General features: G+C 37.4%; 4 protein-coding genes, 2 long non-coding RNA genes and 2 pseudogenes across 13 annotated transcripts in view; 4 read left to right on the top strand and 4 right to left on the bottom strand.

Moving 5' to 3' along the window:
- BTBD8 (BTB domain containing 8) overlaps nucleotides 1-64006 on the top strand; it is a 107831-nt gene extending 43825 nt beyond the window's left edge. For both annotated transcript variants that reach the window (XM_035018041.1, XM_035018042.1), the window contains 14 exons: nucleotides 6381-6470; nucleotides 19864-19944; nucleotides 21151-21247; nucleotides 32378-32466; nucleotides 32932-33034; nucleotides 46003-46185; nucleotides 46874-47011; nucleotides 47887-48016; nucleotides 50659-50720; nucleotides 54481-55189; nucleotides 55447-55531; nucleotides 55930-56069; nucleotides 57736-60063; nucleotides 61351-64006. In XM_035018041.1, the coding sequence (XP_034873932.1) occupies nucleotides 6381-6470; nucleotides 19864-19944; nucleotides 21151-21247; nucleotides 32378-32466; nucleotides 32932-33034; nucleotides 46003-46185; nucleotides 46874-47011; nucleotides 47887-48016; nucleotides 50659-50720; nucleotides 54481-55189; nucleotides 55447-55531; nucleotides 55930-56069; nucleotides 57736-60063; nucleotides 61351-61820 (4705 nt within the window). In that variant the 3' untranslated portion in view covers nucleotides 61821-64006. The remainder of the gene's footprint in view (nucleotides 1-6380; nucleotides 6471-19863; nucleotides 19945-21150; nucleotides 21248-32377; nucleotides 32467-32931; nucleotides 33035-46002; nucleotides 46186-46873; nucleotides 47012-47886; nucleotides 48017-50658; nucleotides 50721-54480; nucleotides 55190-55446; nucleotides 55532-55929; nucleotides 56070-57735; nucleotides 60064-61350) is intronic.
- A 33416-nt stretch (nucleotides 64007-97422) lies between these two features.
- On the top strand, nucleotides 97423-132643 carry CUNH1orf146 (chromosome unknown C1orf146 homolog). Its single transcript, XM_035018039.1, has 6 exons — nucleotides 97423-97550; nucleotides 117583-117697; nucleotides 128618-128711; nucleotides 131179-131347; nucleotides 131741-131819; nucleotides 132509-132643. The coding sequence occupies exons 2-6, from the start codon at nucleotides 117629-117631 to the stop codon at nucleotides 132641-132643; spliced, it is 546 nt and encodes a 181-aa protein (XP_034873930.1). The 5' UTR covers nucleotides 97423-97550; nucleotides 117583-117628.
- Nucleotides 132644-133616: 973 nt separating this feature from the next.
- Nucleotides 133617-165432, bottom strand: GLMN (glomulin, FKBP associated protein). Of its 3 annotated transcripts, none has more exons than XM_035018036.1 (19): nucleotides 165348-165432; nucleotides 164457-164522; nucleotides 163922-164047; nucleotides 158556-158672; nucleotides 156916-157024; nucleotides 155584-155830; nucleotides 153820-153922; nucleotides 146496-146683; nucleotides 144626-144679; nucleotides 142987-143017; nucleotides 142793-142882; nucleotides 141641-141682; nucleotides 141122-141195; nucleotides 139604-139688; nucleotides 138994-139103; nucleotides 138214-138277; nucleotides 134638-134761; nucleotides 133973-134055; nucleotides 133617-133872 (listed from the first exon to the last, which is right to left on the bottom strand). In XM_035018036.1, exons 2-19 carry the CDS (start codon nucleotides 164493-164495, stop codon nucleotides 133756-133758), a joined length of 1803 nt encoding a protein of 600 aa, XP_034873927.1. In that variant the 5' UTR covers nucleotides 164496-164522; nucleotides 165348-165432; the 3' UTR covers nucleotides 133617-133755. The 3 variants fall into 3 exon arrangements, with proteins under 3 accessions (XP_034873927.1, XP_034873928.1, XP_034873929.1); XM_035018037.1 differs by lacking the exon at nucleotides 165348-165432 and adding an exon at nucleotides 164915-165252; XM_035018038.1 differs by lacking the exon at nucleotides 141641-141682.
- Nucleotides 146717-149003, bottom strand: LOC118019147 (annotated as a pseudogene). Its single transcript, XR_004681586.1, has one exon. The product of XR_004681586.1 is annotated as a 60S ribosomal protein L38-like (transcript).
- A 91-nt stretch (nucleotides 165433-165523) lies between the features above and the next one.
- Nucleotides 165524-243988, top strand: RPAP2 (RNA polymerase II associated protein 2). 3 transcript variants are annotated; one of them, XM_035018033.1, is made up of 13 exons: nucleotides 165524-165630; nucleotides 166295-166340; nucleotides 170379-170493; nucleotides 172296-172394; nucleotides 172560-172625; nucleotides 175036-175124; nucleotides 186257-186292; nucleotides 188127-189063; nucleotides 194813-194895; nucleotides 197752-197832; nucleotides 208621-208689; nucleotides 240093-240244; nucleotides 242887-243988. In XM_035018033.1, the coding sequence occupies exons 1-12, from the start codon at nucleotides 165558-165560 to the stop codon at nucleotides 240232-240234; spliced, it is 1836 nt and encodes a 611-aa protein (XP_034873924.1). In that variant the 5' UTR covers nucleotides 165524-165557; the 3' UTR covers nucleotides 240235-240244; nucleotides 242887-243988. The 3 variants fall into 3 exon arrangements, with proteins under 3 accessions (XP_034873924.1, XP_034873925.1, XP_034873926.1); XM_035018034.1 differs by lacking the exon at nucleotides 172560-172625; XM_035018035.1 differs by lacking the exon at nucleotides 240093-240244.
- LOC118019143 lies at nucleotides 212570-282449 on the bottom strand. 2 transcript variants are annotated; one of them, XR_004681583.1, is made up of 6 exons: nucleotides 282358-282449; nucleotides 281588-281710; nucleotides 279954-280000; nucleotides 279607-279806; nucleotides 220713-220886; nucleotides 212570-213090 (listed from the first exon to the last, which is right to left on the bottom strand). It is a non-coding gene; the product is annotated as an uncharacterized LOC118019143 (long non-coding RNA). The 2 variants fall into 2 exon arrangements; XR_004681584.1 differs by lacking the exons at nucleotides 212570-213090; nucleotides 220713-220886 and adding an exon at nucleotides 275988-276488.
- Nucleotides 220864-221963, top strand: LOC118019142 (annotated as a pseudogene).
- On the bottom strand, nucleotides 265015-268574 carry LOC118019144. Its single transcript, XR_004681585.1, has 2 exons — nucleotides 268406-268574; nucleotides 265015-267243 (listed from the first exon to the last, which is right to left on the bottom strand). It is a non-coding gene; the product is annotated as an uncharacterized LOC118019144 (long non-coding RNA).
- Nucleotides 282450-283037: the final 588 nt, after the last annotated feature.

Raw genomic sequence — 283037 nt, 5'->3', positions numbered from 1 at the left:
TTTCTTTCTTTCTTTCTTTCTTCCTTCCTTCCTTCCTTCCTTCCTTCCTTCCTTCCTTCCTTTCTTTTCTTTCTTTTTCTTCCTTCCTTCCTTCCTTTCCTTCCTTTCCATACCATGAGCGGGAGGTCAGGGAGGGGCAGAGGGAGAGAGAGAGAATCTTAAGCAGGCTCCCCTGATGTGGATCTCGATCTTACGACCCTGAAATCATGATTTGTGCCAAAATCAAGATTCGGTCACTCAACCGACTGAGCCACCTAGGTGCCCCCCCACTTGTATTTCTACTAGCAGTGAGTGAGAGTTCCTTTTGGTCCTCATCTTCATCAGTAATTGATATTGTCACTTTTTGAAATTTCAGTCATTCTGTGTACTGGAATCTCATTTTCCTTTTTTTTTTTTTAACTTTTTAAAAATTTTAAGTAGGTTCCATGCCCAACATGGGGCTTGAACTCACAACCCTGAGATCAAGAGTCACATGCTCTACCGACCAAGCTAGCCAGGTGCTCTCATTTTACTTTTCCCTATTGACAGAGGATCTTGAGGATCTTTTCACATGATTATTTGCCATCTGTATATCATTGGGAGTTTTTTGTTCATATCGTTTGCTCATTTTAAATTGGGTTGTTTGTTGTCAAATGTTGAGTTTTAAGAGTTCTTTATATTTTGGACAGAAGTCCTTTATCTTTGTGATTTGCAGATATTTCCTCCCCAAGCCTTGTCTTTTCATTCTCTTAGCGGTGCCTTCTACAGAGCAAAAGTTTTTAACTTTTTTGTTGAGTTAAAATTCTCATATTGTATTTGTTTCAGGCGTTCAACATTATCATTCAATATTTGTGTACATAGTGATCACCACACTAAGTCTAATTACCATCCATCACCATACAAAGTTACAAAAAAATTTTTTCCCTTATGATGAAAACTTTTAAGATTTATTTTTTTGGCAACTTTCGAATACACAATAAAATATTACTGACTGTAGTTGCCAGGCTAAAGTTTTTAATTATAATAGAATCCAACTTATCAGTTTTTTCTTTTATAGATTGTACTTTAATATTGTATCTAAACTCATCACTAAATCCAAGATCCTATGTTTTCTTCTGGAAGTTTAGGGTTTTGTATTTTATATTTAGACCTCTGATCAATTTTGAGTTAACTTTTGTGTAAGTTAAAGAGTTTCTGCGAGTGGATGTCAGATTGTTCTGGAACCATTTGTTGAAAAGACCATCCTTTCTTCACTGAATTGCCATGGTGCTTTTGTCAAAACTCAGTTAACTATATTAGTGTAGATCTATTTCTGGCCTCTGATCTGTGTGTCTCTTCTTTCAAAAATACATGCTGTCTTGAATACTATATAGTTTCTCTTGAAATCAGGTAGTTGGAATCCTCCAACTTTGTTCTTCTTTCCAGTTTTGTATTGGCTATTTTTGGTTCTTGCCTTTACATATAAATTTTATTTATTTTATTTTTTTAAAGACTTTGAGATAGAGCAAGAATGAGTGAGAGAGAGAGAGTACATGTGTGCACGAAGTAGGGGGAGGGGCAGAGGGAGTGGGAGAAGCAGGCTCTCCACTGAGCAGGGAGCCCCACATGGGGCTCCATCCCAGGACCCTGGGTTCATGACCTGAGCCGAAGACACGCTTAACTAACTGAGCCACCCAGGCGCCCCTCCATATAAATTTTAGAATCACTTTGTCAATATCTACAAAATAGCTTTCTGAAATTTTGATTGGAATTGCCTAAATTTTTAAAATCATAAATTGGTGTTGAATTTTGTCAAATGCTTTTCTGCATCTGTTTCAGTGATCACAATTTTTCTCCTTTATTTTGTTAATGTGCTAAATTATATTGCTTGATTTTGAAATGTTAAAGCAATCTTGCATTCCTATAATAATTTCAACTTGATTATGATATTTTATTCAATGTATTTATTGCTGGGTTCAGTTTGCTAATATTTTGTTGAATATATTTGCATCTATGTTTCTGAGAGAAGTCGACCCATAATTTTCCTTTTTTTGTAGTATCCTTGTTAAGTTTAGGTCTCAAGATTATGTTGACTTCATAAAATGAGTTGGAAAGTATTTCTTCTTGTTTTTTTTTTCTATTTTATTTATATTTGATTTTTAATAAAAATTTATTTGAGGAAGATTGATTTTATATCTTCCTTAAATGTTTGACTTTACTGGAGAAGTCATCTTGGCCTGTAATTTTCTTTGTTAAGTAGGTTTTATTTTTATTCTTTTTTTTTGCAGTTTATTATGTTTAGAATTCACATATAATCAAAATCCAATTTGATGAGTTTTTTTGGTTTTTAAAAATTAAAAATTTTATTTTCACTGTAGTTATCATACAGTGTTATATTAATTTCAGGTGTACAATATAGTGATTCAACAATTCTGTATATTACTCAGTGCTCATCATGGTAAGTGTACTCTTAATCCCCCTCACCTACTTCACCCATCCTCCTCCCTTCCTGCCCTCTGGTAGCCATCTGTTTGTTCTCTATAGTTAAGAGTCTGCTTTTTGGTTTGTGTCTTTTTTCCCTTTGTTTTGTTTCTTAAATTCCACATATGAGTGGAATCATACAGTATTTGTCTTTTTCCAACTGGCTTATTTCACTTACTGTTACGGTGTCTCACTCCATCCATGTAGTTGCAAATGGTAAGACGTCATTCCTTTTATATATATTATAAATATATCGCTTCTTTATCCATTCATCATCTATCAGTGAAAACTTGGGCTGCTTCTATAATTTGGCTATTTTAGATAATACTGCTGTAAACATTGGGGTGCCTGTATCCCTTTGAATTAGTATTTCTGTATTCCTGGGTAAATACCTACTAGAGTAATTGCTGGATTGTAAGGTAGTCCTATTTTTAACTTTTGAGCAACCTCCATATTATTTTCCACAATGGCTGTACCAGCTTGTATTCCCATCAACAGTGCATGAGGTTCTTTTTCTGCATATCCTTGCTGACACTTGTTGTTTCTCATGTTTTTTATTTTAGCCATTCTGACAAGTGTGAGGTGATATATCATCGTGGTTTTGATTTGTATTTCCCTGCTAATGAGTGCTGTTGAGCATCTTTTCATGTATCTGTTGGCCATCTATATGTCTTCTTTGTAGAAATGTCTGTTCATGTCTTCTGTTCATTTTTAACTTGGATTGTTTGCTTTTTTGGTGTTGAATTGTATAAGTTCTTTACATATTTTGTATACTGTTTGTTGGATATGTCATTTGCAAATATCTTCTCCCATTCCATAGGTTGTCTTTTAGTTTTGTTGATTGTTTCCTTTGCTGTGCACAAGAATTTTATCTTGATGTAATCCCAATAGTTTATTTTTGCTTTTGTTTCTCTTGCCTTAGGAAACATATATAGAAAAATGTAGCTATGTCCAATGTCAGAATAATTAACTGCCTGTGCTCTCTTCTAGGATTTTTATGGTTTCAGGTCTCACATTTAGGTCCTTAATCCATTTTTTTAATTTTAATTTTTTAAATTTTATTTTATTATGTTATGTTAATCACCATACATTACATCATTAGTTCTTGATGTAGTGTTCCATGATTCGTTGTTTGCATGTAACACCCAGTGCTCCATGCAATACGTGCCCTCCTTAATACCCATCACTGGGCTAACCCATCCCCCCACCCCCCTCCCCTCTAGAACCCTCAGTTTGTTTCTCAGAGTCCATAGTCTCTCATGGTTCATCTCCCCCTCCGATTCCCCCCCTTCATTTTTCCCTTCCTACTATCTTCTTCTTTTTTTTTTTTTTAACATATAATGTATTTGGGGTGGCTGGGTGATAGACATTGGGGAGGGTCCTTAATACATTTTGAGTTTATTTTTGTGTATGGTGTGAGAAAGTGGTCCAGTTTCATTCTTTTGCTTGTAGCTGTCCCATTTCCCCAACACCATTTGTTGAAGAGACTCTCTTTTTGAAAATTAATCCTGTCCAGATTAATCATGGGTTTATCTCTAGGTTCTCTATTCTGTTACATTGATGTATTTGTCTATTTTTTGCCAGTACCATACTGTTTTGATTACTACAGCTTTATAGTATATCTTGAAATCTGGGATTATGATATCTCCAGTTTTGTTCTTTTTCAGAATTGCTTTGTCTGTTTGGGGTCTTTTGTGGTTCCACACACATTTAAGATTATTTGCTTGAATTTAGTGAAAAATGCTGTTGGTATTTTGATAGGGATTGCATTAAATCTGTAGATTGCTTTGGGTAGTATAGACATTTTAAGAATATTTGTCCTTCCAATCCATGAGCATGGAGAATCTTTCCATTTGTTTCCATTGTCTTCATTTTCTGTTATCAGTGTTTTATAGTTTTCAGAGTACAGGTCTTTAACCTCTTTGGTTAGGTTTATTTCTAGGTATCTTATTATTTTTGCTACAATTATAAATGGGATTGTTTTCTTATTTCTCTTTCTGATACTTCATTATGTATAGAAATGCATTGAATTTCTGTATATTGATTATATGTCCTGTGACCTTACTGAATTCATTTATCAGTTCTAGTAGGTTTTTGGCAGAGTCTTTAGGGTTTGCTATATATAGTACGTCATCTGCAGATAGTGACAGTTTTATTTATTCCTCATTAATACAGATGGCTTTTATTTCTTTTTCTTGTCTGATTGCTGTGGCTAGGACTTCCAGTACTATGTTGAATAAAAGTAGTGAGAGTGGAATCCTTGTCTTGTTCCTGACCTTAGGGGAAAGCTCTCAGTTTTTCACCATTGAGTATGATGAAGGCTGTGTGTTTTTTATATATGGCCCTTATGTTGAGGTATGTTCCCTCTAAACCTACTCTCTTGAGGGTTTTTATCATGAATGGATGTTTTACTTTGTCAAATGCTTTTTTTGCATCTATTGAAATGATTATATGGTTTTTATCCTTTCTTCTGTTGATGTGATATATCGCTTTGATTGATTTGCAGTTACTGAACCACCTCAGTAATTGCATCTCAGTAATAAATCCCACTTGATCATGATGAATGATTTTTTTTTTAATGTATTGTTGAATGTGGTTTGCTAATATTTTGTTAAGGAAGGTTTTTTGCATCTACGTTCATCAGAGATATTGGCAATTGCTTCAATGGAAAAAGTTACCTAAAATACTTGGGTCAGCTTTTTTGTCTTCTCTCTTATAATTTGTCTCAAAATCTACCAGGATGGTACCTTTCTGATACCTTCAAATCATTCTTGCTTTCTTAAAAAAATATCTATATATTTATGTGTATGTCTATATGTATCTCCCTTTTTTCCCTAGCTGTTTTCAGGAGTGTTGGTCTGAGACAACCTAGTAAGCCATTGCCAGAAGCATATTTTTCTTCTCCTTGTCCCTCTCCATTCTTCCATACCATTCTCCACTAGAATATAATGTTGTTCTGTGTATCTCATTTAGTGCTACTTAGAATAGTGCCTAGCACAAAATAGAAGTCAATAGATATTTGTTGAATTAAAGAATGAATGGACATTTTATGTGAAAAGATAGAATGGAAATTCAAAAGAAAATATCTTTCTTATCATTTCTCACATCTAAGAGCTGTTCTGTAGCACAATTGGGTAAGTTCTGAACTTGAACTCAGGACCTTTATGGTCCTAGTGCCTTTCTTATTACTCCTCCCTTGCAAATGATTTATTACTCTCTTACTCATGAAAATAGTTTCAATTGTTATTAAAGTTAAAGAGCTTTAAGGGGAAAAATAAAAAAGATAAGGACATTGGAATTAATGTTCTAATTAAGTAATCAAAATATTTAGGTATATTGGGGTGCCTGGGTGGCTCAGTTGGTTAAGTGTCCAACTCTTGATTTCAGCTCACGTCATGATCTCAGGGTTGTGAGATCAAGACCCATGTCAGGCTACCTGCTGGGTGTGTAACCTGCTTAAGATTCTCTTTCTTGGGGTGCCTGGGTGGTTCAGTCATTGGGAGTCTGCCTTTGGCTCAGGTCATGATCCCAGGCTCCTGGGATCGAGCCCCGCATCGGGCTCTCTGCTCAGCAGGGAGCCCATTCTCCCTCTCCCACTCCCCCTGCTTGTGTTCCTTCTCTTGCTATGTCTCTCTCTGTCAAATAAATAAAATCTAAAAAAAAAAAACCCACAAAATTCTCTTTCTTCCCCCCCCTCCTCCTCTCCCTCCACCTCCCATCCCACATATGCATGTGTTCTCTCTCTCTAAAAAACAAAACAAAAAAAATATTTAGGTATAAATATAGGTTTATAATTTTTATTATTATTATAATCCTACCAGTAAATACAAACAAGACAGATTATTATGTTTTAAGAGTTAAGGTGAAGAATTTAATAAAAAATTATATTTTGCATAGTACATAAATGTTTACCTGTGTTTTTTCCCTCCCCTTCCCTTTAGAGCCATTTTAAGTGCCAGATCTAGTTATTTTGCTGCAATGCTGAGTGGCTGTTGGGCTGAAAGCTCCCAAGAGTACATTACTCTTCAAGGGTAAGCATAATTCTTACAGGGCAGCTTGACTGCAAATAATACTTCATACAAAGCACTCTTTATGAATCTGATTTCCCCATGTGTTCAGTGAAATGTTTCTCATGTTGGGGAATTCATCAAAGTACATCTTCCGAAAATGAGAGATAGTACAAAGCATTTAGTAACAGAGATAATGTGTTAGTCTTCTCAGACTGCTATAACAAAATACCACTACTGGGTGGCTTAAACAACAGAAATTTATTTTCTCACAATTTGGCAAGATCAGAGCGCTAGCAAGGTTTGTGTCTTGTGAGAGCTCTTACCTAGGGTTGCAGACAGCTGGTTCTTTGTATGTGCTTAATGGCCTTTCCTTAGTGCATGGGGGCATGGGGAGATGAAAAGAAGGGAGAGAGAGAACTCTCTGGTGTATCTTCTATAAGGACCCTAATTTTATTTTATTTTTAATTTTTATTTATTTATTTATTTATTTATTTATTTATTTATTTATTTTAAAGACTTTATTTATTTATTTGAGAGAGAGAGAGAGCACATGAGAGGGGGGGAGGGTCAGAGGGAGAAGCAGACTCCCTGCTGTGCAGGGAGCCCGATGCGGGACTCGATTCCGGGACTCCAGGATCATGACCTGAGCCGAAGGCAGTCACTCAACCAACTGAGCCACCCAGGCGCCCTATTTTTAATTTTTTTAAAGATTTTATTTATTTATTTGACTGAGAGAGAGCGCAAGTAGGCAGAGTGGCAGGCAGAGGGAGAGGGAGAAGCAGGCTTCCCGCTGAGCAGGGAGCCCGATGCGATGCGGGGCTTGATCCCAGAACCCTGGGACCATGACCTGGCCCGAAGGCAGATGCTTAACGACTGAGCCACCCAGGCGCCCCAAGGACACTAATTTTAGCACATTAGGGCAGGGCCCCACCCTATTACTTCATTTAGCCTTAATTCCTTATAAGCCCCATTTCTAAATATAGCCACATTGGAGGGTTAGGCCTCAGTATATCAATTTGGGTGGGTGGGGCTGTAAATATTCAGTCTGCAAAAGGTAGTTTCTTTTCTTTCTTTCCTTTTTTTTTTTTTTAAAGAGTAATTTGGATAGATGTGGATTTCATTGACCTATCATAAGGCAATGGTGAATCTGCACAATTGGTGGCAGTTTATATAAACTGCCAAGATAGTTATTAGGAGATGAACTAGTACCTTAAATGAGAAAAAGAAACCTTTTTTGGTCACAGATGATCCCTGTGAGAGTCTATAGTATGGGGGAGAGCTTTCTCAGTAGGAAAATTACCTGGGAGTTCTGAGGGAACCCCTCAGCCCTGCATCTTAGCCAGAGGTTTGGGTATGGAATAGTGATAGTGGCAATTCCATGACAATGGATGCACAGGAAGTATTGATCAATTCCTACCATTTATTTGTCACCCTGGCTTTGATCTTGATTCTTGGTTGCAGTCACAATGGCTCTCTTCCGAACTAGAACAGATCTCCAAATGCCTATCATTTTGTAATTTCTCACTCTATAAAAAATGGAATTTTGAAACATTATTTATAAGAATATATAATGTGTTTTTATTTTGTCCTTTTTTTCATATTCATTTAGTAGAAATGAAATGCAAAAGGACTCAATCCCATTTTCTTCATACTAGGGCCTTTTGAAGATTATGTTTTAATTATACTACCACAGTTTCAATACACATATCTCAGTGTATTTTGCAACCTGTCTTTTGGATGTATTTTCAGCAGCTGCCACCATTAGTGATTTCAATTATGTATCCATGGAATCATGTGGATGCCCTTATTACAGTGTGTTTTTTAAAGAAAAAAAAAAAGACTAATGAAATAGTAATAGAGAGACAATAATGGAGGATGTAAAATGGCATATAACCACCAACTTTTTACTTGATATTGCTACTAAAATGAACTTCCTCTCTAACTAATTTGTCCTCCACATATATATGCAGGTTTGTTTTTCTTCTGTTTTTCCTGTCCTTCACTAATATAGCATTAAAACATTACATGAATTGCTTTGGTGATGTTAAAAAAAAAATATTTACATTTAAGTAACACTGTTTCCCTATTTTTCCATCTGAGCTGCTCTTTTTTTTTTATTTAAACTAATTTTAATTGAGATGTAATTGATATATAACATTGTATTCGTTTCAGGTGTACAACATAATGATTGGATTTTTGTATATATTACAAAATGATTATCACAATAAATGTACTTAATATCCATCATCTCACATAGTTATACATATTTTTCTTATGAGAATTTTTAAAATCTACTCTCTTAGCAACTTTCATATATACAATATAGTATTATTAACTGTAGTAACCATGCTGTAAGTTATATCCCTAGGCTTTATTTGTCTTATAACTGGAAATTTGTACCTTTGAACACCTTTACCTTTCACCCACCCTGCCTTTGGCAACCAGGTAGTTTCTGATTATGGAAGCTTTTATATGCCAAGCTAAAGAATGTATTATCCTATGGGTAAAAGGAATGTGTAGATAAAGCAGTGAAATTTTATCATCACTATTGAAAAACAATCTGAAAGATGTATATATCCTACTGATAAGATCGCTTTCTTTATGATGAATTTAAAATATCCACTGAATATAGAAAGAAGAATAGTGCTAGTAGAGGCCAGAGTCTACATTGGTGTAATTTTGGAAACTTGTCCAGGGGCTGTGTTTCAGATGTTTTAGACATCATTTTAAAGAACTGTCAATCCACTCTCATTAGAACTGAATTCAGAAATTCAGTTTTTTATTCTGAATTTTTAAATTCAGAAATTTAAATGGAGAGATAATACTAGTTTGACTCAATGCAACTTCTGACATTCATTAAAAATCACATGATTCTGTGTAGTGAGATAAAAGTCAAAAGAAGAGTATGATTATGGGATCTTATTCTACAGCAGGGGAAAGTAATTTGTAGAAAGCTCATGTCTAGTTTTTTTCCTGGAAGAAATCGTAGTCCCTTGTAGGTTTAGTTACAGTTTTTACTATCTGATACCCATTATGTAGCTCTTTCTTCCTTTCTCCAAATAGATTCTGTCCTCAGCAGTAATAAAACCTTATAGTTACACCATGTATTTTCTGGGCTTCTTCCACATTTACTATGCCCTTTATTTTTAGAATCAGTCTTTTAGAGAGCAGGTTATATTCATATATTGCAGATGAATAAAAACAAGATCAGTTAAGTTAAATATCTTTCTGGAGTCACCTGTTAAATAGGTGCCTGTACTGAATATAAATCACATGGTTTTTGATACTTAATTCAGTGTCCATTCCACCACAGTCACTAAAGAATTTAGAATTTTCCCATTGGCATGGGAACTCTTGAGCTAGTGCAGACTGCTCTTCTACTCCACTGTTTAAATCAGTGATTTTCAAACTTTATCCCATAGGACCCTAAAGTTCTTGGTAGGTATGTTAGGGAACACATGGCATGAGATTGGGATCTGAGGGGAAATCTATATGGGAAGGGGCACTCCTTCAACCAGAGCTGCTCCACTTTTATCTGTTTTATATTGTTTAAGATGACCTCGGAGTTTAGCTATGGGAATAAAGGCAATACTTAATCAGCCCTCGTGAGTGATCAGATTAAACATTCAAAACCCACAGGCTTTTAAAGATGAAGCCTATTTATTAAGAGGTCCGTAGACAAGAAAGAAATAGTATCATCAACTAGTGGTCTCTACTCCCTTACCTGTAATTTTCCATCCTTAATTATGATGGATATGATGGATAAATATCTCCTGTTATAATATGGCTTGACTACCACTGACCAACTTTAGTAACTTGCTCAAGGAAAAGCCAAATATAAGTAGCCAAACTTGTTTCAGAGTTGTATTTGGCTTTCCCTTGAACAAGCTACTAAAGTTGGTCAGTGGTAGTCATTCAGAGAAAGACAAATATCGCATGATTTCACTTATATGTGGAATCCAAAAAACAAAACAAAAGAATAAACAAACAAAAAGCAGAAACAGACCCACAAATACAGAGAACTGATGGTTGCCAGAGTGGGAGGGCATGGGAGTGGGCAAAATGGTTAAAGAGGAGTGGGAGGTACAAGCTTCCAGTTATGGAAAGAATAAGTCCCAGGAATAAAAGGCATGGCATAGGAAATATAATCAATGGTATTGTTTTTTTTTATTATTATTATGTTATGTTGATCACCATACATTACATCATTAGTTTTTGATGTAGTGTTCCATGATTCATTGTTTGCGTATGCAGTGCTCCATGTAGAACGTGCCCTCTTTAATACCCATCACCGGGCTAACCCATCCTCCCACCCTCCTCCCCTCTAGAACCCTCAGTTTGTTTTTCAGAGTCCATCGTCTCTAATGGTTCATCTCCCCCTCCGATTTCCCCTCCTTCATTCTTCCCCTCCTGCTATCTTCTTTTTTTTTTTGCTGAGCAAAATAAGTCAATCAGAGAGAGACATGTATCATATGACCTCACTGATACGAGGAATTCTTAATCTCAGGAAACAGGGTTGCTGGAGGTGGGAGGGATGGGGTGGCTGGTGATAGACATTGGGGAGGGTATGTGCTATGGTGAGCGCTGTGAATTGTGCAAGACCTGTATCTCTGAAACAAATAATACATTATATGTTAGTGGATGGTTTGTAATAGTGTTGCACCGTGACAGATGGTACCTACACTTGAGGTAAGCACAGCATAACATACAGAGTTGCTGAATCATCGTGTTGTATTCTTGAAACTAATGTAACGCTTTGTGTCAACTATACAAAAAAAAAGTGCCATCCAAATAAAAAATACATTGTAGTAGTGCCAGCAATGATCAGGCTCACTCCCCTTACAGTATTTTCCCATCACTTTGGTTGTGGTGAGCAAGTCTCTGCTCCTTACTGGTTCATCTCACCTAGAGCTGCTAGATCCGCAGTGGAGGCTCACTCCTAATTCCCTTATTCACTTCCAGTGCTAACACATTGTAAATAAGGATGCATTTCTTTTTGGCTCAACTGTTTTATCATGTTTGATAAAGCAAGGTTTTCTAACAGTAAAATGAAAGATACTGGGTTTTATATACATCCATTATTATTATCACATAATATGTTTGCTTTTTCCTCTTGTACCACATATCAATTTGTGTTCAAATTACCACCTAAAATGTTTTTAGTGTTGGGGTGCCTGGGTGGCTCAGTCGGTTGAGCGACTGCCTTCGACTCAGGTCATGATCCTGGAGTCCCAGGATTGAGTCCTATGTCGGGCTCCCTGCTCGGTGGGGAGTCTGCTTCTCCCTCCGACCCTCACCCCTCTCGTGGTCTCTCTTTCTCACTCTCTCTCTCTCAAATAAATAAATAAATAAAATCTTTAAAAAAATGTTATTAGTATCATGGGATATAAAGCTGTAGGAAGGCTAAAGGGAATTTAGGAATTTTGAGGCTAAAAGGGATTTAGAAATTTTGCTTTTTAAAAATCACACCTTTTGGGGCATCTGATGGCTCAGTCAGTGAGCAGCTGGCTCTTGGTTTCGGCTCAGGTCATGATCTGGTGGGTGTGAGATTAAGCCCCTCATCAGGCTTCCTGCTCAGCAGGGAGTCTGCTTGAAGGATTCTTTTTCTTCCTCTCCTTCTGCCCCTCCCCCCACTTCTGCACACACACACACACACATACACTCATGCTCTGTGTCTCTCTAAAACAAATAAATAGGGGCACCTGGGTGGCTCAGTTGGTTAAGCAACTGCCTTCGGCTCAGTCATGATCTCAGGGTCCTGGGATCGAGCCCCGCATCGGGCTCCCTGCTCGGTAGGAAGCCTGCTTCTCCCTCTCCCACTCCCCCTGCTTGTGTTCCCTCTCTCGCTGTCTCTCTCTGTGTCAAATAAATAAATAAAATCTTTAAAAAAAAACAAAAAAACAAATAAAGCTTTAAAAAAGTAAATAAAAAATCACAACTCTTAGGAATTTTTATATTATAACAAAGTAATCTACAAAACAAATTCTTTCTTCACATTAGCTTATATTGTGAACCTGAGTAGATGTATCCATGGGTAATGTAGTGTAGTAGAAAGGTCATGGACTTTGGTGTCATTATAGACAGTCCAACATCCAGTCCTAACTTGTTACATGACTTGAGGGACATTGCTTACCTTCCCTGAGTTTCCTGAGGTTACTGGAAGGGTTAAATGAGATAGTACTTGGTATGTAGTATATAGTGTTTATTAATATTTGTCTTTTGTTTTTTTCCTAGATTAGATTATTCTCATTTTCTAGAGAGAAATGGGTTCAAGTAAGGGCCATTACCAGTACCAGGACAACAATGCCTGCTTTGCTTGATTAGCAGCCCTTTTTGGAACTGTGCCATTGTTGTATGTCTGCAGGATGTTTTCTGCAGTAGATTAGAATGAAATCCTGTCTGTCCTTACAGAAAAGAATCACAGTGTTTTTAATGAGTTGGTAACTTATAGACATAATGCATGTGATATTTTTCAAGAGGGACAGCCTTCAATAAATTGAGGTAGGAATAGTAGAGTCCCCTAATCCTCATTCTACCTATGCCCTGGTATTAGGAGGTGGAAGGAAGTTCTCCAGTTTTGGTGGAAGAAGGGGGAAATTTTTGACATCCTGCACTAGAAATTGAACCATAGCCAATATTTCTGTAACTCCACATATTTACATTTTATGTAAATAGAAGTCTTTCAGTGGTGGCTTGGGGCTTTGGAGCATAAATTCGGATTTTCTCATCTCCCTTGGAGATTCCTGGGATTGCACTGATTTTTCAGGATGATCTTTTGAAATATAAATTATCTATATTTCTCTTCTGACTAAAATTGTTCAGTGCCTTCTTATCACAGAATTAAATCTTTACCACAACCTGTAAGACTCTATATGGTCTGGCCCCTCGGTTTTCTCCATACTATTCCACCTCAAGTTACTGTAGCCCAACTCTCCAGTTACCCTCTTTTATATTATCTTGTTGTGTTATTTTCATGGTACTTTTATTATTAAAATTGTCTTCTTTATATATTTGTTTATATATTTACTGTCCATGTCCTCCCTCTAGAATGTAAGCTTCTTGTATCCTCAAGGTCTAGAATAGAGCCTATCATTCAGTAAATATTGAATGTGAATGAACTAACTTATAAATAAGTCCTTATGTTACTTTAGCCCACACACAAAGAATCCTTAAACTTTAGGAAGCACACATGAAGCACAGAGATTTTAGTAGATGAAATGCATGTTTATTCTCTGGTCTTAGAGCTCTGATAGATTTTTCTCCCTGAGTGTATGTAATGTTTTCATCTCCTAAAAGCTTTTATTCTGATTACATTTAAATGGGGATAGTGTTTCAGTCTTTCCATTTAAATTGTGGGCTTTTGAAGTGATTTGTTGTTTTTCTAGGCCAGTTGATTATGTCATTATAAATACTTTTAGTAAAAATACAGATGATTTACAACACTGTAATGAAAATGCAGTTTAGTAAAACATCTGTAAAACTGCAGGAAAGTGGTTTCTTGTCATTTTTATAACTATCATATATTGATATATAAGCTCAAATGTCTAGATTTTGCTATTTATTTTAATAAAACTACTTTTGTTTTTATTTAGTCATTATTATCTTTTACTTAAATATGTCAAGTCTTAAAAGAAACTATTATTTAAACATAAATGACCAATTCTCATTAACAATAAGAATGGCTCTTGAAATTTTGAGGGAAAGTGCATGGAATAGTATACATTGTAATAATTATGCTAGTGTTCTAGATTAACAGACTACAGATAATGTGACATAATTATTCTGAGATCACATCTTCTCATATCCATAGTATATAAATAAGAATATGTAGAGATTTGACTTTTTTCCTAAGCATTAAAGATGTGGAGTTTTTGAATCAGCAGAAACCAGTACTTATCCATAGTAGGGTCCAGTAAATGTGTATTAAATTAATTGAAAAATACTTTCATGAGTATTTTATAGTTTTCTGAGTACAGATTCGTTGCCTCTTTGGTTAGATTTATTCCTGGGTATCTTATGGTTTTGGGTGCAATTATAAATGGGATCGACTCCTTAATTTCTTCTGTCTTGTTGTTGGTGTATAGGAATGTCACTGATTTCTGTGCATTGATTTTATATCCTGCCACTTTACTGAATTCCTGTATGAGTTCTAGCAGTTTTGGGGTGGAGTCTTTTGAGTTTTCCACATAAAGTATCATATCATTTGCGAAGAGTGAGAGTTTGACTTCTTTGCCAATTCGGATGCCTTTTATTTCTTTTTGTTGTCTGATTGCTGTGGCTAGGACTTCTAATACTATGTTGAATAGCAGTGGTGATAGTGGACATCCCTGCCGTATTTCTGACCTTAGGGGAAAAGCTCTCAGTTTTTCCCCATTGAGAACGATATTTGCTGTGGGTTTGTCATAGATGGCTTTTATGATATTGAGGTATGTACCCACTATCCCTATACTCTGAAGAGTTTTGATCAAGAAAGGATGCTGTACTTTGTCAAATGCTTTTTCTGCATCTATTGAGAGGATCATATGGTTCTTGTTCTTTCTTTTATTAATGTATTGTATCACATTGATTGAAATTGAGGAAGACACAAAGAAATGGAAAAACATTCCATGCTCATGGATTAGAAGAACAAATACTGTGAAGATGTCAACACTACCTACAGCAATCTACACATTTAATGCAATCCCTATCAAAATACCATCAACTTTTTTCAAAGAAATGGAACAAATAATCCTAAAATTTGTATGGAACCAGAAAAGACCCCGAATAGCCAGAGGAATGTTGAAAAAGAAAAGCAAAGCTGGTGGCATCACAATTCCAGACTTCAAGCTGTATTACAAAGCTGTCATCATCATGACAGTATGGTACTGGTACAAAAACAGATACATAGATCAATGGAACAGAATAGAGAGCCCAGAAATGGACCCTCAACTCTATGGTCAACTAATCTTCAACAAAGCAGGAAAGAATGTCCAATGGAAAAAAGACAGTCTCTTCAACAAATGGTGTTGGGAAAATTGGACAGCCACATGCAGAAGAATGAAACTGGACCATTTCCTTACACCACACACAAAAATAGACTCAAAATGGTTGAAAGACCTAAATGTGAGACAAGAGTCCATCAAAATCCTAGAGGAGAACACAGGCAGCAACCTCTTCAACCTCAGCCGCAGCAGCTTCTTCCTAGAAACATCGCCAAAGGCAAGGGAAGCAAGGACAAAAATGAACTCTTGGTACTTCATCAAGATAAAAAGCTTTTGCACAGCAAAAGAAACAGTCAACAAAACCAAAAGACAACTGACAGAATGGGAGAAGATATTTGTAATGACCTATCAGATAAAGGGCTAATATCCAAAATCTATAAAGAACTTATCAAACTCAACACCCAAAGAACAAATGATCCAATCAAGAAATGGGCAGAAGACATGAACAGATATTTTTCCAAAGAAGACATCCAAAGTGCTCAGTATCGCTCGGCATCAGGGAAATCCAAATCAAAACCTCAATGAGATACCACCTCACACCAGTCAGAAGGGCTAAAATTAACAAATGACAGATGTTGGCGGGGATGTGGAGAAGGGAACGCTCCTACACTGTTGGTGGGAATGCAAGTTGGTGCAGCAACTCTGGAAAACAGTATGGAGGTTCCTCAAAAAGTTGGAAATAGAGCTACCCTACAACCCAGCAATTGCACTACTGGGTATTTACCCCAAAGATACAAATGTAGGGATCCAAACGGGTATGTGCACCCCGATGTTTATAGCAGCAATGTCCATAATAGCCAAACTATGGGAAGAGCCCAGATGTCCATCGACAGGTGAATGGATAAAGAAGATGTGGTATATCTATACAATGGAATATTAAGCAGCCATCAAAAGGACTGAAATCTTGCCATTTACAATGACGTGGATGGAACTGGAGGGTATTATGCTGAGCGAAATAAGTCAATCAGAGAAAGACATGTATCATATGGTCTCACTGATATGAGGAATTCTTAATCTCAGGAAACAAACTGAGGGTTGCTGGAGTGGTGGGGGGTGGGAGGGATGGGGTGGCTGGGTGATAGACACTGGGAAGGGTATGTGCTATGGTGAGCACTGTGAATTGTGTAAGACTGTTGAATCACAGACCTGTACCTCTGAAACAAATAATATATGTTAAAAAAAAAAAAAAGAAGAAGAAGAAGATAGTAGGAAGGGAAAAATGAAGGGGGAGAATTCGGAGGGGGAGGCGAACCATGAGAGACTATGGACTCTGAAAAACAAACTGAGGGTTCTAGAGGGGAGGGGGTGAGGGATGGGTTAGCCTGGTGATGGGTATTAAAGAGGGCACATAATGGAGCACTGGGTGTTATACACAAACAATGAATCATGGAGCACTACCTCAAAAACTAATGATGTAATGTATGGTGATTAACATAACATAATAAAATAAAATTAAAAAATAACTGAAAAATACTTGTATATTTTCAACTCAGTATTCCTCTGAAGGGTTAGGAAGATGCCATAAGTGCCTTAACAAGCCATTCATTAAACATTCTTCAAACGTTTATTGAGCATCTGTTATAAGATAATAGAATCAAACACCTTTCTGAGTCCTACCCTGTGGGACTCCATTTCTTTTCTTCTTGCCTTCCTTCTTTCTTTCCTTTAGCAGATATTAGATACTGTGCTTAACAAACTGTAGGAATCTTATCAGCGCTGATTCCACTGCAGAGCTCCAGTATTGTGTAGGGGAAGAAAATTCTCATCCTGGGGGATACTGAATCAATGCTGACATTCGGCTGCTACTAGAAATGCAAGGATAAATCTAAAATACAGCCTGCCCCAACAGAACTCAGTCTAAAGGAGAAACAAATGTGTAAACAAAGATATTACAAGTCAGTTTGATAAATGTGATAATGGAAATGTATAGTATAGTGTACTGCTTAAGAGCCTACACTTTGGAGTCAGTCAGCCTGGATTTAAATTATAGTGTATCACTAGCCATTTGACCTTGGGCAAGTTACTTAATTTCAGTTTTTCATTTATAAAATAAGACTAATAATAATATCTGTTATTGAGTTATGATTAAATGAGCAAATGGCATTCAAAATACTTATTAGCTCAGTAACTGGCTCATAAGTGCTCAATAAATGTTAGTTATTACTCTTTACCATTCAGTGATTTTTTTTTCTTTTTTTTTTTTGGCCTTGGGGACATTAAAGAAACAATCAGAGATAAAGAGCCACATGTCTGGTGTCTGCAAGATGAAATAAGTAGAGAGGGAGAGCATTTTAAACAGTAAACAGATATACTATGGCATAGATGTATAAAGAATTGTAAGTAGTTCAGGTATAGGAAATGAGTAGTTCATTTTTCTTGGAACAGCTTCTAGAGAGGGAGAACTAGAGGTAAGATGATCAAAGAACACTATATACCAAGCTAAGGAATTTGGACTTTTTTTCTATGGGCTATGGAGAATTGTTGAAGGGTTTTCACTTTAATAGCAGTGTGGGAAATGGGATATGAAGAGATTATTTCAGGTAGGAAACCAGCATGAGAGAGAAGATATAGTCATAGTACAGATGAGAGAAAATGAGGCTAACCCAGAGTAGTGAGAGGAGAAATAGACAGCAAAGGCTGAATTCAAGAAATTTTGAAGGTATAAGTGATGTGATATAATGAGGGAGAAGATTAAGATGAATCTCAGCCTCTTAGGTATGTAGATGATAATCTAGATGGTATTAGAGTTGGGGTGGGCAAATAATATACTTTATTCCTGATCAAAATAATATGAAAGAACTAGCAGATGAAGTAAGAAAACATATCCTTTATTATTATTATTATTTTTAAGGATTTTATTTATTTTAGAGAGAATGTGTGTGCAAGCAGGGGGAGGGGCAGAGGGAAAGAGAGGGAGAGAATCTCAAGCAGACTTCCTGCTGAGCATAGAGTCCTCTGCGGGCTCCCTCTCTTGACCCTGAGATCATGACCTGAGCCAAAATCAAGGGTCAATGCCCAGGTGCCCTAACATTTCCTTTATTATAGATAAAAACTGTTAAAGCAGTAAAATGTGTGTTAATGCAAGAACCAAAGTTTACTTGCTTACTATGTCCCTTCTGTGACAACCCACCCAAAAGAAAGTCTGAAATTGTATAGTAGATGCACTTCTTCCCAATCACCTCTTCATGCTTGTTCAGAGAAGAAAGGAAAAAGGAAATCCAGTTACCTCTCATTTTGAGTTCCTCCTGACCAATGACCAGTGATTGTTGCCCATGAACCAGATAATTCAGTCCCCTTTACCAGAGGCAGAGGGTATGACAAGATGCAAGAAGCCCTATAACAGTACTATGAACAAAATAGGAATAGCAGAAAGAAGACTGAGTCTGGGGCATGGGGGTAGGTAGGGAAGAGGTAGGAGGCCGTGAATTCAGTTTGAGATCCAGTAGTCAGTAGGACATAAAAATTATCACTCCAGACTACTTCTTAAGTCATATCTTTACTTTTCATCTGTATAAAGAGGATGCTGGTCAAACTAGAGCAGCTGGATAGGTATTACACATTCAGAAATCTGTACAGCGTAACAAGAATCTAGTGTATAGAGTTGTTTATCTGAGGCTTTAAGAAGACCAGAGGCCATTTGTCAGTGATGCTGGGGAGAGAATTTCCTAATGAGCAAGAGATTGTATTGTGACCTCTCACATCCCTTCTAACTCTAAAAGTTAGTTACAGGGGTGCCTGGGTGGCTCAGTTGGTTAAACATCTGTCTTCACCTCAGGTCAAGATTCCAGGGTCCTGGGATTGAGACCCTTTTCAGTCTCCTTGCTCAGTGGGGAGTCTGCTTCTCCCTCTCCCTCTGCTGTTCCCCCTGCTTGTGTTCTCTCACTCTCCCTGTCAAATAAATAAATAAAATCTTTAAAAAATAAAAAACAAAAGTTCATTACAGAAGATGCTCAACAAGTACCAGTGATTTGATAACATACTAATAACATTTTATTACTTATATAAAAATCTATAGCTGCATTTATACTTAATTTTAAATTAATGGAATAACTGGATGTTATTTGAAGAATATATTCTTCAGATAAAAGTGAGATTAAAACTTTTCTTGGCTAGGGGCGCCTGGGTGGCTCGGTCGTTAAACGTCTGCCTTCGGCTCCGGTCATGATCCTGGGGTCCTGGGATTGAGCCCTGTATCAGGCTCCCTGTTCAGCAGGGAGTCTGCTTCTCCCTCTCCCACTCCCCCTGTTTGTGTTCCCTCTCTAGCTGTCTTTTTCTCTCTTTCAAATAAATAAATAAAATCTTTTAAAAAAACAAAAAAGCAAAAAAAACCCCTTTATCTTGGCTAAAATTTTTTAGAAAATAGAATGTATCATTGATATCAGTTAAACCTTAATTATTTCTGGATTTGAATTAAGTTTTCTTTTATTTTTCAGTATAAACCATGTGGAAATGAATGTTATGATGCATTTTATATATGGAGGAACTTTGGACTTTCCAGACAAAGCTAATGTTGGGTATGTATTACTTTTTAGTGATTTTTAAATATAAAAGTATTACTACTTTGTGGTTTCTGCTTTGTTGAGCTATGTTTTAAAGTACCAGTGAAATAAAAGCTTCACTTTTATTATTTTGCCATATCTTGTGTGTTGGGAATATCTAAAAACAATGTCACCTTATTTAGAAGAAAAGATGATCTAGCAACTCACAGTGATAAGATTAAGACTCAAATTTTATTAGAAAAATCTTATTTGTTTTAAAAAATAAATAACAGGTTTTTATAAAGTAAAATTGAATCTTTATCAAATTTCAAACAGTTCTCTTACTACTTTATTTTTAAATTTTAGGATTACTCTCTTAAACAGCAAAAGAAAAGAAAAAGAAAAACCTTAAAATTACTTTAAGAATATAGGTATCTTAAAGACCAACAATGGTTATTAAGTGCTCTTTAGTGAAATGCCATCTAAGTTGCTAAAATCATACCGGAAGTGAAATCTACCTTGTTCTTCTAATTTTTTGGATGTCCTCTTCTTTTATTGCTGTTCTAATATCAAACAAATGAAAGCTGCTCTTTTAATTTAAATATTCATTGGTTCCTTTAATTACAAACTGAATAAATATGATTTTGGAGGGAAAGTGTCATGACTCAGGGGATTAAATACTGAAGTTTCCCCCCTGGAAACCTATGTGAAATTCTATCATGCTCTTAACGCTTGTCAGTTTCCTAAGTACCTAAAGTAAGTGTGGTGCTGGGAAATACTTGCCAAATGAAAGAAGCAATGGAAACTCTCAGAGTCATTGGATACTGTTTCCAATCTTAAGGTCATTTGTAGAGATTTTCAATATGATAAGCATCAATTAATTACCCTTCTCCTAAGTAAGTTTTTATTATACAAATTTGTTGCAAAGAGTTAACTTTTACAGCCTTTGAAACAGCGTCCTGAACTTTGATATATATGTCACTGAAAATATGAGGGGAATTTGATTGAAACATCTCCAGATTTACTTCTTGTTATTCTCTACTAACCAAGTCATGTGAAAGTGCTTTCAGCTTTTGACCTTTGTCCTTTTTATTATTCATAAAGGTTATCTATTATGTAGGGCAGAAAGTTAGAGTTAAAATAATTTAGATTATTTTTCTAAACAGACTATATATTATCAGGAAATTATTGTGTTATTCCTTGGTTTTCAAATTGGAGAATTAACATCTATTTTTATTTTAGTCAGATACTCAATATGGCTGATATGTATGGACTAGAAGGATTAAAAGAAGTAGCAATCTATATTTTAAGAAGAGATTACTGTAATTTCTTTCAGAAGGTAATTATTGAGTCTCAGAAATCTTGTACCCAATGCTTAAAGTCACCCATTATTACCTACTAAATTTTTAACCCTGATAGTGAATAGTGCTTTGAATCTTAAAACAGTAAGTCAATTTAACTTATGGGAACTCTAACTTATGGGAAACAGCTCATATGGTATGTTTGCAAAAAACTAGAAATGAATTCAGTTCATTTAAGTAAAATAAAATCGACATGGGGTTTATTGAAAGGATATAGGAATATCCTTTATAATTCAAAGGTAGAATATACACCTGGGACTCAGGGTTTGGAATTAAGGAAGTAGGGACCAAAGTTACCTTCTCCATTTATCAAAACACATTTATCACAAGTGTTACATTGGGTCTTTTCCCTGAAAGTACACTCTTCCTTTCTGTGACTTCTCTTTATAGCATGTACTTGGGTGGAATATATTTCTCTCAGTCTCCTCAGGTGGAGTATGAATACTAACTTTTAACTTTAGTTTATGCAAACATAAATTTATTGTCTAAAGAAAGATCTCATACTGTGCATTTGTACAGATGCCATTTTGTACATTATTCTTAGATTCTCCATTGTTTTAATTTACACTGTGACTGATAGGTTATTTTTTATTTTCTAATTTATGCTTTTCTACATTTTCTAAATTTTCTATAGTGGTCATGTATTACTTTTTTAAGATTTTATTTATTTATTTGAGAAGGGGAGAGAGAGAGAGAGCACGAGCAGGGGGGAAGGGACAGGGAAGAGGGAGAAGCAGGCTCCCCACTGAGCAAGGAGCCTGAAGCAGGGCTTGATCCCAGGACCCTGGGAGCATGACCTGAGCCTAAGGCAGACGGTTAACCGACTGAGCCACCCAGGAGCCCCCATGTATTACTTTTATAATCAACAGAAAAATAAATCATAGAAGAATTGTTTTAATCAGCATTTCCTTCTTATTGGGTACTTGAGACAATAGTATGCATTGTATGAATTTTAATTAGGTAATTTGAATAATTTGAATAACATTTAAATTTAGATTTTTGTCTTAGGTAGGACTTTTCCTATCTCTATATAAGTTGTAGCTGAGGAAGTACCCCATGGACTAAAACAGAGCCATGAATAGTTGCATATAGCACCACCTCCACTATCACCCACTCAGGGTTTACTGAGAAACAGTTAAACTCCTCAGCTACCTTTAATCAGTCATTCATTCCAGTCTCTAGAAGTAAGGGACTAGAAGAAGGAGGGTGGTCCATGGTGTCTTCAACTTTGTAGAAGGTGAAGGATTAAGGATTCTGATGAAAGATTTTCCTTCTCATTCATCTGCTTCCCCCATCTTCCCAGCCAAGTGAAAGTTAGGAGGGAGATAAAAGCATATCCTGAATAAAGATTAAAGATAGAGGGTATCTGCAATGAGGAGATATGTCTTATCCCTCAGATGGACATATACCACATCTGTAAAGCCAGCCTACTCTGGAGCTTCCATTAAAGAATAGGAGAAAATGGTAAGAGATTTCTTGGGAGAGTCTGGAATATGCCTGAGAAACCAGTGAGAGTATACTCAAATGTGGGGATTTCTAAAGGGAGAAGCCAGTACTAGCTTGGTTATTAGGGACAATAGATATTGTCATATATAGAAGAAAGTATGGGGCATCTGCTCCACACCCCAGTTACACATGGTAGGCAGGGATCTTAGTGGTTCTGTGAAGATTAGAGGATGCTGGTACAGGGCCAAATGATGCTGTGTCCCACCTAGGGAAGTGCTGTGCATCATGAACCACTAAAAGAACCCTTATCCACTGAGAGGCTAGGGTGAAATTCAGTGTGCTCCTAAAAGAGTCATCAGCAAAGACCATCAACATTTTAATTAGAGCAAACTCAGTGACATCAACCTACTACCATGTTGTGTCTGGTTAGTTATATGGCCATCCATGGCCCCATCTGTAGCCCTCTTCCACAAGAGTTAGACCCAGAAAATGGAGGAGGAGACCAGACCATGTTCTCTATTTCCTATTCCAGATCTCCCCAACTGTAAATGTAGTCAGTGATGGGGGAGAGAAAGATGTAAGGTAAAATATAAAATAGGTGTTTAAACAGTACTGTGCTGAATTCCAATATCAAAAATAACCAGAAAATACTGGAATTTGCCTATAATATCATTAAGAGATGGGGAAAAAAGGAATTTGACACAGCATAGTTGTCAGCACTAATTGCGAAAAAAGTTTTATCTTATTATCTCCTCTGAACTGAGACTCCTTAATAAACCAATTACATATAACATTTTTAAAAAAAAATCTCTTATGGATAGCCTTTGGACCATTGCCTCTAGTTTTTAATATGTTTATGAGTATGTATAGGTTTTTATTTTATTTTATTTTATTATGTTAGTCACCATACAGTACATCATTTGTTTTTGATGTTCCATGATTCATTATTTGCGTATAACACCTAGTGCTCATTACAACACATGCCCTCCTTAATACCTATCAGCAGGCTACCTGCTCCCCCTCTCCCCTCTGAAACCCTCAGATTGTTTCCTGGAGTCCATAGTCTCTCATGGCTCATCTCCCCCTCTAATTCCTCCCCCTTCCTTTTTCCCTTCCTTCTCCTAATGTCCTCCATGCTATTCCTTATGTTCCACAAATAAGTGAAACCGTATGATAATTGACTTTCTCTGCTTGACTATTTCACTTAGCATAATCTCCTCCAGTCCCATCCATGTTGATGTAAAAGTTGAGTATTCATCCTTTCTGATGGCTGTATATATGGACCACATCTTCTTTATCCATTCGTCTGCTGAAGGGCATCTCGGCTCTTTCCACAGTTAGGCTATTGCAGACATTGCTGCTATGAACGTTGGGGTGCATATGGCCCTTCTTTTCACTACATCTGTGTCTTTGGGGTAAATACCCGGTAGTGTAATTGCTGGGTCATAGGGTAGCTCTATTTTTAATTTTTTGAGGAACCTCCACACTGTTTTCCAAAGTGGCTGTACCAACTTGCATTCCCACCAACAGTGTAAGAGAGTTCCCCTTTCTCCACAACCTCTCCAACATCTGTTGTTTCTTGCCTTGTCAATTTTTGCCATTCTAATTGGTGTAAGGTGCTATCTCAATGTGGTTTTGATTTAATTTCCCTGATGGCTAAACATGATGAACATTTTTTTATGTGTCTGTTAGCCATTCGTATGTCTTCTTTTGAGACGTGTCTGTTCATGTCTTCTGCCCATTTTTTGACTTGATTATTTGTTTTTTGGGTGTTGAGTTTGAGAAGTTCTTTATAGATCTTGGATATCAGCCCTTTGTCTGTAGTGTCCTTTGCAAAAATCTTCTCCCATTCTGTGGGTTGCCCCTTTGTTTTGTTGACTATTTCCTTTGCTTTGCAGAAGCTTTTTATCTTGATGAAGTCCCAACAGTTCATTTTCACTTTTATTTCACTTGCCTTTGGAGATGTATCTTGAAAGAAGTTGCTGTGGCCGATGTCAAAGAGGTTACTGCCTGTGTTCTCCTCTAGGATTTTGATGGACTCCCGTCTCACATTGAGGTCTTTCATCCATTTTGAGTTCATCTTTGTGTATGGTGTAAGAGAATGGGTTGAGGTTCATTCTTCTGTATATAGTTGTCCAATTTTCCCAGCGCCATTTATTGAAGAGACTGTCTTTTTTCCATTGCATATTTTTTCCTGCTTTGTCGAAGATTATTTGACCATAGAGTTGAGGGTCTGTATTTGGGCTCTCTATTCTGTTCCATTGGTCTATGTGTCTGTTTTTGTGCCAGTACCATGCTGTCTTGGTGATCACAGCTTTGTAATATAGCTCGAAACCGGGCAACGTGATGCCCCCACCTTTGTTTTTCTTTTTCAACATTTCCTTCGCGATTCACTGTCTTTTCTGATTCCATACAAATTTTAGGATTGTTTGTCCAGCACTTTGAAAAATGTGATTGGAATTTTGATCGGGATGGCGTTGAGGGTATAGATTGCTCTGGGCAGCATAGACATTTTAACAATGTTTATTCTTCTGATCCATGAGCATGGAATGTTTTTCCATCTTTTTGTGTCTTCTTCATTTCTTTCATGAGTGTTCTATAGTTCCTAGAGTATAGATCCTTTACCTCTTTGGTTAGGTTTATTCCGAGGCATCTTAGGGTTTTTGGTGCTATTGTAAATGGAATTGTTTCTCTAATTTCTCTTTCTACAGTTACATTGTTAGTGTATAAGAAAGCAACTGATTTCTGTGCATTGATTTTGTATCCTGCCACACTACTGAATTGCTGTATGAGTTCTAGTAATTTGGGGGTGGAGTCTTTTGGGTTTTCCACATAAAGTATCATGTCATCTGCAAAAAGAGAGAGTTTGACTTCTTCTTTGCCAATCTGAATACCTTGTATTTCTTTTTGTTGTCTTTTTGTTGTTATTGCTGTTGCTAGGACTTCTAGTACTATATTGAACAATAGTGGTGAGAGCGGGCATCCTTGTCATGTTCCTGATCTTAAGGGAAAGGCTCTCAGCTTTTCTCCATTGGCGATGATATTCACTGTGGGTTTTTCATAGATGGATTTTATGAACTTGAGGAATGTTCCCTCTATTCCTATACTCTGAAGAGTTTTAATCAGGAAAGGATGTTGTATTTTGTCAAATGCTTTTTCTGCATCAATTGAGAGGACCATATGGTTCTTCTCTCTCCTCTTATTAATGTGTTCTTTCATGTTGATTGATTTGTGAATGTTGAACCACCCTTACATCCCGGGGAGAAATCCCACTTGGTCGTGGTGGATGATCCTTTTAATGTATTGTTGGCTCCTATTAGCTAGGATTTTGGAATCCATATTCATCAGGGATATCGGTCTGAAATTCTCCTTTTTGATTGGGTCTTTGCCTGGTTTGGGGATTAAGGTAATGCTGGCCTCATAGAATGAGTCTGGAAGCTTTCCTTCTGTTTCTGTTTTTTGGAACAGCTTCAGGAGAATAGGTATTATTTCTTCTTTGAATGTTTGGTAGAATTCCCCAGGGAATCCATCAGGCCCTGGACTCTTGGTTTTTGGGAGGTTTTTGATCACTGCTTCAATCTCGTTCCTGGTTATTGGCCTATTCAGGTTGTCAATTTCTTCCTGTTTCAGTCTTGGGAGTTTATAGGTTTCCAGGAAGGCCTCCATTTCATCCAGATTGCTCAGTTTATTGGCATATAGTTGTTGATAATAATTTCTAATAATTGTTTCTATTTCCTTGGTGTTAGTCATGATCTTTCCCCTTTCATTCATAACTCTATTAATTTGGGTCCCCTCTCTTTTCTTTTCGATAAGTCTGGCCAGTAGTTTATCGATCTTATTAATTCTTTCAAAGAAACAGCTTCTAGTTTCGTTGATCTACTACCGTATTTCTGGTTTCTAATTCATTGATCTCTGCTCTAATCTTAATTATTTCTCTTCTAATGCGTGGCTTAGGCATCATTTGTTGCTTTTTTCCAGTTCTTTAAGGTATAAAGTTAGTTGGTGAATTCGGGATTTTTCTATTTTTTTTGAGTGAGGCTTAGATGGCTATGTATTTACTCCTTAGGACCGCCTTTGCAATATCCCATAGGTTTTGGACTGATGTATTTTCGTTCACATTGGTTTCCATGAATTGTTTAAGTTCTTCTTTGATTTCCTGGTTGACCCAAACATTCTTAAGCAGAGTGGTCTTTAGGTTTCCAAGTGTTTGAATTTCTTCCAAATTTTTTCTTGTGGTTGAGTTCCAGTTTTAAAGCATTATGGTCTGAGAATATGCAGTGAGTAATCTCAATCTTTTGGTATCGGTTGAGACCTGATTTGTGACCCAGTATGTAGTCTATTCTGGAGAAAGTTCCATGTGTGCTCGAGAAGAATGAGTATTCTGTTGTTTTAGTGTGGAATGTTCTGTATATATCTATGAGGTCCATCTGGTCCAGTGTTTCATTCAAAGCTCTTGTTTCTTTGTTGATTTTCTGCTTAGATGATCTGTCTATTGCTGAGAGTGGATTATTGAGGTCTCCTATAACTAACGTATTATTATCAATATGACTCTTTATTTTGGTTAACAGTTGGCTTATGTAGTTGGCTGCTCCCATGTTGGAGGCGTAGATATTTACAATTGTTAGATCTTCTTGTTGGATAGACCCTTTAAGAATGATATAGTGTCCTTCTGTGTCTCTAACTGCAGTCTTTAGCTTAAAATCTAATTTGTCTGATATAAGAATTGCTACTCCAGCTTTCTTTTGAGGTCCGTTGTCATGGAAGATGGATCTCCATCCCTTCACTTTCAGTCTGGATGTATCTTTAGGTTCAAAATGAGTCTCTTGTAGACAGCATATGGGTGGGTCCTGTCTTTTTATACATTCTGCAACCCTGTGCCGTTTTATGGGAGCATTTAGGCCATTCACATTGAGAGTGATTATTGAAAGATATGAATTTATTGTCATCATATTGCCTGTGAAGTCTTTGTTTCTATAGATTGACTCTGTAAATTTCTGTTGTATATCACTCTTGGGGTCTTTCTCCTTTTATAGAACTCCCATTAATATTTCTTACAGGGCTGGCTTAGTGGTCACATATCCTTTCAGTTTCTGCTGGTCTTGGAAGCTGTGCATCTCTCCATCCATTCTAAATGAAAGCCTTGCCAGATAAAGTATTCTTGGCTGCATGTTCTTCTCATTTAGTACCCTGAATATATCTTGCCAGCCCTTTCTGGCTTGCCAGGTCTCTGTGGATAGGTCTGACATTATTCTGATGTTCCTCCCTCTGTACGTAAGGAATCTCTTCCCCCTAACTGCCCGTAAGAGGGTTTCCTTGGTTTTAAGATTTGCGAGTTTTACTATTACATGCCAGGGCATTGGCCTGTTTTCCTTGATCTTGGGAGGGGTCCTCTCTGCCTCTAGGACACAAATGTTTGTTTCATTCCCCAGATTAGGGAAGTTCTCAGGTACGATTTATGCAAATATATCTTCTAGTCCTCTCTCTCTCTCCACCCCCTCAGGGATCCCAATAATTCTGACATTGGAACGTTTCATGGTGTCACTTATTTCTCTAATTCTGTTTTCATGGATTTTTAGTTGTTTCTCCCAGGCTTCCTTTTTCCTTCTTTTCTATCAATTTGTCTTCTAGATCACTAATTCATTCTTCTGCCTCATTTACCCTAGCTGTTAGAGTATCTAGATTAGATTTGATGTCATTGATAGCATTTTTAAGTTCTGCCAGTTCAGCTCTCATCTCTGCCCTTAGAGACTCTATATTGCCATTAATCGATTTCTCCATTCTATCTATCGTCTTTATAACTGTTACCCTGAAGTCCATTTCCGACATCTTGCTTATATCTGTATCCATTTGTAAATCTGTGGCAGAAGTCAAGTCTCTGAGTCTTTCTTATTTTGGGGGTTCCTCCTCCTAGTCATTCTGTTGAGGGATGGTTGAGGGAATGTACAGAGTCCAAATTATTGACCACAAGCCAAGCAAGATGCACCTGTTTTATAGGGACCTTAGGGTTGTCAACCTCTTGTTCTCCCAGCCTGTCTTCTAGGGGAGGAGTCTGCCGTGCTGTTACTCAGGCAACCCTGTTTGGGCAGAGTTGCCCTGCCCCTTGTCGGGGGCGTGGGTGGATAGGCTCAGTGAAAAACCAGTTTTTTGGGGTTTTTTTCTCTGGCGGCTTTCTGAGTCTCTTCAGAGAGTCAGAGCAGAAGAGACCGTTTCCAACCCTCTGCCTCAGAACAGAGAGATCGCAGTCTGTTCTTTAGTGAGCTCTCCAGGCCACACTGTCTCTGTTTCTGTCTGTGCTGCTAAAAACTCCAGCGTCTTGGGTTGTGCGCCCCTCAGCAGGGCTCCCAGTCCTTGCCTCCAGGTCGGGGCTAGGGGGCACGCCTCTGTCCTTTGTGCTTCTAAAACCACCGGCTGCCCCCAGTTCACACGCAAGCCCCGCCACTCCAGGTTTCAGTCCAGGGGGCTGCCCTAAAGTCCTTTACCCACCCCTACCGGTCTGCGAATCTGTGCCCAGTCCCCAGCACAGGAGGCTGTCATGCACCAGTGGTGCAGGATCCCAGCAGCTCCCTCCCCCTTCTGTTAATCTTCTGATACCTGCCAGCAGAATCACGGCTTCCCGCTTCATACCTCAAAATCAACTGCCTACGATATTCTGTTTGTAGAGATCCAGGTATATCTTCTCACATCTCAGGCTGATTTCGTGGGTGTTCAGAGTGGTCTGATGGATACCCAGCTCAATTCCGGGACCGGTTGGAATAGGATCCCCTACTCCTCCGCCATCTTTTCCTCCCGTGGAGTATGTATAGTTATTGCAGCTTCTTGCATTTTACTTGCAGTAATTCACTTAATTTTAAAAACGCAAAGGGCATATTTGTTGACATTAAAACAAGAAAATGAAATTTTAAAAAGATTGTCAGTATACTTTGTTGAAAACTTATTTCATTTTATTGTGCTTCTTTTAATATCATCTGTATTATTGTGGTAACAGGTATTTGAGACAATAATTTTTTATTTTATCACTTGATCTTTAAACTTTTTGCTTTACATAGTTTCTTGGCAGTGACTTAAATATAGTAAGCCTATTATAACATACTCCACAGTAATACAAATTTGGGTATAAGGTAATGGGTAACTGGCCCTGGAACTACTGACAAGCTTTTGTTATTTCATTAACTTCACAATTTTACATTTTACACAGTTAAAATTTTTAGACTTAATTTATAGAATTACAGTTAGCTTTACGTTATATATTTTTTACCACCTCTTTTTTTTTTTAAGATTTATTTATTTACTTTAGAGAAAACGAGAGGGCGCACTCTCTGCTGTGAGAGTAGGGGGAGGGGCAGAGGAAGAGAATCTTCAAGGAGACTCCCCACTGAGTGCAGAGCCCCATTTGGGGCTCAGTCCCACAATCCATGAGATCATGACCTGAGCTGAAACTGAGTCAGACGCTTAACTGCCTGAGCCATCCAGGTGCCCCTTGCCACCTCTTTAAAAATATATTTTAGATAGTAATTTAAATATATGTCATCCCCAATTCTGCAAGCATATTTTGAAAATGACTAAAGGTCAGTCATCCTGTTACAAAATACTTGGGAATTAGCATTTTTATATAAGTAAAATTCTCAGATAGCTAAAGTTAACCTCTTAAGCCAGTGGTCAGTAAACTTTTTCTGTAAAAGGCCAGATAGCAAATATTATAGGCTTTGTGGGCCATACGTTCTCTATCACAGCTACTCAGCTCTGCTGTTGTGGAGCAAAAGCAACTATAGATAATATGTAAATGAACCGCATAGTAGTGTTCAAATAAAACTTTATTCACCAAAAAAAACAGTGGTGGGCTAGATTGGCCCACAAGAATAGTTTGCTAGTCTCTGCTTTAAGCAGCAAGTTACGTTGTATTTTTTTTTTTTAAGATTTTATTTATTTGAGAGCGAGAGAACGAGCATTGGGGAGGGGCAGAGGCAGAGGGAGAAGCACACTCTCTGCTGAGCAGGCAGCTCCACACGGGGCTTGATCCCAGGACTCTGGGATCATGACTTGAGCTGAAGACAGACACTTAATGAACTGAGCCACCCAGGCACCCCAAGTTACTTTGTATTTTAATATTATTTATGGAAATTTTTCTTAAGTTGTATATCAATTAACGGACATCACAATGTAAAGGGCTGCTTATTCCTAAATAAAATTAGATTGTTGGACTTTTTAACTCTTGTTTTAGTTTTACAATTTTTCAGACTCTGGGTGTTTTTATGTTTATACCAGTAATTTCTTCCCATGAGTTTGATGCTGTTATCTGAAGTGGTTCAGAAAACCAAATAATTTAACTTGGTAGAATTACCATTGTATAATCTATATAGTGACAGCCATTTCTGATTTTAGAATAACCTAGAGTACCTCCAGTTATCTCAAAGGGAAAAACCAAATTGTTAATTTGCAAAACAAAATATTTACATTCAATTTATTAAAGATTAATATAATACTTCAGGAGAAGAGTATTAGAAACTCAAATTAATAGCACTTCATAATTTTGAAAGTTGGAAATCACTGACCTTATTAGAAAGACAATGCTGAATCCAATTCTGAAGAAGCTTTTGCTCTTCTCTGAGAGCAGGGGATCTTCAGAAGGACACATTTAGAGACTATATACATAAATTGATCAGTGATCTTTATTAAGTGTATCAACCTCACATTACAATAAACGAATGTGTAAAAAGAGAAGTTGAACTCTATTCACCCTAATCGGTAGTAGATGTGCTTAGGATATAATCCAAAACCTGAGAATAAATGATATGGGCAATATGTAGCACAGAGGCTTAACACCAAGAGCAGTGACTTGTTGTCACTATTTATATCTACATTTTATTTGTTTTAATTCTTTACTTCTGCATATGACCTTTTAAAAATATGTTATATAATTATGATCTAATTCTATCATTTTGTCTGAGGTCAGTGTAGGACCTCCCATTGCACATGTACTTAGAGTTATATTTATACTTTAGGAAGCAGATTAGACCATATGGTTGCATTGCAATGTGATGTTCTAGAAATTATTATACCATTTTACTTTAAAAAATTAAGCCAAATGTAAGCAAAATAAGTCAGTCAGAGAAAGACAAATACCATATGATTTCACTCATGTAGAATTTAAGAAACAAAACAGATAGAATATAGGGGAAGAGAAGGAAAAATAAGACAAAAACAGAGAGGGAGACAAACCATAAGAGACTCTTAACTATAGGGAACAAACTGAGGGTTGCTGGAGGGGGGGCTGGTGGGGGGATGGGGTAACTGGGTGATGGGCATTAAGGATGGCACGTGATGTAATGAGCACTGGGTGTTATATGCAACTGATGAATCACTAAATTCTACCTCTGAAACTAATAATACACTCTATGTTAATTAAATTGAATTTAAATAAATAAAATTAAGCTAAATGAAATTAGAATAAAACTTGTGTGCATTCTGACAGCTGAGAGAGCTCAAATTCTACTCTAGAAAACTAAAGGTTGTTAGTGATACTCAATTTTAATAGACCAGACTTTTGAATTACACACATTTATTCTGTAGTTTAGGTTTATAAATCAGATCATCTTTATGAACCAAATACTTTTAGCCTCTGTAAGTTGAAAAAGAATACATGTGGTGTTTTCTGTCAATTTTAGCCTGTTCCCAGAAGGTTGGCATCTGTATTAGAGTGCCTGATTATTGCTCATACAGTTGGAGTGGACAGTCTTTTTGCTGACTGCATGAAGTAAGTGATCTGAAGTAGTATTGATACTATTAATGTAGGGATTTTGTTCTTCCATTCTTCTCATTTTCTGGGGAAATTTTGGAATTGGCCTATTGGGCACATTATGTATAGCTTAATGCTTAACTAGTTGTAACAATTGTGAGGAAAAGTATTGACTTAGATATTACTCAAGATGCTTGGGATCAATTTTATTTTAGCTGAACCATGATTATTTATGTTAAAATCTGTGCATATAACTCAGAGTGGATTTAAAATATGTGTTTACAGAAAAGGAAGGACAGTTAAGTCCATCAGAGAACTCACAAAATTAACTATAAAGGTCTTTAAAAAAATTGACTATAAAGGTTACTCATCACATATATATGTACAACTTATATCATTGGAAATAAAAGTATTATATGAGTATTATAATTAAAAATATTTTCATTTCTCTAACTTGGGATTCTTCGATTTTTTTTTTAACAGGTGGATTGTAAAGCATTTTGCAAGGTTTTGGTCTGAGAGAAGTTTTGCAAATGTACCTTCTGAGATTCAGAAAAGTTGTCTTAATATGTTGATTCAGTCTTTAGTAAGTATAATCTGAATGCCCTTGTTTGTGTTTGTCATCAAAAAGTTTATTTTATAGGTACTTTCAGTGTTTTAAATATAAATGTAGAATTATATTATAAAAGCAAGATGAGAGAACCAATTCCAGATAGCCCAGAACCAGTTGAGAACCTGTCCTTAAGGTTCTGTTCCCCTGTACCAGATTCATTAGTTAGGGTTCAGAGATGCAGAACCACTAGGAAGTATATTTTGGTTCGTGAACAAAAGAGAGGTGCCACAGATGGAGGTTTTGCTATAGTATCAACATGAATTTCCTTCCACTCACCAAAGTAGATTTGGATACAGTGCTGAAACTTCTCTATGGCAACATTTCCCAAGAGGACCAGCATTTACTTGGAAAAGAGTGCTGTGTTCTCAGTGAAGTAGACATTTGCTCTGGATATAGATTCGCCTTCCTTGCCCCCAGTGTTTCTGCTAAAACCACTAACCAATGGACTTACAGATTGCCTTCTTCACAATCATGGTATTTCATACAGCATCACTTGTGACTAATGAACTCACTTCACAGTAAATCAAGTCTGGCAGTGAGCCCATGCTCATGATTTCACTGGTCTTTCCATGTTTTCTATCATCCTCAAACAGCAGGCTTGATAAATACCAGCTATGACCAAGTTACCAGTTACAGAAATGAGTGCTGTAGTAGTGATGATACAAATACCCATTTCCCTTTTTTATGTGAATATTTGTTTATATAAACCACTGTTTATATATACTTTTTCCACTGTCTTATATCTCTACCATCTAAGGCATGTTAATAATAGTTAATTTTATATCTCCATATTAAAGTTACAGGATACCAAAGGAGAGTGTGAATCAGCCTGGAAAACAATAAATATCATCCAAAGACAAAAAAGGGACTTTGTATCCTCTTATTGGGAAAGGGTTAGCATGTTTATTGTATACAGGATAGTTATACCATGTTAGGCAAAAAGCATAACTTTGTTATTGTCTCCATTTGGGAATTAAATATTGTTTAAAGAGAAGTGTATGGGTGCCAAGTTGACAAAGGACAGGCTGCAGTAAGTTTTGTAACATTGTCAGCTTGGTTAGGATAAACTGTGTTTCCCAGAATTTCCCTCTTTGAATGTTTCCAGTTGAAGTGGCCACAAGAGACAATTTGGGATGAGATTTGGAGGATAAAAGTGAAGCAGCAGCCTTTTTTTTTTTTTTTTTTTTTTTAAACACCAGGACTATTGGGGCAGGCACTTTCTTTCATACATATTGCTTGTTTACTGGCTCACCTAGTTGGCATGGAGTAGCAGACGAGCTGCAACTGCTCCACCTTGCCCTTTGTCCTTTTTTGGCTCCTCTTACCCCTGTGCGAAGGATATGGTTAGCTCCATGATGAAGGGCACCAGCATCTCCTGAAGGATACCCATTTCATCCAGGTTGGAGGCAGTGAGAACTGAAATGAGTTCATCCTTGTGGGTTATAGTTTGTGCTCTTGGATGTCAGCTTGTTCTTGCTGTCCTGTACTTTATATCTGTCCTCCCTTCTAAGCTGCCTTCCCTGTGGTCTTCAAACTACATCATCATATGCAAAGACCATTTAACCAGCTCCCATGGTTGCATATGGTCAAATCCCTGTAACAAATTCTTTTATATATATAATTACCTCCTAGTGGTTCTCTTTCTCTGATTGAACCCTGAATGATACATCAGACTGGGTGACGTGGAAGATACATCTAAACCTAACCGGGAAAAGAAGTGTAGACCATCAGCTAGTGAGATACCACTGCAAAAAATAAATCTCAGTCTATATTTATGCTAATGAAGGACTGTGTAGTTTTGTTGCTTAATATTTTGTATTAGTTTCTTTGGTCAGTGAATAGTTACTCCCTGTTCGTGAAGGCAAACAAATGGCCCAGCTATAATTCAGTTTACTAGAAGTAGAAACATCATTTACTATTATTACTGTTATTATTATTGTTATTATTTAGTAGGTGTTTTTACATCTTTACAGTTCAAAAAATAATTTTCATTTTAAAAATTTTATATAAGACAGGTATCTCTATTTCACATATGAGAAAAGAGAATCAGAGAAGTAAGTGCTTTATTCAAGTTCACAATGTCTACAGTAAATGACGAAGCAGATCTTAAAACCAGTTGCTGCCATTCTAAAGATAATGTGGTAGGTGCTCACTATGGGCAAAGATTTTTTTTTAAGAAGTGTGGACCTTGACTTCATCATTTCACAAATTGATGGAAGAAATGGCATTTAAATAACTAAGCAAAATACAAGTTAGACTATAATGAGTACTAACATTAAAGTTCCATGTCAAAACACAGCATCCATTCTTGATAAAAACCCTCAACAAAGTAGGGATAGTTGGAACAAACCTCAACATCATAAAGGCCATATATTTGAAAGATCCACAGCTAATATCCTCAGTGGGGAAAAACTGAGAGCCTTTCCCCTATGGTCAGAAACAAGACAAGGATGTCCACTCTCACCATTACTATTTAATGTAGTACTGGAAGTCTTAGCCTCAGCAGTCAGACAACAAAAAGAAATAAAAGGCATCCAAATCGGCAAGGAAGAAGTCGAACTTTGGCTACTTGCAGACAATGTGATACTCTATGTAGACAACCCAAAAGATTCCACCAAAAAATTGCTAGAAGTAATACATGAATTCAGCAAAGTCAGAGGATATAAAATAAATGTGCAGAAATCTGTTGCATTTCTGTACACCAATAACAAAGCAGCAGAAAAAGAAATCAGGGCATTGATCCCATTTGCAATTGCACCAAAAACAATAAGGTAACCTAGGAATAAACCTAACCAAAGAGGTTAAAAGACCTTGTACTCTATAAACTATAGAACACTTATGAAAGAAATTGAAGAGGACACAAAGAAATCGAAAAACATTCCATGCTCATGGATTGGAAGAACAATCATTGTTAAAATGTCTATACTACCCAAAGCAATCTGCACATTTAAGGCAATCCCTATCAAAATATCACCAGCATTTTTCACAGAGCTAGAACAAACAATCCTAAAATTTGTATGGAACCACAAAAGACCCTAAAAAGCCAAAGCAATCCTGAAAAGGAAAAACAAAACTAGAGGCATCACAATTCCAGATTTCAAGCTATATTACAAAGCTATCAGCATCAAGACAGTATGATACTGGCACAAAAACAGACACAGATCAATGGAACACAACAGAGAACCCAGAAATGGACCCACAACTATATGGTCAACTAATATTCAACAAAGCAGGAAAGAATATCCAGTGGAAAAAAGAAAGTCTCTTCAACAAATGGTGTTGGGAAAACTGGACAGTGACATGCAGAAGAATGAAACTGGACTAGTTTTTTATATCATACACAAAAATAAATTCAAAATGGATGAAAGACCTAAATATGAGACAGGAAACCATCAAAATCCTAAGGGAGAACATGGGCAGCAACCTTTTTGACCTTGGTTGTAGCAACTTCTTACTAGACACACCTCTGGAGGCAAGGAAAACAAAAGTAAAAATAAACTACTGGGACTTCATCAAGATAAAAATTGGAGGTGGAGACTAACCATGAGAGACTATGGACTCTGAGAAACAAACTGAGGGTTCTAGAGGGGAGAGGGTGGGGGGGTGGGTTAGCCTGGTGATGGGTATTAAAGAGGGCACGTACTGAATGGAGCACTGGGTGTTACACGCAAACAATGAATCATGGAACACTACATCAAAAACTAATGATGTAATGTATGGGGATTAACATAACAAAATAAAATAAAATATAATTTAAAAAAAGATAAAAAGCTTCTGCACAGCAAAGGAAATCATCAACAAAACTAAAAGGCAGCCTACAGAATGGGAGAAGATATTTGTAAATGACATATCAGATAAAGGGTTAGTATCCAAAATCTATAGAGAACTTACCAAACTCAACACCCAAAAAACAAATAATCCAGTTAAGAAATGGACAGAAGACATGAATAGACACTTTCCCAAAGAAGACATACAGATGGCTAACAGACACATGAAAAGATGCTCAGCATCACTCATCATCAGGGAAATACAAATTCACAATGAGATACCACCTTGCACCTGCCAGAAATGCTAAAATTAACAACAAAGGAAACAACAGGTGTTGGCAAGGATGCGGAGAGAGGGGAACCCTCTTACACTGTTGGTGGGAATGCAAGCTGGTCAGCCACTCTGGAAAATAGCATGGAGGTTCCCCAAAAAGTTACAAATAGAACTACCCTATGACACGGCAATTGCACTACAAGATATTTACCCAAAGGATACGGAAATACAGATTCGAAGGGGCACATGCACCCCAATGTTTATGGCAGCATTATCAACAATAGCCAAACTATGGAGAGAGCCCAAATGTCCATCGACTGAGGAATGGTTAAAGATGATGTGGTGTATATATATATACACAATGGAATATTAGCCATCAGAAAGAATGAAAGCTTGCCATTTGCAATGGCATGGATGGAGCTAGAGTATTGTGCTAAGTGAAATTAGTTAGAGAAGGACAAATACCATAGGATTTCACTCATGTGGAATTTAAGAAACAAAACATGAACATATGAGAGGGGCAAGAACAAAAGAGAGGGAAACAAACCATAAGAGACTCTTAAAGACAGAGAACAAACTGAAGGTTGATGGAGGGACGAGGGTTGGGGATGGGCTAGATGGGTGATGGATATTAAGGAGGGCACTTGTTATGATGAGCACTGGGTGTTGTATGTAAGTGATGAATCACTGAATTCTACTCCTGAAACCAATATTGAACTGTATGTTAACTAAATAGAATTTAAATAAAAATTTGAAAAGAAAAAAAGTTCCATGTCAGTCTAATTTACCCTGGTAGTCCTAGCCTTAGAGTAGTGCCTGGCACATATTAGGCAACTCAGTATATATTGTCATATAGGTAAATAAATGGATGAATAAATATAAGGTATAATTTAGGTATGTACTGGGATCACAGAGGTTAAAATGATTGATTAGAAGGATGAGGACAGTAATTTGAGATGAAGCTAAAGTTGAGGATAATTTCAGAATAAAAGAAGTATGTTAGGATATTCCTGACAAACTTTTAAAATGTACCAGAGACCCGGAGACAGGCAATTCCAATATTCTGCTGTAACTGGAATGAGAAGAGATAAGTCTGGGGAGAGGCTAAGGCCAGATTGGGAGGGATCGTAATTGAGTGTCTTTTTAAGAAGTCTGATTTTTTTTTTTTTTTTACAAGTGGTAAGTATGTGAGTTTAACTGTAGAATAAGCCCTTCATACTATGCCTCTACCTACCTCTGTTACAATATTTTGATTTTATGACTCTAATCAGGTCCTTATAAGCTTTGTGAATGTTCTTTTTTTCCTTTCTTTCTTTCTTTTTTTTTTAATTTATTTATTTGAGAGAGAGAGAATGAGAGAGAGCAAGCACAGGAGAGGGGGGAGGGCCAGAGGGAGAAGCAGACTCCCTGCCGAGCAGGGAGCCCGATGCGGGACTCGATCCCGGGACTCCAGGATCATGACCTGAGCCGAAGGCAGTCGCTTAACCAACTGAGCCACCCAGGTGCCCACTTTTTTTCCTTCCAAGACGGATGAAAAGGTGAACATCAGAACAGCCAAACATCCAGTAGCCTTTGGTATCCTGGTGATTATAATGAAACTTTGAAATTAAGTCTTTCTTTGTGAATAGTCAAGCTTTAAGAAACATTAATATATTCTTCATATTTTATTATATAAATAAAATATACTTAGCTTTTGATTAAAAAATAGGATATTTTTAAACAGTGCTGGGAAAAACTGAACTGCATGCAAAAGAATGAAACTGGACCAGTTTCTAACACCATACACAAAAATAAACTCAATTAAGGACCTAAATTTGGAACCTGAAACCATAAAAATCCTAGAAGAGAACATAGGCAGTTATATGTCTGACATAGTCGTGGCAACATTTTTCTAGGGCGCCTGGGTGGCTCAGTTGGTTAAGCGTCTGCCTTCAGCTTGGGTCATGATCCCAGGGTCCTGGGATAGGGTCCTGGGATCGAGTCCCGCATCAGGCTCCCTGCTCAGCAGGAAGACTGCTTCTCCCTCTGACCCTCCCCCCTCTCATGCTCTCTCTCTCTCTCTCTCTCTCTCTCTCTCATAAATAAATAAAATCTTTTAAAAAATAAACCAAAAAACCACATTTTTCTAGGTATGTCTCCTCTAGGGAGAGATTTCCCTGCAAGGAAAACAAAAGCAAAAATAAATTATTAGACCCATGAGAGACTATGGACTCTGAGAAACAAACTGAGGGTTCTATAGGGGAGGGGGGTGGGGTGATGGGTTATCCTGGTGATGGGTATTAAAGAGGGCACGTACTGAAAGGAGCACTGGGTGTTATATGCAAACAATGAATCATGGAACACTACATCAAAAACTAATGATGTAATGTATGGTGATTAACATAATAAATAGATTGCCTTAAAAAAATAAATTATTAGGATTACATCAAAATAAAATTTTACACAGGAAAGCATCAACAAAACAAAAAGGCAACCTACCAAATGGGAAAAAATATTTGCAAATGGTATATCCAATAAGGGATTAATATCCAGAATATATGAAGAACTTATACAGCTCAACACCAAAAATCAAACAGTCCAATTAAAAAATGGGTAGAAGACCTGAATAGACATTTTTCCAAAGAAGATATACAGATGGCCAACAGACACATGTAAAGATGCTCAGCATCAGTAATCATCAGGGAAATGCAAATCAAAACCACAATGATATTTCACATCAGGCAGAATGACTAGTTATCAAAAAAATAAGAAATAACAAGTGTTGGCAAGGATATGGAGAAAAGGGAACCCTCATGTGCTATTGGGAATGCAAACTGGTGCAGCCACTGTGGAAAACAGTATGGAGGTTCCTCAAAAAATTAAAAATAGAAATACCGTATGGCCCAGTAATTGCACTACTGGATATTTATCCAAAGAAAATGAACACTAATTCAAAAAGATAATTGTACCTCTCTGTTCATTGCTACATTATTTACAATAGCCAAGATATGGAAGCAACCTAAATGTCCACTAATAGATAGATAAAAAAAGATGTACACACACACACATATACACAGGAATATTACACATCCATAAAAAGGATGAGATATTACCATTTGTGACAACGTGAAAGGACCTAGAGGGTATCATGCTGAGTGAAATAAGTCAGACTGAGAAAACAAACACCATATAGTTTCACTTATATTTGGAATCTTAAAAAAAAAATGAATAAAAAGCAGAATCAGACCTATAAATACAGAATAAATTGGGGTTGCAAGAAAGAAGGGGTGGGAGGATGGGCAAAATGGGTGAAAGGGACTAGTAGATAGAAGCTTCCGGTTATGGACTTGAGTAAGTCACAAGAATAAAAGGCACAGCGTAGGGAGTATAGTCAGCGGTACTGTAATAGTGTTGTCTGGTGACAGATGGGAGCTACACTTGTGAGCACAGCATAATGTATAGAGAGGTTGAATCACTATGTCATACACCTAAAACTAATGTAACATTGTGTGTCAACTATACTAAAAAAAAATTAATAGAATATTTTTAATTTTTTCAAATTAAAATTTAAGTTATCCAAAAAGTGAAAGAGCAATCTTCTCAGTCTTTTGTTCTAATTCAGTTCAGCTGCATGTGCCATGTTGGGTGCTCTACACCATTGGTGACCTCCATTAGTGACATGCCCAACACTGTCATATACCAACAGAGATAAGAAAATGCTGCATGGAACTATATTTGAAGGGTTTCGCTTTTTTATTAATGTGAGGGCAGTTCAGTAAGATGTGACTGCTCCCTCCTACCATGTACAACCATTGCTTTTGGGAAGAAGAGAAAGCAGGGGGGAGGCATGGGTATAAGAGAGAAAGGTGTTAGAAAATTTATGATTTTATAATGTGTAATTACTTGAACTATTTCAAAACATGATTAGATTTTTCTGTGTCAGAATATTTTGTTTAAGCTCTTTAAAAAAGCAAATTGTGAAGAGTTTTTAAATTTAGGAAAGTTAAAACAAGGTATGGGCATGGTCTCTAGCGTAAAACAAAATGGTATATATTATGCTATTAGTCCTAAGGCCAAAAGATAGCTTAAGACCTATTTGATTAACACAATATCATAAGGATTAGGAAATAATATGAGTCATAGTGTTTGTTCAATAGATGGTATTAAGACAACCAGGAAGCTAGGCTGGAAAAATTTTAAGTTGAATCTGTAACTCACATCCTGGTATGCCAGGGATATATTCCAAATAGATCAAAGGTTTTGTTTTTTTGTGTTTTTTTCTTAAGGATTTTATTTATTTATTTGACAGGAGAGAGACACAACGAGAGAGAGAATACAAGCAGGGGGAATGGGAGAGGGAGAAGCAGGCTTCCCACTGAGCAGGGAGCCCGATGCAGGGCTTGATCCCAGGACGCCGGGATCATGACCTGAGCCAAAGGCAGACGCTTAACGACTGAGCCACCCAGGCGCCCCTAGATCAAAGGTTTTAATGTGAAAAAAAAAAGCCATTAAAATACTACAATAAATCCTAGGAGAATTATAACCTTGGCAGGGGAGTGAATATATAAAATTCAGAAGCCTTAAAAAATTCTGATTACATAAAAATGCAAAATTTCTGTGTAGTAAAAATGACCATAAGTAAAGACAAATGACAGTTCATATCATACTTTTGATTCTAATTTTCCTAATATAGATAGGATTTCTACAAGTTGATTTTTAAAAATAGGACAAAATTAGATCACGAAGATACAAACACCTCTTAATTTGAATAAATCAACTTCATTTAAGAGAAATGGACATGGAAATTACAGTATCAAACCATTTTTATCTTGGGGCGCTTGGGTGGCGCAGTCGTTAAGCGTCTGCCTTCGGTTCAGGTCATGGTCCCAGGGTCCTGGGATAGAGCCCCACGTTGGGCTCCCTGCTCAGCAGGAAGCCTGCTTCTTCCTCTCCCACTCTCCCTGCTTGTGCTCTCTCTCTCGCTGTCTCTCTCTCTCTCTGTCAAAATACATAAATAAAATCTTAAAAAAATTTTTTTTTATCTTTTAGAATGAAAAGAATTAGCACAACTTTTGCTTTGTTTTCAACCTTTTTTGACTGTGACTGAGAGTAAGAATTTCTTTTTACACTGTAACGCAGTACACTCACACATATAAAACCAAAACAACTTTCACAAAAGAGTACTTACCATTATTACATGATGTACTGATATTTCCTATTTTTCTCTTTTCTCTCTGTTTTGTTTTCTGATGCTGATCGTAAGCCACTAAAAATATTTCTCCAGGTTGCTAGGAGAGAAATCTACAGTTTGGAAAACAGTCCTCCATTGAATATATATTGGCAATGTTTAGGATACTTCTGGTGCCCCACCTCATATCCTCTTGGCCAATGTGTGAACTCCAGCCATTGCTGCAGGATCCAGCTGCATATGTGTGCAATCCAACAGCAATTTCCCTCAGCCACATCAAACATATTTCTCACTTTCTGTCCTAAGTCTTCACTATCACTCTACACAAGGTCCCTACAACTCAGTAATTCTGACACCTAGGCAAACCTGGGAGTAGAAGGAAGTTAACATCCCAGGGGATAAGCCTTGATTAATGGGAGATGGGAGCCAGTGGTTAAATGTTTCCCTGTTTTGTCCCTAGGGCAGAATAAATCAAAGTGCATTCTCTGTGGCTTTTCAAAGGGTCCCTGGCAAGATTGAGCCCCAGTTGCCTCTAATAGTGAATGCTATATCAGTGCTTGTCAAACTTTAATATATACACAAAACACTTCAAGATCTTGGTTACATGTAGATTCTAATTCAGTAAGTCAGAGGTGGAGCCTGAGATTCTATGTTTCTAACAAGCTCCGGGTGATGCAGATTGTGTGGCTCATAGTAGTAAGGAGCTAGATGAGCACTGGGTGTTATAGGTAACTAATGAATCATTGAACACTACATCAAAAACTAATTCTACTCCTGAAAGTAATATTACACTCTATGTTAATTAACTAGAATTTAAATAAAAACTTGAAACAAACAAAAAAAACTAATGATGTATTATACAGTGGCTAACTGAACATAATAAAAAAAAAAGAAAATGTGATACTTAGGTATTGGTAAAATTATAATATCTGTAAAAAATAAAATGACCAAATATGAAAAAATATAAATAAATAAAACCTTAACCCACAGTAAGAAATATATTTTACATTGTGATCTGATACACACATACGCATTGTGTGTGTGTTTATCAGTTTGAAATAAAAGTTTTATGGAATAAACCTTAAAAAAAAAAAGAAAACATACCCTTCCATTGGCTTTCCCTCCTTCCCTGTTTCACTTCCCTAATGCCCTCAGATTCTCTTGGGATCACTTCCCAAAATAAATAATCTGCATACAAGCCTGTTTCTCAGGCTTGGGGTTTAGGCAGAACCCAAGCTAAGACAGGTAGTAATGACCCAGCAATTCTGTTTCTAGGAATTTATTCTATAGAAATGTTCCCATATGTATGAAATAATTTTATTTACATGATCTTTCATTATAACATTGTAACAGCAAAAAATCAGAAACAATGTAAATATAAGTGGAGGGTTGGTTGAATGATTTATCCATATTGTGGGCTATTATGTAGCTGTTAAAACAATAACAAGGCTCTTTATATTCAGATAAGAAAAATATTTAAGTTGTACTCTTAAGTATAAAGGTCGAGTATAGAGTATCATTCATATTAATTCCTCCATTTGAGTAAAATAAAGGCAATGTTACATATATTTCTTGTGTGTGTATGTATGAAATAACTCTGGAAAGATACAGAAAATAAATAATATTGATTGGGAGGAAGGAAAATGGGTGGCTTAGTACTACCCTTTATATATTGTTGAAGTTTGGAGCATATGTTGTGTTAACTGTTGGATTAAAATTTTGTGTTTGGTCTAGAAATGTATTACATTTTCTTCCTCCTTTGAACCTCAACCTTCTTTGAACTCTATCTAACATTTAATGTTATGTCTTCAGATCAGTATTGGAATAAGATCACATACCACCTATGTTATCATTTATGTCCAAATTTAGTTTTCCGACAGATTCCAACATAAATTACTACTATACTTTATATCTGTATTTTTTTTTAAATTGTCATAGCACATAACATTATGTGTGTAGTCAGCACTTTGTAGATACCTGCCAAGTTTATTTGAATAACCTACATTTGGCTTCACGACCAGAACAGTCCCTATAGTAGAGCAAATTCAGCTTATTGCCTAAAAGCACAGTTACTCAGGATGTCACCAGAGGAGGAAAGGGTTTTGGTACCAAAAAAAAATAAAACATAAAAGGAATTATAGCAATGTATGATATTTTTACTCTAATAAAGTAAGGGAACTATATAATACATTTTTAAAGAATTCTTGGTAAGTGGGTAAAATGTTAAAAGTTTTGTTGTTCAAGGATTAAACTGAATTCAGCTTAGGAATTCACATATAGACTCTCACCCTCTGATGATGCTAAGAAATGAACAAATATTTGAGGGTCTACTATGACTCAATTCTGTACTAGGCCCTGGGGATATAGTGGTGAGCCAAAACAGACATGGTTTCACTCTCAGTAAACATAAAGCCTAGTGAGAGAGACAAATATTAATCAAGTAGTTGTGTTCATGATCGAATAATTACAAATGAATCAAGTACTCTAAAGAAAAGGGACAGGTTCTCTGATGGCACGTATAAAAGGGATCTGATGTAGGGCTAGAGATCAGGGAAGATAGAGTTTGAGTTGAGATCTGAAACATACAAAGGGTGTGCAAAGTTTACATCATGCAGCCTATGTTAAGGATTTCAGTCTGTCACTTCCAGATTTATCAGTTATCTATTGCTCTTTAACAGACTATCCCAAAACTAAGTGACTTAAAACTACAGTTTATTATTTCTCATAATTTTGTGGGTTGACCGGGTTATTCTTCTACTGATTCTTCTTGAGTTCTGTCCTGCAGCTGCTTTCAGCTGGTGGCTAAGTTGGAGCTTGGGTTCCCACTCTTTGTGCTCTTTCTTACCCAGCTCCTTCATGGCTTTGTGGTCCCAGAACTGCAAAAGCATAAAGACAGAAGCTGCAGGGCTTCTTGAGACCTTGGCTCTAGAACTTGCACAGTACCACTATTTCTGTAAGCAAGTGAAAAGGCCAATTTAGATTCAAGGGATGAGTAAATAAATTCCAACTCTCAATGGATGGAGCTACAAAGAATTTGTGGCCATGTTTTTCAATCTGCTACTATCTATTGGATAACTATTTACTCATTAAACAGTTATTTACTAAGCATTGTTTCAAGAACTAGAAATCAAATATGAATAAGATAAAGTAATGTATACGTTGCCATTTTTTCCTTTCCCTTGCAGCACATGGTATTTGTAAATTGTCATTCTGCCTTCCATAGAGATCAGTATTCATGAATATTTTTTTCTTGTGGTATAAAAATGAATCATCATTAAATGAATAAAATATAAAGAGTCTTACCTAATTAGAGAGGAGGAAGAAAATCATTGGAGAATATAAGTAATTTTTAACCTTTCTAAATTTGTAATAAAGTACATGTATTTTATAGTCAGAAAAGAATTAAGGTTATGTCAGTGTAGCCATATAGTTATGAATGATATCTATAAGCACAAAAACTAATTCAGTAGTGAAAATCTCAGAGAGGTCAAGTTTTTCTTTGTAGTTATATTATACTTCTGTTCTCAGGTTTTTTAGAGGTGGTTTGTTCCCAGCTCAAATTTTGCCCTTTTGAATGAACAAATAATTATAAGTAAGGACAAAGACATTAGCTACCTGGAATTTGGGGGGTTTTTTTGCAGGAAACATAAGAAAACAAAAGTATTTTATTTGCTTAGAAAGTTATATATGAATAGTAATTAACTTTTTTTTCCAATTTTTTTGAAATTATAAGAATGATAAGAATGCTGCTTTTCTTCTGATGGAAAGTGACAGGCTAATCATCAGCTTACCCAGAGTGAAGTGGACAGAAGTAGCACTGACTATGGCATCTCAGCTGCAAGAAGAATGTATTGCATTTATTATAGAAAACTTCTCCAAGATCATTCAAAGTGAAAATTTTGCTCTTCTCTTACAGGTACTATGTCTAAAATTATATCCTATATTTAGCCCCATCTTTGTATTCTGGTTACCATTATGTAAGAGTTTTCAAACGCAGGTTGCCTTTGATTAAATTAGTGTGACTTAAATAAATTCCATAGCAGATGGCACGCTTGCATAGGATTTAGAGCAGTGATGGACAGGATTTTTGGCTCACAAGATAATGAAGGCAGGAGGGGGCAGGTATGAATGCACTGGCAAGGCATAATGTAACTCTGGCCAACAGTAGCTCTCAATCAGCATAAGCCATATTTTAGAAACCAGTCATAAAGATACTGTTCTGTCAGTAATACAGTTATGGTCTATGCAAAATTCTCGGTCTTATTGGGGATCCACTTGTTGTAAATTTAGTTATTGAATAAAGAACTTTGATTATTTATTTCTAGTTCCATTTTTAGGACTATTTTGCCTCGTAGGAACAGTGTGTGTGTGTGTGTGTGTGTGTTGTGTGCAGATATTTTTTTAAAGGAAAGGGATTTTTATAATAATGGTTATTACTGTAACTATGTAATTATAATAATTATTATATTATTAACAGAGGATAAGATTTCTGGTTGACTTCATATGGCCAGTTATGATAAATGGTCTGTTGTTAAGCCAGACTTTCACATTTCTTACACATTTTACATGCATTCCTATTAAATATAAATGTCTCTGTTTTGTAGTCACAAGCAATGAGCAGCACAGCTGATCTATTGGACAAAATTTTAAAAGCAATTGAAGAAAACATTACCACTGAGAATAGTTGCTCTCTTCTTATGGCTCTGGACACATTACTGAACTCTGACAGTACAAAGGAAATGGTATTGAAAGTGATGAAATTTATTTAAATGATATAATATTTGAATTGTTTTAAGATTTTAAAATATATGCCCATTTTAAATGTTGCATGGTTCATTGAAACTAGGTGATGGGGGGTTGGTTATAGTCTCTACCCTTGTGTTTGTTTGGAATTTTTCGTAAAATTTTTTAATTTCATTTACCTCTAAACAGACATACTGCAAAAGTTCAGAATTTGGCAGTTTGACTCACTAATTCTAAACATAGTTTGGAACTTAACAATATTAATTGGTTCAGTGTAACTCTAGTATTTCTCCCCTGTCACTGTATTAAATGTCCTACATATAAAACTTACAGAACATTTTAAATTTTTTAGAATTTTTAATAATCTATTTTTATTTTTATAATATATTCTTAATTCCTTTTTGTCTTCAGAAAAAAAATCATATTTAAAATTGGATTGACTAGGAAAAAGCAAAATTAAGATATTATTTTTAAATGCACTTAATGTTAGTAAGCTTATTGCAAATTATTGGCATTTTGTATTTGTTCAACAAGAAAGATAAAAAATTTCATCCTATTTATTACTGTTACATAGAGTATTTGACCTTGTAATGTCATAGTTGATTTGAAAAGGCTGTAGAAGGTATTCATGTAAAGGCCACTGGTGATTTAAAATAATGTTTGGTTAAAAGGATAAGGTTTAGCTTCATGTTCACTATAAAATTCTGTTTTTGAAGAGTAAGCCTTCATAAATAACATGTACCCGACGATTTAAAAAATCTAAGTGATGACATCATTGATCTAGCTTAGGAGTAAGTAGATTCGGAAAGGAATAATGACTGGTTGCTATGACAATGTGGCTCTCACCAGCTGCTGATTTGTTGCTTGAACACAGGGTTTTACGTGCAAGATCCAGGCTCTGCGTGATAAGCTGTGGATCTTCCTGGTTCAGTCTTTCTATGCTGTTCGTCACACAGAAAGCTGGAAGCTGATGAGCACAGATGATCAACAGAAAATCCAAGCAGGTATGTTAGCCTTGAGATTTTTTATTCTTATTTTACGATCTCTGTGACAAGAGATATTTTGAGGGGATGCTAATAAGTGGTAGGATTAATATCGTTTGCTTCTGTTCAATAATAGCTTGCTAATTGAAACTCGTGATAGTATGTTTAGGCAGTTTTAATAAATCATGCTTTGCTGTTCTTGGAAAATGATTCATTTCCTTTATATATATATTTATCAGTTTTTAATCCTACTCTATATTAGCAGCAATGTTCCAGCTAAATTTGCTTAAAAGCGTTCTTATAAAGAGATTAGAAGTATAGGAAAATGTAATCCATGTAGAACATATTACCAAACATACTTTCTCTTCCTTTTTAAATATATTTTGCCGTAAAGCTTTTCCATCTTTTGCATAATATATCATTTCTTGTGGTTTTGTCTAAACTAGATGGCTTTATTTCACAATTGATTGGTTCAGTGATACGGTGTGTGCTATTGCGGAGAGTCCCTCAGGAGCCTCACAGTAGTCTCTGACATTTAATAGGTACCATTTGAAACGTTAGCATTAAACAAAAGATGTATGATGCTCAGAATGTATGTTTGTTTCAAAAATATTAAGATACAAATTTTGAGGGTGTGGAACTAAAAATGGCTTCATGACTATTTTTGGGTTAAAGCAGGTGCCTTAGAAAAAATATTTGCAGATTCAGCAAGTATACTTTTAAAAACATTTTAAGAGACTGTATTTTAGGAAGCGAACGTTTTTGTACTATAAAACATGAAAGCCCATATGTGATATATTCTTGATAGTACATAGATATGTTAAATTCTTTAATGGGATAGTCAGAATATGATTTGCTCTGTCTTGCATTATGAGCATAACATGATAGTGTAGCTAGATACGAACGGAAGAGCACTTTTCACAGAAATTCCAACAAACTAATGAAAGAACAAAATCATGAAACAATGAAAATCGCAAGGTCTTCAGGAATTTGAGATTTTTTTCCTTATGACTATTTCTATACTGATTTTTAGATGATAGTTTTTACTACAAAAATCTATTCAGTGTGAAGAAATAAGATCGGCATTGCATGAGGTGTCATTCAGCTCTCTTCTGATTGGTAGTAAACTTTGTTTTTCTTCATTTTAGAGGATTTCATAGTTAAGTTGTGCCTTAAACAATGTTCTTTATCTTAATTCTATAAAGTGCTAATTAAAAATACATACAAATATATATGTATACATATGTAAAATAAAATATTATTGGTAATTGTACTAATTGTCAAAAAGAACTTTTCAATCTATCCTATCAGTGTAATAATATTTTTTTTAATCTTCAGTATGTTGAATTATAATGAGTCCTGACTTACAGATAGTTACTGCATTGGGAAACCCCAGATAAAGGAATGATTCTAGATTGTCTTTGTTATAGCATTTCTTATATTCTAATTGAGTTACTGACCTTTGGGAGAAATCTTATATTAATTTTTTTTTTTTTTGTATAGGATAGTGCAAAGTCATTTGCTTACTATAAATCAGTCCTTATAATACCATTTCTAGGATCCTGCTTTGTCTTATAGCACAGATCCTATAGAACACAAGTAGTAGAAGATGCAATGGGAATGTTACATATAATTTAATATATTTTTCACCAGCTGTTTTAATAAATAACAAATGATTTTGGAGATGATATTTCTTCAAACTATGTTTTAAATAGTTTGAAATATAACCTTCAAAAGAAATAAATACATTAGCTGAACTATATTTATAGCTCTCATCCCATTATCTCTATATATTTTCCTGACGTCATTCAAATTCTTATTTGAAGAATATAAAAACATGAGTTCCCCAATAATTCCCATTTAAACCTAATCTAGAAAGTGAATTTTTATTAATTCTAAAAAGAATGATATAGGTTTGAAGATTGTTTCTTGTTTTATTTTCAACAGGACCTTATTTTTTTCTCTTCTCTTTCCTTCTTCCTCATGATATCTCTGCAAAACCAGGAAATATTTGTAGTTAATTTCAACAGAGTATTTTTACATTTTTTAGGATAGACACTTTCTCATATTTAATGGTTTATAAAATATTACATTTGCCACAATCCATAATTTTTTAAAATTTGGAAAACTAAATGAAACCAGTTATCTCTAAAACTTTACAGCTTGAGAAAATTTTTGTTTTTTGTAAATGTATGAATCCTCTCATGAGATTTTACATTTATTATTAATTTTATTTTTTTTATTTATTTATTTTTTTAAAGATTTTATTTATTTATTTGACAGAGAAAGACACAGTGAGAGAGGGAACACAAACGGGGAGTGGGAGAGGGAGAAGCAGACTCCCTGCCGAGCAGGGAGCCCGATGCGGAACTCGATCCCAGGACTCCAGGATCATGACTTGAGCCGAAGGCAGTCGCTTAACCAACTGAGCCACCCAGGCGCCCCTATTATAAAATCCATAGAGACCAGAAAATAAGATTGAAAATGGGGTTCTTTAAAAAAGAAGTTCTAAAATATAATATGGAATTATTTGTGTGTACTAGATTGCTTTTAGCCTTTTTTAAGTTACTTCCATTAAAACATGACCTTTTTCATACGGTTTTCCCTCTACTTTTATGGAAATGTTAGTGGTTCCTATAAAAATAAATTGTTTCTTTCTACAGCTGCATTTGACAAAGGTGATGATCGAAGACTTGGCAAAAAGCCTGTATTCAGTAGTTCTCAGGTAAACTTTAAAAATTTTACAGGTCCAAATGAAAAAAGAAGCTAAATAATTTAAATGTCATTATTTTATATTTCAGTGATTGTTTAAATGTATTCTTTCATTAAGTAAAGCTGTTTCTTAATGAAAATAATTTTGAGTCTTTAATCAAGCAAATATTCTGTAAATTTTTAAATTATGTGGATTTTTAATATCCAGCTGGCATAGGAAGTGAGATATTCTACCTTTTTTATTTCCTTGAAAACCTTTTTGGCAACTAACATACTGGAGCTATTCCAACAGATGAGAAGTTGTCTAAAATTCTAGACCTAATTCAATGTCTAATATTCTAATTAACCTACTTCTTAAAGAAGATTTTAGTTGGCCCAGTTTTCTCTATACTAAGATTTTAATCCACACGGTACATTTTTGGTGTGAAAAAGGCAATCAGTACCAAGAGTATAGTTAGTTGTGTTTTACTTTAAAAGTTACTTGCTGTATTTATATGAGGTATCTAAAGTAGTCAAACTCTCAGAAAAACAAGAAGGAGAATAGCAGTTGCCAGGGGCTGGAGGTATAGGAAAAGGGCAATTTATCAGTGGGTATAGAATTTCAGTTTTACAAGATGAGAAAGTTCTAGAGATTTGTTACCCAAGGTCTATATAGTTAACATTACTGGACTTCCCACTTAAAAATGGTTAAGATGGTAAATTTTGTCTTTTTTTTTTTTTATCCCTTCCCACACACAAATGAGTTGGTGTATTTATTATAATGTGAAACATTTTTCTTCCCCTAAGCATGGAACGCTGCTAGACTCCCCCTTGACCATTCTTAGTTATACTGTACAGTTCCACAGAACATACTCTAAGAAGTGGTAACTTAAGATATTTTTCTCTATGTTCCCTGTTATCCCCAGTGTTTTTTTAGGGCCCCCAAGAATTACTCGATCTGCCTTTCTTTCTGCTGTTCTACTCACTGTTATCAACCAGGCTTTTCTTCTTTCCTTGCCTTACAGTGAAAGAGAACAGACTCTCATTGCTCTTCCTTACCTTCCTGGCATTCAGGTTGCCTGAAGGTTTATGCTGTTAACCACAGTGGGAAGAAAACCGGGTAATATGTTTCCCTCAGAAGGGCAGTATACTGAAATGGGTGCTGGACATCGTATAATAAGAATTAAAACCTTGACTTCACTTTTTTTTTTTTTTTTTTAATCCTTACCTAGAATTCTATTGGTTTTGTGAGGGAGTGAAATGGAAAATGTGTGGCCTCCATGAGGTCAAAAGGCTGAGTGCAGGGTACAGGTTTCCTGGGGCCTCTCAGCGTCATTTTTTATCTGCCTAAGGTGTTTTTGCCTACCCCTACATAGGGGCGGGAAAGTGTGTGTGGGAGTGTGGGAGGGAAGGCTGGGTGGAGGAAGAAGGCTCTCCAGCCAAGCGCAAGGGATGCAACGCTGCCACCTGGCACAGTTGCCAGGACAGTGTGGCCTTGACTTCACATTTGTTATCTCGGCCATAGGTGAGCTTGCTTGTCTGTACAATGGACTAATAAAACCTAGCAGAATTATTGTGAAAATTAAGTGAAATAATTAATGTGCAATTATTTGGTATGTAGTAAGTGCTCAGTAAGAACGGAATGAATAAATGTGTTTTACAAGAAAAGATGAGATCTGAAAGTGGGAGAAGGTTAATGAGGTAAGACAGATTTAAGAAGAGTGCTGGTACCAGAATACTTAAGGTAATGATGTCTGGGACTTGTTTCAAAATAAAATGGTAGTTATATATGAAACAAAACTGGCCAGGAGCTGATCACTGTTAAAGCTGGATAATAGGTACATGGGGGTTCATTATACTATTCTATCTTCTTTTGATTATGTGTAAATTTTACTACAATAAAAAGTTAAACAAACAAAAAAAGGAATAGTACTGGAACCAAAAGGGTGTCTAAGGGGAATTCTCTTGAGAGTTGCCCTCTTTTTCTCATTTTTCTCAATAGCATGTGGTCTCATATTTGTCAGTAGCATGCATCTTCCCACCTGGCCATTTGTATGTAAGAAATATATATAAACTTTGCAGATATAAGTTAGAGAATGCCTAGATATGTGTATACATTGAATCCTCATCATGCTATACTATGTTAATATAAAGTTTCTAAAGGAGTATGGTTACCCTATATACTGCATAGATCTCACCCATAGCATGATGCTAAATTTAAAATAGATTCAAGGATACAGTAAATTAAGTAGATCAATTTTAAGGGTGAGAAGAAGTCTAAAATCAGAAGCCTACCTGATTTTAGGTATTAAAAATAGAGAAAGGTTATTTTTTGAGCTAAGAGTTGATCAAGAAAACAAAAAATGAGGACCAAACCTATTTGAACTTTATAAATATTACATAGAATCCTGGAACACTGCACTGAGTAGGACCAGTCTCCACCCTCTAGAAATATAGAATATGAGGCCCAGAGATGTTAATGACTTCTTAAATATCCTAAGTCAATTAAAGATAAGAGATAAGAACCTAATGATTACCTTTATTAGCACTACACCTAGCTTTTCCTTAAACTTAGCCAGGTTATTTATTACTGTGTGTATTCACACCCCCCATATATGTTATCTTTATCTTAGACAAATTTTTAATGTAAATGGAAGTTTTCTATATTCAGAAATATTAGCCCTTGAACTGTATATCAATATATGCTCAGGTTTGACACCGTGCATCACATTTTTTGAGTACCCAGTATGTTACAGGCACAGTTCTAAGGGATAAAAAGATGAAGACAGCACAGGCTTTTCCTCAGAACTCTGCAGTTTCATACAGCTTTTCAAAGGGGGGTACGTATTTCATAAAGAGTGGCAATGTAACCTTAAAGCTTTATTCTGCACTTCCTACCACTTTTTAAAAGGTTGTTATCTCCTTCCATAGCAAGGTTGGGTCTAACCAAAATGATATAGGCGCATTGTCTTCAGTGTCTTAAGTGTCCTCTTTTCCTCTTTTTACCTACTTCACCTATTTTTAGGACCCCTTTTCCTCCACTTTCTCCATATAGCCAGAGCTGTATCACTATTTTGTTTTTTCCAAAAGCCAAACTTTTCAGATGTACTGTCTCGTTTCCCAGGGGCTTGCAGCCCCCAGCTCCAAGGATTAAACCTTTAGTGATAAAATTTCTGGCATTTGGATAGGATTGAAGAGACAGTTTTTAATGAAAATCTTTATAATGTCCCTCAAATTATACCATATATAAGCCGGCATTATACTGCCTGCTTAAAGCAGTAAATCATGAGCTCACGTCCTACTTCCATCCTTACAAGCATGTGACCTTGGTCAATTACTTACCGGCTTTAATCCCGTTTCTTGTTTACGAAATAGAGATAGCAACAGGAGCTCTCCCATAGGAGTGTTGTGAGTATTAAGTGAGATAACGTATGAAAAGTGTTTTAGCACAGAACCTGGGAGTGGGCCCTCAAAAAATATTGGGCATTGTTATCATTGACCCATGGCATCCTGACACCTTTAGGTGTTAATCTCTACCATAACTTCACAAAGCTAAATAGTATGCCTTTTTAAAAAAGAATTGCCTTTTAATTTTTTATGCTATATTTCAGATTCAATTAAGGGAATGTGACTAAAGATACATTCAAATGGTCAAAGATAATTCAAATTTTGAGTGGCCCTATATCATAATGTGATCTTTACTTTTTCCTCTTTGAAAAGCTGGCTTATTGAAACAAAGTACTGTAAGTCAAAGACTTCAGTCAAGTTCTAAAGAATTTTTTTCTTCTTTGTAGCAAAGGAGACAAGTTTCTGACTCTGGTGTTATAAAAAACAAATCTTGGAGAGGAAATATCAAGAAGGATTGTTGGAATTATCCCTCTACTAAGCAAAAGATGAAATCTGATGGATTAGGAGCATCTGGACATTCAAGTACTAATAGAAACACTGTAAATAAAACTTTGAAACATGATGATTTAAAGGAAAAGGGTGGTACAAAAACAGCATCTAAGGTTACAAAAGAACTTAAAACTGGGGGGAAGAATGTTTCTGGAAAGCCCAAAGCTATAATAAAGTCCCAAACAGAAAACAATGATAATGCTAAGTCAACAAACACGTCGCCTAGACAAGCTGTGGAAAGATCAGCAGCAGCAGCAGCAAATGGACAGAAAAATTCATTAAATGAGAAAGGAGTGAGAAATCAGGAAGGGCACATTACAGGTGCCAGACCCAAGGTACTCACTGGGAACTTAAATGTGCAAGCCAAAGCAAAGCCTTTGAAGAGAGTGACAGGAAAAGATTCTCCATGCCTCAGCATCGCAGGGCCTTCCAGCAGATCCACCAGTTCAAGTATGGAATTACTGATTTCCACTGAATGCCTGAATGAACCAAAAGAAAATGGATCAGTAGGAGAAGAGAAGCCTTCTGGTGATAAACTGTCCTTTTGTGAATCTCCAGGACAGACAGTGAAAAACAGTGTGGAAAGTACCAAAACTTCTACTGTAGGTGGGTTTTAGTACCCTCACTTTGAATAGCTCCTGACAGTTAAAGTTCCCAGAAAAAAATGATTCTGTGTTTGGATGTTTATTTAGTTTCAGATGCCAGAAGGCATTTATTTACATGTGTTCATGCAAACTGAGAGAAAACATACTTCTTCCCACATTAACGTTTATCTTTGGATATAGTGTCTGGCCAGTGAATTTATGCACGACTTTTACATATTCAGTGTTCTGTTTCATGACTGACTTTTTCTTAATTTACAGCAGTAAAATCTCGACCTGTTTCAAAAGTTACCAATGGAACTTCAAATAAAAAAGGCATTCAAGAAGAAACTAATATAAGTAGCAGGTAAATCTTCATTAGTTATTTTACCTATATATTAGCTTTCTCTGAAAGTTAATTATATGCTAACTTCTAGCTAAATATTTAAAAAATATCTTTTCTTCTTTGTTAGAGAATATATTTACACAATATTTTAAAACTTTATTAAAAGAAAATAGTATATGAAAAATGATTATTGATACAAAGTGATAGATTACACTTGTGGCATTGATTATGTATTGCTTTGTCATACTTGACCTGCAGGTTTATAAATGTAAAGTCCTGTGAACATAAGGTTTTTCTATTTTTTGAAAAAAAGATACTTTTTAATTTCTTTGAGAAAAAATACATTTCATATATGAGTTTTTTAAAAGTTCATGTGTTGCTATCTGAGTGCAGTACTGAATGCCAATCATTTTTCTTAGTGTGCTAAAGAAGGTCACTAGCAAAGGATATAGTGATCCAGTACCACAGGCAGTTTTAAAGAAAAAAGGAAATGGCAGTGGGTGTGCTACAGCTCAACAGAGGACAAAAAATGCCTCGTCTAATCTTGCTAAAACTCAAGGTAAAGCTGATATAATCCTGGGTATTACTTCTGTGTTTAAATTGAATAAGCAAAACTCTGATTTGGAACTTTAGCAACAAATAAGAATATAACATGGTTTCACTCATTGTACATTTGTGTAATACTATAGAGATTTTACACTTTTACTTTTAGATAAGTATTTTTTTTTTAAAGATTTATTTATTTGAGAGAGCGTGGGCCTGCACGCAAGGGGAGGGTCAGAGGAAGAGTCCCAAGTAGGCTCTGGAGGGCAGAGCTGGGGAGGAGGCGGGCGGATGGATCTCAGGACCCTGAGATCATGACCTGAGCCTAAGCCAAAACCAAGAGTGAAACCCAGGTACCCCTAGATAAGTATTTTGGTATTTCAGGATGTGGGTTTGGTTTTTATTGTCTTTTATGAGAAGTAATTAAGGGAGTCACTAATTTATCTGTATTTTTGGTCCTTCTATATATTGTGCCCAGATTTCTTCAGTTTCATTGATAACTATAGGAATTCCATGTGCAAAACCAGCACTAATATTAGAGCCCTTTAAAAAAGTAAGAAACAAACTGAGGGTTCTAGAGGGGAGGGGGTAGGGGGATGGGTTAGCCTGGTGATGGGTATTAAAGAGGGCACGTACTGAATGGAGCACTGGGTGTTGTACGCAAACAATGAATCATGGAACACTACATCAAAAACTAATGTTGTAATGTATGGTGATTAACATAACATAAAAAAAAAAGTAATGGCACAGTCATGAGAACTGTGATATATAGGAAGAAGAATTTTCCCTCTGTGCTGTGCCTGTTGTTTTGCCATGTTCTAAGAAAGAAAAGCATACTGATCAGGTTGCATACTTAGCTGACTTAATAACTGATTTTAAAATTAATTTGCTTTATGCATTAAGCATTCATGTAGGTTAAGAGCAGTATGTAAAAACCTAAAAACAATTTTGAGTTTGATAATGAATTAATACTGAAAGTAAATTTTAAAATAAGCCAGAGAAAAATTATTCATGTTCTAGTAATAACTAAAAATTAAACATTTAAAAAGATTTGGCAATTCTGTTTGATAGTTTTAATTATCATCTCTAGGACTCAACCAGTGTAAACAAATAGATTCTCAAACTTAATCCTTGCCCTCCAATTACCAGTTTTAGTTTCCACTGCACATCTAAGTAGTTAACCCAAATGATCTACAATAATAATGATCTTGTTATGAGAAGTAAATTAGTTTTGTTCATGTTTGACAGAAAAAAAAACCAAAACAGTAACTTCAACATTTCTATTTTATATTTAGCTTGATTCTTCTTTCAGCTGTGTGGAACAATCTTTTTTCCCCAAAAAAACGTCAAAGGGAAGACCCTTCCTGCTCTTTTGATATAAGAAAATCGGATTTTTGCACCCTCATTTATTTATGCAAATCCAATTCTGGCATAAGGATCAAGACTCTTGAGGAAGAAAGATCCTATTTAAGTAATTTTGCTAAGATGCTGGAATAGTCCCCCTATATTTGTAATAAAAAATTTTTTATTTTATCATGTTACTAACACCTAATCTTTTGTCCATTTCATAGATATTTCATTTCATTGTTTATTTTATTTCTTCTAATGTAATTTAAAAACAGATATTGCATTTCATTCACAAATTAGAAAGTGCATTATATTTTTTAATTTTCTTTTATTAGGGTCTCAAGGAGGGTCACCAAATTCAGTAAAATCTTCAGTCTCTTCAAGGCAGTCTGATGAAAATGTGACAAAATTGGACCACAATACAACTACAGATAAACAAACACCTAAGAAAAAAATTGTCAAGCAAGGACACACACCTTTGCCTAAGGTTAATGCAAAAATAGCGGCAATGTCTAAAAACTTAAATCAGTCTAAGAAAAGTGAAACTTTGAGTAATAAAGATTCAAAACAGAAAACGCTTCCTGGACAGGTTATATTGAAAACTCAGCCTTCTTCTCAAAGACCTTTAAAAAGTGAAACATGTGTTGTCCAAGAAAATATATTTCATGATGTGCGTGATAATAATAACAAGGATGATATTTCTGAACAGAAGCCTCATGAACCTCTAATTAATCTCACATCAGAAATCAGCAGTAGAGAAGCATTCCAGTCATCATGCAAACCTGACCCACAAAAGCCATTAAGCAATCAAGAGAAAGAGAAATTAGTATTAGAATGCCAAACTATTTCAAATCTGGATAAATCAATAAAGCATGAACTGGAGTCAAAACAGATTTGTTCACATAAAAGTGAAACAGAATTTTCCAGCAAAGAATCAGATCATCACAACACAGCTAAAATACATTGCTTTTCTGATGGGAGTGGTAATGCAGATCCAAAATTTTATAACACCACTGTCCTAGAATCCATGATTTCAAATCCCAGTGAAAACTCCTTGAACTCTAATCCTGTTTGTGATTTAGACTCAGCAAATGCAGAGCAAATCCATTCAGTATCAGATAGGGAGAAGCAAGGAGGGAAACAAGATATAAACAAAAGATTAAGCATTAAATGTGTCAAAGATGTTTTACCATGTGTTCCTGAAAGGACAAATGGTACCTTAAATTCTCTCCAAGATGACAGAAAATCTAAAATTCATGTAGAAGAACAGAAAATTCCTAGTCACTTGTCTGATGACTCTGCTATGAGTGAAATCAAACATGCTACAGCAGACTCAGATATTTCCTCCAAGTGTGTTTTGGAACAAATATCAGGAAAAAATTCTCCTAAAGATATGGAAACAACAGAAACTCCAGAGAGCCATGAAACTCCAGAAGTTCCATTTTTGAGCCACTGGAATTTGAGTACCAGTGGTCTGCATCAGAGAGAGAGTCCTGAATCTGACACTGGCAGTGCCACCACATCCTCTGATGACATAAAGCCCAGATCTGAAGACTATGATGCTGGAGGGTCTCAGGATGATGATGGGTCAAATGACAGAGGTATTTCAAAATGTGGCACTATGTTGTGCCATGATTTTCTTGGAAGAAGTAGCAGTGATACCAGTACGCCTGAAGAATTAAAAATATATGACAGTAACTTAAGAATTGAGGTGAAAATGAAAAAGCAAAGTAGTAATGATCTTTTCCAAGTTAATTCGACAAGTGATGACGAGATTCCTAGGAAACGGCCAGAAATTTGGTCTCGATCTACAGTAGCCCACCCTAGGGAAAGAGAAAATATTCTACGAGGCAGTGTCCATTTTGCTCAAGAAGTAGATCAAGTTTCTTCCTCAGCAGATGAAACAGAAGATGAAAGATCTGAAGCTGAAAATGTTGGAGAAAATTTCTGTACATCTAACTCAGCTCCTCAGCAGTTTCAGGGAATAATTAATTTGGCTTTTGAAGATGCAACAGAAAATGAAAATCACGAGTTTTCTGCAACTAAAAATTTTAAAAGGTCAGTCTTACTTTCAGTAGATGAATGTGAAGAACTAGGATCTGATGAAGGGGAAGCTCATACTGCCTTTCAGCCTTCTGTGAATTCTCTTTCACCTTCTGATGTTTTTGATGGCATTTCTCATGAACATCATAGAAAGACATGCTATTCCAGGTACACACAAGGACGTGAAGGTAGTATTTTAGAATGTAAACAAGATAAAGGCAATAGTGTATATAAAAACGAAAGCTCTCTCTTGGGTCCCAGCAGCATTGACTCATCAAGGAAAGATAAACAGAGTGCTTCAGCCACAGGAAAAAAGTTCACAGTAGATGTCCTGTCCAAAGGAGGCAGACAGCTTCTTCCAGAAGATAAACAAGTAAACAGGGGAAGCAATGTAGGTAATGACTTTCAGCAACATAGCAGACTCTCAGATAATGATATAAAATCTCAAGAAAGACCATGTCATTTGGAGCTTCATCAAAGAGAACCCAATTCTGACATACCAAAGAACAGCTCCACAAAATTTCTGGACTCCTGTCGGAGTCAACTTCTGCCTCAGGAAGGTCAAGTGAAAGAGAACCATTCTACAGCTACCAAAAAAGCTAATATTGCTTTATCTGCAGGTAACGTACAGAAATAGAAATGCTAAATCCATAAGAAAATGAATTTATAGAATTTTAGAAGTTGTAGGTAGCCCCAAATGTTTTATTTTAGTTAGAATAATTACTTAAGTAACAGATACAAATTTCAAATGAAAACTTAAATTTCTTAATAATATGAAAACTAGCTAGTTAATCTTTATTGTTCCCTTAAAATCCTAGTGCAGAGTTAAGATCTAGTAAAATTTTGGTTATTATTAGAGCTAATCTATTAAGAGATTTTACATGAAAGAATAAAGAGAAAAACTTAGTTTGCTATTATTTAGTTATTTATGTCTAATTTAACATAGAATTCTTGACTATTAGAAATTTTATTATACATTGGATATGTTTTATGGACTATGCTAGTATATATCTAAGAGGGCTGTGCAATAACTATAGTAATATAACTAAAAGCACTGAACTATTTTAACTAAATTAATTATTACAATTTATAAGCATTTTACAGAGATTAAGACTTTGAGGATCACTATAATTCTAAAACTTTCAAGTAAAAAGATAAATTTCCTAAAAGAGATTATATTTAGAAGCAACAATAATATATGAAAAAAGCCCAGGCTTATTTCATATGTATAGATGATTTCCTGTCTAATTGTTTTGTGTGTTTGTCTTCCTTATTATAGTAATTTAAACTAATGACCCACATTTAAAATATGCAATAGTGGCTGACTGCATAGCTATTGTATATCAGAACTAAGAAAGACACTGATCAATAGCCCTTGTTCAGCAAAATCACAACAATAGGGAGCTCTTTAAAGTTGTATTTTTTTGTTTGTCCTTGCTTGCATCCTCTTTTGCATGTGCAATATACAAATAAGGCTTTAGATAAAATGTATTTATTCCCCTTTTGGAACTGACTTAACTTAAAGTCACCATCAAATAACCATGTCTTCTTTTCTCTTTAATTTTATATTGTAGTGAATTAGATACATGTGCACATTCTATGTTTATGTTTAAATAATTTTTGTTGTTTTCTGTATCACAAGTTTTCAAATTAAAGTATGGAGAATTATTGTTAGTTGCCTATGTTGATTTTGCTGCTAAACATCCTTCGGTGGTGTTTTGTTTTGTTTTTTTAAATATAGAAAAAGAAATGCCTCAATAATCTTGTCAATTTTGTATAAGTGTTATTTTTTCCATTCTGTTTTTTTGGACTATAACTATTATATTGTTTTAATATTGTTCTACAAAACTCTGAGGGGTACCAACATGTGCAATTTTTACATTGTGTAGTATTATGAATTATTTCAGGAGACATAGATGATTGTGACACACTGGCACAAACCTACATGTATGACCATCGGCCTTCAAAAACCCTCTCTCCAATATATGAGATGGATGTAATAGAAGCATTTGAGCAGAAAATGGAATCAGAAACACATGTTACAGACATGGATTTTGAAGATGATCAGCACTTTGCAGAACAAGATTGGACACTATTAAAGCAACTGCTCTCTGAACAGGATTCAAACTTAAATATTACGAATTCTGTTCCTGAAGACTTAAATTTAGCACAGTATCTAATCAATCAGACACTACTTTTAGCACGAGACAGCTCAAAACCTCAGGGTAAAGCACATGTTGACACTTTGAACAGATGGAGTGAACTAACCTCTCCCCTTGATGATTCCTCAGCAAGCATCACCATGGCTAGTTTTTCCTCTGAAGATTGTTCACCCCAAGGGGAATGGACAATTCTGGAACTGGAAACTCAGCATTAAGAGTATTAACACTTTGGAAAATTTTGAACTATGCCACCACTTTATTTTTTGATGCTTATATTATATCCAAATAATAATTGGATTAGCCAGAGATAGACTGTCCTTAATATTGAGGGAGTCTTTACAGTTTATTGAGGTAAACATAATTTGTTTATTAATATATCATATGTAGAAAAAGGTGTTTTTCTAAAATTTTTGAGCATGTTTTATTAATTATTAGAGAAATTAGTAGACTTATAAAGAAACCCTTCAGTTTTCCTTTCCTAACTGATCATTTGTTCACTTGTTTATAATTCAAGAATTTAAAATGTTAGTGTACAAGTAGATGAGTCCCTTTACTTTTTGCCCTGCATATGGTAACAGTAATTTGACAATAAAAAACATATTGTGCTTGTGTCAATTTATGTAGTTAATCAGTGAGTACCATTCAAACTCAGATTGAGCCTGATAGCTGAATATTAGAAAAAGCCTTCACTTTCCCAACAGTGCAGGTCCAGGAAATTGTGAAGTAAATGCACTTCAAATTTCAGTCACATTGATACTGAAACAGAGAAATGGAATCCCTTGGAACTCTCTTTTTGGGGTATATTCAGAGACAGACATCTGCCCTTGTTCAAAAGAAGTGGGAGAACTGTCCATTTGTTTCACCTATATAGACTTTATAGGTAATCACTCTTCATTTTCCATTCCATATTAGAGATATTTTGAAACTGTTCCAGCAGTAAGCCTGCACTAAATATTAATTTAAAAATGGGTACATGAGGCATTTGAGTTACTGAGTTAAACTGTGTGTGTGTGTATGTGCACACACACGCATGTATGCTTACTTTCTCCATGTGTCTATATACTCTAGTTCCTTATTTCCTTGATCACATTGTCTTTCAGTCTGTAATTTTGGTAGCAAGGCAAAGATAAAAATCTTTTCTACAAAATGGTACTGGAGAGTGATCACTTCGATACCTGCTTGATATAAGTGGACACTGCTCTTAGGATGATGAAATTTAGTAGAATTAGCCTCTCTCAAAACTATGTAACTGAAAAAAAAAACTATGTAACTAACACATAATTTCTCTAAAATATGTCAGAAGTAAGGAAACCTTTTGGTTTAGATTTCCTTTTCTAAAATAATGGTTTTCAACAAATTAACAATAGAATGAATCTGTATATTGAATATCCACAATCATATTAATGCACAATCATTTGTTACTGTTGTATAATAACATAATTATATTAACATTAGCCACTAACCTGTTATACCATAAATTTGCTATGCCTTTTTAAACTAGAAGCTCTGTAGGGTGCACTCATTCATTCAGTCAAGAAACGAGGCATTGGTTCTACGCACTGAGGTACAAAGATAAATAAGGCTTGATTCCTGTTTCCCACTCACAAAAAGGGTGTTCAGTTTCTAGTGAAGGGGGAAACCATGTAAGAGAAAGGTTAAAATATAGTATTGTAAGAACATTGTATTTTCAAGCCGGATGGGAATTTAGAGATTAGTCTAATCCCTTCAAATTCCAAAAAATAACTCTGAAGCCCAGAGGAATTAAAAGATTGCCCAAGGTCCCACAGCTATTTCGTGGGCTAGAATCTAGTATTCCTTAATTTTAATTTGATGTTATTTCTACCACACAACATGCTCATTTGATTTTTTCATAAAGCCTGAGAGCAAGTATATTTATAGGTAGTTTGTAATATAAAGAAGTAATGTATGATAGTCAGAAACAGTGCCAGTTCCCAAGACATTGTGTTATTTCCTTTTCTCCAAATGTGAAATTGTTTTATGTGTTCTTTTTAATAAATAGCTCAGAAATTCAAAACTTTATAAATGAAACTTCTCTCCTAGTTCTAAGGTCTTAAAAACTTTCTTCTTAAACTACTATACATTAAAAAGCCATTCAGTTTCATGTCACATCTGCAAATAGGTAATAGGGAAGGCATTTTGCTTAAGTAGTGACCTCTTAGGTAATTTCAGGACATGTGTGTTTTCTTATGCTTTTTGTGCATCTACCAGTCTGTTTGCTGTGGGACTCTTCGGGCTAGTACTTCATGATTTAACAAACACAAAGGGAAAAATAATTGCTAACATTTATTTAGCTCCTATTATATGCTAGACTTGTGCTAAGTGCTTTAAATATGCACTAACATTCAATTCTCACAATAATTATATGAGATTTGTCTTCTTATCATCTTTATTTTACACATAAGGAAACTGATAATAGAGTCCTTACCCTGGATTAGCTACCCTAGTGGAAGAAACTTAAAGAGAAATAACACAACTATACTATTATTTGGTAAGATAACAGTGGTATATGGTCAGAGTTGTGTGAGCCCAGAAGGAGAAGCTACAAACAGCTTGTCAGAAAGAGATTAGAGAAAGCTTCTTAGAGCAACTAATAGTCTGTGACACCTTCAGAATTTCTATAAAGGGCTTAGTGGCTGCAGTCTAGTTGGAAGTGTAGGCCAGCAGGGGGCTTAGCTTGAAGGTGTACTTGTATAGAAAGTACTTTGCTTTTACTTCGATTGTATGTTATAGATCAATAAAAATAGAAGTGTCCTTAAAAGATGCTTTTATACATAGTTTATATGAAGTTGCAAACAGTCCAATTGTCCATACCAAAAAAAAATCTTATTTTTATTTTGATTTGGCTTGCTTTGGAGGACTGATAAAGATTATGTAAATAGCCCCTTTATACCATCTCTTGGAACAACCAGGTAACCAGATGCTGGCTTTCAAGGATGAGGAAGAATTTTCTTGGTGATACGGCATACTGGACACAACAATGCATTAAGAATGGTAACCAGGATGTGTGTTGAGGATTAGGAGGAAGAGTGGTAGGAGATAGAGCTAAAGAGCGGACTGGAGTTGGATTCTTAAAGTTATTAAAAACTATGCTATAGTGTTTAGTCAAAATCCTGGATTTAGTGAGAATTGTGTCTCCTTCCACTGTGCATTCCTTTATTTTTAACTCTCAATAGACAAGCTTTCCATGTTTTGAGGAAATAACCAACTACAATCAAAATGGGTAGTCATCAAAGTTGTTTTTTTAAGTAGGTAACAAAACCAAGTGTGTTTCAGAAAGATAACTGTCAGCTCTATTGAAGATGGCCTGGTTTGAAGAAGCACCCAAGTCTCAGGATGCAATTAAAAAATAGTTTTGTCAACCTTAGAAATTGGAAATGGAGGAGAATCTGGTAAAAGAGATATCAGATAGATTGAGATTATAGAACTTGGTGAATAATCAGATGGTGGGAAAAGATTGAAAGGAATTTTATAGTTGCTATCAAAAATAGCATTTATTCAGGGGCATCTGGGTGGCTCAGTTGGTTAAGCATCTGCCTTCGGCTCAGGTCATGATCCCAGGGTTCTGGGATTGAGCCCCGCGTGGGGCTTCCTGCTCAGCAGGGAGCCTGCTTCTCTCTCTCCTTCTGCCCCTCTCCCCCACGAGAGCTTGTGCTCTCTCTCTCTCTCTCTCAAATAAATAAAATCTTCTTTAAAAAATTATGAAATTGTAATGTGTCATAACATAGCTCTGTATAAAGTGTAATCAGTGCAAAAAGGAGAGGGAAATGATGGGATGATAACTTGGATAGGCTCCGTTATTATTGTAGGAATTCACAAGACAAAAGAGGCATACTCTTGGCAAAAGGAGTTTAGAGGCAGTGGGGAATTCTGGTTCCATATGGCTGGAGAGAAGGGAACAGATGGTAAGGGCAAGGGATAAAGTTGGATAGGGAGATGTAGAATCCAGGGAGTAACACAATCAGATTTGCATTTTATTTTCATTATTTTTTTAAGTAGGCTCCATGCCTAGCATGGAACGCAGTGTGGGTCTTGAACTCAAACCCATGAGATCAAGACCTGAGCTGAGATCAAGAGTCAGACACTTAAATGACTGGGCTACCCAGGCGCTCCAGATATGCATTTTAGAAAGATCACTCTGGGGGCACCTGAGTGGCTCAGTCGGTTGAGTGACTGACTCTTGGTTTCAGCTCAGGTCATGGTCTCAGGGTCTTGAGATCAAGCCCAGGGGGCTTGATGCTCAGCAGGGAGTCTGCTTGGAATTCTCTCTCTCCCTCTGCCTGTCCTCCCCCTCTCCCCCACATTCTCTCTCTCTCAAATCTTAAAGAAAAAGAGATATTCTGGAAGTGGTATATAGAATGGAATGGAGCAGGGTGGCAAGGCAGGGAGATCAGTGATGAGTATTCCAGAAACCAAGGCTTGGATGAGAGCAGTAGCTGGGGAGATAGAGAGGTGTGGACATATTTGAGAGATTTAAGATGTGGGTTGGAAAAACTTAGTAACTGATGTGGGGATGAGAGGAGGGAGTCATCTTAAAAGACTCAGGTTTCTGACTAGGGTGCCTGGGTGGTTGATGATATCATTAGCCAGAAATTGAAGCAAGCTTAGGATGTTTGAGCTGTCTGTGGGACGTTCCAGGGGCTGAGGACAAAATACTGTGGAATAGAAAAAAGCCTGAGAAGGAGAATGAAAAGGAATATTCTGAAGTAAGAGAACTAGCAGGCTAAGGTGAGGAGGAAAGAGTGATTAATGTATAATCTCACTACTAATCAGAAGGGCAAATCAAGGCTAAGAGATTCCATTTGAACCTATCAAACTGAAAGGATTTTTTTAAAAAATACAGTGTTAGCAAGAGAATGATAAATTTCAGATATTCGTGCATTGCTATGGGAATATAAATTACCTTTCCTTGTAAGTAATTACACAGTCTATATCATGAGTGTTTATAACTTCATATCCTGAACCTAGTACTTTCCCTTCTTGGAATCTCCCATTAAGAAATAAGAATCTGAGACCTAGGTATATTAGTGAAAATTGAAAACTAGCTGAATGTCAACAGTAGCAGAAGGCTAAATAAAGTATGGTACATCTATATAACACATTATGCAATGATTATAATTGTCTCCAAAACATCTGTTTAATTCCAAGGGAAGATGTTTAAAAGAAAAAAACCCAAAATATATATTTATAATATCCCAATTTTCCATACTTATATAGAAAAAGGGACTTGAAGGAAATAAGATGCTGATGATGGTTAAGTGGTACTGATGATTTTATCTTTTAACTCACATGTTTTTCATGTGTTCTACAAAGCACAGAAAATTAAGTAGGTTTGTTTGTTTGGGGGTAAGTAGAAGTAGTTAACAGTGTTGAATGCTGTTTGAGATGTCAACTAAGGTGCACACCTAGATTAGTTCATTAGATTTGGACATTATGATTTTACTGGCAGTTTTGTCAGTTGGTGTTTTTTATAGTAGTAGGAAGGGCAGAAAGGTGAGCAGGAGGTAAAGAAGTAGAACTTACCCTTTCAAGGAAGTAGACTGAACAGGAGACAGTGGTAGTTTGTTTTTAAGATAGAAGTAACTTCAGCACTTTGAAAAGAAGTTGGGAATAATCATTGAATCAGGACCATCAAGGAAGAGGCAGGGAGCAGTGGGATCAAGCACAAAGGTTCCTAACTGACACAGGGCACTTAAAGAACTTCAGGTAGGGCACCTGGGTGGCTCAGTTGGTTAAGCGACTGCCTTCGGCTCAGGTCATGATCCTGGAGTCCCTGGATCGAGTCCCGCATTGGGCTCCCTGCTCGGCAGGGAGTCTGCTTCTCCCTCTGACCCTCCCCCCTCTCATGTGCTTGCTCTCTCTCATTCTTTCTCTCTCAAATAAATAAATAAAATCTTTAAAAAAAAAAAAAAAAAGAACTTCAGGTATTTAATACAATTAAAGCACCGAGGGACGCCTGGGTGTCTCAGTCGTTAAGCGTCTGCCTTTGGCTCAGGTCATGATCCCAGGGTTCTGGAATCGAGCCCCGCATCGGGCTCCCTGCTCTGCGGGAACCCTGCTTCTCCCTCTCCTACTCCCCCTGCTTGTGTTCCTGCTCTCGCTATCTCTGTCTCTGTCAAATAAATAAAGTCTTAAAAAAAAAAACAAAAATGACAAAGCACCGAATGCATGTGGGACAGCAGTGGAAGATAAAGCTGGAAAAATACAGGCAGGCTAAAACATGAAGAACCCTGTAACCCATGCTAAGGACTACAAACAGGCCATTTGGGCAACATATTTTTAAAAAATTTAAAAGACAAATACATTATAGGACTTTTATTAAGATTATATAGAAAATATTTTGGGATGAGAAGAGACTGGAAGAAGGAAGACCTGTAAGGGGGTCATTGGAATAATTAAAGAAAAAGAGTGGCCCACGCTTAGGAAGTAAAATCAAGGATAGAAATGAGAGGATGGATTTGAGAGATAATTGGAGGTAGAATGATCAAGATGTGGTTGCCATTTGAGGGTGAAGACTTGGGAGAAGGGATAACGGTGATCCCCTACCCGTATCCCATAATTCTAACAAGTAAAAAAAAAAAAAGGAAGGTAGATGGTTCCTGATTGGAAAAAAGATAATTTTCAATTTGGACATGTCACATCTGAGATTCAATTGAGACAACAAAGGTACACAGTATAACGTCTTTTGAAATTCAGAAACCCAACAAACTATGACCTTTCTACTCCCAACCCATCTTCTGCTAGTTTTGTGGAGGTTTGGACAGATAAAAGTGGGGACTTGGTTTGGCTCTGTTTAATGATATATTGCAGGAGCTTTTATTAACTTGGAATTATCTATACACTCTTCTCCAGTGATATTTATATTGTTTTCATATTGTAAATTCTTACACCAAGAACACTTTGAATCTGGCTTAGGTATGAGAAGTGTACATTTTTATCATGTTAGTATTGCATGAGTTACTTTTAGTGTCCATGATTCATCTTTCATACAGTGGTTCCTTAACTACTTCCAAATTTAGCCAACATTAGCATAAGAATTTTAATTTTGAGAATTTCAGTTCTATTCTGATTCTACATTTTTATAATAATATCCCAATCAATTAAACAATGAATTTCCAAATCAGGAAGATATTAAGAAAATATACTTTCACACAAGGACATATTTTTCTTAAAAGAGTTTTCATATAAAATGTACCACTTTTCTTTCCACTTATGCTCAATTTTAGCCTGGCAAGAGAACTTTATAAAAAACTGAAATAGAAATATACCTACATTTAAACTACTACATGCTTAGGAAAATATGTCTAACACCCTTACAAAACTGTTTTTTTACTTAGATATATGCAACTCTCAAAACATGCATAATCTACTTTTAAAGCCAAAAAGGTAAATAAAATAATTTTACAGTTTTCTGATTTAAAGTATAGAGAACAACACTCAAGTTTAAGAAGTGAGAAAAATAACATTAAATTGAATCAGAAGAAAGGAATTAATACAGACAATAGTGGAACTTAATTAGAAATCAGAGATGAGTGAAACTGGTAAGTCTAAGAGCTGATTCTTAAAACAATCTCCACAATGGAGAGAAAAGCATAAGTACACAATATTAGAGATGAAATAACAAAATAGTAAGGTGTTAATTTGCACAACTACATACAAAACGGTTGAAATGGACTTCTAGAGAAATATAAATTACAAAAACAGGCTCAAAAAGAGAGAGAAAATATACACCTTGGAAGAAACTGAGAAAGCATTCAAGATCTATCATTTTGGAGTATGGAGAAAGAAGAAAAGCCTCCAGATGCAATTTAAGAAACGATCACAGTGTGATCACCAAAACCTGCCTAAAGATAGCATAAAACAGAAAATTATGGAATAATATCACTTATAATAATGCAAAATTCCTGAAAGACTCAAACATTTAATACATGACAATTTAATGAATGCAAGATGATTTAATGTAGGAAAGCCTATATGTATAGTACATCCATATTATAATATGGATGAAAATATAAAAATAATATATAATATGAAAAATATCATCTCCATAGATACCAAAATCTAACTTGAAACAATGAAGCCAAAAGAGTACTATACAAAAACATGCATAGTGTTTTATTTTTTTAAAAGATTTTATTTATTTATTTGACAGAGAGAGACACAGTGAGAGAGGGAACACAAAAAGGGGGAGTGGGAGAGGGAGAAGCAGGCTTCCCACTGAGAAGGGAGCCCTATGCGGGGCTCGATCCCAGGACCTTAGGATCATGACCTGAGCCAAAGGCAGACGCTTAACAACTGAGCCACCCAGCCGCCCTGCACAGTGTTTTAATATAATCTTGAAATAAGGGGCTCCTGGGTGGCTCAGTTGGTTAAGCATCTGCCTTCAGCTCAGGTCACGATCATAGGGTCCTGGGAGCTAGCCCTGCATCAGGCTCCTTGCTCAGTGGGAGCCTGCTTCTCCCTCTGCCTGCTGCTCCCCCTGCTTGTGCTCTCTCTCTCGGTCAAATAAATAAAAATCTTTATATATATATATATATAATCTTGAAATAAAGTGCATGAGCCTCAGAAAACTCATACAACTCTGAAACATAAAGCATAAAGTATAAGATTGATAATTTGGCTATTTAAAATTTAGAACTAACGTATGCCCAAAATACCATAAACAGAATGAAAAAGCAAAAGATAAATTGGGGGAAATTTTTGTTTTTTAACAAAAATTAAAATGCAAACAGCTGGTAAATAATGAAAATATGTTTGACCAGACTCATGATTAACAAAGCATTAGAAAAAGAACCATAAAAGAAAAGGTTTTATTCCATGCTCATGGATCGGAAGAATAAACATTGTTAAAATGTCTATGCTGCCCAGAGCAATCTATACCTTCAATGCCATCCCGATCAAAATTCCAATCACATTTTTCAAAGTGCTGGACAAACAATCCTAAAATTTGTATGGAATCAGAAAAGACAGTGAATCACCAAGGAAATGTTGAAAAAGAAAAACAAAGGTGGGGGCATCACGTTGCCTGATTTCAAGCTATATTACAAAGCTGTGATCACCAAGACAGCATGGTACTGGCACAAAAACAGACACATAGACCAATGGAACAGAATAGAGAGCCCAAATACAGACCCTCAACTCTATGGTCAAATAATCTTCGACAAAGCAGGAAAAAATATGCAATGGAAAAAAGACAGTCTCTTCAATAAATGGCGCTGGGAAAATTGGACAACTATATACAGAAGAATGAACCTCAACCCATTCTCTTACACCATACACAAAGATGAACTCAAAATGGATGAAAGACCTCAATGTGAGATGGGAGTCCATCAAAATCCTAGAGGAGAACACAGGCAGTAACCTCTTTGACATCGGCCACAGCAACTTCTTTCAAGATACATCTCCAAAGGCAAGTGAAATAAAAGTGAAAATGAACTGTTGGGACTTCATCAAGATAAAAAGCTTCTGCAAAGCAAAGGAAACAGTCAACAAAACAAAGAGGCAACCCACAGAATGGGAGAAGATTTTTGCAAATGACACTACAGACAAAGGGCTGATATCCAAGATCTATAAAGAACTTCTCAAACTCAACACCCAAAAAACAAATAATCAAGTCAAAAAATGGGCAGAAGACATGAACAGACACTTCTCAAAAGAAGACATATGAATGGCTAACAGACACATAAAAAAATGTTCATCATGTTTAGCCATCAGGGAAATTAAATCAAAACCACATTGAGATAGCACCTTACACCAATTAGAATGGCAAAAATTGACAAGGCAAGAAACAACAGATGTTGGAGAGGTTGTGGAGAAAGAGGAACTCTCTTACACTGTTGGTGGGAATGCAAGTTGGTACAGCCACTTTGGAAAACAGTGTGGAGGTTCCTCAAAAAATTAAAAATAGAGCTACCCTATGACCCAGCAATTGCACTCCTGGGTATTTACCCCAAAGACACAGATGTAGTGAAAAGAAGGGCCATATGCACCCCAATGCTCACAGCAGCAATGTCCACAATAGCCAAACTGTGGAAAGAGCCGAGATGCCCTTCAACAGACGAATGGATAAAGAAGATGTGGTCCATATATACAATGGACTATTACTCAGCCATCAGAAAGGATGAATACCCAACTTTCACATCAACATGGATGGGACTGGAGGAGATTATGCTATGTGAAATAAGTCAGGCAGAGAAAGTCAATTATCAAATGGTTTCACTTATCTGTGGGACATAAGGAATAGCATGGAGGACATTAGGAGAAGGAAGGGAAAAATGAAGGGGTGGGAATCAGAGGGGGAGATGAACCAGGAGAGACTATGGACTCTGAGAAACAAACTGAGGGTTTTAGAGGAGAGGGGGATGGGGGGATGGGTTAGCCCAGTGATGGGTATAAAGGAGGGCATGTATTGCATGAGCACTGGGTGTTACACTCAAAAAATGAATCATGGAACACTACATCAAAAACTAATGATGTACTGTATGGTGACTAACATAACATAATTAAAAAAAAAGAAAAGGTTTTTAAAAATATGAATAGATTCAGTAAGTAATACATTTGATAAGTGAGAATATTATAAGTAAAATAAGTGAATATCCACTAACCCATTTTAATTAGGAATTACAAATGAAAACAAATTAGATGCTTTGCCAACCTTATAAAAAATTATTGGAACTAATTGGACTCAACTAACCAGTTGAAATATATTAAAGTAGAAAAATAATTCCAAGTATTACTCTACAATACAAATTTAAATTATTGGTCAATTTAGATAACTTACCTGGAATTCAGTTTCACCTCAATTTTGAAAATCAAGCTAGAATTCTGGGCAGGTTATATTAAATGCAATTCAAGAACAGTGTGTGGGATGATTGTGCTTTTCATAGTCAATGAGATAAGAAAATCTAAAATTTACTAAGGAGGAAATAAAAATATTTTGCGCTGTCATATGTGGCACAAATGCCTGAGTCAATTTATATTGCCACACAGATTTATTTGTAGCATGTCAGTGTCAAGCAGCTATTATTACCATCACAGATTTAACACCCTTATTTGCTTTTAAAATTTTTAAATTTATTTAGAAGCAGTAAAAAAATCATAAGTTCAATGTTTATTCTTCCATAATTTTTTTCTTAAAAATTACTGATCATCTCAAAATTTATTTGAACATAATGTTGACAACATCTTAGAAATGACAATTCAGTCAGTAGATTCTGAAGTTAGTAATACTACTAAATGAAGAAAAATATTTCATATGTAAGAATTCTAAGGGGAAAAAATGTGAGTTTTCCCAAGTATGTTTTTTGGAAAGATGTGACTAGTTACCTGAGTCATCCGTGGGAGTGATGCTTCATTTGTGTATGAAAATAATCTCATTTTCATGTTTCATTTCCCTTAATTTTAATCACCAATAATATGATTATACCTTTATTAATTTTGATCAACTGTTTACCCTAAGTGAAAACTTGAAGTATCTATAATTTCTTCCTTTACTTAAAGGAAGGATTTACTTTACTTGAAGTAAAGTAAAAATTTTATACTAAGAAAAAACTAGAAAAGCAAGTTAGGAATCATTCACAGCAAGTATGACCAAGATTTATATTCTTAATATATAAATACCTCATACATCAATCAGGAGAATGCTAGTAGCCTAACAGAAAACTAGGCAAAAGGTAAAAACAAAATTAACAAAAGAAAAAATAGAAAGGATCAATAAAAATATAGTGAATGATTAAATGTTTTATATAGCAGTAAAGAGATACAAAACAAAACATGTTCATCTATTTAATTGATAAAATTATGAAACCTAATTTTGTCCAGAGTACAGTGACATCAGAATTGCATTCATATATTGTTGGTGTAAATTGGTGCAAACTTTCTGGAAAGCACATTGACACATTGGCAATAGGAATATAGGCCTTAAAAATCTTTATAATCATTGACTTGATAATCTTACTTTTAAAAATTTAATGAGGGCGCCTGGGTGGCTCAGTTGGTTAAGCGACTGCCTTCGGCTCAGGTCATGCTCCTGGAGTCCCGGGATCGAGTCCCGCATCGGGCTCCCTGCTCAGCAGGGAGTCTGCTTTGCCCTCTGACCCTCCCCCCTCTCATGTGCTCTCTCATTCTCTCTCTCTCAAATAAATAAATAAAATCTTAAAAATAAAATAAAATAAAAAAATAAAAATAAAAATAAATAAAAATTTAATGAATAATCAGAAATACATATATACATATATATATGTATACCATGTTTTTAAAGTCCTGAAATATAGGAATAATTTTATTTTGATATGTTGGGATATCATGCTACTTTAATAAATATCATGTTTTATATGAATATCTGATGATTTGGGGAATGCTCACAATAAAATGAAGGAGATATTAATGTAAATATGTAGTATAATCTATTTATGATAAAGACTGCTATGATAGTCTTACATGTCAGTTTGGCTAGGCTATTGTACCCAGTGATTTAATCAAACACTAACCTAGGTGTTGCTATGAGGTATTCTGTAAATGTACTTAGCCTCTATAATCACTTGACTAAGTACAGGAGATTATCCTCAATAATGTGAGTGGGCTGCATCCAATCTGTTGAAGGCCTTACAAGCACAAACTGAAGTTTCCTGAAGAAATTCTGCTTTAAGATAAAAGCACCAACTCCTGCCTGAGTTTCCAACCTGATCTACAGATTTCAGACTTGTCAGGCCCCACAATCCTGTGGGTTAATTCCTTAAAATAAGTCTAATATATATCTCTGATTGGTTCTGTTTCTCTGGACAACCCTGACTGGTGCAACTGCTATATCCTACTCTAATATCTATTCTTCTCCTTTTCCTTCCTAGTAGAACCCTGAATTTTATAGCTGGGCACTTGTCTACTCAGAATAAATAGTACATTTAGACTTAGGAAGCTAATCTTGCAGCTAATTATAACCCTGTGGCCAGGTTCTTTCCAATGAAATATAAATAAAAGTGTTGAGTAGTACTTCCTAAAAGAAAACAATATCATTTATAACTGCATCAAGAATAACAAAATACCTAGGAATAAACTTAACCAAGGAGGTGAAAGACCTGTACTCTGAAAACTACAAAACACCAGTAAAAGAAATTCAAGACAACACAAAGGGAAAGATACAACATGTTAACGGATTGGAAGAACAAATATTATTAAAATGGCCATATTACCCAAAACAATCTACACATGTAATGCAATCCCTATCAAAATACCAACAGCACTTTTCACAAAACTAGAGCAAATAATCCTAAAACTTGTATGGGACCATGAAAGACCCAAATAGCCAAAGCAATCTTGAAAAAGAACAAAGCTGGAGGTATCACAATCCCAGATTTCAAGATATACTCCAAAGCTATAGTAATCAAAACAGTATGGCACTGGCATAAAAATAGACACATAAATCAATAGAATAGAATGCAAAGCCCAGACGTAAACCTATGATTGTATGGTCAATTAATTTTGACAAAGGAGGCAAGAATATGCAATGGGAAAAAGACAGTCTATTCAACAAACAGTGTTGGGAAAACTGGACAGCTACAAGCAAAAGAATGAAACTGGACCACTTCCTTACACCATACACAAAAATAAACTCAAAATGGATTAAGGACCTAAATGGGAGACCTGAAACCACCTAGATGAGAACATAGTACATTTATCATGCTGAGCACTAAGTAATGTATAAAGCTGTTGAATCACTATATTGTACGCCTGAAACTAATATAAAACTGTGTGTTAACTACACTGGAATTAAAATTAAAAATAACTAAAATATAGATGGTAACCTTTAATATTATCATTGAATTTTTTTGCACACTGGGGCGCCTGATTGGCTCAATCAGAAGATCATGTGACTCTTGATCTCAGGGTCATGAGTTCAAGTCCCTTGTTGTGTGTAGAGATTACTACTACTACTACTATTAATAATTATAATAGGTAAATAAATGCCTACCCTTTAAAAAAAATTTTTTTTTGCCCACCAAAACAAGTCAAATGAGTTTCAAAGCACAGAACTAACTAAGAAAGGACACATTCGTCTTATTTTTTATTTTCATTAAAATTATGTGGGGTGCCTGGTTGGCTCAGTTGGTGGAGCATGTGACTCTTGATCTTGGGGTTGTGAGTTTGAGCCCCACATTGGGTATAGAGATTACTTAAAAATAAAGTCTTTTAAAAAATTATGTGCGCATATGGTTTAAAAAGTGAAATTGTTCTGCAATTTTCTGTAGAAAAACAAAAGTCAGTCCCCTGCCTGATTCTACCCACTCAAATCCCACTTCCTATAGCAACCACTTTCAAGCCTCTTAGCTATTTCTTGTTTGCTGCTATTTCTTTAAATGAAATGAATTCCCTTTGACAGAATCTATCACAAATTAATTTTTCAGTTTTAGACATTATCTATTGTTGTCTCACTGTGGAAGATGAGAACTTGGTTCTCATTCACCTACACTGATGACCCAAAATAGTTGTATCATAATTTTAGTTGTGTCAGGAATTAGGGTTTACGTTATTATAATTATGAAAATACTACTTAATCGTTAAGTCAGTAAGTAACATGATTACTTTTTCTTCCATTCTGTTTTTCCTTCTCCCTGGATTTATAACTGTGCTTTTTGTTTGTCTGCTTCACTTTCTATGTAAATATAATTTATTCATAGCTAAACCCTACATCAGTTATCTAAGTAGTCTTTCAGTATGTTCAAACACATCAGGTATCCATTTCAATTTATCCTCCTGAAAATCTCTCTCTTAGAGCCTTCTAATTTGTTCCAATCTGGATAGTTTATTCTAGGAGTTCTACAAAGCTGTCTCCTTGGATCTCCCTTCACCTTCAACATGAAGATTCCTACACTTCTCTCCTTATTAAACTCCCCATTGTCTAGGTCCTACATCTTCCTCTTTGTTTTATAGTCTTATTTTGGTAGAGTACTTCCTCCAAAGTAGTGCATGAGAGGCATAATTTTTGAGAACTTGAAAGTCAGAAGACACTTTTATTCTACCCATGTACTTACAAAGATAGTTTAACTGAATATAACATTCTTGATTGGGAGTAATTTTACTTCCAAATTTTGAATATGTTGTTTCCAGTGTTGTTGTTAAGTCTGATGCTATACTGGTTCTTGATGTTTTGCAAGTAGACTGAAGAATTTTAGGACTTTCTCTTTGTCCTTGATGTTATAAAAGATTATGACCATGTACTTGATGTGGGTATATTTCATTCATTGTCCTACACATGTGGGAGGCCCGATCAGTTTGGAAACTCATGTTCTTCCATTGTAGAAAATTTTCTTAGAGTATTCCTTCAATTATTTCTTCCTCCTCTATTTTCTCTGTTCTGTCTTTTTGGAACTCCTATTATTAGATATGGGACAATTTATACTTTTTCCCTCATATTAATCTCTTTGTCTTTGTCCTTTACTTCTTGGGGCATTTCTTCAAATTTGTCTCTCAGTCCTTCCATTCAGTTTTGCATTTTCATTACTGCTATTTTATTTTTTATTTTGTTCTTTGAAATTTTTGTTCTTTTTTTTTTTAAAAGATTTTATTTATTTATTTGAGAGAGAGAGAGAGCACAGAGGGAGTGTGAGAGGGAGTGAAATTTCCATTCTTAATAGTGTTTTGTTCTTGTGGCACTTGGGTGGCTCAGCCGGTTAAGCGTCTGACTTCAGCTCAGGTCATGATCGAGCCCCTCATCGGGCTCCCTGCTTATCAGGGAGTCTGCCTCTCCCTCTGTCCCTCCCCTCACTCCTGCTCTCTTTCTCTCTCTCAAATAAATAAGTAAAATCACTGAAAAGAAAAATATAGTATTTTGTTCTTGTTCCTTGGATGCAGTTTTTTCCTCATCTAAAGGTATAAATTATATATTTACAGTTTTATACTCTATACACAGTGAGTTTCTTCCAATTTGCTTTTTTCTATTTGTTTCAATCTCTATTTTTTACATTAGAGGCATTCTTTGGCTTTTTGCTCATATTTTAGGGACTCAAATCTTTTTCAGAGACTATATGTGAGTTGGGTTTGTTGATAGTAGGCTTCTCTGTGGAATCATCTGATTGGGTTCATTTGAAACACGAATGTCAGCATCTTGAGGATGTTTTCACCTAACCTAGTTAGATTCCTCATAGAATAATCTTCCAATCTCCTGTCTGGAAGAAATGACCTTGATACCAATATTCTAAGAGCAATTGTGGGAAGAGGGCATCACTTTCTGTGTACATGTGCTCTTTTATCCTCCTGTTTCCAGCAAAGTCCACTTTCAGTTACACCTGTAGTCTCTCAATCAGAGACTGTCAGGTTACCCTCTCCAGGGAAAGAACCCCTGATTCTGCTGAGGTTAGGGAGGAGGAGTCACCTGGTTATGTACAGAGCATCTTGAGTTCTGAATACTTCTTACACAGAATTTCAGTAATTCTTCTGCCTTTTAGTCACACCTCTGATACACCAGGAGCTCTGAAACAAATTCCTAAACCTCTGGGAGTTCTGAATTGCTTTCTGACTCTCCCCATTGCTAAGTTAGGCTTTAGCTTTCTTGGATTTATTAGATTAATTGTCACTCCTTTTGCTTCCAGCTTCCAAAACTGTTTTATCATCTCTACCATTCTCTTGTTTTATTTGGTGATGTATACTTTTATTTTTCTTTAAATATCTTCAGCACCATTTATAAGATTAAATTTGTTAATTTTGTTTAAGTTTTTTTACTATTTATTTGAGAGAGAGAGAGCACAAGCGGGAGTGAGGGGCAGAGGTAGAGGGAGAGGGACAAGCAGACTTCCTGCTAAGTGGGGAGCCCAATGTGGGGCTTAATCCCAGGACCCTGAGATCATGACCCAAGCTGAAGTCAGACGCTTAACTGACTGAGCTACCAGGCACGCCTTGTTTTAGATTTTTATGTTTTAAACTTCCTTCTTGTTTTTTGTGTCTTTTTCTCTACAAATCAGATTCATTTGCTTTTCTGTAATGTTTTAAAAATTTAGTATTCCATTTTTAATTTTCCATACAGTTAACACCATTTTCCCTAAAACATTCTTTACCTTATATTTCTCCAACTCACAAGTATTAAATGTGTGATGACATCTTTTGAGTTTCCCCTACTGGAAATGAGAAATTAGCACAGCTCTCTCTCCACTACTCTCCTCTGGCCTTATGTCCTTTTCTTACTCCTTTGTGATACTGTTTAGATGTTTTGAGTGTTTGGATCCAGATTATCGTTCAGAATTTTTACATTATGTGTCTTACCTTTTAAGAGTAACTTTGACTTTTGTTTTAGCCCAGTTCTCCAGAAAACAGAACCTAAGGTAAAGCTTGTGGAACTGATGTTTTATCAGAGGGTTCAATCCCAGGGAAGCAACAGTGAGGGAAAAAGTGAAGTAAAACAGAGAAGGAAGGAAGCAAATACAAGGTAAAAAGCTATGCTCAGCTCCATGACAAATAGCTGCCTGCTTGGTTACACAAGACACCTTTGGAGAGGCCAAGGGAGCTTCTGAATCTTGGACCCATCGGGGGAAAGAAGGGTGAAAATTTAACTGCTTACTCTTCCCTCTTTTCTCTTCATGGCTCAAAGTTTGCCCCATAGGAGTTAATTCCTCCACACTTCCTGGCTGCGACTTGGGCCCCTACTGGCAGCTACTGGAAAAACCAGAGCCTCCCTCCATGGATCTCACTGGGCCAGTGCAGCTTCCGCGGTAGCATGTATGATGGAGCCCCTGCCAAAGCTAGCCTTTAACACCTGCCTGGGAAGGCTGAGTCAGCTAGTGGTGTCAGGAGACAAAATCCAGTTGGAGCAATCAGGACTTATTATTGTAAGAATGGCAAGAGACTCTGACAGGTTCGTTTGGCCTGGGAAGCTGAGCCAGTGCTGAGACCAGGGAGGCAAGGGGTCAAAAGGATCTGAGGAGGGGCATAAATGAATGCATTACATTCGTGTTTTGCTTTGTGGCTATATTTATAATTCTCCTGTCCTTATCTCTCAGTTGGCTGAAAAATAGCTTGGAGTAATTATCTCCTATAATTTAGTGTAGCAGCAGAGAAGTCTGAGGCGAACATGATTTTCTGTGCTTTCTCGGAAACATCTTTTGTTTCCTTCATAGATCTTAGTAGAACTTCTTCTGTAGTCTTGTAATTAAAAAAAAAAAAAAATTGTCAGACTTGTCTAGTTGTAGGTCTTTGTCATTTACTTCTGCCAAAAACATGGTTCTTTCTTTCTGTCTGCATCTATAGCCTTTTTTTTCTCATCATATATTTGATTTTCTCCCATTTGTTGTTCTCTTCTTCATGAATACCAATGACCTTTTCTCTCTTTTCCTGCTTTTATCTGTCCCACTTACCTCTAACCTATATCTCTTCACCAAGTGTATCTCAAGTAACCCTCATTATCTATTCAATATTCTTGCAAAGTCAAGTCTTTCTTATTGCCAATGGGGATTTTAATTCTGTGGTTGCATTATTTTTTTATCATTCCCTGTCCTTTATTTCAATCATAACATTCTATTGAATTTCCATTTCATCCTGTTTATATCTTTCTTCTCATACTTTATAGATGCATGTTTATAGAACTTGCGTGGCTTTTTGTACTCTATTAGGGATGCGAGTAGTCTCTTCAAGTTTTCTTTTCGGTCCTGTAGTAGATCATTTTTATGCTTTTCCTTTCTCTTTATGTTGCCATTTCCTTTCCTTTGTCCTGAAATCTTTTTTCATAGGTTCCATGTTGCATTTTCTTCTCTTACTCAGTTTCTGTAAGAGTGCTCAGACTTAAGTGTTTATCAACAGGTAGAATGCATATATTTCTTTTGGTTCTGTTCCCTATCCACTTATTTTTAACTTTTACTTATTTTTCTTAATTTAAGTTCAATTAGCCAACCTATAGTACATCATTAGTTTCAGATGTAAAGTTCAGTTACTCATCAGTTGCATATAACACCCAGTGCTCATCCCATCATGTGCCCTCCCTATCCACTTGAATGTATGTCAGTTCTTATTTCAACTTCCATGACTACTAGGCATTGAACAATTGAACTTCCACTTTACTGGCTTTGCCTACCTTATTGTCTGATCTTCTATTACTTTGAAATTATGAGCTCATGAAAAATACAAAATTCTCAGTTTACACTGCTCTTGGGTTCACCCTCTTTTTGCCCCTACCTAAAATGCTATATATTGGGACCATACTTTTCTCAATACACAGCCTTCTCCCTCCCTGCCCAGCTGTTTCCTTGGAGCTCTCTATGGATGTAGTATGAGAGAGATAGTGGAGATAAAGGGAGGAAGCGATAAAGAGATAATTAATATAATTATAGCTGCTCCTTAGGCAAGTAAAAGATAAAAATAAAAATAAACAATTGGGATTACATTAAATCAAAAAATTTTGGCAAAGTAAAGGAAGCCATCAATAAAACAAAAAGGCAACCTACTGAATGGGAGAAGATATTTGCAAATGATATATCTGACAAGGGGTTAATATCCAAAATATATAAAGAACTTATACAACTCAGCAACAAACAAACAAACAAACACAATTCAATTAAAAAGTGAGCAGAGGAGCAAAGAGGCATAACTTTCCAAGATAGTGGAGGAATAGGAGAGCTTAGTTTTGTCTGGGCCCAGGAATTCAGCTAGATAGCTATCAAATCATTCTGAACACCTGTGAACTCAACCAGAGATCTAAGAAAAGATTTGCTCCAATTCTACAAATAGAAAAGCCGCCACTTTCTGCAAGGTAGGAGGTGCAGAGAAGTGAATCCAAGGCCATATACTGGAAGATAAAGGATAGAGGGAGCCTCTGTAAGGCAGCTACCAAAAAGTGATACAGCAGCGGAGCACAAAATCAGAACTTTTAGAAATCTGCTCCAGTGAGGGGAGTCCCTGCCCGAAAGGCACTCAGGTGGCAAAGTAGGGCTGAATCCTACATGGGACAGTGTGGTCTCAGGATCCCTGGGGTCACAGGAAGACCGGGGGTGCCTGAGTGCGGCAGAGCTCCCAGGCATTGGAGCAGGGAAGCCAGCTGAACCAGCGAGTCCAGGAGTGCGCTCTCGGCTCTGGGTTGCCATAAACCTCGAACTGTAGCACAGATGGGTGACTGCAGGGGCCCAATAGGGGGCAGAACCCTCAAAACTCTCCTTCCTCCCCCAGAGGAGCAGCCACGGTGCATGCTGTTAGAGTCTGCAGGGTTTGGAGAGTCAAAGCCGATTCTTGTGCCTGAGATGGAAATGCGCAGTCACAGGCCAAGGATGCACAGAGTGCAGATGGAGACCATGGAGACTGCTTTTCACTGAGGGTGCACTGAGGAGTGGGGGCACGAGCTTTTGGCTCCGCAGCTGGAGATTGGGAGGCCCCCATTTTCAATCTCATCCTCTAAAGTGGCATGGAAAGCCTTCAGGAAACAAAAGCCACATAGAGCAATCCGGAGCTGCTTACTTAGCCTGGCCCCCTGGCAAGGGCGGTGCAATTTCAACCAGGTCAAAGACACCTGAGAATCAGCACAAGAGGCCCCTCTCCCAGGAACATCCGGCTAAGACCAAGTTTACCGGTCACACAGAACTGCAATAACTCCAGCACTAGGGGAAAATAGTATATAGAATTCATGGTTTTTTCCTCATGATTCTTTAGTCTTTCAATTTTATTATTTTTCCCCTTTTCTTTTCAACCAATTTCTTATTTTATCAACTTTTTAAAAGTCTTTTTTAATTTTCATTTTTACAGTTACATTCTAGCCTTTCATTGTACATAATTTTATTTATATATATATAGGGACGCCTGGGTGGCTCAGTCGTTAAGCGTCTGCCTTCAGCTCAGGTCATGATCCCAGGGTCCTGGGATCGAGCCCACATCGGGCTCCCTGCTCAGTGGGAAGCCTGCTTCTCCCTCTCCCACTCCCCCTGCTTGTGTTCCCTCTCTCCCTGTGTCTCTCTCTGTCGTATAAATAAATAAAATCTTTAAAATATATATATAGGGGTGCCTGGGGGCTCAGTCGTTAAGCGTCTGCCTTCGGCTCAGTTCATGATCCCAGGGTCCTGGGATCGAGCCCCGCATCGGGCTCCCTGCTCAGTGGGAGGCCTGCTGCTCCCTCTCTCACTCCCCCTGCTTGTGTTCCTGCTCTCGCTGTCTCTCTCTGTCAAATAAATAAATAAAATCTTAAAAAAAAAAAAAATATATATATATATATGTATATATAAAGTTTTTCTTTCTTTACAATTTTGGGATGCAGTTTCTTCTAACAAACAGACCAAAATACACACAGAATCTAGTGTATTGCTCTGTTCTGTTCACCTGTCTGCTTATATTCTCTCTCCCTTTTTTTTGTCTTTTAATTTTCATTTTTACAGTTATATTCTATCTTTTCATTGTATTTAATCTTATTTTTGTACATGTATAAGTTTTTCTTTCTTTATAATTTTGGGATCCAGTTTTATAACAGACCAAAATACACACAGTATCCAGTATATTGCTCTGTTCTGTTCACCTGTCTGATTATATTCTCTCTCTCTTTTCTTTTAGTTTTAATTTTTTTTCAGTTTTGGGTCCCCTCTGATTTGTTTAGTATATATTTCTCTGGGGTCATTGTTGCCATTTTAGTATTTTGTTCTCTCATTCATCTATTCTTCTCTGGACAGAATGACAAGATGGAAAACTCACCTCAAAAAAGAGAACTAGAGGCAGTACTGACTGACAGGGACCTAATCAGTATGGATATAAGTAAGATGTCAGAACTAGAGTTCAGAATAATGATTATAAAGATACTAGCTGGGCTTGAAAAAGGCACAGAAGACACTAGAAAGTCCCTTTCTGGAGAAATTAAAAGAACTAAAATCTAATCAAGTCAAAATAAAAGAGGCTATTAATGAGATGCAATAAAAAACGGAGGCTCTAGGGCCACCTGGTTGGCTCAGTCGGTTAAGCAACTGTCTCTGGCTCAGGTCATGATCCCAGGGTCCTGGGATTGAGCCCCAGATTGGGCTCCCTTCTCAGAGGGGAGCCTGCTTCTCCCTCTGCCCCCTGGCTCATGCTCTCTCTCTCACTCTCTATCTCAAATAAATAAAATCTTTAAAAAAACGGAGGCTCTAACTGCTAGGATAAATGAGGCAGAAGAGAGAATAAGTGATATAGAAGACAAAATGATGGAGAATAAAGAAGCTGAGAAAAAAGAGATAAACAACTACTGGATCACAAGGGGAGAATTCAAGAGGTAAGTGGTACCATAAAGCAAAACAATATTGGAATAATTGGGATCCCAGAAGAAGAGGAAAGAGAGATGTGGGCAGAAGGTAGATTGGAGGACATTATAGAGGAGAACTTCCCTAATCTGGGGAAGGAAAGAGGTATTCAATTCCAGGAGACAGAGAACCCCCCTCAAAACCAATAAAAATAAGTCAACACCTCGACATATAATCATGAAGCTTGCAAATCTCAGAGACAAAGAGAAAATCCTGAAAGCAGCTCAGGACAAGAGGTCAGTAACCCACAAGGGTAGAAACATTAGATTGGCAGCAGAACTATCCCCAGAGACCTGGCAAGCCAGAAAGGACTGGCATGATATATTCAGGGCGCTAAATGAGAAAAATATGCAGCCAAGAATACTTTATCCAGCAAGGCTGTCATTCAAAATAGAAGGAGAGATTAAAAGCTTCCAGGACAAAAAGAAACTAAAAGAATTTGTGATCTGGATGCCTGGGTGGCTCAGTTGGTTAAATGTCTGCCTTCAGCTTAGGGCATGATCCGAGGGTCTAGGGATTGAGACCCACATTGGGCTTGTTGCTCAGAGGAGAGCCTGCTTCTCCCTCACCTGCTGCTTCCCCTGCTTGTGAGCTCTCTTGCTCTCTCTCTCTGACAAATAAATAAATAAAAACTTAAAAAATAAAAAAATAAAAATGAATAAAAGAATTTGTGATTACTAAACCAGCCCTGCAAGAAATATCATAGGGGATCTTTTGAGCAAAGAGAGAACCCAAAAGTAACATAGACCAGAAAGGAACAGAGACAATATACAGAAACACTGACTTTACAGGTAATACAATAGCACTAAATTCATATCTTTCAATAGTTACTCTGAATGTAACTGGACTAAATGCTCCAATCAAAAGACAGAGTATCAGGTTGGATAAAAAAACAAGACCCATCGATATGCTGTCTGCAAGAAATTCATTTTAGACCCAAACACACCTTCAGATAGAAAGTGAGGGGTGGAGAACTATTTATCATGATAATGGATGTCAAAAGAAAGCTGGAGTAGCAATCCTTATATCAGACAAACTAGATTTTAAACCAAAGACTCTAACAAGAGATGAAGAAGGACAATATATTATAATAAAAGTGTTTATTCAATAAGAAGATTTAACAATTGTAAATATTTATGCCCCTAACTTGGAAGCACCAAAATACATAAAACAATTAACAACAAACATAAAGGAACTTATTGATAATAGTACAATAATAGTAGGGGACCTTAACACCCCACTCACAGCATTGGACAGATCATCTAAGCAGAAGATCAACAAGGAAACAAGGGCTTTGAATGACACACTGGACCAGATGGACTTCACAGATATATTCAGAACATTCCATCTTAAAGCAACAGAATATACATTCTTCTCAAGTGCACATGGAACATTCTGCAGAATAGATCACATACTGGGTCACAAATCAGGTCTCAACCAGTACCAAAAGATGCTGCATATTTTCAGACCACAATGCTTTGAAACTTGAACTCAATCATAAGAGGAAAGTTGGAAAGAACTCAAATACATGGAAGTTAAAGAACATTCTGCTAAAGAATGAATGGGTCAAACAGGAAATTAAAGGAAAATTTTAAAAAATTCATTGAAACAAATGAAAATGAAAACACAACTGTTTGGTGCACCTGGATGGCTCAGTTGGTTAAGCAACTGCTTTCAGCTCAGGTCATGGACCCAGGGTCCTGGGATTGAGCCCCGCATCGGGCTCCCTGCTTGGCGGGAAGCCTGCTTCTCCCTCTCCCACTCCCCCTGCTTGTGTTCCCTCTCTCGCTGTCTCTCTCTCTGTCAAATAAATAAATAAAATCTTTAAAAAAAAAAAAAGAAAGAAAACACAACTGTTCAAAACCTTTGGGATGCAGCAAAGGCAGTCCTAAGAGGGAAGTATATAGCAATAAAAGACTTTCTCAAGAAACAAGAAAGGTCTCAAATACACAACCTAACCTTACACCTAAAGGAGCTGGAGAAAGAACAGTAAATAAAGCCTAAACTAGCAGGAGAAGGGATTTAATAAAGATTAGAGCAGAAATCAATGAAATAGAAACCAAAGGAACAGTAGAACTGATCAACAAAACTAGGAACTAGTGCTTTAAAATAATTAATAAGATTGATAAACCTCTGGCCAGACTTATCAAAAAGAAAAGAAAAAGGACCCAAATAAATAAGATCATGAATGAAAGAGGAAAGATCACAACCAACACTGAAGAAATACAAGCAATTAAAAGAACTATTATGAGCAACTCTATACCAACAAAGTAGGCAATCTGGAAAAAATGGATGCATTCCTAGAGAAGTATAAACTACCAAAACTGAACCAGGAAGAAATAGAAAACCTGAATAGACATATAACCAGTAAGGAAATTGAAGCAGTAATCAAAATCTCCCAACAAACAAGAAACCAGGGCCAGAAGGCCTCCTAAGAGAATTCTACCCAACATTTAAAGAATAATTAATACCTATTCTTCTGAAGCTATTTCAAACAATGGAAATGAAAGGGAAACTTCCAAACTCTTTCTATGAGGCCAGCATTACCTTGATCCCAAAACCAAAGGCCCCAACAAAAAGGAGAATTACAGACCAATATACCCAATGAACATGAATGCAAAAATTCTCACCAAGATACTAGCCAGTAGGATCCAGCAGTACATTGAAAGGATCATTCACCACAACCAAGTGGGATTTATTCCTGGGCTGCAAGGGTGGTTCAATCAATCAATGTGATACACTACATTAATAAAAGAAAGGACAAGAACCATATCATCCTCTCAATAGATGCAGAAAAAGCATTTGACAAAGTACAGCATCCTTTCTTGATTAAAACTCATTACGGTGTAGGGATGGAGGGAACATACCTCAATATCATAAAAGCCATATACAAAAAGCCCATGGCAAATAACATTCTCGGTGGGGAAAAACAGACTTTTCCCCTAAGGTCAGGAATGCGGCAGGGATGTCCACTATCACCACTGCTATTCAACATAGTACTAGAAGTCCTAGCTTCAGCAATCAGACAACAAAAAGAAATAAAAGGCATCCAAATTGGCAAAGAAGAAGTCAAAAACTCTCATTCTTTGCAGATGATATGATACTTTATGTAGAAAACCCAAAAGATTCCACTCCAAAATTGCTAGAACCCAAACAGGAATTCAGCAAAATGTTAGGCTATAAAATCAATGCACAGAGATCAGTTGCATTCCTATACACTAACAATGAGACAGAAGAAAGAGAAATTAAGGAGTCAATCCCATTTACAATTCCACCAAAAACAATAAGATACCTAGGGATAAATCTAACCAAAGAGGCAAAGGATCTGTACTCAGATAAGTATAGAAGACTCATGAAAAAAATTGAGGAAGACACAAAGAAATGGAAAAACCTGCCAGCTCATGGATTGAAAGAACAAATACTGTTAAAGTGTCTATGCTACCTAGAGCAATCGACACATTCAAGGCAATCCCTATCAAAATACCATCAACTTTTTTCACAGAGCTGGAACAAATAATCCTAAAATTTGTATGAAACCAGAAAAGACCCCAAATAGCCAAAAGAATGTTGAAAAAGAAAACCAAAACTGGTGGCATCACAATTCCAGACTTCAAGCTCTATTACAAAGCTATAATCATCAAGACATTATGGTACTGGCACAAAAACAAATAGATCAATGGAACAGAATAGAGAGCCCAGAAATGGCCCCTCAACTCTATGGTCAACTAATCTTTGACAAAGCAGGAAAGAATATCCAATGAACAAAGACAGTCTCTTCAACAAATGGTTTGGGAAAATTGGACAATCACATGCAGAAAAATGAAACTGGACCTCTTTCTTACACCATACACAAAAATAGACTCAAAATGGATGAAAGATCTAAATGTGAGACAGGAATCCATCAAAATCCTTGAGGAGAACACAGGAAGCAACCTCTTTGACCTCAGCTGCAGCAACTTCTTGCTAGACACATCACCAAAGGCAAGGGAAACAAAGGCAAAAATGAACTATTGGGGCTTCATCAAGCTAAAAAGCTTTTGCACAGCAAAGGAAACAGTCAACAAAACCAAAAGACAACTGACAGAATGGGAGAAGATTTTTGCAAATGTCTTATCAGCTAAAGGGCTAATATCTAAAATTTATAAAGAACTTATCAAATTCAACACACAACTAATCCAATCAAGAAATAGAAGACATGAACAGACATTTCTCTAAAGAAGACATTCAAATGACCAACAGACACATTTAAAAATGCTCAACATCACTCGGCAACAGGGAAATACAAATCAAAACCACAATGAGATATCACCTCACACCAGTCAGAATGGCTAAAATTAACAAGTCAGGAAATGACAGATGTTGGCAAGGATGTGGAGAAAGGGAAACCCTCCTACACTGTTGGTGGGAATGCAAGCTGGTGCAGCCACTCTGGAAAACAGTATGGAGGTTCCTCAAAAAGTTGAAAATAGAGCTACCTTATGACCCCACAATTGCACTACTGGGTATGTACCCCAAAGATACAAATGTAGTGTTCCGAAGGGACACCTGCACCCCAATGTTATAGCAACAATGTCCACAATAGCCAAACTATGGAAAGAGCCCTAATGTCCATCGACAGGTGAATAGATAAAGAAGATGTGGTACTAATATTCCATTGTGTATATATATACACAATGGAATATTACACAGCCATCAAAAAAAAAATCTTGCCATTTGCAACAAATGTGGATGGAACTAGAGGGTATTTTTTTTTTTAAGATTTTATTTATCTATTTGACAGAGAGAGAGTACAAGCAGGGAGAGTGTCAGGCAGAGGGAGAGGAAGAAGGAGACTCCCCACCGAGCAAGGAGCCTGATGTGGGACTCGATCCCAGAACCCCGGGATCATGACCTGAGCCGAAGGCAGACACCTAACCAACTGAGCCACCCAGGCATCCCGGAACTAAAAGGTATTATGCTAAGTGAAATAAGTCAAACAGAGAAAGACAATTATCATATGATCTCACTGATATGTAGAATTTATGAAACAAAACAGAGGATCATAGGGGAAGATAGGAAAAAATAAAACAAGATGAAACCAGAGGGGGAGACAAACCATAAGAGACTCTTAATTATAGGAAACAAACTGAGGGTTGCTGGAGGGGACGGGAGTGGAGGGATGGGGTAATTGGGTGATGGACATTAAGGAGGGCATGTGATATAAGTAACATGGGGTATTATTATATAAGACTGATGAATCACAGGCCTGTACCTCTGAAACCAATAATACATTATATTCAATTAATTGAATTTAAATTAAAAAATATTTTTAAAAAAAGGAAGGACATCCTGACACATGCTACAATGTGGATGAACCCTGAAGACATTATGCTGAGGGAAATAAGCCAGTCATAAAAGGCCCGTATGGGGCGCCTGGGTGGCTCAGTTGGTTAAGCGACTGCCTTCGGCTCAGGTCATGATCCTGGAGTCCCGGGATCGAGTCCCGCATCAGGCTCCCTGCTCGGCAGGGAGTCTGCTTCTCCCTCTGGCCCTCCCCTCTCTCATGTGCTCTCTCTCACTCTCTCTCTCAAATAAATAAATCAAATCTTTAAAAAATAAATAAATAAATAAATAAATAAATAAAAGGCCCATATGATTCCACATATAGGAGGTCCCTAGATTCATAAAGACAGAAAGTAAAATGGTGGTTGCCAAGGGCTGGATTGAAGGGGTAATGGGTAGTTATTGTTTAATGGGTACAGAGTTTCCATTATAGAGATGAAAAACTCTAGAGATGGTTGGTGGTGATAACTGAGCAACAGTGTGAATGTAATTAATGTACACTTAAAAATGGTTAAAATGATAAATCTTATGTATATTTTATCACAATAAAATTTTTTAACAATTCTAAAAATTAATAAATAAATAAAGGGAAAAAATGAGTAGGGGCTCTGAATAGTCCTTTTTCCACAAAAGACATACAGATGGCTAATAGACACATGAAAAGATGATCAACAGCACTAGCCAGAATGGAAATGCAAATCAAAACCACAATGAGTTATTACCTCACACCAGTCAGAATGGCCAGTATCAAAAAGACAAGAAATAACAAGTGTTGGCAAGGATGTGGAGTGGAGAAAAGGAAACCCTAATGCACTGTTGGTGGGAATGTGAATTCATGCAGCCACACAATATGGAAGTTGCTCAAAATTAAAAAAAAACAAAAAACAGTCATATGATTCAGTAATTCTACTGCTGGGTATATACCAGAAGAAAACAAAAACACTAATTCAAAAAAATACATGCACCTCTATGTTCATTGCAGCATTATTTACAATGGCGAAGATATGGAAGTGACCTAAGTGTCCATCAATAGAGGGACAGATAAAGAAGTGATATATATATCAGTGATATATATAACAGATAAGGAAGAAGCAAATATATTGAATATATGTATATATGAATATATGTATATATGAATATATATTCATATTGAAAATATGTGATGAATATATTTATATATATAAAATTCAATATATGTATATTATATACATATACAGTATGTATGTGTACACACACACACTATGGAATATTACTCAGCCATAAAAAATGAAATTCTTCCATTTGCAATAATATGGATGGAGCCAGAGTATATTATGCTAAGTGAAATAAGTCAGACAGAAATAGACAAATAGCATATGATTTCACTTATATATGGAATCTAAAAAACAAATGAACAAATAAAAACCAAAAAACCAGACTCCGAAACTCAGAAATACAGAGAACAAACTGGTGGTTACCAGAGGGGAGGGGTTTGTGGGGATGGGTGGAATAGGAAAAGAGGATTAAGAGATACAAACTTCTAGTTATAAAATAAGTAAGTCATGGGGATGTAAAGTACAGCATAAGGAATGTAGTCAGTAATATTATAATAACTTTGTATGTTGACAGATGGTAATTACACTTATTGTGGTGAGCATTTTGTAATATATATAATTGTCAAATCAGTATGTTATAGACCTGAAACTAACATAATATTTAATGTCAGCTATACTTCAATTAAAAAAAAAAAAGAACTCTGGCTGCCTCAAAAAGAGGTACATACCTGGTAAAGTGATAACCACAAAATTTTTAGTTGGTGCACACCCTTGATCTGATGAGGGGCAGAGATAAATATTATGTATTTTTTATGCTTTTTCATATGGTAAAACTTGACTATGCTTTGAAGTGTAGAAATTTCTTTATACAGTTCAAAATTACCTTAAATTCAGCTATTTTTATGTTCTCAGATCTAGTTTTTGCTGGTGTGTTGAGTTTTCATCTTAGTTGCTTTTACATTATGACTGAGAACTGAAGGCAGTTTCCCTTGCCAAAAACAAGAATCTGTCGAAATGTCAAAATTTTGAGGAATCCACCATTAAATTACAATTATGCTCAATAATCACATTAAACTGAAAGTCGCTAAAGCACAAGGGATTACCATTGAGAGTCAGCTGAGAACCAGGAGAGATTTAAGTCAAAGAGGATGAACAGAACCAGTGTGGTGGGAAAGTGCAAAAATTCTTTCTTAGTGCCTGAATAAAGAACCGAATAAAGGGTGCCTGGGTGGCTCAGTCGTTAAGCATCTGCCTTCAGCTCAGGTCATGATCCCAGGGTCCTGGGATCGAGCCATGCATTGGGCTCCCTGCTCCACAGAAAGCCTGCTTCTCCCTCTCCCACTCCTCCTGCTTGTGTTCCCTCTCTCGCTGTCCCTCTATCAAACAAATAAATAAATAAAATCTTTTAAAAAAGAACTGAATATGTTTTGCTTTGATTTTCTAAACCCATATACATGCATACCCAAACCTATTTGGAAACAGAAAAGCTTTTGAAGCCAAACAACCAGCTATTTTTAAAACACAGTTTAGGGGCGCCTGGGTGGCTCAGACGGTTAAGCATCTGCCTTCGGCTCAGGTCATGATCTCCAGGTCCTGGGATCAAGCCCGCGTCCAGCTCTCAGCTCAGCGGGGAGCTTGCTTCTCCTTCTCCTTCTGCCTCTCACCCTGCTTGTGCTCTCTCTGTCTCTATCTCAAATGAATAAATAAAATCTTAAAAAATAAATAAATAAAACATAAGCTAATTAAGTTGAGCCTGTTGTTTTCAGTACAATGAATTGTTTAAATCCAATCATTTAAAAAATAAGAATTTATATACATGGTGAGATTTAAGAATATAGTACAATATCAGTTCCTGTATCAAAGAAAATTGATGAAAGATTAGATTTGAAAACAGCCACTTTCTTTCATCAGATTTCCTCTACATTTTTCTTAGTCTTTGTGTGTGTGTGTGTTTCCTTTTGACAGTTTATAGCATCAAGGTCAGAATGTCGGGAATGAAGCAGATAACAAAAAGAACATGGAGTAGAGCCTCAAAAGAGAATGCTTGTTCAATATTTGCAATTGTTCAATATTTGCAATTGACTAAAAGGGAAAATATTGAAGTACATTGATTATCAAAGCATTCAAGCCACTAAGCAGATTAGAGGGTCTCACAGCAACACTAAGCTATTCTTCATACTGTCTCATAACAGCTTGTCATTCTACAACTAATGTGGAAATATGGCATTGCGAGGTTTATGAAATATATATTTTTTATTGATTATATGCTTTCAAGTGCAAGCTTACATTTTCCATCCAGGAATAAATAATTTATGGAATTAATTTTTCATTATAACTTTCTCACACTGCTGAATTAGGAATGTTCTGACACTAACCGTAAATGTAAATTGAACATATTTCTGTGTAGGAATTCTAGCAAGTAGTGAATCAGGGAGCTGGGCTGTTATAGAGTTGCGAAATATATTTGTGTTGTCAGTTTCAATATAGTTGGACCTGAATTGTGTAGAGAACCTTTAAAAGCACAACTCAAATAGCCTGATTTGTTCTGGTAATGAATGAATCACTGTAATATATAAGCCTCCCAGATAAAAACTCGTTAGCAGGGTTAACTGTTAAACATTTATTTCCAGTATATACCTCTCAGACAAATTAGTTAGACCCAGAAGACCAAAGCTTGAAATAAATTATTTCGAGCCTAATAGTAATAAGACTAAGAATTTTAATAAAAATTGAAGCCTCCATTGGTACTATTCATATTATGGCCACTAACATTCAATGAAGTCTGATATGTTATTATTGAGACACGAACTAGAAGGTGCCTTCTATGTCAAGGCAAATGATACTTCAACATTTAAGTGTATTTATTAGTGTTTATTAGGTAGCAGACATTGTTCTAGGTACTAGAGATTCATCAGTGAACAAAACAGACAAAAGTCCATGCTTTTGTGCAGTTTACATTCTAGTGAGAGAAGAAAAGCTGTAAACGATAAACACAGTAAGTATGTATATTAAATAGTAAGTTAGAAGGTAGCAAATGATATGAAACAAAACACAGCAGGTTAAGAGGGATCAGAAGTCGTTCTAATTTTAGATGAGGAAGTCAAGGTGGGCTTTATTGGGAAGATGATAGTTGAGTTAAGTAGGATTTAAAGGAGTAGAGAGAGTGAACTATGAATACAGTTGGGAAGAGAGTACCTTAGACAGAAAAGCTGATGCAAAAGCCCTGAGGCAGGAGCATGCCTGGAGATAATGAGGAAAGGAAGGAGGCCAATGTGTCTGGAACAGAAGGAGCAAATTAGGAAGATAGTAGTAGAAGGGGTTTAGGTAGTAATTGGCACTTAGGCCCTATAGGTCATCAGAAGAACATAAGCTTTAATTCTGACTTCTATTTTATTTTATTTTGTTAAAGATTTCATTTATTCATTTGAGACGCAGAGATACAGAGAGAGAGAGAGCACGAGCAGGGGGAGAGGCAGAGGGAGAGGGAGAAGCAGGCTCCCCGCCGAGCCAGGAGCCTGATGTGGGGCTCAATCCCAGGACCCTGGGATCATGACCTGAGCCGAAGGCAGACCCTTAACAATCTGAGCCACCCAGGCACCCCTCTGACTTCTATTTTAACAGGACTACCCTGGTTATTATGTTGAAAAAGGACTGTAAGGGGCAAGGCATAAATAGGGAGCTCTCTTAGGAAGTGATTGCAATAATCCAGGTGATTAGTGATGGTTCAGACCAGGGAGGTGGTGAGAGTCTGGATGTATTTTGAACATACAGGCAACAAGATTTCCTGATGGATGAGAGGGAGTATATAAGAAACAGGCAAGGTATTTAAATTTAACAAGAGAAGTGTGAGTTATTAAGTGAGATGGGGAAGACTATGGGTGGTACAGATTTGCAGAGGGAAATTAGTTTAGTTTTGGAAGTACAAAATTTGAGAAGTCTTTTAGTGGAAATATTAAATAGGAAGTTGCTTATACCATCCTGGAGTCTAGGGGAAAGGCTAAAGCTGGAGATAGAAATTTGGAATTTGTCAGCATATGGCGTATATCTAAAGCCATGAGTTGACGCGATCACCAAAAGAGTGAATATAGCCAGAGAAGAAACTATTTCCAAGGACTACACTTGAGGGGGTCCTAAGAGGTTGGGTATTGAAAAAATAAACAGTAAAAGTTGTTGAAAAGTGCCTAGTGAGGTTACAGGAAAACCATGACAGCATGCTATTGGGGTATACAAGAAATGTTTCCAAGAGAAGAAAGTGGTCAACTGTAACAAATGCCACTGATTGACTAAGTAAAATTGGTATTGAAAATTGTCTGCTGTGCTTGGGGCTCTTGGTCAGTTAAGTGTCTGCCTTCAGCTCAGGTCATGATCCCAGAGTCCTGGGATCAAGCCCTGCATCAGGCTCCCTGCTCTATGGGAAGCCTGCTTCTCCCTCTCCCTCTGCCTGATGCTCCCTGCTTGTGCTCTCTCTCTCTCAATCTCTCTCTGTCAAATAAATAAATAAGATCTTTTAAAAAAAATTGTCTGCTAGATTTAACAATGACCATGACAAGAACAATTTCTGTGGCATAGTGGGAAAAAAAATACCTCATTGGAGTAAGTTTAAAAAAGAATGGGAGAAGAGGCATTAAAAACAGAAATTGTAGACAATCCTTTTGAGTTTTACTATAAAGAAGAGTAGTAGATAGCTGGAGTGGGAAGAGGGAACAAGAAATTTTAGGATGAGAGAAATAATGAAATATTTATTTCCTAATGACAATGGCCCAGTGGAGAGGATAAAATTGATGTTTTAAGAGAGACAGGGAAAAACTGTTGGAACTATGTTCTTGAGTAAACAAGAAGAGATGGGATCTAGTGTCCATCTGGAGTGTTGACCTTATTTAAGAGCATTCACAGTTAATCAGTTAATCTACCATGATTGGAAGGAAAGCAGAATCTGTGGTTAAAGATGATGATAGATGGCTAAATGTGCTTGTAGGCCTCTGTGGAAAGTTCACTTTTTGATGCTTTTATTTCTCTCATTTAAATAGTAAGGAAGACCTTCAGTGGAAAGTGAGGATGAGGAAAAGGTGCTAGAGATTTGAAGAAAGGAGAGAAGGTATGAAACTGTTATCTAGGAGAGTGGGAGAAGGAATGGACTGGGCAGATATCATACAGCTGCAAGATAACATTAAGGGAACATTTAAATAATAATGATAGCACGTAAACATATCGAGTGCTTATGTTTTGGACACCGTTTTAGAAAGCTTACATATATTGACCTATGAACGGACACAATTATTATTCTTATTTTAAGATAGGAAAACCAAGAAGCTGTCACTTATCTGTGGTCACATAGCTAAATAAATGATGGAGGCATGATATGAACCCAGGCTGTTTGACTCCAGAGACTAGGCTGTTTTTCTACACAAATATTTGTTGATTGAAAAAATTAAGAACTGGGGCACCTGGGTGGCTCAGTTGGTTGGGTGACCCACTCTTGATTTCAAGTTGGGTGATGATCTTGGGTTTGTGGGATCAAGCCCCACGTGGGGTCTGCACTGGGCATGGAACCTGCTGGGGATTCTCTCTCTCCCTCTGCCCCTCCATCTCTCTTTTAATAAAAAAAATTAAGGCTAAATTAAAGGGGCACCTGGGTGGCTCAGTCATTGGGCATCTGCCTTCGGCTCAGGTCATGATCCCAGCGTCCTGGGATGGAGTCCCGCGTCAGGTTCCCTGCTCAGCGGGGAGTCTGCTTTTCCCTCTCCTCCTCCCCCTGCTTGTGTTCCCTCTCTCGCTGTGTCTCTGTCAAATAAATAAATAAAATCTTAAAAAAAAAGAAAAAAGGATAAATTAAAGGAAGGAAGGATGAACAATCAATACTATCTCCACAGTCTATGGCTTTCTGCTGTCATTTTTGTACTCATGTGACTTAAATGATGTTTTCCAGTTCTTATACCTGGGTCTTTGTGTGGAGGCGGAGCTCTAGAGGTAGGAAGATGGCCTAGACATCTGACTTAGACATAGGTTTGAATCCCAGCCCTTTTTTTTACTAGCTATATTATCTTGGCCAAGTAACTTAATCTCTCTGAGCCCTAGTTCCCTCATCTTTAAAATGAGAATAACGTATACTTTACAGCCTTTATGGAGATTAATAGAATCATGTATGCAAAGTATCTGGTATAGTACTTGGTACACAGTAGGTTCTCGATAAGATTAGTTTTCTTTCCCTCCCTATTCTGGTCAGTTACCCAGAACTTCAGTACCCTCCCCAGAATGGACCCTTCTTCGCACTTCCCAGTTTTACTGCCTGAACTGGAGTTGCTGCTCTCAATTCGGCTAAGTCTCCTAGTACAACAGTTGGAAAGGAAAGGCTATTCTGCACTCTTACTTGTTGGGACCCCCTGCGGCTTAATTTTGGATGCCTCTCCTGCCCCTCTGCAATTAGCCTGTTCAAAACATGAGGACCTTCCAAGGAGGGTCCTCTGGCGACCCAACCTTCCTGCCCACACCAGCAGCTGTGTCAGTTCCTTGAGTTCTGAAACCCACACGGTGTGGCTGGAGTCAGGTCTTGATTGATTTGACCTCTCCTATCCCGGCTTTAATGTCCAACAGCAGCAGTAAGAGTGCCCCTAATTTTAATACCAGTAATACAACTCTAAACTTACAAAATGGTTGCTTCAGGGAATAATGAATCCACAGTACAAGTGCGCTCCAAAGGATTTTTCCTGGAGCAGTATTGTTTTTCCCCCAGCAATTACGTGTTTTACAAAGGAAGTCATAAATAGTTTTGGCATCCCAACCATAAGTTCTAGGCAAGTGTTGGCTTTTCTTTTCTTTTTTCAATTTTTACAGTTGTGAACACCAGCACTTAATAATTTGCTGAGTTGCAGTCAGGTCTGACAGCAATGGATTCCAAAGGAGTAAACACACAGGCTTCTACTATGTTATACTTAACGGCCACGAATGAAAATGTGCGTCTTTATTTTTTCATAATTTGGATAAACCTGAGGCCACTTTGATTTCATATTGTCAATAACAGTAAAAGAATTGAGCCTGCATTTTAGAAAGTTGTGAAGAGTCACCTCCAGGCGACTAAGTCAAACGCAAAAAACAAGCTAACCCCTCCACTTTTTCCTAACCACTTAGCAAGCAGTTGGTGAAAACCTTGCAATCTAAAGAGTAGGAAAGGCGGGGCCATCGTTAGCGAGGTCTGCGCCTGCGCGGAAGCTCAGCCGGTGGAGCGCGCGCACCGCGGCTGGAGTAGCCACGAACGCGCCTGGGCCTCTGTGCCCCGCCCCCCGTGCTTCCGGCGACTTGGGGGAACGTTCTGGAAGTTTGGGAGGCGACGTGGCCCCAGGGACCCGCTGATCTGGTAGGTGTGTTTGCGGCTACCGAGGACCTGGTTCTTAACGTTTTTCTTGCTTCCTTCTCCTGCGGCTGTGTTTTTTCCTCAGACTTGCCGGGGTGCAGTCTTCACCTCAGAGCTTTGGCGGAGTGAGAGAGGATCCGCCCCACTCTTTTCTTCCTTCGAGAGTTGTGTGGAAAGGGGTTTCCTCATTTTTCCATGTAGGGTTGTAGAAGTGTTTCTTTTTCAGAAGCCCTGTCGTCGTGCAGCCTGCGAATTTATATTTTATTTACGTTAGCTGTTGTTTGTAACCTGTTCCCCCCAACTGCCCCGGGGTGGGTGGGGGGGAGAATCTCAAGAATGGACGCGGCCATGAAGATCACTTGTCAGTTGAGGTGACTGAGCGGGAACGCGATCTACGGGAGGTTTTTGTGCAGGGTTGAACCGATTTGAATTTGAAAACTTGAGAAAAACAAACAAAACCCTAATAGCTGAGAATACTAGGGCCTTGGCATCAGCAAAGACTTAAGACGCCTTGAGTCCAATGGGCGCCTGGGTGGCTCAGTTGGTTAAGCGACTGCCTTCGGCTCGGGTCATGATCCTGGAGTCCCAGGATCGAGTCCCGCATCGGGCTCCCTGCTCGGCAGGGAGTCTGCTTCTCCCTCTGACCCTCTTCCCTCTCGTGCTCCCTGTCTCTCATTCTCTCTCTCTTTCAAATAAATAAATAAAATCTTTAAAAAAAAAAAAAAAAAAAAGACGCCTTGAGTCCGAGCCTTTTAGTTTCCGACGAGGAAGCAGGCCAACTGGAAGTGCGGTGATTTGCCCAGAGTCGCGGAGCTGTGGACTGGATGAGCCGCGGGCCTGGCTGCTAGTCCAGGAGCGTTTCCCCAGACGTTCCGGGGGCGACCTTGCCGCCTCAGCCGTAGTTTTTGATTCATTTCTAGTCGTTAATTGTACACCCTTGGGGATCTAATGATCGCAGTTCCTTTCGCACTTGCAATTGCACAAAATTACTAAACCTCATAGCTTCAGTTAAATTAGTTTAAATTGTTCGTAAAACCTACATATGAGACTATATATTATGTGAGTATATTATCAGGAGGGTGGTCATTAGCTAAACAGTAAATTAAATTGTATGGGAGGGGAAATAAAAGTTACAGCCCTTTCCCTAGCCAGGTAGCCATTTACTCATTCAAAAACAAATGTGTGGTTTTGGTTTTTTTTTTAAAGATTTTTAAAAAATTTATTAGAGAGCATGAGCAGGGGGGAGGGGCAGAGGGAGAGGGAGAAGCAGGCTCCCTGCTGACAGGATCCCAGGACCCTGCGATCATGACCTGAGCCGAAGGCAGACACGTAACCAACTGAGCTACCCAGGCAACCCCAAAACAAGTGTTTTTTGAGTGTCTACTGCGTGCAAGGTGCTGGAGATACAGTATTAAGTAAAACAGAAGGTGTTCCCTGCTCTCATAGAGCTCGTTGTCATTCATTCATTCATGCAATAAATGAGGAAATTATAGAACATTTGGTTTCAGACCAGCAGGAAGAACTTTCTAATTATTAGAGTTGTTCAGGAGTAGAATGAAACTGCCTTAGGACTTACTAACCGTAACTAAATGTGACTTTCATCTTGATTAGTTGGTTTCTCAATTTTGCTTCAACCTAATTTTGTATTAAATAACATGACAAATATAAACTTGATGTTAAGATGCTTATGATTTAGGGGAAATGAAACCTGTTTATAAATCATTTTGTTGGGCAAAATATGGTAGGTGCTCAGCAGAGCTGGTGTGAGGTGGAAGGAAGGAGAGGTCTCATTTAAGTTGGAGGGGATCAGGGATAGTTTCTTGCAGGAGATAGGCTTTTTAATGGACCTTGAAGGAGAGGCAGGATTTTTTTTTTTAATAGACATTATTTTTTAGAATAGTTTTAGATTTACAGAAAAATTGAGGTCCACAGTATTCCTACATACTGTTTAGTTTCCCCATTACTGACATTTTGTATTATATGGTACATTTGTCACAATTAATGAACCATTATTATTATATTATTATTAACTAAACTTCATAGTTTATTCTGATTTCCTTAGTTGTTTACTTAATGTCCTTTTTTTTCTATTCCAGGATTCCAGTCAGTATAGCACGTTACATTTAATTACAATGTTTCCTTAGGTTCCTCCTGGCTGTGACAGTTTCTCACACCTTCTTTGTTTTTGATGACTTCGATGGCTTTGAGGAGTGCTGGTCAAGTATTTTATAGGATGCCCTACTATTGGAATTGGTGTGTTTCTCATGGTAGGACTAGGATTATGGATTATTGAGAGGAAGGTTACATTGTATCAGTGGTACATACTGTCCACGTGATTGATGACTATTAATGACTCTTGCCACCTGGCTGAGGTAGTACCAATCATGTTTCTCCAGTGTCTCTTGGAGGCAGTGTCAGGAGATTTGTCTCTTCTCCCCCATTTATTAATTTACTCAATCCTTTATATCAGTATGGATGTGTGGATATTTGTTTTATACTTTGAATTATATTATTTTACTTAGTTTGCTACTCACATTGTTCCAGCTTTGGCTGTAGGAGTCTCTTTCAGTTGATTACTCTTTTTGTCATATTCATCTCAATGTAAGTTTTTCCTTTGTTTTTGTTTTTAATCACCTCCTTCCTTTCTGTCACTACAGAATACTCTAGGCTCAGCTTGTATATTTATTGTCCCAGTCCTAGAATAAGCCATTTCTCCAAAGAGCCCTGCTTCTTTTTATTGGAGAATGGTACTAGAAACCAAAGTCTGACTGGTAGGTGTGATTGTTGCTGAGAAAGTATCATTTCTTTTAGGCCCCTCTCAGATAACAGAGCAAAGAAATACATACTTGTGTGTACTAATCCATGTATGACCACACATCTATGAGTATTTCTATATATATTCATTTGTATTTCTGTTAAGCTGATAGTGATTTCATACTGATGTTGCCAACTCTAATCCATTACCACATGAATCATTCTAGCCTTGAAAGATAGATTAAAGATTTAAGCAAAAGTATGAGGAATAAAGTTTAAAAATGCTGTTATGAACATTCTTGTACAAATCTTTTAATACACGTTGTATGCATTTCTTTTCAGTATAAACTTAGGAGTTTGATTGCTGGTTGTGTATCTTCAACTTTGGTAGATACTTCCTGTCAAGAACTCTGAAAAGTCTGAGATTTTATCCTACTTGCAAGCTAACAAGTTGGCCTGATATTGTTTATTTGATTCTGGCAGAAGATACTTGATGCCTGGACCAGACACAGGATTTAAAAGAAAATTATGGCAAAAGTAGTAGCCAAAGATTTAGGTTCCTAATGGTTTCCTTGGCTTCCAAATCCACAAGAGGTAGACGTGTTGGAATAACACAAGTGGACTTAGACACACAGGTAACTGGTTACGTTAACAGAGAGGAACACTTAATAATGAGTGGTGATAAGCCTGCTCAATGCATTTCTCAGTGTTGCTCATTGCAAATGAAAAATGACCTGGGTAAAGAGTCAGGGCCTGATATTCTTGGCATTTTCAGAAAAAAACATGCAGGGACACTGAGGGCCCATCAAAGATTACCCCAACAATCCCTAATTATCTTCCAAAATGGTTATATTAGTTTACATTTCAGCTACCCATGTGTAAGAGTCCTTGTGCTTCATATCCTAACCAGTTTTTTTTTTAAACTCTTAATTTTTATCACTTAAAATGCAGCCATTCTTAACTGGATTCTATAAGAGAATTAAACCTATAGAACATGATTTGAGTGATTCTTTTTTCATTTCTTCCAAGAATGGTACAAATCTAGTACCATTTTAGATGTATAGGAGAGAACCAAGATCATGATATACCATGAATGCCTTAGGGAGGGCTTGGAAAATTATGGCCCCGGAGTCAAATCTGGCCCTCCACCTTTGGAGTTAAGAATAATTCTTTATAGGAGTGCCTGGGTGGCTCAGTTGGTTAAGCAGCCAACCCTTGATTTCAGCTCCAGGTCATGATCTCAGGTTCCTGGGATCGAGACCTGCATTGGGCTCTGTGGGGAGTTTGCTTAAGGATTGTCTCTCTCCCTCTCCCTCCACTTGTGCTCTCTTTCTCTCTTTCTCAAATAAATAAATCTTTAAAAAAAAAAAAAAGAATAATTCTTTATAGTTTTAAGTGATTGGAAAAATATTTGTGATGCATGAATATTAATGTGAAATTCGTATCTTCGTATCCTTAAATGTAATTTTAAGAAACCCAAACACATTAATTTGTTTACTTTTTGTCTGTTACTGGCTGCTTTCATGCTATAGTGGCAGAGTTGAGTCATTGCAAGAGACTGTGTGGCCCACAAAACCTAAAGTAGTTACTGTCTGGCCCTTTACAGAAAACACAAATAAATGGAAGATATTCTTTGTCCATGGATTGGATGACTTAACTATTCTTAAGATGTCCATACTACCCAAAGGTGTACGTGACTGTTGGTGCCATCCTCTCTCAGCCAGAATTTCCTGAAATGTAAAATTACGTATTCTCTTTTCCTTTTCACATTGGTTGTTCAAAACCCAGCCAAAAATGAAATTTAGTGCTCAGTTGCTTGTGTTCTCTTTTGAGCTTTCCACACACTAATATATATATTTAAATATATTTATACACCATTCTCATTCCATTTCCTTTTTTATAGATTTTATTTATTTGAGAGGGACAGAAGGAGAGAGAGAAAGCACAGAGGGAGAGTGAGAGGGAGAAGCAGACTCCCTGCTCAGCAGAGAACCCAATGTGGGACTTGATCCCAGGACCCTGAGATTATGACCTGAGCTGAAGGCAGACGCTTAACTGACTAAGCCACCCAAGTGCCCTCTCATTCCATTTCTAACTGATCTTTTGTGTTAGTATGTCTCCACTCTGTGCAGCCTTTAATTTTACTACCAAGTTGAAATCCTTTCAGCTTTCTGTCTCCCGTCTTGTCTCCCTAAGGAGTCTGTGTTGGAAGGAGAAGCCTGGGATATGGATTCCTTGGTTACCCAGTTAAATAACATAATGTTTATTAAATATCTACTGTGGGACTAGTATGGAAGGAGACCAAAAATTGAAATATAGTCCGAGAATTCTTCGTGGAAATGTTGAGGCATAATCTAAACTACAAAGTAACCATAGGATTTGAGCATTCTAAGAGGAGTAGAAATAACAGACATCAAATTCTGTTACTTATAAAACAAGGGCCAGCTCTCCTTTTACTACATTGACCACAAGCATTCTCTTTTTAAAAAATAAAAATTATACATTTAGAAATAACAATTTTAGGTGTATCATGTCTCTTGTTTAATAGTAGTAATTAACATTTATTGAAGCTTACTGTTTGCAAAGTGCATTTCAGTAATGACTACTTCACATATGTGCTCTACTCCTTTAAGTGCTTTATGCACAATAATACATTAATTCTCTTTTTTAAAAAAAAGATTTATTTATTGAGAGAGAGACACACAGAGCATGAGTGGGGGGAGGGGCAGAGAGAGAGGGGGGAGAGAGAATCCTTAAGCAGCTCCCTGCTGGGTGTGCAGAGCCCCACATGGAACTCCATCCAAGGACCCCGAGATCATGACCTGAGCTGAAATCAAGAGTTGGATGCTTAACAGACTGAGCCACCCAGGCACTCCCATTATCCACATTTTACAGATGAGGAACTGCAGTATGGAGAAGTTAAGTGATTTGCTCAAGATCAAATAATTTACAACTAGTAGATAGCAGAACCAAGGATTCAAATCAGGGAGCCTGTCTAGAGGCCACACACTTATTAAACAGTACACCATATTGCTACTTCATGATGTGATTTAATCCTCACAGAAGTGTTATGAAAGTAGGACTGTTACTTGCATTTTACAAACAAGACCGCTGAAGTTTAGAGAGGTAAAAATGACTTGCCCAAGTGCATATAACTAGTAGATGAAGGGACCAGGATTTGAATCTAGGTACTCCAACCATAGAATTTTGCTCTTAATTATTGTTATATTGCTCTAAAGATGACTACACAGTCTTTTAAAGAATAACCTTTAATACCACATACTTTAGTCTTTTAAAAATCTAAAAACTCTTGGTCCCATTTATTCTAGGTTTTGATTTAATATTTGAGAATTCCCAGTATCTGTACCTCCCAAAGCCATGCTGGGTAGATTGCCAAGCCAGATAAACATTGTGCTCTTCCGAGTTTGTCTCAATTCTCAGTCCAGAAAGGCTTCCTGGGGCTTCCTTTCTTCCTTTAAGAACTCACTTTAGTGCTACCCTCTTTTTCTCTCCATGTGCATAGAAACTTATTATCAATATATCCTCACCTTGGTGATTTCTGTGCTTTAAGAAAATGAAAAATAGTTGCTTCTTACAAAAATGTAGGAGAACTCTGTTTGATAATTCGAACTCTTCTGTTGCATACTATTTATTGTAAAAGATGTTACCATCTGAGCAGGGAGCCTGATGTGGGACTTGATCCCGGGACTCTAGGATCATGACCCGAGCCAAAGGCAGTTGCTTAACAAACTGAGCCACCCAGGCACCCCTGAAATCCTGCATTTCTATACACCAATAATGAAGCAGTAGAAAGAAATTAAGAAAACAATCCCATTTACAATTACACCAAAAATAATAAGATACCTAGGAATAAAACTAACCAAGGAGGTGAAAGACCTGTACTCTGAAAACTATAAAACACCGATGAAAGAAATTAAAGACAACACAAAGAAATGGAAAAACATTCCATGCTTATGGACTAGAAGAACAAATATTGTTAACTCTTTTTAAAATGTTTGGTGGAATTAATCTGTGAAGCTCTCTAGTCCCAGACTTTTGTTCACTGGGAATTTTTTGATTACTGATTCAACTTGATATTCTGCTGTTTTGGGATGACATATTCTGTATATATCTGTTAGGTCCATTGGTCTAATTTGTTGTTCAGAGTCACTGTTTCTTTGTTGATTTTGTGTCTGGTTGATCTATCCATTGATGTAAGTAGGGTGTTAAAGTCCCCTATTATTGTATTACTGCCAGTTTCTCCCTATATGTCTGTTAATATTTGCTTTATGTATTTAGGTGTTATTGTATTGGGTGCCTAGATATTTATAATTATATTCTCCTATTGGACTGATTCCTTTATCAGTATGTAATGCTTTCGTTTGTCTCTTGTTACAGTCTTCATTTTAAAGTCTGGGTTTTTGTTTTGTTTTGTTTTGTTTTTGCTTTTGATTGCATATGTTTTTCCATCCCTTTACTCTCAGTCTGTAGGGTCTGTATGGTCTCAGTCTGTCTTTAGGTCTGAAGTGAGTCTCTTGTAGGCAGCATTATAGATGGGTCTTGTATTTTTATCCATTCAGTCACCCTTTGTCAACAGCCATCACCATGGAGGCAAGACCCTCCTACAGTAAAAAGATTACAACTCACTGAAAGCTCAGATTATGATTAGCATTTTTAGCAAGAAAGTATTTTTAAAGTAAGGTAGGTACATTGGTATTTTTTTAGATATAATGCTATTGTGCATCTAGCAGACTATACAATATAGTATATATAACTTTTATATGCACCAGGAAGCCAAAAAATTCATTTAACTTACGTTATTGTGATATTTTATTGTGGTGGGTCCAGAACCAAATTCACACTTTCTCTGTGGTATGCCTGTATTTAGATTTCTCTTATTTCTATTTTTTCATTAATGGTAATTTTTGTCTTTCTAGGAAAGTGTCCATTTTATATAGGTCATCAAATCTGTTGACACAAAGTTGTTTATAGTATTTCTTTATAATCTTAACTTCTGAAAGGTTGGCAGTGATATTCCTTCTTACATTCCAGATTTGGTAGTTTATATCCCCTCCCTCCTTCTCTCTGTTTCTCTCTGTTAGTTTAGCTCAATGTCAGTTTTGTTGATCTTTTCAAAGGCCCAACTTTTTATTTCATTAATTTTCTCTGTTGTTTTTCTGTGTTCTGTTTTACTGATTTCTGCTTTAATCTTTCTAATTGCTTTGGGTTTAATTTTTCTAGTTTTTTAAAATGGAGTAAGGTGCTAATTTGAGACCTTTTTAAATTTAGTCTTTTAAAGTTATAAATTTCCCTCTAATACTGCTTTAGCTATATCCCATAAATTTTGATATATTTTATTTTTATTTTCATTCGTTCAAAATATTGTCTGATTTCCATTGTGATTAGTTTTTTGACTCATTTATTTCTTGTGTGTGTTTAATTTCTTTACATGAAGGCATTTGTTTTTATTTATATTGATTTCTAATTTAATTCTATTGTGGTTAGAGGACATACTTTATATGACTGTTGTTTCATGTATTTTGGGTCTCTGTTAGATGGAAATACATTTTAGTTGTTATATATCCCTAACATATTGAGTCTTTTATCATTGTAAAGCATTTCTCCTTGTCTCTAGTGATGTTTCTTAATGTCTATTTTGTTTTTTATTAATATAGTCACTCCAGCTCTCTCATGGTTACTGTTTGCATGGTGTATCTTTTTTCTATTTTATGATTTTCATTCTGTTTATATCTTTGAAACTAAGACAGCATGTAGTGGATTTTGCTTTGGCTGGAACATTTTATCTGTTCACATTTAATGTAATTATTTAATATGGCTGGATTTATGCCTGCTATTTAAATTTTTTTAAGAGATATAATCCACATAAGACCAAAATAACCATTTTAAAGTGAATTAAAATGAATTTTTAAAGTGAATTGGAGTGAATTTTAATCTCAGTGATTTTTAGCATATTCTATGCTGTACAACCATCACCACCATTAAATCTACCATTTTGTTATTTGTTCTTTATATGTCTTTGTTGTTGTTCCTCTGTTCCTTTTTTACTACCATTTTTGTAATATATGAATATTTTTTAGTTTACCACTTTAATTTCTCTGTTGATTTTTCTTTTACTCTTTTTTAGTTATTTTCTTAGTGCTTTCTCTTGGGATTATAATACACATCTTATTATTTCAGATTAATACTTCTACTTGGCACTATAAAATGGATTCTCCTACTGAGGGATCTTAGAAGTTAAATGTATAAGATGTTGCTTACAACCAAAATAATTTCTTTTCTTACTAGAAGCCTAGTGTTAATATTGTCAGCATATCTTATCACTGTTATAGGAACATAATTCATTGACCAGCTACTTTAGTAAACACCACTGTGCTAAGTGTTAAGGGAATATAGTAAGGAGGTGAATTCATATCGCAAACAAGTAAAGGGAAGTCTTCTAATGATATTATTTAGGGAAAGATAATTATTATTTAGGGAAAGATAATTGTGGGATAATATTTGAGAAGGTTTTGTAGATTGAGATAAGAAGTTTGCATTTGCAGAGATAAGAGGGAGTATTTTAGTGAGAAACCTGAGAGAATTTTGGAAGAGTTTAGAATAAGGATGGTATATATAAGTGATGGCAATGGAAATTAAAAAGGAATTAATCAAAATACCACAGGCTTCTTGTCTAAAATAGCAGATTGACCCCATCTGTTTATCTTTTCTTCTCCAAACATTTGAAATGATAGTAAAGATTTTTTTTTAATTAACAAACACAAAGAAGGAGTAAAATAGCAAGTGAGAAATTTAAATGAGTATGAGGAAACTGGAAGACAGAGAGGAATGGTAATCAATTTGGTTATAAAAGAAAGTTATCCAAGTGCCTACAGAGGGAGAAATTAATGAGAAGAGAGGAGTTTTGCCTCATGGACAAGAGGCTGAGTACTGGACTTGGAAGCATCAGGTATTGGTGCACATCAAGAGCAGAGTGTGGAAGGAGAAAAGATTTTTGAAAGTTCATATGCAAATCTGTTAGAACTTCCTTGGGTTCTCTTCTCTATTCTGAACATTCAGGGAAATTCACCCTACAGTTCTCCGATGGAGAAGGCTGGAGGTTTGTTTCTGGAGACATTCATCTGGGAAGATGGCTTTGGGAATACCGGGCACATCTCTTACCTTATAAGAGATGTCTTCTGTAACGATCCAACATTACATAACAATAGCCTCCAGCACTTATTCCCCATGTACTGTAATTTATTTTTCTTCATGGCACACATTGCTACCTTCTATCACTCTCTCATCACCCATATTTGTCTTTTTTTTTGGAATCATCTCACTAGAATGGAAGCTTCATGAGGGTGGAGATTTGTTTTGTTCACTGTTGTGTCCATAGTCCCTATAATATCAAATACGTAAGTATTTTTTATTAACAAATACATAAGTAAGAAAAGACAATTAAGGATCACTAGACATTTGAGGAAACCTTCCAACATGAAAACTAGATTAAATGAAAAAAGAGATCTGTAGAAAACTGAGGCAATGTGGACAACGGAAGAAAACTTTAAAAAAATGTAATTAGTTACCTCAGAGAGATGAGAGATCTTGAATTCATAAAACAAAGAGATGCCATGAAGAAGAATGATCAGAGAATAAGAAAGTGCTCCTAGTAACAAAAATATACATATGTGGTAGTTTAAAATTTTAAAAATAAAACTCTCGGCTTCTGGTTTCTAGTCTAGCATGTAATGGAATTAGGAACAAGTAAAAAGCTGAACAAACTGAAAAATCAACAACTCAAATCTGTCAGAGAAGTGAGGTCACGTGGCAAACTTCTGCACCCAAAATTGTAGAGACAGAGGGATTGATACGAAGAATCACTTATGGAGCAGAAACCAATAAGCAGAAACCTCTGCAGGTACAGTACTGGGATGGGATGGGAAAACCTAAAGTGTAAGTGAAGAATTGCTGGAGGCACTGTGTCAATAAGTAGGGGGACCCACTAATTAGGGGGCCCTGTCTTAGTGTGAACTGCCAAAGCAAAATCCCGTGGACTGAGTGGCTTATACAATGGCCATTTATTTTCTCATAGTTCTGGAGGCTGGAAGTCCCAAGATGAGGGTGCCATCCTGGGTGGTTTCTGGCAAGAACTTTCTTCCTAGCTTGCAGACAGTGGGCCACCTTTTTGCTGTAGCATCTCTTCTTTTAAGGGCACTGATCCCATCATGAAGGCCGCACTCTCTTGACCTCACCTCATCGAATCCTGATTATCTCCCAAAGGACCCATTTTGAAATACCATCACATGGGGGATTGGGGCTTCATTATATGATTTTGGTGGAACATCATTCAGTCCATAGCAGGCCCCCACACTTTCATGAGTTCCACCTCTGGGAGCTCTACCAGGTTCTCACAGTGAATATTGAAGAAAAATTCCTTTGTGATTCTGGCAGGGGGGAAAAATTTTTTTTGAAATATGTGAGAGCATCCTGACTTAAAAATTCTGCCCTCAAGATGGGGCATCTGGGTGGTTCAGTTGGTCAAACATCTGATTCTTGATTTCGGATTAGGTCATGATCTCAGGGTTGTGAGATCAAGCCCTGCCTTGGGCCCTGCACTGGGCGTGGAGCTGCTTAAGACTCTCTTTCTCCCCCCCAAAAAAATAAAAAATTTTACCAGAACCTACCCCTGTTGGTATTTTATCATAGACTAATCAACATGGGCCAAGGGAAATACCCAGCTTTAGCTGCCTGGAGGCATCCCGTCCCACCTAAGCAGGGGAAAAATCTGAGAAACACTGGTGAAATTCACAGCTCAGCATTGCAGGCTCCTGAAAAGACTGAGACCTAATAATAGGACTGTAGAATCCTTCTCCTCCCCTTAGACCTTACCACCATGTCATCAAAGGCCTGTGTATACCAGAGTTTCTTTTACCAAGTAGGTCATGTTAGGCTTTCAACAAAAAACTATAAGGCATACTAAAAGGGAGAAAACATAATTTGAGGAGACAGCACCAGAGGTCCAGATATAGCAGGGATGTTGGAATTATCAGACTAGGAGTTTAGACTGTAACTGATATGTGGGAGGCTGTAATGGAAAAAGTAGACAATATAACAAGAACAGATGGGTAGTGTAAGCAGAGAGATGGAAATAGTAAGAAAGAATAAAAAAAGTGTTGGAAATAAAAGAATGTAACAGAAAGGAAGAATGCATCTGATGGACTCATTAATAGAATTGACACAGCTGAGGAAAGAATTTCTGAGCTTGAGGATATGCTAATAGAAACTTCCAAAAGTGAAACGCAAAGAGAAAAAAATACTGAAAAAAACTGAGCAAAATATCCAAGGACTGTGGAACAATTACAAGAAGTGTAACTTATGTGTAATGTGAATATCAAAAAGAGAAGAAAGAGAAAAGAACAGAACAAATACTTGAAGCAGTGACTAAGAATTTCCGTTTCCCCAAATTAATGCCAGACACCAAACCACAGATCCAGGAATCTCAGGGAACACCAAGGATGATAATTGCCAAAACAACAACAACAACAAAACCCCCAAAAAACCAAACCCCACCTAGACATATCATACTCAAACTACAGAAAATCAAAGATAAAATATCTTGATAGAAACCACCTTATCTATAAGAGGAGCAAAGATACGAATTACATTACACCAGAGCTTGCTGGTGCTATCACACTCTGTGCCATGTGAGGACACAGTAAAAAGGTGGCCAACTGTCTGCAAACTAGGACGAAAGTTCTCACCAGAACCCATCTGGGATGGCACCCTGATCTTGGATGTAATTGCATGTAAACCATGCAAGCAAGCAGAGTGGAGTAAAATACTGAGAGAATAAAACCACTAACCTGGAATTCTCTGTCTTGCTGTGTCCTCCTTCAAAGTGAAAGAGAAATAAAGATTTTCTCAGATAAGCAGAAATTGAAAGATTGGTTGCCAGTTGATCTGTTTTATAAGAAACGTTAAGAATTTCTTGAGAGTTATATGTTAGTTAACTATATGTTAACTAACTGGAATATGCACAAAACCTTAAAAAATTAAAATAAAATAACACATTGTACAACCTAAAAAAAATTTCTTGAGAGAAGGGAAATGATAGTGTCAGAAACTCAGATCTATGTGAAGAAAGGGAGAACAATAGAGAAGGAATAAGTGAAAGTAAAAAACGTATTTCTCTTATTCCTCATTCATCTAACAGATAAAAGCTTGTTCGAGATAATAGTAACAACAATGTATTTGATGGTTATAGCTTGTGTAAAAGTGAAAAGAATGACAGCAATGACATAAGGGATAGGATGGAGGACTTAGGAATATTTTTTGTTATAAGAGACTTGTACTATTAATGAAGTGGTATACTGTTATTTGAAAATAAACTTGGATTGGATGTAAATGTATATTGTACACTCTAGGGCAACCAGTAAAAAAAAAAGGTTAAGAAAAAACCTTTAGAGCTAGTTAGGAAAAATCACCTGGAAAATGACCCCCCCCCCCCAAAAAAATGAAAACAGTAGAAGACTAAGATCAAGCTATGAGATCTAATACCCAGTTAATAGCAGTTGCAAAAAAAAAAAAAAAATATTGGGAATATTAAATAAGTATTACAAAATAGTTTTCTAGAATTGAAGAACATGAGTATCCAGATTAAAAGTTCTTGCTGAGTACTTAGTACAATGCTGGTAAAAAGATCTACCCAAAGACACATTGTTGTGAAATTTCAGAACACTAGAGATTAGGAAAGATGCTAAACATTAAGGTACCAAAAAAGCTTCTGGAGAAAACAAATGAAAAATAAGTCACTTACACAGTAGGAATAGGAATCAACATAATCTGTCCACAGCTACATTGGTTGTCTAGAAAACAGTAATATTTATAAAGTTCTGAAAGAAAACATATCTAATAGGATATATAGGCACAAACATATATAAATACACACATATACATATATTTATAAATATCAATCAAATAGGATAAAGATTTTCAGACATGCAAGGGCTCAAAATACATCTATGTCTTTATATTATTTATTTGCCGTGCATACTCTTTTTAAGGGAACTACTAAAGAATGCTTCAGTGAAACAAAAGAATAAGTCAAGGAAAGGGAAACATGGCTCTAACACAGGAGAGAGATGCTGGGAAGTCCCAGGATGACAGCTAATGAATCAGAGAAATACCCAGTTTATATTTTTATCTGCAGGAATGGGAAGGGATCTCTAGGGAGAAAAATGTAACTGAGGGATTATTTGTGTTGGAACGTTTGAAAAAAGTACCAAAAGTCTTGTGAAAATAGTTTATTGTTTTGTTTTGGTTGAAAGGATTGACTAAAGTATATAATGATGATAATATATTTGTATTACGTCATTTGATTTTCTGAATGACTCTGAGGTATAGGCAAGCCAGTATTATTCGTCTCATTGTATGTAATTATATGTGTGAAAATAGGCTTAAAGACATTGAGTGATTACAGTATTAAGACTAGAACCCTGGTCTAACTCCCGTTGTATTTTCTCTACTGTACTATGGATCTTCTACCAAAAGGTCTGAATGTATGCCTTATATTTGGCATAGATTCCACATAAACTCCACATCCTCACTGAATCATAAAAGCCATAAGCACCCATTTTGTCTTTTGCAGTTCTACCCCTCCCCCCACCCCTGATACACCACCAATATTCTAATACAGTTTTTCTTGTTGCTAAGATATTTTTGCTTCTTTACCTTTCACCAGACACTAAACTAAACTCAGTGACAGGAACCTTCATTCTGTTTCTAGAATTAGTCTTTATATTTGATCCCCCTGGCTTTTGAATTGCATCTTTCTCTTTTATTTATTTTTTTCTTTTAAATGTGTTTGGAAATTTATTTTTATACATTTAACTATGCATGCAGGTTTTTTTTCTCTTTTATTCCTGACTAGACTCTGCTGCAACTCATGGAACTCAACCCCATATACTTCTTATAGTTTAAAACAACTTTGCATCTAATTGGCCTTCTTTTAGGCAAGAATAAGCATTTGGCAACTATTTACAGAGTTCTTCAGGGATGATTCTGAAGTATCATAGATGGAGTACCAGGTACCTACTTTCCCAATGGCCATTTGCTTCTTGCTATTTTGCCACCAAGTCAGGTCAGTACATCCTCTTCAAAATGTTTCTTCAACAAGATGTTTTGTAAGCATGTAATTCTATTTGTATATTTATTATGAACTATGACATGTGCTCAGGGTAAAGACCCAGAAAGCCATTTAATTCACTTCTGACTACATATCATTCTGTTTATTCAAGGGACTCTGATCATCATGAGATTTTGGTAATAGGAAAAGCTCTCACCAAGAACACAGCCTCTGTAGAATCTAAGTTTATTCATTACCACTTAAGAATTTAAGAATTCTTCTGCCTCCACAGGTTACTTTGCCACTTGTACACTAACCACAGATCTGTATTCATAGCATAGTTTTTGAAAGCATTGTTTATTGCCTAACATATCCACATTTATTTGTCACTGCCCATCACCCAACAGATCATCAGCTAGATCATGGTAGAATACTTTGGCTTCCTTACTTCGTAAGGTGAAAGTGATTGGTTCATCTACACACCTGCCACATATATTTACTTATAAAATCCCCCCACATTCTTTTACCCCCCTGCCCTTTGATCAACCTGATACAGAGAACTAGAGTTCATGATAGATATGCTGAGCTCTTGTTGATGCCTTTGCTAGCTGCATGTCAGATACAGTGAGAGGGTAGGTATGACCCAGGAGAGGAGTTCATGTGACTTCAGTCTATTCCTAAGAATCTGATCCCAGAATACTCAGAGTCTCACCAGGTAAACTCAGCAAACCCTGCCTTGTTTACTGGGAAGAAAGACTGACATTGTGAGGATGGTGCCTTTTAAGCTAGCTTGATCCATATAAAGACACATGGCAAAACCCTTCCACTGTTAATGGCAGTCATCCAGGACTTACCTTATTTGTTCCCAGCTTGCAGTAACCTTTATTTTGCTTCTGACTTCTGGACTACTGTTTATATTTAGCAAAAGTGCCAGGCACTGTGCTAGGCATTGGGAATACAAAGATGAATAAAACATGGTTCCTCTCCTTGAGGAGCCTCCAGTGAGAAGTCTCTTCACTGAGAATACAACTATGTAAACAAATTTAACTATATTAATGAATAATTTAACAGATATGCTTGGGCTACTATAGGTCCACAGAAGAGGGAAGTCCTGATTGCCTATGGAGAACAGGGAGAGTTTTTTAGAGGAAGTAACACACAAACTGCTAATTTTAAAAAATAGGAATTGACAAGAAAGTGAGGGGAATTTTATTCAGAATATATAGAGATGAGGTGTGAAAAAGCATTTCTTGTTTAGGACTATAGGTTCTTCAGAATAGCTAGAGCACATGTGTTACGTTAAGGAATGGTAGGACATGAGCCTGAAAAGGAAGAATTTGTACACCTTGAGTAGGCCATGGTGAATCATTAAAGGATTTTAATTGGGGAGGAATATGATATTTGTGGTTTTGCAAGATAACTCCATGTTATTGCTAATTATTTATAATTGGAAAAGTTTGGGACCACATCATATGTCCATTGTAAATTACCAGAGATAATTGAAGGGTAGCAGAATATGCCTATTTGACATAAGGATTATTTTGAGCTGATTATTTTAAGAAATACAGACATAGGAGAAGCTCTGAAGCAGAATAGGAGTTACCCTTTTGTAAGGTACATTCACACTTTTGAAGAAAGCCTCCATTTTTAAGTATCTTCCTCTCTGTATCAGGAAGAGAAGGGTGACTAAATCACAAGAGACTTAAAGATGGCACTGACTTAAATCTGCATAACAAACCTTACTCTTGTTTACTGTGTTTTTCCTGGTACCTTCCCAATACTGGCCTCTCCCATAACAACTTTCTTTTGTCTTTATCTGAAGATGGTATTTAAGGTGGTGGCTTAGGCTCTCTCAAGGAATTAACTCCTTTTTTTTCTGGTTATCTTCCATGTATATGTCAGGTATACATGTTAATAAAATGGTTTGTTTTTCTCTTGTTAATCTGTCTTTCATTATAGGGGATCTCAGCCAAGAACTCATAAGGGTAAAAGGAAAATTATTTTCCTTTCCTACATAAGGGTCAAATAAAGGGTGGCAAATCCATACAACAGAAATTATATAGCCTTTACATATTTCCTAAAAATACATAAGGAAATAGTTTATGACAGATATTAAATGAAAACACTTGAGTATAAGTCCTAAATATATGGAAAGATATACCATATTAATAAATGGAAAGACTCAGTTTCATAAAGAATTTAGTTTTTTCCAAATTGTTTTATAGGTAAATGCACCTCTAATTTTATTTTATTTTATTTTATTTTATTTTATATTTTTTAAAGATTTTATTTATTTATTCATGAGAGACAGAGAGAGAGGCAGAGGGAGAAGCAGGTTCCCAAGGAGCAGGGAACCCGATGTGGGACTCGATCCCAGGACCCTGGGATCATGACCTGAGCCGAAGGCAGACGCTTAACCATCTGAGCCACCCAGGCGCCCTGCACTTCTAGTTTTAAAGCAACTGACATGATGATTTTAAAATTTATGGGGGGTGGTGAGCCTGGGTGGCTCAGTCGGTTAAGTGTTTTGACTCAGGTCATGAGATCGAGCCCCATGTCGGGCTCTGCTTGAGATGCTCTCTGTCCTCTGTCCCTCCCCCAACTTGTGATCTTTCTCTAAATAAATAAAATCTTTTAAAAAAATAAAATAAAATTTAGAGGGAAGAAAAAAGACCCAAGAACACATATAGCACTACTGAAAAAGAAGAGTAAGATATCGAGACTTCCCCTATAGAAATCAAGAGTTTTTATAAAACTATAAAAATTAAAAACAGCATGACATTGACTTGGGAATAATTAAACTGAACAATGGAATAGAATATAGAACCCAGAAGTAGACCTATGAATATGTAAAAACAATGTGTCACTAAGGTGACATTGCATTGCAAATAATGAGGGGGAGAAAAGACTACTAAATAGTGTTGGGACAACTAGGTAGCCATATTTTTAGAAAATGAAATTGGATCCCTACTTCAGACTCTATACAAAATTCTAGATGAATTAAAGACTTAAATGTGAAAGATCAAACTAAAAATTTAGAAGACAATGAAAGAGAATATCTGTGACTTCTGGGTAGAGAAGATTTCTTAAATAAAAAGCACTGAGAATAAATGAAAACATTGGTAAATTTGACAATATTGAAAATTTTAAGTTGTGTATCATATAATATAAAGAAGGGGAAAGGGCAAGTCTAAACTGGGAGAAAATACAAATAGTTGACAAAAATTAATGTCTAGAATATATAAGGAAATTCTACAAATGAGAAAAAGAAAAGGAAAATCTAATAGAAAAATGGACAAAAGACATACCCATTTGACAGAAATGGAAACGTGGCTTAAGAGTGTCAGTGTCCATAATAATCAGAAAAGTGCCAAATTTAGACCACAGTGATACTCATTTGAATGCTACTAGAATTACAGTAATTAATTTTTACCTTTTCTCCCACCCACCTCAGACAACTGTACTTTAAACTTTTTTTTTTTTTTTTTTAAGATTTTATTTATTTGACAGAGACACACAGTGAGAAAGGGAACACAAGCAGGGGGAGTAGGAGAGGGAGAAGCAGGCTTTCCGATGAGCAGAGAGCCCGACACAGGGCTCGATCCCAGGACTCTGGGATCATGACCTGAGCTGAGGGCAGATGCTTAACGACTGAGCCACCCAGGCGCCCCTGTACTTTAAACTTCAGCACACTGATGTTTTTGAAATTTTCTTATATCATTTTCTTTTATTATCTGGTTGCCAGTGTGTACAGTACTTGGTGTTTGCCAATGTGTACAGTACTTTGTGTTGTTCTCGCCCAGAAAACTCTTCCTTCCTTTAGTGCAGCAGTTCTTAAAAGTATGGTCCCTAGACAGGCATTAACAGCACCAACAGAAATACACATATACTGGCCCCACCCCTCAACTATCTTTTCAAGGATGTGTAGTGAATAGTTTTGTAGGTTAGAGATAGTATTTTCCTCTAGAGCACAGGGCAGGTTTGGTTGCAGCCCATTATAAAAATTAGGGATTCCTAAGCTCAGGGTTCCTTTCCTATAATACACCTCACTGTTTCTGCTGATATTACCTAGCCTTTTCCCCATAACCGTGTGGGAATTGGATTTGAGGAATTGCTGCAAGAGAATGAGGATCCTGGGGTGCCTGGGTAGCTCAGTCATTCAAGCATTTGACTCTTGATTTTGGCTCGGGTCATGACCTCAGGGTTGTGAGATTGAGCCCCACTTTGGGCTCTGCACTCACTGGGGAGTCCGCTTGAGATTCTCTCTCCTTGTTCCCCTCCACCTGTGTTCTCTCTCCTCTAAAACAATAAATCTTTAAAAAAGAGAGAGAATGAGGTTACTTCTCTTGCTGTGAGTAAAAAAACAAGTAAAAAAAAACATTCTTTGTCCTCTGATCCAAGAGTCTTATGTCTTTTGTTAAATCCATTAAACTGTGGCAGGCTAACTTTTTTTTTAGCTTGCAAATACAGTAAAACCATAGGCCTTTCACAGTTCTTGACACAAGTCTTCTTTCATGTAGTTAGTGCCCTGAAATGGGAACCATTGCTTTTAGTAATTGTTAATAGAGTTAAATAACAAAAATTCAACCGAGTAAATTTAAAAATCAGATTGGCTTCATTCAGTGAATCATGAATTGGGCAACATCCCAATTAGCAAGGGAAAGGAGCTCCACCAAACTGTAGAAAAGGGGGTTTTTAAAGGCAGGTGGAAAAAAGAAATTATTTGCAAAGAATGCATTGTTTCAGGCAAGATTGCCTTCCTGAGGGGAAAGGAAGGGATTTATTGGGTGGATTATTTATTTCACTAGTGCTGACCAGGTAATTTGGTGTTGACTGGTTAAAGGTTACATACATTCAAAGGGGTTGAAAATGTAGTTAGGTTAGATATTAAGCTTTGGTTTACTGATGTGGGGTTTAGCACAAATGACTCCATTTTGGGTGTTCTGTCTCCTTTTTAACAGTAGGAAGCATAGTATTGCAATCGGAAGCATGGTATTGAATAAGCTCAATGTATAACAAGACAGATATTTTTCAGTTTCAAATTTTAACTTTCAAATATTCGTTAGAGTGTCTCCATTAACCTAGTTTCATTTCTGTCTTTAATTTTCATTCACTAGACGTTTCTACATTGTCCTGTTTGCTGTTTCTTTTTATCAGATTGTGGCACTATTAGAAGAAGCTGGGTTGATCCAGACACAGACAGATGGCTGAAAATGGCAGAAAAGAAAAAATAAAATGGACAACCACTATTATTATTAGCTCATCTCTTAAGGTAAAGAGGCATTTGGGCCATTGATCTTTAATTTAAAAATTAAAAGCAATAGAACAATATTTTAAAAGATTCTTAGCTTGATTATCCAAAGTTATATGGATCTGGAAGAACATAAACTAAATGTATTTTATTTATTTGTTTATTTTTATTTATTTATTTTTTTAAAGATTTTATTTATTTATTTGACAGAGAGACACAGCGAGAGAGGGAACACAAGCAGGGGGAGTGGGAGAGGGAGAAGCAGGCTTCCCGCTGAGCAGGGAGCCTGATGTGGGGCTCCATCTCAGGACCCTGGGATCATGACCTGAGCCAAAGGCAGACGCTTAACGACTAAGCCACCCAGGCGCCCCAAACTAAATGTATTTTAAAGATAAATTCTCAACTTTACTGCATCCATTTTCAACATCCTACTTCTCTAAATATTTGAAGATTGGAAATTTTTTAAAGTTCTTATGTTTCTCTATAAGCCTGTTCTAATAGAGATGTTAAAGGATTTGAGAAGCAGTAATGCGCACATGTATATTACTTGTTTTCAAAGAAATAAACCACAGAAACTGATCTGTGTACCTTAGTGGAGTTAGAGGGAGGCTGTCTCCATACAGTTTGGGTGGGGAAGGGATGGAAAGTTGAATCCATGAAGGCAGTTGGTCAGTCCACAACCATTTTTAGCTCCTCAGCCAACAGGATTTCTCCATTGCGCTGGTATTTATCTATGGACACTAGCTGATGTCTAGAGGGGAGGGGCAAGAAATGACTGTTCCACAGTAAAGATGAGAGAGGCAAGAATAAGACTAAAAATAAGATTTTTTAATCCATTCTATCCTCCCACTGCTACCTCAGGCTGCACTTTGCCCCAATGGCTTTCGCCATGTAGCTCCATAACACAAACCAGTTTTAAGACAGCCTTAAGTCTCACTGTTTTTTTTGTGCTTCTATTTGTTAGGTTTCTGGAATTCCTGTTTTTCTCTTAATTCTGTGTCTTTTTCAGACTGATTTTGAGAGAGGGAGCCAGCAACCCATGCTAATTTGCCAAGAACAACTACTTCATAATTCATTTATTATGTTTAACCATCTTGCTTTGTCCTATTTGTTTCTTTTTTATCTCCTTGTCACTTTTTGTATTGATTGGTTTCTCTCTCTTTCTCTACCCCTCTCCCTCCCTCTTCCCTCTGTGTCCCTCTCCTTTCTTCCTTTCCTTATTATATGCTCTATTTCTACTTCTTTCTTCCCTTCCTTATTATATGCTCTATTTCTACTATTTTAGTAGTTTCCCTAGAAATTTTAACATGCATACTTATCTCCACAAAATCCACAGTGAATAATTACCTTTATTTTCCTCTTAAGGGACAAAAGAATCTTAGAACACTTTAATTCCAGTCATCCCTTTCTGTGTTACATCCTGTTTTTATATTTAGTTTAATTCTATTTTTTAACTTTTCTAAAGTTAGCATTTGTTTATATACTCATGTCTTTGCTACTGTTTTTGCTGTCCTTTCCTTCTTTTGGTTCAGACCTCCCAATTTAAATCACTTTCTTTTTATCTGAAGAATGTAATTTAGAAGTTACCTCAATGAGTATCTTCTAGAGGTAAAAACTTATTCTCAGTTTTTGTTAATATCAAAATATTTCTATTTTCCCCTTGATCTTGAAAGATATTTTAAAGGGCAATTTAATTGACGTATAACTTACATACAATAAAATGCACACATTTTAAATGTACAGTTTGATGAGTTTTGACAAATGTGTATACCTGTGTAACCACCACCCTAATCAAAATATAGAACGTATGCATCAGTCCAGAAAATTCCTTCATGTAGTCATTTGTAGTCATTTCTTTTCTCACTCCTTGCCTGAAGCAACTATTGATCTGATATTTATCACTATAATTAGTTTTGCCTGTTCTAGAGCGTCATATAAGTGGAATAATATAGTTGGTACTCTTTTGTGCCTTGCTTTCATGTTATTGCATATAACAATTTGTACCCTTTTATTGCTGGGTAGTAGTTTGGTGTATGAGTGAGTATACTACCCCAATTTATTTATCTGTTCACCAATAGATGGACATTTGGGTTTCCAGTTTTTGGCTGTTATGAATTAAAGCTGCTCTTAACCCCAGTATAGGTCTGTATGTTTTTTACATTAGGTTTCATTTCTCTTGTAAATACCTAGTAATGGAATTGCTGGGTCATAGGGGTCATATGTTTATTTTTATAAGAAATTGCACAACTCTTCTCAGGTTCAGTACAAATGAGCACTGAATCTATTTAACTGTGTAACTAAAATAAAAATAAATGTGGGGATTATGGTTTTATATTCCCATCAGCAATGTATGAAAATTCCAGTTGCTCCAAAGTGAAAGATATTTTTGCTAGATTTACAGATACTTTCTTACAGCATATTGAGGAACTCATTTCACTAGATTCTGACTTTCATTGTTGCTGTTGATAAGCTAGCAGTCAGTTTGTCACTTCTTTGAAGATTACCTGTCTCTCCTCTTTGACTGCCTTTCAGATTTTGGTATTCTCTAGGTTTTTTTTTGTTTGTTTGTTTGTTTTTAAAGATTTTATTTACTTATTTGACAGAGAGACAGCGCGAGAGGGAACACAAGCAGGGGAAGTGGGAGAGGGAGAAGCAGGCCTCCCGCCGAGCAGGGAGCCCGATGTGGGGCTTGATCCCAGGACTCTGGGATCATGACCTGAGCTGAAGGCAGTAGCTTAATGACTGAGCCACCCAGGTGCCCCTGGCATTCTGTAGTTTTAAGGTATAGATTTTCTTCTTCTTTTTTTTTTTGAGGTTTCATGAATCTTTGAATTGTTGTTATTATCAAGTTCTTATTCATCATCTCCTTTATTCCCTTGCTCCTTCCTGTCTGAACTCCCATTAGATGTATGTTAGATCTTCTCACAATGTTCTCTATGCATTTTGACCTCTCTTTCACTTTTTCTGTCTTTAGGTTGCAGTCTAGGTAATTTCATCCGTTCTGTCTTCCCTGTCAGTATTTCTCTCTACTCCTATTAAACTCATCCATTGGAAGGTTTTTTGGTTTTTTGTTCTGTTTCGTTTGACTTTTTTCAGCTTATGAAAGATACATAGAGAAAAGTACACAAAAGTATATATGAACCATTTAATGGAGTTATTGTAAAAAGAATACCATGTAGCCAATCAGGTCAACAAATAGAACATTACTAATTCTCTTTTCACTTCAGGACTTTTATTAATTATATCAATGATCAAATACCAATTATATTAGATATTTATAATTTATTAATTATATCAAATGTGTATAACACCTATACTTTTTCTGTAGCTGTAATTCCCACATTTATTTTCATGTTAGTTACACAGTTAAATTGATTCAAGATATATCTTTGGGTTTTTTTTCAAGTCTTTATTTTTCTCAGGTATGATTTAAAAAATTTTCTTCATATTGTTCCTATTTCATTTTAAGTACTGTAGATAGTTGATGTTTTTGTTGCTGTTATGGAATATTGTTTCCCCATGTTTTCAATCTATAAGTAGCAACTTTTGAGTTTGTGGTAATTTATTTTTAATCACTTCACTGAATTTTCATGATACATTATCAGTTGATTCTATTGGATTTTCAAGGGAGGCAGTCATAATTTGTGATTAGAATTTCTGACAGCTGTATCTCATGGCCTTTTGCTGTAACCAGAGCATCTAAAATAGTGTTTCTGATTTTAATGGGAATACTTCCAGTGTTTTATTACATATGATGTACCTGTTGCTATAAAATATTTGTTGTGTTAATATTCATCTAAGCTTAATTTATAAAGGTTTTCTCTTCATCAGAAATAGGTGTACAGGGGCTCTAGGGTGGCTCAGTCAGTTAAGCGTCTGCCTTCGTCAGCTCAGGTCATGATCCTGGAGTCCCAGGATTGAGTCCCACGTCAGGCTCCCTGCGAAGCATGGAGTCTGCTTCTTCCTCTGACCCTCCCCCTTCATGTGCTCTCTCTTTCTCTCTCTCAAATAAATAAATAAAATCTTTAAAGAAAAATAGGTGTTCAGTTTCAAGTGCATTATTTTTTGTTGTCTGTTGAGAAGAACTTAAGTGACTAATCTTTGCATTTCTTGATTAAACTAGTTGATCGTTATGGGTTTTTCTTTCATAGTCTCTTAAAATTTGGTTTTCTAATATTTTATTTTTGAATCCTTATTTACTAATGATTAGGCTGTGGTTTTCTCTTTCTGTGCTATTTTTGTAGGCAAGAGGGGGTTTCCTTTTCCATACTTTTTTTTCATTCCTTTTGTTTATATCTGTGAAGTTATATAGTATGGAAATTATTTGTTCTTTAAGGTAAAAGCTTTTCTATTAAATTTTCTGTGCTGATAATTTTTTATGAACTGTAGAAAAATAGTGATTTCTATGGTTTTTGCTCTGTTAAGTTTTATACTATGAGTCTATTTTTATAAATTATATATTTTAAAAAATTTACCTAAGTCATAGAGGTGGTAAACTTACTAAGTTGAAATTTATGAGATTGCCATTTCTGTGATTAAAATTTTCATACTGACATTCTTTTAAATTTTCTGATAAACTCTCTCAGTTATTGAGTACCCTTTCCCACTTCTGTTTTTATTTATATTTCCTTTTTTATGAGTAGATTTGGTAGACAGAATACTAGTTTTACAGAATATTAATAGGTATTAAATTTGTAGGAAGAAGTATTGGATTATATTTGGAATGCTTATATAAACAAATTTATACAAGTTTTTTTTTACTGCACTACTCTTAGGAGCCTTTCATATGCTTAAATGTGTGGTAAATCCTCAAAAGGAGACAAAATAATATTCAGTGTTTCCCAATATTATTTGAATACAAGGAACATCTTTTAATACTTCATGGGACTAATAGTCCATGAAACATGCTTTGGAAAATTTAGTCTTAGCTCCTGGTTATTTTGAAAAATTAACTTTTAAAAAAAATTTTCAGGGCACCTGGGTGGCTCAGTTGGTTAGGCAGCTGCCTTTGGCTCAGGTCATGATCCTGGAGTCCCGGGATCGAGTCCCACATCGGGCTCCCTGCTCAGCAGGGAGTCTGCTTCTCCCTCTGACCCTCCTCCCTCTCATGCTCTCTGTCTCTCATTCTCTCTCTTGCAAACAAATAAAATCTTAAAAAAATAAAATCTAAAATAAAAAAATAAATTTTCATTTTGTATTTTTAAAAAGATTTATTTATTTAATTTGGGAGAGAGTGCGCATGTGAGTGCAGCGGGGAGGGGCAGAGAGAGAGGAAGAGAATCCTAGGCAGAGTCTACTGAGCATGGAGACAGACTCTACTGAGCATGGAGACAGACTCTGGGCTCGAGGCCATGACCCTAAGATCCTGACCACAGCTGAAATCAAGAGTCAGATGCTTTAACCAATTATGCCCCTTTATTCATTTATTTATTATCATTATTTTTAAAGATTTTAGTTTTTCTTAGTGCATGAGCAGGAGGAAGGGCAGAGGGAGAGGGGGAATTGGGCTCCCTGGGAGCCCGATGCGGGGCTCCATCCTAGGACTCTGAGGTCATGACCCAAGCAGAAGGCAGACACTTAACCAACTGAACACCCAGGCACCCCAGCAGGTGCCCCTTTAAATTTTATTTTTAAGTTTTTTGTTTTTTTTTTTTAAAGTAGGCTCCACATCCAGCGTGGAGCCCAACATGGGGTTTGAACTCACAACCCTGAGATCAAGACTCAGCTGAAATCAAGAGTCAGACACTTAACTGAACCACCCAGGCACCCCTTTAGATTTTATTTTTAATTTTGAAGATTTTTATTTTATTTTAAAGATTTTATTTTTAAGTAATCTCCATACCCAATGAGGGAATAGAACTCACAACCTGGAGATCAAGAGTCTCATGCTCTAAGGACTGAGCCAGCCATGCCTCCCCACCCTCCACCCTCCACCCCTTTTCTTACTGGATCAGCAGTTGACAGATTGATAGGGCATGAGAGCACCCCCTTATGGCTTCTGACTCCATTTCATCTGCCTGTTTATTTTCAAAGGTTTTTTTGTTTGTTTTTTGTAATTTCTACACCCAACCTGGGGCTCCAACTCATGACCTGAGCGGCATGCTCTTCCAGTTGAGCCAGCCAGGCACCCCCAATGACTCTATTTTAAATGAGGTTTCCTTTGATGAATTTTCACAATACCAGTTATTCCTTTTTTGTTTTATTGCTGAATAATTTCCATTGTGTGAATATGCTTGAAAAAGTCAACGTTATTAAAAAAAACTAGGAGACTAACAAAAGATGTAACAACCAAATGCATGATCCTGGTTTGAAAAACCGGCTGGTTCAGTCAGTGGAGCATGCAGTTCTTGATCTCAGGGTCCTGACTTCACACCCCATTTTGGGCTTAGAGCCTACTTTAAAAAAAAACAAAAACAAAAAACAACTATAAAAGCCATTACTTGGCCAATTGAGGAAATTTAAATATCAGCTGATTATTAGGTACTACCAGGTAATTAATGGTTTTATCATCTCACTAAGCCTTTTTTTTTTTTTTTTTTTGGCAAAATCTCTGTCCAGTTTCTCTATTAATGGCACTACTGTTCTATCAGTTGCTCAGGCTTAAAGCTCTTGTAACACCAGCTCCAACCTTTTTGCTTCCACCCTCACCCACCCTCATATCAGTTCAGGTTTTCAGCACTTTTTTTTCACAGCTTGAGAGAAAACTCACATACCATACAACTTACCTATTTAAAATATACACTTAAATGGTTTAAAAGCATATTCACACGGTGTTCAACTGTCATCAAAATCAATTTTGAGAACATTTTCATCACCTCCCCCAAAAAACTCTGTACCCATTAGCAGTCACTCCTCAGTAGGTTTTTATCACTTCTGATGTGGCTCCTTAAAACAGCCTTCCAGGAGCGCCTGGGTGGCTCAGATGGTTAAGCGTCTGCCTTTGGCTCAGGTCATGATCCCAGGGTCCTGGGATCGAGTCCCACATCGGTGTCCCGGCTCAGCGGGGAGCCTGCTTCTCCCTCTGACCCTCTCTCCTCTCATGCTGTTTCGCTCTCGCTCGCTCTCTAAAAAATAAATAAAATCTTTAAAAAAAAAAAAAAAAAACAGCCTTCCAACTCATCATCTTCATTGCTCTCCTTTCAGTTTATCTCATGTACATCACAGACAATTCAGTTTCTCTAAAGCATGGTTTAGATACACCTTCTTAACTAGATACCTTCGGTGACTCCCCCAAAGGACGCTTGGATTCAAGTAAACAAATATCCATTAACACACATTCTGTTCTGGGAACTGTGCTAGGTGCTGTGAACATAATGGGTACTACTGAAGACTTCTTTTACCGCTCTAGTGCCTGTGCTCAGGCAGGGCCTCTGCCTAGAATGACCTCTTGACCCCCACTTCACCCCCAACTGCTAGAAATTTTTCCCAACTTTCATCTTCCCAGCAATTGAGTGCGAACTCAGCAGTCAATTGCTGAGTCAGTGAACTTTCCTGACACTTCTCTACCCCGTTCACTTACACACACTTAAACCTCAGTACTTGTTTGCTCAGTACATCCACAGAACATTCTGTGGCAGCAGCCAGCAATGCTCCTTTTTGTGGGAACTGCCAGCTTCTCTCCCCACCGGGTTGATTCCTCAGAATCCCACCTCCTTTCCTCCAGTTATCAAACACTTCCGCCACCCCCGAAAAATTTACTCTTGAATTTGGCTGTTTTTTTCTTAATTCAGTACTTTCTGTATTTATCTTTATTATTTTCTTTTATTATTTTTATTATTCTTTTAGTTGGCATTGAAAGTTGGGAAAAATTTCTAGCAGTTGGGGGTGAGGTGGGGGTCAAGAGGTCATTCTAGGGGCGCCTGGGTGGCTCAGTCGTTAAGCGTCTGCCTTCGGCTCAGGTCATGATCCCAGGGTCCTGGGATCAAGTCCCACATCGGGCTCCCTGCTTGGTGGGAAGCCTGTTTCTCCCTCTCCCACTCCCCCTGCTTGTGTTCCCTCTCTCGCTGTGTCTCTCTCTGTCAAATAAATAAAATCTTGGGAAAAAAAAAAGTCATTCTAGGCAGAGGGCCCTGCCTGAGCAGAGGCACTGGAGTATGATTTTTTTAAATTTATTATTATTTTTAATTGAAGTATAGTTGACACACGATATTACATTAGTTTCCAGTTGTATAGCATAGTGATTTGACAAGCCTTTACATTACTATATACTCAACACAGGTGTAGCTACTGATAGAATATGATTGAAATTCATTAACATGGCATACATGGATCCTTAGGATATGCCAGCAGTTATTCCTAATACCATCTCCAAATTAACTGACTTGTGTACAACTTACACACTTACCATATAAGAATCATACTTTTGCATCTGAATGCCTTTGCCTTTACTCTTTCTGTCCTTGCTCTTCTCACATTTGTCTTCTTCCTTGTCTGCTTACTAAACTCCTTTCCACTTTAAAGGTTCACTCATATTTTATGAAGCTTTTTGACTCTTTGACATGTTATATCCTTTTACAGATTTTTTTTGCCAAAATTCTCAATCTTGTCTTTCATCTCCTTGAACATAGTAAACATCACTGTTTTAAGGCATGTATCTATGTAAGTTCACTATATGTAACATCCCCTGTGAGTCTATTGCCTATTGTTTCTTATAGTTCTCTTTCAAGTAATTTTGTCTCTGATTATTTTTGATCGTGTGTTGGAATTTGTATTTGAAAAATTGTAGAAATAACTTGAGGCCTAGAATAGTGTTCTGTTCCTCTAAAAAAGTCTTAATTTTACAAGAGAATTAAATCCCCAAAGCCCTAAGGGTTGCCACATAAAATACAGGACATTCAGTTACAACATTTGGGTTTTAGGTAAACAATGAAATTGGTAAAAGTACATCCCAAATATTGCATGGGAAATACTTGCACTAAAAAATTATCTTGTTTATCTGAAACTTAGATTCAACTGGGTATTTATTTTTATTTGCTAAATCTGGCAATCCAAGCCTTAAAGCATCTGTTGTATGTAATAAATGAACTACAATGAGAATGGCACTAATTATGTGAGAATTGAAAAAATAGTAACTCAAATAATTTTCTTTGTAGTTATATAAGGAAACCTGATTGAGAAAGGTTACTCTAGGGAATGCTTCTGCAAGGTGCTTATAGTAATACAGTATCACCTAAAGACAATTTCAGGGATTAAAAGGCTTTGAAGGTAGGCTATAGCCCCTGTGAGAGCTGTCCTACTTTTGTCAGAAGCTGTGTTCAGCCTCTCATCTCTTTCTGAATTGGCAAATGCCCTTAGGGAAAAGGTGGCCTAAATGTTGGTCTCATATCTCTGAATTTCTGTGTAGATTTTGGCCTTATACTTTTTCACTATCCTGCTAGTTCTCTGATGCATTCAAGCAGATTTTAAAAATTGTCCAGCTTTTCTCGTTGCCTCAGCAGGAGGTTTGGCCTAAATTACTTAGTCTGCCATTGCTGGAATCAATGTATAATTTTAAAACAGCAGAAGAAATTCATGGGAAGAGCCATAGTCGTACTCTAGGTCAGGATCTGTTTGGCACAAAATACTCTCTTTAGGACAGAAAGGAAGCATATATTTTATATATAATTCCTGCCTGTATACTTAAAATATACACGTTCTAAAGCAAAATGTAAAATTAACATACCTAAGGGATTTTTGTCTACTTGGAGAACAACCAGCTTGAGTTGTAACCAATCAGGAAACACTATCAACCGTTTATATCTTAGTGGCTTGGATAAAATGATCTAAGTAATTACTTGGATGGATAGAGTAGGAAATGAGATGATTTTTAAAATGGTAAAGTAGAAACCCTGTTGCTGTGTTTATACATGTTTTCTGACTTGTCTAAGGCTTAGAACATTTTAAAAGTAAAGTAAAAGTGGTGCCTGAGTGGCTCAGTCAGTTAGGAGTCTGACTCTTGGTTTTGGCTCAGGTCATGATCTCAGGGTTGTGAGATCGAGCCCCATGTTAGACTGAGCCCCATGCTCAGCAGGGAGTCTGAGATTCTCTCCCTCTCCCTCTGGCCACCCCCCTCTCCACCCCATGTGCTCTCTCTCTAAAATAAATAAATAAATAAATAAATAAATATTTTTAATAAGTATAAAAGTAGGGACACCTGGATGGCTCAATCGGTTAAGCGTCTGCCTTTGGCTCACGTCGTGATCCCAGGGTCCTGGTATTGAGTCCTGCATTGGGCTCCTTGCTCAGTGGAGAGTCTGCTTCTCCCTCTGCCAGCTACTCCCCCGCTTGTGCTCTCTCTCTGACAAAATCTTAAAATTAAAAAAAAAAAGTATAAAAATAACTGTTAAGGTACACAAATGAATTGGAGAATTGGTTGTCTCCTTGTGGTATTCTATATGTCTGGCACTTCATGTTATTGTGAACCATCTAAGAAACTCACCACCACCCACCTTCCAATTTACATTAATGCATGTCAGAATCTGTCTCCCAGTTGTTTTTTTTTAAGATTTTATTTATTTATTTGACAGAGAGAGACCAGCGAGAGAGGGAACACAAGCAGGGAGAGGGAGAAGCGGGGCTCGATCCCAGGACCCTGGGATCATGACCTGAGCCGAAGGCAGACGCCCAACGACTGAGCCACCCAGGCGCCCCCCAGTTGTTTTTTAACTAAGTTTGCATTTGCTCTGTTTCTTATAGTTCTTTAATACTGTCCTTAGTTTCTGTCCCAAAATAACTAGTGCACAACTCATTTCCAAACACTGTTTCAGTAGAACTAAATATTTTTGCTTTTTTTAAAGTGTTTTTTTTTCACCAGAGGGAACATTTACTGTCTCCTTTGATGAATAGGTATTTAAGTGGTTATAAAAGAAGCTATTAAACTTAATTTTTTCATTAGCTTTAATAAAAAATCACTCATTCTAAAAGCATGTCTTAAGTTTGTGTTTCTGAAAAAAATTTTTTTAGAGTTGTGAAGTTGCAACTGCCCTAGAAAATCGAAGCCACAAGATTCGGTATTCAGATTCCGTGGAAAATGGATCAATTATATTTTCTCTTTCTGGTATGGTATATTTGTTAACTGTCTTGATTTAAGTTTCTTATAAAATACGTGAGTATAAATTCTAATAGTGGTAGTTCAATAACCAGGTAAGAAGCTTAAGGTATTATCTTTTGGGAGAAGTAAATGTATAAAACTTTTATTACTGCTACAAAAGTAGTGCACGTGGCCAACTACAACATGCATTTCTGTTTAGATTATAATTGGGGGCACCTGGGTGTCTCAGTCAGTTAAGCCTCCGACTCTTGTTTTCGGTTCAGGTCGTGATCTCATTTGTGAGATCAAGCACTGCACTGGGCTCTGTGCTGGGCATGGAGCCTGCTTAAGATTCTCCCCCTCCACACTCCCCCGCCGCTTCCTCTTTAAACAAACAGACAAAAATTATTGTTGAACTAAAGCTGAACCCATGGAATCTGGTAGAGGATAGTAAAAACGACATGCTTTGGAACTAAGATGCAAATAGAACAAAGCCATCTCTCCAACAGTCAGTACTTAATGCGTTACCACTATTAAAGAGGCCAACATCACAACACTGGTCAAAAGCCATATATAAAAACAATATAGGAGAATGTTTTTTCAGGATTTTGTACAAGAGTTTGATGAATATAATGGAAACAAATACTAACTAAAAGAAAAGAGCCAAATAGAGACAAAATTTCCTCAAATCATAAAACTGTACAACTGTCATGGGCAAAATACAGGAAGGAATTAGATTAGGATATGAGAAGCCTAAGGTGGATGGGAAGGGAGCAGCACAGAGCATAGGTCTGCGGTAGGGAAATGACCAAAATGATAAAAGAGGTGGAGGTAAAGGATTTTACCAGGAGGGTTGCAGATAGACTGGTAATTCTAGCAGAGGTTTTGGAAGACAGGCAGCTTTCAAAAGCTCCTAGAAATAAAACTCCAGGCTGAAAGTGGTCCAACTTCAAACTCATCCTTTCTGGTTGAATAGAGCCCTCTAGGGAGAAGTGAAATGTTTTTGAATACCTCCTGTGTCCCTTGGCCACTTTATATACAGTATCTTATTTAATCCTCTTAACAAACCTATGAAAGAATTATTACATTCTTATAGATGGGAGAACTTAAGTTCAGGAAGGTTTATGTAAATTGTGCAAGTTCATTCAATTAGCATATAATCATATAATCACTTTCCTCAGATTGTCTTCTCTTTTAAAGAGCTATAATTGGATCAAATTTCCCTTCAGGACTATTTTTACAGGCCTGATACTGTTTCAAAAGTCCTAGATTACAGGACACCTGGGTGGCTCAGTCAATTAAGCGTCTGCTTTCAGCTCAGGTCATGATCCCACATCGGGCTCCTTGCTCAGTAGGGAGTCTGCTTCTCCCTCTGCCTGCCATTCCCTCTACTTGTACTCTCTCTGACAAATAAAATCTTAAAAGAAAAAATCCTAGATTATCTGCTCACTGTTTTAATAATAGTTAATGTTCTCTGGGGCGCCTGGGTGGCTCAGTTGTAAAGCGTCTGCCTTCGGCTCAGGTCATGATCCCAGGGTCCTGGGATCGAGCCTCGCATCGGACTCCCTGCTCAGCCGGGAGCCTGCTTCTCCCTCTCCCACTCCCCCTGCTTGTGGTCCCTCTCTAGCTGTGTCTCTCTCTGTCAAATAAAGAAATAAAATCTTTAAAAAAAAAATAATAGTTAATGTTCTCTACAAAGGTTTCTCCAAGAAATAGTTGAAGGCTTAAGATTATCTTTGATTTCCAGCTTTTAAAAAAGTCATTATTGGGCGCCTGGGTGGCTCAGTTGGTTAAGCGACTGCCTTCGGCTCAGGTCATGATCCTGGAGTCCCGGGATCGAGTCCCGCATCGGGCTCCCTGCTCGGCGGGGAGTCTGCTTCTCCCTCTGACCCTCCTCCCTCTCATGCTCTCTGTATCTCATTCTGTCTCAAGTAAATAAATAAAATCTTTAGGAAAAAAAAAAAGTCATTATAACACACAAAAAACAACTTTTAACTAAAATTAGGCATTACTTTCATTGTGTACAGTGCCTTGGTTTGAAAATGGTTACTGACCAAAAAAGTTTTTTCCTCTAGAATAAGTTATCCTTTTATATAGAGCATTTTAAAGAATTAGCTAAAATCATTTTGTAGTATAAGAATTTTGTTAGGGGTGCCTGGGTGGCTCAGTCATTAAGTGTCAGCCTTTGGCTCAGGTCCTGATCCCAGGGTGCTGGGATTGAGCCCCGCATTGGGCTCCCTGCTCCGGAGGAGGCCTGCTTCTCCCTCTCCCACTCCCCCTGTTTGTGTTCCCTCTCTCATGGGTCTCTCTCTCTCAAATAAATAAATAAAATGTATTAAAAAAAAATTTGTTACAGTAAATTCTGTTTCTTACATGTTTGCATCCTGGACACTTAGAGCTGTATTATAGCTATTTTTGTTGAATCTACTGAGTTTACAAATAATTTTCATTATTACAACAAAGTGATGTTTTATATTATGCTTACCTTTTCTAGGACTTGCATTTTTATTGATGGATGTTAAAGAATGCTTTATATCAGCTGAAGAAATATTTCTAGCCAAAATTGAGAAGTTTATTAATATTCACCAAAAGAGTTTTTTGGTTCTGTCTGCTGCCCTCCATGGGCCTGAGGAATGGAAACTGATGTTCAGGATTCAGCAGAGGTATGGAAGAATAGTACTACAGACTTTTCTTAAATCACATGTGTTTACTTTAGTTCTTAAACCTTTTAAGCAGTTGAGTTATGTTTTGCCAAAAGATAAACATTGTAATGTTAACTTGTCATATTTAATAAAATGCAGGCCTAATGACTACTCCAAGAATCAGGGTGACAAGTTTCAGAGTTCATGCTGATTTCTGAGATTTTCGTGCAAGATCAAAACAAAAGTGAACACTTTTTAGTCTATTAAATTCTGGGTATAAAGCCGTATCATATCCTCTGTGGAATAGGGCAGGGCATGAATAAATACATGACAAACAATAAGAGGTTTCTGTCTCCTTTCCGCTTAACAGATGTCTGTATAAGTTATATGATCTATTTATGAATTATTTTTCAGATTCCTGGGTAGTAATTTACGGATACTTCCAGTACACAACACAGTAAATGCTATTAATCTTATGTGCACTATAGCTAAGGTGAGTCACCTAGGAAAATGACACATACATAGCACTCATAGATTTTAAGGTCTTGACTTCAAAATGCACACCCTCTTAAGCAGGATTAACGAATACTCTGCTTCTGTTCCCCTCAGAAGTTGCTCTTTCAGTATGCAGCTCTTTGAAGCCTGAACTCAGCCTATCATCTTCTCAGTTTACTTCCAGTAGCCATTACAAGAATGACTAACTTTAGGCCAAGAGCATTTGGCATATATACATTGTGTTGGCCCTGCTGGTTTCTTAAATCTTCCTTCAAGTTCTAAAGTACAATTATTGATCAGGTTGTAGACAAGAACTGTCAAAGTGCAAACATACTATTTTATAGGATGATCTTCACAAGTTGTCCACTTGGTTTTCATGCTTGTCCTCCCCTGTGAAGTGTGCCCTAGGCAGAGTTAGATGTTTCTTACTCTTTCTTATACTTGGAACAGATCTCCATATTAAAGCGGTTCTTAAAGTATTCTACTTTTGGCTTGTTTGAAATTCCTTAAAGACAAAGACCAAGCATTTTTCTGTTACTCATAATTAATTCATACCTAGTATTTAGCACAAAGAAAGTGATTTGATACCTGTTGAATAAGTGAAAGTTTTTTATATGACCCTGTAAAAATTAGTTATTTTTGTAAATATTTCTGTAAATAATGTTGCATGTTTGTAACTTCTTACAGACTGCCTCCAAACCATACACAGACAGCATTTGCTATAGAATGATAACAACTGAGGCTTACATCATTGAGCAAAGTCCTGTTTGGAAGACACTTCAAAAGTTAAAACTGAGTAGTGATTCATTTAATCCAAATTAGAGTATCAATTACAAAAGTTCTTTTGCAAGAATGTTAAAGTAATTACCAGTTAAATTATAATGTTCAAATATATATTTAAAGATTTTTAAAAAATTTAAAATAATAAAATGTATATGATCAAAAATGATTTTCAGTTTTGTTGATAATCCATTTAATGTTTAGAAAAAACTGGTACATATATTATAAAACTCAGATGCAGTTCCTTAGTGATACAAATTAAGTTGGATGGAAAATATTTACTACAAAATAAAAACACAGCATTTTCTAACTAGCCCCTTAGACTAAAGGAAAAGTCACATACACTTTTTAGCTTTTCCACAAGGGCTGCCAGTATTTCTAAAATTAATGTTTGCAGATGCTTTCATATTATAAGTGCTGCTAGAGAGGTGGTGATGGACTCTGCCCCCTAGACTCCTCCTGAGGTAGGGAAAGAAAGAGAAATTAAGGGGTGCCTGGTTGGCTCAGATGGTTAAGCATCTGCCTTCGGCTCGGGTCATGATCCCAGAGTCCTGGGATCGAGCCCCACGTCCGGCTCCTGGCTCAGCGGGGAGCCTGCTTCTCCCTCTGCCTCTCCCCCTGCTTGTGCTCTCTCTCTCCCTCTCTCTCTCTGTATCTGTGTGTCTCGAATGAATAAATAAAATCTTAAAAAAAAAAAAAAGGGAAATTAAGAGAAGCAGCCAACTGGCCTAATTGAAAACCTCTCCTGTATACTTTTACAGTGGTGTGATATCCTATTTGACACCAGGAATTCTGAAGTGTAACAAAGCATCTAATTGGAACGTAAAGTGTAAAATGTATTTATAAATTCACTACAACTGTATGAATGAGGGCAATACAACTACATTTTATGAGATTATAATACAAAATTATTAGTTTGTATTGGATTTTCAACAGAATTTAGAATACATATTTGGGCATTATTTACCATGTAAACTATCTTTTTAAAACCAAAGACTACTACTGATCCATAATGTGTCATCACAGAAACCAGTATGAGAAAGGCTACCTTTATTTTTCTAGCAGTGTCTTACAGAAAAGTTTTTATAAGGGTATTAAATAATCATAATGGAAAATACAGTATTTTACTAGTTTTTATTTAGGAAATGGAGGTTTCACTTTATCCCAATATTTTCTTCAGGAGTAGACTTTGTTTTTATTTCAATGAGTTCTTCTACTCGAGCCAGAACACTTTCAATCAAATCAAATGTGAAAAGAGCTGAATGTAGGACCTGCAGTGCCAAGGGAAATTAGTGTTATATTAATGTTGCTGTTAAAGCAAAAAAACAAAAGTCTTCAGCTGGATATAGCTTAGGAAAATTTCAGATCTACCTTAAGCTGCATTTCAGGAGGCATATTAGGGATCTCTTCTCCACCTACAGTTACAGAACAAAGATCTTTAGACTTCTGGACTTCTGTAAGAGAAGAAAAAAAAAGTGTCACATTTAACCATTAAAACAAATCTCAGATTTCAGTAATTTATAAGCTACTTTCATTATTATACCCATTACACTAAAAAAAAAAATTCTAGTAATGCCTGTAAGAAATACTCCATAGCTATACAGAAAAGAGCATAAATTATAGAATTGCTTGCTGACTTTAAAAAGTAATTCTGGATCTAAGATTCTTTTTTGTAATTTGTACAGATTTACTTGAGGGTGAGGATGGACAGAGCCATACCCAAGTTAGTGTAATATCCAAACAAATATTTGTAATACAATTATATTCTTAATCAGAATTTGATTTTAATCTGGTTTTAAACCAGAATATGCTTCAATTTGGTTTAAATCTTTGTTAACCCAATTTCAGTGTTAACTGGCTTACAGATCTGCTAAAAATCATTTTAATTATAAATAAAATGACTTAGCTGTCATGGTTCCATGTTAGAAAATAAACAAGTATGAGATGAAAAAGGTCTTTATTTTGAATATAACTGACAGTTCTAAAATTTGACTAATTTTTAGATCTAACCAAAAATGAAATTGCACATTACCAACCTTGGCTATTTTCTTGGCTATTTTTAATTTCTGCTTCATAATGTGCTTTTGACATATTAAGTCCTGTATGGAGTGGCTTTAAGAAATTATTCTCAATCTTTCCAAGTTCTGTCCATAATCCAGTCTGTTCAGAAGAATTAATGAAAGAATTAGTTATTTGGTTCAACATTTCTTGATTGCCTACTATTATTAAACACATGTTGAGAGTTGGAGAAACAAAAATAAAATCTAATTCTTGCCTTCCAAGATAGTTTCCTATTTAATAAATACGTTCATTATTACATCTAGTTATTTTATGTGAATACCAATACAAACAAAAATGTACTTTGGACAGTGTACTCATTAATACACCATTTGGACAGCTCCTGATTTTTGAGATCTGTAACTCACAAGTTTTATACATGAGAAAATTATTTGAGAATAATCCTTAATGATGAGACATTTCTTTTCCTGTAAAAACCATCGCTACAATGACTACATTATATATTCCTTTAACTCATGACCTTTCAATTGATATCCTTGTCACAGATCTTGTTCTAGAGGATTCCCTCCCTTACCTATTGATAGAAACATTTTTTTTAAAAGATCTTATTTTTTGAGAGAGCAAAAGCGAGAGGGAGAAGCAGTCTCCTCGCTGAGCAGGGAGCTCAATGTGGGGCTTGATCCCAGGACCCTGAGATCACGACCTGAGCCAAAAAGGCAGACACTTAACCAACTGAGCCACCCAGGCGCCCCGATGGAAACATTTCTAACACAAAGTTGTTAATGAACTTTCTGGTGATCAATGTAGACAGAGATTTTACCTGCCTAAGATAGCTTAGGTTTATTCTGTCATCCATATTATAAGTTTTTATTCCAAGAGCATTTCCTCCTATAGTACTTAAAGGAGAGTCATAAAGTCTTAATTTTATTAGGAAGAAAGGGAAATGGGAGGGGAGGGGCTGGAGGTAGGGGAGAAAGAAGGAGAAATGGAGAGTGAGAGAGGAGACAGAAGAGGAAAGAAAAAACTGAGTAGAAGAATTAAGTTTCCAGGTACTTTTTTTTTTTTTTTAAAGATTTTATTTATTTGACAGAGACACAGCGAGAGAGGGAACACAAACGGGGAGTGGGAGAGGGAGAAGCAGGCTTCCCACAGAGTGGGGAGCCCGATGTGGGGCTCGATCCCAAGGCCCTGGGATCATGACCTGAGCCGAAGGCAGATGCTTAACGATTGAGCCACCCAGGTACTCTTTACAAAGAAAGTATCTTAGGTAAAAAAAGGGAAACTTAGGAACCCAATTATCCTTAACTAGAAGTTGACCACTTGAAAACCTGTTTTGTAATCAACTTTTGATTATTCAGTTTTAAATACTTAATATCTTTTATCATGTATACAAACATCTATAAAATTGATTTTATTCATAATTCATAATTATATAAAGGTTCTCAAACTTCAATGTGCTAATTAAAAATGTAAATTTCTGTGCTTTACTTGGTGACTGAGTAGATTTAGGGCTAAACCCAGGAATTTACATTTATATGCATAAAGGAATACCCAGGTGATTTTGATTAGGACTGTATGTTAAGATACAATGATCTAAAATGGCCCCATCCAATGCCAATGAGAAACTGAATTCTTAATTAAATTTTTTTGATTCACATTTTAAATATTCAGATATGGCTACTAAATATTTTATTTATTTGAGAGAGAGAGCACGGGCAGGGGAGGGAGGGCAGCAGGCAAAGGGAGAAGCAGACGCCCCCCTGAGCAGGGAGCCAGATGTGGGGTTTAGTCCTAAGACTTCGAGATCATGACCTGAGCTGAAGGCAGATGCTTAACTGACTGATGCACTCAGGCGCCCCTTGTTTTTGTTTTTAAAGATTTTAAGGCAATAAAATCGTGGAAAAATTAGGTTACAGAAAATCTGTTGTGCACTCTGTTCAGCATAATTCCACAAATCTTTCATATGATGAACTAATAATTTTAGAAGCATGTAGGAGTGTAAAAGCTATGGAAGTAAGAATATTTTCTTATAATAAGGTTACTAGATACTTAAAAAATACTACAAAGAAAATCATTTTAAGATTTATCTTCAATGTCTAGAAAAAGTAACTTAAGAATTAAAAAAATAGTTATAAGGATGAAAATAAAAATGTGAAGTTTTCACAAATGTTTGCTTTTAATTTTTCCCAAGTAGAATCACTTATGTAGTAACGAAAGTTTTTTCAGTTCTAAAGCTTACCTATATAATTCAAAATGCACTGTAGCCTATCTCAAAAAAGGAAGACTACGCAGTTCTAAAAACAGTGAAATTTATTGCCAGAACAGACTGGGACCTCGCAAAAGATACAGTCAACCATGATAATGAGGAAATAAAAGAAGGAACTAATACACAAGGCATATGTTTCAATAAATGAAAACCCAAAACATGGATTATATGGAATTATATGTATGTGTATATATATGCCAGATACTTACAGCTTTTTTCCTAAAAGCAAATCTGCATACATTATATAATTCAGTTTTTAAAAATTCCTAATACTTGTGGCCTTTACAATCTCCCATGGTTTCCCTTGACCCTGCTTTCATTCAACATATTACAATATCAATTTAGAACAAAAATAGGTAAGCGGGCAGATGGGAAAGTATATGAGTAGATAGGACAGAAAGGGATAAAAATTATTATGGGCTGTGTATTAGAATAAATTACTGTAATTCAAAACAACTAACATTTAAAGATACCTAGCAAAATAAATAAATAAATAAAGATACCTACCAAACAGAACACTAGGTATAAAAACTAAGTTGGTTTTACCAAGAGAGACGGAGGTTCAAGAAAAGTTTTGTGAAGCTGAAGTGTGAGAGAAGATGCCTATAACTTATGCAGAGAGATAAAAGGGTGAAGGGATATAGGGTGCAAAGGGGAATGACTTCTGGAAAGAATGAGTCAGCTGACAGCAACCCAAAATAGTAGGAAAAGAAATGGATTATTATTCAATTATGAATCACTTTGTTTTGTATTTGAATGATCCTGTTCTTAATTTTCCTATATACCTTTCTGATTGCTTCTCAGCTTTTCATCTGACTAGTTTAGCGCTCAGCATGCTTAACAGGTCAAAAATAGGTACTGGTAGGGGGTGCCTGGGTGGCTTACTCGGTTGAGTATCTTTTTTTTTTAGATAAAATCTAAAGTCTAAAATCTAAAAAAAATGCTTCAATTAGTCATATCTGGTGAGGGGCTATCAAATTATCAGATGATTTTATTTTAGACAGCTTAGACTTAAATCATGACCTATAGGTGGAGGCAACTGAACAAGACACCCAAACATATGCACACTCCAAAAATTTAGTTAACTCAGGACCTGCAACATATCTTCCTGACAGGGCTAAGCAATGCTTGCAGCAAGATAGCAGAGGTTCAATAGGAAAAGGAAAGGGAAGCTGGGGGTGGGGTGGTAAGGGCTCCTGGGAATTAGAGTAACTTCAGGTTTTAGAATAACTGCTGGTACTTCTCCTAGCCTTTGTTGTTGGGTAAGATAATACTGGCTCATGCATTTTGAATATACTGTTTCTTTAAAAAAAAAAACCTCACTTACTTGATTGTCTTTCTCATTATCTTTGATAACCAAATATCTCAATAAATTTAATGAAGCCATTATCCTGTTAATTAAAAATATATAATTTGTTACAGTACGGTTTTATATAATCAGCAATTTCAATGAATAAAATAAGTTAAAACCTAGGACATATTTTTACAGTTATGTTTGCCATTAGAAATTATTCCCCTTAACACATCTTTTGGAGTAGTAATTATCACTCTTGTTCTCCAAGTTCACAAAATACAATTGTGAAAATTACTATTCTTTTCCCCTGAGGGAGCCTTGTTATCTTTAATACTTGAGAATAACATCCCTTACTGCCTGAATTTTAAGACTTCTTTTATAAGCTTACAACCACTTCTCATCATCCATGCTAGCAGACTGAAAGTAAAATTACATGTTGTCCTAGAAAACAAAACAATAAAACCCAAACCACATGTCTTTTATATAAGTTATATATATGAAATTCTTAGTTTTTAGTCACTATAATGACTAAATGCTATAGTTGCAAATCCCTATGAGTTGTGTATTGGAACGCAGGGCACATCATAGGTATAAAATCATCCTGCTGGTCATAATTTTGGAAAGGAATTTTTAATTTCATTTTTACACAGTATCTAATTACCTAAATATGAAAATCTTTATGTAATTTTATGAATTAGCCATAGATCAGAATGTAACAGGAAAATACATCTTATTTGTTTAGGTTTGCTAAGCAGGGGGGTTCCACATTTTATTGTGAATTTACTATGTGAACCTTAGTAATGGTCACCTTACCTATCTGAGTTTTGGAGTAAATCTGTTTCAGCACCCTCTGGGAGAAAGAGTACCAAATCTAGAAGTGAGATCAGCTGTGGGCCTGTAAACCATTTGTTGTTATGTGTTCTCTGAAAAGCAAAATAAAAATTGGGAAAGGTTTTAAATAACAGTTGATTAATTCATGTGTTTTTCTAATACCTTCATACTATAAAAATAAACATTACACATTTAAAATATACTTTTTAAACTTTCATTTCCATTCTTTCACACTCTTTGTAGACACTGGGAACAAAATGCCAGTTGAAAACATTGATATATTCTTTCTGTTTTCAATATAGAATTACTGACTATTCATAAACAGAGTAGACTTAAGTTTCCATTAATATTTCAGAAGTATAGAGCAAAACAAAGTCATATTCTCAGCTCAAAGAATTAACACTATTTAAATATATAGTTAACAAAATTTCAAAATTCAGGTTTTTAAAAAACAGAAATGGTGAATAAATATGCCCTAACACTAGATATAGAAAAAGTCCATAGGGTAAAGTCCACATTAATGTATTCCACAAATGAATGAATATATCCTACAAAATAAAAAAGATAATCAACACCTTAGCTATGCTCTTACCTTTAATGACACATCAATTTGATTTTTGATATTCTGAATAATGAAAGCCTCCACACCTGAATGATTACTTGTATTCAATAAGCACCTTAAAAGCAAAATTACAATACATTTGAACTTATCCTCAACTGCATTATACTTAAATGATGATGAAAATTTTACAAATTCAAATGGGCCATGTATTATTTCTAGAAATACAACAATCAGTGAAGACAGTAATGTGTCAACCAATTACCAAGTCACTTGTGGGTTCTTGCTGTAACCGGCAAATTCTATTTTTTTTTTTTTTTTTAAGATTTTATTTGTTTGACAGAGAGACACAGCGTGAGAGGGAACACAAGCAGGGGGAGTCGGAGAGGGAGAAGCAGGCTTCCCGCGGAGCAGGGAGCCCGATGCGGGGCTTGATCCCAGGACCTTGGGATCATGACCTGAGCCGAAGGCAGCCGCTTAACGACTGAGCCACCCAGGCGCCCCCGGCAAATTCTATTTTAACTGGATCTTTCCAACAAGAAATTTCTATTAAACCTAATGTGAATCTTTTGTGCATATAGTTGCAATGACTTGACATGGCAAAAATGGGGACTAGTATATAATAGCCTAAAAACTCCCAGAATTACTCCCTGTGAAAGTAGACTAGTCTTGTTAGACTAACTTAATTACAAAAAAAGGAAACTCAGTATAAATGGCTTAAGAAGAAAGGGGGATTTCTTGGTAGGGATATAGGTAGATAAGAACAGGAAAGCTGGTATAAGACCTAAGCATCAAATTAAAATTTCATAAACCTGGTCTAAGTCTTATCAATAGAAGTGAAGATGGGATCAAGGATGCTAGTATTGGCCAATCCTCAAAAAACACTTCTTGGCACATTGACATTGCCCAAATCTATTTTTAACTCATTTTTATTTACTACCAGGTATGTCAACAAACTAGGTCAACAGGCCAAATTCAGCCTGGTGCCTGTTTTCTTTTATTGGAACACAGCCACCCCCCACTAAAGAGACAAAGTTGAGTAGTTGCAACAGAGACCGTGTGATACATAAATGTGTATTTGCTATTTGGCCCTTTATACAAAAGTCTGCTGCTCTTTAACTTGGAAAGTTGCTAGAATCTTTTTCCCCTTAAACAGCACTATTAATAATCTCTACTATTAACTTACAGTGAATAGCCTATCAAAGTTATAACTCCAGAGTAATTAATTTCAACAGTGAATAATGGAGATTATTGACATGTAAAGTTCTAGCAGGAGCCTTATCAATCTCTTATTTAATCTCTCTCTAGTCTTTTAATTTTAGAATATTTCAATTAGTTGAACTGAAATACTATTATTCATATAATTTGTATCTATAATATTTGACTAACCCTTCTCTACCTATAGGGATAAAAAAATTTATTATAATAAGGCTTCCAAGTAGAGTCGACTTACATGTAAAACATACTTAAATACTATAACCTGGAATAATTAAATGGCATTAATTTGGTTTTTAATCAACTACACACTTGACAACCATTCCTGATACCTACCTAAATAACGTATATTTGCCTTGTGAATCCAACTTGTTAATATACAGTTGAAGCATAGCTAAACTCTTTTTCCTCTAAAATAAAACAAATAATATTGTTACATAAAGTGGAGATTATAGTTGACTCTTGAACACGAGGAGTCTCAAATGTGCAGGTCCACTTATGAGCAGATTTTTTCGATAAAGTGTAATACTGTAAATGTTTTTTTCTTACGATTTTTTTCTTATAATTTTCTTAACATTTTCTTTTCTCTAGCTTACTTTAGTGCATGCATATAGTATATAATACATATAACATACAAACTATATGTTAATCAACTCTTGTTATCAGTAAGGTTTCTGGTCAGTAGGAGGCTATTAGTAGTTAAGTTTTTAGGGAGTCAAAAGTTATACATGGCTTTTCGACTGTGCTGGAGGTTAGCACCCCTAATCCCTGTGTTGTTCAAGAATCAATTATAAACTATTCATTAAAATTTCCCACTGTATTTCATTATTATTTAGTCCCAAAACATTTACATACCAATGTCTCAATGGGGCAAAGTGTCATTACTTTGACTAAGCCCTGGAAATTAAAAAAAAAAATTCAGATATTAATAGATTACACTGACAATAGACAACTATATTATCAATGGTGGGTACTAAAATTTCAGAGAAGTGAAGGTAGGAGATATAAAAATTAAGTAAATTTTTCCCTGAGCCTCTTTATTTTTTTTTTAAAGATTTTATTTGCGAGAGAAAGAGGAACATGAGCAGGGGTTGGGGGTGGGGGGGGACAGCAGGAGAGGGACAAGCAGACTCCCCACTGAGCAGGGAACAAGATTCGAGGGCTCCATCCCAGGAGCCTGAGATCATGACCTGAGCTAAAGGCAGATGCTTAACTGATTGAGCCACCCAGGTGCCACTCCCCAAGCCTTTCATTCCACTCTTACATCTAAGGAAACTAAGTTCAATCCATTTTGTAATTAAAACTGAGGGGTGTTACAGAGCGTAAATTTAGAAGTCAACTGTAATTTACAATTTTGTCTAGAGTGGCAAAAAATGAAATTAGACATGTGAAAATATAATCCATTCATTAAAAAACAATCAGTGTTAATTTAGTAACAATAGCCATGTTCTTCTATTTAAACAGTGGAAAAACATGTTTCTACATCAACATCTTAAGACCTACCTGGCTATTATAACTAACAAATAGTACAAAGTAAAATAAATCACAGGAGGAAAAAACAAAATGTCTTTCTAGTAATGAGTCCATGCACCCCTTGATGGAGTCCTTAGGACTTGAGTTTATGAGTAAAGGAGTTTCATTTCCAAGGTCCCTACAGAAACAAAGTGCCAAAGAAGAAAATTATGTTTTTCCACTAAGTGTTATGCTGTCAACTATGATAGCCATTAGCCACATATAGCTATTTAAGTTTAAATTAATTTAAATTAAATTAAAAATTCAGTTCCTTAATCAACTTTAGCCACATTTCAAGTGCTCAGTGTGGCTAGTGGCCTTCATACTGATCAGAGCTAGAACACTTTCACCATCACAGCAAGTTTTACTGGACACATGGGACTAGAGTTTTCAAAGGATATGGAGAAAAAGTAGGAGAGGAGTCTGAAAAGACCTTTACTTAAGTTCAAAATAGGAAAAGGGCTATGTCAAAATTAGAATACACATTTTACTTACCTGAGGTACAGTAAGAAAGCTCTTGATTTCTAAGTACTGGTGAAGTAGACCGTTGTCTTCTATTCTCAATAAACCATTCTCCAACAGATCCTACAGGTTAAAATATATGCAGAGATACATATATAGCGAAATCAACAGCTGTATTTGTTGACAATGGCTGTATGTAAATTACAATGGGCGCAAATGAATCTTACCACTCCTTTGGAGAAAACAGACTCTTCTGTTCTGGAAGAGAATATTAAAATTTATCAACATGGCTTTCTTTTTTTTAAAGATTTTATTTATTTGACAGAGAGAGAGATAGCGAGAGCAGGAACACAAGCAGGGGGAGTGGGAGAGGGAGAGAAGCAGGCTTCCCGCAGAGCAGGGAGCCCGATGCGGGGCTCGATCCCAGGACCCTGGGATCATGACCTGAGCCGAAGGCAGACACTTAACAACTGAGCCACCCAGGCGCCCCTCAACATGGTTTTCTAAACTGCTTTAGAATGATTCTTCATTTTAGGATAAATAAAGCAAAAATTGAAATTTAAAGACTTTAAAAATATATATCATTAAGGAAAAATTCTGTTGAAGAACTTAGTCAAAATTCTTAATCCATGTTTGATCTGTCTTTTGACTTGGTTACTGACATCTGAATCTGACCAAAATCTGCCCTCTCAGGGCTTCTTTCATAGTAACAAATCAATAGATCTTCAACAGCAAGTGCTAAGAAACCAATTATACATGATATACTATGTATTCCAGTTGATTAATCTGTAAACTCTTTCCCATTCTTTTTATACAAGAAGTAAATGCTTTCCATTTATGATAATATTTTCTTAAAGGTGTATAATCTTTGTTAAGTAAATATTTAAGCTCTGTGGCAAAAAATTTTATCTAAGGCCTAAGTTCGTATTCTAACCATGCAAGGAGTTAAAACTGTTGTTTTTGTTTAATGACTAAATAGTTTGGAAATCTTAAGAATATAGAACTTAAGATTCAAATTAATACATATTCTCATTGTATGAATATAAGAGACTAAAAAGAATGTAAAATCATTAAGACATACATAATACAATAAATTTACAGAGTTAATAACTACTCGTGCCAGGAGACCCTTGGAAATTCCTGCCTTGTAGGCCGAGGCTTTGGACATTTGCCATGTTACAAATCTTCCTTCACCTGGGAAGAGATGGGATTGATAAACTGTCACTAATGTTCCTATAGGATACTACTGAAAGGTCCTGATTGATTGCAAGAGATAAATTTAAACATGTTACAAGAAAACACAAAGCGTATAGAGTTTTGCAAAATTCTTAAATATCTATCTGGAAGAATTATACATATTTGTCACTTTGTAATTTTTTTAAAGAGAAAGACTTGTATTCTTAATGCCTCAAATAAGAAAAGTTATTGGATATAATCACTGTCAATAATCTAATAATCTAAGTTATAAAAAGGTGGGGTCAAGGCACCTCCTTCCTTTCAATGCAGTTCAGATTGTGTCCATGAAGCAAAAACATGGATAAATTTCTTTTACTGACCACCTCTTCTTAGATTAAGGAGGCTGCAGTGGGAGAGAGGTGTTTTAATCTACCAACTTTTAAAATAAGAGAAGAAACCTCAGAAGCATATGACTGGAAATTACCTTAGAAGACAGTATTTTAATATTTAAAAGAGATTTTTTTTGTTGTAAAACCTCTTTGACTCATTTTTGTCTCACGTTTACATCACTGTTTTATAAAATAACCAATTAATTAGGGTCTGGCAAAGAGAAGGTAGTCTCCCCCACTCTTAACAAGAACTACTTTAATACCACTATTTAATTCTGAGATGCCATCTAAATGATCTTACCTTTGCAAAAAGACTTCAATATGCCCCATATTAAATTGCAAAAGGTACGATGGGCTAAAATAGACAACATATATATATATGTATATATCATCACATACACGTACATTTTTAGAAATTTTATATACATAAACACTGTTACGGGTTGAATTGTGCCCCCCTCTAAAAAGAAATATTGGAATCCTAACCTCTAGAAAGAACCTCAGCATATGACATTATTTGGAGATAGGGCCACCTTATTTAATTTTTTTAAATTGGGATGAACAAGAACCTCCCCACCCTGGAGATAAAGTGAAGTCATTAGTGTGAGCCCTAATCTGGTACAACTGGTGTCCTTATAATAAAGGGAAATGTGGACAGACATACACAGAGAGAATGCCATATGAACATGAAGGCAGAATGGAGTGATAGATCTACAAGCGAAGAAACATCAAGGATTGCCAGCAAACCACCAGCAAACAGGGGAGAGGCATGAAACAGATTCTCCCTCAGAGCCCTCCGAAGGAACCAATCCTGCCCACACCCTGACCTTGGACTTCTATCCTCCAGAACTATGAGACAAAAAATTTCTGTTATTTTAAAACTATCCAGTTTGTGGCATTTTATTATGGCAGCCTTAGCAAACCAACATACATACCTAAGTCGTTCTGGTGGTAGTATGATGAAGAGTACAGGCTCTAGGGTCAGATGGAACTGTCTGGAAGGCAGCTGTGCTAAACCACTATCCCACCACCACCTACTCAGAACGGTTTGAATCTACCTATCCCACTAGTTAAGTTGTATGGTATTGACTGGTATCCTAACTTGTCTAAGCCTGTTATTTTCATCTGTAAAATGAGAATGCTCTATTTCATAGTATTGTAAAGATTAGATAATGCATACAAAGCTGTCTGCATATTGTTTAATACATGGTGAACATGAAAGTCGTAACAATTATTGCAGTATTTACATAGAAATATATCCCCAGGTATATTCATACATAAATATATAAATGCACACAAAGAGATACACCTATGGCCTGCAAGACAAGCAAGCACGTAATCCTTATTATCATGGATATTAAAGTCCAAAAGGTATTACATTATAAAATTATATGTTTATTTAAAAAATAATTTTGATAAACTTTATGGAAAAAGGAGGACAAGGTTAAGATAATTACAACAGTTGGGTGATGAGAGAAGACCTTCCTCATAAAGTGATATTTAAGGTTAGAGATGGTCTAAGCATATACAAAGGCCCTATTGCAGAAAGGTTCATGACACATTTGAGTAAGAAACCAAAAAAAGGTCTGTGTTACTGGAGCATAGTAAACAAGACAAAAGGTGTAGAAGGTGAACCAGGACAATCAAGCAGGGACCAGATTATGCATAAGCTTGTCTCATGTCAAGATTTTTAGACTTTAAAGCAATAAATAGCCACTGAAGGGTTTTCATTAGGGACTACTCTTAGTGTTTTGAAAGAGCTGGATTAAAAGGGACTGAGGTTGGATATATAAATACTCAGGATTACATGAGTAATACAGTTAAAAGAAGATGGCAATTTAGACCACTCCATGGGTAACTGACTAGTTCCCTCCCTTATAAACCAGGATGATCCCAACAGCTTCAAAACCAAGCCCAACGGTTTGGCTTCACACTTTGAGTCTTGTCCCCATGATTATGTCTGTTTCAACCCTCCCCTCCCCCCCCAACACCTTTTCACTCTTTGAGTACTACTGGCTTTAATAGATGATAGGCAGTAATATTAATAAAAATAGCTTTTGTTTATACTTCATTTAAAATGTATTAGTACATTAATAAACATATACTGGGAATTAGATTGAGTTTGATACTCCTTTTAGAATTACATGAAGAAACCAAACATTAATTCCTACCTTAAGACCATTGGAAGCTGATCAATACTGATGCCCTGTACAAATACCAGATAGGCCAGAGAAGCCATAGAGTCTGCTAACTGTTTGTCTTCTTCTTCCTCAAATTCAAGATAGTCCCAAGTCCTCTTTTTCCTTCCATGATTAAAAATCATTTTGGGAAAAGGATGTCCAATTGCTGATAAAAAGCCCTGTGAAACAGATAAAAAAGTAAGCTATAGCAGGTAGGCTCTATTATGTTCTTCCCATCCTCCCCAGCCATATTCACATCCTGTATAATCCCCTCCCTTGAGTGTCAGTGGGACCTGTTGGACTTGCTTCTAACCAACAAAGTATGGCAAGATGTCACCCCATGATGAGATTATGTCATAACAAAAGTGAAAGGATTTTTGCAGATGTATTTAAGGTACCAAATTAGTTGATTGGGGTCATTCAGAATGGTGACTATCTTTGGTGGGCCTGACTTAAGCAGGTAGAAGACTTTCAAAAAGGGGCAAGCCCTTCTTCAGAGTCAGAAACTCACCTCTGTAGGCATTAAAGAACTAAGTTGCCATGTAATGAGAGGGCCTACAAGAGAGGGCTGTAGGGCAAGGAACTACAGACAGCCTCTAGGAGCTAAAAATGGTCCCTGACCAAATAGCCAACAAGAAAATGGGGACCTCAATCTATAGCTTCAGGGAGATAAATTCGCCAACAACCTGAGGGAACCGGGTGGAAAGACGAAAAAATTTTAGAGATGGATGGCGGTGACAGCTGCATGACAATATGAATGTATTTAATGCCACTGAACTGTACCCTTAAAAATGGTTAAAACAGTAAATTTTATGTTATATTTTATCACAACTTTTTTTTAAAAAGGCTTCAGAGGTATTTGAAAACAATCTAAAAATGTGAGACATACAAATATCATGAAATGATAGTAAACTAACTACTCAGATAAAGAATACTCTAGGAGCAGTGCTCCACTGACCACTGTCTTCCTAGATACAGAGTGGGCAGGAGGAATACTGGTCAGTGGCACCAGAGGCTTTGGAAAACAGTGCTGCTATCTCAGGTCATAAGGGTTCTTGTGTCATAAGAGAAAAAGCATGAGTGGACAGGACTACAGTTTTATCTTTTTTTTTAAGGAGGAAGAAGAGAGAAAAAGAGACACTCAGGAAACATAAGGCCACTCCTATGCCTCTTATGTTATTTCTAACTATAGTATACTAGAAAGCATCTGGTCTTCAGAGTCCAATGGAATTGATTTGAATTTTGGCTTTACCACTTACTAGCTGTGAGATACTGGACAAGTTACCTAACTTCTCTAAAGCCTCAATCTCCCTATCTAGAGAATGATATAATGTCTATGTCAAATATTTATTGAGAAGGTTCACAAAAAGAGTATAAGAAAAGGTTACAACAAACTACTATATACAAAGGGAATGACAAAAGCAGCTAAATCAGAATACTGACCTTCCACATATTCACTCATTTATTTTAATAAATACTTGAATGTCAGGCACTGCGCCTGACATTGTGGGGAATTATAAAGTCAAATAAGACTTTTCCAGCCTTCAGGGAAGTAAAATCTGCTGATCCCAGATGGCTCCATTAGTCATTTCAGAACACAAAAAAGAACCATGGGAAATCATCCTCAGTCACAAGAGACTGCTATTCAGCTACCAGATGCTAAATATATACTTGCATACTGATTTTCAAAGCCACGCATTCCTGTTATAGCTATAAGACAACAAGTTTACTGTACTTGGATTCTAAATGTCCTCTTAATCATGAAGCTCCATTTCTTCATTCGGCCAATACTAGATATATATATTTTTTTTTTCCCAGAGTAAGATTAGCCTTTTAAAAAATCATTACATATAACCAGATTCTTCAGTGCTGCTTTAGGATACATGGAGTCCACACCTGTGTCCAAATTAGGGCCTTCACTATCTACCCACACACGCTCCAGCAGTCTTGCTCATACCCAGGATGTACCTGCCACTCCATAATTTCTCATGGCAGCCTTGGCCCTTTTAGGCATGTTTCTGTGGTGAAACCCTTGGGACATTCAAGCAGTTCTATATCAAAATAACTTCTGCCAAAGGAGGGATAGTTAAAGCTATCAATCTCAAGCATGCCACACTTACCTGAATTTCTCCAGCATAGAACAGAAGGCACCTCCTCACTTCATCTCCTACCCTGATTTCACCTCTATTTTTTTTTTTTAATTTTTAAAATTTTAATACAGTTCAAATCAGTGTGCCAGGTTCATTTCAGCTCCTTCACTGCCAAAACTGAGGGCAGGGGCTGCTTTAGTTTCTCTGCCTTCTTTGTGTGTGATGACCAAGGTGTATACTAGGTCTCTGCTGCATCGAACTTTTAACTTCACCCTTATCCTTTATTTTTCTTGATGGATTTGGCATCCTTCCGCCTGGCCATGAGCAGAAAGTCCTTGATTTTTTCAATTTTGCAAAGAATGGCTATGAGGGGTACAGGGGTGCATGTGGCTGGCACAGCAAGTGGCAAAAAAAGAGCTCACCTCTACTTGACTGCTTTGTGCTTCCTCATTCTGTCTCTACTTACAATGATCCTTCCGCTGAGGTCTTACGACCTCTTCCCTACACCCTCAACCTCTTCATAAGATACTTGCTCTATCTCACTGCTGTAATTAAACCTGACCTGATTTCTGGTGCAAGCTGCTCATCCTCTCACATCTCTTCCACAGCACAGTCAGGGAGGCAGCAGTGGGGAAGGGTGGTATGGGTAGAGCCTGGGTATTATCCTGGTTCTTCCTGCACTCTCAAGCAAAAGCACATTTTCCTTTGAGGCAGATGCCATACTGCCCTTTATCTGTCCTATCTCTGGCATATGCTGACTGCCAGGTCATTGCCTCACATTCACTGAAGACTCTGGTACCTGCTCACAATCATTTTCTCTATCCAACTCCTGCTACCATATGGGAAAAAATTCAATGTTCATGTAGATAACTCCTCTAATAGGCCAGCCTCAGGGCTCTTGATTTCTTAATTCCAATGACCTTAATTTCTAATTCATTTCAGCACATAATCGCAGCGTTTGCAGCTATTCTACATTAGATACCTAAACCCCAACATTTCATTTTGTGACTTTAACTTCTTTTCTACCTCTGACTTCTCTAGTTCTGGGATCCCTTCATCTAACCTACCTGTCTGTCCCCTCCTAACTCCCCTTCTTTCCCTGTCTAACCAACACATTATTGGTTAGTTGAACTACCTACGCCCTATATTTTCTTCAGCTCCATCTACCCGATAAAATGCCAGCTTGGGAAAATAACTACAATCCACCTTCTCTACTTCTATACCCAGGCAGTTGAGTACTGCTGGCGAAAAATCATACACAAATACAAACTGTTACCACTACAGTTGTGGTCTCCAACCACAGTTGAATGCTCAGACTACTGACTAATGCTTTTATGGTCTTCTACCATCTATTTCCTTTCCCTTCAGTATTCCAAACCCTTACCAATTCCTTGAAGCCCAATTTCTAATTCTTAGATTCTTTTTTTTTAAGATTTTATTTATTTATTTGAGAGACAGAGAGACAGAGAGAGTAGGAGAGAGAACACGAGCAGGGTGAGGGGCAGAGGGAGAAGTAGACTCCCCGCTGAACAGGGAGCCCAATGCGGGACTCGATCCTGGGACTCCAGGATCATGACCTGAGCTGAAGGCAGACGCTTAACCGACTGGGCCACCCAGGCGCCCTAATTCTTAGATTCTTAAGAGATCTCCTTCACCTAGAAATCTGAAGCCAGTGAGTTTGATTCCCTTCAATTTTAATATTCCATTCCTGCTACAAATTTCCCTCCATGCATACCCATTCTTACCTCCTCTAGGTGTCCTTGATCCTGTGCTCAGCTGTGTGCTCTCGAGCCACATTATTTCAGTTATCCCATAGTAACACTTCTCTTTTCCTCTCTAATGGTTCCCACCCCTTCAGTCTATAAATATACATACTCAAGACTCCCTATCTCCCCCATTACCTTCCTACCTCAGGGCCATGTCTTCCTACTACTCTTCTTTCTTACCCTGTTTTGAAGAACACCTTATACTAGTTGGCATCTTTTTCTCATTGTTCATGCACTCCTTTAACCACTCCACTGTTTTTTGTCTCCAACACTCCACTTAAACTGTTCTTGCTAAGATTATCAATGCCTGGGGCGCCTGGGTGGCTCAGTCGTTAAGCGTCTGCCTTCAGCTCAGGTCATGATCCCAGAGTCCTGGGATCAAGCCCCGCATCAGGCTCCATCCTCTGCAGGAAGCCTGCTTCTCCCTCTCCCACTTCCCCTGCTTGTGTTCCCTCTCTCACTGTGTCTCTCTCTGCCAAATAAATAAATAAAATCTTAAAAAAAAAAAAAAAGATTATCAATGCCATCTCCCTAAATCCAATGGATGCTTTTCAACTGTTACTTTACAGGCTACATGTAACATGACCAATCACTTTTTTCTTCCTTAAACTCTACTACCCCAGTTTCTGTGATATCTGTACCACCTCTGTGACCCTTCTTTCTTGGTCTCTTTGGTAGGCTTATCTTAAGTGTTGGTACTCTGTAGGGTTCAGTCCTATGCCCTTTTCTTTTCTCACACTTAACTACCTCTTTAGACGATCTCATCAAAATTTGATCACCATTCAAAATTTTCCCCTTCAAAACCTGCTCTCTGGGAATTAAATATATATTAAGAAATTACTGTTAAGGGGTGCCTGGGTGGCTCAGTTGTTAAGCGTCTGCCTTCGGCTCAGGTCATGAGCCCAGGGTCCTGGGATTGAGCCCCGCATCGGGCTTCCTGCTCCGTGGGAAGCCTCCTTCTCCCGCTCCCACTCCCTCTGCTTGTGTTCCTGCTTTCGCTGTGTCTATCTCTGTCAAATAAATAAAAATCTTTTTAAAAAAAAAAAAAGAAATTACTGTTAATCTTGTTAGATGTCATAATGAATTGTGGCTATTTTTAGAAGTCCTTACTAATTAGAGAAGCATACTTGAAGACTTATGGATGATAGGTCTAGGACTTGCTATAAAATACTACAGTAAAAAAAGATTGGCAAAATGTCAAAATTATTAAAGCTGGGTAATGGGTACATGAGGTTACGTTATATTGTTCTTTCTACTTTTCTGGATTTTTAAAATTATCTTAATAAAAAATGTTTTTAAAGCACAAAACACCCTGTTCCTTGCCCTGTATTTTCTATCTCAATCATCTGCCCAGTTACCCAAGCATAAAACTTCATCCATGAATCAACTTTTTAAATTTTCTAAATCCAATTAATGACCAAATTTTTTATTTTGCTCTCTCCTCTTCATCTCTACAACCATTTCAAGGATTCCATTATTTCTCACTTAACTCCCAAACACACCTAAGGATCTCCCTATTTCTAATCTTATCTTGGTTAAATTCAACCTCCACTGATGTGATGAATCCAAAACAATTACATCACTCCCAGGCTTAAGATCCTGCAACAGTTACCAATTTTCGTATCTATCTTCTCAAAATAGGGTACATTTATCATATAAGGTAATGTTTATACTATATCCAGGGGATTATGCTGTACGCTAACACTGGCAACAATGAGGAGGCCCCAGTCTCCTGGGAAACCCCTCCCCTTTTCTCCCTCTACATCACTCAGAGCCTCTTCTCAACTATCTTGACCATCAGCATTAACCCCATTAACTATGTAACCCTATTTATATTAGTTACCAGATTATTTCTTATCCTCAGAATCTAGTTCCCCTAAATTTCTGGCATCTCCTCTTCTAAACCCTTCTCCTACCTCTTCTCAGATCTCAGGTACCCTTCAAAGTATGGCCTGTGGAACTCACAGTTATTAGCAAAATCCATTTTTCATGAAATTGTCTCTTACCTCTTTTGCTCTAAAAGAAATCTGACTCTTCTGAAAACAACTATTTTCTCTGCAGACCTCTCAAAGAGTTGCTGTTTTTCACCTATATCCACTATACCAAGCCTGGAAGTAAAATACCTATTCTCCTTGCTGCTTTTAGACCATTCTCCCCCATCCTTGCTGAACCCCTCAGCTTTGAAACTCATTTCATGTTACTATCCAACATCTACCCCAAGGTCACTCCATTAATTGGGTTTTGGACATTATTCTTATAATTGTGTGACTTAAACGTACAACCAAAGAACTTCTAATACCATGGACTCTCAGGTACTTCACTGTCTAGTCCAATGATTTCAGTCTCCACCCACTCCTTAGAACACCCACCCACTCCATGGTCATACCCCAGGCATTGTTATTAGTAACTGAACATTTCCACAGTATTATTTCAAGCATCCTGTTCTTTAATCTCCAATCTTTTCAGCTCATTCCTTTTAGTAACCTAGCTCCAACAACTTGTCAGTCACACTGGGAACTACAATCCAGTGATCCCATCACCTTTTCCACTGTCTCTCACATTTAGTACGTCCAAACTTCCTTTCTTACTCAGCTTAAATTCTACTGTCCATCACAGTCACTTCCTTGCATACATGTCTGCCCAGTTTGGGGCAGTTTGCTTTGTAGAACTCACACAGTTCTCAAAACTCTGACCTAGTTAAATCCAACTTTCTTCCTGTACAGCTGAACATGGCTGAAGAAAACCCACAACCACAATGACTGCTCTAACCTGAAATTCATGACTATCAATCTCAAGTACATATTTTCCATATTTCAAATTAGTTCCCTAATATAGAATCCCAACACACTTAAAAAATACTCTTGGATGCATTAAGCCAAATTACTTTTAAAATAAAATTTACTTATTTCTGGAGTTATTTTGAAAATATTTATCATAAGTCTTAAAAGTGAGAATATCCTTTGGCACAGAAATTCCACTTCTAGAAATTTAAGAAAACTAAAGAAATATGCAAAGATTTGGTTAAAAGGATACTTAGCACAGACTTAACAGTTAAAAAAAGAAAGTTGGAATTGTTTTATAATGCTGAAAAATTGGAGAAAACGTAGAGCTAGATGGCCCAAGTTAAACAAAAACAAAGACAATGTAAAAATATTCATAATATGCTAAGAGAAACAAAGTACATTACAAAGGAGTATGTATAATGCTATAGAATCTTTTAAAAAATTATACCTATGTATATATTTATTTCTGACTATAAAAGCGAAGTCTGGAAGGTGTTGATTTCATTACCCAAATAATTGCTGTTTATTTTCCATCCTTTTATCTATGTTCTACAAAAAATACATATCACATTAATAATGTATCAATTTACATGCCCATGTGCAGTACATGAGAATATAGCAGAATAACATTTTAAATTATAGCAGATTTTATGGCAGATTAAATAGCTATACTTACTATTATTTCAGATGCAAAACATCTTAAAGGATCATTTCCAGCTTCTTTGGACTGCTCAAAGAATTGTGCTGTCAGCAAAGGGCATTTCAAGCTTTTGAAACAACTAAGGTATATAAGAAATAGGTCACTGTGAATAGAGTATTTCCTAAGTATAAAATGTCTAGTTCTATAAACATATCAAAGTTAATTCTACATGAAAAATAACTCAACCGCCTGTAAAACTGCCGATGTAATATCCTTCCTCCTAGGGGCGCCTGGGTGGCTCAGTCAGTTAAGCGGCTGCCTTCAGCTCAGATCATGATCCCAAAGTTTCAACCCACACCGGGCTCCACCCACACCGGGCTCCACCCGCATCGGGCTCTCTGCTCAGCGGGGAGCCTGCTTCTCCCTCTCCCTCTGCCTGCCACTTCCCCTGCTTGTGCTCTCTCTCTGTCAAATAAATAAATAAAACCTTTAAAAAAAAAATCCTTCCTACTGGTATTGGGGAAAGCATGAGAACACCTTGCTAGACTCTGTGGTAAGATGCACTTCCATGTCTGGACTATATCAGTGGTTACTAAAGGTTTAAGGACTAGTGCTATTCCATGATGTAGTTTTCATTAGGTCAAGGAAAAATCAGGAAATGTAATTTTTTTCATAAAGCTCTATTTGTTTTATTTAGAAGACCAAACTTTATTCTGTGATTAAGCCTTCCCAATTTCTTTAGTTTAAATATCTTTACTTCATGAAATAATGGGTTCTATAAATGGCAAAAATTTTTTTAATGTCCTAACCTGAAAAAATAGAAAGCTAACTATAGTTTTAGTCTCCAAAATTTAAGATAGAATTACTAGTCCATGTAATTCAATAATCTAGTCCAAGACTGTCCAACAGAAATATAATACATGCCCCACATATAATTTAAAATCTTTTAGTAGTCACATTAAAAAAGAAACAAGGGAAAGTAGTAACTTTTCTTATTAACCCAATATATCTGAAGTATTATCTCAATATGTCAGTATGAAAATTACTGAGGGGCGCCTGGGTGGCTCAGATGGTTAAGCGTTTGCCTTCGACTCAGGTCATGATCCCAGGGTCCTGGGATCAAGCCCCACACCGGGCTCCCGGCTCTGCGGGAAGCCTGCTTCTCCCTCTGCCCCTGCTTGTGTTCTCTCTCTTGCTGTGTGTGTCTCTCTGTGTCAAATAAATAAATAAAATCTTAAAAAAAAAAAATTCTTGAGGTATTTTAGTATTTTTTTTAATAACAAGTCTTCAAAATCCAAGGAGCATTTTATACTTAGAGCACATCTTAATCTGGACTAGCCACACATCAAGTGCTTGACAGCCACACTGAGCAGCGCATGTTTACCGTATAGTGCCCCTAGACTGAACGCTGTTGGGTACTCTGTTACCATTTTTGTGGTCAAGTTGGATGTTCAACTGTCTGGTGCTGCCTCTGTTGCTTTCAAAAGGAGAGTAAAAACACAATTCCCCCACAGAAAGACCAGATTCTTTGAGCTACACCTATTTCCCCCACTTTAATTATTCACTTACTATGATAAATAAAAGTAAGTCATAGAAGAATATAAAGTAAACAAATGGATTTTGGTTTTTAATTTTTAAAAATGCAGAACATGGCATTTAATGAAGCACCCCAGAATCTTCTAAAATTCAAAACCTGAAACTAGATTTATATGTCCATGGCAAACAAATACAACAAAGAAACATAAAATAACTGATCGGTTACTTAATTCCATTGTGAAATGTTACCAAAAATGTACTTACAATTTCAGTAATTCATCCTTTAACTTTTCATTTTCATCTTCCAGTGAGTTTTCTTTGTCATTAATGACTTCTTCCACAAAAGGCTTAGTGAACCCTATTAAGGCGTTGCAACACTGACAAAGGCCATAGTCATCTGTTTGTATTTGTTCTTCTGAGTACGGAACAGGAAGGAGAGACAGCTGACTCCAAAGAGTGGACAATGCTAATCCCACCGAATATGCCTTGTTGTTATGAAGTTTCTGAATCACTAAAACAGAGACCAAGTTGTGACTTGAGGTAGCTTCATCAAGTATGCTACACATGGGACCAGAAGTCCAGTAAATGTAGAATTATAACACGTTTAAAAAAAAAAACTATAACAACTTTGAAATCAGGACGACATATCATAACTTAATTGGTAGTGTTTTTATTCTTCTTAGGGGTGCATGAAATATTGGATCATCTTACAATCATGGCACCTTACAATAGATGCCATGAAATCTTGTTTAAGTTTTTTCTAACGGTTTACATAGATAAGACAGAAACACTTCGTTCCATTATTTTTTGGTTGTTGCAAGTATCAAATAAGAGAAAGTGTCTTTGTAAAATATAATGTAAAAATGAGAGGTAGTTTTACTGTATTTTCCTTTCTAGGAGACTTTGAATATTTTAAGCGGTACAAAGCTGCTTCATTCTCATTTAAAATGAATTTACTCTCACTTCTAGATGCTGGGTCCTTCTATCAGACTCTGAGTTATATGTAAGTTATAAAATGAAAAAGTAGTCTCTTCCCATGGATAAATACTGTCTGCTTTGGTTGCCAAGGTCCATTGCTTAACAATAATGTTACTGCACTCAATCATGGAGACTTTTCTTCCTACACTTGTTTCATTCAGTAGTTCTTTTGCTATTCCCAGCCCCGACTTCCCAGTGCAGAGGATGAGCAATGCCTGTGCGATACTGTTCTTAACCAAGATACAGGACCTACCACAATGCTAACAGACAGAGTAAAGCAGACATCACAGAAGCAATCCTTTAAATATGTTTACAGGGAAAATTCTAGATTAATGTTGTAGATAGGAAGGTTAGGCAGAAAGCTATAGATTATAACATAATACCAGAAAAACAGCATGACATTCAACAAATGTCAAAATTGGGTACCCATCAGTGCCAGGTATTGTCATCTTTATATAGGCAGCAGGATTCAAATTGGTACTGCTACTGCTAGTTTAAGCAGAGTACTCAATAATTAGTCATAAATTTTACTTTGGTATAGTGCTGACATTTTGGAGTAACATCAAGAACTTAACACAGATAAAATAAGAAACACTTAGATATCAAAATACTCATTACCTGTTTGTAATGGCTGAAGTAAAAGAAGAATAATTTGGGATATCTGTTTTCCAGAGGGCTCTTCAATCAGTTCAAGCAAACCCAACAATAATTCCTTTGGATTACACAACTATAAAAATATTCACAATTGAACCTGTTTAATACAAGTTGTATTTAAAGCCACATGATTACTATTTTTAAAAGGCAGCACATACTGAGAAAATATGATTATTTTTGCTTAACAGTAAAACACCTCATACACTTGTTAAAAAAATACACTAACAAAACATAGAATCTGACTGTCAAATCACTGTAAAACTACAAAGAAGCAAGAAGTCATAAGTCTCTTAATAGACAACTATATTTGGGGTGCCTGAGTGGCTCAGTTAGTTAAGCCTCCGACTCTTGGTTTTGGCTTTGGTCATGATCTCACGGTTGTGTGATCGAGCCCTTCGTTGGGCTCTGTGCTCAGTGTGAAGACTGCTTCAGATTCTCTCTCCCTCTCCATCTCCCTCACTCTCTCTCAAATAAATAAATAAAATCTTAAAAAAAAAAAAATAGACAAGGGTGCCTGGGTGGTTCGGTCGGTTAAGGGTCTGCCTTCAGCTCAGGTCATGATCCCAGGGTGCTGGGATTGAGTCCTGCATTGGGCTCCCTGCTCAGCGGGGAGTCTGCTTCTCCTTCTGCCTCTGCCCCTCTCCCCTGCTTGTGCTCTCTCTCTCAAATAAATTCTTTAAAAAAGTAGACAACTATATTTTGGAGACTTAAATTCCTGGCTAAAGGAAAAGTTAGAAAAATAGGGAGAAAGAAGAACTTGATTATCAGAACTGAGGTTTCCTTTGAGCTTTGCCTGTCTACTCTGAAAGCTGCCTTAGCTTCCCAGGACTTCAGCAGGTGGGACCTTTCTATCTCACACTGCCAGGGTATTAACATGAATACAGTCTCTTTTGTACTTTCTGAACAGATAAAACTTTGCATTGTCTTCTGACTAGCCAGAATTACCTTACCTGCCTTTTTGAAAAGTCCTCATAGTTAATAACTACTATCTAGATGGGGTTTCCTCTTTCCAAGTATATATTTTTATTTGGACTGATCTCTAGGTAGCTTCTTATAATGTCCTTTTCCTTATCCTCCTATACCATCATTTTTGACTTATACCTCTAGTAACCTTTTATCAAAAGTCTCTAAGGTTGTTGGTTGCAACAAATCTACTTCCTCTTCCTATATCCCCTGTGATCATTTGCATTCTAGGTTTCTGATATTCTTTTAGAGAATATACCACAGAGAAAAGAATACTGAGATTTGCTAGTTCCAATGCTGCTAAAAGAACAGTGTGGCTTTGAACTAATTGCCTCACTAAACCCTGAATTCCACATCTATACAGTAAGCTATTATTAAAAATAAAACTTCTTAGGTATCTTCCTGGAGATTTTGAATCAGTGGGTCTGAGATGAGGTTAGATAATTCTTATATCCAGAAATTTGGAAAAACTGAAATGGACTTGCCCATCCAACCAATAAAATCGGGCCTTTTCTTCAGAGAATTCTCTATATTTTCATGAACAAAAAGCTTTGTCACCCACAATGAGCATTAAACATTAAAGGGAATTACAAAATACTGCTGGTTATTGGGACAAAGAGTACCTCATTTTGTTAACTTACCTTTACCAATAAATCAAGCATCAGAAAATAATATTTTCTTTTCCCATCGTCCTTATTCCACAAAAGACATCGAACAACAGGACCAACAAGATTCCAGCCCATGTTCTTGATAATGACCTGTAAAAACATTTTCAGAGTAAAGAAAATACTGCCATCTATAGGACTCTTACGGTGAACTTTCTTACCTTGAATGAAGGAGCTTTAAAATTTCCTCTGAAATAGCTAAGATGAGGCAAATGAAGCCTACAGCATTTCACCCTGACTTCTTAGGGTTGGCTGCTAACAACTAACAACATTTTAAGATAGTTTTTAATACTCTCACTGAGGAAAGGTGAATGGGCATTTATTTTAAATCAGGTAAGCTGGTCTTTTTCACAATTTAAATAGTTCCTCTATTTCCAACAAGAGAGTTAATTTGTGAGCAAACACTTATTTTCATGGAGAATTTTGCTCTCCTGATTCATGAAGAAATCCATCCAATGCTTATGAACGTTTTAAAGTTCCTTGGAAAATCTGTACATATATTACGATTATGTAACTTACGTAAAAGAAGGGGATGCCACTTTATTTTCTCTCCTACATATAAGTTACTTCTATTTTCAAAGATATTTCAGAATATTTACCACACAAGTAAAAGTTTATCTTTTTAATTAGTGATTCACATTCATGATCAAAACCACTATTTTTGGAACTAGCAACAATATACTCCATTTCTCTGGCCTGCTTTCTATTTTAACTCATCAGTATTTATCAAGAATATACTACTATATGTCAAGTCCCTAAAATATTCTGGTGCTAGAAATAAGGCAAGGTAAGATCTCCATCCTGATAGAGTTTACATTCTAGGTTCACTCATTAAAAACAAAAAACAAAACACACACACATCTAGGAAGAAGACAATTAAGTACAATAACCCCCGCCATGATCTCAGTCTTACAAGATAATCAAGGTAGAGTATAAGGTATAGCAGGAGAATTGTCACTTCCATCTAGGAGAGGCAAGAAAGGCTTCCCAGAAGAGGCAATGGCTAAGCTAAGGCTTGTTAGGGAAATGTGTCAGGCATAGATAGGTGGGAAATATATTTAAGGCTCTGAAATAGCAATGTGTAAAGATGTAAGACTTAACATGTCCTAGAGAACTAGCAACAGAATATGTTAGGGTACATGAACATATAACTCACAAAAGAGGAAATACTGTTTATACTTTTGCTCATTTATCAATTCGACATTTTAGTGTCTGTCTTTATCAATCTGCATGAGCTCCCTACATGTTAATATTCCCTTCTTGTATTTATGACAAATAATTACTTGGTGTTTTGGTTGTCCTTATTTTTTTATATAGCAAAATATACTTATTTTTCTTTGGTTCCTTTCCTACTGGCTTTTAGATCTAAAATGGATTCCCCCTTTTAGGGATTCAAAAACATTCATTTACATTTGAATATATATACATTTCACCTTTCTTTTTATTCAGTAGGATTTATACTAAAAACATGAAGTAAGGGGCACCTGGGTGGCTCAGCTGGTTAGGTGTTCAGGTCTGGATTTTGGCTCAGGTCATGAGATCAAGCCCCGTGTCAGGCTCTGTGCTCAGTAGGGAGTCTGCTTGTCCCTCTGCCTATCCCCCACTCATGCGCGTGCAGATGCGCGCATGCTCTCTCTCTCAAATAAATAAAATCTTTTTTTTATTATGTTATGTTAATCACCATACATTACATCATCAGTTTTTGATGTAGTGTTCCATGATTCATTGTTTGCATATAAACACCAATAAAATCTTTTTAAAAAATGGCATAAAATGAAGGCTTAAATTGATTTTTAAAAAATAAATAGCAAAACCATCATCCATTTTATCTAATGGGAAAGACAGTTCAGCTGTTTTCGCTAAATATTTTCATACTAGTTATTTCCTCTGCCTGGCACACTCTTCTCCCAGACAGCCCCATGGTTTACACCCCTCCTTCTGTCAAATCTCTGCAATTTCGCCTAGCATGGTCCATCCCACAGCTATGCTTTATTTTTCTCTATAGTATCTAACATACTATATAATTTTTCATGTAGATTCCTGTCTTCATTAGAATTTAAGATCCATATGGACAGTGATTTTTTGTTTACTGCTATATCTATTCCTGGCATCTAGACAAGGGCCTGTTATAAAAAGGTGCTCCATAAATACAGGTTAAATAATATCTGTTATCTTTAAGTGTAACAAATTATCCTCCTCCCTCCAAAGATTTGACATTCTGTTCTGTTTTCTTCTATTTTTTTGTGTGGCCAGACTTTTAATATTTAGGTCTTTAGATTTTATTTATTTGTCAGAATGAGAGAGAGAGCGAGCACACACCATGAGGAGAGGGAGAAGCAGGCTTCCCTTTGAGCAGGGAGCCCGATGCGGGGCTCAATCCCAGGACCCTGGGATCATGACCTGAGCCGAAGGCAGATGCTTAACCAACTGAGCCACCCAGGTGCCCCTAATATTTAGGCCGTTAATCAGAAATTTATATTATGAGCTTATTAATTTTTTTCCAAACTACCTTATTCCAACATTAATTAAGACTATATTTGCTTTTTAAAACTTAACTAGCTCCTGTTAGACTCTACTTTTCCAACTAAGCACTTCTTTCCCTTTCCATTGGTGTACTTCTACCCTATAAGTGATTCTCCGGGAATAATTAACTATATGGGAAATTATAGATTTGGATAAGATTTTGCATATGTGAAATGAAAAAAAATAATTTTGATAAAATATTTTACAAACATCATTTAAGCTGCCAGGTATCTAGTCATTCTGTAAATAGTGAATATAAGGAAGGGGAATCAATACTAACCATAAACTACACCTTGTTTAGTTTAATACTAACTATCTACAGAGTAAGATTATCCCCAAATGACAGATGAGAATGCCAAAGTTTAGAGATTACGGACACGCCCAAATATCAAATAAATGTGGCAGAACCAGGAACTGCATATAAATCTGTCCAGCTCCAAAGCCCATGTGTTTCCCACTGCACCAGTAGTTTTCAATAGGGGCAATTTTGTTATCTACCAGGGGACATTTGGCAATCTGGAGACAATTTTGATTGTCATTACAGAGTGGGGGGCGGGGCAGGGGGGTGCTAAAAAATACCTGAGTACTAATGTTGAGAAGCCCTGTACTATAGGACAAACTATTCATATGGCTTTTTTTTCTTTTTAATTTACACAGAGTAATAGTAAATCTTGATCAATCCTGATTGCGTCACCTGGCAAGAAAATGAAGTCACAGTCAGTTTGAAACACTGTCTTATCAGTGTCTGAACCTTTGAATTCAGCAGACCACACATTCCAAAAGTGATTCTCAGGCTATTAAGACAAACTCACTATGCTCAAAAATATCACAATCACCTAATTTTCTTTCAGTTTTTTTTTTTGTTTCAAGTGTTTATTTAAATTCTAGTTAACACAATCACCTAATTTTTTTTAAAGACTTATTTATTTTACAGAGGGAGAGAGAGAGGGAGAGAAGGGGGGGAGGGCAGAGGGAGAAGGACAATCTCCAGCAGACTCCCTGCGGAGCACGAAGTCCTGACACAGGGCTGGATCCCACAACCCAGAGATCATGAAGTCAGGAGTCGGATGCTTAAGTGACTGAGCCACCCAGGTGCCCCGATCACCTAATTTCTAATAGTGATGCACAATTCTACATTTTAATCTCCTGTGTCTTGACTGAGCTCGAAACGTTACTTTTCAACTGCCTGCTGCCACTTAAACTAAACATTTCCAAAGTAAATTTACTTACACTCCTTCAAGAAATTCTCTCTTTTTAGGTTGCCCTTTTCTGTTCAGGATATAATATATTATCCTCTTCGGGGCTAGAAACCCAGTCATCTTTGTCATCTCTCTCTCTCAGCCCCACAATCAATTAGTCCCTGGTAACACTCTAAAACTTCCTTCTAAGTGCCACACAGTGCTAACTGGAGAGTGGTTAAGAGCTCTGAAACCAGGATGCACAGGTCTGAACCCTAGATGTTACATAAAAACTGAGTTACTTCTGGACAAGTCACTTATCTTTCAGCGACTGTTTCCTTATCTACAAAATGAACTTAATAGTACCTTATGGGATTCTGGGAAGCTAAATGAGTTAACACATGTAAAGCATTTAGGACAGCATCTGGCACATGGTAAATACTTAAGTATTAGCCGTTATTAAATTTATTATTATTAGCTATAAGTAAGGTACTCTCAAAGGTTATCCTCTGAGAACACAATTGGGAAATATCAAGGAGTTAAAGAAAATATTAAATTTACTGTATTTGGGGCTACAAAGGTTCCATAAACACATATCAAAAACAAATGTATTAAATGAAATGTCCTAATTTTTCTTTAAAAAATTATTTTTAATAAAAAAGGAATAAGCCCTTTGAACTACTATGTGTGGTTTAAAAGTTTTAGTAATCTCCTGAACACAATCAAGGTGCCCTGGTTATAATCAGAGGCCAGCATGACTAGACTGTGATATCAACAAAGAAACCTTTCATGTAAATAAATAGTACTGTAAATGAAGAAAGAGTGTATTCCTGGAAAGAAGATGGTCTTTTCTTGTATAACAAGGCGAGTGTTGCCAACACTGTGTCCCAGGAAAAAGTTCCTGATCCCCCAAAGATCCTTTTCCCATTGTTGAGAATGACCTCTCAGATAATCACAGCTGTATGGTATCAGCCAGTAAGGCCATCTAGGTCTCCTCCTATTCTGATTCTATGCACCCAAATATTAACCTTTTTTTTTAAGATTTTATTTATTTATTTGAGAGAGAGAGAGAAAACGAGCAAGGGAGGGGGCAGAGGGAGAGGAAGAAGCAGATTCCCTGCTGAGCAGGGATCCTGATATGGGGCTCGATCCCAGGATCATGACCTGAGCAGAAGGCAGACGCTTAACTGACTGAGCCACCCAGGCGCCCCCCAAAAATTATCTTACTTAATATTTGGTTTTCTATATACATCCGGCTGAAGGAAGAGAATGTGCTGATCACCAAAAATGAGTATCCAGGTTGCCTGATACTTATAGTACTAAATGTAAATTAATAATCCAAATGCCACCTTTGATCCCTAAACCAGACGTAATCCCTGCTTTTATTTTATTTTACTTATACTTCAACTATCACTTATTTCATTTTTTGTGCCTTCTTATTGCTAGTTTACATACTTATCTCTTCCACCAGACTATAAGCACCTTCAAGTATATGAATAGCCCTAATTCCTTTGTTTTCCACTTACTGTAGAAATTTAATTCTTAAATGTTTGATAAATAAATGAGTGGACAAATAATAGTATCATGTGGCTGTTATCTTCCCAGTAAAGGCTAAAAAGGACTCATAAAGATTGTACTTACCTTATTCTTTTCATTTTGAATAATTTCTAATAGCTGCTCTATATGCCCTTCATCTATGCATCTTTGGCCTGCTAACTGAAATAGGCCAAAATCTTCTTCTTTAAAGTCTTGTTCTTCTAGGATTTGCTGACAGAAACAAAATGAAGGCAAAACAAACATGTTTTGGTGAATAAAAATTCAATAACTACTTGATTTATTCTCTCTGGAAAAAAAAAGTAAATCTGTTTAAATTCTAGGTAAGTTGCACATAGCGTATGTGTGAAGATTAGGATAAGCCTAAAAAGTACTTTAATGAATGATCTTGAAATCCAGTCCGCCAAAAAATTCTCCAATAAGGATCAGTATTAAAAATTTAAAAGGTTAAACAAGTAGGTCACTTGGAGAAATAATCCAATCTGCCTTCTGGCCCTCCTGCTATTTATTCACAGGTCAAACAAAGCAAGGATTAAATAAGATAAGCAATTTGAATGACCTTAATTATAACTAAAAATAATCTGGTATTTAACTTTCATTAAAAAGAAAAAAAGTTACTTACACATCTCATTATTATGGATTGAAGCTCTTCCACAGCCATTCCTCGTTATTTTTCCTAGTTTTGATGCTGAAATATAAAACAGTAAACTATCAGTGCTATTAAAGTGTTAGTAAGTTGTGTTTCATTCTGATGAATTATTAGTAAATACAGTAAGGAAAATGTGAAGTTTTAATGCTGAAATGTTTTTACTGAAAGCATCTTAGCCTAAGGAGTAAAAAACTTGCATCTTTTAAGCTTTCTAGGAGAACAGTTTTGAAAGATACACTTGAAAAAAAAATCCTCTAGGGTATGCCCAACAGAAGAGCAAATATGGACTAAATAAATGGCTTTAAAAAGGCAAAGTATTTCTTTTCTGAAAAAATTTCTGAAAAGTGTTCCTGAAGTCAGTTCTAGTAATTAGGGAATTAAAATTTTTTTCAATGTCCCCCTTGACAAAAACTGGAGCCAATACAACTCACCCAGAGTGGGTGAAAGTTCAGATGCCCACCGTCCCAAGTGTGACCCGGACATTTTTCTGTAAGAGATGCAGTCCCCCAAATACTCCAGTTGGTGTAATCCCTATATTGCACGGAGACGAAGCAACCAGCAGCGCTCAGGAGAACACCGTTCCGTCCCGCAGGCCATCGTTTGTCCCGGCGGGAAGACCCGGCCCCAGGCCCGCAGCGGGAGCACAGGTCAGCCGGTCCGCACGGCCGCGCGCTCCAGGGCGGATAAAACCCCAGCGCGCCTGCGGACTGCATCCAGGGGAAGCCATTTCTCCCGATTCCTCCTCGCCTAGGCGTTCGGGCCCCATGACCTCGCGGGGCCTTGCGCGCCGTGGCGCCGGGTCCTCCGCGGCTCACAGGTGGCCGCGACCCGGGCCCTCCCGGACTCCCAGGTGCGCCCACTTACCCGCCGGGCCTCTCGCCGCTCTCGGCGCCCTCCTCCACCTCCTCCGGCAGCGCAGGCCTCTCTCCGGGCCCCGCCCCGCCCCGGCCGGCCCCGCCCCGCCCCGGCCGGCCCCGCCCCGCCCCGGCCGGCCCCGCCCCGCGCTACGCGAGGGGAGGCGGAGCCTCAAAGGGAGACGCCAGCTCCGGGCCTCACCTCCTGACGACGCCGCGGATGGCCGACTGCGCGGGGCCGCGCTCTCCGCGCCTCAAGGCCCGGGTCCCCCGCGCCTCCCGAAACGCCGCAGGTAGGAAGAAGGGCCTCTCTCACGTTTGCACCCTGAGAACTGAGCCCCTACAGGGTTCCACAGTAAGGCCCGCGGGGCGCACCGGAAAGACTGCTCCAGGAGCGGACGTCTCCAGGGCAGAGAAGGCCGAGAGCGTCTCATCACTGTCCTGGGTCTTCTTGAAAAGACCTCCGGCCATACCCCCACCTCTTTACACTCGTGTTCCAAGATTTCCCCCAGAATGGGCGGTCTCTGAGGGAAAGAGAGTAGAGGTGCTGGAGTCTAGAGCTGGCTCGCCGAGTGGTCAAGTGAGCCCACCGTAGAGATGTACTGCTGCTTTGGTCCCCGGGTCCTCTGAGGTGTCACCCCCACCCCCCGAACATTCGGGGGACAGAAACAGGTTGCCCGTAAAAGTACTCCTATCTCAGATTTTCAGGAGGACGTAACCGCCCAGCCGTGATACGTGAGAAAATTCAATCCCCAAAGAAACACATTTTAACCAAGAGAAATTCGGAAATAACACAAGCAAACTGAATTCCCTGCCCATTTCATTTATTTTACACACAGGATTGGAAAGTAATGTGTGGGGAAAAGAAGAAAAGGTTGTCTGCGGTTTGAGTAGGAATCTGTCCTGTAAGCTAGTGTGTTTCTGAAGACTTGACCTACTGTTTTTTTATTATTGTAGGTGCTAAACAGACAAATGCCTTAAAACAAGAAGATGCTTCTAAAAGGTATGAGAACTACTTGGACAAATGCATTTGCTTATGTGTTTATTTCATATTAATTGAACCATTTTTAAAAACAGTAATGGGGGCGCCTGGGTGGCTCAGTTGGTTAAGCGACTGCCTTCGGCTCAGGTCATGATCCCTGAGTCCTGGGATCGAGCCCCACGTCCGGCTCCCGGCTTAGCGGGAGCCTGCTTCTCCCTCTGACCCTATCCCCTCTCATGCTGTTTCTCTCTCTGTGTCAAATAAATAAATAAACAAAATCTTTAAAAAAAAAAAAAAACAGTAATGGGTGATACCTTAGAAAAAATTATTATGGGAGAGAAGGGGAAGATCAGAGAAGCACTATAAATTCTCATATAGACTCATTATATCTCTCCATTCCAGGCTTTAAGAAAACCAAATCAAGACACTTTTAGGTTGCTGGTGAAAGTATGAGTATCTGTAGAAAGATTAAGGGAATAAACATTCCTAATTTAACCAGGTATTCCTTTTCCACCTCTTCAGGGACACTTGCCTTTTATTACTTTATATGCCAGAGACTCCAAGAAACCTTTACAGTTGTTTGTTTACATCATGTCTGTATTTTCAGCAAAAAGTCCTATTCTGTTTCTTGGCATCTCCTAAAAAGGCTAGATTTAGCTCCTGTCACAAAGAAGTTTCTAGACTAGGAGTAGTCTGTGAAAGTGATTAAAATACATATGTCTATGGTTTATCCTTTTTTTAAAAAAAAAAGATTTATTTATTTTAGAGAGAGAGTGAGTGCAGGTGTGGGGGGGCTGTGGGGAGGGGCAGAAGGAGAGGGAAAGAGAGAATCTCAGACTCCCCCATGGAACACAGAGCCTGATGCAAGGCTTGATCTCATGACCCTGAGATCATGAGCTGAAATCGAGTCAGGTGCTTAACCACCGGAGCCACCCAGGCACCTCTATGATTTATCCTTCATCAGGCAGGTATTGGCTTTCATTTACTCATTCTTTGAAAAATTATTTACCAAATTTGAGATGTTCCAGACCTGTGTTAGGCCTTCAGGATATAGTTTTGAACAGAATAAACACAGTTCCTTTCTAGTGGAACAGAGAAGTCTGATGAGGGGTTCAATCCCATGATCCTGACATCACGACCTGAATGGAAACCAAGAGTCAGACACTTAACTGACTATACCACCGAAGTGCCCCTTGTGATCTATTTTAGAGAATATTTCCCTGTGGAGCAGCATAATTATATTGACTTGGTTTTATGATACACTGCAAGAGTAAAGTTAATATTGATAATGATGGTAATTTGCAACTTTCCTCAATAGTGATCTGACCACAAACCCAAGGAGATTATATTTTATTCTGAGCAGTACAGTGTGGGAAGTATAAATACACTAGAACGTATTGTGGACAGATTACCCTGGATGATGAAACAGTTAAAAATCCATGGAGGTAGGTAACCAAATAGTTGTTGAAGGAAGTGATCCTTTATAAATCTATGCCAACTGAAAAATACTTCTACATTCAATCCAACCAAATACTATTAAGCCAGAAATAAAAGAACTTTGCAAAGATATAAAATAATTCTACTCTTTTCACTAAGTTTTTTATTTAAAAAGTTATTAACATGTAGGGCGCCTGGGTGGCTCAGTTGGTTAAGCGACTGCCTTGGGCTCAGGTCATGATCCTGGAGTCCAGGGATCGAGTCCCGCATCGGGCTCCCTGCTCAGCGGGGAGTCTGCTTCTCCCTCTGACCCTCCTCCCTCTCGTGCTCTCTGTCTCTCATTCTCTCTCTCACAAATAAATAAATAAAATCTTAAAAAAAAAAAAGTTATTAACATGTAATTACTATTTTTACATGCATTAATAAGTGCTTTAAATTTTTCTCATTTTTAATCCAAGTATGGTAAATATCAATTCATATAATCTACATAAGCAGAAGTTCTCATTTTAAAAGTGTAAAGGAATGCTGAGACCAAAAAATTTGAGAACCACTGCTGTACACCATACTACCTGTCATCATTTAGGACAGAGGGCAACAGCGAGATAGGGCTGTTCATGGGAGCAGCTCTAGGCATCAGTTAAGAGTGAGTGTAACTTACTGCAGGTTGAGGTAGCAATTCCTTCGTGTGGGTTGTTAGACTGATCCTAGTATATGGCATAGCTTTTATTGGTAGACAGCAATATGAGAAAAATAAAATAATGTTTTTCATAAAGCCAAATACATTTAACATAAAAAACTGCTTTTAAATCTGTATTCATGTCTTTTATACTCCTTTGATATAAGAATGGCCTTTATGAAATCGTAGGAGAACAGTTGTTAGTTGCAAATTTCTTCTTGTTTTAATGTCCCTATTTGGCAAAAGGAAGAGTTGGCAATCCGGCATCATCCTTCTTTTTTGTAGCATATTATTAATACATGTTATATTTGTTTTGTAGAATATTATTTTTCTAGGCAAGGAATTAGAGTCTAAAGTCTTGAGAGTCAGTGAAAGTAGGACGAAAAAATGAATACATTATAGATCCAGATATGAGAGCCAAGTCAAGGCCCAGGAGGCTGGCTGAGGTAGTTCTGGTAGGAAAGGAGAAACCAGTGCAGGATAGGAGCAAATAGGTTACCAAGATGGTTGAGTATCTTTGGTTCTATGGCAAGGTTTCTCAACCCTTTTGCACATTAGGATTATCTGGAGCTTGCAGTGGGACCTAGGCATAAAATCTTTTAAAGAAATCTCCTTAGATGATCCTAATGTGCAGCTAGGATTGAGAACCACTCTCCTAGAGCCATTGTTTATTGTTATGTTCCATGGTGTGGAAAGGCTGACAGCTAGCAAAGGCTGACAGTCCCACTGGTGCCAGGGCAAGGACCAGCCCTCGTAGGAAGATTGTTTTCCTAAACTACATTGTCATGTCGATAAAGTTATTTAATAAGACTTAATAACAAGGGGCGCCTGGGTGGCTCAGTCGTTAAGCGTCTGCCTTCGGCTCAGGTCATGATCCCAGGGTCCTGGGATCGAGCCCTGCATCGGGCTCCCTGCCCAGCGGGAAGCCTGCTTCTCCCTCTCCCACTCCCCGGGCTTGTGTTCCCTCTCTCGCTATCTCTCTCTCTGTAAAAAAAAAAATTAAAAAAAAAAAAAAAAAAAAAAGACTTAATAACAAAAGTAAGTAAACACTTCTTTGCAAATAGGACTCTATCTTGTCAAACTGGGCTATCATTAACTTTTGAGAGTTGACACAAATTTTTACTTGTAAGAACAGCTGAAGTTATCTTTTTCCTCTCTGATCTTTCCTGATTTCTAAGGATTTCAAAGGAAAAGCCTGTCTTTTTAGGTACACACAGGAGTAATTGAGAGAGTATAATCACTAACTGGCAAAAAAATTTCACCTCATTTTCTTCCTTGTGCTCTAAGCCTTGGAAATCAAATAGTACTGTTATTGTGGCAGACTTCTGTGTGTTAATACTTTGAAAAGTATTGTATCAAAAGTAACAGCATTAAAAAATACAAATTTAAATAGCAAAATAGCGGGTGCCTGGGTGGCTCAGATGGTTAAGCGTCTGCCTTCGGCTCAGGTCATGATCCCAGGGTCCTGGGATCGAGTCCCACATCGGGCTCCCGGCTCAGCAGGGAGCCTGCTTCTCCCTCTGACCCTCTCCCCTCTCATGCTGTTTCTCTCTCGCTCGCTCTCTAAAAAATAAATAAAATCTTTAAAAAAAAAAAAAAATAAATAAATAAATAAATAAATAGCAAAATAGCATGTTTGTGCTGTGTTCTAAGACAGAAAATTGGCTATGATAAAACTTTTAAGTAGAATAACTTTTAAATTTTATTTTATTTTACTTTTTAAAGATTTTATTCATGAGAAGAGAGAGACAGAGGGAGCACAAGCAAGGAGAGAGGCAGAGGGTGAGGGAGAAGCAGACTCCCCGCTGAGTTGAGAGCCCAATTCAGGACTCGACCCCAGGATCTGGAGATCATAACCTGAACGGAAGGCAGATGCTTAACCCTCTGAGCCACCCAGGCGCCCCAAACTTTTAAATTTTAAATACGTTTTCATTTTTTAATTTTAGGAAAGCAGAACTAGAAGCAGCTGTGAGAAAGAAGATTGAATTTGAGAGAAAAGCTCTACATATTGTTGAACAGCTTTTAGAAGAAGATATTACAGAAGAATTCCTAAGGGAATGCGTATGTGTTAAGTTGGGAAATTATTACATTTGTAGTATTAGATCTTTAAATCTGTGCAATATGAGACTTCCTTGTATTATCAAAACTTTGAATCTGTTCTCAGTCACTAGATGCAAGTAGCATGCTATATAATTCATGCATTTGAAAATAATCACCTATTAGGCATTCCTTGTTGTTTTAAAATGCACTAATGAAAAATAATATGCATATTTTACCCCTTAATAGTAGTTCTTTAAATATGTCTGCTAATCTCACTTGATTTTCAGCACTTTGCACTAATTATCCCGATGTTATTTTCCATATTCTGTGTGTTGTCCTATTTTAGTAACAGAAGGTTATTATTTTTATTAATGTAGTTCTATTAGTTTTGATATTTTAAAAACCTAGAATATAGATCATTTATCATTTAACACATAACACGAGAATTATAATCTGCATTAAAAGTTTTTTTTCCTTTAACAACTCTATTGCATTAAAATTTCAAATGGAAATTTCTATTATATCCTCATAATCCTTAAGAGAAAAAAGAAAAGGAAAATTAAAACTCAGAGCTTCCATTGCAAAAATAATTATTAGTGTGGGTCAGAGATTTTTTAAACAAGAGGAATATAAGTAGGACAATATTTAAATTGATAGAGGTAACTACATCAGAATCTGCATGCATGATGACACTAAAGACAAAGACAAATCAGAAATGCTTCATTTGAAACAAATACCTTCTATCACTCTTAGTAAGAAGTATTTCAGTCCTTGGGAAAACAGAAAAACTTGTTCAAAAATGATCTCAAAGTTATGAAATAGTTATGAGTTGAGATTTAAACATGAAGATACATTAAGGGGAAATATTTGGTGTCAGCTTATAGCCACCTCATCAGTCTCCTGTACAGTTTTCCAGAAGCTGGAAGATTTTGTATCCTGACACCTTTGATATACTTCGTTTTTTAAGATCGTTCTTTGAAAACAGGTAAATTATATTTTATTCTACATGGTTTATTTTTTGAATAATATATTTTTATTTTTTATTTTTTTAAAGATTTTATTTATTTATTTGACAGAGAGAGACACAGCTAGAGAGGGAACACAAGTAGGGGGAGTAGGAGAGGGGGCCCAATGCGGGGCTTGATCCCAGGACCCTGGGATCATGACCTGAGCCAAAGACAGACGCTTAAGGACTAAGCCACCCAGGTGCCCCTGAATAATATATTCTTAAAATAAAATATACTTTTCAGTGTTTTGCTTTGGAATAGCAATCACTATAGCACCACTTCTTTCTCCTGCCTCAGAATTACTTCATGAACTACATATCTACAAAGATGTATAGTCTCTTGGCAGAAGTTTTTTCGGGTTGTTTGTTTTTTTTAATAATAGCTAACATTTGGGGCGCCTGGGTGGCTCATTCGGTTAAGTGTCTGCCTTCAGCTCAGGTTGTGATCCCAGGGTCCTGGGATCGAGCCCTGCATTGGGCTCCCTGCTCAGCAGAGAGCCTGCTTTTCCCTCTCCCTGTGCCTGCCACTCTGCCTACTTGTGCTCTATCTCTCTGTCAAGTAAATTTAAAAAAAAAATTTTTTTTTTAAATACAACTCTTTAAAAGAAAATAATAGCTAACATTTTTGAGTGCTTACTATGTGTCCAGTGCTTTTCTAAATGTATTTCCTTTATTTTCTCCTCTGATTCTAACATCATACCTGTGAGATAGACTTATTATCCCTACGTTTTCAGATGAGATCAGTGAGGCTTAGAGAGATGATAAATGAACTTGTCCAGTAATCTAGCGGGGAAATGCCCCTCTCATTTCATTTTAGGGGAAGTTCATCACACCTGCTCACTATAGCGATGTCGTGGATGAGCGTTCTATTATTAAACTCTGCGGTTATCCCTTATGTCAGAAGAAACTAGGAATTGTAAGTAATTAATTTTTTAAAATAGAAACTTAAATTTTTTATATTTAGCAAAATACTTTGTAGACAAGACAAGAAATGAAACAGGTCATGAACTAATTACATGAGTTAGCCAAAGATATGATATGATACTTGAATTCTTCTTAAGCTATACTTTCGTTTTTTTAGGTACCAAAACAGAAATATAAAATTTCTACCAAAACCAATAAAGTCTATGATATTACTGAAAGAAAGGTAAGCTTAAAGGCTATTCTCATGTGGCAGTTAATTTTTAATATACTAAATGGAATTTAAAAAGAATTGTTTGAAAAGTTTGCCTTTTAGAAAGTAGCCACATTAAAAGTTTACTTGAAAATATTTCAAAAATATTTGAAAAAGTTTATTTGAAAAATATCTAATATTTGAAAATATTTGAAAATTAAAGCTTTGCTTTAATTAATACTTGAACATTTAAAAATTAAAAGTGCAAGGGCACCTGGGTGGCTCAGTCGGTTAAGCGTCTGACTCTTGATTTTGGCTCAGGTCATGATCCTACGGTAGTGAGATCAAGTCCTGCATCTGGCTCCCATGCTGAGCGTGGAGCCTGCTTGGGGTTCTCTCTCTCTGTCTCCTCTCTGCCCCTCCCTCCTCCTGTTCATGCTCTCTTTCTTGCTCTAAAAATAAAATAAAATTTAAATAAATAAAATAAAAACTAAAAGTGCATACCAGCACAAATTCAGGCAACTAAATCATGAAACAGAATAGAGAGCCAGAAGCAGACTCACCACATGTGGACACTTTATATGTGACAACAGAAATATTATAGATCAGTGGAGAAAGTATGGATTTTTCAGTAAAATAGTACTGGCACAAATCCAAATGGAAAAACTGAAAATTGATCCCTGTTTCAGTAATATTTAAATTAAAAAAATGAACGCCTTTTTAAAGAGAATATGGGAAGGTATCTTTATAAACTTGGAGAGAAAATTTCTTAAATAAGATAGACAATTACAGACCATAGAGGAAAAATTGGTAAGTCTTTCTACATTAAAATTAAAAACATTTGCTTATCAGAAGTTTCCAAAAAAGAGTGAAAAGATAAGCTATAAATCAGAAGGAGGTGTATTTCCCACATATAACTGACCACAGATTCATAACCAGGGAAAGACAGAAAACCTTGCAGAAAAAATTTTTTTTGAGAGAGTGAGTGAGTCAGGTGGGGGGGGGCAGGCAGAGAGAGAGGGAGAAAGAATCTCAAGCTGAGTGTGGAGTTTTGACAGCGGGCTCTATCTCACAACCCTGAGACCATGACCTGAGCCAAAATTGAGAGTCAGATGCTTAACCAACTGAGCCACCCAGGTACCCCTAGAAAAATTTTATAGAAGGAACTTGATTATGAATATATGAAAAGATGTTCAACCTTATCAGTGATAAGGGAAATAGCAAATAAAAAATAAAAACACATTGATTTACATTCTCACGGCCCCCAAATTAGCAAAATTAAAATCTGACAGTATTAGGCATTCTTTATACTACTGGTTAAATATTAGGAACTCTTTATACTACTGGTTAAATAAAATTGCATCCTTTTTGGGAAATTGGTATTATCTAGTAAAGTCAAGTTCACACATTTTTTATGGCCAAGACTTTCTGTTGTTTGGTATATATTTTAAGGAATTTCTTGCCCATTTGTACAACTATGTATGTATATGAATGTTCCTAGTTGGATTAACAAAATATGCTATATACATAGAATGGAATAGTATCCTTTTAAAGGAGGGAAATTCTGACACATGCTACAGCATGAATGTACTTTAAGACATTATGCTCTTATGAGACATTATGCTAAATGAAATAAGCCTGCACAAAAGAACAAATATTAAATGCTTCAACTTATGTGAGGTAACTAGAGTAGTTGGATTCATAGTTACAAAAGTAGAATGGTGATTGAAGAGGCAGAAATGGGGAATTGTTGTTTAATGGTATAGAGTTTCATTTTGCAAGATGAAAAGAGTTCTAGAGATAGATGGTGGTGATGGTTGTACTACAGTGAGAAGGTATTTAGTGCCACTGAACTATAACACTTAAAAATGGTTAAGTTGGTAAATTTTGTGTATTTTACAACAATTTTTTTTTATTTTAAAAATTCTTAAAAAAATGTTTATAGGCACATTGTAGTGATGGCCAAAAAGTTAGAAACAACTCAATTATTCATAAACAATAAAGGTAATGTACTTACACAATGGAATGTAATACCAAGCGTAAATATATAAACTACACCTACATGAATCTGAAAAATATAACGTGAAACAAAAAAAACCCAGAAAACATAGCAGTACAGTTACATTTACACAAAGTTTAGAATTAGGCAAAACTGAATGATATCTTTTGTAGGTATGTGTATATAGATAGCAAAACTAAAGGAAAGCAAGGGAATGAGGAACACAGAATTTATGATAGTGATTACTTCTGGGGAATATGGAAATGACTCTGGGACAGATACATGGAGAGCTTCAAAGGTACTATGCATTATTTCTTTTCTTGGGTAGTGGATTCTTGGGTTTTCGTTATTTTCTTTGCACTACATATTTATATTTTCTGTACATAAATTGTGTTGCACAATAAGAAAAAAATAATTTGCTAATTTTAAAAATGTTCCTTTCAGTGTTTTTGCAGCAATTTTTGTTACAAAGCATCTAAGTTTTTTGAAGCACAAATTCCTAAAACTCCAGTATGGGTTCGAGAAGAGGAAAGGTAATTTAAATCATTACATATACATTTGTTGATATAGTCCAACTTTTTGAGATATATAGAGAGTAGTCCTAGTTTTCTGTAGAATTTACCATTGTACACATTTTAATTGTGGGGAAACGGTTATATTTTAAGCATAGTTATTAAGGATTTTATACTTAAAATCAGAAAATAATTATAAATGTTGTTTCTTAGCTGTTAGCTTTAGTGTCAAAACCTGAACTTTGCTTTCTGCTATGCCAATTATTTCTATTAATCTTACTAGTATAATAATCCTAGAGTAAGAATGTTAAAGTTTTCCAGTAGATACTAGATCTTAGGATCCAGCTGAACTGACTTTGTTGTTAGAAAACTATGTATTAAAAACAAACAAACAAAAAATATGTACTAAGGTTAAAAAGTTCAGGTTACTAATTCACTCAATCTTTATTAAAAATCAGTACAGTATTTCATAAATTTAAAGAAATCCAATATAATTTTTAGCAAAAAGGTATAGGAACATTTCTGGGGTTTTGCCTCTTGGGAAATGTTTAAACATTTGCAACATTTTAATTGTTGAATTTGAGAGAAAATTTATTATTGAGGGGCAAATGCCATAATCTACCTTTTCTATAAAAGGTAACAAAATTTATTGTGTAATTAAACTATTATCCAATTTCAAACAGGCTTAAATGAAATAATGTCCCATTAACTCATGTTTCATAGAGAATATTGCAACACAAGGCATGTAGTAAAAGAATATCAATGCTAAATAAACTTAATGACGTAAATGTAATGAGACCCAAGTTAACTAAAGATCTTTGCCTTAAAAAAAGCTTATTAAAGTCTTATCTGATGCACAAGGTAATATGAAGCCACTGTAGTTTGAACTAGCATCATTTGTACTGAGGGACAGTCCCTTTGTTGGCTGACACCTTTGCCTGCAGATCCAGTGCTCTGTGGTTTAGAGTATGTCAAGGGGCGCCTGGGTGGCTCAGTTGGTTAAGCATCTGACTCTTGATTTCGGCTCAGGTCATGATCTCAGGGTTGTGAGATTGAGCACCATGCCTTGTTGGGCTCTGTACTCAGCGTGGAGTCTGCTTAAGATTCTCTCTATCCCTTCCCGCCGCCCCTCACCCCACCTCATTCACACACTCTCTCTTAAAAAAAAAAAAAAAAAGATAATATAAAACACACCCACCCTATGGCCTTTGTTAAGTGAATTACACATAATGAAGACTAAATTGTTCACTATTTCTCCACCAGCCTGACTTTTTCATTTAGAGGATAAAGGATTATAGCATTGTCCAAGGTGACTGGGGACCTAAGAGCACCTTTTTCGCTAACACTTTTTTTTCTTTCTTAACATTTCTTTCAGCAGAGCTACTCATCGCCTCCTTAGTCTTATGGCAGTTACATGATCTGGTCCTAAGCTGTTAAAACTAGTGTTTCCTTAAGTTACCCTTTGTTTCTAGTGATATCTTCTCTACTTATTAAATTTAGCCCATCCTCATATCTGCTTCAAAACCATTTACCAAATCAGCCTTTCTGTCACCTTCATATTCTTCAGATATAGTTATTGGTACTTCCTTCAGCTAATTTAAAAGTTCTTCCCTCTTTTTCCTAAAATCTTATTCTATGTTAAGAATGCCCACCTTTTCCCAAAATATGAAGCTCTGTCACTTTATATTTGTGGTTCTTGAAATTCCACTTTACCTATATGCCCTTCCCTACCTCACTAAAAAAGAGAGATGAAAATGGCCTTGGTTTCCCTAATCTATACAAATCAATTTAATTTATATTCAGTGTGTGTAGTATGTGCTTAGTATATGACAGGCTACCCACACCTGTACGAGCACACACACATGAAACCAAATCTATGAGTTGTTTTTTTTTTTAAGATTTTATTTATTTATTTGACGGAGACACAGCGAGAGAGGGAATACAAGCAGGGGGAGCGGGAGAAGGAGAAGAGGCTTCCCGCTGAGCAGGGAGCCCGATGTGGGGCTGGATCCCAGGACCCTGAGATCATGACCTGAGCTTAACGACTGAGCCACCCAGGCGCCCCCAAATCTGTGAGTTTAAATTGAAATGTTAACGGGGTGGCATAACGAGTACACGCGTGAAACAGATTTGTACTTAATTCTAATGGGGACAAGTATTGGGGAGCCTTCAAATGCTTTTGAACAGAATTTGATCTGACGTTGGTGTACAAGATGAATTAAAGAAGAAAAGATCATAAAGAGCTGAAAGGCCCTTAGACACAATTTAACCCAATATCTTTATCAAAGGAGCTCAGAAAGATTAAATGTATTTCGTAAGCTAGTGATAGGTTCTGAACAATGCCAGGATTCCAGTTGATTGGAAATAACCAGTGAGTAATCTATAAATATACAATTGTCACAATGTACATAGTGTAACTGTAGCCCCTATTTATGTATGATACTTGTCAGTATATAGCCATATTAGTATTTTTTATATCTGCATGCATCAGTGTTACCTTAATTTATAAATTCTTATGGGCAAGCGTTATGTTAATTTATTTCATGAATCCACTAGAGGTCACTGTGTCTTCAGAGAATGATATTTTTAAGTGTTTTAATGATAAGAATTCTAGAATTCAGTGTTCTTTTCAAAAGCCTTTTTAGCTGGTGAACGTGTAAGCTCTACAGAAATGTGATTTTTAAAGAAAGTCTGTTCACAAATGGTATGGGGTATAGCATTCAGAACCTATCTTCTTTAAAAGAAGGGGAAAAAATGTTTCTTTTAAATGGCAGCATTTAGTATTTAACGCAGAGATATTTTTATTAACTTAAAGTGTCATCATAATAAATTACATCACCATCATAATTAAATCATAATATTTTTTATTTATTATTAAATAATAATAAATATTAAATTTTTAAAAAATAAAAGGAAATTTTAAAATCCACTCAAAGAATTGAATATTTTATCACAGTGATTTCCAAAATTTTTGAGCACCGTAAGTATATTTTACATTATGATCTAATACATATAACTGAAACAGAGTTTTATGAAATACATTTTTCCTTATAACACGAAAGCCTCTGATATTTTCTGCTCTGTTGCTTTTTTAAAATGCTGGTAGCAACCCATTTACTTGGTTGATTCTGATCCACAGTTTTAAGAGTACTGTTTTGTTGTATCTAGCTTAGGTTTTTAGTTGTGTTACTGTCAGAAAGTGTTATCATCAACAGTAAGCCTCAGTTTCCTCATTTGCAAAGTAGAAAGTTGCATTTAACCTCTTAGTTCCCTTTAATTCTAATGTTTTACAGTTCTGGGTCAGTCACTGCCACTGTAGTGAAAATTTGCTAGATAGGAAATGTCTTATTTATAAAAGTGATGAAAATTAAAATTATCAACATAAGACTAGGGAAAGTTATACTACTTTTAGGGAAGTCTGTCTCATTTAAGAATTTAGATTAAAAGTTACTGACTTTAATCTAATTAAGGTTGATAAAGGATTGGATCAAAGTTTTTCAATTATGAAGAAAAACAGGAATGTTTTATAGCATGTCCAGAGCAACTTGAAGTTGACATCTTCAGGGACACCATGATCTTGCACACTATTTGGAAATAGAATATTGAATTTGACTCAATATAGTCTTTCTTACATTGCTGTGAAAGCTAATATAAATTTCTTCATCAGATACCAAAATACTAAAATCTGTAGTGTCTCTTAACATTTCTAAGGTATTATTTTATATCACAGAAAGCTCACTACCTCATTGGTAAATATGTATAGATAGATTTAAGAAAGATTTAGACAGGGCACCTGGGTGGCTCAGTTGGTTAAGTGACTGCCTTCGGCTCAGGTCATGATCCTGGAGTCCCTGGATTGAGTCCCGCATCGGGCTTCCTGCTCGGCAGGGAGTCTGCTTCTCCCTCTGACCCTCCCCCCTCTCATGTGCTCTCTCTCATTCTCTCTTTCTCAAATAAATAAGTAAAATCTTTTAAAAAAAAAAAAGAAAGATTTAGACAAATTCATGAATTCTAGCTCCATACTCCTGTTGAGGCTTTGGAGTCAGAAGGGGCCTTAGAGGTTTTCTACTCCCTCATTTTTATTATTAAGGTATGAAAAAATATCTAGAGTATATCTTTAATGTCATGGAGAATAGCAGTGCTTCTCACAAAATGTCTCCTGATGCCGTGTGAGAGACAAAACATTGACCTAGATGGACTGGGCCATGACGCAGTATGATGCTTCTCATGTTGTGAGTTAGAAATTTTTCACCCACTTGGTGGCCAGAAACAGACCACATACACTGTGTTCCTCTGAGACAGCGTGCTCATTTAGATAGTCATATAGTTACACTTAGAAATCCTGTTTTGTTTGACTGTAGGCTCTGACAAGCCTTGGAAGTTTCTTTGTAACCTAAAAAGTCAGGAGTTAAAACTAAGAAGGAAGGACAAATGTTGAGAATCAAATTATGGTTTAAAAGATAAAATTAGGGTGAATGGTTAATGCTGACAGAGCTAAAAGCGCCATCATGTGGCCCGGAGTAGGGGATTTTCACACATGCTTCTTGGCAATAACAGTATAATCTCAGAGGTGCGGAAGCCAAAAAACCTCTGCAGAACAACTTCTGTAACCTCTTCCTGAACAGCCACTTCTGTTGCTTGGTATACCGAATAAAAACTTTCTGAAAGAGGTTGTTTGTTTTTTTTTTAAGATTTTATTTATTTGTCAGAGAGAGTATAAGCAGAGGGAGTGGCAGGCAGAGTGATAAGAGGTTTTAACATGTCTCAGGTTATATTTGGAAAATTTCCACCACGGGGGGGAATTGTAGCCTGCTGCTTCTGTTGGTTTATGTTGAATACACATATTTTGACCGACACAAACATATACATCGATACACATACATTCGCAGGTTTTTTGGCACAAGTTACTGCTAATTTTAGATTTCTTTTGCTAAAGTTACAATTAATCATCTAATTTATACTTCCATGAAAATAATATTTATGAAGAACTAGTTTGGATGTTTTCTTTAACATGATTATTTTTGTTTTTTAAGTTAATCTCATGTCAATTAGATTGAGAATTATCTCTGGGGCAACATAAACTTTGAAGGGAAGTGCATAGAGCAAAGAGAGGCAGCACTTTTAACAAAAAGCTTTTGAATTTCATCTAAGGTTAAAAAAGAAAGCAACATAACTTCGTGCCTCATTCTTTCTAAAACAGCTCATAGTAAAACAAATGGAAGTTTTATATTGAACCTTTCATTTAATACCTCATTAAACTCAAATCTAATTTATTTCAGTGTCATGTATCATTCTCAATTTTATAGACTGGGAATCAGGGAGACTGTTAAGGTTACTCATCAAGTATCTAGAAACGATGTTCCGTATAGTTCTCTTTACCTGAAGTCAAAAAAATGAAACAAAAGAGAGGAAAATAGTAGCTTGTGAAGTATATTGAGTTCCTATGAGAGAGGGTAAGCAAAAGTGGCACCCTCACCACTTTGAGTCTTTTTTAGAAGTTTAATTAGGGGCAGCATGTTGTAGAAAGAGCTTGGACTTTGAAAGACCCAAATTCGAATCCTAGATTTACTAGTTAATTAGTTAACCCCTCACAGCTTCAGATTCCTCATCTGTAAAAATAAAGTCGTAAGTTATTTGGGGATTAATGAAGTAATGTAAAAACCAGCTAGCAGAAAGTATGGGAAGATGAAAAAGCCCTGGGGATGGATGGTGGTGATAGTTGTACAAAAGTATGAATGTACTTAATGCCACTGAACTGTAACTAAAAATGGTTTAAATGGTAAATTTTATGTAATGTGTATTATACCACAAAAAACCCCACCTCCCGTATGATAGGCACTTAGTATATTCTGATTTTCCCCTTGCCTTTAGAGATTGAGTTTTCTTTTAATTCTTAATGTTTTTCCTCAAAAAATGTCATTGTAGAGCTGGATATTTATCATAAAACTATCTTAAATTGTATTCATGATTTAGAATGTTTACATTTTGATTACCCTTTCATTCAGCCATACTTAGACCTATTTTTATATGGGCTATTCTGCCTCCAAGATCTTGAATTAAGAGCTTCCCGTTTCTCACCACAACCTCTATCTCATCTACAGCTATCACTCTTGAGTGTGCTTTGTGACCTCATTTTGACCTCCTATCTCTACCTTAGCTCTGTTCCAGGTTGGCCAGACCTTCATTAAATTAGCTTTCTTGAGCACTGCGGTTAGCAGTTACAGTACTGTCCTTTCAAACTATCCCAGATTCTTTCTCCCTTAACCTTCTACCATGTCTACTTTCCCAAGCTTCAGTCATCTTTTTTTTCTGTGCTTGGGTTCCTGAACTTTATTGGGTAAAGTTCTCACGTGCTTTAGATAAGCTGTCTCATTTAGCACTTTAGTGCTTTAGATAAGCTGTCTCATTTAATTCAGTCTTTAGAAGACCCCTGGGAAATACTGTTACCCATTTCATGGATGATGGAACTGAGGCTCACAGAGGTTTAGTGACTCACCCAGGAACACTTGGCTCATATACACAGATTTGGGATTTAAACCCAGATCTCTGCATTCCTCTGGCCCGGTTCCAGTTTATTCTGTGTAGTCTCAATTGTGTGCTCCCATGTTTTTTCTTTGTTTCTTATTGACTATTTGACACATTCATACCTTTTCTTCTCTTCTTAAACTTTGAACCCAAACCCCAACTCATAGTAGATAATTTAACCTACTGCTTAACTGAAAGGACTGAGCACATTCAGCAGAATCTCCTTAAGCACTATTTTCTACTTATGCTCTCTCATTTCTCTGCCTCATTGCAAATACAGTACTTTCTATATTCCTGATTCTTTTCTCACTGAGGCTTGTTTCATGATTTATTCCTATTTTCTTCCTCTTTCAAGCTCTCCTTTCATACTGATTATTTTTCTTCTACTTTAAAAAGGGTGGGGGGGGTGGATCCTGAAAAATATCCATTAGATTTAGCATTTCTATGATCTTAGCAAGAGCCATGTCAGTAGAGTAATGCATACAGATTCCAGGAGGCAGAGGGTTGATGACTGAATAGGAGATGTGGAATTGAAAACTAGTGCAGACATTAAAGAAAGCTTAAAATGAAAAATGGAGGGGGAGCTGCATGATTGAAGGAACGGTTTGTTTGTTTTTTCTAAAGATAGATTTAAGTATGATAACATCCTAAAAGGAAAGAGAAAAAAGGTAGAGGTTTATGGAGTAAAACCTCAGATTCAGGATTAGCTTTTATAATACAAACTGTATCAAATCTTTATAGACCCATCTGAATCCAAGGCTTTTTTTTATTCACTCAACAAGAAGTTTTTATTTCTTCTCTAATTTTTTGTAGCAGCTCATGTATATCTCATCATACTTGCCACATATTCTCTTGAATTATATGATGCAAAATGTCAGGAGCCCTGCTGTCTTGGTTTGATTCCTAGCTTTACCATTACGAGCTATGTGACTTTGCACAAATTACTGATTCTTTCAGTACTCAAGTCTTTTTATCTGTAACATGAGGATAATAGTAGTAACTACTCATTCTTATGAGGATTAACATTTGTAAAGCTCTTAGAACAGCCATTTTCCTCCTACTAAATTGTAACATCCTTAAGAATCTGTTCTTTATATTACTTAGTATACCCAGCATAATTCATATAATAGTTCAGAATTTTGTATTTGAAGGAATGATGGAATATACTCTGCTTTTGCAGGTTAGTGATTGAGTATAAGAATTCAATTGAGAATCACTGTCTACACACCCTTTCTTCCCTATAATGATACTCAGATCCCAGTGTAGGACCAAATGCCAGACAGCTGCAAGGTACTGAACCTTGATAATTTTAGCCAAGAAGACTTGGGTGGGGATGTGGGATAGGAAAAATGAGAGAGCTCCAAGTGGAAGTGGGAGGATGTAGTCAACAGGCAATAAAATTCTCTGTTGTGAAAGTTAGCATATTATTTCAGCCAAAAAAGCTCTTAATGGGAGTTATAAATATCCCCTGGGGCAGTCAAGGCTAGTCACCATCCAAGTGGTGTCCTTTGCTTTGAAGAACACCAACCCAAGATAGCTGCTATGACTAGAGTTTTAGTGAGTGGAAAGAAGTAGGATAAACAGGATAATTTGGGTGATTGGGAAAGGATATGCCTCAATGGGCTGAGGGACTAAGGAAGAAACAAAAATAGATTGCATTTTTACTCTCTGGCCCATTGCCATATTTTGCCTTTCCTTCTACATTTTTTATTACTGGTTTTTGGGAATTCCTGAACTACAGGGGAATTCTCTAAAGCAGGGATTGCAAATACTGGTTTCATCCCTTATACTTCTGATGTGTGGTACTGAGAAGGAATTTAATGGGAAAGAATGCCTCGATCAGGTAGCAGTGCCTCCCATAACTTAAGGAGAGGATTGGTAGTTGAGCCCATTCCCTGTAATGCCTTAAGACTGACCAAAGATGAATAGATTATCTAGATAATATTATATGGTTGATGTTGTGATGTTTAATTATATAGAAAAAGAATTGCAACTCTGACATTTTTTGATTGGCAGTCTTTCAGTGTAATAACTCAAATGACCTCTGGTTCCATCTATCCATTTAGCTTCACTTTTTTTAATTAAAAGTTTTTTACAATATCATAGCCTTCATGGCAACCCTATTTTGTCCTTTAAATGGGATTACTACTCAATGCCTTATCTTCTCTTTCATGTACACCTAGTTTCTTATGTTTACTTTTTTTTTCTATTAATAGACTTTATTCTTTAGAGCAATTGTAGCTTTGTAGCAAAATGGAGAAGGAAGGTAGAGAGATTTCCCATATACCCCCTACCCTCATTCATGTATAACCTCCCCCATTACCAGCATCCTCCACCAAAATTGTACGTCTGTTTCCATTGATGGGCCTATATTGACACATCTTTGTCACCCAAAGCCCATAGTTTACATTAGGGTTCACTCTAAGCTTTGTGTATTCTGTGGCTTTGGACAAATATATAATGACTTGTATCCATCATTACAGTATCATACAGAGTAGTTTTATAGTCCAGAAAATCCTGTGTGCTCCACTTATTCATCTCCCACCCCCCATAACCCCTGATCTTTTTACTATCTCCATAAGTTTTATCTTTCCCAGAATGTCATATAGTTGGAATTACACAGTATGTAGCCTTTTCAGGCTGGCTTACTTCACTTATTAATATGCATTTAAGTTTTTCCATGTCTTTTCCTAGCTTGATGGTGGCTCATTTCTTATTAGTGCTTAATAGTATTCTGTTCTCTGAATTTACTACAAATTATTTAACCATTCACCTACTGAAGGGCATCTTGGCTGCTTTTAAGTTTTGGCAGATATGAATAGAGCTGCAATGAACATCCATGTGCAGGCTTTTGTGTAGACATAAGTTTTCATCTCCTTTGGGTAAATACTGAGGAGCAAGAGTTCTGGATTATATGGTTAGAGTAGGTTTAGTTTTTAAAGAAATCACCAAACTATATTTCAAAGTGACTGTACCATTTTGCATTCCCACCAGCAAGAAATGAGAATTCTCTTGCTCCAAATGCTCACCACCATGTGATGTTGTCAGTGTTCTGGATTTTAGCTATTCTGATAAGGGTGTAGTGGTATCTCATTATTGTTTTAATTTGTATTTTGCTGATGGTATATGATGTACAGCATCTTTTCATATGCTTATTTGCCATCCTTATATCTTCTTTGGTGAGGTGTCTGTTAAGGTCTTTGACTAATTTTTATTGAGTTGTTTTCTGATTGTTGAGTTTTAGCAGTTATTTCATATTTTGGATAATAGTCTTTTGCAAATATTTTCTCCTAATCTGTGTTTTTTCTTTTTCTTTCATGGATTGTGTCTTTGGTGTCCTATGTAAAAAGTCATCTAGGTTTTCTCCTGTTATCTTGTAGGAGTTCTGTAGTTTTGTGTTTTATATTTTGGTCTGTGATCCATTTTGAGTTAGTTTTTGTGAAGGCTGTCAGTCTTCGTCTTGCTTTACTTTTTTTGTAATGTGAATACCTGCTTGTTCCAATACCATTCTCCTTTGTATTGCTTTTGCTTCTTTGTCAAAGATCCATTGACTGTATTCATGTGGCTCTCTTTCTGGGTTCTCTGTTCTATTCCAGTGATCTATTTGTCTGTTCTTTGGCCACTACCACATTATCTTGATTACTGTAGCTTTAAAATATGTCTTGAAGTCAGATAATGTCAGTCCTCCAACTTTGTTCTTCTCCTTCAATATAGTGTTTGCTATTCGGGGTCTTTTGCCTCCCCCAAAACTTTAGACTCAATATGGTGATAGCCCCAAAATAACTTGCTGGGATTTTGATTGGGATTGCGTTGAATCTGTAGATCAAGTTGAAAAGAACTGACATCTTGACAGTATTGAGTCTTTCTTTGATGAACATGGAATATCACTCCATTTTTTTTTCTTTGTATATTTAATTTAATCTGTTTTGTAATCTTTAGAAGGCACTTTTTCTGAGTCACTTCAGAAGTATTTTACAGAGTTTTCCTGTCCTCTTGGATTCACTTGCTATTATATTTGTTCCTTTTTATATTGGCTTTCTAAGAGCTTTTTCTTCCCCTTTTTAAAATATCTATGATGCCCAGCCAAATATGATTTCTGGTATTGCATAGCAAAATTGTTCCCAGAATTAAATCACCTTATCTACATAGTTCACATCCATAAAAAGGAAATAAAAGAGCATTATAGTACATAATCCCTGCCCTCAAGGAGCTTGTAGTTTAGTTAAGAAACCACACTTAAACATATGAAAAGTAAGACATGGAGATAATAATTCTAGTATTAAGTCATAGAGGAGGACCCGATTAATATGTATTAATTGAATGGATAATACTAACTCTGGAATTTACAGAAGGAAGTGATTTACTTTAGTCAGGTTATTCAGGGAAAACTTTATTGGGCTCATGGGAATTGAACTTCTGAAGTATGAATAAATTTTGGAAAAGAGATTAATCCAGATTTCTTACAGATGAGTTTCACATTACTTCATCCTTCAATTTTTTCTTAAAAAAACTTTAAATGAACTATTTCGTTTTAGTTATATATTCTACCCAATATAGTTATAACAAACACTCGAAAATGTTTGCCATAAGAGTTGCCTTCAATTTTCTATTGCTGTGTTTTGTCACAGGCATCCTGATTTTCAGCTGCTACAGGAAGGACAAAGGTATGGTTGAATCAGTATTACTTACCTTCTATATATTCATGTTAATAGAAACATTAAGAGTAAACCAGGTGATATGAGCTCTTGGACTTCCTGTGTTGATGCATTATGTAAGTGCCCATTTTAGCCCACACAAAGAAATATTTGCCTTGTACAGCTTTTTCTTTTGTGATAGTAAGATGATGTGTTTGATCTGTATGATTTATTGTACAGCTGTTCCTATCAAGGCAATCTAATTGAACCTGTTGAAATATGACACAAACACAGCTTCCATCTGAGATACTGTGCTTCTTTGTCAAATAGATTATACCAATTATATTTGTCGAAAGGTTTTTATAGTCTTATTTTATAGGATTTCAAAACTTAATATATCACTTTATATATCTATATATAATATAGATATAGATATATACATGATATATACTTAATATATCACTTAATATATCTACTAATGCTTTAGACAGTGTCTAAAGCATTAGTAGAAATTCGAAGTTGTGATATTTTCTAAACTCTTGTGTTGTTTGCCCAACTATAACCATCTCTCAAAACTTTTTTTTTATCTTTTATCAGGATAAATTTTCCTGGTTATTAGTTGCTACCTTAGTACATGGAATTGAGCACATGTGAGAGATACTTATTGATACATATTTTTAATTTACAGATTTAAAGTAATATAGAAAAATATAATTACCTTATATTCCAAGAGAAATTATGAAACGTGAAAGTCAAATTGTTCTAATTTTTTTGAAATTATACTTACTTCAAATACAGGAAACAGTCCCATGGCTATATAGACTAGATTCTAACTAAAAAATGATACCTAATACCGAATAAACTTGTCTTCTTTATTCCCATCCACAACCTTACTTTCAACTCTTTTTCTTTTTTTTATATTTCTTCCTAGCATGCTTCTTTTTTTTATTACTATTGCATTATTTTATTTCATTTTATTCTTTAATCATTTAAAAAAATTAATAGCCCCTTTAGGGAGCACTTTTAGGTTTACAGAAAAATTGCCTGAAAAATAGAAAGTTCCCATATACTCTCTTACCACCCCCTACCCCCGCTTGACCCAGAATCCTTATCCTAATCTTTTAAAGTTTTGATATGTGCATTTGCTTGAAAGTAGCTGCTTATCTATCATTGCATATCTCAAGTTTGTATAGACACAGCTGATTGAAAATTGAAGGAACATAGTCAAAGGGAAAACTACTATTTTTTATTGTTAGCATTATGTTGTAACTCGGGGTTTTCAAATATATCTTTCATCAATAAATGTTAATTTGCCAACTTTATTTTCTGCTATGACTTTGTGGTTTTTATTCTATCTATGGAATTGTCTGTATAACTATCAACCAGAATTGGAAAATTTTAAACATGTCTCTTTTTATCCTGTTATCGTTCAAAATCTAAGCAGAGTTTCTGTAATATGTTTTTTGGACAAAGCGAGAGTGAAGTTTTCAAAAGAAAATCTTTTTTTAAAAAGGATATATGAAATAGTCACAGAAATATAACAGGCAAAAATCAAAATCATTCATTAGGGTGGAATTATCAAAGCTTTTTTTTCCTTTTTGCTGTACTCTTTTAACACTTTTTAAATAATGGGGAAAAAAATGGAAAGAAGATGGTGGAATTATATCAAATAAGATATAGAGAAATTATAGATTTATAGTAGTCTTTGGAAATGTGTGTATATGTGTGTGTATATACATATACATGCTTATAAATAAGGCTTTGCCTAGGGAGTACAAACTTTTACCTTGAAAGTTACAAAATATAAATGCTATGGGACATTTTGCTTTTCCATATTAGTTATTTTGTTTCTTTCCTTCTACAGTGGCCATTCTGGAAAGGAAGTACAGTTATGCACTAAGGCCATTAAAGCATCAGATATTGACAATCCTGGCCATTTTGAGAAGCATTATAAATCTAGTTCTTCTAGCTCTCATGGTGATAGTAGCAGTGATAATGAGCAAGACTTTGTTTCCTCCATTCTACCAGGAAACAGACCAAAGGCAACGGGTGTAAGTCCACAGCTGCACAAAAAAAGCATAATGAAAAAGAAAGCTGGTCAGAAAGCTAACTCCAAACATGAAGACAAAAAACAGACAGTAGTAGATGTCACTGAGCAGCTAGGCAATTGCAGAATAGATAGTCATGAGAAAGCTGCTGCTTGTGAACTTCCTTTACAGAAAGTAAGTACTCAGATTTCTTCAAATAGTCCTTTGCAAGAAAAATTAGAAGCTACAGAAAATTCTGAAAATAAATACAGTAGTTCAAAAATAACTCTAGTTGGTATAAGTAAGAAAAGTGCTGAGCATTTTAAGAGAAAATTTGCCAAATCAATCCAAGTTTCTAGGTCAGCCTCTAGTCCAATGCAGATGTGTCCTGAAGTTGCAAAGGCAAACTTACTTAAAGTCCTGAAGGAGACTTTGATTGAATGGAAGACAGAAGAAACTTTGAGGTTTTTGTATGGCCAGAATTACGCTTCTTTGTGTCTAAAACTCTCTTCAGCCCCTCTGGTTAAAGAACAAGAACTTGATGAAGATGACATACACTCTGACCCAGATAGACATTCCCCTGCCTTCCAGGAATCTCAGTACAGTTTGGATGAGTCTTTACCTTTTAGGGCCTCAAATACAGCCATTAAACCACTGCCAAGTTATGAGAACTTGAAAAAAGAAACTGAAACATTGAATCTGAGGATAAGGGAGTTTTATAGAGGACGATATGTTTTGAGTGAAGAAACCACCAAATCACAAGACGCAGAAGAGGTATGTCTTGATGATAAGTTTTCTATGTTGCTAGCATATGGGACACCTACCATAATAAATCTTGACACAGGAGTAATTTTAAAGAGATAATTGTTAAATTTTCAGAAGGTTTGTTTGTTGATCAGTTTTTTGGTTTAAAGTGCCATCTCTGGGGGTGCCTGGGTGGCTCAGATGGTTCAGCGTCTGCCTTTGGCTCAAGTCATGATCCCAGGGTCCTGGGATCGAGTCCCGCATTGGGCTCCCTGCTAGGCAGGGAGGCTGCTTCTCCCTCTGCCTCTGCCTCTCTCTCTCTGACTCTCATGAATAAATAAATAAAACATTTAAAAAAATAAATAAAATAAAATGCCATCTCCAGAGGCACCTGGGTGGCTCAGACCATTAAGGGTCTGCCTTTAGCTCAGTTCGTGATTCCAGGGTTGTGGGATCAAGCCCCACATCCAGCTCCCTGCCCAGAGGGGAATCTGCTTGAGATTGTCTCTTTCCTTCTCCACCATCCCTCCCCCCTGCTGCCACTTGTGTTCTTTCTCTCTCATAAATAAATAAAATCTTTTTAAAAAATGCCGTCTCCAGTATTGGCATTACAATTTTCCAAATAAGTTGAAATTTGCCCTTGGAAAATTTCATAAATGTGCAGTGTTTTTCTCTAATATAGAAATAGCCTAGAATTGTGGGATAAAGTTTTCTTTAAAACCTTGTTCTTTGTAAAATACGTAGACTCTCTGAAGAGGTTTTTTTTTTTTCCTACCAACAAATATTCTTTGTATTCTTGTATTCTTTCAAATTTCTGCATGGGGTAGGTATCTTCGTATTTTATTTCCAATGGGACTATATACAGTGGAGTAGACTTACTAGTTGAATGGTAAAATATTTATCTGTATAGTATTTGGCAAGCATGCCCATTCAAAATAATATCAATGAAAATAATATAGTAATGGAGACTTATTGGGAAATAATGGACATAAGAGAAAGTAGAAGGAGCACATCAGACCTAGATTTTATTTTATTTTATTTTATGTATTTTTTTAAGATTGTATTTATTTCTTTGACAGAGAGACATAGCGAGAGAGGGAACACAAGCAGGGGGAGCGGGAGAGGGAGAAACAGGCTTCCCAGGGAGCAGGGAGCCCGATGCGGGGCTCGATCCCAGGACCCCAAGATAATGACCTGAGCCGAAGGCAGACACTTAACAACTGAGCCACCCAGGCGCCCCCAGATCAAGATTTTAATATTTGCTCTCTCATACTTAGCTGTATGAAAAGTTGGTCTCTTGAGTCTGAGTGTTCATCTGTAAATGGGACTATAAATAGCTTTCCTTGTTCAGTTGTTAAGAATTTTAAAAATAATGTATGTAAAGCATTTATCACAGTGCCTGACATACAGTTAGTACTCAGTAAATACTAATTATCTATAGAGATTAAATGTACGTTGCTGAGATTAAGGGGGAGGGGTTCTCTCAATATTTCTCTTACCCAGGTTTGTTTTGATGTATAGCTTGAGAAATGAAGTTAATGAAGAAGACTAGGCAATAACCTTGTTTTCTGACAAAACTTTGTTATTAAAGATTTCTGAGTAAATGTGGCTCTAAATTTAAGAACACATTTGGAAGGACGCCTGGGTGGCTCAGTCGGGTAAGCGTCTGCCTTCGGCTCAGGTTATGATCTTAATGGTTCTGGGATCGAGTCCCATGTTGGGCTCCCTGCTCAGTGGGGAGTCTGCTTCTCCCTCTCACTCTGCTGCTCCCTGCTTGTGCTCTCTCTCTCTCAAATAAATAAGATTTAAAAAAACACACACACATTTGGAGATTTAGAAAGAGAGTGAAAATGGAGATACAGTAAAAATTTAGAAATTTCTTGTACTTCTACAGAATGCTCCCTAGCCCAGTACTATATTTTAAATTGCTTCAATTGTATTATTATAGAGTATTCATAAGTTTTATAGTAAGCTTGGAGAAACCTTGATCTCTGTCACTCAGCTGCATAAAACTACATTAATGTATCATTTGTATTATCATTTTTGTGCTATAAGCCTTAAACAAGAAAAATTACTTAAGAAAGAAAATTGTTCCTCTTTTGCATAATATTTTAAAACTTTTTCATTGAAGTATTAAGTGTACAACTCACTATCACAAAAGAACACAGCCTTGTAATCATTACCCAGGCAAAGAAATTTGAGTAAAACAAAAGCCCCACTATGTCTCCTCCTAATTATTACCCCTTTCCAAAATGAATAACTATTATAATAACATGGATGAGTTTTGCCAGTTTTGAACTGTAGTAAATTCACATAGTATATATGCTTTGGTTTCCTGTTTATTTCATGCATTGTTATGTTCATGAGTCATTTGTGTTGTTCCATGTGGCTATAGTTCATTCTTTCATTGCTGCATAGTATTTCATAGAAATATGCCACAATTTATTCATATTAATGAGCATTTAGGCTTTTCAGTTTAGGGCTGTAGTGTTACGAACTTTCTTTTCTATGTCTCTCTTCTAAGGTACATACATGTATTTCTGTTGGGTGTGTATCTAGGACTGGAATTTTTGGGTCATGATGTATGTGTATATGTGACTATATTGGATGGTGCCAGTTTTCCAAAATGGTTTTGCCAGTTTTTATTCCATTACGATTGTATGAGAGTTTCCACGATTCCACATTCTTGACCAGTACTTGACATTGTTACTTTTTACCATTTCAGTGGTATTGGGTTTTGGTTATAATACATTTCTCTAATGATTAATGAATTGAGCACTGTTTCATTTGCTTTTTGACCATTTGGAGTGTCACTTTTGTTAAGTGTCTTTTCAAGTCTTTTTCCCATTTATCTGTTGGAATATCTAGGTATTTTTTTCTTACTGATTTTGTAGGAATTCTTTATTCAGGATTCAAATCCATTTTTAGTTGTGTGTTTTGCAAATATCATCTTCCACTCTGAGACTTGCCTTTTCACTTTCATTAATGATATCTTTGGTCCAGTTTATTAATTGTTCTCATTAATGATATCTTTGGTCCAGTTTATTAATTGTTCCCTTTAGTGACTTCTTTAGAAATCTTTGTTTAGCCCAGGTTATTTCATCTTCTAGATTGTTTTTCCCTTCACAGTTAGATCTGCAGTTCACATGAAATTGATCTTTATGATGAGGAGTATGGGTCAGATTTCATTATTTTCCTTTGGGGAAATGTGTTCATATTAAAGTCTGAGAAACACTATTGATTGGGGGAGGGTGGGGAGAGGTGTTACTCATTCTATTAGTTACTGAGAGAGGTGAGAGAGGTGGGTAAAAGATCTGTCACCATAATTATGGATTGGTTATTTCTACTTTCAGTTTAGTGAATTTTACTTTTAATATTTTGAGACCATGTTATATGGTGTTAAAAAAAAAAGATTGTTATGTCTTCCTAGTAAATTGAACCTCAATATTATGGAGTGACCTTTCTCTACATTGGTAAGTTTTTTTCCTTACTGTTTTGCCGGCATTAGCATTCTTTTATTAGTATTTTCAGGACTCTTTTTTTACTTAGGCTGATAATTGTTTTTATGTAGAGAATTTAGTCTATTTACATTCAATGTCATAATTGATATATTTGGGTTTAATTGTGCCATCTCACTCATTGCTTTCTGCTTATCCCCATCTATTCTGTGTTCCTCTTTCTCTCCTTTCCTGCTTTCTTTGAATTAAATATTATTATTTCATTGTTTACCCTCTGTTAGCTTTTTATACTTTATTTTACTAATTAGAAGTGGTTACTATAAAGATTAAAACCTGAATTATTATAAAAGTCCAATATAAGTTAATTCCTTTGCTTCCTAGACAGTACCTTAGAAACTTTAATTCCATTTACCCTCTCTGTGCTTATGTGCTCTTGTTGTCTGTTTTTATTCTCTCTATATTTTAAATCCTGTAAGACGATTTATAGTCAGTATTCAGTTGGAGTTATCCACTTAATTACTCTTCCACTATTTTTCATTCCTTCCTGCATCTCCATTCTTCTATCTGGGATCATTTGCCTTGGACCTGAAGAATATCCTTTATTTTGATTAGTGCAGTTCGCTAATGATGAATTTCCTCAGTTTTTTTCAGAAGATTCTTTATTTTACTTTCACTTTTGAAAGATACTTTTCTGGGTATTCAATTCTAGATTAGCATTTCTTTTTTTTTTTTTTTTCTCAGTCCATTGAAAATATTTCCTTGTCTTTTGGCTTCCATTTATTTCTCTTATAGCTACTCCTTTGAAAACACTGTTTTTCTTCCACTAGCCATTTTTAAGACATTTTTTTGTCTTTGTTTACCATCAATTTTAGAATGCTTTGCTTAGGTGTGATTATAATTGTATTTATTCTTTTGGCTGTTGTAATACTTGAATCTTGATTTCTTTCATCAGTTTTGGAATATTCTCAATTATCTTTATAGATACTGCTTTTGTCTCATTCTTACTTTCCTCTCTGGTACTCCAATTACAGACATGTTAGTCTTTTTCATTGTGTCTCATATTCTTTTATGCTTTGCATTATGTGTGTATGTGGGAGGGGGGTGTTGGGTGTGACTGTGCTTTATTCTGAGTATTTTCCAAATCTGTATTCTCTCTTCAGTCATTTCTACTATATTATTAAATATATCCATTGAGTTCTCACTTTTGAATACTATATTTTTCAGTTTGAGAATTTTCATTTGGTTCTTTTATATAGTTTCTAGTTCTCTGCAGAAATTTTTAGTCTTGTCATTTTTCTTTGAATATATCAACATAGGTATTTTAAATAAAGTTGATAACTTCCATTATCTGTATTCCTTGGGGGCTGTTTCCTATGGGCTGATGTTTGAGATTTTGACCATATTGTCTTGTTTTCTTATTTTATTATATGGCAAACATTGTATATTAAAAATTACAGATAACTTGAGACCCAAACTGATGTTATCTTCCTTTAAAACAGATTTATGTTTGCTTCAGGCAGATGATTTGTAGCAGTTCCAAATCGCTTAATTCAATCAGGGATTAAGATGCTTTGAAGCTGGACTTCAGTCCCTGTAAGAGCCAGTCTGTTTCCTATTCATTCTTAGTCCTAGAATATGGTCCTTCTAAGTCAGGCTTGGAGGGGAGGGTTGCCGGTACCTCTTCCTTCTTGGCATTCCCCAAGCTTTAATGCTTATTAGAAAAACAATGCTTAGGTTCTCAGTATCTGAATTGCTTCTTCTGGAATTAGTCACTGCCCTCTCTGGAATTACCTTCTCTAGAATCTCTGGCCTTAATTATTTGCTGCCTTGTTAGTTCTCTGATGTTTTCAAACAAATGTGGGTATTTTCCCAGTGTTTTTTCAGTTCTCAGCAGGAAGGATGATTAGAATTATTTTGTCTGCCATTTCTAGAAGTGGAATTCCCCATAATATATATATAGTATCTGCTAATTTTAAAGCTCTATCTCCAACATTTGTATAGCATTTAGTAGTTTACAAAGTTCTTTTGTATACATTTTCTCATTTAATAAAGAAGGTATTAGTATCCCTTTATACAGATGAGAAAAATTTCTCAAAAGCAGGCATATGACTCAAGTTCACATCAGCCCAATGACTGAACCAGTGCTCAAATTTAAATCTTCTAATAATTCTCAAGTCTAGTTTTTATTCTACCATACCCCAGGTGTGAACTTTTATGTTTTACTGTTTATTGTTCTTATCAAAGAAGAATGTATATTGTTCTTATCAAAGAAGAATGTAAATTTATGATTTTACTTTGTTTTGTTTAAAAATGTGATTCAGCATGATCCCACCTTTCCACTGATAGATTCAAGTTCTCAGAACCAGATTAGAAAACGCATCGTACTTGAAAAGTTGAGTAAAGTGTAAGTATGTAATTGTCATTCCACTTTACGATATTTAAAATTAACTTGGTATTTGTGGGTTCATAATTTATATTAATTTTTATCCTTGAGTTTTGAACAGTTTGAAAAATAATGTGAAAAGTTTACATGGATGTCTTCACCTGAGAAATTGAGATTTTTAAGATATCCTGCCAAGGAAATATTGAAATTAAGTTTTGTGTAGAAGACACAGAAGTACATAATAAAGAGGAAGGTTGAGATTATGGGAGTAGAAAACTAAACTCTGTCACTTCCACTTAATCAGTGAAGTCAGGGAAAAAAATATCAAAGCTAGACCATTTAAATACTGATTTGTGGTATATGTGTCACATCAGTTTCACATGTGAATGAAACTTTATGAAGTTTTAACGGTCTGTTAACTCACTCTGCATACATATTTATAGAACCATTTCACACTCAGCAACTTAAGAGTTTTTGTTCAAGTCAACTTTGCACTTTAGTTTTAAACTTCCCATGGTGGAAATTATTTTTCTTGTAATTAGCCCAGTCATAAATGACATTTAAAAATTGTAATCTTGGTTTGTCTTTCAAAGGAAGTTTGAAAATCTTTTTTCCAGAGGTGTGAGGGCTGTCTTGAACTTTTCAATTTGTATTTTCTTTCTTTAGAAGAAAAAATGTAAAGGTGTTTTCAGTCATTGTTTAAGGTCTGCATATGGATTAGGGGCACCTGGCTGGCTCTGTGGGTGGAGCATGCAACTCTTGATCTCACTCAGGGTTGTGAGTTCAAGCCCCATGTTGAGTGTAGAGATTACTTTAAAATTAAAAAAGAAAAAGAAAAAAAGGCTGTACATATGGAGTAGTCTTAATTTTGTAGTACCAGTGATAAGAAAAACCTGTCTTCTGGAAGCCTTAATATTTTGAGCAGCCTACTCCTCTAAGTTTTACATTTTAAATAACTATTTAATATTTATTGAGTTCCTCTTATGTTAGGCTCCTCACAGATAATAAATCTGTTATTAGTTTTGCCTTTTATATGGTCCTCATACATAGACATTTGTTTCTGTTTGATATTAGGTTAGAAAACAATAAAAGTCACCATGTGTCTGATTCATAGGACAAGATCTCAATCCTTGACTGTGGTTGCACAGGTTTTGAAAGTTAGGTTGGATTATTGATACTTGTATGTAATCGGTAGATAGGGATTTATCTGAAAATAGTTTTCTAGACTTTTTAGTACTTTAGAAAGTACCCAGTTTTAAATTTAAGACCCCATAGTTATACTGTTGAAGGAATTCTGTTTTTTCTGGGTTTTGGCTGCAACAGAAGATGCCAGAAGTTGCCATGCCAGAAAACCGAATTATTGATAATAGCTCAAGATCTAAATTTGAGAAAAGGTGGAATAACTTACAGAAACACAAAGAACACTAAAACCAAAATAATTATTGACATAGAGGGTTTTTTCGGTTATTTATGAAAGCAATTCAGTTTTTTCTCATTATAAAAGTAAGACTAAAAAAAATAACAAAAGTAAGACCTTTTTTGGTTTCTGATTGGAACAAACCAGTTGTAAACAGACTTTTTTTTTTAGATATGGAAGAAAATGAAATATGTACTGGGTATTAGATAATATTAAGGAATTGTTGATTTGGTTAGGTATGATCATTTTATTGCAATTATGTAAGAAAGTGCCCTTGTATTTAGAGATAGATAAGTATATAGGGGCCAAATGACATGATGTCAGGGATTTACTTTAAAAGAGTACTGGCAAAAAAAAAAGTAAAGAAGGAAGGAAAAAATGAAATAAATGTAACAATACTGGGAGGTTGAATCTGGGAATAGATATATGGGGTTATTGTTATTCTCTCTGTTTTGAAATATATCTGAAACTTTATAATAAGTTTTAAAAAAAGTAATGCATGCTTATTATAGAAGATTTAGGCAGCACAAAATGGTTTAAAGAAGGAAGTGAAGATCACCTGTAATCCCACTGAATAGTAACTATTAATATTTTGATGTTTATCCCTGACACATACATAATATATATGGTGTGTGTATATTCATTCCCTTTGGTTCTCCCTGTTATAGTATAAACTTGGGAGGAATGAAATATATTTGAAATATGCTGTCTATCATATATAATGTCATACTAAGTTTTTATAAAAATGGCACAATACTACATATGCGTTTTTCACTTAACACTTAAACTGTATCTTTCCACATTAAAAATTTATAGATTCACATTATCATTTTAAAGGTTTTATTATATTCCACAGTATGTTTATATCATAATTTATTTAACAAATGACCTATTGGTGGACATTTGTTTCCATTTTTCACTACTAAAAATGGTTTTTGCAATAAGCATCTTTTTTGTTTATCTGATTATTTCTTTAGGATAAATTTTTTTCATGGTAAAACTGTTGGGTCAAAGAATATCCACATTTAAAATGTTAACATATATTGTCAGATTGCTCTCTTTTAGAAATGTATCAGTTTCTACTCCCACCATAAGGATTTCATAAGGAGAAATAGATCACACTCCTAAATTGGACCATTTGGGGGGTCCAGTTCCTCTAGCCTTGTGTTCTTTCCGTTTAGTCTAATATTTTAAAGTAAAGGTAAGAAAAACAAGTACAAGAATATAGATAGCAGCCAAAATAATATTTTTCAGTGCCTCACACTGTAGCATAGACTACAAAGTGGAGTGCATGGTTATGAAATGTATCCTTATGAGTTCCCACCAGTCAGAAACTAGCTTACCTGCCTCTACCTAAGTGCCATTATTACCTATGGAATATCCAGACTTAGACAAGATTCAAAGAGTATGTCTATATAATTAAATTATATTTTGAAAGAAGTCTAATTTTTTATTTTCAGAGTGCCTGGACTTGTGGGGCCTCTTCAGATCACATTAGGAGATATTTATGCACAACTGAAAAATCTCATCCGAACTTTCAGGTTGGTGTTAATAATGAAATTTTCCATCTCAGTTATTTTGACTTCCTGTGATTGCCTTGCAGAATCCATAGAAAGACTGTGTTACCTAATGATCTATCATAGCCACTAACACAGGAAATGAATGGGTAAACCCTGGCATGCTGCCATGGCCAACTGCTCCATCCTAGGAAATCCTGAGGGGGCTGGACTAATCAAAAGCATAGCTCCTGGCTGGATTTGCCCACACTGTTGTTGAACAAACTTGGATAAACTTGTCCCAAGAGAAGCCAATAACTCAAGAGACAGGAGTTTGGAAAAGAGAAAGGGAAAGATTTATTTTGGATGCCAGCAGCCAGGAGAGGTGGCAGGTCTTAATAACCAGTCTCTCCACCCGCAAGACGGACACCTAGAGTTTTATAAGGAGAGGTTTAGGAGGGTCCGTGCAAGAGAGCAGGCAGGGAGCACATGATCATGGGTCAGGGTCAGTATGTGGTCAGCCCATGATCGTGGGCAGGGAAGGACACATGTGGGATGTAGTCTTCTAGGCATTCCTTTGCTATCAGGACATTTCTGGTCAGGCAGTTTGGATGTTCTGGGGTATTGCAAAACAGCTTCATCAATGCCTCAAAGTACAATAAGAAATAAGCACATGGGTTTTAATTAAAACAGGAGTTATGTTAAGCAGTCTTGTCTAGTTCTGATTTTAACTGTTGGGGCTTTCTAACAAAGACATGAAAAAAGTGACTTACCTTCAGTGTCTTAGATCTAAGAATAGTGTTCTCTTGTCTCCTCCACTAATCATCTTTTTTTTTTTTTTTAAGATTTTATTTATTTATTTGAGAGAGAGAATGAGATAGAGCATGAGAGGGGGGAAGGTCAGAGGGAGAAGCAGACTCCCTGCCGAGCAGGGAGCCCGATGTGGGACTCGATCCCGGGACTCCAGGATCATGACCTGAGCCGAAGGCAGTCACTTAACTGACTGAGCCACCCAGGCGCCCCAATCATCTTTTATTAAATGCAGCATCTTCTTTGCTCAAACGTTGATATAGTTAGTTTTGGATTGTTTATTGCCTAAAATTAAGAAGGAAAATGATGTCTCAGACACAAAGGTGATTAGCCAGTAACATATTGAATCTTAGTGAATTAGTAGATACAGATCAGACGACCAGCACTGTGCTGCTACACCTGATGGGCAGTGCAAAAGAAGCATTATGCCTACCCTCAAGGAAGAACTCTCCTGTTAGAAAATAATTTGAACACAGTGAACAGTACACAACAGTGGGTAATTTAATACTGAATTGTGTGGAATGGATTTGAAGTGATAAGAAGTATAAAGAAAGGAAGAAGAGAGAATATCAATTGTGAAACAGAGCAGTTGGGATTTTTCTAAAATTGTCAAGGTGAAAATATTCATCTGGGCTAAGACTGTGTTCTGTACCAAGAAGCATAAGGATAGGCCTCTAAATACTGTATCGGTAGAGGTGCACCAAACACACATTTTGGCCAAATGCAAGTGACCAAATATTAAAATCATTACTTGCCTGTGGCTAAAACTAGATAGCACCAACATTGAACAAACTTCTAAATTGGAAGAATCATTTCATCCAATAAATAATCAGTATGGTTTATTGTTATCTACTGTAGTAATAATGTTTTAAAAGTTTAAAATTAGAGTACAAAAATAATTTCTTGACATTGTTAGCTGTTAGATTTCTCTTGTAGTCACTGTACTATATATCAGTAATACCAAATAGCCATTCACTTTCAACTAACACATTTAAAAACATCACTAACTTTTTTGTATGCCACAAAGTGATTCAGGAAACGGTTTTTCAATAAGGTATGTACTAGAGGGATCTAGGATTCATAGTTTAGGCAAATCTCAAAAAACTTCATCCTCTGAAAAGGATCATTTGTACCACTTTATGTTTAAATATTTGGCCTTTGTAGATTCAAGACTATAGGCGTTGTTTTAAGACATTCTTGTGGAGTCTTTTGTTGTGAAGTTTGACTAAACAGAATGTGTTAGGGGTTCCTCAATTTACTCTTAACAGTTTTGTCTTGGGCGCCTGGGTGGCTCAGTCGTTAAGCGTCTGCCTTCAGCTCAGGTCATGATCCCAGGGTCCTGGGATCGAGTCCCACATCGGGCTCCCTGCTTGGCGGGAAGCCTGCTTCTCCCTCTCCCACTCCCCCTGCTTGTGTTCCTGCTCTCGCTATGTCTCTGTCAAAAAAATAAATAAAATCTTTAAAAAAAAAACAAAAAAACAGTTTTGTCTTAACATTTTTATTATTTTGATTAGAGATTGTATTGAGATTATTGCATATCTATTTACATAATTTAGATATTTTTTCAACTCATGATATTTTGAAGTGGTATTGTGTTAAATTCATCATCACAAGATTCTAAGAATTCCCCAATAGGCCATTTTCTTGAAGATTTATAACTTAAATGGCACTAAATAAGTAAAATTTAAATGTAGCTCTTAAAGAACAAAAATTCAGGGGCACTGAGGTGGCTCAGTCATTAGGCATCTGCCTTCGGCTCAGGTCATGATCCCAGGGGCCTGGGATGGAGCCCCGCATCTGGCTCCTGCTCAGCAGGAAGCCTGCTTCTCCCTCTCCCACTCCCCCTGCTTGTGTTCCCTCTCTCACTCTCTCTGTCAAATAAATAAAATCTTTAAAATCTTTAAAAAAAAAAAATTCAATCAAGTCAGTTTTTAAAGATCTAATTGACTTTACTTAGTGGTTAATGAATTAGCATTTCATCTAACAAATGGAAGGATGCTCAGAGGGGTTGTACAAAATAGAAGGCATTTGTAGGCAGAAATGGGGCAGGACAAGGAAGTTATTAGAAAAAATAAAAGAAAGGATTGTTTCAGGCAAGGTCACCTTCCCTTAAAGGGAAAGGCAGGGGGTCTTATCATACAGATTACCTCTTTAGTGGTAATCAGGAAATTCCAGACTGATGGGTTTAAAACTCCAGATGAAACTACAGTTAGGTTAGGTGTAAAGTCTTGGTGGGTCTTAGCATAAGGGACTCCATTTTGGGGCCTGTTGTTCCTTTTTAACAGCAGTTATTTTCTTTAATGTTGTGAATCCTAATATATAATAGAGTTCTGTAAAGATCGAATTATGATAAAATCTAATCTCTATTATTCTGTCCTAACATTATTTGAATTTATATAAACATTTTTTCCAAGATACAACATTCTCAAGAAAGTAATCTATTTAATGTATTTACCATTTGTATTAACTGTTGATCTATTTTGCTAAATAATTAAAAATTTTTACTAATTGTTTTATACATAAAATTAATGGTTTTCACAGGCATCATTGATTACTGCAGCATTTTATTTTTCTGACTGACAAAAACATATAAGGACACTTTTACTTCATCTAGAATGTTTAGACTTTAAAGTGAATGTTCAGGTAATAACAGTATATCTGAATGACATGATTGTTCTAATTACTGAGGTTGTTACCCTTATTAGATAACATGGAAACAATGCAACTACAAGATCATTAATCACACACAAATATAAGAAACCTTGATGTTAATTATTTTTTAAATCTTTACTCTTTAGTACCTGCAGGTCAGAGTCTATAGCTTTAATAAAAATTGCTTAAATTGGCTTTGCTGCTGCTTTTTAGGAAAATGTCGGTTACTTAGAGTACAGAATTACCTCTGGTAAAATAACTCATGGGGTCTTCAGATTCTAGTAGGACAACTTGAGCAGGTATGTGACTATTTGTGGGCTAGGGCTTTCTACACGAAGTCTCTAAAAAAAAAATGCCATATTGATGACAGGGACTAGTGTTGAGAGATCTTTTCAGTAGATCCTGGCAATGGAAAAGAGTTGACATAAATAACCATATCCTTCCCTTTGAAATGATAATCAATAATAGGAACTTGTAAAACAGTGATTCTCAAACCAGTTGTGCATCAGAATTACCTGGGGAGCTTTTAACAACTACAGATGCCTGGCTCTACCCCTAGGGATTGAGTTTCATTTGGTTAGGGTTGGGCCCAGACATCAGTATTCTTTAAAAGCCCCCCAGGTGATTCTAATGTGCAGCCAGAGTTGAGAGCCTATTAGAACTTACACATAAAGCAGCTTTTTCAGCTCTTTGAAGAATCTTTCCCCTGTGAATAGAGCTGTCCTTTCCACTGAATTGCATCACAGTCATTTATCCAGAATGTTACTTTGATTTACCTGCCATAGTGGTTCCATCAGAAGTTGCTTGGTAAAGATTCACTGTTATCAGTCTTGGGTCAAGATATTTTTCTAAATCTGATTTGAATTAAAATTCTATTTTGACACAAAAAGATCTTGTTGTGTTTTGCCCAGTGCCTGCAGCAGTGGTATAGAGCAGGCACTGAATACGTTTTTTGCTGGATGAGTAAATGAATTCATGAAATCTTAAATTTGGGTCAACTTTGGGAGATTTGAGTATAGTAGAGAAGGAATTTCTTTAAAAAAAGAAAAAGAAAAGGAATTTATTTTTAATTGTTTTTGCCATGTTTTACATGCTTATGTTTTGACCTTTTTTGGTCATGGGCTAGATTCTGTTTGAGTTGCTCCAGACAAAGCAGTGAACAAAACAGACAAAAATCCCTTCTCTCATGGAACTATTCTAATAGAAAGGATATGTAAATATTTAAGAACAGTATATGTATTATCATTATCTGGTGATATGCCCTTTTCCCTTTCTCATTTCATTCTCTTCCCTTTTTCCCCAGAAGCAGGGAAAGGGGTTGGTACTGAGGAGGGGAAGGTAGTTGTGATTTTTTATCTGTGACAGACTGGTCAGGGAAGACCTCACGGAGAAGATACCATTTATAGAAAGATCTAAAAGTTGGTGAGGGAGCAAGCCATCTTGTTGTCTGTGAAAATATATTAGGTACTGCAGGCCTGGTATATTCATAAAATATTAAGGATGCTAGTGAGGCTGGAGAAATGAGCAGAGGAAAAGGTACAAAAAGATATGGTCAGAGAAGTACAGGGCAGGGAGTGGGTGTGGTATAGATTATATAGGCCTTATAGCTATGGTCATTCTTTCACTTTTACTCCAAGTGTGATGTGAGATGAAGAGCAATTGGTTGATTCTGAACAGAGGAATGATACGATCTCACATACATTTTTAACAACATCACTCTGTTGATTTGAGAATTACAATAGATGGGCAGAGGCAGGAAGACCATTTAGGATGCTGTCTTGGTAATCTAGGCAAGAAATGAAGTGGACCAAGGTGAAAGCAGTAGAGGTAATAAGTAATCAAATTCTCTTTTGAAGATAGTTCCATCAGGATTTAATGACTGTTTGGACATGGGACATGAAGAGAGCCAAGGTTAACCACAAGATTTTTGGCCTAAGTAACTGGATTCTGGAAGGATTGCATAGCCATTTACTGAGATGGACCTATCCGCAGGAGGATCTGGTTTTGGGGGAAGATGAGGAACTCAATTTTGGCTGTACTAAGTTTTGAGATGCCTGTTACATATTCAAGTGGAAATGTCGAGGAGACCATTAGATACAGAAGTCTGGAATTCAAGGAAAGGGTCCAGGCTAGAGATCATAAATATGAGAGCTATCAGCACATAGTTATCTAATATTTAAAGCTATGAGATTGGAGTTATCTAATATTTAAAGCTATGAGCACCAAGGGAATGAGCATATAGAGAGGAAATGAGAGAACCAAGGGTAGAGGCCATGGAGTTAACCCAAATCAGAAGGTTTGAGAAAAAGTGCCAGTGAGAGGGAGGGAAATCAAGCAGGTGGAAGGCAGGTAAAGAAAGTGCCCCTTGAGACACTTTCAACAATCTTGAGTTGTCTCAAATATTGCTAATCGATTAAGATGAGGACTGAGAAATGTCCGTTGAATTTGGCAACATGGATGTCTTTTGTACATTTTGTCCTCACAAGAACTCTACGAGGTAGGCAGTACTGTTGTTCCTGTTTTATTGAATTTTTAAAAAGTTTTACAGCTGTTGAATGTGTCCCAAGTACGGCCAAGTGACAGATCTGAGTATCGAACCCATATGTCTGTCACAATTTTTAACCACTGTAGTGTACTTTATATCATCTGGACTTTTTAGAATTTTGTAAAACATTTTTAACTATGGGAAAAATTCAGATTAATGTAATAAAGATATACATGTTCTCTACTCAGAATTAATAGATATTTTGCAATATTTGATCCAGATGTATTTTTTAAATTAAAATATTAAAGTTTAAGTCACTCATTTAGAAAAAAATTGAATGCCTACCTTGTCTGGGTGTTTGGAATAAATAGGTGAAGAGAAAGGACTTAAGATGGCAGAGTACTAGAGGACCCTATGCTTGCCTCATCCCTTGAACACAGTTAGATAAAGATCAGATCATTCTGAACACCCAAGAAATTGATCTGAAATAAATAGGTGAAGAACGTATAGATTCCTGCCACAAGCCAAAAAAACAAACAAACAGATAATAAACAATAACTATATGTTAGAAGGTGATAGTAGATGGGTGCCTGGGTGGCACAGTCAGTTGAGTGTCAACTCTTGGTCTCAGCTCAGGTCTGATCTCAGCGTTGTGGGATGGAGCCCCACATTGGGCTCCAGCCGCGCATTGGTCTCTGCACTCAGCCTGGAGTCTGCTTGTGTTTCTCTCTCCCTCTCTCCCTCCCCTCCCACGCTCTTTCTGAAATAAATAAAATAAATCTTAAAAAAAAAAAAAGTGATAACTGGAATAGAAGAAAGAAAAATATATAGCTGGATAAGGGAGTCAGGAATCTGGGGCTGGGAAGTGGAAAGAAGTTTCACTTTTTTTTTTTTTAAAGATTTACTTGAGAGAGAGAAGTGGTGCATGTGTGAACAGAGGGAAAGAGAGAATCTCCAGCAGACTTCCCACTGAGCATAGAGCCCCATACAGGGCTCGATCTCACCACCCTAAGGTCATGACCTGAGCCAAAATCAAGAATTGGACGCTTAACCGATTAAGCCACCCAGGCGCCCCTAGAAGTTTCACTTTTTAATATGGTGGTCCAGATAGGCCTTATTGTGAAGGTGACAAGAAAACTTACCAGGGGAAGATAGTTACAGGCAATGGAATAGCCAAAGCAAAGGCCCTGACATGAATTCCCCTTTGTTCTCTTTCCCAGTCCATTCTCCTTTCCTCGCCCAGAAGCAGCTGATACTGTGAATTTGATACGTATCTTTCTAGTCTTTGTTTTTATACTTCTCCTCATGTGTATCCATAAATAATACTGAGTATTGTCTGTTCTTGAGTTATATAAATAATGTGATACCATACTTGCTGTCTTTCATTCAAATTATGATGAGCAAAATATGTAAGTCTAGTTCGTTCATCATTTTGACCTGTTTAGTATTCTGTAAAAATGCCACAACTTATGATTTTTTTCCTATTACAAGCACATTAACTATCCTTATACATATTTCCTTAAACATAAGTGAGAGTTTGTTTAGGGCTTATATCTAGAAGTGAAATAATTGAGCTATTCATATGCATTTCAGCTTTATTAGATACTGCCAAATTGTTTGATTGCTCACATCAACAAGTGTGTTAAAAATACTGTTTCTTCATATTCCCACCAGCCTTTAGTATTATCAGTATTTTATTTTTGCCAGTGTGGTGGAGTGAATTATTGCTTTTATATTAGTTTTCTAGATTACTAGTGAAATTAAACTCTTGTTCAAATGTTTACTGACAATTCAACTTTCTTTCTCTGTAAATTGCCTGCTTATATCCTTTGTCTATTTGTTTATTGGCTGGGTTTTTTTTAAGACTATATATTTTTTTTAAGATTTTTTTAAAATTTATTTTTATTTATTTGACACAGAGAGCACAAGCAGGGGGAGCAGCAGGCAGGCAGAGGGAGAGGGAGAAGCAGGCTCTCTGCTGAGCAAGGAGCCCGGTGCAGGGCTCGATCCCAGGACCCTGGGATCATGACCTGAGCCGAAGGCAGCCGCTTAACGACTGAGCCACCCAGGCACCCCAAGACTATATTTTAAGAGCAGTTTTAAATTCATAGCAAAATTGAGAAAAAGGTACAGAGATTCCCTATAATACTCCTTGCCCCCACATATGCATAGCCTCCCCCATTAGCAGCCTCCCAACCGGACTTACACATTTGCTGCAGTTGATGAACCTACATTGACAACATCATTGTCACCCAGAGTCCACAGTTTACATTAGAGTTCACTCTTGGTATTATATAATCTGTGGGCTTGGATGAGTGTATGACATGTACCTATCATTATAGTATCATACAGTATTTTCACTGTCCTAAAGCACCTCTGTGCTCCACCTATTTGTCTACTCCCCTGCCACCACCCCCGTTCCACAACCCCTGGCAACTGCTGATCTTTTTACTATCTCCATGGTTTTACCTTTTCCCAAATGTCATATAGGTGGAATTATACAGTATGTACCCTTTTCAGACTGTCTTCTTTCACTTAAGTAATATGCATATAAAGTACCTCCATTGGGACGCCTGGGTGGCTCAATTGGTTAAACATCTGCCTTCAGCTCAGGTCATGATCCCAGGGTCCTGGGATCAAGTCCTGCATCAGGCTCCTTGCTGAGCAGGGAGCCTGCTTTTCCCTCTGCCTGCCGTTCCTCCTGCTTGTGCACACTCTCTCTCTGACAAATAAATAAAAATCTTTAAAAAAAAATAAATAGCGACGCCTGGGTGGCTCAGTCAGTTAAGTGGCCACCGTCGGCTCAGGTCATGATCCCAGGATCCTGGGATTGAGTCCCGCATCAGGCTCCTTGCTATGCAGGGAGCCTACTTCTCCCTCTGCCTCTGCCACTCCCCCTGCTTATGCTTATTCTCTGTCTCTCTCTCCCTCTCTCTCTGACAAATAAATAAATAAAATTTAATAAATAAATAAGAACTTCCACATCTTTTGGCAGTTTGATAGCACAAAGCTTTGGGGCTGAATAATGATCCATTATCTGGAATTACCACAGCTTATTTTTTCATTCACCTACTGAAGGACGTTTTAGATGCTTCCACGTTTTGGAAGTTGTAAATAGAGCTGCTATAAACATCTGTGCGCAGGTTTTTTAGTCATAAGTTGTTGACTCCTTTGGATAAATACCAAGGAACATGATTGCTGATCAGATGGTGGAATATGTTTAGTTTTGTAAGAAAGCACCAAACTCTTCCAAAGTTGCTATACCATTTTGTATTCCCATCAGCAGTGAATGAGAGTTCCTGTTGCTCCACATCCTTGCTACAGAGCCAAACATTTGACCATGTGATGATGATGTCAGTGTAGGTTTATCAGTTGTAGCAAATGTATGACTCTTGTGGATGGATTTTGATTCAGCATTTGATTTTGTCAATGTTCGGGATTTTGGCCATTGTGATTGGTGTATAGTAGTATCTCATTTTCATTTTAAATTGCAGTTCGGTTATGAGATACGATGTGGAATATCTTTTCATCTGCCTATTTGTCATTTGCTTATCTTTGATGAGATGTCTATTAAGGTGTTTGGCCCATTTTTTCATTGGGCTATTTGTTTTCCTCTTGTTAAATTTTAAGTGCTCTTTGTCTGTTTTGGGTAGTGGTCCTTTATCAGATATCATTGGCTGTCTTTTTTTTCTTACTGATTTATATCATTTTTTTTATTTAGAGCAGTTTTTCCAAATGGTTTCTGAGAAACTAAGTTGACTACAATGTATTTTGTTGTCATCAACTGCTAAGTGATAGAATTAATTTCTGATATTTTAAAGCTTTTTTTTTATTTAAATTCAGTTAATTAACATATAATGTATTATTGGTTTAGAAGCAGAGGTCAGTGATTCCTCAGTCTTATATAATACCCAGTGCTCATTATATCACATGCCCTTCTCAATGTCCATCACCCAGTTACCCCATCCCTCCCACCCCCTCCCCTCCAGCAATCCTCAGTTTGTTTCCTGTGATTAAGAGTCTCTTATGATTTGTCTCTCTGATTTTGTCGTTTTATTTTTTCCTCCCTTCTTCTATGATCCTCTGTGTTGTTTCTTAAATTCCACATATGAGTGAGATCATATAATTGTCTTTCTCTGGTTGACTTATTTCGCTTAGCATAATGCGCTCTAGTTCCCTCCACGTCATTGCAAATGGCAAAATTTCATTTTTTGATGGCTGAGTAGTAGTCCATTTTATATATATATACCACATCTTCTTTATCCATTCATCTGTCAGGGGACATCTGGGCTCTTTCCATAGTTTGGCTATTGTGGACATTGCTGCTATAAACATTGGGGTGCAGGTGCCCCTTCGGATTATAAAACTCTTTTTGTTAAAGACCTAGTCTTACAATTTGTCAACTTTTATTTCTGTAAATTATGGATTATGACATCCCTTCAGTGCCTGCTGCCAACCTACCACAAGGTAGGAAGGTGCAAAAGATGAATTAAAATCAGAAATTCCTTATTAGCTTGTTAGTTTTAATGAAAAATTTGATTGGGGGAAAATACAGAAGATATGGTTACAGGGAACTGTGTGTGTGTATTTTGATAAACCATGCAATTTAGTTGCCCATATTGTTCCTATATTCCCATCCTGTCTAACAGTAATATTGTTATAAATATATAGAAGTGGGGCTGGAACATGTTCTTTTGTGATGGTCATTATCAGGTACTGAAGATCAAGCCACAGTATTATTCTGCTGACTCCTATCAAACAAAAAAAGAATAGAAAATAGTGCTTTTTGACACAAGATGTCATAAATCTGATTTTATCTAAAAATAGATGGTTTATGTATTTAAATGTAACAATCCTTTGGTAAACTTTATCTTCCCATCTTACAGATTAACAAATAGAAATATTATACACAAACCTGCAGAGTGGACCTTAATTGCTGTGGTGTTGCTGTCATTGTAAGTACTCCTTCAGATTTTAATTCTAAATACTAAATAGAATTTTGACTGGGGAAAAACCAAGTTATTCATTGATTTTATAAGCATCTTTGGAAAATGTACCTTTATTTTGTGCCTTAGTTTCCTTTCCTAGAAATAACTCTCATGTAAAGTGATATGCCGGTGTTTTGTCAAGCTTTAATTATTCTCTGTCTTTTTTGCTGTCTTTTCTTCTGAGGGCCTTTTTCTTCACAAATATTATTTGTTATCTTTTGAAAGAGGAAAACATCTCCATGTGGAATATATATGGAATAGTCCTTTAATTTCATTTTTAACAGTGCATTTTTATTAACATTGAATGGGTCTCATTATTTTACAACTGTAGTTTTACCAACATATTTAATGCTATTTCATTTTTTTTCAACATATTTTAGCATTCATAGCTTTAGGACTGTTTTAATTTCCAAACTAATATACATCTTTAAAATCAAACAGATATAAAGGAACTAAAGTAGATACTTACTACACAAGCATATATAAAACATTTAATACTCATTCACCTTTTAAGAAATCGCTAGTGGTTTCCAAAGCTGTCTTTCAGTAGGGTTAAAACCATCTAGTAAGTGTAGTGTTTTTCAGCTTGGATTGCAAGTCTTCTTTTGAGGACCATTCATTACTGCATTAGTGTTGCTACTTGCTGCTTGTTAGGTCATTGAAGCCCATAGGACACTGAATACTTACTGGACACTCACAGGTCAAGAAGTGTTCCGAGCCAACCTCATAGCATCTCCAGCCCTGCTTTCTCTTTCTTTGATATTTCTTCAGTCTGACATGTTACTCTGGCTTCACTGTCCCAAGGAAGGCTGTCCTGGGAGGCATTAGCATAGGCTTCAGTGAGCCGGCATCTGTGTCACCCAGCCAGATACAACTCACATGATTCATTAAACCAGAACACAGAAAATAACTTTACTTGAATGCCCTGATATAAATTTTTTATCACCCATAAGAACAAATCTTTTGTCATTTCTACTATTCAGTGTTCCAGTTGAATTGGTTATTTGTGAAACAGATCTTACTAATTTTTTAGAAAGTTCTTTCCATTTTATGAAATTTGTAAATATTTTGGTCACTAGCAAAAAAAAATATATCAGTATCTCTGCTCACCCACCATATCCTATGCCTGCCAATAAACCCTCATAGATAACTGTTTAACTGTACTTCTGCAATTCATTATACTAAAGAGGAAGTAACTTTTTTGGTTGACAAGTCACAGGCCTGCGCCAAGCAGTAATCTCAGAATCTTGCTTTCTAAGCCAGTAACTGGAAGTATTATCTTAATGAGCAGCTGCTTACTGAGGACACATGTTAGGTCCTACTTTTTTTTGTATCAAACTCTGGGCACATCTTCTCCAAAATGTATAGCAAGGGACAAAAAAAGTATAGAAAATGAAATAATAAAGACTGCCATTAAAATTTCAAATAATTATGCCACACAAAAATAAGCTTCTAGTGTTTGATTTTAATAAAGGCCCCCATGTGGCACAAAATATTGTAAGCTTTGCTAATCCTTTTAGGCACTATCTGACTTCCCTAACTTTGGATATAGTTTAGGGAACCTCTTATTTCAGGGGTCAGTGACCCATAAAAATAGTAACTTAATTGAAGTTAAGAAACAAACTGCACACATCTTATTTGTATTGCATGTTGCACGTTACATGGTCAGTCTTGAGGTAGCAGTAAACACTGACTAGTTCCTTTTGTCATTCACCTTGAATCCTTTTCTTTCATTATATATTGACCCCTAGCTAGATCTGTCCATCTTTCTCCTGGTCCTTGGTCCTTTTGATACCTGCACAACTAAAATACTGTACAGTTAGGGCTCTTCTGGCTTCTTTTAAAATCATTGGTCATTGTAGACACCAAGTCAGCTGACACTTTCTTGGTTTTTGCCTTTGAAACATTATTTTCTCATAATTCTAACTTTTGCCATTAGCCCTCCTTGCAGGTTATTCCTGATCCCTTCCATTCTGTATTTGTACCTTCTATATATTCACTAGCTGAATCCCCTTATTCTTTGGTCATCAGCTTCTAAGACTTTGTCTCCTGTCCCAGTATCATTTTATTTATTTCCTCTTTTCTCAGAAAGTCCCCTTTAGCTTTTCATATTTCTTCCCCCAAAGAATCTCTGGCTCAACTTATAAGCCCCTTCTTTCTCAGCCTTGTCCTTTTATTATCCTTTTACAGTAAATATTACTTTATGAGATGGGGATAAAATTAAAATACTTCGTGAAATACTAATCCCATTGAATTCTCTAAAGTATAATTATACTTTATATTTGCACTCCTCTTTCTGCCCACTTCGAGTTCACAATTACTTTTTGGGAAAGGCATTTTGTCATTGGGGGAAGAAAAAGCAGGCTTGAGGGCAAGCATTGGCTAAAGAATCTTAAACACGGTGAAAAATGTGGAGACTTTAGACACCCAAAGAGACATGCACATAAAAGGAGAAAGGAAGTAACATACTCACATGTATTTGTGGAGCAATAACTGCACTACTCAGCCTTTTAATTTATTGCCACTAAGATTGAACATAGGCTAAATGGGATTATCTGTTTTTTTTAATAATTATTCTATGATTTGGAAAACCTTTGCATCTACTCTCAAATTTCCAGTGGAATTTTTTTAGCCATTACTTGCAGATGTTTCTGGAATTCATGTTAAAAGTGAACTTCTTATAAATCTTTATAGCTAGGAAAAAGATTCTGAACAGCAGTGATAAGTCACTGAAGATGAGTATAATAAGATAATATGTTCAGTATTATATATAACAATAGTACTATTCTTTGTATATGAACATTGCAAGGTTTTGTTATTAGCACTTGTTTAATGTATGAAAGCTGTATCAAAATTCGTCTTGAGAACTACTTAGAAAATATACATTTTATTAGCATTTTTGCTGTACTGGCTCCAGTCTAACACTTGTTGGAGGGGAAGAAAATCAGTATTTTGAGGAAAACACAGTAGTCCAGAAGAATGAAAGAGGGCTGATTCTTGAACTTTCACATCTGTACTCTTAATAGTAAATAAGGTGTTTCTGTAGCAAATCATCTTTTCCTCGTAACTTCCCTTGCAGTTTCACAGATGTATTAACATTAGAAAAATTTAAACCACAATGTGTAATCTGTCATTGTATACTGATGGGAATTTTATACCCATATAATCTCAGGAAGGAATTGATCAAATCAAATTATACACTTCATCTTTGCACACCCCATGAAATACACTTATATGTAAAAATACATCATGATCTATTCCCATTTCATTTAGATTTCTCCATATGACTTGAACAGCCAATATGACTGCAACGTTTATGGATATTTATACTTTGTACTCACACCTTAAATAGCTGTCAAGAGCACACAGAAAAAGACCTTTTAAATCAGAGCTTAAACAGTATACATTTATTTATCAGTGAAGGAATTAATTTCCCTTTAGTCCCTTCATGTTTATTTAATAAATGTTAAAATTAGCAAAGATTCTGAAGTACTCCTTACATAGAACATCTATAATACTGATAATTGACCCAGTGTTGTTTTGTTTTGTTTTAAAGATTTTATTTATTTATTTGAGAGAGAAAACAAGCAGAGGGAGGGGTAGAGGGAGAGGGAGAAGCAGACTCCCCACTGATCAGGGAACCCGACACAGGGCTCAGTCCCAGGACCCCAAGATTATGACCTGAGCTGAAGACAGACTGTTTAACCAACTGAGCCACCCAGGTGCCCCTTTTTTGTTTTTTAATAACTCATTAGAAATGCAGTAAAGTAACCTGGTAATTGGTGTTACTGTTTAAGCACTTGCTTATAGTAATTTTTTAGCTTAGTTGAACTTTATCAGACTTTACTCTTACATACTATATGTTGAAATAATACAGAGTTGAATCTGATTTTCCCACAAAGTAATGCTCTAATACTAGGCTCTTTCCATAGTCTTGATGCATTATTTTTTATATATATATGTATATAAATATAGAGACAGTCTGCTATAAATATTTTAGTGCCTGTATACTCTATTGTGTAAGGCTAGTTAATGTATTTATATAATTTTGATGTGTTTATATACCAAATTAGCAAGCATAATAATTAAAGTACATTTTGTGATGCCTCCTTATAATGTATCATATTTGTTTTTATATTCCTCATAATTCTCATCCTACTCCTAGTACAGGAAAAACAGAAACTGTAGAATCAATTTTCATCACAGTCTCGGTACTCGGTATAGTTTCTTTGAGAATATTTTGACTGGTATTCTGAGAAGATTTTATAGCCATAGGACACCCCCGTCAGCTTGATCCCTTTTCTCCTTTTCCTCTTCCCTTTGTTCTTAGTCTTCCCAGTCTTCTTTGAGCTCTCATTATACGTCAGCCTGTAACACAAGAGGGAACTATGTTGACTGAAAGCTGAGAAATCTAGAGAAAGGTCCAGACTAGCAGCCAAAGAGAAACCATATGGAGGGCTATGGAGAATTAGATTAACTGGCCTAATTTACTTTATGCACAGCCTGCATGCCAGAAATGGGAATCCATTTCCTCACTGACTTTTCATATTTAAAATGTAACTTTTCCATCCAAGCTAACCTTTGTAAACAGCCACTACTTTGTATTATGACAATCCCTGGTTAATTGTAGCATAGGAATTGAGTGTCTTTTAGTAGGTAGCCAGAGAGAGGGGTAAGTGTTGTTCTATGGGAATGATTTGATTATTTAATGAAGGAGATGAATACTTTGTATTACTTAGAGAAGGTAGAGAGTGACTTGTGGTAGTTTAACATGGATACATGCTATTCCTAGTTTTATGCCCTTGATGTTCTCTATAATGGAAAGCTTTCAAGATCATCTCCAAAAATGTCTGCTTTCATTTTATTTATCTGAACTGTCTGTTTCCAGTGAACTGTGGCCCACTTCCTAGGCAGAGACCATGCAATAGTTTATTCCCCCTAAAAGCTTTCAGTATTCCCATTGTTTAGGGAAGAGCATGTTAAGTCCTGAGAAATGGTATTTAAACAAGCTCAACTTGACCATGATCGCTAAACAAAAGCCGTCACTGGATATGGGCAGCCACTTTAGGTAACCATCATACAGATAGACACTCAAGAGAGTCACTTCCCTAGGGTACCAGGCATGACTAGAAAGATGTAACTAAGGCTTTTTGCCTCGGCAGGTTGTTTTTTTAGCCCACCCATCACTAATTTCCTTAGAGAAGTTTGTGAGCATGCCATGAAAAATGAAGAGATGGTTCCTTAGAAATTTATTGGTTTTCGGAAGTATTCTAAGGCCTTCCTTCTAACATTCCCAATTTGGTTCTGAGTAGTTGAGACCATAATGGAAGATCATTGAAATAACTTTTTTGTTTTTCCTTATAATTGTGGAATTTTTTATATTTAATTGAATTTTTATTGAGATATAGATTCATATAACATAAAATTCACCATTTTAAAGTGGATCATTCACTGGTTTTTAGTATATTCACTATATTATATAATGGTCATAACTGTCTAATTCCAGAACATTGCCATCACCCCAAAAAGAAACCTCATATCTGTTAGCTTAGTCCCAATTTCCTCTTCTTTCAACCCCCGGCAACCACTAATCTACTTTCTGTCTCTATGGATTTACCTATTTTGAACATTTCATACAGATGGGATGATATAATATGTGGCCTTTTGTGTCAGGCATCTTTCACTTAACATGTTTTCAAAGTTCATTAATGTTGTAGCACATAACAGTACTTCATTCCTTTTTATGTCTGAGTAATATTCCATTTTATGGATATACCACATTTTATTTATCCATTAATCAACTGATGGACATTTAGGTTGTTTCTTGTTTTTGGCTATTGTGAACATTTGTGTACAAGTTTTGGTATGAACATGTTTCAGTTCTCTTACATATATACCTGAAAGTAGAGTTACCATCAGATGGTAGCTTCTTTGTTTAATCTTTTGAGGAACTGTTAGCCTGTTTTCCAAGGTGGTTTCACTGTTGTAAATTTCCACTGAGGGCTCCATAGATTAAACTGTAAAGGTCTTCTCTTCTTACCTCATACCCAGTAGTCATTCAGAGGCTTATATTTGCAGTTTTTCCAAAACTTAAATATGCCTATTGTGAGTGATTTTAGACCTTCATGGACTTGTAATATCAATTTGTTATGTTCTAGGAATTTCTCAATATGCAAAATGACTACTTATGACCCCCCCGCCCTTTCAGAAAGACCATAGTGTTGAATTATAGGACCATATAAATTGAATATCTGAATCATAACAGGTGTTTGTTTTTTTTATTTCTCAGTATCCATAAAATTCCTCTTTTTGTTTGTTTTTTCCCTTGTGTAAATCTTGGATTTGTTTATCCTACAACGTTTACTATCACAGTACCACTGTCACAGTGAAGTTTAAGTATTTGTTTACTGAGGATTAAATAATAATTCGATTATTTCTAAACCCCCCATACTTATTGCTGAGAGTTTAAATAAGAAAAATATATTTTTAGCGGCGCCTGGGTGGCTCAGTCAGTTAAGCGGCTGCCTTCGGCTCAGGTCATGATCCTGGGGTCTTGGGGTCGAGCCCCATGTCTGGCTCCCTGCTCGGCGGGAAGCCTGCTTCTCCCTCTCCCACTCCCCCTGCTTGTGTTCCCTATCTCGCTGTGTCTCTCTCTGTCAAATAAATAAAATCTTTAAAAAAAAAAAAAGAAAAATATATTTTTAAATTGAAGTAACTTTACTCTGGGAATCCAGATATTTTCTAAAGAAAAAAATACTTGTTTAAATTTTTAACCGAAGCCAGTGATTTTTCCCCCCTCAGAATTCCTCATATTTTTGACAATTTTATAATGTTAGTGTTTTTAACGACAAGTAGTTGAGTGTCCCCAACTTAAGGCCACAATACATATTAAAGTCACCAAGGATCCTCAACACAAAGGTGTTCCCTCTAGCTTCCTCATCTCCAGCAACAGTGGCAGCATGGGTGACATGCAGGTAGCAAGTAGCACTGGGCTCTTGACAGTCACAGCCTTGACTTGAGGAGTCAGTCTCTGTATCTACCAATGACATTTTCACATCCTGACTGAGCTCAATGAGACAGGCCTGGGGAGGCTAGGAAGCTAGAGGCTCAAGGGCATTGTTATCCCCAGCCTCAGGGTTCTGCACGGTAAGAATGAGATAATGGTGCATATGGACACCACTGGTTGGTTCCATTTCATTGTAGAGCATTGAAAAAAAAAGTTGGAGCCGCTATTGTGAGAGAATTGTTACATAGCAACAATTATGAAGAAAGGCTTTTCCAACTCTCCTCTACAAAGCTGCTCTTATAGATCTGTCACAAGCAGGATTTAGATATAAAGTTTAAAGTCACTACAGCCCAGCCCTTTAAACAAACCTATGTGTAATATATCACTACAAAGTGAGTTACAAAGAACTTGTTTGCTTTGAATTAGAAATATCAATGGAAAGCATCCCGGCTTCCTTATTAATAGGTAATCCTAAAGCACTAAATACAAACATTATCAGGGCATAAACCATCTGTTATAAGAAAAACATTTTATTTTATTTGGCTAGCATAGTCTTTTGTAATCAAAGTTTTTATCTCCCTTTCCTAGATAATAGTTATGAAGTAGAAAGCCCACAATGACATACTTCTTCATGGTACCTTCTTCTTTTCTACTTTATTTTTCTTAGACGTCCTTAATAGTAATAGCCTCATATGCCTCTTGATTTGGGGACTTTAGCTTTGTGTCCAGGATAAAAGTAAATGCAATTTAAATGGATGTAAATAATTTTTATTAATCATTACAATACTTTTATTAAATGTAATTCCCTTACCTCTAGCTGTGCAGGGGCCTCTTAAAATCCTAAATTCGGTCTCATTCTGGATTATATCCTGTTTTTTTTTTTTCCCTTTGCACTGGCAGTGTAGCCTTGAACAGGTGTCTTAACCTCATTTTGCATTATTTTTCTTGTTGGCAAAATGAGGGGTTAGACTGTATCCAGGTTAAGTCAACTTAGTAGTGTGAATTCAACTATGAGATGTTCTAAGTAAGAAGTTATTCAAATGCAGTATGTAAAAGGCTAATGAAAGAGACAATGAGGATGAGTATATTTAGCATAGAAAACAATTTAGTTTTGCTGATAAAGAACCATGGTGACTCTGCCCAAGTATTATTACTTAATGATCTTAGTTCTTAAACTTGGCAAAGAAATGCACTGAATGATACGGCTAGTCTAGTCACTCTTTCTGTGGAAAGATTACGGAGTACTCATTGAAATCAAGGGGAGAAACACCCCTCAAGATTCCTTTGCTCTCTTTCTACTACAGACTGACATTATATTAGCTGACATTATATTGCACTCCACATCAAAGCTGAGGAACCTGCAAAAGGAAGCAATGGAGTGATTTAGTACTTCAGCATTATACTTCTAGAGTGGTGGAGAGCAAAATAAAATGTGTATGTTGATTGTTTTTAATGTAAAAATATGGGGGGCATTGTGGGGAGGGTAATTTTTTTTTTTAGATTTTATTTATTTATTTACTTACTTGAGAGAGAGCACAAGGGCAAGCAGGGGGAGCAGCAGAGGGAGAGGGAGAAGCAGACTCTCCAGTGAGCAGAGAACCCTATGTGGGTTCAATCCCAGGACCCCGGGATCATGACCTGAGCTGAAGGCAGACGCTTAACTGACTAAGCCACCCAGGCACCCTGTAAAAATATGTTAAAACTATTTTGCTTACAGAATCCTCACTACAATCTGTGGACCTCTTTTCCCTCTTCTACATTATTTTTTACATTTTATTCTAGGAATAAGTCTTGTCAGTGAATAGGGATGTCTAGAAAGCTGCTCATGTGAATTTTAGATTCTTTGTTCAGATCATATTTAAGTAAATTTCTGAAGTGGTTCTAGAATAACATTTTCCCTTTTTACTTCCTACTTTTTTTTTTTTTTTATTCATTGAGGAAAAGGTCTCAAGTGTTCATTTATAAATCTTTAAACTAGATATGGTGGGACGCCTGGGTGGCTCACTCGGTAACGCGTCTGCCTTAGGCTCAGGTCATGATCCCAAGGTCCTGGGATCGAGCCCCACATTGGGCTCCCTGCTCAGCGGGGAGCCTGCTTCTCCCAGTGCCTGCCGCTCCCCCTGCTTGTGTTCCCTCTTCCTGAGAAATAAATAAATAAACAAACAAACTAGATATGGTAAGGCAACCTGAGTTTCTTCTCTGAGATAGTATCATCTTGTTGTTAGCTAAAGGATGGATAAGTACCTGACTTGTAGCTCTGATTTTTCTTCTAAAGAGTTGGTTTAGTCTTTTTTTGTGTGTCTCTAATCCATGCCATGAAAATCAACGTAAGTAGAACCCATATATGCCAGAAAAGGAAATGAGAGCCACACTTCATTGTAGCATCATAACTATAAATCAGTGTAGAGGCTGGCATCTACACAATAACTGAAAAGGTTCCAAATACTTAGAAGTCTGAATTTAAAAATAGACAACAAAGGTGTATTGAGCAGCTGCTACTGGTAAGACTATATTTTAGGCACTGTGGGGGATACAAAGATTAAACAAAGCCTCTGCACTCAAAGACTTTACAGCCTGCTGGATGTTGAGGAAAGGGGGAGATGAATGTGTGCACAGGTAACTACAGTAAAAAGTTAAATATATCAAATGGCAAAAAAAGCACAGGCTATTGGGAATTTCAAAGAAGCAAAATATCTCAACCAGAAAGATTTAAAAAAAAAAAAAAGAGGGTTTCACAGAAGTGGGGTTTGTGATTGGCCCAAAGGATAGAAAGGGTTTCAAGAAATAGAAGTGAAAGGATGAGGGCATTCTGAGGCGCCTGGGTGGCTCAGTCGACTTAAGAGTCTCCCTTCAGCTCAGGTCATGATCCCGGGTCCTGGGATCGAGCCCCATGTCTGAGCAGGGAGCCTGCTTCTCCCTCTCTCTCTCTCTGTCCCTTTCCCTGACCTGAGCGCGTTCTCTCTCTCTCAATCACTCACTCAAATAAATAAAATCTTAAAAAAAAAAAAAAGAAAGGATGAGGGCATGGTAGGAGGTACCTATAACATGGATAAAAAAGCAAAAAGAAGGGATTTGATGAAGAGTACAAAATAACTGTAAAGAGTGGTTGAAAAGTTGGGTCTATCTTAGAGATAGATCCTTTCATGGCAGATAAACTTACTTCAGTGGACAGTGAAAGTCATTTAAGTTTTGAGCAGAGTACGGTCATGAAACCTGCACTTTAGGAAGATTAGTCTTGCAGAAATCTGGAGTCAGATCTGATCCTGTCTTCCACCAGTCCTTCCAGTCCTTCAAAAGCTTCCAACTGCTCTTAAAGAAAAAACCTCTTACTGTGGCCTACATGGCCCTGCGTAGTACAGCCCCTTCTTATCCAGCCTTCTCTCACACCACCCTACCTTGTTCTCTTTCGCAGAACATTGACCTTCTTTCAGCCCTTCTCATCACAGCCTCACCATAGGACGCTGGTTGTTCCCTCTGTCCAGAATATTCTTCCCTCCCCTCTTCCTTTGGTTAATTCCCCTTCATAACTTTTAGAACCTGAGGAAACTTCCTCAAGAAATTTTTCTTGACTTGCCTGACTAGAGCAGATATCTTTTTTTTTTTTTTTTAAGATTTTATTTATTTATTCATGAGAGACAGAGAGAGAGAGAGAGAGAGGCAGAGGGAGAAGCAGGCTCCCAAGGAGCAGGGAGCCCGATGCGGGGCTCGATCCCAGGACCCTGAGATCATGACCTGAGCCAAAGGCAGACGCTTAACCGTCTGAGCCACCCAGGCGCCCTAGAGCAGATATCTTTACAAATAGACTTTAATAACACCATGCACTTATCTTTCCTACACTTGTCTTGTTTTCAGTTTTATATGTAATTGTATGATTATTTGATTAATGTCTGCCTCTGTCTTTCAACTTGAAGATTGTAAGGACTGGTTCTTTGTCTGATTTTATTCACCATTATATACCCAGCACTTAGCATTGTGCCTAATTATAGATTTATAATATCTGGAAGTGAATGAGTGAATTAATGTATGAATGAGATTAATTAGCATACTATCCTTTCCTACTCCTTCCCTCCTGCCTACAACTGCTTATTCATCTTTGAAGTTTAAAAAACAAAACAGAAAAAACACCTATCCTTTGTCCTTAACTTCACTGACCCCCTCAGACTATCCATCCATTAGCAAACTTCTTAAAGACCTAGTCTGCTGTCAGTGATCCTACTGCTTTTCAGTAATCTCTTGCATTCTTATTCTTGCCCACACCATTTATGAAATTGATTTCTCAAAGACTCTAGTAGTGATAGTGTAGTTAACCAAAGAGTACTGAGGCAGTGAACTAAAATGATGACAAAGAAAATTAAATGGGAGAGACAGATGATAAGAGACATTACAACTCCAGAATCTACAAGGTTTAGCAATGTGTGTGTGTTGGGGGGACAGAGAATAATAAATGATTTCAAAATACAGGCACACTTCATTTGATTATGCTTTATGTTATGCTTCGCAGCTTGCATTTTTTTACAGATTTAAAGTTTGTGGCAACCCTGCATTGAGCAAGTCTGTCAGCACTATTTTCCGACAGCATTTGCTCACTTTGTGTCTCTTTGTCACATTTTGGTAATTTTTGCAATATTTTGAACTTTATTATTATATTATGGTGACCTGTGATCAGTGATCATGACTCACTGAAAGCTCAGGTGATAGCATTTTGAAATTATTTTTTAATTAAAGTGTATACTTCTTTTAGACATAGTGCTGTTGTACGTAATAGACTACAGTATAGTGTATACATAACTTTTATCTGTACTAGGAAATCAAAAAATTCAGTCGGTTTTATTATGATACTCATTTTACTGTAATGGTCTGGACCAAACCCACAGTATCTCCACAGTATGCCTGTATTAAGACAGGTGACTGGGAAAATACTAGTGCCTCTAGGGAAATGGATAGGAGGAACTAATTTTAAGAGGTGGTGCATTTGGTTTCATACCTGCTCTACAAGCTCCGAGGCTATTCCTGTTCGGGAGTAGGAAAGGTGCAGGCAGATTATCCACGTGGGTGGTTCCCCAGTAGGTAGTTGAAAATGTGGAATTGGAGCTAAAGACTGGTAAGGAGTCTTCCCACGTCCAGTGCTCAGAGTCAGACCAGCACCCCAACATGGACCCTGCATGCAATTGGGAAGGCATTAGTGCCAAAGGGCCACGATCCAGCTTGCTGGAAGGAAACCTGGGGACATCTGTAAGGAGAGGAATAGGAAGGACCTGAGGAGAAACAGTAAAGGAGGGCGTTATAGATCCTTTGGAGCCAAGGACTAGAACTGACTTGCAAGACCTCTACCAATGAGGGGTTTCATGAGCACACTCCTTTGCCAAGATCTTGGTGAATAATCTTTTACCATGTTTTTGTGTCTTGGACATTGTTTTACTTGTTATCATGATCATGCTTGGCTGGATGCTTTTTGTTGCATTTGCATGTTACATGGGCACATTTCTGGAGTTCACTCCTCCAACTCTGAAGTGAAAGGGAAGTGGCCTGAGGAGAGCAAGGCACAACTGAGGACCCAGGCTTTGGATGAAGAACCGCAACTATGAGAACCATGTGGAAGGGATATAAGTATCCCCCAGTAAGGACCCTGGTGGAAATAAGCAAAGATGATCCTGGTAAAGCAGGATCAGATTACAAAAATAAATAATTTTTTTTTTAAATGGTAAGGATAATGAGAGACCTAGACTTTGGAATCAGCACTGAAATGGTGAGAGGGCAGAGGTAGAGGGTGTTAAATGCCAAGTCAAGATGAGATAGAACCTGTGAAACAGCTGCATCCATGCCAAGGATGCCTGAGCACTACAGAGAAAGCAGAAAGAGGGGGAAAGTGGACATTTTTGAACATCAACTATGTGCAACACCTTGCTAGATTCTTTACATGCATTATTTAATTTGATCTTCACAATCCAGTAAGGTCAGTAGTGGTGTCCCACTTCCCAGAGGAAGAAACAGACTGGGAAGACAAGTACTTTGTCCAAAATCACACCAGGACTCAGACTCAGACTGTGTAACTTCAAAATGTGTGCACTTTCCTTGGCACAGTGTACTTCAGAAAGGTATGTATCCAACCAGAACACTGCCAAGGAATCCAAAGCAGTTATGAGGTTAAAAAAAGAAGTGGTAACTACCTTTCTGAGAACCTGGTATTTATCCTCTATTGAAGAAGGACGAGGGGGCGCCTGGGTGGCTCAGATGGTTAAGCGTCTGCCTTCGGCTCAGGTCCTCAGGGTGCTGGGATCGAGCCCCACATCGGGCTCCTGGCTCAGCGGGGAGCCTGCTTCTCCCTCTCCTTCTGCCTCTCTCCCTGTTCATGCTCTGTCTCTCTCTCTCTCTCTGTATCTCTGTGTCTCAAATGCATAAATAAAATCCTTTAAAAAAGAAAAAGGACAAGGACTGAAAAAAGCTGTGGCTTTGGCAATTAGGTGGTTGTAGGTGACCTTCAAGAAAGCAGTTTTTTTAGGATGATAAGTATGGAGATCAGATTGCAAGGACAACTACAGTAGACAGTTGTGAAGATACTAGACGTAGACATGTTGACCACTCTTTCCAATTTGGTTGGCAGAAGAGGAGAGGGAAGCGATTATAACCCTATATGACATGGTAAATCTTCAGAAGACTTCTCAAGATAGTGGAGGCTTGGGCTTGTTGGTGGCAAGGAGCAAGGAAATGTTAGGTAGAGCACTTTGGGGAGTACTAAAGATACTGGGTAACTGGCAGGATGAGGTCCATGAAGAAACTGGGAATGTTATCAAAGGAAAATTTGCCTATTAATTTTTCTTCTCAAACCCCTTTCACCCACCTCTCCCACAGTTTCCTTCACATGTTTCTCTCTCCTTGCCTTAAATGTATTATTTGCTAACATTTTGCCTTCTTAATTTCAAAAGTGAATGAACCAAACCTTGTATATTTCTCCTTCCAAAAGTCCATGTTAGTATTATTGATTTATTACTTGCTCTGATTGAGTCTTACCCTGCTCCACTGCAGGTCCTAGGAGAATTAAGTGTAAGGCAGCATTTCTAAGCTTGACCTATATACAGCCATTATGTTTAATTCTGGTGACTAACTTTTTTTCATATTCATGAATTTTACCTTCCCTGCCTTCTCATCTTTCATGACCCACAAATCATTCCTAGGGCCATATGCATGTACTTCACACACACACACACACACACACGTTTCTACATGAAAATAAGAGACTTCCCATTGTTCTAGAAATTGTGTTTGGACAATACATAAGCAGTACTAAACCAGGAAAGATGTCTACCATAAGTGAGGTGAATTTGAAACTGTTTCCTTACCAAAACATAATCTCCTTCAGCCAAGGGTATTGTTTAGATTACTTTTGTCTCCCTAGTGCCAAACATTCAATCTGGCACTTAGTACTCAGTATTTATAGAATAAATCCAATGAATGAATGGATAGGAACGACTTAAATAAATTGTTGTTGATGTTATGGACTTAAACATAGAATTGGTAGCACTGGTAAAATGGCTTTGCACAGGAAAAAACAAAAATCGTTACTTACTATAATGAGTGAAAGGAAGGACAGTAACCCTGTGTCTCTGTAATGATTCATATTTTCCAGGGTGGTTATGGTCTGATAAGGGTATGACTATTTAGCCTAAAAGGAATCGCTACTTTTAACCAAATCTAGCATTGCTTTTTTGCAAATAGATTGTTAAAAAATCTTTAATGAAATTAATGAAAAACAGTTAGAGCTAGATGTAAATGTGACATTGTTTTTTTTAACTCCTATAATTATAAAATTAGTGAATATTTAAATTTTTTAAATGTTTCTTTGATTGAAAAACTTGATTCCAAATACTGCTTTTCTCTTACCTTCCATGGACTTTATCTTTTATCTTCTGTGGACTGATAAAATAGAAGAATTGGTTAAAGAGCAGTTAATTACCAAGTATGTATGGTATTGTACTAAATCTTTTATTTATCTGGTACATCACAGACAGAATTCTGGAGAATTCTTTGAATGTTTTACATGTTGGTATTTGTTGAATTGGAAGCATTTATCAAATATTAATGGATCCTAATGGAAAATTTTACTCTAGAGGCAAACGCTTCCTTTAACTAGTTTTATGAATGTATTTTATTAACTAGTCTTGCAAAGTTGAATGAAAGTTTTAAGGAGAAGAAATGATTATTCCCATGTGTATCGAGTTTGTTAAATTCAAGATCCTAATCGCCTAGTGTGTTTTTCCTCTGTTGTCTTTAAACACTTCCGTTTAGATTGTTTATTATAGAGGCTTAACACCTTTTTAATATTCTTCCTGCCGCTGACTTTTCTCATTCTGATAGTTCTAGTTAACTATAAAGTCACTTCTTGGAGGCAAAATTCAAATGCTTCCATTTTACTCCTTGTCTAAATATTTTTTACAAAGCTTTAGAGAAGATTTTAAGGCCAAAGGGTAAAATGAGGCTTGATGTTCTATTATTGCTGTTTGTGTTGTTCCACTATGCATTTTGAATGAGGAGTTTGAGAGTTGGCTTTCTGTCATTTTAGTACAGCTAGAAAAGGTATACTCTTGTCTTAAAAGACGAGGCATATCAAAATATACACAAGGTTTAATACTGAAAATTCCACTGGAGCAAAAATACTTGAGAAACTACAACAAACTGCTTGGTGAACACCTGCAATTACTGTGGAAATGAAATCATGTTATAGTAACTGAATTGCCTGTACTATTTCAGAGTTCCATTTATTTACAGATTTTTCTTTCCATTGAGTTTTTCAACCCCCCCCCCGCCCCGTTATGATGTTGTTCGTCATATGGAGGTTTTTAATTACAGTGAGTGGCAAATCAGCTGCACTGCAAAAATGTTTTGTAAGAATAAAGCAGTCACCAGGTTATAACTAGTATTCTTATGGTTTCATTGCAGAGAAAAATGTTGCTCATCTGAAAACAGATTTACACACTTTTCACATGTTCCCAATTCCTAAAACTATAAAATTAAATGCCACTAATTCTCTGCAGCTAAGGTTATACATTAAGATATATGGTTATGCAGTTGATCCTTGAATGTAGTGGGGGCTGGGGCACTGACCTCCCCCCCCCCCAGTCAAAAATCCACATGTAACTTTTGACTCCCCCTAAACTTTACTAATAGCCTGCTGTTGACTGGAAGCCTCACCAATAACATAAACAGATGATCAACACATACTTTGTTATACGTATTATATATACTGTATTACTACAATAAAGTAAATTATCAAGAAAATCATTAGGAAGAGAAAATACATTTATAGTACTGTACTATATATTTAAAAAAAAAACTCCGTGTATAAGTAGACCCATGTAGTTCAAACCCATGTTGTTCAGGGGTCAACTGTACATTAAAAGTAGACGTAGGGGCATCTGGGTGGCTCAGTAGATTAAATGTCTGCCTTCAGCTCAGGTCATGATCCCAGGGTCCTGGGATCGAGCCCCGCATCGGGCTCCTTGCTCCGTGAGAAGCCTGCTTCTCTCTCTTCAACTCCCCCTGCTTGTGTTCCCTCTCTGGCTGTGTCTCTCTCTATCAAATAAATAAATAAAATCTTTAAAATAAATAAAAAATATATGTATGTATGTATATAGAAGTAAAGGAATGCCTGGGTGGCTCAGTCGGTTAAGCATCTGCCTTCGGCTCAGGTCATGATCTTGGGGTCCTGGGATCAAGTCCCGCATTGGGCTCCCTGCTGAGCAGGGAGCCTGCTGCCTCTGCCACTCCCCCTGCTTGTGCTCTCTCTCTCTCTCTCTCTGACATTTTTTTAAAAATCTTAATAAATAAATAAATAAAAGGAGTAAAGATATGTATTCTTTCCTCAAGGGAAAAAAAATGCACATTTGGAAAAAAAAGAACTTCTTATGTAATTGGAAGGAATATATAAACTCTTATATCTGAGATTAAGATGAGGAAGTAGAGTCAGCAAATGTAGATTTCTCTGTTGAGAAACTTAATCATAAGGGTAGGAGAGAGATTGAACAATTTGTTTTGAAAAGACACTTAAGCATGTTAATAGGGTGTGGAGAAGGAGCCAGTAAAGAAAAATAATCTGAAATTGAGAATGAGATGGAGGGGCGATATATACCATGGAACAGGGTCCCGGGGGAGGCACAAAGAAATGGGACCATGGTCACAGGCAGATGGAATAGCTTGAACAGGGGAAAACAACTACATCGTCTGAGACTGGAAGCAAATAAGTGAGGAATAATGTGGCTATAGGTAAATTTGTAAGTAGAAGGGAGAGATTTTAAATCATGCCTGACAACTTCATTTTTCATGAAGTAGGACATGAACTTGGTCGGGTAGAGAGTGAAAATACTGGTAACAGAGTAGTCATTAGGAGGATCTGGAAAAGGCTCTGTGCCAAGGCCAGAGAATATTGGCCAGAAGAGGCCAGAGATCGTGGATTTGTAGCGGTAGCAGTCTCCTTCCTCCCACTGCCCTCCCCGCAGGGATTTGTAGCCATCCTGCTTGTGGTTGTGCAGAAAGCAGCTCGTGGCACCGATGCCAGCTTGTAGCTGTCGTGACTAGGGAAGCTAAGACAAGGAGGCAGGAGATTCAGACGAGTGCCGGTAAAAGAGTAATTCAAGAAATCAGCACAAATATAATTGGTAAAGGATAATGGAGTTATCTTAGGAAGGATATTAGTCATTCCAATCAAACATTTCTTGTGTGCCTCTTCCCAAAGTGTACCTTCAGCTCCGACATTTCTCTTAGGTTGCAGACAAAACTGTATTTTTTGTTGGGCATCTCCATTTGGATATTCCTCAGGCAATTCAAAGTCTCAAATCTGAGTTGAGTTCATCTTTGGAAAGTCCCCTATTTCTTTTGGTGACATTTCCGTCTTCCTAATTATCCAGAGTTGAAAGCCGACTTGTCGTTGGTGCTTCTCTTGTCCTTATCCCCCCTATCTAGTCAATGCTAAGTCCTGCCTTTGTGACTTCTCTTACCCAGGGGTCTGTCTCCTTTCCCAGTGCTGCTAACTTACATCAGGCTTTCATTACTTGCCTAGACTGCTGCAGTTAGAGCCTTCTCAAACAGGTCTCCTAGCCAAGTGTCTCTTCCTTCAACTTAGTCCATCCTTCCTCCAGCTTTAACAAAAATCTCACTAAAGCTTAATCCTGATTAGGGCAGGCCTTTATTCAGAAACCTAGTGATGCCCCACTTCTACTATGTAATTTTGCTTGAAATTGAAGGTTCTCTTAAAGTGGTCCAACCTGCCTCTCCAACTTACTCTCTTGTTTTCTTACATTGTGTCCACTGTTTCCCCCACAGACATCTTTGTTAGCACTCTGAACTGTGTTTAAAATGCCAATTGCCTTTTCATATCTATCTGTCCTAGTCTTCAAAGCCCAGTTCAAATGTTGCTGCCACCTTAGAAGTATTACTTAACCTCTCAGAGGTAGAAATAATGACTTCCTTGAATAAATTTCTGTAGATGAGACCATTCTTTTTTTTCCCCCAAAGATTTTACTTATTTGACAGAGAGAGAGGGAACACAGCAGTGGGAGAGGGAGAAGCAGGCTTCTGGGATCATGACCTGAGCCGAAGGCAGACGCTTAACGACTGAGCCACCCAAGCGCCCCTAGATGAGACCATTCTTTGGGACTCTATTACCTTCAGCTTTGTTACATAGCTGTTTGTGCAAAGATTTCATTTCCTTTGCTATTTGGTTTCTTCGAACTGTGTAGGTAACAAGTATAACACATAGTCAGAACTACTCAAATGTATTCAGTTGAGGAATTTACAGTGGTTCTCAACACTCATTGTTCATTGGAATCACATAGGAAGTTTTTTAAAAATACCAATACCTGATTCAGAGATTTCAATTCATTGGTCTGGGGGTGGGGCCTGGACATATGTAGTTTTTAAGTTCCACAAGTGATTGTAATTTGTAGAGACAGAATTCAGAACCACTGTCTTTAATTCTGGGGCAGTTATTAGTGTACCAGAGCTATGCTAAATCAGTTGATTTGTCTGTGTCTGCTAGGATTTGCTTGCTTTAAGGCAGTTCTTAGCTTTCTTCTAAAGTCTTCTTTAGTTAATGGTGTTGGAAGGTGCTTTTTGGCTGTCAGAAAAGATGAATTAGAAACAATAGACTTGTCAGTTTTCATTAGCACATTTTATTTTGTAATGATAGATTTCAGAAATTTGAAGAACATATACAAGTGGGCCTTTGAAATCATAAGGTATACTCAGTTCTTAAAATTAATCAGATATGTGAGCTTGTGTGGTATAGTGGTTAAAAGTGTGGACTAGTGGGAGTACTTCTGGGTTATTTGCTCATCTCTTACTGACTGTGTGACCTTAAGAAAGTCACATCAGTCACAAAGCCTCACCTTGGAGTTCACACTTGCTGCAACTTCACAGAAAGGTTAAAGACCAACTAAGTCTCATAAAGGGGGAAAAAAAATCTTTTTATAAACTTGGAAATCACTGAAGTTTCATATATTTGACTCAGTGGTTGAGATCCTGCCACAAAGGGAACAACTGGGAAAAAGAACTGGCATTTCTTCAAGGGAAACAAATTCATTTACTCCCATTTAGAAAGCCACCCACTACCCCTATTAAAGTATCTGAATTCCTTGTCAGTTGTAAAACCATGTTTACTCTCTACATAAAAACAACATCAACAGCAATTGAGGAAAGTGCCACAAGGTGGTTATCTCTGCACATGAGCCAGTCCGTGTTGATGGATGGAAAAAGAAAAGCTGTTCCTCAGGGTGGCTTTTTTGGTTCTTTCCCTGTGCCCAAGTGTGTTTTGTCACTTCAGGGAGGAAGCCAGGGGCCACAGATGACACAAATGTTTTTAGAGAATCACTGACAGAGTTGAATATTCTTCATTCTCCCCAGTAAGAAACAAGCAAGGTGAAAAAAGAGTTACGTTAAACATGAAATCCTAATTACTAACATGCTAAGGAGCCCTGAAGTAGACCGATAAAATTCCTTGTCAAAGTTTATACTAGTAAATTTTTTTTAAATCTGAGAGATAACATTTTGCAAAATGTCTTGGGTTTGTGTGAGCCCTCAAATTTCTGAAAATAGATGACATTTTGACCCAACGTGTTACAAACTGGTCACAGCTCTCTTTTGTTTCAGTTTTGAGTGTGTGTATGTACAGACAGAGGTGTTCTGGTTTAATCCTTTATCATTTAGCATTTGTTAATACAGAGAAGAAGGGAAAATCCCAACTCATTTTTTAGAAGATAAAGTATGGGTGAAGTGACAATTGTTACCGCAGGAAGAAAGGAGTAACAAGACTTGATCGGTAAGCAAGATGCCTTTGTGATAAAGGTGTCCGCTTTTAGCACTGTTCTTAGCCTTTGTGACCCTGGATAAATCCCTTACCCAGTCCAAAGCCTGAGATACAGTCACCTGTCAAAAGGACACTTGCTGGATAGGTTGAGACTAAATCCCACTTGAGGAAACAAAGTGGTGGAATAGCCTTATAAAATAAGACTATGCAGCTAAACCTCCACTTTTCGAGTCTGCACTTCCCCTGGCCATTATTGGTAAAGATGCCTCATCTGTCCTAGAAGACTTTTGTTTTTTGTTTATTCGAAGCCCCCCAAGTGTCAGGTATTGTAGTATCTGTTCTGTTCTAACTGGTAAAGTGACAAGCCTAGTGCCTGTGCATGCTGCTTACCTTCTCCTTCCCAGCACTAACTTCTGAAGGATCAGAGAGTGAGTGTTTAAAAATTTCTTTAAAGCCCAGCATTATCTTTTAGCAGCCTTGCATGTTCATCACCTTTATGCACGGTAATCAGCAGAACAGGTTTCCCTACTGCAACAGAACTCTGTGTGAACCCAGTCATTTCTCAAATCTGATAGGTACAGAAAAGTATGTGGCTTTTCACTTCCTGTCCCTTCCTCCAACCCCAAACCAAAGAGAAGCATGCTTTCTGATGACATTTATTCACATAGACGTTCTCACAGCTCGCTCTTCTCTTGAGGCTGTGTTGACTTTGAGGAGTGTCGTTCAGTGTCATTTTACAATAGCCTACTGTTTTTGATTCTGTGAGCTTGGAAATCAACAATAAAGACTCAGGAAACTCTAGAAATTGTTGCTTTTCTTCTAGTTTTGAGGGCAAGGTTGAAGGATGTCTGTGCTATATCATTTCAGGCAAGTGCCTACATGATCTTTACACAGATTACCCAGATGATTCAGGGAAGGGTAATCTGGACTGTGCTGTGATTTCCAGTGTCCAGGAGCTGCATTATGTATTCTCCAGGAGGAATGAGTGCAATGAGCGAGGCAGTAGGGACCACAATGGGGAAGGCCTTGTAAAAATCCAGGTTCATGACCGACTTTGATCGCACTACAGGACATGGATAACAGAGTTCCCTCGATTGTTTAGCTCTTCTTGCTCACTAAATCACAGCTTTAACTCTTTATATAGCTTTCACAGTTGATAGGACACAAACCAGGCACTCACCCAATTATAGGTGACTTCTCAGACACAAACGTTTGTGCAGCTCTAAATCCTTGGACATAATATGGGTTTTTTTTTAAATGCCAATTTTTAATTAGAAATCTCTCTCGTTTCAGTTGTCAGACTTTGAAAGTCCTCTCACTGCTGTGCATAATTCCTGTTAACCAGATGTTTGATAGCTCAGTGATAACAAATGGAAGGTGCTGGTCCTAACCTGACTTACATTCTCTCCTTTTGAGCTGTAGCGTATGTGGAGCGGTCAGCTAAATAATGGTCTTACCAATAAGATGCGGCATGCACTTGACTTTTTTGCTTTTGTTGTCATACCATTTACCATATGGTAAGGAACTAGTTACATAAGGCTGCCTGCCTTTTCAAAAGAGAGATCTGAATCGGTGTACTTTTAAGAAGTTTCCTTTCTTGTTTGTGATTTACACGTTGCAAGGTATTATGTCGTTTTTTTCTAATTATATTCTCCAGCACGCAGACTCTTTGTGGTAAGCCATACTTTTAGTGTCACCTCTAGAGGTTTTTATTCTTACTTAAAAGCACTTGAAAGAAATAACTGAAACATAAAAAATCTTTTGTTTTTACTCACGGCCAATCACATTTTCTGTTACTTATTTTAAAGGTATTTCCTACCTAAAACACATAAATACCAACTGGAGTGTATTACTGTTATTTAAGTAGATGTAGTTTTGGGGGCTTTATTTATTGTTTATTGTGGCTTTCTTTAATATTCACTATTATAAGTTTCGGGAACAGAATACAGGCTTGAGTCCCTTTCAGTATGTAATAGGATGGGAGTTCCTTAATGAAAAAATTAAAGAGATAAGTGATTAGCATATCATGATTAATAGTGCACAGATAAGGAGTTAAGAGGAAAGGAGGAGCCTGGGGAGTCAGTTAAACAAAAAAAAAAGGGGGGGTGTTTGATAAGATCCTGAGATAGTACATCAAAAATAACATAGACATGAAAGATTTTATTTTGTGGTATCTTTCTGTGAGGTGGGAAGTATGTTGTTGTTTTGAAGTAATGAATTTGGACAATGTGTATATTCTGGGGCAGTAGTTAAAAGGAGAACCTAGAAGGGGGTTTAGGGAAGAATACTAATCTGAATAAGGAGGAGTCAGATGGCATTTATGAGGAAAGATTAAAAGGACTTGAAATTAATTGAGAACTGTTTTCAAGAATATGAAGAAATAACTTATAAGAGCTGCCCCTCAAAAAGTTCCATGAAGGAGAAAATAAAATTCTGCAAGAGACATTTAGTTTATGTAGGAGGAACAATGGCTACAATTAAAAGTTTGTTATCCATTGCAACATGCTGTACACAGAGGTGTAGAATCCCCCCTCCTTCAAGATCATGGAGTTCGTTATTTGCAGTCTTGTGTAAAGGGACCAGATTATTACATTAAGAAAGGATTGAGGGGTGCCTGGGTGGCTCAGTCATTAAGCATCTGCCTTCGGCTCAGGTCATGATCCCAGGTCCTGGGATCAAGCCCCGCATCAGGCTCCCTACTCAGCGGGAAGCCTGCTTCTCCCTCTCCCACTCCCCCTGCTTGTGTTCCCTCTCTCGCTGTGTCTCTCTCTGTCAAATAAATAAATAAAATCTTTAAAAACAAAACAAAAAAGGATTGAGTCTGTTTTCTTAGATCATATAAATCTTTTCTTTGGATTTGTTTTTATTGAAGTTTAGTTGACATACAATGTTAACTTAGTTTCAGTTGTACAACATAGTGATTCAACAGCTCTATACATTATGCTATCCTCACCACAGTTGTAGCTACCATTTGTTACCACACTACGCTATTATAATACCATGGACTATATTCCCTATGTTGTACCTTTTATTCCTGTGACTTTTACCTCCTGTATCCCACTTCCCCTCACCCCTCTCCTCTCTGGCAACCATCAGTTTGTTCTCTGTATTTTTAAAGATTGATTGATTGGTTTGACACAGAGAGAGCACAAGCAGGGGGAGCGAGAGGGTGGAGAAGCAGGCTCCCCACAGAGCAGGACGCCCGAAGGCAGATGCTTAACCAACTGAGCCACCCAAGCACCCCTGTTTTGTTTTTTTCTTTCAATTCCACATATAAGTGAAATCACATGGTACTTGTTTTTCTCTTTTTCCACTTAGCATAATGTCCTCTAGATCCATCCATGTTGTTGAAAATGTCAAGATCTCATTCTTTTTTATGGCTGAGTAATAATCCATGGTGTGTGTGTGTATGCACATGCATACCCATCTTCATTATCCGTCAGTGGACACTTGGGTTGCTTCCATATCTTATCTTGGCTATTGTAAATAATGGTGCAGTAAACATAGGGGTACATATCTCTTTTTGAAATACTGTTTTGTTTTCTTTGGGTAAATACCCAGTAGCGGAATTACTGAATTATGTGGGATTTCTATTTTTTATTTTTTAATGACCTCCATACTGTTTTCGCCAGTGGCTGTAACCAATTTACATTCCCACCAAACAGTTCATGAGGGTTCCTTTTTCTCCACATTCTTGCCAATGCTTGCTATTGTTGTATTTTTGATTCTAGCCAATCTGACAGGTGTAAGGTGGTATCTTTTCGTAGTTTAGATTTGTATTTCCTTGATTAGTGATGTTGAGCATCTTTTCATCTTCCTGTTGGCCATGTGTAGGTCTTCTTCGTAAATATTTGTCTTTAGGTCCTCTGCCCATTTGTAAATCAGATTGTCCTTTTGTTTTGGTGTTGAATTGTATTAAGTTCTTCATATATTTTGGATATTAACCCTTTATCAGATATATCCTTTGCAAATATCTTCTCCCATTCAGTAGATTGCCTTTTAGATTTTTGCATCCATGTTCATCAGACATACTGGCCTATAGATTTCTTTGTATATAGTGTCTTTGTCTAGTTTTGATATCAGGATAATGCTGCCTTCATAGAATGAATTTGGAAGTTTTCCTTCCTCCTGTTTTTTTTGGAATCATTTGGAAAGAGTACTTATTAACTCTTATTTAAATGTTTGTAGAATTCACCTGTGAAGCTTATCTAGTCTTGGACTTTTGTTATTGGGAGATTTCTGATTACCCTATTTAGTTTTGTTACTAATAATTAGTATGTTCACATTTTGTATTTCTTCCTGATTCACTTTTTTGGAAGATTGTATATTTCTAGAAATTTATCCATTTCTTCTAAGTTGTCTAATTTATTGGCATATAATTTTTCATAGTAGCTTCTTACAATCCTTTGTATTTCTGTGTTGTCTGCTTTTACTTCTCATTCATTTCTAATTTTACTTATTTGAGTCCTCTTTTTTTCTTTTGATGAATCTGGCTAGAGGATTATCAATATTACTTATCTTTTCAAAGATGCAGTCTTAGTTTCCATTGATTTTTTTTTCCTTTTTTTTTTTTTTTAGTCTCCATTTCATTTAATCCTGCTCTGATCTTATTGTTTCCTTCCTTCTACTAATTTTGGGCCTTGTTTAGTCTTCTTTTTCTAGTGCTTTTAGGTATAAGGTTTGATTGTTTACCTGAGATTTTTCTTGGGTCTTGGTAGACCTGTATCACTGTAAACTTCCCTCTTAGAACTGCTTTTGTTGCATCCCAGAGATTTTGGGCCATTGTATTTTCATTTCTGTTTATCTCCATGTATTTTTTAATTTCCTCTTTGATTTCTTGGTTGACCCTACTTGTTTAGGAACCTGTTGTTTAGCCTCCATATGTTTATGTTCTTTCCAGACTTTTTTTCTTGTATTTGAGTCCTGGTTTCATATGATTGTGGTTGGAAAAGCTGCTTGATATAATTTCACTCTTTAATTAAACTTACTGAGATTCATTTTATGGCTTAACATGTGATCTGGAGAATGTTCTATGTGCACTTGGAAAGAATGTGTATTCTGCTGCTTTGGAATGAAATGTTCTGGGCATATCTCTTAAGTCCATCTGATCTAATGTATTATTCCAAGCCACTGTTTCCTTATTGATCTTTTGTCTGGATGATCTATCCATTGATGTAAGTACGATGTTAAAGTCCTCTACTATTGTTGTATTACTGTTATTTTCTCCCTTTATGTCTGTTAATATTTGCTTTATTTATTTAGGTGTTCCTGTGTTGGGTGCATAGATATTTACAATTGTTATATCCTCTTGTTGGATTGATCCCTTTATCACTGTGTAATGTCCTTCTTGGTCTTCTATTACGGTCTTTGTCTTAAACTCTCTTTTGTATAAGTATTGTTACCTCGGCTTTTTTTTTTTGCACTTTCATTTGCATGGTCATATGTTTTTCCATCCCTTTACTTCCAGTCTGTTTGTGTCTTTCAATCAGAGGTGAGTTTCCTGTACGCAGCATAATAGATGGGTTTGTTTTTTTTTTTAACCCAATCAGTCACCCTATGTCTTTTGATTGGAGCATTAGAACATATACATTTAAAGTAACCATTGATAGGTATGGACTTATTGCCATTTTGTTAATTGTTTTCTGGTGGTTTTTATAGTTCTTCTCTGTCCATTTCTTCTTTTGCTCTCTTCCCTTGTGATTGATGGCTTTCTTTAGTTTTAGGCTTGGATTCCTTTAATTTTTTTGTGTATCTGTTAAAGGATTTTGGTTTGTGGTTATCATGAGCTTCATATATAACATCCTAATTGTATTACAGTCTATATTAACTTTATGGTTGCTTAAGTTCAAACTCATTCTGAAAGCACTACATTTTTCCTATTCATGTTTTATGTATATGCTATATTTTACATCCTTTTATTTTCTGAGTCCTATAATTTTTTAGATATAATTGATTTTACTACTTTTTAAAAAATTATAATTCAGTGTAGTTAATATACATTGTTATATTAGTTTCAGGCATATAATAATAGCAATTCAACAATTCCATATATTACTCAGTGCTCATCACAGTAAGTGTACTCTTAACCCCCCTCACCTATTTCACCCATGTCCCCTCTGGTAACCCTCTCTTTGTTCTCTATAGTTAAGATTCTGGTTTTTTGGGGGTTGTCTTTTTTCCCCCCCCTTTGTTCATTTGTTTTCTTTATTAAATACTACATATGAGTGTAATCATACGGTATTTGTCTTTCTCTGACTGGCTTATTTTGCTTGGTATTAAACTATCTAGATCCATCCATGCTGATGTAAATGGCAAGATTTCATTCTTAGGGCTGAATAATATTTCACTGTGTGTGTGTACCACATTTTCTTTATCCATTCATCTATAGATGGACACTTGGGTTGCTTCCATATCTTGGCTATTGTAAATACTGCAATAAACATAGGGATGCATGTATCCCTTCAAATTAGTATTTTTGTAATCTTTGGGTAAATATCCAGTAGTGCAATTACTGGATTGTAGGATAGTTCTATTTTTAACTTTTTGAGGAACCTCCATACTGTTTTCCACAGTGGCTGCACCAGTTTGCATTCCCACTAACAGTGCATGAGGGTTCCTTTTTCTTCACATCCTCACCAGTACTTGTTTTTTGAGTTTTTTATTTTAGCCATCTGACAAGTGTGAGATGATATCTCATTGTGGTTGTTTGCATTTCCCTGATGAGTGATGTTGAGCATCTTTTCATATGTCTATTGGCCATCTATATGTTTTTTTTAGAAAAATGGTGATTTTACTACTATTGTCTTTTAATATTCATACTAGCTTTTTTAGTGATTGACCTATTAACTTATGAAGTTTTTTCTTTTCATAATTTTCTAATTATGACTTCTCTTTTTTTGCTTAAAGAAGTCCTTTTAACATTTCTTGTAAGGCTGGTTTAGTGGTGATGAACTCCTTTAACTTTTGTCTGGGAGACTCTATCTCTTCTTCTATTCTGAATACCCTTGCTAGTTGGAATATTCTTGGTTGTAGGTTTTTCCTTTCAGCACTTTGATTATATCCTACCTTCTGGCTTGCAAAAGTTCTACTGAAAAATCAGCTCATAGCTTCATGGGGTTTTCCTTACACGTAACCAGTTGTTTTTCTGTTGGTTGCTACTTTTAAGATTCTTTATCTTTATTCTGACATTTTAATTATCATCTGGCTGTGTAGACATCCTTGGGTTCATCTTGTTAGGGACTTTCTGTGCCTCCTGGACCTAGATGTCCGTCTCCTTCCCCAAGTTAAGGAAGTTTTTAGCTATTATTTCTTCAAAATTTTCTGCCCCTTTCTCTCTCTCTTTCTCTCTCTCTCCCCTTTTTCTGGGACCTCTATCAAGTGAATGTTAGTACACTTGATATTGTCCTAAGGATCTCTTAACCTATTCTCATTTTTTAAAATCCTTTTAGGATTTTGCTGTTCAGCTTGGATGCTTTTCATTACCCTGTTTTCTACATTGCTGATCCTTTCTTCTGTATCCTCTCATCTACTGTTAATTCCCTTTAGTATATTTTTCATTTCAGTTACTTTATTCTTCAACTGGTTGGTTCTTTATCCTTTTTATCTTTGTTGAAGTTCAGAGTTTATCCACTCAAGTCCAGTGAGCATCTTTATGACTATTACTTTGAATTCTTTATCATGTAGATTGCTTGGCTCTGTTTCTTTCTTTTTCTGAAATTTTGCTTTGTTCTTTTGAAGCATATTCCTCTATCTCCTCATTTTGTTTGATTTTCTGTTTCTATGAATTAGGCAGAACAGCTATTTCTCTTAGACATGAGGTAATGGCCTTGTGTAGGAATATCTCCGGTGTAGACTATGCCTGTGACTTTAGCTGGCTGGCTGAAGCTGTAACAGGTGTAGGCTGGGAGTCCTGGGGTGTCCCAGGCATATAGCACCCTGGTGGGATGGCTGGAGCCAAAGCGGGCAGCAGGGGGTGGGAGTGGGTCCCACAGTGTTCTGCAATATGGGGCGTCCTGGCAAGGTGGCAGGAGCTGAAGTATAACCAGGTGGTCCTTGGGTACTCCGCTCAGGGGGGCGCCACGCCAGGACAGCTGGAACCAAAGTGGCCTTGGGCTAGGAGTCACAGGGTGCTCCATGTAGAGTGCTCCTTGATGGGACAGCAGGAGCTGAAGCAGGTGTGGGCCTGGGGGTCCCGAGGCACTCCATTCAGGGAGTACCCTGACAGGATGGCTGGAGCGAAGACAGATGCCAGCCAGGAGGTCTCAGGGCTCTCTGCACTTGGGGCGCCCTGGCGGGACAGATGCTGCTGAAGCAGGTATGGGCTGGGAGGTCCTGGGCCACTCGGTACAGTAGGTGCCCTCGTGAGTCATCTAGAGCTGAAGTGGTGTCGCACAATGATTGTGCCTGTGTTGCCTTGGCAAGACAGCTGGAGCTATAGTGGGTGCTGTCCGGGGGTGGTTCAGTGTGCACTTCACTGGGGCTACCTTAGGGAGACAGAGCTCTAGCGGGCGAGGGTTGGAGGGCCACCTGTAGGGGCAGCTGGATTTGGTGGGGTTTGGTGGGCTAGGGGCCCGGGCTCACTGTGGCAGGTGGCTAGGGTGCCCAGACCTTGCTTTTGTCGGTGCTATGAAGTGGGAGGGGAACATGAGCCATGGCACTCACCAGCACCTTTGATACTGGTGTGTTCCAGCAGCTCCCTGGCCTTTTGGCAGATGCCCTTAGAACTCATTCCATTATCTTGCAGTTGTTCTTTTAATCTATAGCCTTTTTTTTCCTGTGCAGTAGGGCAGCTGGGGCTAGTGGAGCCCTAAGGGACTGAGGGTCACTGATGCAGCAGGCCAGCTCCCATCTCTGCTATCAGGGTGGACAGGGAATATGAACAATGGTGCTGGCCAGTACCTGGGACCCAGGGAGACTCCCTGCCGTTTTTCAGATGCTCTAGAGCTGGTTCCTTCATATTCTAGATGCTCTTTTAAAGTGCGTCCTTTTCCTCTCTGCCACAGGGCTGAGCTATACTTCTGGTCTCTGGATACTACCTTCCCCACTGCAGTTGGCAAGATGGGGGCGTGGCGGGGGAGGGGGTTGGATTACTGTTACTGTGTCTCTCTCTCTCTCTCTCGTCTTTATCCCTCTATCCCTGTTGAGTCAGCCCTAGTTCTTCAGGGGGAATTGCTCAACATGTAGGCGTAGATTCACTGTGTGGAGGAGGTGAGCTGAGGGTCTTTCTGCATCATTGTCTTCCCTCCTTTGTAAACAAAACTTTTAGGTGTCTATGAACACATAATGAAGTTATTATAATTTTAGTCTTAGAAGTTTGCTAGAGAAGTATCACTGTTCCTAAAATATTTTATAACCCTGGCACTTGATAGAATGATTCTTAAAAGCTGCTTAATCTTCCCATTTTCTGCTCTCATGGGCACATAGGTTGAGAAATCTAGCTATCACCATTTACTTCTACTTTGAGGGTTAAATTTTAAAACATACTAATGGCACTTTGAGAATTGAGACCTTGTTTTCATATATGAATCCAATACTAGTCTCTTTGAAAGTCAAATTGTTTTGGATGTGCCATGAATACCATTTTTAAATATACACAAAAGCTACCTTTGTATGGAGTTGAACGATCTGATCTGCCTCCTGACTTCTTGGTTTTATTTTAGCTGAAGTTATCCAACCCCCAGTAACTTTGGTTGTATTGTGGGGAAAGAGCAACTTTATTCGTGTGGGAAAAGCCAGAGTTGACTTCTGGGTTCCACCTTCATGGCAGGAAGAGGACTCAGGAAAAGCTGGCCACAAATGCCTAAGTTTGCCCAAGTGCCCAGCGTGGGCTTGGCCTTGGAAAGCTTGTGTTACCCTGTTTCCTAACGACCTTTGGGGAATACCTGCAGATAAAGCTCATTAAAATGTCAAAACCTGGTAGTGCATTCTCTAGCTGTAGAGAAATACAGGAGAGGTGGGGAAGGAATACACTATAGTGGTTTTCCCATGTTAGAACTCTGTGGATTTCACTGGACTTTTGGAGTCACCTCGTCTCCAGTTTTTGGTAAGATACCTTGAGAGAGAATTTACCACCTCCTCCAGGTCCCGGCTGTCTTTAGACAATGAGGTAAAGATTTCCTTTTACTTCTGCTTTCTGTGTAAGATGGCTAAGCAAGCAAGAACTCTCTGAGAACATAACATTTCCTCTTCCACACTCATTACCGTGGAGTTGCTCCACTCTGATTCCTTGAGCTTTATTGATTGAAGTCAGAGGGTTATTTATATTTGATGTGCCTGGTGGCACCGGTGTTCACAAAGCATATGGAAGACCTTTGTGGTAAGTATAAGACTACTCAAGGACAAAAGCATTTTCTCACCAAAAGCTTTCCAGAAATATACCTTACAAAGGCTCTGTGAAGCATGCTCTCTGGAGATTATACATAATATATACATAATTATTATATGTAGTTACATATCTAATTTATGGAAGGTAATGGTCTTAATCTTTGATTAGTAAGCATGACTTTTAAAAAGTGAATGACATTTCATTGAAAATTACTTTTGAGAATATTATATGCAATCAGTTGTTTATTGGAAGTGACTTGGGAAAGCAGCAGAGTGCGTAGAAGATTGTATTAAGTGCCTTATAAGATGTAATTCATCTATTTAGTGTTTTAAAAATAAAAAATTAAGGTTTCATCCAAAAGGTAATCCTGTTTATCATTTATTTTTTTTATTCAGGTGATATAAACATTCAGTATGGTTTTAAAGCAGTTCTCACCTCTAAGCTTCTTTCCACAGCTTCTTTTCCCTAAGTGGAAAGACTTCATTTTCATTTCTGAGAACTTGGTAGCTTTTCCTGGCATAATGAAGAACACGTTATAGATTCAGGCTTTTAGGTTTCTTAACAGTATGTTTGATCTTTCATTCTTTTCCTGAGATTTCTTCTCTGCCTTTATTAGTAAAGCCTTCTGTCTCTGGAAATTTTGTTAAATCAGAAAGACTTCCAAAAATCCCCTCTGCTATGGAGAAGACAGGAGCCCCTTAGTCCTCATTTCATGGAATTGCATTTAATATTTTTGGTCTTTTCAGACTGACCCCAATTCTTGGCATTCAGAAGCATTCTCAGGAAAATGTGGTGTTTACACAGTTTATAGAGACTTTGCTTGAAGAATTAAATTTAAAGAATGAAGACCTTGAAAGCTTAACCATCATATTTAAAACCAGCTGTTAACCACAGAGTGGTGAGTTAGATTGTGTTTTGTTTTTTCATTTGTTGCCTGTTTGGAATCTTTTTTCATATTCAAAATTTAAAAACCAAGTATAGACCTCAAGATCTCCTCAGTTTGCTAAGGAAGAACATGATATCCCTTAGTTCTCAGCCACCCTATCACTTTCTATCCACTCCTATTACTTAGTACCTCCCCCCCCCCAATCCTTGTTGTTATTCCTCCTTCTATTTCTGGTACTCGAGAAAACTCTCTCCTACCAGCTTCACACTCAAACCTAGACCATGGCATGCCTCATGTCCCACCTTACTGGTTGAAGTAAATTGCTATTTCCTGGGAAGTGCAGCCATCCCCTGAGAACATCCTCATCCTACTTCCCTTTTTGAGGAAACCATCCCCTACCCAGTCACTACTTTAGTCATCTCCTGGGCAGATAACTAGATAAATGTGTAAGTCCTACTGTTGAATCCCGACCCTGTTCCCCGGCACACAGCCCTCCCCTCGTCTCCCAGGTTCTTGCCTCTTTCACAATTATCAGAGTGTCCCCTCCTTCAACCTGCCTTTGGCATACCTCTCTCCCTTTCCTCCACTTCTCACTTCACTCTCTCAGGTGCTCAGATAGGTATTGATTTAACGTTATGATTGAAGAAATTCAGCTGAAACTACAAGTGAGACCCTCCCAGGGAACTTTTTTTTTTATTTCAATTTCTTAAATTATACAAGCTTGTTGTAAAAATTGAACAATACAAAAGTGTATATGTAATTTAGAAAAGGAAAATCCACCTCTCACTCTCCCTCCAATCCTGTCTACTTAGCAGAAACATGTTTGAGATATATATCATTTTTTGTAAAAACAGAACCAAAAAACTCTTCGAGCACATTTTTGAATATATGAGAAGGATATTTGAGAGAAGAATTTTGGCAGGGAAGAAAGAACATCCCTTTATTGAACATGCTCAAAAATTGAATGTAAGAAGTCAGCACTGTCTTCCCCTCCCAATTTATACCCACTGGCTTTTTCATATGACCCTGCTTCCCCCGAGAACCTTGTAAAACAAAAGCTTTTCCTTAGGGAGTGAGCTCAGATTGGCATGTATAAGCATTAATTCAGAGGCCCTTCTAAGAATACAGTGAAGTTGGAGTTTTTTGTTTTATTGAGCTTCAGGTACAGAAAATCGATAAAAAAAAAATCTTAACCAGAAGTCCTTCCAGATCTGCTTTAGTGAATAGTACCAAGTAAGAATCATTTTTATTAGCATATTTAAAACTTGTATATAAACAGATATTGAAAGTCCTCGAAAGTACTTTCACACCAATAGATGTTTTCAGTTTCCTCTGTGATCATTTTACTTACACACATAAACAATGTAAATCATCAAAAGTAAACCTTGGCCAAACCTTTAGTATTATAAGCGATTCTGAATGAATTGAGCCCTCATACATAATTTGCCCTATGAGAAGAAGAGAGTTGTGACTAGGTAGAGTTTTATTTCTCTTTACATGATTTTTGTAAATCATAAGTTCACTTGTATATAATGACTAATGTCTAATATACTTGCTAATAGTAATTTAATATTGAAAAGGTTGTATTAATGTGTTTTCAGTTGCAAATAAAATCCAGCTTTTTTTTTTTTTAAGATTTTATTTATTTATTCATGAGAGGCAGAGGGAGAAGTAGGCTCTCCACTGAGCAGGGAGCCCAATGCGGGACTCGATCCCAAGACTCCGGGATCATGACCTGAGCCAAAGGCAGACGCTTAACCATCTCAGCCCTGCAGGCGCCCTCCAGCTTTTCTTATGATAGAATGATAGTTAACTTTTGCTGCTTAACAGATTATTCCAAAGACTTTTTATCTCACACTTTCTATGAGTCAGGAATCTGGACACAGTTTAGCTTTGGGCCTTAGGCTCACAGTCTCTCCTGAGTATGCAGTGAAGCTGTTAGGGCTACAGTGTCATCTGAAGGCCCAACTAGAGGGCGATCCCTTTCTAAGGTCACTCTTGTGGTTGTTGGCAGGATTTAGTTCCTCAGAGGCTGCTGCACTCAGGGCCTCAGTGTCTCACTGGCTGTCGTCCAGGGACCTCTACATAGTGTACCTCGTACTTGTCATGTGCCTTACCCTCATAGTGAGTAAGATGGAAGCCACAGTTTTGTAACTAATCTAAGAAGTGACATCCCATCACTTTTTCCATGACAAGTTACAAATTAATCACTAGGTCCACCCCACATTCAAGGTGAAAGGACTGCATAATGGCATGACTACTGAAGCCAAGGGTTGTTGGTGGCCATCTTCGAAGCTGAGTGGCAAAATTTTTCAGGAGTTCCCAGCTTCGTATGTAGTATATTCCAATGTCTGGGTAAACGTCTTGAACTTCACACTAATTGAGGGCACCAAACCACATGCCCATGGGATTGCTATAAACTAACCCAATCATCCTGACAAAAGATGGGAGAGAGAAGAGGATTTTCTTACTGACCTAGACCCATCACAGCCTTCCCTCAAGCTGAATGTGAGTTGGGTCTATTCCACATCAATCACTATTGCTACATAATGAGGAAAAAATGCAATGTATATTGGGAAAACAACACACAGTGTTCCCAAAAGCTAGTAAAATATTTTAGGTGTTTTATCCAAACTGTCTTTTTTGTTTCACAGGTATAATCCATGAAGACCAAATAGAAGATGATCGTCTATTCATCATTTCTGGAATTCTAGCTACAATAATGTTCTGGTGGTAACTGATAACTAGCTTTGTTCCAAGAAAGACCTCCTTAGATTTCAGCCCCCTGCTTCCCAGTCCCTAACTGTACAGTGACTTCCCCTAGATAGAGGAGAACCATTTTTCCAACAAGGATAACCAAGTCCTTGCATCCCTAGCTGTAAGACATAAGATTTAAATTTTCAAGTAAATAAAAATACTAAGTTGAAACGTTAATAAATATTGATCTTATTGGTTGACAAACATTTGAGAACATTCCCATTTTGGCCTCACAATCTAAACTCTAGATTCTAAAAACAGTGAAGAGTTCAATAAATGCAATCTAAGATGAAGCCCTTTGGAAGTGTAGTCACTATTCTTTTAAAGAAACTGTGCTATAAAATGGTCCTGAGCAGTGTAGTTAATCAAGTCCAAAACAGGAATATTCCAGAATTTTCTGGACTCAACTAGAAAAAGGAAACTAGTTTATTTTCAAAATTTACAGTTTTTTCAAAATGTCTGTCAAGCATGTAAGTTACAAGGCCTCCAGAGCAGTTAAGGGGGGGGGGGCCCTCAGACAATTTGGGAAGCCTTACTGGAGGGCCAAGAAACAAAATAAGAATCAGATCTACACTCTTGGACACTGGAGGAAATGACAGCTGCTAGAAGTCTAACCATGGAGAGGGTCCAGAAAGCAGCCTGGTGGAGTGAGGAGCCTAATGGACAAGAATCTACAAGTTCAGTAAGTCACAGGCTACAATATACAGAAATCAGCTGTTTTTGTATATTAGCAATGAAAAATCCAAAAAGGAAGAAAATTCCATTCGCAGTAGCACCAGAAAGAATTCAATACTTAGTAAATTTAACAAAAGAAGTACAAGACTTGTGGGGTGCCTGGGTGGCATAGTCAGTTAAGCGTCTGACTCTTGATTTCAGATCATGTCCTGATCTCAGTGTCTTGAGATCGAGCTGTGGGTTAGCTCATGCTCAGCAGTCTGCTTGAGATTCTCTCCTTCTCCCTCTGCCCCTCCCACTTATGTGCTTGCTCTCTAAAATTAAAAAATCCTTAAAAATAAATGGAGTGTAAAACTTATATAATGAGGGGCACCTGGGTGGCTCAGTTGGTTAAGCATCTGCCTTTGGCTTGGGTCCTGATCCCAGGGTCCTGGGATCAAGCCCCACATCAGGCTCCCTGCTCAGCAGAGAGTCTGCTTCCCCCTTTCTCTTTCCCTCTGCCTCTCCCCTGCTCATGCTCTCAAATAATAAAAATCTTAAAAAAAAAAAAAAACTTGCATAATGAATACTATAAAACAGACATTAAAGAAGGCATAGAGATATTCCACGTTTATGAATTAGAAGTTTCAGTTATTAAGATGGTAGTCCTCGGGCGCCTGGGTGGCTCAGTCGTTAAGCGTCTGCCTTCGGCTCAGGTCATGATCTCAGGGTCCTGGGATCAAGCCCCACATCGGGCTCCCTGCTCCGCGGGAAGCCTGCTTCTCCCTCTCCCACTCCCCCTGCTTGTGTTCCCTCTCTCATGTCTCTCTCTCTCTGTCAAATAAATAAATAAAATCTTTAAAAAAAAAAAAAAAATGGTAGTCCTCCCCACATTGGTATAGATCAATGCAATCCCTCTTAAAATCCCAGTAGGTTTTTTTTGAAATATTTTCAAGCTGATCCTAAAATTTCTAGGGAAATACAAAGGATTTCCAAAATAGCCAAAACAATTTTGAAAAACACTTCCTGATTTCAAAACTTACTACAAAGCTACAGTAAGCAATACAGTAGGATACTGATAGGCATAAAGATCAGTGGGGCAGAGGGGCAGCTGGGAAGATGGCTGAGTAGGAGGATGTTAAGCTCCCTTTGCCCCATGGATACAAGTAGGTAACACTCACATCAGTATAAACCCAAAAGATGATGCAAAGACTGGCAGGATGAACTCCACAACTAAATAAATGGTAGACAAGAGGCCACATCAAAGAAGGTAGAAAGGACAAAGACATGGTCCGGGAGCAAAGCGGACTAGGGCCATCCGCAGCGGGAAGGGAAACAGTGGCACGAAGGACAGAAAACACTTTCACACTGGGGAGCCCATAAATGGGGAGGACGAATCCCCATAATATTTGCCTTTGAAAGTGAGAGGAGGCCAATTTCTTGAGTTCTTACAACCACTGGGACTTAAGAGGCAGGAATTTTTAAATCAATGGGCTCAGCTCCAGGAGAGCCTGGAGGGCATTAGGAAGCAGAGTTCCCACCCCTAAAGAGTCTTGGACAGATACAGCACAGAACCAGCAGTTTGAAAACACCAGCAGTAGATGGGAAGGAGAGTGAGTTGTTCATCTCAGAGCATGGCCTGGAGAGAGGGATCACAGGGAGACCCCTCTAGGAACAAGGGAGCCAGCGGGTGCCATTTCCCTCCCCTGCCCACCACATAAACAACGGATACCTGCAGGAATCATTGCAGCACTAACATTTGTTACCTAACTTGCTTACACCAAGCCCCACCCCACCCTTGTGCGGATCCACCCTTCCCAGTCATGATCACCTTAGTCCAGTCACTGTGGGCCCCCTCCCTGAGAAGACCCGTGGAAACCCTGCCAACACCACATCTAACTGGCACGTTGTGCAGGAACTCCGTTCTGGCGTGAGCAGGTCTCATTTCACTAGCAAACCACCACACACCTTGTTAAACACAATAGGCAAACACAGCCTCTGCAGACAACCGGACTGAAGAAAAGAGAGGGCAAGACTCAACAGCAGAGCACACACAACACCCATAAGAGACATTCCCTGAAGCACCAGGCCCTGGAGAACAAGGAACACTGCACGAAAAGATCTCTTCTACATAAGGCTTTTATAGTTAAGAGCAAGAGAAGTAGCTGACTTTCCTAACAAAGAAATAGACACAGGAAGTCCGACAAAACAAGGAGACAGGGAAATAGCTCTTAAATGAAAGAACAGGACCAAACCACAGCAAGAAATCAAAGCAAAATAGCTGTAAGTGGTATGCCTGATAGAAAATTTAAAGTAATGATCATAAAGCTACACACTGGACCTGAGACAAGTGTGGAGGACATCAGTGAGACCCTTAACACAAAGATACAAAAGAATCAGATAAACAACACAATAAATGAAATTTAAAATACACTTGATGGAACATAGAGGAGGCTAGATAAAGCAGAGGAAATAAAAACGACTTGGAAGACAGTAATAGAAAGTAAGCTGAGCAAAAGAGAAGAAAGAAAATAGGCAGATCGAGAATAGTCTTAGAGAACTCATTGATTCCATTAGTGTAATAACATTTGCATTACAGGGATCTCAGAAGAGAGAGAAAGGGGGGCAGGAAATTTATTTCAACAAATAGCTGAAAAATTCCCTATATATCCAGGAGATCCACATATCCACATCCAGGAGGCACAGAGATCTCCCCCACACACCACCAAATTCAACCCAAGGAATTCCACACCAAGACACACAGTAATTAAAATGGCAAAAAGTAGCAATAAGGAAAAAAAATTTTGCAGCTTTTTCAGCAGAAACTGCAGGCCAGAAGGGGGTAGCAGGATATATTCAACATGCTGAAAGGGAAAAATCTAGAGCCCAAAATACTCCTATCTACAAGGATATTGTTCAGAATATAAGGAGAGATCAAGAGTTTCTCAAAAAAGGAGTTCCTGACCACTACTAAACCAGCTCTATAAGAAATATTAATGGGGACTCTGAATGGAAAGGAAAGACCTTAAGTTGAGAGTATGAAATGTAGGAAAACACAAAAGTAGTAAAAAGTATTTCTGTAAAAAAAAAAAAAAAAAAAAAAAAAATCAGTCAAGGGTTTCACAAAAAATAAAAGGATGTAAAATACCATATACCTAAAACTTGTGGGGCAAGAAGAGTAAAGAATGGGTTTGAACTTAAGTGACCATCAACTGCTATATGCAGAAGATACTATATATAAATCTAATGGTAACCACAAATCAAAAACCAGTAACATATCAAAGAATAAAGAGAAAGGAATTCAAGTATATCAGTGAAGAAAGCCAATAAACCATGAAAGTAAGGATCAGAGAAAATCTACAGAAACAACCACAAATAAGTAACAAATTGGCAATACTTATTTATCAGTAATTACTTTGAACATAATGACTAAACACTCCAAAAGACATTTTTTTTTATCTACTCCATCACCCTATAAGATCCATCTATATGCTACCTGTAAGAGACTCATTTCAGACTGAATGGCACCTGCAGATTGAAAGTAAGGGGATGGAGATACATTTATCAAGCAAATGGAAGTCCAAAGAAAGCTGGAGTAGTAATACTTATATCAGACAAAATGCCTTTAAAACAAAGACTGTAACGAGACAAAGGACACTATATACTAAGAAAGGGGATAATCCAACAAAAAATACAATAACTGTACATATTTATGCACCCAACATGGGAGCACCCAAATACATAACAGTTATACAAACACAAAGGAAGTAATTGATAGCAATACAGTAACAATAGGGGACTTTAATACCTCACTCACACTAATGGACAGATCATCCAAACAGCAAATCAAGAGGGAAACAGTGACTTTGAATGACACACTGGACCAGATAGATTTTACGGACATATTCAGAACATTCCATCCTAAAAGAGCAGAATACACATCCTTTTCAAGTGCATATGGGATGTTCTCCAGAATAGATCACATGTTAGGCCACAAAACAAGTTTCAACAACAACAACAAAAGAAAAAAAAAAAAAGTACTCTCATGCATCTTTCCTACCACAACACTATGGAAATCCATCACAAGAAAAAAATCTGGGAATAATACAAATACATGGAGGCTGAATAACATGCTACTAAACAATGAATGGGTCAACCAAGAAATCAATGAGGACATCAAAAATTACATGGAAACAAATGAAAATGAAAACACAACAGTCCAAAATCTCTGGGATGCAGCAAAAGTGGTTCTAAGAGGGAAGTTTATAGAAATACAGGCCTCCTCAAGAAGCAAGAAAAATCTCAAAGCAACCTAACCTTACACTTAAAGGAGCCAGAAAAAAAACAATAAATGTAACCCAGAACCAGTAGGAGGGAGAAAATAATAAGGATTAGAGCAGAAATAAAATAGAAACTAAAAAAACTACAGAGCAGATCAATGAAACAAGGAGTTGATTCTTTGAAAAGATCAATAAAATGGATAAACCTTTAGCCAAACTCCTTAAAAGGGAGTGGGACCCAAGTAGGCAAAATAACTAATGAAAGTGGAGAAATAACCAACACCACAGAAATACAATTATAACAGATTAGGAAAACCTTTATGTCAACAAAATGGACAACTTAGAAGAAATGGATAAATTCCTAGAAACCTATTACCTACCAAAACTAAAGCAGGAAGAAATAGAAAATTTGAACAAACCAATTACCATTAATGAAATTGAATCAAGTAATCAAAACACTTCCAAAAAACAAAAGTCCAGAACCAGACAGCCTCATAGGTGAATTCTACCAAACATTTAAAGAAGAGCTAATACTTATTACTTTCAAACTATTCCAAAAAATATTAGAGGAAGGAAAACTTCCACATTCAGTCTAAAACCAGATAAAGGCCAAAACCAGATAAAGATACCACAATAGAACTACAGTCCAGTATCTCTCATGAATATAGATGCAAAAAACCTCAACAAAATATTAGCAAACCCAATCCAACAGTATATTAAAAAAAAAAAATCATTCACCACAACCAAGTGAGAGTTATTACCAGACACAAGGCTGGTTCAATATGTGCAACAATCAGTGTGATAAATCAATAGGATAAAAACCATATGATCATTTCAGTAGATGCAGGAAGAGCACCTGACAAACTACAAATCACTCATGATGGAAACCCTCTGCACATTAGGTCTAGAGGGAGCATAACTCAACATAATAAAGGCCATATATGAAAAACCCACAGCCAACATCATACTCAATGGTGAAAAACAGAGCTTTTCCCTGTTTATCAGGGATATAAGACATGGATGTCCACTGTCACCACTTTTTTTTTTTTTAAGATTTATTTATTTTAGAGAGCATGCATGAGTGCGCACCCAAGGAGGGGAGGGAGAGAGAAACTTTAGCAGACTCTACATTGAGTGCAGAGCTTGATATGGAGCTCAATCCCATGATCCTGAGATCACTACCTTAGCTGAAGCCAAGAGTCTGATGTTTAACCAACTGCACCACCTAGATGCCCCTCTCACCATTTTTATTCAGCATAGTACTGGAAGTCCTAGCCACAGCAATTCAACAACATAAATAAAAGGCATCCAAATTGGTAAGGAAGAAGTAGAAGTTTCACTATTTGCAGATGACATGATTGTATACATAGAAAATCCTAAAGACTCCACCAAAAAACCACTAAAACTGTTACGTGAATTCAGTAAAGTCGCAGGATACAAAATCAATGTACAGAAATCTGTTGCATTCCTATAACTAATAATGAAGCAGCAGAAAGAGAAATTAAGAAAACAATCCCATTTACAATTGCACCAATAATAATAAAATATCAAAGAATAAACTTAACCAAAGAGGTGAAAGACCTGTACTCGGAAAACTGTAAAACATTGGTGAAATTGAAGATGACATAAAGAGGGGCGCCTGGGTGGCTCAGCTGGTTAAGTGGCTGCCTTCAGCTCAGGTCATGATCCCAGGGTCCTGGGATCAAGCCCTGCATCAGGCTTCCTGCTCAGCGGGGAGTGTGCTTCTCCCTCTACCTCTGCTCCCCCACCCCCGCTCATGCTCGCTCTCTCAAATAAATCTTTAAAAAAAAAATGAAGATGACACAAAGAAATGGAAAGACTATTCCATGCTCATGGACTGGAAGAACAAATATTGTTAAATGTCTATACTACCCAAAGCGATCTATACAATTAATGCAATCCCTATCAAAATACCAATAGCATTTTTCACAGAACTAAAACAATTCTAAAATTTGTACGGAAATACAAAAGACCTTGAACAGCCAAAGCAATCTTGAGAAAGAAAAAACGGGCACCTGGGTGGCTCAGTAGGTTAAGCACCTAACTCTTGATTTTGGTTCAGGTCATGATCTCAGGGTCATGAGATTGAGCCCTGTGTCAGGCTCCGTGGTCAGTGGGGAGTCTACTTGAGCTCTCGCCCTGCTCCTCCCCCACCTCTCTCCAATAAAAGATCTTAAAAAAGAAAAGAGAAAAAACTGGAAGTATCACAATTCCAGATTTTTGCTATATTGCAAAGTGGTAGTAATTAAAACAGTATGGTACTGGCATAAAAACAGACACATAGATCAATGGAATAGAACAGAAAACCCAGAAATAGACCCACAATTCTATGGTCAATTAATCTTCCACCAAGGAGGAATGAATGTGCAATGGGAAAAAGACAGTCTCTTCAACAAATGGTGTGCGGAAAACTGGACAACCGCATGCTAAAGATAGAAACTGGACCACTTTCTTACACCATGCACAAAAATAAACTTATAAATGGATTAAAGACCTAAATGTGAGACCTGAAACCATAAAAATCCTAGATGAGAAGATAGGCAGTAATCTCTCTGACACTAGCCATAGCAACATTTTTCTAGATAGGTCTCCTGAGGCAAGGGGAATAAAAACAAAAATAAACTACTGGGATTACACCAACAAAGTTTCTGCACAGTGAAGGAAACAAATCAAGAAAACTAAATGGCAACTACTGAACAAGAGAAGATATTTGCAAATGACATATCCAGTAAAGGGTTAGTATCCAAAATATATAAAGAAATGATACAACTCAATACCCAGAGAACAAATAATCCAAGAAAAAAATGAGAACACATGAACAGACATTTCTCCAAAGACATATACAGATGGCCAAAAGACACACGAAAAGATGCTCAATAGTACTCATCATCAGCAACATGCAAATCAAAACCACAATGAGGTATCACCTCACATCTGCCACACTGACTAACATAAAAACACAAGAAACAAGTGCTGGCAAGGGTGTGGAGAAAATGGAACTCTTTTGCATTTTTTTTTTTTTTTTAAGATTTTTTTTTATTTATTTATTTGACAGAGAGAGACACAGCGAGAGAGGGAACACAAGCAGGGGGAGTGGGAGAGGGAGAAGCAGGCTTCCTGCCGAGCAGGGAGCCCGATGCGGGACTCGATCCCAGGACCCTGGGATCATGACCTGAGCTGAAGGCAGTCGCTTAACCAACTGAGCCACCCAGGCGCCCTCTTTTGCACTCTTGATGGGAATGCAAACTGGTGCAGCCACTGTGGAAAACAATATGGAGTTTCCCAAAAAAATTATATATAGAACTACCCTATGATCCAGTAACAGCACTACTGGATATTTATCCAAAGGATACAAAAAACAGTAATTGAAAGGAATATATGCACCCCTATGCTTACTGCAGCATTATTTACAATAGCCAAACTATGGAAGCTGCCCATGTGTCCATCAAAAGATGAACAGATAAAGAAGATGTGGCATTTATATACAATGGAATATATTTTTAAGCCATAAAAAAATGAAATCTTGCCATTTGTAATGACATGGACAGAGCTAGACAGTATAATGCTAAGTGAGTAAGCCAGAGAAAGACAAATATCATATGATCTCATCTGTGGAATTTAAGAAACAAAACAAAGAAGCAAAGAAGAGAGAAAGAGAGAAAAACTAAGAAACAGACCCTTAACTATAGAGAATACACTGATGGTTACCAGAGGGGAGGTGGGTAGATAGATGGGTGAAATAGGTGATGGGGATTAAAGAGTACCCTTATCACGACAAAAAAAAAAAAAAAAAAAAAAATCAATGGAACAGAATTGAGAGTCCATGAGTAAACCCTCATATTTATGGTCAATTGATTTGCAATGAAGAAAGGATGGTCTCTTCAACAAATGGTGCTGGAATGTTTGGATATCAGATACAAAAAAGGTGAATTTAGACCCTTACCTACCACCATATGCAAAAATAAATTCAAAATGGATCAGAGACCTAAATGTCAGAGCTGGAAGTATATAACTTTTAGAGCAAACAGGAGAAAACTTACATGACATTGGTTTATAATGAGAGTTCTTACATATGATGCCAAACATACAATCCATAAAGAAAACTTTAAGTTAGACTTCATCAAATAGAAGAGGAAGGAAAACTTTCAAACTCATTCTATGAGGTCAACATTACCATGATCCCAAAAACAAAATAAAACTACAGGCCAGTATCTACGATAAATGTATACACAAAAACCCTCAACAAAATATAAGCAAACCAAATTCAACAATACATTTAAAAAGTCATTCACAACGACCAAGTAGGATTTATTCCAGGGATGCAAAGGTGGTTCAATATTGCAAATCAATGTGATATATCACATTAATAAGACAAAATATAAAAACCATACGATCCTCTCAATAGATGCAGGAAAAAAGCATTTGAAAAAGTACAACATCCATTCATGAGAAAAACTCTCAACAAAGTCGGTTTAAATATTACCTAAAATTTAATACCTAAACATAATAAAGGCCATGTATGAAAAACACACAGCCAACATCACTCAGTGGTGAAAAACAGCTTTTCCTCTGAGGTCAGGAACAAGACAAGGATGTCCACTCTCTCACCACTTTTATTCAACATAGTACTGGAAGTCCCAGCTGCAGCAATCAGACAACATAAATAAATAAAAGGCATTCAAATTGGTAAGGAAGAAGAGAAGACATGATACTATATCTAGAAAACCCTAAAGACTCCACCAAAAAACCTATTAGAACTGATAAATGAATTCAGTAAAGTTGCAGGATTCAAAATTTATAGAAATCTGTTGTCTTTCTCTACACTAATAATGAAGTAGCAGTAAGAGAAATTAAGATAACAATCCCATTTACAATTGCACCAAAAAGAATAAAATACCTATAGATCTTTAACCTCCTCCTTGGTTAAGAAGGTAAAAGACCCCTAACTCTGAAAGGAATTGAAGACCACACAAATGGAAAGCATTCCATGCTCGTGGTTTGGAAGAATTAATAACTGTTAAAATGTCCATACTACCCAAAGCAATCTACAGATTCAATGCAATCCCTATGAAAATACCAATAGCATTTTTCACAGAACTAGAATAATCTTAAAATTTGTATTGAACCACAAAGACCCCAAATAGCCAATGAAATCTTGAGAAAGAAGAACAAAGCTGGAGGTATCATAATTCCAGATTCAACATATACGGCAGAGCTATAGTAATCAAAAGAGTATATGGTACTGGAACAAAAACAAATAGATCAATAGAATAGCCCAGAAATAAACCCATGCTTATATGGCTAATTAATCTACAACAAAAGAGGCAAGAATATACAATGGAGAAAAGACAATCTTTTTAATAAGGTGCTGGGAAAACTGGACAGCTACATGCAGAATAGTGAAACTGGACCACTTTCTCACCCATACACAAATTAAACTCAAAATGGATTGAAGACCTAAATGTGAGCTCTGAAACCATAAAACTCCTAGAAGAAAACATAGTAACCTCTCTGACATCAGCCTTAGCAACTTTTTCTAGCTATGTCACCTCAGGCAATGGAAACAAAAGCAAAAATAAACTATTGAGACTACCCCAAAATAAAAAGCTTTAGCACAGCAAAGGAAACAAAATGAAAAGGCAACCTACTGAATGGGAGAGGCTATTTGCAAAGAAAGGAGAGATCTGATAAGGGGTTAATATCCAAAATATATTAAGAACTTATATAACCTAGCACCAAAACAAAATAAATTCCAGTTAAAAATGGGCAAAGGAAATGCACACCAAGAAAACAAATAATCCAATTAAAAAATGGGCAGAAGACATGAACAGACATTTCTCCAAAGAAGACATACAGATGGCCAACACACACATGAAAAGATGCTCAGTAGCACTCATCATCAGCAACATGCAAATCAAAACCACAATGAGGTATCACCTTGTACCTGTCAGACTGGCTAAAATCAAAAACACAAGAAACAAGTGTTGGCGAAGATGTGGAGAAAAAGGAACTCTCTTGCACTGCTGGTGGGAATACAAACTGGTGCAGCCATGGTGAAAAAACAATATAGAGGTCCCTCAAAAAATTAAAAATAGAACTGCCCAATGATCCAGTAATTGCTCTACTGGGTATTTACCCAAGGAATATAAAAACACTAATTCAAAAAGATATATGCATCCCTATGTTTACTGCAGCATTATTTACAATAGCCAAACTATGGAAGCAACCCAAGTGTCCATCCATAGATGAATGGATAAAGAGGAGGTGGTGTTTGTGTATACCGTGTGTGTGTGTGTCTACATATACGTATGTAGACACACAATGGAGTATTACTCAGCCATAAAAAAGAATGGAATCTTGCAATTTGCAACAACATGGATGGATGTAGCAAGTATAATGCTAAGTTAAATAAGTCAAAGAAAGACAAATTCCATATGATTTCACTCAAATGTACAACTTAAGAAACATGAAGAGAAAAAAAAAAAGAGATAAAGCAAAAAAATAGACTCTCAACTATACAAAGCAAACAAGGGTTACCAGAGGAGAAGTGGGTAGGGGCTGGGTAAAACAGGTGAAGGGAATTAAGAGGACACTTATAATGAGCACGGAGTAATGTACAGAATTGTTGTATCACTATATTGTACTGCTGAAACTAATATAACACTATATGTTAATTATACTAGAATCAAAATATTTTTTTAAAGTGGGCAGAGGGATGCCTGGGTGGCACAGTAGGTTAAGTGTCCAACTCTTGGTTTCAGCTCAGGTCATGATCCCAGGGTCCTGAGATCAAGCCCCACATCAGACTCCACACTTAGCACTGAGTCTGCTTGAGATTCCCTCAATAAATAAATAAATAAATCTTTTAAAAAAATAAAATAAAAATAAAAATGGGCAGGGGACCTGAATAGACATTTTTTCAAAGACAGTAGATGGCCAACAGACACATGAAAAGATGCTCAATAGTATTAATCATCAAGGAAATGCGTATCAAAACCATAATGACATATCACTACAAACTAGTACAGACAGCTAGAATCAAAAAGACAAGAATGACAAGTGTTAGCAAGGATATGGAGAAGACAACCCTTGTGCTTTGCTGGTGGGAGTGTAAATTGGTGCAGCCACTGTGAAAAACAGTATGGAGCTTGCTCAAAAAATTAAAAATAGAAATAACCTACAATCCAGTAAACCCATTATTAGGTATTACCCAAAGAAAACAAAAATACTAATTCAAAAAGATATATGCACCCCTATGTTTATTGCAGCATTATTTACAATAGCCAAGATATGGAGCAACCCAGTTCCAATAATGAACCCAAGCTCACTAATAGATGGATAAAGAAGAGGTGGTATATGTGCATATACATATATATAATGGATTATTACTCAGCCATAAAAAAGAATGAAATCTTGCCATTTGTGACAAGATGGATGGACCTAGAGGGCATTATTCTAAGTGGAATAAGTCAGAGAAAGACAAATACTGTATGACTTCACTTATACGTGGAATCTAAAAAACAAAACAAATTAAAAAGTCTCTTAAATACAGTGATCAAACTGGTAGTTGCCAGAGGGGAGATGTGTGGAGAGATGGACAAATGGATGAAGGGGATTAAGAGGTACCAACTTCCGGGGCGCCTGGGTGGCTCAGATGGTTAAGCGTCTGCCTTCAGCTCATGTCATGATCTCAGGGTCCTGGGATCGAGTCCCACATCAGGAGCCTACTTCTCCCTCTGCCTGCCACTCCCCCTGCTTGTATGCGCTCTCTCTCTGGCAAATAAGTAAATAAAATCTTAAAAAAAAAAAGAGGTACAAACTTCCGGTTATAAAATAAATGTCACAGAGATGAAAAATACAACATAGGGAATATAGTCAGTAATATTTTAATAACGCTGTATGGTGACAGATGGTGACTACACTTAAGATGAGCACTGATTAATGTATAAAATTGTTGAATTTATATGTTATACAACTGAAACTATTAACATTGTATGTTACTTATATGTCAATAAAAAAAAAAAGACAAGAAATAACAAGTGTTGGCGAGGATGGGAGAAAAGAGAATCTTCATGCATTGTTGGTGGAAATGTAAATTGGTGCGGCCACTGTGGAAAACAGTAATGGAGTTCCTCAAAAATTGAAGTAGAGGGGTGCCGGAGTGGCTCAGTTGGTTAAGCGTCTGCCTTCAGCTCAGGTCATGATCTCAGGGTCCTGGGATCAAGCCCCGCATATGGCTCCTTGCTCAGTGGGAGTCTGCTTCTCCCTCTGAGCCTCCCCTCACTTGTGCTCTCTCTCTCTAATAAATAAATAAAATCTTTAAAAACATTGAAGTAGAATTACCATATGACCCAGTAAATTCCACTTCTGGGTATTTATCCAAAGGAAACAAAAACACTAATTCTAAAAGATATGTGCACCCCCATGTTCACTGCAGCACTATTTACAATAGCCAAGACAGGGGAACAACTTAAATGCCCACTGACTAATTAAAGGATAAAGAAAATGCGCCATATATACACAAGAGAATATTACATATCCATAAAAAAGAATAAGATTGTGCCATTTGAGACAACATGGATGTACCTACAGGGTATTATGCTAAATGAAAGAAGTCAGACAGAGACAGACAAATACCATATGATCTCACTTGTATGTGCAATCTACCAATAAAAGTTTTAGAATATTTAAAAACCAAGCTCAAAGATACAGAGAGCAGACTGGTGGTTTCAAGGGAGGGTGGGTAAAATGGGTAAAAGGAGACAAAGGTACCAACCTCCTGTTATAAAATAATTAAGTTGTGGGAATGTGATGTATAGCATGGTGACTATGGTTAATAATACTGTGTTTCCTATTTGAAGGGTGCTAAGAGAGTAGATCTTAAAAATTCTCATTACAAGAAAAACATTTTGTAGCTATGTGTGGGGACAGATGTCGACTAGACTTACTGTGGTGATTTCACTATATATACAAATATAAAATCATGTTGTACACCTGAAATAAAATGTTATGTTGATTATACCTCAATAAAAAAATTTTAAACAAAATTTTTAAAAATCATAGATGACAGGGCCCCTCCCTCTGGCCTACTAATGACAATTCTCCAGGGTAAAGAGGGGAAGAAGCTGCTGTATCCCACTGCTCCCCTCTCTGGGCCCTGAGACATTGCTTTACTTTTCTCCCCCACCCTGCAGGTGTAGGGCCCTCGAGTAAGGACACAGTAGCTCACCACAGAAACATTAGGAAGCCAAATGAACTAATGCCCAATTGGACCACAACCATCTCTGTCCCCTGGTCACCTCAAGGCCAGCAGCTTTGGGGGTGCTGCATCTGCCTCCTACACACCCCTACCAGGTTTATGTTCGTTCAGGAGGACCAGAGCAGATTTCAGTTCAGCTCCCAAGACCTGTGCTATATCTTGGTTTCTAAATGTCATTTTCCAATAAAAGGAACCAAGTCTGCTTTGGAAATTGGTTCTAAGTTCTAGTTCTAAGGCTGAGGTAGAAAAAATACAAGATGAGCCTGGAGCATCTCGCAGTATCAAAAAGTAAACAAGTGTTTCCTGCTGAAGAAAGGCGTGCATGGCCTTCCACTGCAGACTCATCTGCAGCATCCACTGCTCAGGCCACTGAATGGGTAGGAAAAACGATTAGGTGATTTTTTTTTTTTTAAGATTTTATTTATTTATTTATTTGAGACAGAGAGAATGAGAGAGACAGAGAGCACACGAGAGGGGGGAGGGTCAGAGGGAGAAGCAGACCCCCCGCCGAGCAGGGAGCCCGATGCGGGACTCGATGCAGGACTCGATCCCGGGACTCGATCCCGGGACTCCAGGATCATGACCTGAGCCGAAGGCAGTCGCTTAACCAACTGAGCCACCCAGGCGCCCCGATTAGGTGATCTTAAGCTAGCTGTTTGTCCCCAGGCTCTTAAACAGAAAACAGAAGTAAGGTCAGAAAATAAACATCAGTTTTGAAATAAATCAATGAATAATACTATTTGAAGATAGTATTCCTTGCAGGAGGTGGAGCTTAGTCCACCCTTTGAGAGTGGTTTCAACTTAGTGAACTGCTTCCATAGAATAGGGAAAGGAAAAACACCGGCTTTACCAAGTGATGAAGGTTCACGTCCCTGGGGCTATAAGGTGCCTATCATGTGCCCCCTGATATATGTGATGAGAAGGCACTTCAATTCTGTGGTATTCTTCCCCAAAACCATAACCTGGGTCTAATTATGCAAAAACAGACAAATCCAGTTTGGGCACATTTCTTCAGAAAATTTGGCCAGGACCCCTCAAGGCTCAAAGTCATGAAAAACAAGGAAAGACTGAAAAGTTGTCACAGATCAGGGGAGACATGTAAACTAAATGCAGTATGGTATCCTGATCTGGATGAGAACAGAAAGAGGACATTAATAGAAAAACTGGTCTGGAGTTTAGTTAATAGTAATAAATCAATAGAGTTTCTTAGTTTTAACAAATGTGCCAAGGAAATGCAAATTGTAAATAATGGGGGAAGGTGGGTGAGGGGTATGTGGGAACTCTGTACTTCTCCCCAACTTTCTGCAAATCTATAATTATTTCAAAATAAAAAGTTTATTTTATAAAAAAGTACTGACTGGCCATGAGCAGGGATGCAAAGACAAGACAGGCATTGCCCTCAGAATCTTCTGCCTTCCTACAGGAGGGAGCCATGACGAAGTTAAATGCCTTGAAGGAACAAGCACTCTGGCTTGCCTGGGACAGTCCCTAGTTTATACCCATTATCTCAGCATCATGATTAATTACAAGCACCCCCTTTTACTTCTGAAAGTATTCTGATTTGGACATTAAATTTTATGGTCATACCACGTAAAAGCACAGAGTATGCTGTGGTGGTCAGAGATAAGAGGGAATACTTGTGATGGCAGGGAAGGATGGATGGGGTTAAGAAGTGGAAATAGGGGGATAGGAAGGAAGAGAGATGGCTCAGACTGGGGCAGCCTCAAGAGGAAGGGCCCAGAGGCAAGTAAGACCCAAGGGGTATTCTTTTTAAGACACGGAAGTCTGAAGTTGGAGAAAACGGAGAAAAGCAGCAGACACGATTAAGAAGATGGGGTCAACTAGGGTTGGAAGCACATTAAAAGGACTAGCACTCTCCTGGGGCAGTAATGTATTTTCAAGCAGATGGGAGGGTAAGGGACTCTACCACCCTACAAATGAAAAACCTACAAAATCAACTTTCTTCAGAAAGATCCTTTTCCCTGGGGCCCTTATCTATTCTTCCCTAACTTTTCCTATACTTTCTCTGGGCCCTTGATATATACGGAGCTCCAGCTCACCCAAGCTAACCTCAAGCTATTGTGAGGTCCCTCTCTACACTGATATTGCCATTCGTTCAGCTCTCAACATACACAAGATTCAAGCAGCTGCTTCCCTAGACTTGGGTGTCTGACCCAAACTGTGGTTCAGTCATATGCTCTGCTGACTCAGAGCCTACACCCCTCCTTTCCAGAACGCCAGTCCTTGACCCCGCATGTGGCATTCTTTGCCATTGAAGTAAAGGGTCACCTTCAATAAAGCGTAACCCCCAAGCCTTCTTGTGAACTCCAAATTTCAGAGAACGGGAAGAAATGTTTTTATAAAAACCCTGTTGCTCTTTCAGGGAAGAAGACTTGCATTCTAAATAGTTTTACTACGAAAAGTAAGCTGTGATTCAGTTTCACTTTCTATTTAAATACTTCAGGAATTAATTCATATGCTATTATTTTCAGAGAATGACTTTATATATTTTTTAAATCTTGTCCTTTGAATCATTTCATTCCCATGTGATTCTCAAACACTTAAAAATCCCCAAAATCCCACCAAGCTTCATATACTTAGTGAAGTCTCTATAAGGGATTATTTAGCATCTTCTGCTTATAGTCCTGTCCAAAAACCAGCTGATCTTCCTACCTTAAAGATTTACCTAGACCAAAGTAAGAGATACCATTCTGAAATCTGAGTGTCTTTACTAGCTGCACACTATACACCCTGGTAGAAAAATCAGAGTAAGAATGTCTAGAAGCCCACCTCTCCCAGGCTATGGGTACAGTGGGGAGCAGGGGGTACTTCTCCCCTGCAGTGTGCCCAGGACGCCTGAGTGGGACTGGGCCTGGCTTCTGTGGCCTCTGCGGGCAACCTGGAGGCTGAGAGGTGGGGGGCAGTGGTGGCTGGGGATGCCCTGGGAGCCCGCAGATAAAATTCTCCGATGAAATTTGGTCTTCCTCCACGAAACTTGCCTTCTCTGGGAATTCCTATGTCCTTTACCAAATTAAATAGGAATAGGAACTTTCATAAAATCTGAGCCATCCAGCTCTCTGCTCTCTAAATTTCCAAGCCTTTGCATGTCCTTCCGTCAGCAAAAAATGCTCATGTTTTAGAAAACTGACTGCCAGTGAAGTAACGGAGAGGTGGAATTGGACCAAACACGTTTATGTGAGAGCAGCTTCCCCAAGCCCTTCCCTATGAAGGAGCAGGCCTCACTTCTGGGGCCAGTGGAGAGAAGCCCACTCCAAGGTGCTAGTTTTCAGTTGGCTTCCCAGCACCTCTGCAGTCATAACCAAAGCGAAGGAGAATATTGCATGACTTCAGAAGAAAGCTGGCCACCTTGCAACATCTTCAGGAAATTCTGCACTCCCCTAGGGCTTGCAAAACTCCCTATGTCTTGCAGACCAAAGGCAAGATCTCAGTCACCTAGCTCTAGTTTGCATAATTAAAGAAAGTGGAAGCTAGTTATTTTCTGGGTGACCCTTGGCCCAACCAAGCCCACAGGGCCTGTGACAAAAATAAGATAGCAATAAAATGAACTATGGTAGCAGTGAAAACTCGTACTACTTACAGGAGCAGGAAAAGCCAGGCCCCTGGATGTTCATCCGACCCCTTAACCTGCAAGGGTCACATGGCCAAAGCAGTGTCCACTGAACGTACTCTAATGTTATTCTTTTGAAGATGAACTCCTGCAACTTAATGTAATTTCATGTCATAATCCCTAAGACTTTTCAGAGAAACAATTTACTAAAATCTTCTATAATACCTTTTATCTTCCTTTGTGATGTGGAAAAGCATAGCCTGTGATGTGTTAATTTGCTATCACATCTTTACCTCTTTCTGGTCCTTCTTCCCCTGTCCTATTAACGTACTATCCAACTGTGGGGGAAAAATTAAAACACAAAAGTTTAAAACACACACACACACACACACAGAGAAGTTTAGAGCCACAACCAGTAGGACCACACAGGGAGAGAGAGAGAGAAAGTCCACCTTCAAAGTAAGCCGAGCGGCTCTACCTCTTCCACATGCGGCACCCAGACAGATTTCCTTTGTACAAAGAGCCTCGCTACTAGAGGAAGAAATGTGAAAATCACCCAGTTACTCTAAACCCCCTCACTTTAAAGAAGCACAAATCAAGACACAGGTTTACTTGGCGGGAGGTCACTTTTAGCAGAGCAATCGCTGGAAACCAGGTCTCACACTCCCAGTCCGTGGCAACAAAAAAGCCCAATTAGCTTAGGAGAGACAGAGGAAGCTCCACGTGGGCCTCTTTCAATCAAAAGCCACCTGGGATGAGGGCAGCCACCCCGTCTGTGGAGCTAAACTAAGAGCCCTCCGCCCCCGCCCCCGCTTCCGTTGCAGAACAAGGGTCACTGCCACAGGGAGAGCTGAACCTGTGGACTGGGTTCTGGTTTGAGTCAGAGCACAATTTGGTTTTTAAGCCCAGAATTTGTTTGGATCCTCCAGCCTTGTTTAGAGGTTGAGAGACCATGGGGCCGCCTAGCAGCCCTTGGCTTTTCAGAGTTTGGGAAAGCAACTCAGTTGCATTAGGAGTTTCTCGGAGAAAGCTTCTAAGACAAAGAAGGAATATTTATTTACTAAGTGGGAGAGGAAGCTACTGCTGAAGACCTTTCTAACCCACTTCTCTAAGGTTCACTTCCATAAAACCAGTAAACATACCTATCACAACTTTGTTTCTCCAAGTAAAGCCTTGAGACTTTTTTGTGTGTGTGGAAAGTGACACAGCAAGCAAGCTAGCTTGCTCATGTTAGCAAGACTGAGGATATCTACAGAAGTGGGGTTCTGGGACACTTTGCGGATGGGAGTAATAAATTTAACATTAATATGAAGGTCTGTGACAGTTTCTGGCTTCTTTTTTTTTTCTTTTTTTTAGGAATATATGAAATTTCACAGTCTTCATCTTGTGCAGCTCCAGGCCCTGGGAGGCAGGCTAGCTGGGGGTTAAGCACAGGGTGGGTAGGCCTAACCTGGCAGCCTGAGTTTTTTAGCATCTAGGCAGCATGGAGTTTTTGAGTCTCCCCTGAAGTTGTCCCCTCCCCCCACACACAGCCCACATTCCTGGGGAGGGTCCTAACATCTGCCTGGGGCTTCAGAACCATGCACATTCATTCATTCAACCAAAATTTATTGAGTACTCACCTTAGGCCAGGCCTTCCCATCTGGGACCACTCACTAAGTGCCCTCCAGGGTGCTCTGTGCCCTTTCTCAAAGAGGCACAGAGGACCAGATTCCGCTGTCTCCTGCGCTCCCCGCAGTAGCTTATAGTTAGCCTGCGCTATAAAACATTCAGTAAACCCACGCGCACAATAGGCAAAATGGGAAAAGGCTGGGATTTGTGGCCAGACTGACCCAACTGAAGTCCTACCATTGGGGCAATTGGCAATAACCAGCTGCTTGATCTTGAGCAGGTGGTTAAAGTTCTCTGAGCCTCAGCTTCTTTAGATGAAAATGGAGGATAAGAAAATATATTCCTGGGATGCCTGGGTGGCTGTCAGTTAAGCATATGCCTTCGGCTCAGGTCATGATCCCAGGGTCCTGGGATTGAGTCCTGCATCAGGCTCCTTGCTCAGCGGAGAGCCTGCTTCTCCTTCCCCCTGGTTGTGCGCTCTCTCTCTCTCTCTCTCTCCCCCCCCGCCCCAACAAACAAATAAAATCTTAAAAAAGAAAAAATATATTCCTTACAGAGAATTTGTTTAATGGGACATAAAGACATATAAGTAAATATATAGGGACCACCAGTATTAGGTAAAAACTTTTTTTTAAGATTCAGCACAATTTTTATTTTAATATATTTCAAAGTAATGCCTGTACATAATTACAACAGTAACACCTACATAGCTTTTACTCTGTACCAGGCACTATTCCAAATATTTTACATAGATTAAACTAGTTCACCCTAACAACAACCTTCTGAAGTAAGTACAATTACCTGGTGTTCAACAAATGATGTAACTGAGGCACAGAGAAGTTGAGTGACTTGCCTAAGGTCACACAGCTAGCAAGTGGCATGACCTGGCTTCAAATCATGTCCATATTCACGCAGTTCAATAATTCAAAAAATTCTGTAAGACTTGTTTTGAAAAGCAGCCACTCTCTGCATTTCCTTCCCTGGCGTTCCCACTCTCTATATAATCAATGCTTATAGAAGATGAGGATTTAAGTTTTCTTCACCATTACTGGAAACCACCATATCCCACTCACACACCACCCTTCCCCTCTTCCAACCTTTCAGTATCATTTTTTAGTTGGATGTAATGTTTACATCATCATCACTTCTAACACTATTACAGGCTCTGCAGTGTTCCATCATTCTCTTTCCTCCCTATACAGCTAGTAACTAGTTAATACTCGTCTTATTAGTTTGCTTAGCTTCTGTGCACCTTCCACTAATCCATCACCAAACTCTCCATGGAGCCTGGACTTCCTACCAAGGAGACCGGCAATGAGCCCTTTCTCCAAGTTCCATGCCTGAACCCAGAGACCCCACTGGGCCAGGCAAGCTCAGATTCATAGACCCTGCGCCCTCTGTGACTGGACCAGAGACTTCCCTGCCACGTGTGAGCTCTACGGAGGCAAGGATGCTGCCTGTGTCACAGATGCTTTTCCCCAGAAGCTGACACAGGGTATTTAGAAAAAATGACTGGCTATGACGTGGATGTAAGGGATGGGACACAAAAACTACTCAACGCCTGAACAGCACCCCTATAAGTCGCCCGCCTCCCCCATGGAAACAACAGCCGCCTTTTACTTGGTGGTATATAATGTAGGACAAAGGTGCTAGGCACATTTCTCACATTTTTTCACTTAATACGCCCAACATCCACACTTTAAGCTATGCATTTCTACCCACATTGCACTGATGGGGGAACTGAAAGGCAGACAACTTAAGGTCACGTACTAGCAAGAGGCAAAGCCAGGTCTCCCACTGGCCTATAGCTAGTAGAGGTCATCTCCTATCACAAAATGAGGCTCTTTCCACTAGTCCTAAAGCAATTCTGTGGGTGAAAGCACTGGAGTCTCCCACCTGCCACTGTGGAGGGCAATTCAGCAGCCCTTTAGTTTGAGCTCCCACCTCAGCAGGAAGCCGTTTATCAGATTAACAACCCACCTGCTCCCACAGCAGACAGCAGGGCTCTGAGGAAACAGAACTGGGCTTGGTTGGGCTCTCTGTGGGGGCCAAGGACCCAAGGACATCTTGGGCCTTACAACTGGGAAGCCAAATTGGTGCTTTTCCCCTCCCTGGGAGGAGACTAGGATGTGTTCTTTGACCTCACTGTCAGCATGAAGTAATGGGAAGAACACAGGATTTGGAGCCAGACAGATGTGGGTTTGAGTCCTGCTAAGCTTTATGATCTTGGTCAAGCCACTTAATCTCTCCATGTCTCAGTTCTTTCAGCCGATCTTGGTCAAGCCACTTAGACTCTCCATGTCTCAGTTCTTTCAGCTGAAGAATGGCTTAATGCCACGTCCCTCATGGAATTCTCTTGGGCATTAAATGAGATGGCATATTTAAGGAGCCCACACCACAGCCGGCACCCAACAGTGCTCTCAAGCAAGAGCTCTCCTTTCCTCTCTCAACTGGATAGGGCAATCATTATTGGGCCCACTTATCAGATAAGCAAACTGAGGTGCCAAGAGATTGAGTTGCCTACAGCTAATAGAGGCCATCTCCTAACTCACAAAATGAGGCTCTTTCCACTAGGTTTGTTTGTTTGTTTGGCTTCTCAAAAGCAAAAACAGGTCATTCTCCCCAAAACTGGTTGTTTTGCCTTGAATATGTAGCTGTCTGGGCCCTCCTTCTCTTCTCTTTGCTTCCCTTCTCTAAATCCTTATCTCACCAGTCTCTTTAACACATAAATCAGACTGATCATCATAAAGTAATAGAGAGAGTCACAAGCAGAACGAGAGGTAAATACAATTCTCTCCACAAGCAAGACAAGCCCTCTCTGTTGGTGCAAAATCATGACTCATTTGAAACCTTTTATGATGGCCAGATGCTGAGCACATCTAAATTGCTTCAAATTGCTTCTACAGTGTATGTTAGTGGTAGGGAGGGGAACAACCAACATCTATATATATTTATACATTTACCAGGAAATGTGTTTATACTGTTTTCCAATCAGGATTAACCACAAGCCAGGAGTTCCACACCTAATGAATAGGCTAAACCCAGCCCACTGTCAAGAATGAAAAGTCCATCTCAAACATAAGATTTTAAATCAAAATAAATGTTAGAAGAACATGGTTCTCAGGATTGTTGGGCAGCCAGAGCTCTTTCTAGCAGCTGGCAGGGTGAGTGATGGCTGTTTCTGAGCTCAAACTTTATCCTGGAAGCCTTAGAAGCTAGGCAAGGGAGGCTTCCAAGGAAGGAAAGGATCTCTTTTTACCAGCAACTGCTCCACATTTAGGTCGTTGGAAATTCCTGGTGTGATCTCTGACCACCCAGAACCCACAGCCAGCAGCCCAAGTCACTCTAGAGCCACAGCTTGGGTCTTCCCCAAGACAACCTGACCCCAGAGATCTGTGTGGACTCACTATGCCTAGATGTTACATCTTGTAGACTTAGGTCACTGTCCAAAATGTGAAACTTCTCATTCGTTCTCACATTCTCAACCCCATACTGTCCCATGGCTCTTCTCCCAAACACCAATTGTTCCTCTTTCCTGCAAAATTTCCCTCTGTGACCACTGGAATCCTTCATTCCATGGCAAATCAATCCTTCATCCTTCACCTTATCACAGAAGGCTCTCTTCTCTTCTTGGACTTCCCTGAGACCCAGTTATCCCCTGATCACAAGCATCTTCTACAGCCATCCTGAGGGATGACTTCTTGTTTGCTCATGCCTATGTATCTACCTGGTTCAGCAGATGAAGCCCCTAGGTGGGATCAGTGTCCTCAGACTCCTGCGTGTTTCAAGACCATTACTCTCCTCCAGTGTAACTCCTTTGGGGCTCACACTATCTAACTACACCAGCTTCCCTGCATTTCTCTGTCTCCCTACTCCTGCTATCCTCCTGGAGCAGTTCAGTGTACAGGGGGAGAACCCTCCAATGCCATTCATTACGTTCCTTACATTGAATGACCCTGATCACCCTTCCACATCCATCACCCATTGCCACAGCCACATTGTTCCTCTTGTCACTGCCAAATACACCATTTTCTTTCTTTTTTTTTAATTATTGGTTTATTCATTATGAAGTGATACTTTTTTTTTTAAGAGGAAGGGAGAGGGAAAGAGAGAATCTTAAGCAGGCTCCACACCCAGTGCAGAGCCCAACATGGGGCTCGATCTCACAACACTGAGATCATGACCTGAGCTGAAAACAAGAGTAGGATGTTTAACCGATTAGCCACCCAGGTGCCCCACAAATATGCCATTTGCTGACATGGCCTCCCAGCCATCTAGCTGTGCATCTGCTTTTCAGCCTCTCTGAGATCACTAATCCCTTGATCCCTCATCTTTCTACTAGTTCATCATCCCCCAGCCTTCTTTCCTTTCCAACAAAACTGTTCTCTCATCCACACCCTCTATGCCTGCACTCCTTTTCTTCTGCTAACCCCCAATCCTCTGCACCATGTTCCATTCAACTTCTCCCTCTCCTTTCTGCACTAGCAGCTGAGGGCTACAAAAGAAAACACATGTCCCCACCTCCCCACAAACATATCTGCATCAGAGACTGCTGGTTGCCAATCCCAATGTCTGTTATCACTATTTTAGAATCCTGATTTGGAATAAAAAATCCTTATAATCTTTAGAATTTTGATCTTGAATAAAAATATTTCCCAGCATCCCTTGGAGCTAGACGTGACCATATTATTCAGTTCTGGTCAATAAGGTGAGTAGAGATTGTGTGGCAGCTTCTGGAAAATTTCTTTATGATATACCTATGATATGCCCTTTGTCTCTTCTTCCCCTTCCTCCATCCTTCTACTGGAACATGGATGTGATGCCTGGAGTTCATCTTAGACCATAATGATGAGGACTACATCTGAAGAATAGCAGAATATAAAGCTAGAAGTAGTCTGGATTCCTGGGAACTACAGAGCCTGAATTGCCTATAATAGACTTCTTTGTGTAAGAGAGAAATAAACATTATTCTAAGTACTCCACTGTTTTTTAGACTTCTGTTACTCACAGCTGCTCACAGTGGAAGAGACTCCTACTAACACAATGCCCTGAACACACAACCAATTCTTCTTCTAGTGCTTGGTCTGCTTCCTTTCCTAATACTCTCAGGCTCCAGGCCAACCCAGCCTTGTCCCCACAGACCCCAACACATTCAATTCCCACCCAGTCCCCAGTCTTACCATGTAACTTTACATTCTTTGGTAAGGTGGCTGAATGAATATATGATAAACATTAAAAAAAATTGTAACTTTATTCTACTGGCAAGCATTAGTAAAAGAAATGAGTAAAGTATTTCATTTAAGTAACCAAAATTATAATACACTTAGAGATCTGTTTAATAAGAAAGACACAGGCTTAAATGAAATAAATGTATTAGAATATATACAACAAGATCTTGATAATGGAAAGTTACACTATGTTCTTGGGGAAGAAGACCCTCCTAGTTTAAAAAGTCAGCTTCCTCAGACTAATATGTACATTGAATTAGTTCCAATTAGAATCTAAACAATAATTTTAATGAAATTTCATAATTATCTTTAAATTCACATGAAAAATGACTGAAAATAACAAAGAAACACATAAAAAGAATAGTCTTGCCGTATAGAACATATTATAAAGTCAAACAGAAATGGAAAACTGGTAAAACAAAATAGAAAATCCATAATCGACAGCCATATTTATGAATTATCCCCATGGAAGAAAGTAAAATGGACTCTAATCTTATATATTACACATAAAAAAATCCAAATGGATAAAAATATGGAGAGCAAAACAGTGAAAAAAATATTGCAAGAAAACGTTGAAGACTATACTATAAACTGAGGATAGGGGAGATCTTCCTAACAAAGACTGGAAAGTTGGAGGCTCTAAAAAAGATGAAAGACCCTCAGACCAGCGTCTCACTCTGCACTTTACCATGCCTTTCACCAGAGACCCTTTCCAGCACCCTACATTGGATAATGATTCCTACTTGGGAAAACTCTGGGCTTCCAAGAAACTGTCATATTAAGAGCCCAACTCACCTTGCTCAGCAACAGGAACCCTGGAGTCAGCGCAGATCAACTCCCACAATCACCTTCATGAGGCAGGAGGTTTATTTTTTTGATCCTGAGATACCAAAGGATGACATGGATTTCTGCTTAGCAGCCTTGTGCAGCCACTACACAGGGACATTCAAGAACAAAAGTGAGGGGCGCCTGGGTGGCTCAGTTGGTTAAGCGACTGCCTTCGGCTCAGGTCATGATCCTGGAGTCCCTGGATCAAGTCCCGCATCAGGCTCCCTGCTCGGCAGGGAGTCTGCTTCTCCCTCTGACCCTCCTCCCTCTCATGCTCTCTGTCTCTCATTCTCTCTGTCTCAAATAAATAAAAATTAAAAAAAAAAAAAAAAAGAACAAAAGTGAGATAGATACTCTTACGCTAGGAGACCACCCAGAAAACCCATGGAATCATCAAGACTCAATACCCTGAAGTATTGTTACCCTTTACTCTGCTACCTTCCATCACTTTCTGAGCTAACATCAGACACTGGATCAACCCTAAGGAGTCTATCCACAGCATCTGGGGATCCATAGTGTCCCCTCACAATGAGGCCACCAATGGAGGCTACTCCTGAAAGAATGATGGTGGCTTCTTTTCTCTACCTAGTGTTGACAGGTCCCTGGACTAATTAATCATAGTGGAACATCCTGCCACCTACCTGAATTAAATAGATTTGTGACAGATGGAAAAAAATATGAAAGGTGTATTTGACTATAAACTTTACAACTTTTGTACCACTAAGGCCACAGAGAAAATATATGGGAAAATACTTGTAATATAAATTTTAAAAGTTAGTTTCTATTAAGAAGTAGGTGAATATGATCCAAAGAGTATATTAAAATGACCCCAAAGATCATGTGTGTCTGTGTATGCAAAGATTTTGTTGGGGCTCCAAAGGGTCCTCCATGTATAGCACCCCTCTTTCTTGTCCAAGATCCTGAAAAAGTTGGAAGAGTAAAGAGTAAATATGGGAGCCAAAATACCCTATTTTTAATGATAGAGGCTAAGTTCCCTAGCCTGTATTCCCACCAGACTGTCACCCCTTTAAGCCTCTCTATTAAGTTCTAGGTTGCTCACAGCCAGGCCGCATATCTACATCCTTTTTCATTCTGTTTCTAGAAAAGAAGGTGGCTCTTCTGGTAACTCTTAAGGCATCTAGCTTCTCCTTGGTTCACTGTTTCTTTTTTTTTTTTTAATCTTTTTTTTTTTAAGATTTTTTATTTATTTATTTGACAGAGAGAGACACAGCGAGAGAGGGAACACAAGCAGGGGGAGTGGGAGAGGGAGAAGCAGGCTTCCAAGCAGGGAGCCCAATGCGGGGCTCGATCCCAGGACCCTGAGATTATGACCTGAGCCGAAGGCAGAGGCTTAACAACTGAGCCACGCAGGCGCCCCGGTTCACTGTTTCTGAGTATACTCTTACATACCTGAACTGATCATAGTTAATAAGTAGAATGAGACATGACAATTGGCTTAACAATCAGACCCTTGCCTGGAGCTGGAGGGAAGGGTGTCAGTAATACTAACTAGGAGGCTAACTATGGGGGAGGAATGGATTTCCCGAATGGGAAGTCCAAGAACTTCCTGCAAGAAAAGAGGGAAAATGGAAGTGAAGAGTTAACCAGCAAATGTCCCCTACCCAGCCTTGGGTACAGAGTCAGGCAACAGGCAAGCTGAGACCTGAAGAATGAAAAGGAATTGGCAGGGGAAAGGAGAGATGGAAGGCATTCCAGGCAGAGCAAATAGCATGTATAAAGCTCTGGGGATAAGAGATACAGGACACAGGCAGGAACTGCTAGTATTTCAGTGTGCCTAAAGCACAGATCTGGCATCCCTGCCCTCAAAGACCAAACAAAACCTAGGTAATATCAGTAAACTTTTGTGGACTAAAGGACTAGCATCCCATGAGTCAGCCTCAGCCCTGGACACAGCTCCTTACTCCAACAGTCCCTTAGCCCCCCACCCCTGTTCTGCAGTGCCCTCCCCAATCTCAAGGAACCCACAACTGCCAAAAAGCACCCAAAGCTTAGACATAAAGGGCTGGGCCCCAGGCTGCTAGGCCTCCAGAGATGACTCTGCCCCATAGGTGTACTCTGGCTACCAGATCCTGAAGACATAGCAACTAGAGCTGATGGAGGGCTGGGGAGGGACTAGGAGAAGACTAAGGGCAATCACAGCTGCCTGAGGGAAATCTGGAGACAGCCGACTGAGTGAGACTTCCCAAAGCCTTTGCTGGCCTCTTCCAGAAGCCTGAGAAACTAACTCCCTCCAGCATAAACTCTGGAGACTTAGCACCCCTTTCAAGACATATGGAAGTGAAAAGGCCCACAGTATCTGAAGATCTGGATGTTGGGTTTGTCACTCACCATCTCCCTAGAGGCTGAAGGCCTTTAGGAGTCTCTGTTCAGAAGCTCCCAGACTCCAAGTACTCATGAAGGGTCTAGGGAAATGGCCAGTGTTAACCATACCATACCCACCTGATCACCAATGTGCACAGAGCTTGGACTTTGAACTCACACAGAACTGGATTTGAACCTTGGCTCTGCTACTCGCTGTGTGACCATGGGCAAGATACTTTATATCCTGATCCTCAACTTTCTTATTTGCATAATGGGGATGGTAGTGTTGAGAAGATTAGATACAATAACATATATGATGTGCTAGATGTGAATATTCTTCATAAGTTTTAGTTCCTTTCCTTGATGCCACCAGGCTCCTTTCCCCGCTCTTGGATCCTTTCTCTTGTTGTTCAGACCCTATTTTGTCTCCTATTCTTGCTGCGAACAGACTGTCGAGAAGCTTCATAGTCCTGTCTGCTTAGAATAACTGCCTCCCAACCCAAGGCACTTGCACTTGAGGAGACTCAAGCAGTCATAAGTCACAATCACTCGGTCATGTGAACTGAACACTGTGTCTGGTTTTATGCCAAGTATGGGGGAATACCATGGAAAATAAGGCAGAGACTCTTCCTCAAGAAGCTCTGCTCCAGTGGGAGAAAGCAGCACAGAAGAGCTTATAATAATACAGCACAATAACTTAGAAGTAAAAGGGGACATACCCACTGAGTCTGGGGGCATCATGGAGGTGGTGACAGATTAGATAAGTCTTAAAAGGATGAGTAGGTGTCAGCCGGAGGAAGGAAGGTGAGGAAAGAGCAGAGGGGAAAGCATTAGCAAATTAAGGAAAGCACACAGAGCCTTGACTGTGCAAAGAAATGGGCAGTTCTGGGCTTCTGGAAAATAAAGTGGCCTATAAGAGATGCCCAGTTATGTTTGGATAAGCATAGAAAAGAGTCTGATGGGATGGATATACACCAAACTGTTTACCTACATTGAGGTTGGAAATATGGGAGATGGGAGTCTTTCAGGTTTTACTTTATTTTTTTTAAGATTTTTAATTTATTTTATTTGAAAGAGAGAGAGCACGAGCTGGGGGGAGTGGCAGAGGAAGAGGGAAAACAGACTCCCCACTGAGCAGGGAGCCTGATGCGGGACTTGATCCCAGGTCCTGGGATCAAGACCTGAGCTGAAGGCAGAGGCTTAACTAACTAAGCCACCCAGGCACCCCCAAGTTTTACTTTATATCCCACTACATTGTTTCAAATTGTTACTAGTGTGTATAAATTTTATAATTTAAATATATCTTTTTTAAAAAATGTAAAAACAGTTAATTTTGGCTACAATGCATAGAACAACTTAGAATGGGGCAAGTCTAAAGCAGAAAGACCAGTTATAAGGCTACTGCAGGTGGTGAAATCCTAAACCAGAGAAGTGGCTATGGGAATGGGGAGAAGGAGAAGTCAAGGGTGTCAAGACTAGAATTGTGTAGGTGGTGGTACCTTTACCGAGACAAAGTCCATGAGAGAAAACAGATACTAAGAGGTCAAGGAATTGAGGACTCAAAAGTCACCTTGACATGTCCAACAAGATCTCTGGGTTTCCTGGGATCCTAGGGGGAAGGGATAGGCAATGGAGCCTTCATCCTGTTTATGGCTGTATCTGAGCCAACGTTTACCCTTTGCTTTCTAGTCTCAGTGGTGTAGGACCCCAATCTTGTCACTACAGTCTCAGCCTGGCCTAGTACATCCCGAGCTCTAGAAAGTCTCCTCAAATGGAAAGGGCCAGTACAAGCAAACACCTGGGCATCCTGGGAAAGGCACCTGTCCTGGTGCAACCCTAATTCTCTCTTTGACCCCGAGGAAGCCACACTCCTCAGTGGGCCTCAGTTTTCCCATTAGTAATTTAGAGGGCCAGAGGGAATCATTTTTAAGGCCCCCTTCCAACTCTCATATTCCATGATCCAGTAAACCACATGAACAGACTCCTACTTAGCTTTTTCTGAGCAGGGAACATTTAAAAATCTGGTTTTCTGATGTAAAAAGCTTGCTCAGAGATCATAGGTTCTGTGTTAATTAGCCATGGGTAAGAAAGCATTAAGGCCTACAGTTAGCTAGATTTCAAACACAATGACGAAAGGATATCACACTGAATAGATGTTTGACTTCAGAGAAAGCCCTATTCTTTAAGCCCTTCTTTGGTGCCACTCTACAAACCCAGCTTCAAATCCCCACTTAGGAGCTGTGTGACCTTGGGCAAGTTATCTAGTCTCTCTGTGTACTGGTTTTCTCTGACATTAAATAGGGATAATAATAGTACCTACTTCATAAAACTGAGATGATTAAATGAGTTAATATTTATAAAACACATACAACAGCACCTGGCACATAAGAAACATAACACACATGATTGTTAAATAAAATAATAATAATACACATAGTCACAATTCCTGCCCTCCAGGAGCTTAGAGCCTAGAAAAAGGCCACTGTCACCCAGCACAAGGAGAGAAGCATGAACGCAGCAGCCTAGAGGAGGGTCAGTCTACTTGGCCAGGCCAGAGGGCAAAGAGGCATAAGAGAGTAGGAGTGGCATTGTCATGGAGATTCCCAAAAGAGGTGAATCTTGAAAGAGAAGTAAAGCTTTATCAGGTGAGGAAAAGGAGAAGGAATTTCCAAGCACAGAGCACCAAATGATCAAAGGCATAGAAAATGCAAGTAGTTCAGAATGACTGAAGCATAAAGTACATGTAGGGATGGGGAGAGGAGGAAGCAGTCAGGGAAGAGTGGGGAGATGTGAGATGGAGAGGCCAGCGGACCCCAACTCAGGTCAGATCTGTACTGAGATCTATGTAGCCTTGGCATGAACTCAACAGTTGAAAATCTGAGGTAAGCTGAGAATAAGGAAAAGATCATGCAGAACAAAAGGAACCAGGAAAGGCCTGAAAATGTGTTACCAGAGAGGTAGAAGAACTCGAGTAAAATAGAAGGAAAAAACATTTTTGAAAGGAAAAGATAGAAAGTGACAGTTGTTGCAAAGAGAATAGGCAGGATGGGGTCTGAGAAGACTTGTGGTAAGTAACTGATGTTGACCTTGACCTCTGACAGAGCAGCCTCAGTGATTGTGGACAAGCGAGGATTGCTTAGAATTCAGTAACCTGGAATTAAAAGTTGAAGTGATGGCAGTTGGCTACTCTTATAAAAATGTTTATATTTTACAATAAAATATGTATCTAAATACTTAAAATATGCACTCAGGAACTTCTCTGCAGAAATTTGTACTAAAGAAATAATCAGGACTATGTGCAGAGATTTATTTACAAAGGTTATACTCTTATGTTCATTAGAGCAAATAATTGGAAATAATCCTATGATGTGATTTAAAATGGCTACATAAATAAAAGTGCATCCATCAATGAAAATTTAAGATTTATTTTATTTTAGGGTGCCTGGGTGGCTCAGTCGTTAAGCATCTGCCTTTGGCTCAGGTCATGATCCCGGGGTCCTGGGATCGAGCCCTGCGGCAGGCTCCCTGCTCCACGGGAAGCCTGCTTCTCCCTCTCCCACTCCCCCTGCTTGTGTTCCCTCTCTCGCTGTCTCTCTGTCAAATAAACAAAATAAAACCTTTTTTAAAAAAAGATTTATTTTATTTTAGAGAGAGAGAACAGGGGGAAAGAGCAAAGGGAGAGGGAGGGGGAATCTTCAGCAGACTCCGCACTGAGAGCTGAGCCCAACGCGGGGCTCGATATCACGACTCTGAGATCATGACCTGAGCCGAAACCAAGAGTCCGATGTTTAACTAACTGCGCCACCCAGGAGCTCCCATACAACGGAAATTTTAATGCAATGATTAGAAAAATACTGACACAGGAGAAGTGTCAAGTTACAAAAGAGAACATCCAGAATGCCCTCTAAGTCTAAGTAGATCTCAAAGTCTTAGAAATAAGATTGGAAGGATATAAACCAAAATGTTAACATTGGTGGTTACCTCTACAAGTGTGATTATGGGTGTCTGAAACATGTTTGATTTTTTGTACTTCCCAATTTTCTACTACATTATTTTTGTAATGAGAAAAAAATATTAAGAGCTTAACAGTACTGAAAAAGGAACATGATTCACTTCAAGAGAAATATGGTTGGCTTTCTTATGGGTTGAAGAAGACTTGAGCTTGTTTGTGTGTGAAGGGAAAAGAAGAGGAAAGACTGAAGCTAGGAGAGAGGGAGTAAATGAAAGAGCCAGGCTCTGAGAGATAAAGGGGATCCTGGGCATGAGGTGAAGATGGCAGAGGACCAAAAGGCAGTGGGAAAGAGACTTGATCGCGGAAGCACGATCACCTGCCACTGTGTGGAGAGCAGGGAGATTAAAGGGATGGAGGAGAGTGGAAAAGGTTTACAACAGCTGCTGGAGGGTATTAGGAAGTCAATTAGCAATAAGTGAAGGGATTGTAGATCGGATCCAAGGGAGGGCCCAGCTGCCACTGAGGAGCAGGACTTGATCCCACTGCCAGTTAACGTATTAGCTGCAGCCAAAGAGAAAATGTACGGCCTGGATCTAACCAATGAATGTCTAAATAATATCCAGAAAATATGACCCAGAATAACTGCAACACTAAGGACTATATTAATGTATTAACTAATTTAAGCCCTGCTTTTCTAGTTTGGTCTCAGGCAGTTGTACATCTTCACTGTCCTCATTATTTTTAAAACTGCTTGTGTTGGCTAAGCTTGTAATGTGTTAGTGTGAAGCAGAAGCACTGTGCCTTCCACCTTATTTTTCTTTTTTTTTAAAGATTTTTTTTTTTTTTTAAGATTTTATTTATTTATTTGAGACAGAGAGAATGAGAGAGAGAGCGAGCACATGAGAGGGGGGAGGGTCAGAGGGAGAAGCAGACTCCCTGCCGAGCAGGGAGCCCGATGCGGGACTCGATCCCGGGACTCCAGGATCATGACCTGAGCCGAAGGCAGTCGCCTAACCAACTGAGCCACCCAGGCGCCCTAAAGATTTTATTTATTCATTTGAGAGAGAGAATGGGAGACAGAGCATGAGAGGGGGGAGGGTCAGAGGGAGAAGCAGACTCCCTGCTGAGCAGGGAGCCCGATGCGGGACTTGATCCCGGGACTCCAGGATCAAGACCTGAGCTGAAGGCAGTCTCTTAACCAACTGAGCCACCCAGGCGCCCCCACCTTATTTTTCTACCAAATAAATACCACAAGGGATGGAAAAAAAAAAAAAAAAGATAAATAAAGGAGGTGGGAAAAGGTAGTGAAATGAAGAAAGATTTAGGGAAATGACACTTTATCAGTCAAAATGATGAGTGTTAAAACATCACTAATCTATTGGCGCACAATACATAGCCAGCTGTTTCCAGGGCTGTTGTGCTTGTTCATTCCCTAGATGAGTGTCTACAGAAGTCTTCCTAGCGTCTGATAATAAACAAGTCTCTTTACTTCAGCCTTGCAGGTAGGTAACTAGAATATATTCCTGTATCATAAATCAATGGTATCAGACTTCCCTATCTGACCAGTATAATCATTATAATTTACCTTGAAGGGGAAGTATCAGGAAATTCAAGATTGTTAGAACAAAGCAGAATCCTCATCTAATATAGTTTGTGCTTACTGGAATCACTTCCTGGACTGAGGGAAAGCAGCTACCATCTGTTAGGCATCTACTATGTGCGTATTCTTTGCGAGGCCCTCTATTTTCACTCTCTCGTTTAATCCTCCTGATAGTTCTGCAAGGAAGATACAATTTTTGTCACTTTACAGACAACAAAAGAAGCTCAGAGATGGTAAAACAGTGAAAATGATAGCACCGACCTCATAAGACTATTTTGAGTATTAAATGAGATAATAAATGTGAAGCATTTAAGAGCAGCACAGAGTACTTTCTTCATAAACATTAACCACAATAATGGCTATTAGCCATAATAATATTCCAGGATTTATGCTATCATTTGACAAAATAAGGTGGGTCTTCTTATCACTATTCCCATTTCACAACAAATGAAATAGGTTTAGCCAAGGTTACAGCAAGATCACTATATGCAATATATCAACTATCACTTTCACTAGGCTCTGCTGGGCCACCATGCTTCTGCACTAGATTCACGTTCATTATATCTTCTCTTCGTTCCCAGTCAAATAACTTTACAATCCCTTGAGGGTACAAACCAGTGAGGGTGAGGACAACCCAGAGGAGCAGCCTGGGCTCCAAAAGGAGTAAGTCTGGAATCAAAAAAGCACTAAAACATAAAAACACAGAGAAAGGAAAGTCTTTTCAACAAATGGTGCTGGGAAAACTGGATATCCACATGCAAAAGATTGAAATTGAACTCTTATCTTACACCATACACAAAAATTCACTCAAAATGGATCAAAGACCTAAATGTGAAACCTAAAAATTCTTAGAAGAAAATATAGGGAAAAGTTTCATGACGGTAGATTTGGCAATGATTTCTTGGATATGACACCAAAAGCTCAAACAACAAAAGAAAAAATAAATTAGACTTCTTCAAAATGAAAAACTTTTGTGCATCAAAGGACACTACTGATAGAAAGAAAAGGCACTTTTCTCTACAAAATGGAAGAAAATATTTGCAAATCACATACCTGATAAGGGACTGATATTGGGAACATATAAAACCTCTTACAACTTAATACCAAAAAACCCAGTCAAAAAGTGGGCAAAAGGCTTGAATAGCTATTTCTCCAAAGAACATAAACAATGTCCAAGAGGCTTGAGAAAAGGTGCTAAACATCACTAATCACTAGGGAAATGCAAATCAAAACCATAATGACATACCACTTCACACCCATTAGGATAAAGATTATTTTTTGCAAATGGTAAATAACAAATGTTGTCAAGGATGCAGAGAAATCAGAACCTTTATGCACTGCAAATAGGAATTTAAAATGGTGCTGCTGCTGTGGAAAATAGTATGGTAGTCCTCAAGCATTAAGCATAGGATTAGCATATGAACCAGCAATTCCACTTCTAGGTATATATCCAAAAGAACTGAAATCAGGAACAGATATTTGTACACTATGTTCATAACCATTATTCACAATAGCCAAAAGGTAGAAATTATCCAAATGTCCATCAATGAATAAATAAACAAAATGTGTTTGTTTGTAGTACTCTGTGCTGCTCTTAAATGCTTCACATTTATTATCTCATTTAATACTCAACAACTTACAATGGACTATTATTCAGCCCTTAAACAAGGAAATTCTTAAACATGCTACTATGTGAGTGAACCTTAAAAATATAATGCTAAGTGAAATAAGCCAAAAACAAAAGGATTAATATTGTATGGTTTCACTTACATGAGGTAACTAGAGTAGCAAAATCCAGAGATAGAAAGTAGAATAGTGAAAAAAAAAAAAAGTAGAATAGTGGTTACCAGGAGCTGGGGGAGAGAATAATGGGGGAGTTATTGTTGATTGAAACGGAGTTCAGTTTGGGATGATGAAAAATTTCTGGAAATGGATAGTCATGATAGATGCACAATAATGTGAATGTACTTAATGCCACTGAATTGTACACTTAAATATGTTTAAAATAATATATTTTATATTATATATATTTTATCACAAAAAATCTACTAAAAAAGTACTGCACCTAAAAAAAAGATGGGAAAGAAATAAATTTAAAGGTTCACAGTGGTTATCTTTAGGGTGTAGGATTATAGGTTCTTTGTTTCCTTCTTTACATTTTATTATTTTCCATATTTTCTTCAATAACCTTTTGAATGAGAAAAAAAGTATTGTTTTTTTTTTTAAGATTCCGTTTATTTATTTAAGAGAGAGTGAGTGAGCAATAGAGAGAGCACAAGCCAGGGAGGAGAGGCAGAGAGAGAAGCAGACTCCCCACTAAGCAGGGAGCCCAACTCAGGGCTCGACCCCAGGACCCTCGGACCATGACCTGAGCCGAAGGTAGATGCCCAACCGACTGAGCCACCCAGGCACCCCATGTTTATTTCTTTAAATTGCTGTATTACCACTGGGATAACAATGGAGATGATATGCCATCAAGCACCAATTTTAATACCATACACTGAAAATAGTTAAAAGGTACTCTATCAACCTAAACAAGGAGGTAAACTGAGGCAAGTTCAAATTACCAGAAATTTGAGTATTTGGGAATTGCAAAGGGAACTGCAATTTGGGAAACATGCTGTATCAGGCTACAGGTGAGTCCTTCGAGGATTTGGGGCAGGCTGTACTTATGAGTAAGGAGTGCAAAGAGGGATAAGGCCTGCCAGGGAGAGATTCTTGGTGGATGTTCTTTGGTCAGGAGAGAAGCCTTGATCTTCTGTAAATCAGGCATTTACAAGAAATCAGTCTCTCAGTTAAATTCCATTCTTCTGAGGGAGCATGCATGAGGGTCTCCAATTCATATCCTCCAGTTCAATTTTACATTGAAATCCTCTCACAACTTCATTAATTTATTATTTATTTAGCCATTTCCTTATTGGTGCACATCTAAATTGCCTACAATTTTTGTGCAATTACAAAAATGAAATAAAATCCCTTGAATATTTATCCTGGTAAGCTCCTGTAACAATTTCTAAAGGAAAAATACCTAAAAGTGAAATTGCTGGATCGTGTCATACAATTTTAATTTATGCTACTTAATCATACTTTCTAACCCATGTGGGCCAAACTAAATCTTTCTCAGAACAAGGTATAAACACATAGGATGGGGATTTTACTTTCAATAGACACAAAACTGAAAGAGGGAACTTTGTGTTTTTTCAGGAAGCCCACATAACTGGAAGTGAGTGGGTCAGGAATGTTTGGTGGAGACCAGGATAGATTGCGAGATTTTACTCTGTGTTCTTCACTCACCTTTTTATCTTCTTATTCAGACAACAGAAAACCATTTTGGATAACTGTCTTGTTATATAGCTTGTTCCAACAAATAGAAGGAAGACATTCCAATAGAAGAGGTTGCCCAGCAACAGAACTAGGATCTCCTGAGATAGCTTTCCGTCCTTTGAATTGTTCAAGCTCAGGTGAAATGGTCCACAAGAGAAGCCACACAGTGTCTAGTTAAAAAAGCACAGACCCTGGAGTCAGGATGCCTGGATTTGAATCCTGGTTCTGATACCTAACTGCGAGATTTGGGGCAAGTTAATTAGCCCTCGGTGCCTCAATTTCTTCATTAGTAAAATAACAATAATAACAGTACATACCTTACAGATTGTTATGCATCACTTGTTCTCTCCAGTTTTAAAAATATCTTTCAAAAGAAACACAGAGGAAGTTAGCTTTCTAAGATTATATGCCTTGTAGCAGTTTAAAAAATCCCCACAGAAGTTAAATCCAAGATGAGTCTGGGAGAGGGAAGAAGACCTAAGGATAAGACATTGATCAAGAATTTTGGCTCCCAATCCCCCAGCTCTAGGAGCAGCATCATAACAAGGAAACTAATAAAACACAGGAATCAGAGAGAATATTATGAGTGTACTTTTAGGAAATTCTAAAGTACTTTTAGGAAAGTACTTTTATGAAAGTACTTTTAGGAAATTCTCTGGAGAGAAGTAGAAAGGCATGCATTATATCCCACCTGATGGCAATCAGGCACTGGGGTTTTAGTTCTAAATCTGACACTGTGCCACCTTGGCCAACTGACTTCACCTATTTGAGCCTCATTTTCCTTAAAACTAAATCATCTCTCTGCACTTTACTCTCATCAGCTCTCAAGATCTTTGACTCTACCAATCAGTACTCAAGTTGAAGAGATTTGATGGTCTGGGCCCTCACACGGAGACAAATGAAAGTCTGTAGAATGCAAAATCCCTCCATCAAGAAGGCAAATCAAGAGAACCCAGAGGACTGGGATGTGGAACTGGGTGCTCATTGAGGACTCTGTTTTCTAGAGAACAATTTGGCTTAGCTGCCTTTTTCAAAGTCCTAGGACCACAGACTGCCAGAACTGGAAAGTACCCAGTCTCACCCTCTCATTCTGCAATTAAGAAGAGGCTCAGAAAAGCTAAGTTCACTGGCCAAGGTCATCCAGCAGGACATGACAGAGCCAGGACTACACATCAACCCTTTTGACAGATCAGAGTTTTTCCCACTACCCCTCCTTTCTGGAAATCTGGGAGCTCAGGGCCTAGCACAGGGCAAGTGATCACGTACACTTGGTTTGTACTTGAACAGCATCCCGGACACAAGCAGGACTGAGGGTAAGCAAAGGAGACACTAGTGCCAGGTGCAAAATTAAAGAAGAGGGGGTCAAAAAAAACTCAGTATTCAAAACAGTATTTTAATGCACTATTTAAAAATAAAAAATTGAGGGGCACCTGGGTGGCTCAGTCGTTAAGCGACTGCCTTCGGCTCAGGTCATGATCCCAGGGTCCTGGGATCGAGCCCTGAGTCGGGCTCCCTGCTCAGCGGCAAGCCTACTTCTCCCTCTGCCTGCCGCTCCCCCTACTTTTGCTCGCTCTCCCTCTCTGTCAAAAAAATAAATAAAATTTAAAAAAAATAAATAAAGATAAAAAACTGAACAAAATACAAAATATAAAAACTTCAAAATAAAGACAGAATCTGGACCTGCATTTGTACAACCCTGCCTCACCCATCTTGCTCTAATCCTGGCCCTGGTTCCAATAAAATTTTTTTTACAAAAAAAGATTGACAAGTCACAGCCATAGTTTGCAGATTTTATCCTTTAAAATACTGCACTAAAACTTTATCTTGATTTCTGAACTTTTTGATGCCCCCTTAAATTTTGTGCCCAAGGCGAGTGCCTGACTTTTTTCACCCTAGTCCTGCCTGGGCAAGACAAGGAATGTCGGGTGCAGGTCACAAGGGCATGATGTACCTAAAATCCACGGTTTCCTAATCTTGGGTCCGTGGCTCCCCCCATAGGAGTCTGCAGATGGGTTCTGGGGATCCATGAATCTCCTCTGGTCATAGGCAAAATACTGTGTTCACATATCCTTTCCTGGGAAAACAAAGGGTCTTTAATTTTCATAGTCTCAGAAGGACTCCAAAAAGGTTAAAAACCCTGCCACAGAATAAGGCAAAACCACCCCACCTGCTATTTTCCTGTGTCTTCATCCCTCTTTATTATTCTTCCTGCATAAAATATGCATGCATAAGAAAAACACTAATACATTCATTCTCACAGAAGTGCAAAGGACGTAAGACAAAAGCCCTGGGCAGTTTATTTATTGTAGCTCAAAAACTCTGGGCCAATGTTAAGCGTCTCTTGGGGCACCTGGGTGGCTCAGTCAGTTAAGCGTCTGCTAAGGTCATGATCTTGGGGTGCTGAACCCCCATGAGGCTCCCTGCTCAGTGGGGAGTCGGCTTCTCCCTCTACCCCCGCCCCTTCATGCTCGGGCACTTTCTAATTAAAAAAAAAAAAACAAAAACACCTCTATTAAGGACGCAATTGAAGTGATAGGTACAGGCTTCAGCGGGACATCTTCCGCCCCAATCACACGTCTAGGCGACTTCCTTAACCCTTCCCTGGTGTTTCTCGTCCACAACCAACACCCTTTTGACAAGTCAGTCGTGAAGAGAGGGAAAGACAGCACCTGCTAAAAATGAAAGGATCTGGCTAAGGAAGCAGCTCAGCAATCCCATTACCTGACTTTACCAAGGCTTCGCCTCGAAGACACCCAGGCCTCAGAGCGTCTCAACACCAAGGGCGCAAGACCGCAAGACCGGAAGCGCGGAGGCGGGACCCGCGCGGGGGCTCACGGGGAGGGGGCAGGTCACGTCACCGCAAGACCGGAAGCGCGGAGGCGGGACCCGCGCAGGGGCTCACGCGGAGGGGGCAGGTCACGTCACCGAAGTGCCAGGCGGGCCCTGATTGAAGGTTGATAAGTGGCTCCTTGTTTCCCGCTACCACTGTTGCTGCAATCAAAGTGGCAAATATTTACCTTGGAATCTGACTGACTGAAAATATTTGGTTGGAGCCAGATGCGTCGCGTGTCTGTCCCTGAAATATTAGCTAAAGGAGTGATTTAGGAAAATAAAATGGTGGGTGGGGTGCCTGCCTGGCTAAACTATTTACTTTCCTCCAGCGCCCGCACAGCGTGTGGAGCTTCTGACAATCCCGTAGGGAATGTGAACAGCTGGGAAGCAGGCCAGACTAGGAGGGAGAGAGAGGGTCTGTTTTGCATTGGGCGGATAGTTTAACATAAATCAGAGATGTGGAAATAGACATCTTTCTTAAAGGCTCTTGGAAATGTTCTCAAAACAGTTTACCCAGGAGTAGTAAACTGAAGTGGTTTTGTTACATCTTTAGTTCTAGAGTACATCTA

This window comes from Mirounga leonina, unplaced genomic scaffold (genome assembly GCF_011800145.1).
Source record: "Mirounga leonina isolate KUSES-001 unplaced genomic scaffold, KU_Mleo_1.0 Mir_173, whole genome shotgun sequence".
In the NCBI taxonomy this organism is placed as follows: Eukaryota; Metazoa; Chordata; class Mammalia; order Carnivora; family Phocidae; genus Mirounga; species Mirounga leonina.
Note: the sequence above shows the minus strand (reverse complement) of the source record. Positions and strands in the feature narration are given on the sequence as shown.

Bases quoted from the DNA above. Each gene is read 5' to 3' on its own strand.
- CUNH1orf146 (XM_035018039.1), top strand. From the start codon at position 117,629: ATGGCTGAAAATGGCAGAAAAGAAAAAATAAAATGGACAACCACTATT. The intron at 117,698-128,617 runs GTAAAGAGGCAT...AAATTTTTTTAG, and splicing joins TTATTAGCTCATCTCTTAAG to AGTTGTGAAGTTGCAACTGC. The intron at 131,820-132,508 runs GTGAGTCACCTA...AACTTCTTACAG, and splicing joins TTATGTGCACTATAGCTAAG to ACTGCCTCCAAACCATACAC.
- GLMN (XM_035018036.1), bottom strand. From the start codon at position 164,495: ATGGCTGTGGAAGAGCTTCAATCCATAATAATGAGATGT. The intron at 155,831-156,915 runs GTAATGAGTATT...TCTCTGTTTTAG, and splicing joins ACTTCAGCCATTACAAACAG to TGATTCAGAAACTTCATAAC. The intron at 143,018-144,625 runs GTAAGATCATTT...ATTCTCTTCCAG, and splicing joins ATTGAAGTCTTTTTGCAAAG to AACAGAAGAGTCTGTTTTCT.
- RPAP2 (XM_035018033.1), top strand. From the start codon at position 165,558: ATGGCCGACTGCGCGGGGCCGCGCTCTCCGCGCCTCAAGGCCCGGGTC. The intron at 186,293-188,126 runs GTATGGTTGAAT...TTCCTTCTACAG, and splicing joins CTGCTACAGGAAGGACAAAG to TGGCCATTCTGGAAAGGAAG. The intron at 194,896-197,751 runs GTAAGTATGTAA...TTTTATTTTCAG, and splicing joins CTTGAAAAGTTGAGTAAAGT to AGTGCCTGGACTTGTGGGGC.